The sequence below is a fragment of the Microtus oregoni genome, unplaced genomic scaffold (assembly GCF_018167655.1).
Source record: "Microtus oregoni isolate MIOR12 unplaced genomic scaffold, Mior012 000004F_ref0000308, whole genome shotgun sequence".
Classification (NCBI taxonomy): Eukaryota; Metazoa; Chordata; class Mammalia; order Rodentia; family Cricetidae; genus Microtus; species Microtus oregoni.
In genome coordinates, this window is record NW_024543063.1 from 50,168,916 (window position 1) to 50,457,273 (window position 288,358).

At 38.7% G+C, this 288,358-nt stretch overlaps 1 protein-coding gene and 1 non-coding gene across 3 annotated transcripts; both read left to right on the forward strand.

Moving 5' to 3' along the window:
• The first annotated feature begins 1,126 nt into the window (after positions 1-1,126).
• Positions 1,127-1,233, forward strand: LOC121447693. The gene has a single exon (XR_005974223.1). It is a non-coding gene; the product is annotated as a U6 spliceosomal RNA (small nuclear RNA).
• A 61,929-nt stretch (positions 1,234-63,162) lies between these two features.
• On the forward strand, positions 63,163-216,161 carry Cdh11 (cadherin 11). Of its 2 annotated transcripts, XM_041650143.1 has the most exons (13): positions 63,163-63,380; positions 127,376-127,503; positions 167,932-168,331; positions 172,400-172,694; positions 175,542-175,661; positions 177,329-177,496; positions 182,361-182,548; positions 188,443-188,696; positions 194,474-194,610; positions 197,190-197,323; positions 197,538-197,655; positions 210,939-211,190; positions 213,351-216,161. In XM_041650143.1, the coding sequence occupies exons 3-13, from the start codon at positions 168,104-168,106 to the stop codon at positions 213,845-213,847; spliced, it is 2,391 nt and encodes a 796-aa protein (XP_041506077.1). In that variant the 5' UTR covers positions 63,163-63,380; positions 127,376-127,503; positions 167,932-168,103; the 3' UTR covers positions 213,848-216,161. The 2 variants fall into 2 exon arrangements, with proteins under 2 accessions (XP_041506077.1, XP_041506079.1); XM_041650145.1 differs by lacking the exon at positions 127,376-127,503.
• Positions 216,162-288,358: the final 72,197 nt, after the last annotated feature.

A 288,358-nucleotide genomic window follows, 5' to 3' on the forward strand; every position in this document is an offset into this window, starting at 1 on the left:
ATTGTGATCACTGTCATGAGAACTTTAGTGGACATTATGTGAGGGTTATCACCTTAACACAGACACACACACCCATTATCTAAAGTGAACCATACAGTCTTTGAGCTGATTTGATTTCTAGAATCATCTGACGAGATCAAGGCAGAGTTGGTGCCATCCACCAATCCTGCTTAAAAAAAAAAAAAAAGCACAATTAAAAATCATTACTGTTGCATGATCCTGGGGGAAATTAATAATACTATTATCCATACTTTCCCCTTCATCAACTTGAGTATTTTTCAGAATTTAATAGTGTCGATTTAAATTTTAAAATATAGTTATTAAGAAGATGTTTGTCTCTCTTATAAATGAATAATTTTTAATTTACATGAGTAGAAGTTATTTAAACATAACTACAATGAAAAAAATATAAAAATGGTTGCTTCATAAAGATGCTAAGCCAAATGCCTACTCTCTATAGAAAAGAAAAAGATGCTGTTAAAGAGCAAGTCAGAAAGCAATAGCCAAATAGCAAAGAGAAATTATTAACAAAATAATTGACTGGAATGAAAAAGTAATGCCTTTATATTTAAGATTATTTAATGGCATGTGTACATACAAACCTAAACACCCATCCTTAAGGCCATTAGTGCTTTGTATTCTGTCAACAAGAAATCCCCTTTTAATGAATCAGCTATCATATCGTACTGGAGTCATTTTAGTTAATGAAGCGGCTTTCTGGAGCAAGCAACTCATACCCAGGTGTAAAGAGTAAAGTTGAGTTGGTCAGTGATTGCAAGAATATCCAGTGCCGATGCTTTCTTTTCTTTTCTGTGGCTGACCGTTGTTTGCTTTTACGTCCATTAACTTGGAAGTAGACACACCTTCCCTTCTTTCCTGCCCATTAACAGTCGCATTCACCGTTCTCATTCTAGAGCTCAGATATAGTGAAGGCAAATACACTTTTATGTTTATTATTTCCTACCACCTGGAAGACTCTCCTCCTCCAGTTATTCTTTCCTCCCACAGTATACTCTGAACAACTCAGATGCCTCCCAATCACCCACAAAGAGTCAAAGGGCACTTGATGGTAGACACTGGGATCTTATATCCTTTGAAGAGTATACCCATTGAAAATACATTCCTTGTGCTCGCTTCGGCAGCACATATACTAAAATTGGAACGATACAGAGAAGATTAGCATGGCCCCTGCGCAAGGATGACACGCAAATTCGTGAAGCGTTCCATATTAAAAAAAAAAAAAAGAAAATACATTCCTTGTGATAAGTACAAAACTGATTAATTAAGCATTGTTTGCCAAAGCAAAGAGAGAGAGAGAGAGAGAGAGAGAGAGAGAGAGAGGGAGAGGGAGAGGGAGAGAGAGAGAGAGAGAGAGAGAGAGAGAGAAGGATAACTGCATAGTCGTGCTTCCTTTATAAAACACAATATTCTCAAGTGGCACACAGCCTGGAGAGATGGTTCAGTCACTGCAGCAATTTGATGCTTTTATAGTGGATGTGTATTTAGCCACCAGTAATCACATGATGACTCATAACATCATGTTATGAGTAACTCCAATTGAAGGATATCTTACCACTTCTGACCTCCATGGGCACCATAGAGGCAAGTGGTGCATCTAAATACATGTGTAAAACACTTATATACATAAAATAAATAAATAATAAAAATGAATACAAATCCACAATAGTGTCATACTCTATGTATGGAAAGGTAACCACATTATTTATATGACTGAATGCCTCCTTGTCCTTGACTTTATTAGTTAATCCCTGAAACCACCTTCACAAGGTCAGTGAACAGTGACAGTACTAGCCCTTGTTACAGATGAAGGACTTACTAAATATGAAAGTGGGCTAGTTAGCCAAAGCTCCCCTATTTGTGATAGAATTAATTGTGGTTTCTTAGTTGTTTCTTTCAATTTTTCAAACAAGCATCAGATTCTTTTTTAATATTTTAATTTGATTTATTTATTTGAGACATATGCCATAGCCCATGTGTAGAATTCACAGGACAACTTGTGAGGGCTGATTCTCTCCTCCCATTAAGTGGTTTTGGGGACCTTGAACTTAGGCTTAGTGGCAAGTGCTTTTACCTATTGAGACATCTCGTTTACCCTACACCAAATTATTAACTCCATGAACCTTTAAAGGAAGTAGAAGCCTGACGAGGGGAAGGACTTTACAACATTAAGAGGGGCCAAAGTATTTAATACACTGACAACTTCTATTAAGAATAACCTAATGATATCATAAGTCCTAAGAGGGAGTAAAGTCATTTAGACACATAGCTGTTATGATCTGGGTTCAGTGCCAGGTTCAGGTGAGACAAAGAGTCCTGATACCAAATGTAAAGACCTTTTTAAAGGAGGCTCTCCTTCAGGACTGGGTTTTCACAGTCCTACTCCGCTGTTCTCTTTGTGGATCACTAACTGCAAGAGTTGACTGATTCCCATTTCCTGACCTCAACCTGCTGGTCTTTGTTCCAAGCTCACCTTTGTTCTGTCTAATTTTTAATTTCTCTAAAATTTAGGATTCTTCCAGAAACACCCAATATTGGGACTCAGATTATGTATCTTGCTTCTATGGTATGTCTATGCCTGTGTTTTTCCCCAAGTTGGACTGAAACGCCAAAGGTGACTATATACTCTGAGATCACTCTGACTCTCATCTGTGAGTTCAAGGGCAGAAAGAAAGCTACTATAGGAAACTGTTGATGAAATGCCAAAGCAGGTAAAGGGTTTGTTTATAATTGCATTATAATAATGATCACCAATGTGTTGCTATGACCTCTTCTGGAAAATGAAAACTTTGGTGGTGTGACAAATACATTGATACAGCACTGTCATACTGACAGCAGCATAATTATTATTATAGTTGTTATCATTCCACAGAGCTTTGTTTATAAACTTTAAATGGAAAATATTTTAATTGTATTTTCTGCCAGATACCAGGTATCCCTTCTCTGTATTCGTCAGCAGTGTCTCTAAGCACCATCAATACATGTGTCTGATTTGTCCTAAACATCCATGTGCCACAAGGAAACAAAAGATGAATAAATGTGAAAGACCAAACTGCGTGAATATGATTGGTCTTACTTCTGCTAACAGTGTTCTTGATAGAGCTGATACGGAGTTAAATATTATTGATTTATTCATGTTTAGTATCTCATCTTCTTTAGAGACTATGAAAGCTAATACTATGCCCCCATCTTAGAGATTGTGCTATTGATGACCTATGAGATTATATGATGTGAAAAAGGTATAGTTTTTAGATATGCACTTTCATGACTTCGATCCCCAATATATTATTTAATTAGGGCTTCTGTGGACGTGCACACAATTTGAAGGTGTGGCTTTTAAATGCTCAGTGTCAAGGATGCTAAGCAAATGTTCGGCAAAGTTTCCTCAGACTTCTGCCTTGCCAGGCCATCATGGGGGCGGGTGAAAGGATAACATCTACTTTTCTCTCTCTGAACCACAGCTATGCATGTTGAGGAACATGCTGTGTCAACACACAGCTGTACCATGTTTTCCAAAGATGTTTATTTCTACTGACCCCTCCTCTCCAAGGATTTTGCTTTTTTTTTTTTATTTATAGGTCTAAGTGTGAACAATCATCATTCACATGAAATCTTCAGGCTGCTTCCAGAGTCTTTGAAGGATAAGGCCTTAAAGCCATTGTCAACAATGGCCTGCTAAAAGGTCTTTGAGGGATAGGCCTTGGGGACAAGGACAGAACTGGAAGGGAACAGAAGACAGGAGAAATTCAAGCCAAAGAATACTCTGAAACCTCATATTCTGAGGGATACAGGCTGTTGGGATACTTGGCAGAAAAGGAAAAAAATTTGCTTCCACCAGTGTTTATTTCTCAAGTAATCCTCTTTGTGGATTCTGGGATTTGCCTCCTAGAGACTGTCACTTATCCAAGCTTTATGGTAGAAGCCTCAACTTCTCACCTGAGGAGGAGGAGATGACATTCATCAAATACATTCCTGGTCTGTCATGCTATGCTCAACATTTCCTTTAAAAAATTAACAATATAACTTTGAGGATTTTTCATTGCTATTTTACAGGCAAAATTCCCACAACATGAAATTCATCGGGAACTCACCAAGGCCAGCTGGCCTGGGTCTGAAAAAGCCTGGGATAAAACCGGACTCGCTGAACATAGCAGACAATGAGGACTACTGAGAATTCAAGAACAATGGCAATGGGTTTTTGATCCTACTGCACATACTGGCTTTGTGGGAGCCTAGGCAGTTTGGATGCTCACCTTACTAGACCTGGACAGAGGTGGGTGGTCCTTGGACTTCCCACAGGGCAGGGAACCCTGATTGCTCTTTGGGCTGACAAGGGAGGGGGAGTTGATTGGGGGAGGGGGAGGGAAATGGGAAGTGGTGGTGGGGAAGAGACATAAATCTTTAATAAATAAATAAATTAATAAAAAAATAAAACTGTGTGGACTTCAGAATGTTGCCAGTGTTGTACAACTCTCAACACTATTTAATTTAAAAAGATTATCATTGCATTATCTCACTGAATACCATCACAATAACTATAAGTTAAAAATTCTCATCTGCACTGAGGAAAGGAATTACCAAAGAACTGAAGTGGAATATGTCAAAGATGTATGGATCAGTGAACTGGTGTTCAATGCCCATGCTCCACTATAAGACTCATCTGAGATTGCCCGCAGCCCCTGTTTACAATAAGGCTTCCTGATTTGCAGACAGGTAAGATGATTTTGAAACTGTTTCAGTCCTCATGAGAAAAAGCAGATAGAGGAGAAACAATTGGTAGGATCATGGATTAATATCTCCCAAGGAAAAACTAGAGGTCTAGCAGATTACACTCGCGGATTGGAGAGGCGGGGTTTTGCTTTGATGAAAATGAAGAAGCAATGGACATGAACTTAAAACTAAGCAAAACATAATATGAATTCCCTCAGAAAGAATACACACGTGCTCATATTGTAGCAGCATCCTGCCATATCTGTTTTGTTTATTTCACTATAGAACTGTTAAGTGTTTATAAGATGGTGGAAGATAATTTGTGCCCTTATACAAGAATCAAAACTGGAGTCAACAAACCAATCATCTTGTTTAGGATAAGTTCAGGGTTCAAAGATATAGGGACTACTAGGATTAACCAGCAGCCTCCTCCAACAAATTGGAACTCATGTAGGCAACTAAAATCTATTTAAAATCTTGAGAGAGCTTAATTTTAGACACAAAAATACAGGGTTTAAGACAGCTTCTTCCTGCTTACTGGCAACATGCCTTTAAGAGTGATTTTCCTGACTCAGCAGCAGAAAAAAAGCCAAGCCCTTTTGAATTGCTGGCTTTCTGAGCCATACTGCTAGAACAAACTGCCTCTTTCTGGAGGTCCAGCTACAGAGCATTTCTGTTTCTAGGATAAACTTCCTTCTAGCCACTGATCAGTTAGTTCCTTAGGGTTCTCTTTCTCCTTGCTATAATGGTTCTGTAGTTTTGACTTCATAGATGTGCTCTTTCATCTGAGCCTTCAGTTGTCAACTACTTGTTGGCTTATTTAATTTTTAATGGAACTACTTATAATCCCTCATTATTAAAAACTATTGAGATTTTCCTGTTAAAAAGAAATATTTGAATTTTTTCTGACCACCCATCAAAATAACAATACCAATTTTCTACAAGTGGGTGCATGAATTGAAATAATTTCTATTCAAGAACTTAGCAAGGGGTTTAATAGACACAGAAAATATAATTTTAAATCAAATATAGAAAGACAAAAGACTTAGAATATATAAAGTGATTTTGAGAAAAAAAAAGTGTAAAGAATTTACTGTACCTGGTGCTAAAGCCTTGTGTAGTAGCAGCAGCTGGGAGGCCTGGTTTGACAGAGTCAGAGCAAAAATGTAGAATGCAAAACAGAGTTTTGAGCAAGGCATAGAAGTATAGCCCTAAAATATAATTATTATAGTATTTGAAAATACTCAGATCAAATTTCAATAGAAAACCATTGGATCTTGATCTGAACGCCATAACGTTCAGAAAACACAAAATAGATGAAATATTGAAAAAACATATCTAAGATTATCAAACATTCCAGAAAGAAAAGAGAAAAATCATTAGATTTCATAAGACTAGACAAAGAGATTTTAGACTTCACCATAAGTCACAAAATAAAAATTTAAATGGGCCCTCATCAAATATTTAAAATTCCTGCATGTAATACAAAAGGGAAGTTACATACTATAAGAAAATATGGTGGCGTCTGATAAAGGCTCAGTTTAATGGTTTCCCTTAGGTTCCAGGAGTTCTCTGTATATTTTACATACTAGTTATTTTCTTTCTGAAATAAAATTTAATGCTCCTACGCCCCCCATGTCTCTTGCTTGTTATTTCATTTGATCTTACCATCTATCCATCTATCTATCCCAGTTGAATTCTTGTGGTTGTTCACACTGCTCTGGCTTCTTCTCAGTTTTCCAGAGGGATTTAGGGTAAATACTCATGAGATGCTATCCTGAAGAACACTAATTTAATGAAAGCGAATTGGATAGGAAAACGAGCAGCAATTTCTAAAACAGTTTCCAGAATTGTGTTATGTGTCTTGCTATTCCTAAACTTCTGAGAGCCTTTGTTAAGATGGTTACTCTATGAATCTCTCAGAATCTGTCAGAGCTTAAAGCAATCCCTAAAGTGCCTTTCTTTCCAGACAAGTTTTTCTCACAAGAGCTGATTCATGGTCATTTCATAATTTACCAATAAGGGAAATTTCTTTGTGGCTGTATAGACCCCACACCCTCACACCAATATGTTCATACTTGTCATTCTGTTTTCACATTCTTCTCTGAAGCTAGTTTTTCAGGGTTCACATTTCTCTTCTACTGATACTTCCACAAATGCTCACTAACAAGCTCCAAACCCACTTCCCAGCTCTAATCCATATTGTTCCACAAAATACATTTTCAGAATTTACATCTTTTATTCTTTGTTCTTTCTCTTGGTATCCATTTTATTCAACTCTATAATACTTCTCCCAGGTTAATCATATTAACCATTTATTACCTATTTGTTTCATAATCATAACCTGGATCAACTCCTAAATATCTCAAGTTATCTTTCTCAAAGTTGACCTCCAACTGCAAACAATTCTGGTCTTATTAGTTTTGTCATTTCCGTAAAACTAACTTCTGATGACATTTTCAGCTAAGCGACACAGTGGGGGACTCTTTGTGCTTTACCTCCTCCCTCTGCATAAGATAGCATTAGAACTAACATTTATAGAGGACCAATATCTTATGTGCAAATTAAACCTTAAACACTCATTTCATTAGGGAAAAAAGAGTCATGTATTCACAGCATGGCAATATAATACACCTACATTTAGTAGATACCAAAGAGAAGACTCTTTAAATTTAATTTTCTTTTAAATTATATCTTTTATATCCATGTGAGAGTTCTTTCATTTCCAATTTCTCTACAAAGCCCCTTTACATTACTTCTATTCTAAACACTTGTAGTTGTCTATGAGATGATCTATCATTTACAACTTTTGTCACACACCGGCTCCTGTTCCACACAACTGGAAGATTTTTATGATCATTAGAAGCATTCATTGACCCCCCCACTGGACAATAAATTAAGTTTACAAATTTCAGCTTGCTTTTAGAATTGAAATATGTCTTGGTTTCAATTTCCAGTGAATTATTTTAACTTGGCTATTTATTTATTTTAAGAATGATTATTTATATATGTATGTTTGGTTATACATCTATTTGCTGAAATCAATATTTTGCCTTGAAGGTGTTGGGTTTTCTTTCTTTCTTTCTTTCCTTCTTTCTTTCTTTCTTCTGTGTCGTTTACATTATGTGCTTGATCCCATTAATTTCCCTGTCCCTCTATACCTTCACACCATGAACTTTTTTACCATATATTTTCACTTACATGAGTTCATTGCAAAGAGCTGTTGGTCTGGTTTGATGCCTCTGGTTTCTACTTCAGTATCAATACTGGGTCCTCACTAGAACTTTTTCTTGATATCCTGTTGTTGCTCTGTGCTGTGGAGATCCTGTAGATTTGGACCCACATGCTCTAACAGGTCATAAATGGGGCAGATGTTGGGGTGGGTCAAGTCATAACCCTGGGTCTGGGCCTGGGCAGCTGTAGGATTTGTTCATCAGATGAGAAATGGGGACAGCTCTCCCAGGTTTACAATTTCAGGCTGTCTCCCTCACACATGTGCTGATAAGTTTGACTCTTCTGCTCTTATAACCAGAGGGCCAGCACTTCAACTGTCCCAGGTATTGATGTGTAGGCACGGCAGAGCAACTCTCCCCTACCCTTGCCACCCCAAGATGGGAGGGTAATGCATACAGCTCTCCCATGCACACAACTTTGGGGCTGGCCCACCCACACCGGCACTAATAGGGTTGACTCTATTGTACTGCCCTGGCAAGATGTAGGGCCTGCTCTTCCGAGTGTTGTAGCTGGTGGAAGTCTTCCGCTCTCATGACCACAGGGCAAACTCTTTCACCCACCTCAGGCACTGATGGTCAGGAGAGGGGTTAATTTCAAACCAGTGAATCTTGCTAAAGTTATTTTTGCAAATTGGATTCAAGAGTCTAAAGAGTAGGAAATAATTTGGAGAAAATTCTACAGGAAAAAGTGTATTTACAAGATGAGATTGATGGGAATTCAAGTGATTGCTGCAGGAATTGAAAGGATGGGTAAAAAATAGATGTATTGGTACAATATTCATGGGCATACTGATATCAGATATTAGTGTGTTATATAGAATAAGACTTAAAATGTAGAACTTCTTTATCTCACAATTATAAATTGAATCAACTACTTGACAACTCACATCATCTCTTCTAAAGTTGAATTCAAATTCCCCAATTCGAGACTCATTAGTTTCTTCATTTCAATAAAATCCACTTCTCCTAATATACTTCAGCTTTTCCACCCATTCTGAGATTCTAAGTAGAGAGAATTGTCCTTAGTAAACATGTACTCTTGAAAACATGAAGATGCTGGGATCGTTCAAACCCTAATTCTCATACTCTCCCCATTCATGACATACTAGAAGTAACTATGCCCTCACAATTCCACATGTGAAGATGTGTTGTAAGAACATCTAAGAACAGTGACACAATCAATTGTTATGATTCACTGAAGGGTTTCCTATGGATGGGTGGTTCCCTGTTGTTAAATGAAGTAAAGGGAGGTTATCATCCTTATCTTGATAAGCTGACTCACTGAGGTTCTTGCTTGTGAACTATTTCCTAGTGAAGATATTGCTAATGTGGTTTTACTTGCTCTTAGTAAATACCAGCCCACTTTCCGCATGAACACAATGTGACCACAGGTATCAGCAGTTCACCTGTTGCTGACTTTTCTTTCTGTAGCTCCCCTGTGACTTCACTGCTGTTGTTAAGTCGCCTACCTGAGATGTAAATTAATGCTTTAGGAAATTTATTCTAGAATCCTAGCAATGGAAAGACAGAGAAGGAAGATGGAAAAAAAGTTCAAGAAAAGATTTAAATGAATTCCGATAAAGAAATGGTGGCCTGTTGCAACTGTATCAACTGGAGTGAGAACACAGGTCTGGATAATCACGTGCCAACTAGACACTGACCATATGCTGCTCCCGTGGGACAAGACAATTCCCTCTAGCCAAGACATTTCCCAAAGATGCCCGACTGCTGACAGCTTCTGTGAAAGGCATTCTCAGGAGGGAGATAAGAGGTCCTTTAATCCTAAAAGGGCACTTGGGTGGTCTACCACAGTAATGCATTCTATTTCAAAGTAAAGTTGGGTAACTGGAAATCAGCCTGACAAGGAAATAAGAAACATTCTACTGGTAGAGGTGACTTGAGCAATGCTTCAGACTTTGCTGTTTTTTTGTTTTGTTTTAGTGGTTTTTTTTCCCCCCTGTGTGGAAAGTGATCAGCCACTGGTTAAAGCTCTCTGTGATTCCTTCCACGTGTTATCATCAATATTGGCAAAGTCATTTACAGCTTGGGTTTTTTGCCTCTTTTTCCTTCACTTCTCAGTTCTTCTCATAGTGACCATAATGTTGTTCTCTTTTTTCTCAGTTGAATTGCTATTGTTCTTTTGCATGAGAAATTCTTGAATCAGGTGAAGTCAACCTGGTGTATGGATATGTCAAAATTGAAGACATCAGTAGATTTATGATGAGTATTCGATGAAAAGCAATACCAACTGGTCAGTTACGTTGAAATCCTTCCTCTAGTCCTTCTGTTGGAATGTAGAGCAGAAAACAATACTGAACCTAGAGCTTTGGTTGGGAAGAAAACAATAGGTCATTTTAAAATTCAGATGTATCATACTCTGGTCTATTTCTCTCTATTTCCTAACTTTGATTTAGTTTCTTGTAGATCCCACCCATCTTCCATTACTTAGTGGACTACTCATGGGCTTTTGTTTCCATGTTAGTAATACTTCTCCCCTGCTTCTTTCCCTGCTCCTTTTCCTCTTCCACTCCTTTTGCCTCCACATTTGCTCCTTTTTAGTAATAAGGAACAAACCACGAGCCTTGATAATATTAGGTTCTACATGGATGTACAGCCCCAGGTTCCCATTCTTCTTGATCCAAAAGGTCTATCCTAGTAAGATTTGTTTTAAATAATCTGTCTGGATCTCTGAGCTAAATAAACACTCAGTGCCTGGATAATAGGTATCAGGGTAAGAAAAAAATGATCTGTAGCTACAAATATTCTCTGTCTGTGGGTCCCCCTGTACCAGGTTTTCTCTACCCACATGTTCCCAAAGCTATTTATAAAATAACCCCTTTCAGGCTTCGTATTAATTACACACTCTTTGGCCTATTAGCTCACGATTCTCATTAATTAACTCTTACATCTTAAATTAACCCATTTCTATTATTTTTTATTTTACCACAAGGCTCATGGTTAGTTATCTCTTGCTTCTTGGGCAGCTACAAGGCATCTGCCAGACTCCACTTTCTATCCTCCTCTATATCTGCTTGAATTTCCTGTCTTGTTATGTTCTGCCCTGCCATGGGCGAAAACAGGTCCTTTATTAATCAACGATAATAAAACATATTCACAGCATACAGAGGGGAATCCCACATCAATAATATGTTACTGATTCAGAATTTAAAAAGAAGTCACTTATGTACACTATTATATCATCTGCAAATAACGAAAGTTTAACTTCTTCCTTTCCAATTCGAATCCCCTTGATCCCATTATGTTGTCTTATTGCTATTGCTAGAACTTCAAGCACTATATTGAAGAGGTATGGCGAGAGTAGACAGCCTTGTCGTGTTCCTGAGATAAGTGGGATGGCTTTGAGTTTCTCTCCGTTTAATTTGATGTTAGCTGTCGGCTTGCTGTATATAGCTTTTATTATATTTAGGTATGACCCTTGTATCCCTAATCTCTCCAAGACTTTTAACATAAATGGATGTTGAATTTTGTCAAATGCTTTTTCAGCATCTAATGAAATGATCATATGGTTTTTTTCTTTCAGTTTATTTATATGCCGGATTACATTGATAGATTTTCGTATGTTGAACCAGCCCTGCATCTCAGGAATGAAGCCTACTTGATCATAATGGATAATTTTTCGGATGTGTTCTTGGATTCGATTTGCCAGTATTTTGTTGAGGATTTTTGCGTCGATATTCATGAGTGAGATTGGCCTGTAGTTCTCTTTCCTGGTTGAGTCTTTGAGTGGTTTTGGTATCAGAGTAATTGTGGCTTCATAAAAGGAATTTGGTAATGACCCTTCTGTTTCTATATTGTGGAATACATTAAGGAGTATAGGTATTAGGTCTTTTTGGAAGTTCTGGTAGAATTCTGCATTGAAACCATCTGGTCCTGGGCTTTTTTTGGTAGGGAGGTTTTTGATAATAGCTTCTAATTCTTCGCGACTGACAGGTCTGTTTAGATTGTTCACCTGGTCCTGGTTTAGTTTTGGTAAATGGTATTTATCTAAAAAAGCGTCCATTTCTTTTACATTTTCCAGTTTTGTGGCATACAGGCTTTTGTAGTAAGATCTAATGACTCTCTGAATTTCCTCTGTGTCTGTGTGCAGCTGAGGATTGGGAACCTGAAATGACCCTATCCTAGAGCAATACTGACGAATATCTTGCATAACATCATAGAATCTTCATCTGGTGATGGATAGAGATAGAGACAGAGACCCACACAGGAGCACTGGACTGAGCTCCCAAGGTCCCAATGAGGAGCAGAAGGAGGGAGAACATGAGCAAAGAAGTCGGGACCACGAGGCATGCATCCACCCACTGAGACAGTGGAGCTGATCTACTGGGAGCTCACCAAGGCCAGCTGGACTGTGACCGAAAAAGCATGGGATAAAACCGGACTCTCTGAACATGGCGAACAATGAGGGCTGATGAGACACCAAGGACAATGGCACGGGGTTTTGATCCTACTTAATGTGCTGGCTTTGTGGGAGCCTAGCCAGTTTGGATGTTCACCTTCCTAGATATGGATGGAGGGGGGAGGACCTAGGACTTACCACAGGCAGGGAACCCGGACTGCTCTGTGAACTGGAGAGGGAGGGGGAGAGGAGTGGGGGGAGAGGGAGAAGGGTGGGAGGAGGGAGAGAAGGGTGGGAGGAAGGGGAGGGAAATGGGAGGCTGGGAGGAGGTGGAAACTTGTTTTTTTGTTTATGTTTTTTTTCTTCTTTTCTCAATAAAAAAAAAAAAAAGAATTAGACTCCAAAAAAAAAAAAGTCACAAGAGACTCAAAATTAATGTCTTCCTTAAGGTGATTATCTTTATGTATTTCATAGTAGTATATTATGATAATCATTATTACAAAAGTAAAAGTGATCGTAATGGAACACATATAGTAAATATTTTGTTTAGAACAATTCTTTTATTGATTCTTTGAGAATTTTGCATCACACACCCCAGTTCCACCCATTTCCTAGTCCCTTCATATCTGGCATTTATCTTGTACATCCCCCCACAAAAGGAAACTTCAAAAGAAATAATAGAAATAAAATAAAAATAAGAAGTAAGTAATACAAATAAGAATATTAATTTAAGAAGCAAAAAACAAAAACAAAAATGAGGAAATAAAACCAAAGCATCAAACAGAAAATACCTCACTCCTTGGTCTTTCCTGCCCCTCCGTCTCTTCTTCATTCATCTTAGTGAGTGGCAATGGGAGCAGCTGTGTATCATGCATTATACCTCTCTGTCCAAACAGCTTTATCTGCAAATATTTATTGTGTAAGGTGTTGTTCATGAGGTTCAAAGCCTCTGGAGTCTGGTATACCATCAATACAGTAAATGTTTTTGACAAAATAAAAACATGAGTATTCATCAATGCAAACCTTTAGATATGGAGGACTAAATCGATGATATTTGAAGACCAGCTGGTAAATGTGGCTTGACCAAAAAAAGGAATCAGGAGTGGTAACAAGGAAATCAGAAAGAACTGGACAGTGAGAAAATCCATGTCCTTGACAGGAACGCACATACACATCCCCCATTTTCAGTTTCTGCCATCAAAGCATGTTGAGTCATAGAGAACAGGCAAGGACAAGAGTTAAACTGTGTCACACCCATAATAATGCATTCTTAAATTTAAGGGGAGTTTCTTCTTTTCATTTTCTTACCCTTTTCTATTTTAAGGCTTTCTCTTGAATCCTGACCCTACTCAATGTTTTTTCTAGTTTACAGAAAACGCTCCTTTCATATGACTTAAATAAAGAAGCATTTTGCATGGGAATTCTGCATTTTCAAACCATCACACCATTGTTTTTCACAAACAGATTTGTATTAAGAAGTTTAAGAACAAATTTGTGTCAACTTTCAAACATTTCCAAAGTACTTTAGACACTCAGAAAACAAACATACATTGAAGCTGAATTTTACCAATTTATCAGTGAAACCAAGCAGGATAAATTTGACTTGTCAGTTCTTTATGTTAGGAGCAGGCATGGAAAACTGAAGGTACACAGCCTTCTCTTAAACTCCATGCTGACGCGTTAGACTCCTCACGTAATATATAAAGTTCTAAATAAGAAAATTCTTACCACCTCCTGCTAGAAAAGTAGATTCCCATGAGGCTCAATCTATGAGATCTATGAAGCACAATTCGTTTCCCCACAAACATGCCGTTTCCTCCCTCTCTCTCTCTCTCTCTCTCTCTCTCTCTCTCTCGTATTTTGTTGTTGTTGTTGTTCATGTGTTCTTTTGGTGGTAAATGCTCTCTGTAACAACTTCTCTATAAGAATTAACCATTTTCTTCTCAGTATATCCTATGTCTTTTCAATGTGCCATCATTAAAGTTTAGCATGGGTATGTATAGTATAAACTATATCAAGTTAAATAGCTACACAGATTCAAGAAAAAAACAAAAGACAAGGAAGGCAATGCTTTCCGAGAGCCTGATGGCCTGAAAGTTTGGAATTTTGCATTTCTATCTTCTGTGGAAACTGGACATAAATATTTGTGCACAAAATTTTGTATAAAAGGAAGCACTGTAAATTTTCAAAGCTGTGTATGCTGAGGCAGTGAGGGAGTATATACAATCACCTACAGTTTACATTGGAACTTTAAGAACAAAGAAAGAACAGATTGCTTGCTCGGGAGAGGGACAGATATGTGAATTTAAAATGAAAATAGTAAAATATTAATAATAGAAGGTAGGTGGGAGGCATGTGCTCGCTCACTGTAAAATGCTTAAAATGCTTTCAAGTTGGCAAGATGCTTAAAAATTTGTATAATGAAATGTTTGGTAGGAGTAAAACAGGTGAAAAGTAAAAGTTAACCACAGAGAAAATAGATGTAAACAAAGAAACAGTATGGTCTCTTTTAATTCACGTGTTAAGTACAAGCTCCATTCTTTTCATTCATTTATTTTTATGCATCTGCTATGGCTCAGCACTATGAGTTGAACATTGCTGACCCCATTTACACATATGGAAGTGAAATGCCATACAGTCTCAATGAAGTGCTGAGGAGGAGGCTAAAATACCTGTGCTTGCATCTACTTGTACCTGCTTTGTCATATTGGACTCTAGAAGCTCTTAAACGAGGGGGAAGCTGTCTTTGTGTTAGAAAGAATATAGAAAGGCCGAAAAGAATGTTGCTGAATATTTCTGTGGAAGAAGAAACTACTGAAGTTCTCTCTGTGTTCTCATTATGACCTAAGTATCCCTGCATACATCAAAGATGAGAACAGAGTTCATGAGTAGGGAGTTTAATGTTGATCTTCGTGTATTTTTAAAAAGTGTGAGCAGGGACATTAAATGGAGACAACAACCCAGGTGTTTTTATCATCCCGAAGCCATTACTTCATTCACATCTGATTTTTAAATTATTTAGATTGCAGGGAACTGACTTGAGAATATATTGAAGATTTAAGCATGATTCTGAGGAAGTCACAAACATTTTTCTTCAGATTTTGGAGATTAGGAAAGACATAAACATAGGTTGACTTTGTTTAAGGGCCTGGAATGATGACTCAATGGTTAAGAACATTTATTGCTCTTGCAGAAGACCTGGATTCAGTTCTCAGTACCACATGATGACTTGCTCCTAACCATCTGCAACTCCAGTTTCAGGGTAACAGACATCCTCTTCTAGATTCTATGAGCACCAGTATTCACTTGATGTACTTGCATATAGGCAGGAAAACACTCATACACATAAATTAAAAAGAAATATATTTAAAAAGAAAATGCACTAAAGTATCACCATCTTGGGGTCCAGTCTCCCAGCAGCACAGGGCTTGAAATAAAAATTCATAGCATCAACATGTACTGGACATTTTCATGTGAGGGGTTAGGGAAAGAGACATACACTCTCTTGATGGTTTCCTTCAGACCTGATCTTTAATCTTTTTCTGCATCCTCTATTTTTTATTTTCATGGTAGTTTGCTACTCTCATTCTTGATGGTTTCCTTCTAATTCTATCTTACTTTTTGTTGTTTACCTTCTAATTCTCTCATTCTTGATATTTTCCTTCTAACTTATTTTAACACCCTCATTCTCTATGTTTTCCTTCTAACTCCCATCCTTGATATTTCCTTAAAGCCCACTTTAAATCTATCTAACTCTATCTCTATTTTTTCCCTTACAGCTTATATACCCCAGTAAAATTTTTGGGCCATATAAAAACTACAATGTGGTTATATTCTCTTTTTTAAGTGAATGATTACAATGAATACTGAATAGTAAAAAAAAAACACATCATGTTTCCATATCCTTTACATAATTAAATATTTTATGTATTATGGGTGAAAAACAAATTATTCCAAGAATGCATGTACATTCAGACCGAAGCAACCAGTTATAAATTAACTGTGTGGGCAAGCAAGGTATTCTTCTTGGGTTTTTTACTGGCAGGCTCCATTTTGTAATTACAAAGAAAGGGCCAATTGTTTTATTATTTATCTTGAAAGATAATTTTATAAGGAATCTTAATGGAATTATAAACCTCTACTTTTATATATGAAAAACAACCAGTCAGCTCTGCTTTAAATCTTTAGGGTACATACCTACTCGTCAATAGTTTCTTATATCAGGAGACTGGGTGCAGAAATGGGTATAAGAAACTAATCATCACCTTTGGTCATCACCCAATTCTAGCATGGACAGTGCATCAGTTAGTAACAATTGGGCTGCTTTGTTCTTGTTCCCTGACCTTAAAGAGTTGCACATTCTATTCTGTGGTTCTCTGAAACTTTAGTTAGTCCTCTTGGTCTTTATCTCAAAATTATTTGACAAAAACTTCTTAATCTAACGTTAAGTTACTTTCAAAGCTTTGTTTCAACTGTGATGCACTCCAAAACCTGTGAACACATCTCTCAACATTACGGTTAAAAGACTTTAAGCTACCTGGGCAACTAGAACTCAAATGTAATTCTTAATCATAACCTAAGCCACAGTCTATATGGCTACTCAATAGAAACTAATGTGTTCTAGCTATATGACACTTTCTTGTATTTATTTTTATTCATCAAAACTCTGTATAAACTAACATCATTATTATCAATTAGACAGTACAGCTTAGGAAGAAATCATGTTGCTGATAATCCACAGATATAACTTTGCAGTAAAACCAGATGTCTTCATGAGATAAACATACTACATACAGGTAGTCAGGATCTCTGTACATGCAAAGGCACAGTAGAAGTAAAAGACATTCCAGGGTCTGAGGTCCCGTTGACTTACATAAAATGAGATCCACCCATCAGAGATTTTCCTTCTGGTCGGTTGACACCTTAAACTTCAATTGTTCCTCTGACATGGCCACCAGTACTATGGTAAAAAGGATTCAAGTTTACAAGCAGTAAAGAATTTCAGTACTTAGGAAAAGCAGCTAATTCATCAGTCTACTAGTTCAAGACCATGAATACTTGTTTTCTATGTTGTAGTTAATTTCTCTCATAACTTGTAAATTGTTACTAAATATTAGTGATTGAGCACGTCTTTATCTCCAATCCACTTACAAATTCTCTAACACCACAGTTAAACACTGAAGGAACCAAATGTTTTAATACAAGGCAGTAGCAGAATGTAGGTAATACATTCCTAAATGTGAGTAACAGTCAATGACTATCAACAGTTCCAAAACCTTACCAGTAATTTCAGAGGACAGATACATAGACACATGCAAGATAAAAGATGCTGAAAATAAACAAGAAAATTGTTAGTGAGGAATTTGTCTTTAGACTGAAACAAGAACTAAATGTTATAAAAAGAATATTCATAAATGGGAAACACAGCTTACATAAAAAGCACCATATCCGAAGTAAAATAACAAGCATTGGAAGAGTTGAGGCCATGAAGAGAATGGTAAGAAAAGATGTAATTAGGGATTCATGTCCAATGTTTAATGTTAATAACTGATGTGCTGGTGTTTCATAGAAATAACATAAAATTGGGAAAAATTATCCAATAAATCATATTATTAATTAAAATTAATGTGTTCCATATCAAGAGGTACATTGAGGGCCTAGGAGTAGGGACAGGAAAAAAATACAAATGTCAAATATAGGTGGGGTATACAAAAAGAAGATGAAATAACAAAGCAGTATGATGTGACTTTGCTGACAGAGAGCTAGTCTCTCGTCCAGAGGACCAGAGTTCAGTTCTCTGGTCTGACAGATCACAAATGCTTCAACTCCAGCTCCAGAGAATCCTACATTAATTCTGGACTCTACAGGCACCTGCATGCAAGCATGCACAAGCATGCACAAACATGCACACACACACACACACACACACACACACACCATGTACACAATTAAAAATAGCTATAACTCCCCCTTAAATCACTACTTAGCATCAGTTATAATTTGAAGTAAAAAGAAGTGCTTTCTAATGTTGCAGGGTTGAAATGATGTCCAACCCAATTTTCTATTTCTATTTAAACCAACAACCACATGTGACAGGGTGAGAAGATATTCTTAGGCACAGTCTGAAAATATTATCTGCAGGTATCCTGTCTGAGAAACCTACTAGGAAATGTACAGAATAGACTGAGACAGTAAAGATGAAGACTTAAGATACAGGTGCCTTCCTCTTCAGACAGAGGCAAGGGTAGTGTCTGGTATAGTGTGACGATATATATCAAATACATTAGGAGACAGGCTTGAGAGCAGCAGATCTTTGACTAAAAGAGACAGGTAACTGCAGAGAGGTAGATGTGAGCTTAGTCATAGTTTTGGGAAATACATTATTAGTAAGGAGGCTAAAAACAATTAGGCCGAAATTCTCTCAAAATTATATTAGGTGATGATTAATTCAGATATGTGATATTTTTTCAAGAAAGGAAACATAATTGTCAAAATTGTTTTAAGAAATTAAGGACAATTATCACAATGATCATTTACGTATAATAGCCTCTTACATGACTAAACATAATAAATCATAACAATTTACAAATATAAAGTATTACTTGCATTTTAGGAATATGGATAGACATAGAAGGAGACAGAGAAAGATGGAAGGAGAAACCAGATGAGGGAGAGAGAAAGAGGGACAGAGAAAAGCAGAGTGATCCACAGAGAGAAAAACATAAAAGAAAGAGAAGACAAGAGAAGAGAGGAAAAGCAGAGAAAAGTGATTGGTATGGGCTGTTAGATATCAAATAAATAAATCATGTTTTCATAGTACCAAGTCAGAACAGGTTATATGTAATGAAAAATAAGGAGTGCGTTATTTAAACAAATGAAGGCATGTATTTTAAACACCTTGTGAAAAATCATCAATGGATTTAAAAGAAGGTTTCAGGGTTGAGAAGTGTGTATTGATTTCTGCTCTCCTAATTGTAGAATTATGTGATATTTGTCAAACTATATGTTTTTCATCATAAAACATTACTCAATATCAGCATACATTATGGCGTACCAGTTCAGAGACTGTAGATAGGATTAACTCTTTGGTTTCACGGCCACTAGCCCCACAAACTGCACAAGCTCACACACATTCAGCACTCCTAGTTCAGTCCAATGCAGGTTCCCTACCCGTCAGTCCAGAGTCAATGAGCATGCACTACCTCAGTTTAGCTATTTTTGTGGATATCTCCATCGCAGTCTTGATCCCTTTGCTCAAATTATCTCTATGACAGGACACCAATAGCTTCACCCAGTGCTGAGCTGTGGATCTCTGCATCTGCTTCCATCAGTTCCTGGCTGAAGGTTCTATGATGACAATTAAGGTAGTCATCAATCTGCTTACAGGAGAAGGACAGTTAAGGCACCCTCTCTACTATTATGTAGATTCTTAGCTGGGTCATCCTTGTGAGTTCCTAGGGATTTCCCTAGTGCCAGGGTTCTTGCTAACTCCATAATGGCTCCTTCTATCAACATAGCTCTTTCTTTGTTCTCACTCTCTGTCCTTCTCCCAGTTCGACCTTCCCAGTCCCTCATGTTCTCCTCCCTCGCTTTCCCCTCCCCACTTCCCTTTCATCAGCTCCCCTTCCCTCCACCCTCCCAATGTACTCACGAGAACTTGTCTATTTTCCTTTCTCAGGGGTATCCGTGTATGTCTCCCTCAGTGTCCTCCTTGTTTCCTGACTTCTATGGGGTTGTAAGCTGTAGGCTGGTTATTCTTTGCTTTACAACTAATATCCACTTATGAGTGAGTGCATACTGTGTTTGTCATTCTGTGTTTGGGTTACCTCACTCAGGAAGATTTGTTTCTAGTTTCATACACTTGAATGTAAATTTCAAGATGTCATTGTTTTTTTTTTTTTGTCTTCTGAGTAGCACTCCATTGTTAAATGTACCACATTTTTTTTTATCCATTCTTCAGTTGAGGGGCATCTAGGTTGTTGCCAGGTTCTGGCTATCACAAATAATACTGCTATGAACATACCTGAGCAAATGTCCTTGTGGTATGAGTGTCCATCCCTTGGGTATATGCCTAAGAGTGATATTGTTAGGTCTTGAGGTAGGTTAATTCCCAATTTTCTGAGAAACCACCATACTGACTTCCAAAGCTGCTGTACAAGTTTGCTCTCCCACCAGCAATGGAGGAGTGTTACACAGGGAATTTCTTTTTATCTTTGTTGATTTGATTATCTCATCTGTAAAATGAAGATAATTTCATAACAAGAATGACCCCATTCTGTAGGTTTGATTGCTTAGAATATCTTTCTGGCAAATTAGAGATGATGTGGATATTATCATTGTTGTATAGAGTCATTTTGAATCATGTGCATATATATATATATATGTGTACATATATATGCTATTTACTCTATGCCAATTAGCAAATTTTAGTTACTCTGCCATGTACATATACTTTAAAATGATAATTTGTACCTACTAAATACATATTATTTTATTTTTAGAAAATAAAAAATTACCCACCAGATTTTAATTATTTATTTATTTTACATCTGGACCACGGTTCTTCCCTCCTCTTCTTCCAGTCACTTTCCTGACCTATTCTCTGTTTCCTGCAGATCCACTCCATATCCATTTCTATTCAGAAAACAGCACACCTCCAATGAATATCAATAAAAACATGACATATCAAATAGTAGTGATTCTAAGCATTTTGTATTAAGGCTGGGGAAGGATACACAGTATGAGGAATAGCATCCCAAAAGCAAGTAAAGGAGTTGGAGACAACCCCTGCTCCCAATGTTAGGAGTTTCCTAAGAGAGCAAGCTTCACAACTGTCACATACGTGCAGAGGGCCTAGGTCAGCACCATGAAAGCTCCCTGCTTGTCTTTTCAGTCTCTGTGAGCCCCTTGCAGTCCAGGTTAATTGAGTTTTTGGTTTTTCTTGTGATGTCCTTGACACATATGTCTCCTAGAATCCTTTCTTTCTCTTCAGCAGGATTCGCTGAGTTTCACCTAATATTTGACTGTGTGTCTCTGCATCTGTTTCCATCAGCTACTGGATAAAGCCTCTCTAATCACAGTTGGGCTAGGCACCAATCTATGAGTATAGCAGAACATCATTGGCTATCATTACACTCATATTTTTCCCTCCAGTCCTGTTTGGTTCTATCCTAGGTCTTTGGGTGATCCATCCTCTGGGTCCTGGTGCTACAAACAGTGTCAGAAGTGGGTTCATTCTTCTGGCTTAGCTCTTAGGCTGGATCAGTCATTGGTTGGCCACTCCCACAATTTCTGTGCCACCCTTACCCCCAGCACATCCTATAGAGAGGGCAGACTGTATGTTGAAAGTTATGTGACTGGGTTGGTGTCCCAATCCCTCTACTGAAATTTTTGCCGGGTCATAGGAGCTAGTCGGTTCAGGCTACATATCCGTAACTGCCAGGAGTATTAGCTGGAGTCATCCCTGTTCCTGGGAGTTTTCCTCGCACCAGATCTCTATCTGACCCTGAAATGACCCCTTTTCCAGTCATCTGTTATACTACTCCCCACCACACACACACACACACACACACACACACACACACACACACACACACCTGATTCTTTATATTTCGGTTCCCACCCACCCCCAGTCCACCCATGAAATCTTTTCTATTTCTCCTTCCCAGGGAGATCCAAGTGTCCCCTTTAGATCTCCAAGTGTCCTCCTTGTCACCTAGCCTCTCAGGTCTGTGGTCTGTAGCATGTTTATCCTTTACTTTACAGCTAATATCTACTTGAAAGTGAATACAAACCATGTTTGTCTTTCTAGGTCTGGGTTACCTCATTCAAGATGATTTTTTTTCTAGTTCTATCCCTTTGGTTTCAGTTTTCATAATATCATTATTTTTAACTGCTGAGTAATACTTCATTGTGTAAATATACCACATTTTCTTTATCCATTCTTCCCAACTAGATATTTATAGGACAAAATAAGAAACTGAAAGAATAATACTTATAGTATATGACTACAATAAATTAGCAAGTCTGTTATGTTTTTAAACCCAAACCAAACCTGCTCAGATCTAGCAATAGGAAAATACATTTTTTTTCTTAGCTCTGAAATTTCTGTAATTTCTTATTTTCCATGATGGACATATTTTACTTTTATAATTGTAAATAAAACTTGGATTTTTTAAATGCAAATGAGCTTTGGAAGATAAATCTGGCTGTCATTGAGAGAAATGATGTGAAGATTAAATGAGGAATAGAAACATCTGGCCTTGTCAGACAAAACACTGATTTTTTCCAAAGGTAGCTCTGGAAAGCAAGGTGACTTAACTAGCTTTTCCTAATCGGGACTCCTGTAATGGGCTAACATTGAGTTACTTGTTCTTGTCTACAATACTGGGAGAGACTGTTTTTTCAAGATATACCCAACAACAGAAAACATATACCCCAAAACATTGATCATAAATATCACTATAAGCCAATGTTGAAGATGTAGTAATTTTTAAATTTGATAATAAAATGAATGAAGATTATTGGAATAATAGCTCCATGCAGCTTACCGTCTTTTTACTTCAGGCATCATATGTAAGACAACCCTAGGAAATCGTGATCTTATTCCAGTTACAAACTTTCAACCCCATACTTACCTGGGAACTGTTGAAACCCGCTACCTAGCTCCACCGAGGGACACTATTATCTACAGGTGTTTTCTCTGGACCTCCATAGTATTCTGATTTGTTTCTTTTTGTTATTCCTAGTCTTTCCCACTCTGATCTTTCAGTAGGTCACTCTTTATTAGAGCTTTTTTTTCTTTCTTTTTTTTTTTACTCCATGCATGAAGTTTCCTCATGAGGATGCCTTGCCATTCGTCTGAATTATAAAGTGATACTGGTCCAGTGTCTCAGCCCTCAGCTAATAGCATGGCTTACTTCATTGAAGAAGTCCCAAGTTTAAGACAAATCAGGGCATTTCAATATATCTTTATCCCCTCCAATCACTCTAAGTAAAGACATTAAATTCAATGAACATGTACAAGCACATCTATCTTATTTAATGTTTTTAATAACTATGCTCCACTGTGTCTCATACAGTGGGTGTTTCATGAATATAAGTTAGATGACAAAGTTAAAGAACGGATGGTAGAAGACCCTCAGTGGATGGTTTTATTCGTTCATTATTCAAAACAGCGTTAGATAATATAGCTGCTAAGTATGAATTTAGTTCACAAATGCTTTAGTTACATGGCATGTGCATCGTTTTTCTTTTTGGTTTTTCGAGACTGTGTTTCTCTCTGTGTAGCTTTGGTGTCTTTCTTGGAACTAGCTCTTGTAGACCATGCTGGCCTCTAACTCACAAAGGAGCGAATGGGAGGAGGAATTGGAAACTTGGGGAGAATGGGAGGAGAGGGGAAGGACTGGGAACTTGGACTGGTATGTATAATGAAAACAGACTGTTTTCTTTTTAAAATAAAAGAAAATAAAAAACAAAATCAAAAACTATCAAACATTAATGAAACTGCTTACACATTGAAACATTGAATCTGGAGTCACCTAACCTATGTTCTCTGGGCCATGGTCACTCAAAATAGTTCCAGAATAAATTATTTCTCTTGAAGACAAGAGCTACAGTTTTTATGTTGGCAATACAGACCAAAAGGTGTCACAGAACAGACTTGGTTTCTGATTCAGGTGCTAACAGTTGCTAAATGAGAAGCTCAAAAGTGACTTTCTGTACTTCATCCTCTATCATATTTAAAATAACAGCAAAGTGTGCCCAAAGCACTGCAGGTATCCATTCAGTTCATATTTATTCAGTGAATGAACTCAGCAGATGACTAATCGAAATTACCTATCTATTTCACATGGCAGGGGTGTTCAGGTGTTCACTTCCCAGCTCTATACCTTTGACAATTTAACCCCAAGATGAGTCCACTGACTTGGCAAGAAGGTGTACATGTTGTCACGATTTTACAGGAGTAAAACCATATGACTTTCCTATGTTCCAGCAGAATTCAAATAGAAAGAACCAAGTGAAATGAGATGAGCAATTTATTAATCCATTTCACAATGGGCCCATATTACATTATCTTTGAAGTCCTTTAACAAACAAAAATTAATTTCTAAACGCACAAGTAGTTGGCACATTGAAAGACTCCTTAATTACAGGGTCTTTGGTTCAGAAAATAATGATTGATTATTTTAGTCTTTGTTTTACTTAGTTATGGATGGGACCCTGAATATTTGCACAGACAAATTATTTCAAAGTTATTATGATTAATAAGTGTAAGAGACAGGAAGTCTGAGCTATTGTAAAATCTGAGAAATTGAAAATAATTCTCCAGGGTGTCTGGAAGGGTTGTTTCGAGACAGATGACAGGAAATTGGGAAAATGAAATACACTTCTGTTCATCTATTTCACAAATATTCATAATTGATACTTACTAATCACCAAACCTGGAAGTGGGCATTAAAGACACAAAGCTGGATATGTTTCCGAGATGATCAGTGCCAAGGAGAAAACCAATTCTTTTTTCTTTTTATAACTTGTTTTCTGTATTTGAGTGCTATATTTCATGTATGCCTACCTGACAGAAAAGGTCACCAGATTCCATTATAGATGGTTGTGATCCACCATGGGAAATGTAGAATTGAACTCAGGACCTCTGGAAGAGCAGTCAGTTTTCTTAACCACTGAGCCATTATGCCAGCCCTTGAGAAAACCAATTCTGCAATGAACAAATCCAGGGTGATGACAGAGGAAGAAAGAGCCTGGATAGGACTCAGAAGGGTGTCACATATGGCAATTTTATCAGATGTGCTCCAAAGCAAACAAACACAGGCTGCCTTACAGAGAGTAGGACTTGAGAGGCTGCAGAAAAGCACTGGTGGGGAAGGCAGGGAAGACACATCACTCTAGGAAATACAGCAAGCCAAACAAGAAGAAAGAGAACCTGCACTGTGCTAAATGGTGACGTCCAGGGTCTTGGTCCTAGAGAAAAAAAATACCAATGAATGAATAGCAAGGTAAATGCTGGGCTATGAACTTCCCTCTTGATGTATGTAAAGAAGCAAGGAAAATAGTCATGGCTACATTTTTATTTTTTTTAATTCCTTGACAATTTTTTATAAAGATATAAAGAATTTTATTTCATCAGTTTCAGTCACATTATCCTCCCACCCCTCTCTTTCTGAAACTCTTCTTCCCAACAAGGCCTCTTGGATGTCTTTTTATTTTCGTACTCTCTTTTCATGACCCACTGAGTTTAACTATGTGGTTTATGAGCATAGGTGTGAGGTTTTTCACTGGAGATGGGCAATGCACCAATAAAGAAAATGACATCTTCTCCCTCAAGCAACCATTAAAAACCCATAGCCCTTAGGAAATGTTGAGTCTTTGTGAAGACCTCTCCCATGCACGATGTAATATTGATAGATCCAATCTCATACGTTTCTAATACAGGTAACCACAGCTGTAGTGAGTTCATGGAGTTCAAGCCGTGTCATGTCCTGAAGACACTGCTCCAAAGCAGTGACTCTTACATTCTTTCTACTTTCTATGTCTTGATGTTCTCTGAACCTCTTGACCATTCTGGTAGCAACATGATGACCTGAAGATGGCTTAAGCTGTATCCATAATGCTATTGTGCAAATGCAAGATAAATAGTATGCTGAGGTAGACTCTGAACTCTAAAGATGCATTGGAAAGAAGCAAAGCAAAGATGGTGCTAAGGATTCTGAGGAGACTGGACACAGGTGAAACTTGAGGATATCCACAAGCTATAGAATTCAGTAGGAGAAATTATATTGATGGGCTGGTTAGATTTTCCATTAAATAGGATCAGGATTTATGCCGAACTAATATTGTTTCCTATCATGAATAATAAATTCTTTACTAGGCAGCACACAACAAATTATTTGACAAAGAAACTCTTCATTTTCAAAAGTAGAGACTGAGATTTCTTCTCAAAACTGTTCCTATTATAGATCTAAAAAAAGTAAGATGGAGATGGAGAAATTGATTAGTGGTTCAGAACACTCAGGGAACTTGCAGAACTCCCAAGATGGTTCCCTGCACACATGATCAGTAGGGCACAAATGTCTAAAACTGTAGTTCTGGGGGATCTAACCCCTTCTTCTGACCACAGTAGGTCATATATAATGCACAGTCATATTTATACACATAAACTAAAAAAATACATAATTTTGAAAAGACATGATATTTTAAACTTTTCCTTAACAATAGGGGAAAACACAGTCCATAATAATTTCTATAATGGTTGTTCCTTATTTTAATTTCTCATTTATTAAGAAGGAATGAGGACAGCCCCTTCACTCACAAAATGAAGCTATCAGGAGAAAGTTTAGTCAGAGAATAGAAAGTTGTGGGAACACAGCTTCTCCTGAATTGGGGAGCACACTCAAATTTGTATTTTAAGTAAACACAAAATGTTATTTTTTTAATTTATTAAATTTTTAAAAGCTACCAATCCAAGTCCCCACTCCCTCTCCTTCTCACATTCCCTCCTCACCCCTCCCACCCCATCCCTCCAATCCTCAGAGAGGGTAAGACACATTGTTCTGTGGAAGGTCCAAGACCTCCCCACTATATCTGGGCTGAGCAAGGTATATATCCAAAGTGAATAGGTTCCCCAAACGCCAGTACATGCAGTAGAAATAAATCCTGGTGCCACTGCCACTGGCCCCTTAGTCTGCCACAGCCATGCAACTGTCAACCACATTCGGAGGGACTAGTTTGGTCCTTTGCTTTTTCCTTTCCAGTCCGGCTGTAGTTGGTGAGCTCCTATTAGCTGATAGACTGTTTCAGTGGGTAAATCCATCATGGTCTTGACCTCTTTGCTCATATTTTCATTCATCCCCCTTGTTGGGACTAATGAGTCCTGGCCTTCAGCTGCTCTTCCCTCCTAGAACCTCCTAAATAAAGTTACTAGAAGCTGTGCCTAGCTTAGAGGATCAGAGGATGGGATTTTCACCTGTTGGCCATTGACTGCGATGTATTTAAGCCTACATGGTGCTAATAAAGGGGGCTTTTGGTACCAGTGATAAAAAGGTCTGTCTCTGCGTGTGTATTCTCAACCTTTAGCCCCTTGCCCGAAGCTGGCAAACTGGAGTCTAGAGCATAGAGCACAGACCAGGGCCGCGGTGCGAGGCACCTCCTCTTCAACAGTACTTTGGGAGCCTAGTACACTGCTCCAATACAGGTCTCTGCCTCTGTTTCCATCAGTTGCTGGATGAAGGTTCTATGGTGATATTTAAAATATTCATCAGTCTGACTACAGGGCAAATCAAGATTGGGCTCCCTCTCCTATTGCTTAAGGTCTTAGCTAGAGTCAGCCACAAAATATTATTTTATTTTTCATAAATTTATATTTTCTTTCATGTAAATATGAGTCAATAAGAATTATAGGAAAATGAGGTAGTAGCTGGAGTGTGCAAATGGACTGGTCCTTCAGAACATTAACCACAGAGCCTCAATGACTCTGGGCAACAGCAGGATACCTGAGAGGAGTTTGGATGAAGGCACAGCCTGGTGATAAGGGTATGCCATAGGCCTTGAATCAGACCAATGACTCATTGAAATGAACATTTTGTGGCCGTGTTGATTGGACAACATGGGTATACTAAGTGTCATACCACAGCTCTTGATTCCACTAGGATGAATGGAGAGGACTTGGAAAGATGGAGGACTGAGGTGGATTTTTTCCTTCTTTTTTGCTTTTTGTTATTTTGTTTTGTTTTTAATTTATTTGCGGGGCATTAATTTGATGGGGTGCTATGGAAGGACTGGGAAATGAGTGGGATTGTGGTGCATGTATGATGTGAAACATCCAAGAAATCAATATAGAATTATGTAATAAAAACTGAACAAACACATTGATTATGAGCATTAATTTCTCTGGGCTTCTTTATTGGTATTGCCATACAACCAGCTTCTTCATGTTCCTGTCACCATGCCTTTTCCATCCGCATGGACTGTATCCTTCAACTGGGAGTCAGAATAAGCCCTTCCTTCTTTAGGTTCTTTCTCTTAGGTGTTTTATCACTGGGAGTGGAGTGGAAGTAGGAACCTTCCAAGCTGGTGAGTAAAACTACATAAGAGGGTGTGTGCTGTCTAGAGGTTAGAGACGGGATGGCATAGTAAGGCACAGGCTCCCCAATTAGATCACTTGCCTCTGCATTCTTTCCTGGTAAAAATCACATCTAAGAAAACATACATGTAAGGAACATTATGGACTCAATGGGTTATATTTTGGAAAGTATAAAAGGTGTTAATGAATTTGAAAAAATGGAAGGGGCTAATGGGAGGGTTTTGATAGAGGAAAAGAAAGAAAGGAAGATTGTAATTAAAATACAGTTTCAAAAATAAGCAAAAAAAGGTTAAAAAATCAGAAGGGCCAACCGGAATAACTGAAAAAGATATATTAAGCTAATTAGAATTCTTTGATATTTTAAATTATAAAGAAAGCATTGTCACTTAAGCAATGATAAATTTTTGGGTTCTATTTCTATAAATATGTCATTCATGTGTTTGAAAAATTTTGGCAAATTCACTGAACATAATATCACAGCTCTCCTAGATAATCCACTAGGGGAGAAGTGGAAAGTGCTATATGTGAAGAAAGGCATTTGTGGGAATCTTTTCTGTCCCCTGTGGTTTGCATTCTAATGAAGCTCACCCACATTCCCTAAGTGGAATCCTAATGAAGGAGGCTTTTCCCTCTCTCTTTGAACATGTTCAAGCCTTACTGAACTGTTTGAAAATTCATTATATTTTATTTAACACCCCCCCCCCCACACACACCTTTTTGTAAGAAATAAGAAATCCCTGATGGAAGACTAGAATCGGCGTTTCGGGAATTGTACTCAGCAACATGAAGGAGAAGTTTTAAAACAATATATTTTTAAAAAATTAATGGACAACCAAATCAAGAAACCAAACAAGAAGATGCTGTGAGGAACAGGCCAGCATCCCATGCACACACATGTCCAAGTATTCCGCATCCATGTGTTGATGTGTATGCCAATCATATCAGGGCTGCCTACTCCCTGGGAAGCATATACCTTGAAATAAGGTTCATCTGCTTTTATTAATAAAGAATGCATGCAGCAAATTACACAAGGAAATTTTTAGAAGCAGAAAAAGTAAAAAAGTAAGCAATTCAGAAGGGCAACAGAACAGAAAGTTGCAGTTAATTATGATTTATCAACTTATTAACTTGCTAAGCATTGTAACGAAGCAAAGAACAAATTTAATTTTAAAAAACATTAGAGTAGCAAAGTTGTCTAGATGAAAACATGAGCTTAGGAAATGTATTAGAGCCAGGGAAATCACACAATTTTTATAGAAATAGCTTAAATGTCACCTTTTAATTCAGTAGTCATTCATTTAACATGGATGTAAGTAGAGACAATACAAAATAATAATATCATTTCCAAGATAGTTGTTATTAAGAAAAGTGTATTTTTTGACAAACTTTGTATTCTATTTGCAAAAAAAAAAAGGAGGAGAAGGAGGAAGGAAGCAAGGAAGAAAGAAAAGAAGAAAGAGGAAAAAGCATCCATGGCCATAATTTTGACTCTATTGTTCTCTGCCTACCAACTCTGTGCAAATTATGGTCTTCTTGTATATTATGCAAGTACAATTAAGCTACAAAAATGTATCATATTCTCTACTTTGAAATTTACAAAACAAAATCATATAGAAAAGTTGTTTCGTAATCATCTATATAATATGTGCCAGCACAGCTAAGTTAGTTAAGTCTGATTGTATAATGTGCTCAAATTGAATTACAACCTCAAATTTCCCTGGCATTGCTCACAGTCATGTGATGCAAGAATGAAATCACAGTGGGACATGAATAAGAACACACTTCATCGGTCACATTCACTCTGGTAGGGTGTTAGCTCTCAGGTAGTAGTTCTCCTCATGCACCAGCCATCCGATTTCAGAATGGATTGAGCAATGGTTGTCTCCCTGGAAATGTATGTTTTAAGGACTAAAACTTTTAAACAACACCTCGCCCATTTCTTGGTGAGGAATAAATTTCCACAGGCCCTCTTGGTTTTAGACCTAAGTCTTGTCCTGTGTTCCCATGGCAGAGTCATCTGTGTTCCCATCAGACCTCACATTTTCTTAATATAATAAAATCACACATGCATTGCTACGTATGTTTGCCATTGTGACAATAGTTTTTCAGAAATTAGCATATAATTCCTTTGATACAGCATTAAATTCCTCTCACTTATGGAAGTCCTGAGGAGCAGGGAGTTTAAGAAGTCTTCCTAAACTCATCACGTTGAATTGGTGATACCTGGACTGGGTCTCTATAAGTCTAATTGTGTAGGTGTATTCAATCTTATCGGTGTGAGCCAGTAGGCTCTACTTACCCATTGTGAAGGGTGGATGGCCATTGAGTTGGTAAATGGGAACGTTGTTGATTGGTTTGTTTGCATGACTCTCTCATTAGATCAGGTGCTTTTTGAATGTGAGGACTATATTTTTCCTGTTTACTTTAGAAACTTTGATTGCATAGTAGATCGTCGATACTACTCAGGGTAATTGGATGTAACAAGGAGCAAAAGAGGAAATATAGGCTACTGTCTCGGAGCTTATTTTCTTGTGAGAAGAAAAGACACATGTAACTAAGTATAAAGTCTGCATGGTTCCACAAAGTACTGTTCAGAAAACTAACACAGGAAGTAGGGTGGGGAGGCCTAGTGGTCAAGAAACAGAGAAGTTATTTCATAAGTTACAAGAGAAGACTTCAAAGGTTATGCTAATTCCATGCTAATATGCAGTGGCTCCAAAAGCCAGGAAGCACAGACACATTCAGTGTTTGAAAGGAAGCATGAACAAGAGAAGAGCAGCCTAAGCTGAGAGTCTGCCCAGTGGTTCAGGAGTGTTCAGAGAACAGATTGAAGAGGGGTCCCTCAGCCTAGGACCATTTTGATGCTTTTGCTTTCTTTGTGAAGTGCCTGGAATGATTCTCATTCAAGAGGATTTTATCTCCCTTTAAAAAGACACTTGACTTTGACCATGAATGGTCATGTCATCTACTTCTCATCTCCTTGACACAGAATCCATCAGCAGGTAAATGATAGGGCTAGTGATGGATTTCTTAGCCTCTTCATATCTTATTTTAAATTTTGGAAGCAAATCAAAAGTACTATAAAATATATCCCTTAATGGCTTGATGCATTAATTAATTGTCAACCAAGATCAATTAAAGCTTTGAAAAAGAAATGAGTCCAGACTTATTCTATATAACTGTGATGAAGGATCGTGTCCTTTAAGGGCTAAGGAGTTATTCTATAAAGAATTAAGTTTCATCTAGTAGGCATTGGCTCACATGTACTGAAAGAGAAGCAAGGGTAGAAAGAGAGAAAGCAAAGAAGAGAAAAATTATAAAAACAACTTTTGCAATAAGAGAAACTGAACATGGATATCATGATTAGTCACATATAAATTATAGTTGCAGTCTCTCTACTTGGACAGAGAGGAAATTGGTTCTCTCTCTCTCTCTCTCTCTCTCTCTCTCTCTCTCCCCGCCCCCCCCTCTCCCTCTTTCATTTTTCAAGATAGGGTTTCTCTGTGTAGCCTTCACTGTCCTGGAACTCACTCTGTACATCAGGCAGGCCTTGAACTCACAGAGATCCACCTGCCTCTGCCTTGCAAGTGCTGGGATTAAAAATATGTACCACCACTGCCCTGCATAGGAAATTGGTTTCCTAACTTTGGACATCTTCCTTGCCTTTCTTCCTGCATTCCTTGACAATTAAATATTCTCTGGATTATTGTTTACCAAGGGAGATACAGCCCATCCTGGCTTCATGGTCTGAATCTTCCTGTGTCTAAGGAAAGTCTCCTCTATCTCACCAGCTGTAGAGGCAGGAGTGAATCAGTTAGTACACAATTTACCTGAACCTATAGCCAGAACCTTGAGTAATTTATGTGAAGATTTTCCTCACTTCAAAGGACACAAGCAAGAAAATGCACTCCGTTCTGCCTTTGAACAGAGCTGGCTGCCATTTCCAGAAAAGCTGTATGTTAAAGGTGGAGAGATGTAAATCTGTAAGATATAGTCCCCAGGCACAGTATTGCACCATTAAATAAACCAACCCTGAATTTGAAATAGAAATACAATAGATGAAATCATGTTTGATAGATTTTTCTATCTGTTGCAACTGAAAGTCAGCTAAGTAATGAAATTCGTAAGCGAGGTGATATCTCTCCACTCACCAATTACTCAGTGAGCCCTATGAACCATGCTGGGAGTAGGGTAAACAATAGCGATGAAGTGTCATAATCCTACTGATCTTGACTTTACTTATTTGTAAAGTAGTGCTACCATTTCTGACCCCAGATTCTTGCCATAGAGATTGTTATCACTGTTAATTTTGAGCTTAGTGAAACTGGTTAAGGGATTGCTATTTCTAAGTGGAAACGTTGAATGGCTGCCTCTGGACCATAAAAACGATTCTAGCAAGACGGCTAATAAATGGAAACTTATCACTCTTCTGAATATTAAGATTAAGCAAGGATGCCTAATGTGTAGATGGGGGCTAGAATTTTTGCTGTGAAGGTCAGACAGAGACATTGCACGGTCACAGAAAGAACACATTTTAAAACCCAGAAATCAGAGGGCTCTGTGATTTATTCCCACCTGGCTTAGGGAAGAAACTATAATTTCTCTTAATTTACCCAGTAAATAGAAGGTATAAGCAAAGAGACATTCCACCTGTGTCCATCCCCAAATATAACCAATTCCTGCACATGTGTCCACCTGCTGTTTCTTTGCTTACACTCGTGATAAATGAAGTAACTTCTTCAAAGCCTACATCTTTTTTAAAACATTTTTTATTTTATATACCAACCTGTTTCCCCTTCCTCCTTTCTTCCTGTCCCTTCCCGTCCCCATCTACCTCCTCCCTATCCACTCCTCCTCCTTGTTGTGCTGTGAGCCCTCCTGTCTCCTCTCTTCAAAGACATCTTTTCCACTTTTCTCTACATCTTTTCTAAATGCTCTTTTCCCTTTGTTCCTGTGCCATTCCTTTCCCACACAAAAGGACTGATGTATTTATCACCCATCTTACTGAAGTTCTCTGTTTACTCCAGACTTTTGGTGCTGACATCGCCTCCAAAGTGCCATGCTTGGTCTATGTTGATGCAGTAATTTCTCTCCCCTTTGTTCTCTCTTCCACTTATTGTAATTGGGCTTTCAATGTGACTTTTCCCCTGAGCTTCTCTGTTAGTAGTCTGTCACCCTACACTGTGGTCTTTTATCAGTCCTCTTCACACAGACTGCATCAGAGGTTACTGATATAGATTCCCTCTATCTTTATATTCCGTGCTTTTCCTGGGGACACTCAGTTTTCACCCTACCTCGTTGATTACCACTTTTCAGTTCCATTCTTTCTCTCCAGCTCTGAATAAGGATGTGACCCCAGCTGAATCCTGGAATGATTCTCTGCTTGGCTCTACTTGATCCCTAGATTATCTCATTCTGTCACACCCCAAACTAAAATCCTAGGTTTTTCTCCCGTAAATACCAAGTCTACTCTTTGTACCATCTTTACTTGATAAGTGATGACATCATAGTTTTTGGTTTCTCAGTCACAAAATTTATATTGCTGATACAAGTCCAAAAGTAAACCCTACCAGACCCAGTTCTCAAATATTTAAAATCTAAACATCCCCTGTTTTTGTTTTTGCTTTTTTTCTCTATTTTCCAGTCCAAGCTACTTCTGTTTCCCAGAAATTCTTGCCTTCCCTACTCTGTCCCCTGTCTCTTTTCCTCACACTTAGCAGAAAGACTCTTTGAAGTGGACTATGCTACACCTTAGCTCAGGGTCTTCCTTCTATCTCTTTTAGTTAGAACAAAATTAACCAAAAAAAAAAAAGAAAAAAAACAACAAATCAAAAACAAAAAACAAAATCAACAACAACCACAAACTCCCTGTGGGGCCACATCATTTTCCCATCCACTAATCACTTTCTCTCTGACTGTTTATAAAGTGATTCTACCCTTCTCGAGTTCTCTGAATAAGGTCTTCATCCCCTAAAGCATCCAAGCGCTCCACCGGCTTTGCATCTGTGCTCTCTTCCTGAATGTGTGTCCAGAATTGATACCCTGGACAACTCCTTTGCTTTCTTTAGGCCTTCGCTCAAGTCTATTTTCAGAGACGCTCCCCTGTTCCTAACCATCGCTCTTCCACAGCATTCTCTTCCCAATTCATATCAGCCTTTCTGCAAAGCAGCTGTTTTTAATGTTTTAAAATATTTGTGATTATAATATCATTAAGACATTTCTTCCCAAAGCCTGGGTACATGGAGGACAGCTATACCCCAGGCCACTAGTAGGCAGAGATCATCTCCAAGTCTATGGCGCTGGGCGGTCAGCCGCCATTATGGGGTTATACGGTGGTGAAGTGGGAGAGAGAAAAACCGAAAGTTTTGTATGTTGGGGAAAGAGGCAGATCTCCAGAGTCCATGGCTGTGAGGAAACCACTGATGTGGGTGGCTTGCTTGCAACCCAGGGCCATGGTAATGTTGGATCTGGCTGTTGCCAAGGGTCTTGTCTGGGTTTGCGGTCCTGATGTAGTTGTGGTGATCTGTGTTAATGTCTGAGGATCTTGTTACCATTGAAGGCCCTGAGGATTCCCTGAGACTGGGTCACTAGCTGTGACCATGTCAGTGTCCTAGGGATTTATTCCCACAGGGGCCATTCCATTTTCAGAGACCTATGCTGCTATCAGGATCCAAGGTAATGTCTGGCTCAGACTATGTCTGGGTCCATTGCCCTGCTAACCCTGGACTCTGTGTTAATGTCGGTGGCTCCTGTCACCACTGAGGACTGTGCAGAGACCCATAGTCTAGGCTGACACCTGAGGCCATGTTGGTGTTTGAGGGTCATGCTGCCTCCTCTCCTTCCTCCCCCGGGACCATACAGATCTGAGTGGCCTGCGCTGCCACCCAGGGTCATGATGTCCTCTGGGCTGGGGATACTGTAAAGGGCCATTTCTGGGTCTGTGGCCCTGCCACAGCTTGGGTCTGTGTTGATGTGCATGACTTGTTATAACTGAAGACAGAGAGAATAGGGCTGTACAGAGATGTCCTTGCAACCACCCCACACTTGGCTTCAGCTGTAGGCAGAACTGACTCTACCCATCACTAACTGCAGCACTCTGGAGACCAGGCCCTGTACCTCACCTGGGCAGCACAGTCAAGCTGACTTTGTTTGCAGGGGTGCAGGTGAGCTGGTCCTGCAGGTGGGTGTGAGAGCCGAAGACCCAACCTTATGACCCTACCCCTTTCCCTGTACCCTGCCTTCTTTTCTGTGGTAGCTTGGATGAGAGAAAGATGCACTCCCTGCTTGCTGCCTGCTGAGGGTGGGAGAGCTGACCTGGAGGGCTAATGAGCTGAAGATCTGGCCCTATACCTCATCAACTGCAGCATTCAGGACAATGGGCCCTGGGCCTCACCTGGGGAAAACAGTAGAGTTGGCCCTGGGGGCTTGGAAGCAGGAGAACTGGTTCCTCTCCTTGCTGCCTGCTGTAGCAGATGAGCTAGCCAGGACAAGGCTGGAGAGCTGGCCCTTGTGGTGTAGATGAAGGAAAGCTGACAGGGTGACCACCCCTATGCAATAATCAGGGCTACAAGTTGGCTCACCCCAACATTCACCTCATATATGAACTGCTGGAGCGTGTGGAGGGGCCAGATGTGCACATCCAGAACTGCAGGCTCTCCATGACACAGGGCAACAACAAGAAGAGGGCCCAGTAACAAGGGTGGAGCAGAAGCCAGAGGCCAATGACTCTCTGCAAAGAGCACTAAAAAGCATCGTTATTTGGGTCAAAGTGTGTACTGTGTGGTCCACCACGTCACACCACAACTTCCACATTGATACTTTTTTCTCTCTCTTTCTCATTTTTCATATTTTTAGTTTGTTTTGCTTTTAAATTTTATTTTATTGGGAGGGAGAGATTGCAAGGTCACAGGATAGATATGAAGGGAGTATTAAATGAGATAAGGATGTATGATGTAAAATTCACAAAGAATCAATAAAAAAGTATGAAATAAAAGCAAATTCTTACATATAAAAATATTTAATTAATGGAAATATAACAAAAATGATAGATTAGTAATTAGGAAAAAAGACATTTCTTCCCTGTCTACAGACCCACTTTTCTCTCTTGTAAATTCATGGCCTCTTTTACATTGTTATTGTATGAATATATATATATATATATATGTGTGTGTGTGTGTGTGTGTGTGTGTGTGTGTATTTATAGATGAATGTAACCTGCTCAGTCTGTGTAATTAATGTTACTAGTATGTGTGTATTCAGGGCTGAACATTTGGTATTGGATAACTAGTTGGTTTGATCTTCCCTGGGGACTATTATTTCTCCGGCTCTCAGCATTAGCTGCCTGCAGTTCTTTGTGTAGGGCATGATCAGTTCTCAGGTTTTGATTGTATAGTATCCCAGAAGGTGGTTTGCCTCCATCTTTTTTGACTTAGATATGAATGCATTGCCTTGGTAAGATCTTTTTGAATTATTGGTGAGATTATTATTGCTAATTATATAATCACAACCACTTATAGAAATAGACATTTTATTCCTACATGTGATATTCCAAAAAATAATTTCCTCTTCCTTCTATTGATTTTAAAAACTATTTATTCTGAGAAGGGTTCAGAACTCAGTAGGATTACATGAGTTAGCATATGCGTGTGAAGGCCACACACACAAATCAGATGTCTGCCTCAATTACTCTCTACCTGATTTTTACGCTCAGAGTCTCTCACTGAATTTAAATGTCACTGCTTTGGTTATATTGGCTAGCCAGCAAGGCTCAGGATCTGCCTGCCTTCACTACCTCAGCATTGAGATGACAGACATATATTACCACCCTAGGCTCTTTCTGTGTGGTTACTGGAGATCAAATTCAGGCTCTCGTGCTTGCACGGCAGGTACTTTTCTGATTAAGACATCCTACGAGCTGTCTTCTATTTAATAAAAATTTTCCTTACCTTGTTGTCTAGCCTTGTCTCAAAATAACAATCTTCTCAGAATGGCCTCTTGTACCACCAGGCTTGTATAGAAAAATACTTTCCTTGACTTGAAGAGGCTGAATCACGTATGTATTGAAGATTAATGGGGTTCACAAGCTTTCTATATAGAAATGCCTGATATCAACTTACTTTTCCAGTACCACTCCATTCCCAAATATAACCAGTTCTAGTCACCTTCCCATGCTGGGTTTATTCAGTGCCTCCTTGCTTCTCATGGCTGTCTATGATGGGCTCCATCATTTGAAGGAGTTTGCCTAATAGATGTCCATACATGAGTCTGGGAATTGCTGTGCTATCCTGGGGAAGGCAATGAATTAATAGCTCATGGACTCAAACTTCAGCTCTGCCACATACTCTGTGACTTTAGGCAGCTTCTTAAGTCAGCCTAGACTCAGTTCCTTCATTCATAAGACAAATAGATAGAGTAACGTGGGTCAAGATCAAATGATGGATGGGAACAAACAATCTATAAAATTTTTGAAAACTTTCAGAGATCACACCTTACTTTTCTTTTCTTAAACCACACACCAATTACACTCCTTCTTGCTCACTCTTTCAGGTAATTGTTGCAGGAGTATTCCCTGAAGGATAACCTTTCCTGTTTAACTTTAGAGGCCATATGAAGTGTTTAGGCCAAGGAAATGAGGACAAAGAAATAAGTTAATGAATGGAAAAAAGCTGGTTTATCATATCATTCTGAACCAAGGGGTCATGGCAACCAAAGGAAGTGCCTATTATCATTGATTCCAGAGCAAAGACTACACAGAGCAGACTACAACTGACCCACGAAGGGCATGCACTATGAGAGAACAATGTGCTTCCAGTTTTTAGGTCACAGGGGCTTGTGGGATGTTTATTATCACAGCTTGATCTCACGTACTTTGACTGATATTCACCATCTACCCTCTTCCACTTACCAACAGAAAAGAACCATCTAGCCTATTTCGGTGAAAGAAAAGATTAAAACACCATGCTTACTTAGAACCTATTACGGAAAAGGCTCTTTGTGAGTTATTAAAATTATTTATAGATGCTATCTGCCCTAGAAGAGATCACAGTCCATTATCTCAGCATATGTTGTGATAAATTATCTTTGTCCTACTCACACAAGGGAAGCTGTTCTCTGACCCGGAACCATGCAGGAGATGTCACAAAATGTCCTTGTGCCTAAAGGGTGGAGAGTGAAGAGGAAATTTCTCACTACTTCCCCACCATATTCTGCATATGTCCCAGAGTGACTAGCTCACAGCAGTGTCTGTTATTGTGGAAGGAAAAAAGCAATCCCACAGCTATTTTAGTTTTCCTAATGGAAAAAACTATATGTGCAGATGAAAGAGTCATTAGAGAAATAAGTCTTAGCTTTTCTATAAAAGCATCCAAAATGGGCTGCATGTCTTGGCCAGTCCATCAGCCTGAGAAGGTGTACATTAACCCACAGCATCTCTAATGAAAATATACCTTACGTTCAAAGGCTTTTCCCTAGGAAGTAGCCAAAGCAAAAGATGGTGAGCCAGAAAAGACTCCTGAACTTGAGTGAATGTTTTGGCTCCATTTCTACTGTAGTTGGTTCCAATGACAGGTAAAGGTCCTGAGGCTAAAGGTCCCTGGGTACTTTATACAACCTCTGTTTTCTCACCTCCTTGTCTCAGTAATCTAGTTCCAGTCCAATCTCGGGTTCTCCCCCACTACTCTCTCTTTCATTTCTGATATTATTTTATAATTGCACCGTTTCTTCCTCCAAACCCTCCTATGGACACTTCCTTGTTCTCTTGCAAGTTTGTGGCCTTTTTGTCATTGTTACATGCATATACATATGAATTCCTGGTTCTGTTTTTTTTTTATGTACCTTTCTGTCTCTAATCCTTCCCACTTAACATTTTTTTCCAAATAAAAATTTAAATAACAGCGATACATATACACATGTATGTATGTATACATACACATATAATAGGACTTACCATGATAATAATTTTTAAATTTATAGGTCAGGGTTGTCACATTTGTATTGTTGTGAAAACAGTTTTCCAACCCTTTTTCATATTGAGAAACAAGAACTCTGTATCTCTTAATCAATAATATTCCATCTACTCCCCCCCACAGTTCCTGAAAACTGCAATTTTTACTGTTTGTTTCTATAAGTTAGACTGAACCCAATACATCATATATGTGAACATATGCAATATTTGACCTTTGGTGGCAGGATTATTCCTCTGTACCACATGTCTTCAAAGACTGTGTCCCCTTGTAGTGTCTGGCTGAATTTCCCTTTTGGCTGAATGCTATTCCAGTGTACAAACATACAATGCCTTGAACCTCCAGTTATGGGTTTAGATATCTTCTACCTTCCAGTTTAAGAGCATAATGACACTATAGAAATGAATATGCTATTTCTCCTCAATCTTGACTATGTGTAAAATCTCAACCCAAGATCAAATGGTGTCATTTTCCTTCCGAGTTGCAACTGGGCTAGAATCCAGCTGTGAGAATAAGAGAAGGCTGAAACAGTTGCTCAGTCCTAGAATTTAGGTGGGTCTCCCAAATTCAGAACTCAAATAAAAAACATTTTAGTAACTGTTTAAAATGCCATAAACATATACAAAAACTTAATCGTATGTAAAATATTAAAAATTTTAAAGATATAGTGCATCGTATCATTGTGAAGAGGTATATTTGAAATGAATGGAAAATAAATGAAATCAGAGATACTAATCCTGCCTTTATATAAAATTTTCCATTTTTGCTTTTCAAAATGATTTCAAAACAATAAACTGAAAAGTTATTATTTTTCTTGATAACTGAGCCTGTTTGTCTTCCTAGGGATTGAACTCAAGATTTAGAAATAGTAGGTAAGATTGCTACCACTGCTCTAAGCTCAAAATCCCATGGTTCTTGAGCTTCCGGATAACTCACCAAATGATGCAACACTTGAGTTTAGTTCTTTGTTTCCCTCTCTCCAGTACCTCCTCTGTCAACAGGATCCCTGTTTTGTGTTTGCACTCCCCACTGGCTTTTTAAAATCAGATCAGACCAAGTTGTACTTCTACTAGTATCATCTTTCTAAAGAGGGAGCAAGAAAACTTCAACCCCAACTCTCATCAACACATCCCGCAACTCAGCCAAATATATCAATCATTCTTTGGAATGCCACCTCCCAACTTTTGTGCAAATAAACATTTGGCCAAATTAGTTTTGTAGGTGTTCAGCAGAACGCAGCTAAAAAGGCATGACTTGAGAATGCCTAGGGAAATGAACAGCGTGGACTGTTGTATACTGAGATTACAATATATAGCATGGATGTCTGAAGTAGATAGAGCATGCATTATTTTCATATTTGAGAAAGAAATCATCTTTTCACGTAAGCGTGCCAGGGTAGCATCTCACGCAGTGCATCCAGGGAAATGCCTAGACAGTGTTGGGGGAAGAGGTCTCGATAAAGGCTGTTACAGAAGATGCACACAGTTTGTGAAGAGGTAAATTGATAATAGGCATGCTGACACAACCTAAAAAAATGGTGTCACAACAGCAAGTTGAAAATAGCTCACTTGCCACTCTAAAGGAGGAAAGTTTATGTTGCATGGTTTAATATTCCCCTGTTGTTTCATGCTAACATGAAGCTTCACGTAGGAAAAATGGGAGCTCTTGTTAACTACTTTAATATAGTTGCTAGACTGCTATTGACAGAAAAAATAGCATTTTGCTAATTTCATTTTAACTTTCATGAAATCATCATTCCGAGCTGAAAGGCAGGGTCAAAGTTGGCTTAACAAGAAGGTGGGGTAAATGAATTGGAATTGATTAACTCGAAGACAAGGGAAAAGGCTTCTCTCTTAGAATATAATGGTGAAATCCATTTCTCTGGCTGAGGCAAAGCAGGAGTTTCTTTTTATTAGATATTGACAGCTCAGCAGTCTTAAAGACATCCCATTACGCAAAGTAGACAACGTTTATTGGTTGCTTTCTGTCTGCCAGAGTCTGTGCTAAGCACTTATGTGGATTATCATTTGTAATACTTATGCCAGGTTCATGAGACAGAAACTATAATTACTTCTATTTTCTACAAAAGGAAACTAGGTTCAGAGAGGTTAAGTCACTTACCAACTAACAGATAGAGTTGAGGTCTAACGTCAGGCAACCTGGATTCAGGGTCAACTCATAAGTACCAGTGGCTCAAATTGAAGAGAAAGAAGGGAAGAAGAGAAGATAAGAACCTTGGGAGGGATAGGAGAGAAAGGAATGAATGATAGCCGGAACATAGGAAGTAAGATTAATCTGCTTGTTAGTTATTTATGTTATAAGATAAGCCTTCCCTGGATAGCCCTGGCTGGATATAAGCTTGAGATTTTCTAGGTTCAGTTTTCAGAAAGTTCTAGACTTAGATGCCTGCACCCAGACTCAGCAAAGTCTTTGTTTTATAATCACCTAGAAAGTATGATAGTTGGCCTTGAGTTGACATCAGAGTCAGATAGGAATTCTAGGCATGCTGGCTGTGACTTACGTCATTCCAACTCCAAGGGATGAAATATCAACCCAGAAATGTTTGCATCCACAAGTCTCTTTGTGCTTCTCCTGCCAGCTTTGTATCTTATTAATCAAAAGGAAGACTAAGAAAGGCAGCAAGATGGAAAATATTTCAGTGTCTAAGCCAAAGAAGAATATCTCAGATTGCTCCTGCAAAGGAGACACCTTCTATGAGACTGATCTACCAGAGATATAAGACAGAAGAAAGTTTGATGGGTTTGGTTTCTGATATTTCACAGCTAGTTTGTGACCATGCATGGCAAAACCTATTGTGATACTATGTAGTAACTATCAGAGTGACTAAGGAACAGGCAAAAATATTGAGTTGATGAAGTTTCACACCAGTCTGCTATGTTAAAATAGGGGTATGAACCCCAACTCTAACCCAGTTAGTATATTTTAATGATGGGAAGTACTGAAAATCATGTTGGTTGTCAGCTTTATTTCATAAGCCTTTTAATCTGCTTCACCCCTTCGTGTGTGTGTATGTGTGTGTGTCTTCATTCATGTGTCTGTATATCTCTGTGTGTACATATCTCCTTGTGTGTATGTATGCGTGTATGATCATGTGTGTATTGTGTGTGTATGTGTGCATCCTAGCACGTGTGTGTATACCCACACATGTGTATATGTATGTATATGTGTCAGTATATGTAGTTCACAGGTGTTTTTAAAAGACTTTTTATTCCTGGTACTGTGTAGCTGTGAAGTGAGTTTTGAGTTCTAGCTCTGTTATGTATTACTGGAGAACCATTAATAAAATTATCTGGCTATTCTGGAATCTACTTGAAACTTCTTTTCCTGTATGCTAACCATCATTTTATATGTATAATTACAAGAATACTATATGAAGATACAAACATATGAATTGAGATTGGAAAAGCTTGGGGAACTCAGATAACTCTAAATTGCTTTTTAGATGCATTTCTTTTTATCTTAAGTGCATAGAATCTCATTGTCAAAGGCATTTCAAAAATAAATTTATATTTATTCCAAGGGATTCTCATAAAATATTTGGGTTGATACTCCAGCTTACCCACGAATCATATTTTTACATTTTACAAATAGTGCATGCTCCAATACACACTTTTATGCCAATGCTGTAATTAATCAGGCAAAAAATGAGTATTCTATTTCCTAATGATGAATTTCTGCCTGGAAAAAAAACCTTGCCAAGATTTTAGCATATCTATACGGTTGATTTTGTCAAAATGTACAATCCTCAACTCTAAATTTAAGCTTTATTTGCTATAAAAAATAATAGTAAAATGTTTAAGTTTTTATTTTAATTTGCTTTAGGAAGTTTTATTTTTAAGTAGGCACCATGGAATAATGATGTGCAACCCAGAAACAAAAGGGCAAGGAATGCCAAGCATTGCAAATATGTTTGGGAAAGACAGGTTAGGCTGCTACGAATTTAAATTTACTATAATCTGAGAAATGCATTTAACTTAAGGCTTTAGAAGAAGGTAAATGTTTTTGTTATGTGAAATGTGTGAAATAAAGTATAGACCTCATGCAATAATCAAATGTTTATGAAGTCTGTGTTGTGTGTGCTTTGTTCTGTGCCCGAAATTTTCAGAATGTATACATTAAGAAACACACAGTTTTTTCTTGATTTTGTGTTTGCTCTGTTGGGATTTTAAGAAGTTGTTATTGTTTTGCCTCTGGAACTAAGAATAAGAACAACAATCTGTGAAACTAAAGACCATAAAATTAGTGACAGGTACCAAACATCAGCTGAAAGGGAAGGTCAGCTTTTCTGCAAAGAACAGGTTTGGCTATAGCAAATCTGCATCTCTTCAGATATTTGAAGAACAATGTGGCTATGAAAATAGATAGGAAGACACTGAGAGATCCAACTGTATGACACGGCTTATGTAGAGCATTCCCCCTCTAGCAGAACGGAATCTTAGGGGGAGATGTTCCAAAGTCTGCATAGCTGAGGCCTTGAAACCTCAGAACTAGAAGCCTCTGCATCATAGCTGGGTTTTCCCTGATGTGAAGCTTCTCAAACCTGTCATTAGAAGAAGTATTGTCATGGAATTACCAACACATAAGCACACACAAGCTACCATACACACGCATACATATGCTTACACATGCACCCATACAACATGCAAACACACAGACAGACAGACAGATGGACAGACTGAAACACACACATACACACACACATACTTGGGTATCTCACTGTCATTAAATCCACACAGTAAGCTCCTTATGAGTAGTCATTATGTTTGTTTTAATATAAGCAGATAGTAAATACACATGGAATACCGTGGTGTTTCTACAGCTTCCTTTTGTTTAATTGCTTCAACAGTTCTAATAGTCTTGACCTCTTCCTCCTCCTCATCACATAAATATAGACAGCCCAAATGTCTTCCCTTCCTTACAATTTTTTTTTTTTTTGGTTTTAGGAAAACAACTCCACCTTTGACAATTTAGGTTCACAATTCAACCCATCTGTAAATATCTCATCCCCTCAAACCCAAGGAACATTATCAAATCTGACAAAGTTTAATTACACTAGTCAGCAGGAAAATAGAAGAGCAGCTTGACACTAGGTCTTTATGGAAGTGTTCCATCTTAGACAGCTTTCCTTTTCTAATCACTTTCCAGACAGCATATTAATAGAATCTCTCTGAAGTTGTTCTGCAGAACATTCTAGCTCCTAGAGCTTGGACCTTCCACAACTCTGTCTACCTAGGGCCCATTCTCACTGTACTCAACCAAAGCAGACAGAACTTTTAGAGCTTTGATTTGCCTGAGATGATAGTTTAGATGAATCCATCTTTCTCTCCATGAACATTTTCAAATACTTTTAATAATTTAATACCTACTGTGCATATTACTTATTTCTTCACATAATAAAATGGGGTTTTCTTAGACTGTCTGGTGAGAGAATGTCTTCATTCCCATTCAGTTAATTAGATAGTGAGTATCTGTGTTGTCCAGATCACTTTTGTTCGTTATTAGGAGAACTCAAGGAGTAGAAAAATGCAGTCACTGAGCAAGGTAATCACCACTTCAACTTAAGCAAGACTGAGTTATTGGATATGTAAAATTGAAGTATAGGTATTAAAATTCACTGTATTTTCCCAGAAGTATAGTTAAGCTACACTGGAAAGACCACTGAAGGCCTCTAGTGGACACTTCCATAGGAACTGCAACCCATTGCATGCACTTCTTCCCACCTACATGGGCTGTAGGGTAGAAATCCAACAGCACTTGATTCAGTTTCTAAATGAATTTCCATGGATAACTTCCCCAGGAGCTTGAGCAAGAAGCAGGGGAAGCAGAGAAATAAGAAAGAGCTTCACAATGATGTTAGATCTTGAGGGAAAATGGGCAGAGGATATGCCATGTAAAGGGGATATATTTCATGGAAAGTTAGGCACAGACACTTTTGACATGCTTCCTAGACATTTTCTCAATTGTCTAAATGAGCTTACCTAACTTGGATTTTTAAATCTTTGTGTTCAGGCATTTTTTTTCTTCCATATTTCCTTCCTCCCTCCTTCTCCTTTTCTTCCTTCCTCCTTTCCTTTCTTCCTTCCTCCCTTCCTTCCTTTCTTTTATATTTTCTTTTACATTTTTAGTTTTGAGGATAGCAAATTTCATTATTTTTGTATACTGATGCTATCTCCAAATTGTTTTTCGATGTTTCCATAACCAATTATTTCACAAGTCCTACAATTTATCCGACTTAAGCCTCTCCTGATTTCTCATGGGGAAAATTATATTGCCATACAAAAAATTGATCTGGTACCATGTATTTGTAAAGTTCTTTCTTTGAGGATGAAATGGTTATATCAGAGAAAGACTCAAATGAATAAATCTCTCATCATTAATTAATATCTATCCAATTATTTATCTATTAGTGTGATAAGCAAGAAACTGGCTCATTTTGCTAGCCAAATTCTATCTTTTCTCAGATTCTTATTTCTTGTCTCTCCCCTTTCTTTCCCTCCCATCTCCTCCTCTTTTCCTTTTCTATTATTTCCCATTGCCCTTTCTAAAACAAAAATAGAATTTATGCTTTCATTAAACACATGTGTGTTTTGAAGCAGGTGACTTCTCCTCCAACAGTCTCAGTTCCCTACAGTAACAAAATGAGATTTGTACCATCAGCTATGCAAGTTGTGGTGCCGGTTACAGTACAAGACTTTTACAAAATAAAAATCATCAAAAAGAAAGTATAAACATTTGGTACATAGTCACTACTCTGAAAGCTTTCTATTCCATGATTTTTAAGTGCTTAACTATAGTAGTGGTGTGTTGCAGTAGGAGTAGCAGGCCGCTTCCTGCCACCCAGCTAGCTTTACCCGAAATAATTACATGGAAACTGTATTCTTTTAAACACTGCCTGACCCATTAGTTTCAGTTTCTTATTGGCTAGCTCTTACATATCAATCTAACCCATTTCTATTAATCTGTGTAGCCCACGAGCTGGCTTACCAGGAATGATCTTAACCTGCGTCTGTCTGGAGTGGGAGAATCATGGCGACTCCCTGACTCAGCTTCTTTCTCCCAGCCTTCTGTTCTGTTTACTCCTCCCACCTATGTTTTAACCTGTCAGGGCCAAGCAGTTTCTTTATTGCTTAACCAATGAAATCAACAGATTGATATATGACACTCCCACATCACTTCCCCTTTTTCTGTTTAAACAAAAAAAGGAAGGCTTTAATTTTAACATAGCAAAATTACAGCTAGCAAAACAGTTATCAAGCAAGAATTACAGTTACAATATTTATATCTATTTTATCTTTTTTCATAACTAAGGAAAACTATAACTATCTATCCATTCTTCATCTCCATCAAAGACTCCAGAAGGATATAATATTACCTAAGCAAACAAGAAATCAAAACTCTAGAAATGACAGAGACATCTCGCTGCCTGGACAGTCACCCAAAGTTCCTCTGTCCTGTTGGGGCATCCATCTTTGGCCTTCAGGCCCACAGTATCCAGCAGACATTTTCATCAAGCAGAAAACTCCAAAGACAGTTCAGTCACTTTCTGCTGTGTCCTGCAGAATGTCTCGCAGACTCTTTAATGAGTCAGGAACCCCTAAAGACCATCTCACCTTTAGGCAAGTTCAGCAGTCCTCTCTCTGCGGGTTCTCTTTGTCCAGTTTATGCAACAGTCCAGGCAAGAACAGTTTCTTGCCCAAATGGCTATCAAACTCCATAACGAGCCTCTTCAATGCCCATCTTCCTCTTGAAGTAGATTGGTGCTGCCAGGAGCAGACATGTCTCATTGTCATGAAAAGTCCTAAGTTATTAAAATATTTTAAATGCCATATTCTGCAGCCTTTAAGAGATATGAAGAATGCCTTTCTGAAATGTATCTCTATATATCTAGAAAATCCAAATAACATGACTACAAACTTGACTATTATTTATGATTATCCATCAACAACCTATATTTCCTAATTATACATTACATTTTAAAAATGAACTACACAATCACAATACCTTAATCAAAATCAGAAATACATATACATATAACAAAATTGACTGTAAAATCCATACCAATGCAAATTATTTATACCTATATCATATCCCCCTTTAAATGTAAAAGAACATTTATAAACAATATTTTGGGAACATGGGCACAGTTTTTTTTCTCTCCAAACTGCTTCCTGCTGAATGGGGACGCTGTTTTTCAGATTGTTTAGGGTGTAACCTGTGTGTCAGGTTCATCTCAGTTGGCAGTTGAGTGAAGTAATTTTTTGAGGGTGTTCACAGAAACTTTTTGGGAGGTCGTGGTCTATCATACTATATTGGGATAGATGCAATCCACAGGGGCTGGTCCTCTGTGAAAACAAAAGAAGACCTGCTCCAAAGCCTCATATCCTTAGACGCAAATTTTGAAATCGTAATACCCTTATATCCATTCTGGTTTAGCTTGGCAGCCCATGTAATGAAATGTCTCTCTGTACTTAGCTCCTTCACAGTCAAAAATTTTAAAGAAAACACAATGTACATAATCCAGACTCTCTGTGAATTTTCCAATTTTATGTGGCTTATTTTTCTTTATTTCTCTTCATCTATAACTCTCTGTACTGTCTCTTTAAAGACTTTACCTTTTTTTTAAACCATTAACTTTATTTCTATATTCTTTCTCTTTTCTCTCTCAAGCCTATGTACATTCATCCAATAGTGTCTGAATCTGTTTTATTGTGAATCTGTAATTTTTTTTTTTTTTACTATCCAGGAGCACTTTGTTTTGTGCCTTTAAATCACTAAGCGCTTAAGAATCTAAGCTGTGACATTCCTAGGTCAAAAACAGATACTGCCTGCTGGCCCTGCCCAGTCCAACATGGCAGAGCCGCTCACACCTCTGATCCTTGCACATTGCACCACTAGCATGGCGGAGCTGCTTGTGCCTCTGAGCTGCAGCACGCAATGTCCCCCTTTTAGGCACACAGCAGTCTAGTTGCCATCAAACAAATCATAGCACTTTACTCCAAATGCTCCATTCAAAAGCTCTGTCTCCTGCAGGAGACAAATCACAATGGCAGCACAGCTCAGAAAGCAGGCATTTTAAAAAAGCCAGTTTTTTTCCTGCTGCTGAGTCAGGAAAATTTCAAAATGGAGGACGTACCATTTTGTGCTAGCTCTGGGGCCGCCAGGTAGGAGCGGCACTCAGCACTTTAATTCTGAGTCTGAGCGTGCAGCACAGAAATTCTTTTCATCCAAGTTACAGCCAAAGCTGACATGCAGAGCACTGCGCAGTCTGAAAACATGCCATGCCCTTCCGCCTGCCTAAGCCTGATTCTGCTGTCTGCGCAGGTACAGGCAGGGAGTGCTGAACCATCGGCACAGTCTCAGAGCCCTCTCCTTCTGATCCCAAGCGGGAACACAAACATCCAGTCCCATAAAATCCATTGAAATGCTTTAAAACCAGAGTTCACGCTGGCAGCACAGCCCCAGGAAGCCGCGCTTTAAAATGACACAGCGTTTTTTTCTGCTGCTGATGCTGAATCAGGAAATCTCTCTACAGCAAGCCACCAACTAACAGCCAAAAGCTGTGTTAAACTGTTTTTTTTTTTTCCTCTGATTAAAATTAAGCTCTCTCAGGTTTTACGTGGAGTTCTTTACCACGCCGGGTGCCACTCTGTTGTAGTAGGAGCAGCGGGCTATGTTCCAGCACCCGGCCCCCACGTTGAGTGCCAATTAAAGGCGTAAGTCACAAACAATGCCACACCAGTTTGGAATTATGACTAATAGGGTGGTATTTATTTAAAGGGGAAAAAAACTTAGAGATCACAGTCCCAGACAACAGCCTTCTGCGCAACCAGGAAGGGAGTGTAGTCACTGGCAGAGCAGGAAGTGAAGAGAGAGAGAGGAGAGGGAAGTGGCCGCTTTTTTAAAGGGAAAGAGACCATGCCCCAGTGGGCTGGTATCTCAGTGGCTATAGGCTGGAGGAGCGGAAGGACCTCCCGCAACAGTGGTGGCCATATAGGAACATTAAGTAGGAAAGGAAAAGATCTTTTGTGCAAGCCTATACTCTCAAGGTATACTTGCTACAATTCCCAATAAAATCAATACATAGAAGGCATGGCCGTCCTTTAGTGCTTTTTCTGCTTTAAAGCAGATGTCCACTGTGAAGTATGACATACATATCAAGTGGACATGTTGTCTGAGTCAAAATAATGAAAGCAAAACTAAACAGCGCTTTCCCAAGAGCACATTCCCTGCAGCAGAGACACAACTTCTCAGGCTCCCACCTTAGCTTGTGCAGAGTGCTCCCTCTCTGAAGATTCTACCCATAAATCCCAGCGTTTTCCCCCCTGGGGTGGAGAAAAATGAATAGAATCACTCTTATTCAGCCTTTAGGCATTTGAACAAAGTGAGCTTATCTCCCTAGTGCAATCACTTCTGCAAACTCTACCACCCAAAACAATTTTCCATGTGATTCACATTCTAGAAACTTCTCTATTAACACATACCATGGAAAAATGAAAAGAGCATTGAGTAAAGACCCGAATTGTGTATTTATCAATGAGTCAAACCATCTAATAATTTGTCTTGAAAGTAACCAGGTTACTTGGTATATGAGTTAGTAAAATATCAAGAAATATAATGAGTCTGTGTAAATTATCCATGCCTCTTTCTCCCTCTCTTCCTCTTTATGTGTGTTTGTGTCTGTCAGTATCTCTGTCTCTTCCTATTTCTCCTTTCCTCTCTCCTGCAATTTGACCATAGTTCCTGATTTATATTTTTGTTCGTGAAATAAAATTAACCTACATATAACCTGATTTGTGCCATGCCTGGCCAGTGTAGGAATTAAAAATATTAGCTATTATTATTTTATCATAACACATCTTGTTTCATGGCTATGATAGGTATCATAGATAAATCAATATATACATATCAATAAATAGCCCTCACCCTTCTTGAAGTAAGAATTTGGGAAGAAAAAATGTTGAAAACGATGGCTCAGGGTCTCTATCTCTAAAGTATAGGGTGCTTAAAGCACATAGAACAGACTTTAAATCCATAATGGTGCCCTAAGAAGGGGAACAGAAAAGAATAACAGGTCAATATTTCTTGAGGCTAAGACACATGAACCCATTTTTAGAGAATACATGGGAGTGAGTTAGAAAACAATGGGGAAACATGTTCTAAGCTAGAAGAATAGGGTGTGCAAGGGTAACAGTGCTACAGCTGGTGAGTCTTTGTAGAAAGATACAACTTAGTAGATTTCCTTGCATCTGGATTTAGAATTATGACATCATAAGATAAGATGTTTTCATTTTACAAAACATTACCAACTCATCAAATTAGATACTGCTCAGTTTGCTTTTAAGAAAGATCAAGCAATGCAGGAGTAAGACGGTCCAGGATGGTTACCCAAGTTCCACAGTACCTCGGCTCCAAGCACACAGCTTCTCACCTGGAGTTGTATCTCCTCCATCAGCATCATGAATGTGAAAATGTTCTGCTTTTCCCTTACAGGACCTGATTAGGATGCTGCTGCCCCTTCTGCAGAGGATGCTTTCTACTTATAATGTAATATTTAAGACGGACTTTGGCCCAGAAAAACATAAATGTTCCTGAAGCCATCTTGTTAAAAAAGCAAAGTAAAGATGTTTATCATGAGCAAGCAATTACTGGAAGCTGGGCCTGGGGATGGGCAACAGTGTTGGCTGTGGACTGGCTGCTATTTCTGGCTCCACTTCTGCTTTGAAATCTGAACTCTTTTTACACTATAGTCTAGTTAACTTTTTTTTTATTATTACCAGACCTTTGGCAAATACTTGAACTTTTAACTTAAAATATGTCTCACTTCATTTTATACATCTTCCATATCCAAACAGTTTTATCTAATGATTGGTTATTTTGTAGGACATATTCCAACTTTTGCTTCCATGAGTCATCTGACTTAAGGAAATTAGGCATCCTGGGGTGCCGTTCCTCCTTCCTTAGTTGACAGAAGCAAAGCTAAAGGAACACAGTGTTTCAGACTACACATACACATGGCGAATGTTGCTTCATTTGATAAACATTTCTTACTCAATCAAGGATTGTTGTCACTTAGTGTACCTGATGACTGCATGCTTCAGAAGAAAGAACTAGGACTATATTTTGGAACAGCTAGTGAATTCTGCCTTTACTATTTTCCCTGTGTATTCTACACCAAAACTTAATTTAAAGAGCTGACATGACAAATGAGATTTTACGTTCCCCCTTTTCTCTCTTTTCATTCATTTTTTATAATTCATATTTTCAATAACTTTTTGGTAATATTCATAAAAAGATATTCATTCAATAAGTCCTATATACCTGCATGTTTGAGAGAAACTAATAAAGTACTATTATTAACAGTTACTGGCTTTTAGATGTGTTGTAGGAAGCCACCTGTTCATTTCCCGGCCACACAGACTCCTGAAAAAACTACACAGAAGCTGTATTAATTAAATCACTACTTGGCCCATTAGCTCTAGCTTCTTATTTTCTAACTCTTGCATATTAATATAACCTATCACATGGCAGTGGCTTACTGGCAAACTTTCAACATATCTGTCTCAAGCAGTGGCTCCATGGCTTCTCTCTAACTCCTTTCTCCCAGCATTCAGTTGAGTTTTCCTGCTTAACTCTATTCCCTGCACAGGACCAAGACAGTTTCTTTATTAACCAATGACAATCACAGCATAGAGAGGCGAATCTCACATCACCTTCTTGTTTCTGTTTAAATAAAAATGAAGGTTTTAACTTTAACATAGTAAAATTGCATATAACAAAACAGGTATCACGCAAGAATTATAGTTACTATGTTTATATCTACTTTGTATTTTATCATAACTAAGGAAAACTACAAGTTTAACTATTCTTCAACTCCATCAAAGACTCCAAAAGTAAACAGAAAGTACATTGTAAACAACTTCCAAAACTCTAGAATTGACAGAAAATTGACATCTCACTGCCTGGATGGTCACCCAAAGTTCTTTTATACCATTGAGGCATCCATCTTCAGTTCACCAGGTTCATAGTATCCAGCAGACTTTTCCATGAAGAAGGACATTTCAAAGACAGTTCTGCCCATATTGGCAGTATGTCAGTCACTTCTGTGTTCTGCAGAATGCCTGGCAGACTCTTTCATGAAGCAGGAACCTTGAAGGATTTTCTCACCTTTAGGCAAGTTCAGCAGTCATTTCTCTGTGGGTCCTGCATATCCAGTTCACACAGCATAACATCAAGAAGTCAAGGCAAGAGCAGATTTTCTGACCAAATGGCTAACCAATGCTTTTTTCATTGAATCTGTCTTTATTGTGTATCCGTAATTATTTTCCGATCAGAAGTGCTTCTCAAAATGCTAAATGTTTCTTAAGAATCTAAACAGTAGCATTGCTAGGGCAAACAAGGTCCTGCCTGCTTGCTCCGCCCAGTCCAACATGGCAGAACTGTTCATTGCCTCTGGAAAGCCATGCTCATAGTCCCATTTTTAGGCACACAGCCAGTCTATGTTGTCATTAAGCAAGTTGTAGTACTCTGTCACAAACCCCATTTAAATGCTCTATAGCTGGACCTCCCAAAAGAGCCACAGCCATTCATGCTGCCGAACCAGGAAGTCGCTGTTTTGAAACTGTGTGGTTTATTGTTTGTTTGTTTTTGCTTTTTGTCTTGTTACCACTGAATCAGAAAGACCTCTCTTAAAAGAGCTGTAGCAAGCCACCAGCTAAAAAAATGCAGCTAAACTTTGTCTTGCTTTGTGTGTGTGTGTGTCTAGAATTCCTTTCCAAGCTTTCTCAGGCTTTACATGGATGTAGTTGACCACACTGGAGCACGAACAAGTGGTCTTCTTATAATATAGATGTCTTTCCATAGGCATACATGAGACCTTCAGCATAAAGGATGATGATATGCATATAAAAGAATGAATTATCAGAGAAGTGAGAGTCTTTGTGGAGAAGGGGATATTTTTCCAAACTGCCTCACCTCATGTCTCCATGCTGTATTAGGGTAGGGACAGAAAGGAAACAAGAAAGAATAGAAAGAGAGAAAGGAGTAAGGAAAAACATTCATTGAGAATTTAGAATATTTAAACCACAGCCAATTTATTTGTTTTAAGTAACAACAATTCTCAGAAGCAGATATGGAAGACATTATCAACTAAGAGCTGCAGAAGTCAGAGGCTTCCCGGTCAGTTAAGTAAGGAGCACAAACTGAGCTCAAGCCTGAGCTTGTTTGATTTTCAAGTCCATGTTCTATGTCAGTGAAGTCTGCCCTACAATTAACCGGAGCAGAGAGAGCAAAATGTGACTGAGCATTGCATGGACATATTAAGTAAGAAATATCACAGGTGATGAACCTTGGATGCTGTGACTATCAACAAGCTAGTGATAAAAGGCTGGTATTGTGACAATATAAGACCCAGATGACTTCTGCACAGAGCTCTAGGATACCTGAATATCTCTGATATTTTTCCATCATAATAACTGCCTCATAGACTTCTTTGACTGTGTCCCAGAATAGTTCCAACAGATATGAAATCAGTATTTATATCCTTTGGAGATAGCTTTCAGAAATCATCCTTGGGTTGGTCATAATCAGTAATCATGGATTTTTGAAGTAAGCTGACACATCTAAATCTTTGGGGCAAATCTTCTCATTTTAGGAAAAAAAAATCAGAGAGAAAAAGGGGTCATACAAATTCCAGAATCTATATCTCTTATGTCAGATATAAAGACTCTGAATTTTTAGCTAGTTAAATATGAGGAAACTCTCTGTCACCAGAAGGTCTCTGAGCATCCTCTTGTCCAAAATACTCTCATACAGCCCCAAGCTTTAGAAACTTATGCCGAATTCTTATTCCCATATTCACACAACTGGTTATCATCCATATTTCTGCTAGTCAGAAAAGTGTACCTTTTTCAATTATTTAGTTAGTCCTAGGAAAATGAGTCACAGTATATATTTTGCTCTTGATGCTACAACTACTACAATATGAAAACTTGACTCCATTTCAAAAACTCATCCAAAATCATCTTCTCTATTCTGAGTCTTTAGTCTAAATTGTAGGCCCTCATCTGCTTAAGTGACAAGTCCTGAGCTCTGCATCAACAGAAGAACAATGAAAACATCAAAACCGATCCAATGAGGGCTACTACATGTGGATACACGTTGGTAATCGTTTCATAATACAAAGAACTCTGGGTTGTGGATCTCTGCATTGCATACTGAAGCTTATTAAGCAGAAGTTTTATTGATCACTTTTTATGTTACTAAATACTTATCAAATCTCATTTTACCCAAAAGGTTTTGTACAACCGATTGCTAGCATATGAAATATTCTTTTCTACATGCATCCCCGGTCTTCTGGACACTATAATGTTTTCCTACATCAACTTCCCTTCCCCATGTCAATTAGATTCACAGTCACATTGCCTTTAGGACCTGAGCAACTGAACATTATTTCATAATTCACCAATTGACCAGCTGTTGGCTGACTTTGAGTGAAAATTTCCAGTGCTGTGAAATTTCCTCTTACCTTCAAAGTGTCCACAATACTATGTAAGCTAATAGGAAGCACATGAATAAAAATGTTTATGCGTTAAATAATAATACCGACATGTTTTTCTTGGTCGGGACATAACTTTTCAGTAAAGTACTTGCTGAGCATGTCTGGGGCCTTAGAGTTCTTTCGGTGCTCTTTAATTTTACAAGGGGACCAGAAGCCTATGCAATGAGGACCAATCATGTTTTTCATCTTATAAGTAAAGAGACTGTCAATCAGAATAGACAGGCTGTTCCAGAATATTGTTTCTTGGAAGAAAGCCCTCAAGGCACCTTTGGTCTCAAACTACTCCGGTTTTTGGTACATCTTGTGTTACAAGGAAACACCACTATTATTAGCCCTTGAGCCAGAGATGCTGGAAGAGGGAAATGTGTTCAGCAACTAGATCAAATATGGAAATATTCACCTGGTTTCCTAAGCAGATTCACCCGCCTTAAGTTTAGAACATTAGGGAAGATTAAGGATGATTTCTGCCTTTCCTTTCCCAGTCCTGAGTGAAAGGTCATGAAAATTGGAGCTCAGATCTCTATGGAGTCCTGTTGTCCAAATTGTAGGCTATTTGCAAAGCAAGCCAGTCCCAAACTTGAATACATTTCCAGCAGTTCTCCTGGAGAGCAAACACATTTAAATTCTTCTATTCAGGAGTTTTAAAAGGGATGTAAATGAATGCACATATGAACATGGAAATAGTCTTCTGTGAGGTGTTTCAATAAACCACTTTCCCAGTCCATACAGCAAACAAAGTGAAGTCAGAAAGCAGCAGCAGTTGCAATTATGTGTCCTGTATACTTAATGTTAGGAAATTCATACACCCTAGGAAAGTCATCTGCATCCCATCATTTTGTAAATTGGATTATCTTTGAGAAAGCGCCGAAGGAGGTAGTTATTTTAACTATCTTCTGAAAGAAACCTTTGGTAAATCGAAGGCTCAGGTTTTTTTGTAATGCGAATAATTGGCATCATTAAATTCACTTTGTAAACAAGGGACACTTGCACTGTGTTTAGATTCAAGCAGATGATCCATCTGCTTTAGGGTTGGGGACTCATTCATTCAGTTAGCATTATTCATACATTTCCTATTCATGAATTCAGTCTACAAATATTTACTGAATGCCTACCATATGCCCAGTACTGTGTTAGATGCTCAAGTTATAGGATTGAACAAGGGAGAATATGTATTTTGTCCTCCTGAAGCTTGTATCTTAGTAGGGTGAGACAACCAACAAAAATGATTCAATAAAATACACAATGCTATTTCTAGCAGATATATTCATTATGGACAGGGATACATTTGTCAGAAGGGATAGGAAATGATGGTCAGTGGTGATGGGAGTCATGAGTGAGTGCTGATGCTGATGAGAGTCAGAGGAATCCCTATTAAGAGGGCAAAGTGACAATGTAAGCAAGAGAAAGTAATCTAGAAAAGAGATTCTAGATAGATAAAATATAAGCAATGGATACACATGCCTTGTATTTGGCTTACTTTTCCTTAAATAATAGCAAAGAGATAAATAGATCCGCAATGTTCAAGGGGTCTCTACAAGGTAAACAAGAGTTGCTCATTTACACCTAAAAGAAAAAGGATGCACTCGTGATACTGTTATTCGTAGCATTTTGTGGAGGTCAGGTAATTCAGTGCTTCCATACCCAAAGATTCAAACAAAACATGGAAAGGAACCATTTCCACATACACCTCCATGCCCTTCCTTACGGCTTTCTTCTTCTTGTTACAATTTCACTGTTTCTTTTTCAAAAAATTTTCAAAGTTATCTGCGTGGGTGATGTGGGATTCCCTCTGTATGCTGTGAATACCATTGGTTAATAAAGGACTGCCATGGCAGAACTTAGATAGGTAGGGAAACTAAGCTGAATTCTGGGAGAAAGGAGGCAGAGCCAGAGAGAAGCCAGGGAGCTGCCCCGGGAGACAGACGCCCTGAGACTTTGTTGGTAGGCCACAACCTCATGGCAATACACAGAGGAATAGAAATGGGTTAAATTAATATGTAAGATTTAGCCAATAAGAAGCTAGAGCTAATGGGCCAACAAGCAGTGATTTAATTAACACAGTTTTTGTGTGGTTATTTCGGGTCTGAGCTGCAGAGCAGCTGGGAATCAACAAGCGGCCTCCACGTGTGTGTGTGTGGGGGGGGGCAAAGGACAGCCTGAAGAAGTAGAAGTCAGGGTTCTAGCCTGATTCCATGTGAATCTGGGGTAACAAAACTTGGGGTCACAGGCTTGGTGGAAAACTCCATTCCATATGGAGCCATCTCAATGCCTCTCTTCTGTTTCTTCTCCTCTTTCTTCTCTGCTTTTTTTCCCCATCTGGTTATCATCTACTTTTCAGTTAATTTATTTATGTATGAGGCAATGTGCCTCGGAATCTGAAAGATGGCCTCCACCTTGAGAATATGCAACAAAGTTAATTTTTCTTCCTTCTTCTTCTTTATCATATCAAGATTGAAGTTCATCACAGCTTTCTCCAAGGAAAGGTCACACATCTGAAGACAGGAGTGCCAGCTCTTCTGTTTGTCAACTATATAGGCTTTGAAAGAGTATCTGGAGGATTGTTAGTTTTATACATAAATGTTTCTGGAATATAAAACAGGCTGAATAAAACTTAGTGGTTATTATTATTACTTTATTAAAATGCTTGACTTCTTCATTTCGATCTTGAGCCATTCAGAAATAGTAGCTCATTCAAAAATATTCTCTGGTTTGTTGTCTTTTGTATGTGTCAGACACCGAGAGAGCTGTTAGAAATGGCTGTAGATATTAGTCATAAAGGTATCATCAGTTCCCTTAGGGAAATTTACAGTCTAGGTGAGAAGGGAGTGATTAAAATAATAAAATATTACTGATAGACTCTTGAAGGAGTTTCCTATGAGGAGAAGCCTGAAGTCTGAGTTAGCATGAGGTAGTAAGCCTCTTGCTCCTAGTGGTAGAAACGGGAACTGCATCTCTGAGATGCTTTCTCTCTCTCTCTCTCTCTCTCTCTCTCTCTCTCTCTGTGTGTGTGTGTGTGTGTGTGTGTGTTTCAACTGCATATATATGTGTGAAAGTGTCAGATCTTGGAGATAAAGATAGTTGTGAGCAACCATGCAGGTGCTGGGGATTGAACCTGGGTCCCTTGGAAGAACAACCATGATCTTAACCACTGAGCAATCTCTCCAGCCTGATGCTTTGCTTTTAATGAGGAGGAAGAAAATTTTAATTACAAAACTTCAGCTTTATAAAATTCCCCATCATCATCTCAGAGTTCAACTTGGACAAACTTTTCATCTACAACTATGAGGCCTGAAGGTTGGAGAATGGGGATGGCTCATCCAATTGTGATTTGAAGAATTTGTGTCAGGCATAGGATGGACCCAGACCCTTTTGCTCCTGATATTCTCACTGCAAACTGTAGTTCGACTACAGCTTACAACAGTCATAATATTCTAGGATGAGATTCATATTTCTAATCCTAACAATTAAAATCTATAATTACAACAGGACTTCTTATTCAGATTAATGAAGATATGGTAAACAAATCTAATAATTAATAATATCCTATAGTTCCTATTTGTTGGGTCTCTGTTCCAGGCACAACACTTATTGTTTTGAAATGGGAAGATACTGAATCGCCACAGTAGTTGAGGTATAGGCAATTATCCCATTTGACAGATCTAGAAACTGCATTTGGGAGCAGATAAGCACTTGCTAAAAACTATGCAGCCACCGAGTGATTGCTGTGGAGTTGTTTGTTATTGTTCTCCGGAAGAAGATCTTAAAGACTTAGGGGGAAACATCTTATCCTCCTGGCAATTTCATTAAATTCAGGAAGGAAACAATTCAATAGCTTCTGGAAGCCCCTGAAACTGGCCAGATTCACTCAGCTCCTCCTTTGCCAAGTTTATATGATCAGCCTTGACTGCTGAGAGACCCTCTCAGACAAATCAGGCAGCCTGGAAGTGACACTTGGATCTAATTGTAAGTCCTGCAGTGTGCCTCAAAGTTTTTTAACAAGCCATGCCAGGGTGGTCTTTTGGTAGTAGAGATATTTCTAAGCTACTTCCTCTCCTGTAAGTAAACTCAATAAACTCTCACTATTTAACCAAGTTGGACTTTGCCTTACTTTGGTCTTGAAGGACCTGATGCTATTCAAGTGTTTCCAGGAAAAATGAAACACAACAGGGCAGAAAAGGGATTCAAACAGAGATCAAAGATACATGACTTTCTTTCTTTCTCTTTTGTTTTTTGTTCCTTTCTTCTTTCATTCCTTCTTCTCATCCTCCCTCCCTCCCTTCTTTTCTTCCTTCTTCCTTCCTCCCCCCTCCCCCTCCTCTCTTTATTTCTCTAGAATTGACTCATAATGGTTTTCTCATTTGCTATTTATCTGTGTGTCCTCTCTGCTTGGGGAAGGCATATCTGAAAGCTAAATCAGTTTGAGGAAATCTGGCCCTTGCTTAAATTTTGCCTCACTTTTAAGGCCATTTACCAACATGTCTCTCTAGAGCAAGAGGTTTCTAGAAGGTCTGGGGAGCCTGAGGCTTCTGACTGGAAATAAAGAATAGCAATGCAGGCCCTGGCTATCTTCAGAGTCTGAGGAGAGACACATCAAAGGGACCTGGTCCCTTTGATGAAGAGAAGGCAGGAAATTATCCGTCCTGCTCCAAGGAGGGACAGAGACTAGAAAAGGTTCATTTGAGCTTCCACGGGGGTCTGGAGTGGAAGGCACAGGCAACCTTGAACCCGAATTTCCTCTCTTGAAAAGTAAGGTAAAAGCAAGGAAGATAAGCAGCTGAACTAGGTTACTGCTCACAGAACTTGGTGATGCCCTTCTCTTTTTTCTTCTTATTCTTTTCCTTTTGCAATCTCAACTGAAATCACACATTACTCCACCCAAGTGCTTAATATGGATTTCTATGACAGATCCTAACATAGTCACCAAAAAAGAGAAAAGTTTCCCTCCCTGAAATGCAAACTCTGAGCTGTGTAGGTGTGCCTAACAGACAAGGAGCTAGAGTGAGCTGGAGTGCCTGTGTCTAGGTCCTAGGAATTAATCACTTAGGAGACTTAAGGGGGAGAACTAGCTTGCTTTGACATTTGTAAGACTCTCCAATGCAGCTGCCAAGACAAAACGTGCCAAATAGACCTATGACGATCTTCCATAAGAACCAAACTTGAAATATCAGGTTTCCATTTGATTTTCTCTCTCCAAATGCCTTGCAAGACGTCTACTCTAAGGATTTAGTTGCAGGTCACAGAATGCCCTGAAAATCTCCCTGAAAGAAATACCTCCTGGCTTTTTATTATCATTTGAGGTGTTTTATTTTTTTTTAACAAATTTGTACAGCCATCACTTTGCTATTTCATTTACAGCACTTAAACAAACTGCTTTCATCCTCATTCCACAGTAGCGGACTCTGATTTGTAACCTCACACTCAGGTAACCACTGATCTGTAGTCTGTAAACGTGCCTTTCATGAGACATTGCATATCAGTGGAATCATGTGGTTTGTGGTATTGTTTTTGGCTTTTACCATATTTTTAAGAATTCCTTCACGAGGCAGCAAGCATTGTTTTCCCTTTCCTCTCCCCTGCTGAATAATATTCCATTGAATGGATACATCACTTTTATGTGTTCAACTCATTTCTCCATGGCCATTTGCTTTGTTTCCCATATGCAGGCCATTGTAGCTAAGGCTGCTGTGAACATTCATTCACATGCCGGTCTTGGTATGACACGTTTCCTCTGATTTTGAGTAGAAAGAATCCTTGGCATAGAATTATGCAAAGAGGGTTCACTTCTACTATCCACTATATAACTTCGTTTTTAAATCTTGATGATGCTATCATTCGTGAGGCAGATAGTCTAAAGAACAATTGTTACTTGATGAATTCTGAGCAGAGGGCAATTTTCGGCTAGCCTGAGATGTACATACCTCCAACTCTAGTCCCTGAGACTTTCCTTATTGGTGCCCTACTCATTACTGGCTCTGAGTCTCTCTCTAGCAAGTGGTTACACTGGTGCCAGCTGTAGGTTTCTTTTGTTCCCTTCATGCCTTCTTGGAAAGGATGCAAAAATCCAGGCAAAGGGTTGTAGCTCTTCAGAGCCATATTGAAGTAAGTATTAGGGCGAGTCGGACACTTTTCGCTCTGCCCGCCCAGTAACATCACTCATACGTGGAAATGATTAAATAGCAGCCTCTGTGTTCTTTTATTGTGGGGACTTCCGGGGGCGGTTTGGAACCTGCCCAAAGTTTTAGGGCGTAGTGCAGACTTCAGATGAAAAGACAGTGCCAAAGAGACAAGAAGAAAGCAAAACCTAGCCTAATAGCCGAAAGAGCTTAGGTCCCTGAGCCAACAGGAGCAGGAAGAAGCTTGCTCTCTCCAGAGAAGCACTTGAAGGCCGCCTGTGCAGCAACTGCTATCAGCCCGGTGTTGTGGCAGCGGCGGTGGGAGGCCTGGCACTTTGGGCATGATCGAGGGAAGTGGAGGATTCAGTGAAGTGGGAGCTGGAAGCTTAGCGCCCCCTTTCCCCAAAGGAAGAGTGGGCAGTTTTAAGGCCACTTCCACACGGAGTGACAGATGCTTCCTTTCCCAGCAGGATGGTGACTGGGGTAGTGGGGTGACCACATCAGTGTTACGGGGACCCCAAGATGCTGGGGAAAACGCAAGCATAGGGCAGATATCGCTGCAGTCTTGCCCGCCCCTTGGTTCCTGGTCACGTTTCCCAGAGCCCAAGGGAAACCAATGAATCTGTGAGAGTTCTGGGTCCTCAGGGCTGGTGGCTAAGAGCTGGGGTTCATCTACCATCTACTCTCCCTAGGTCCTCAAGAGTCCTCCTCCCCTTGCGCTTTGGATATAAGCATTCTCTTCTTTCGTTGGTCTCTTTCCTTCTAACTTCTGGTTCCTTTTACTCCCCTCTAGGCGTTGTTGTTTGTGCTGCGTTTTCCAGCTTTTCCCTTGTGTCTTTATTTTATTGTTCTTTTCCCGGGGTCGCTACTGCCACGCCACCACGACCCTCTTTATAAGATTCCTTTTCAACCTCCACCCACTGGGAACTTCACCTCTGCTCTTACCATCACCTTCCAGACTGGAAACTTGTCCTAACCCAAGGTCCACAATGAGGCAGGGATCCTTATACCACATTCACAGCGCGCGTCTCCACACAGCTCTAGGAATGACGAGCGTCCCCCCCACCCCCTTCTAGTCCCTGCCGTTTTTTTCGGAAGATGCATACCTCCAGAATGGGCTGGAAGTGGGTTGGGGTCTCTCTCGCTGTAGTGTGTCCTTGTGGTAAAGGGATACACAGGAGTCTGAGTCTGGGCGCCTGCAGGGCAATTCTTTACATAGGCCCATCCGCTAGCCGAATGGCATTATCTCTGGGGATTTTGGGGGATTCTGCGGTGACCAGTGGGGGAGGCAACAAGTGAAACTAAGGGGCGGGGGTTGGGTAGAGACGTTGCTTGTACCTGGCTGGGCAGAAACCAAGGAACACTCCCGGCAGGACTGACCCTAAGGAAGCTCTCCACGCGTACAAGCCAAGGCTTTCCATGTAGGGTAGAATAAAATTGAGGAAAAAAAAACAAACAGAGATTGAGTTTTTCCGAATGCTTCCTTGCAGTGTCTTCACTGCTCTCCCGGAAAACCGACTTAGCAAAGGATAGGTGCTGGGGTTCTGAAGGCACGCAAGGGGGTGGCTGGGCAGGAGCGGTTAATGTGGAGAGATTTTCAGAGGGCGGAGTGCTAACAGATAAAGAGTAGAATGCACTCCCTAAATCCCGATTGCCTTCCCTACTCGGGCAATGCCTTCCATCCAATCCAACCTCCAGTCGGCCGGTCGAGGCACTAGCTAGCCCATCTGGAGCGGATTTCAGGAAAAGAGGAAAATGGGGGCTCCCAAGCCCTCTCCAGCTTCCCTCCGTCGCCCTTTCTGATTGGCTGTGTATCCCTGGAGCCCAACTTCAGTCGCTTCAGACTCTGTCTGAGCCCCCAAAGGAGACCAAGCTCTGCGACCCGGGGCCGGAGGAGCGGCCACCTATCCCGGGGTTTGGCATCTCGCGGGCCCACGGAGGGAGGGGCCCGGACAGGGTCGGCCCCGTCATCTGCTCCAGGCCCAATTCTCCACGTCTAGCAGTCTCGGTTCCTCTCCGCCCCCTCCCTCTCCTTCCCTCCCAACGGCGGCCTCCCTCCTCCCCCCCCCCAACCCGCCCGCCTGCCCGCCACCTCCCCCCGGTTTCTCATTCCTGCCACTAGCGCGCTCCGCGGCTCATTCCGCGGCCGCCGCCAGCTGAGGGGAGCGTCGCGGGCCGAGGAGCAGATGCCGCGGGGGCCGCTCACAGCCGCCGCCGACTTGTGAATGGGACTCGGACTGGGGCTGACACCACTGCGCTCACCCAGTGCCAGGGACCGCCGGCCGGGAGGTCGCATTCGCCCGCAAGGGCCCCAGGTGAGGCGCTCCGCGAGTCTCTAGTCCGTGTCTAGATGGGGCTTCTCGGAGTAGGCAGAAAGAGGAAATAATCGCTACGGAAGGGGGAGGCTGATGGTTGATGGAGATCACTAATGCAAAGAGGGAGGGCTTGGGGAGGTGTTAAAAGAATATTTGTTTTTTAAAATCAGAAAAGAAGAAAAAAAGAGAAGGCAGCCAGCTGTGGGCGAGGGCAGAGCAGGGGTTTGAAGCGCCAGATGTGCACTCCCCCGCTCTTTGATGTGTTCCCCCCTCCGGAGGGTGTTGCACCAAGGCTTTGGCATAGGGGATTTGCTCTGGGTTGGGGCAAGGGACTGCAGAGCTGAGCTCTGGACACGCAGACTGCTCTGGTCATGTCTCTAGGGAAAGTCGACCCCTGTGCGGTGCCGCCCGCCAGCGCAGTGCCTGTTCCCCAGACTGGATCGCTCACTGTAGGGTTCCTAGGGGGTCCTCCAGCACCTCCGTAAAGACCTACCCAGGATGCAGTCCTGGTGAAGAGAGCGCGGGGGAAGCCCAGAAGAAAGCAAGCGGCCGGGAGGGGAGTGCACTTTGATAGCGTGGGTCCGGGTCTTCCGACTGCGGCTCCGAGGCCGGCGGCTGGGGAGCGCATCAACCCTCGAGTCAGCGCCTCCTCGGGGGCTCCGCTCGCCCTCCTAAGCTCCTAGCGGTGTAGTGGGTGGTCTGTGGGCAGCTCAGACTCTAGCTGGGCTCCGACTTGGGCTAGAGGAAGCTTTCCAGGGTCAACGTTAACTTTGAGAGTCAAACCTTCCCCGAAAGCCTGCGCCTCCTCTCGGAGCGCTTCAAGCCTCCCTAGCTTCCGCACGCTCGCCTCCCTCCCAGCGCTTGGCCTCCGAGCCGCCCTGCAGGGAGGGCCAGGAGTGGTGGGAAGGGGGTGGCCGCGGGGCATCCTTCCCTTTCGCTCCCACCCAGGCTCTCCTCGGCAGGGTCTTCTCGATCTGGGATGCAAAGAGTCCCTGAAGAAAGTGGGACCCAGGAGGCCTCGGGTCCAGCTCCCTGTTCTCTTTCTTGCCAAAACCGGGTTTTCGCCAGGGCTCCCCTCTCCTGCCTTCCGCGGTGAAAGGTTCCCTAGATGTTCCAAGAAGCCCTGTTGCTTTTGGTGATAAATGCAGCAGGAATTTCACAGGCTATCGCACGCTATGAAGAAATTGCATCTTCTAATTATTTAATGGTGCCTTTTCTGCACTAAGAAGGGTCGTCCCTAAGGACTGGGAGTGGGTTGGTTAATGAAAGCCTGTTACTGCAGGAGGGTAGAGATTTGTCTAAAGTCTCCCCTTTGGTTTCTTCTCCAAGAAGTCTTTTACGATGGCTCCTAAATCTTCTCCTATTTTCCTCCGATCATTCTTAGCTGTGTACTAGGAAGCAGTAAGTTTTCGGTTTAAGCTCAGACAGCAGTGATAATCAATCTGGCCAGAGGATAAATCAATTTCCTTATCGCTAAGGGCTTGCAGCGAGGGTTTTGCGAGGTGTCTGGATTTTCCAGGAGACCCGCATACAGATGTTCTCAGGACCGAGGATCCCTTGGAGGCACGTCAGAGTATTAGCCAGGTTCAGCCCAGTGCCAGGGCCTCTAAGGCTAGCAGAGGAAAAAAGAAGGGACTGACCTTGATTTCAATAATGTTGGAATTGTGTTTTCCTAAGAACAAGGAGACAGAAGTCCTCCCCGAACCAAGACAGAGATGCTCAACCCTGGCTTCAGGCAGCCTGCTTCTCTTCTAGTAGAACAAAGGAATAAAAGTTACAAAACAAAGGGACATAGCTGTGGCCATAACTAGAGTGACTCTGGAGCCACAGGCATGCTAAGTTCCTTAAACAATCTCTAGCTCTTAAGTTTTAGGGTTGGCCAGTCAGGCCCTGGAATTCGAACCCTCTGTGCAAAAACATCTATCCTGCCCAGTACGGAGGAATGCAAGCTGCTCTCAGTGGAGGGAGATCAGGCACAGGCGTCCAAAGACCAGAAAACTTTGCTGGATGAAAATGGGCTTTGCATCTTGCTTTCAGAGGCGTTAAATCTTAACATGTTGAAGTACTTGGAGTCTATACTTTTATTCTTCGTAATAACCAATGGTTACTGTCATTATTCACTATTTTAATTGTTAGTTCAAAGTCTGCCTATACTTATCAGGTTATCATATGGAGAGAGAGAGAGAGAGAGAGAGAGAGAGAGAGAGAGAGAGAGAGAGAGAGGAGAGAGAACATTCTCCACCCCTGCCGGTAGGGGATGAACAAATGAACAAATAAATGTTTAGGGAGAATGGAAATGGGATAATCTGGTGAGGCTGGACTTGCAGATTTGTTCAAGGTGGGTTTGTTGCATGCTAGGAAAGAAAGAAAGAAAGAAAGAAAGAAAGAAAGAAAGAAAGCTTTTGAGAAAGGGTTCCTGTGGAAGCATTGGGCCATCTTGATAACACCCCGGGAACTTCCATTATGTTCAGAACGCTTATCAGTGCACTAAAGCAAATTACTTGAAACTTAAATTCTATTTTTAATTAAGATGCAATCTTTTGTTAATTTGAAAAAAAATTAAGTTACAGCTCTATTTTATTTTTATGGTACAGAACTCATATTTCCCCATTTACTTTGGTGGCCTCAGAATGTTTATTTGCGGGAGGAGGGTGCAGAATCGGAGAGCTGTGTCATCATTTGGGGGAATATGGATCAATTTCATGCCCCTTTAATGCACAACCCTTCGTAATTCATGGCTTTTCTTTCACTTTGAATAAAATTACATGGTTGCTTTGTCAGGATTCAGGTTTGGGCGACCCTCATATGGGAATCACCATGACATTGACGTCATGGCTTGATTTACAATGCCAAAACCATACTTCCATGAGCTTTGTGTGTCTTGAAACCTTATCCATGAATGCCAATAGCCAAGGAAAAGCACTCGGTTCATGTAAACTTTGATCGGTTGTATGTAAATCTGGTTTTTTTTTCTTCTGAATCATCCCAAAAAAGGCCCACAAATCTGATTTTAATCTGCATCCCCAATCCTTTTGTGTTGGAAGTTCAAAATGCATGCTAAGTTTATTTGAGCTTATTTTCAACATTGACTTTTATTTTACTTTGATTATAGGCCTACCTATTTTTTGGCTAATAACAAAACACACTCCATGTAGTCGAGAGAAGGCAGTGGACATTCCTGTTTCACAATCAAGTCTGCAGAACTGCTACGAATTTCCAAGTATTCCTGTAGAAATATACGTTCACTTTATGTGTTCACTATGATTTTAAAGCATTAAAATATATTTGCAAAGAGTTTCTCTTTTATCAAACCGGTCGTTATTCCATCAGAAGTTGGTTAATTTGTCAAGAACTTTTGTTCTTTATTTAGAATTCGAAGTGGTCAACATTCCTATTTCAAAGTGGATGCTTCAGAAATACATCGAGTTATCTAGCTTTTATAATATTGGAAGGTAAATTTTAATGGAAAAGGGAATAAAATCCACAGGTTTGTTGGGGAAAAAGAAGGGAAAGAAAAGCAAGAGGAAGTTGGAAATGGTGTGGTTTCCCCATATGAATTTACTGGTCCATCAGAGTTCCTGTGATGGTCATATAAAGTTTCCTTTCTGACCAAGAAATACTAAAAAAAAACAGTGAAGGAGGATAATTAAACATCTTTCTGCTATAATTTTACATTGACATTGTGAGCCTTCTACATCTCTGGAAATGGACTCTTTTGCGGAAGATTGCACTTTTGGCCACTAGAGGGCAATGGTGGCCTTCTCCAACTTTTTGCTTTGGGCCTCTGCTTTTGAGGGGCATCATGAAAAGCAGTTTTGTTGCTAACCTAGTCTGCACCTCTGCAGAGAGGCCAGATTCCCATTTCTGTGGCTCAGGCTCCTGAGCTGTGCAGGAGCTTCTTCCGAGGTGGAGGATCTGTTTCCGGCAGTCTCTTCTTTTCACTTTACACCGTGTTAGGAAGTTGGGGAATTCTATGATTTGAGATTGTCTGAGTCAAACCCGAGTGGGGGTTGGGCAGAGGATAAATAAGGTTAGCTCTTAGTGAGGCAGCTATCTGCCAGATAGATGGGTGGAATGACAGGTGATAGATGATGCTTTTAGTTTAGTTAGTTTGTTTGTTTTATTTTGTGATAGGAGGATAGTTTTGATTTGGGGAGGGGGGAGAATGAATTAGAGGTGGGGGAGGGGGAAGGAGAGAAGTATCCTGAGACCTCTGCAATAACATTTCCTCTCTTTCAAGAGGTCTGAATGATATTTGCAAGGCATTTGCAGTTTGCAAAAAAAAAATTATAAAGAACTGCAGTTTAATTTTCAGTAAACACTTTGGAGTGTTGAGTTTTAATATAGCAGCAATAGTTTACGCCTACCTTTAAATGATTTCTGATATTGCTGTATAAAACCTAACTTTAGCATGGAGTAAAATTTAATTCAAGTTTGGTCCTCAGTCATTGGAATTTTAATCACTGAGTTTTTTTTGTCTTTCCTCAGTGATATGGAAATTGTGGTTTATGATTAAATGGCATATTTCAGACAGCATAAATTTATGTTTGTTACTGTTTGATGGTGTCATTAAGAAAGTTCAGAAGAATTGAAAGAACAAATGCTATGTTATAATTAAGAGGAAAGCTCTATTAAAAGTAAATACTGTCTTAAGTGGATACTTGTCTATTTTTTTAAAAACTGAATAGAGCTGCCTCCCTGGTGGCTCAGCAGTAGAGTTCCGTGCAGCTCTGAGCTGGGCTGGAATCTGTGGACATTTGATGAAGCAGGAATCAATGCTAATGGATTATGGGAGGGACGATTAAGTCACTCAGTGGAAAGTAAGATGAAGTGTTTTGTAAACTGCTGTTCACTCACGACCAGAGTGTGGATTTAACTTTTCTTAAAAGGCACTCTGACACTCGAAGGCCTTGTGAGCAGTGCACACTAGAACTGTAGACGAAACTTTATTGTCATTTAGTTTGGTTTGAGGACATTTGTGGAGATCCGGGATACTCTCAGGGAGCAAGTGTTGGTCCCCTCAGTTCACGGTTTCAGCTCAGGCAGAGAATCTGATATCTTGGGATGTTAAACGAGAAAGGAATCTGAGAGAGAAGAGAAGGGGAAGAAAACTGAGAGAGTATGAGAGAGAGAAATGGTGCCATTTCTCACGGAAGGCCAGGCACAGGTCTCTATAGTGCTGTCTCCTGTTTTCTCAATCTCCCCAGGTCCCCAGCTTGGACATCTTGAGGGCTGCAAATGGCTCTACTGGCTGCAGTGAGCAGCAAATAGAGACTTACTCTAGCTTCTGTAACTCTGCACTTCTTAAACAATATTTGTGAATGTCCATGCTGCTGCAGATGGTTGAAAGCCTTTACTCCCTCACCTGGTCCATTCCACTGGAATGATTTTTTTGTAAATGAGAGATGATATTAAATTCACCTCTTCCTGTCCAGTTCCTTTATATGGAATGGCTTTAGGTCCAGTAACAACCTCAGTGTAATGGTGACCTAATTGTCAGAGCAGGCTGAGTGGTAGGAGGCTCCTCCCTAGTCCTAATATTAGACACATAGGGTTATTTTCCCAGCTCTCATTGGGTTCCACCAGTGAAGCAAGGCTCTGAATAGAGGTCTGCTTATCAACACTGGATTCTCCTTCTCTATATGAGAAAGTTTGGTGTGATCAGAACTGATGCTCAAACTGCTGTGGACTTTGGGAACATTTTTCCCACGGGCTTGGTGGTGGATCAGTTAGGCTGGTTTTTATTGTCACTGAGGCTCAGACCACTTATTTAAACCTGGTGGTAGCCTTGCTCTGCAGCAGGGCTCCGAGGAGGACAAAGGATATGAGCTTAGGCATGTCTGTGCAAGGTTAAACCTGACCTTATTGAAGATACTGTCTTTTATTCATCATGGAGTTTTCCAGTCATCTCTTAAAGCACATTTATTCGTGTATTTTATGCGTATTAATCTTTCCCCTGCGTGCGTGCATGTGTACCATGTGCGTGCCTGGCACTCATGGGGGCAGAAGAAGGCAGGGGGTATACGGAATTGGAGTTGCAGATAGTTGTGAGCTGCTGTGGGGGTTCTGGAAACTGAGCTCTGGTTCTCTGCAAAGCAGCAATTGTTGTTAACCGCTTTACCATCTCTCCTCGCCTTTTCCAATAATTTTGACTTTAAAATATAGCATTAAATATTGGTTTTTTGATTAATCTTTTTTTTTTTTTTTTGTTCATCTCCATGTATGCCCTTTATGGAGAGTACATTACCTGATGCTGGTCTCACCCACTGTGGTCAGCACTTCCAGTACTCTGTATTTAAAGCTCCTTTGTATATGGAAAACTGGAGAAGACTAACCAAAAATTATGCTAAGATTCTGCTGCCTCTTCTGTAAAAACAGACCTCGTAATAATACCCGTGTCCTGGGATTGCTATCAACGTAAAATCAAGTTGAGCCTGGTGACTCACCAATAAACTCTGAAGCTATTGAGTGCAAAAAAAAAAAAAATAGACCTGAGGACTCTGGAGACTTCAGCCAGTTAAGGAGTGCTTGCTGGATAGAGAGAAGGAACTGAGTTCAATCCCTGGAACATACTTTAAAAGCCAGAGGCGTGCACTTTTAATCCCAGTGCTTGAGAGGTAGAAACAGGCCAATCTTTGGGACTCACTGGTCAGCCAGGTGAGCTTATTAGTGAGCTCCAGGTTCAAGGAGAAAACTCATCTCAAAAGCCAAGATAGATGACCACTGAGGAAAAGTATCTTCATAGGCATGTGCAAATGCATGCTCATACCCAGCCCTTTGCATTGAATCTTATAGACTAACTATGTCAGACAGCAGCTCCTCCTCCAAATAATGTAAATCTTTGTTCTAGACTGGGGCATTTCTCTGTAAGTGATGGAGTGTTCGTTAGGGCCATCCTCTCTTTGAATAATTTCATGTGCTTAGCTGATCCATCCTTCATCCATTTAGAATTTCCAGGAGGCAGTGGAGATTTTCGAGATGGTTAGCACTTCCGGGAAGCACCCGCCTCCTTGGTACATTTGTGAATTTTGTTCCCACTGTTCATCTCACATATGGGTGGCTGTGGGAAGTTACCCCGAAGTAACGTCTTCCTGGGAAAGCCGCCCGCGTTTGTGACGGGGAGATATCCATCAGGGGTCTGCTTTCGTGTAAAAACGGCTCATTACTATTCCAGACAGGCTTAAAAGATAATTAGTCTCTTGATAAACTGTCTCAATTTCAAGACTGTTCCTGTTTGTTTTTCAGGTAAATGTAGTCTGGGATTTCAAGGGGTTTGAGCAGTGACAATTTTAACTCCTGAAGACATAGCAGCTGAAGAAGCCCGTGCCCTACCCAGTAGTTTATGTCTCTTATGGTCCCAGACAAAAACAGTGAAAAAAAAATCCCAGTTTTCTCACTCTCCTCACAACCCTTATTGGTTTCCCACCTGTTTTTACACCCTTTATCGCAGCCAGCTTGGGCATCGCAAGCTCCTGGGCCCTCCGTTTTCCATCTGCAGCCTACTTGAGGCACCTGTTCTTGCTCCAAGCTCGTATTCTTTCTTGCTTTTTTTTTCTGCCAAAGAACAAGAATAGATATTGAATTCACCTGGTACCATGGATAGCAGAGAAAGTCAACTTTCTGAGATCCTACTATGTGCCCTGTGCTGACCATATCCCTCTATCCTTCTATACAGCCTCTGGAGGAGCAGGGATGCTAATCAAACAGCGAGCTAGATAGATTGCTCTCAGGGAAAGTCAAGACGCTTGAGGGTGAGTTTGCCAACCCACTCTGAGTCAATGCTCAGCAGTTTCCTACTATGTGGGATGTGTGTCATATGCCTGGGCCTTCCTAGCAATGAGGGGCAGAGTGTTATGACGGAAAATATGAGCTAATCATGTGACTCTAGCACCCTGCACCATCATCCCAAATCTTATTCCCAAGAGGAGCTCCTGAGAGCGACTGCTCAAACTCTTCTCAGTAGGGTTTCTTTTTGTCAATGATCCCACAAACACCTTAAATGGCTCAATGGATGGCAGTCTGTTAACCACCTCTCAGGGAACCTGGGAAGCAGCAGATGATTTGTTAGCTTTGTTCATTAAAATGTTCTGTCTAATGCAGGGCGAACTAAGTGCTTCCTTGTGTAACTTCCTCCAAAGACTTACACTTTGTGTCCCAGGGTATTTTTCATCTTTCTTGACAGCCCTACAGATATCAGAAACCGACTTTTCATAACTTTGGATGTCCAGAATTTATTGACCACTAAGCCATTATGGCATTATGCTAAAAGGATTCCAAGTCCTCTCGGACTTTCTACTCATAAACATGCTAGGAATGATGGTCAGCCTCTCACAAGGAGTGAACACATTTCTGTCTGATGTTCTATAGCAGATAACAAACAAAGCTGGGATACAGGTCCAGACACCAGGCACCAAAGCTTGGCTATCATGTTGGAAGGTTCCTAGCATCCAGTGTCTAACCAAACTGATGAAAATAGGTTCCGCCATGTTCATTTCTCATCTTCTTCCACCACCTCACTCCTGAAATTTGACCAAAGGGATGCAGCAAACTGCATTCTGACACTGGGGCGGAGTGGGTGGATTATTTGTTGTAATGTGGGCTGAAGATTTGGTTTTATTAATTACAACTCTTGAAAATGAGATGGATGAAATCAGCACAGAAATCATACACTATTTCAGTGAGCCTTCCTATAGACATGAGGTTCTAGCATCAGTAGGAGAATCCAAAATCGCATAGTTACCCCTGAGAACATAGTAGTACCCCTACTGAGATTGAACTGAATTGTCTTTGCTCTTAAAATAATCTCTTTTCATTATCTACTAGCAAATGTCAAGTTCATTTAGACAAAACCACATGCATATGCACACGTACGTGTGCACGTACACACACAGAGAGAGTGCATGAGTGTGTTTTTAATTTAAAAATAAGTTTAGTACAGGTTGCTTTAAAACATTATTTAATTCAAGGCTGTGTAAAGATACAGCATGTCATATCGTTGGATAGTTAAGATGTGTGACTTTTATGACTCTTAAGTGGGAGTTTATAGTCAGTTTGATATGCTATTTGATAATTTTTTGTACTTGGTTTTGGCCTTCAGCTCTTTCCTGCTGTGTAGTGATTTTCCCAGGATTTATCCTTTCCACGTTTCTACTGAGGACAAATTGAGAATGCTGCTTGTGTCACTCAGCTTTGTATTACTAACACATTGTATCAAGGGTGATTTGCTTATAAAGAGAAACTGTGACCACAATTTTAATCCATGATGGATTGGTTCTTTTGGTTTGTCCGTTAGCAAGACAGCCTAGGATGATGGGAGTGAATCATGATGTTGTGTGTGTGTGTATGTGTGTGTGTGTGTGTGTGTGTGTATGTATGTCTGTGAAATCTCTTACTTTATTATCAGGAAACAAAAATAATTAAAAAAGAGATCTGGGTCAGACAGTCCCTTCAAGGGTACAGCCCCAGTGATAGTAAGACCTCTCATTAGGCCCCACCACCCCAAGTTTAAGTTTCCTTTATCTCCCGATAGCACCCATACTAGGGACAGTCTTTAATACTTGTGCATTGAGGGTATATTCAAGATCCAAACTGTGACAGTGCTCTTAATTTACCTACCACAAGCCCAGCAATGCCCTTTATAAGGAGTTGTCTTGAGAAGAATTCTGTTATCAGAGGTTGTGAGTTGAACATAGAGCTGTGGTAAAGTCACCAAAGGACTTTTCTTAGTGAGTTGACATTATCTGTACTGCAGAGAGTACTCAGTCTCTTATAAAAGTGGAGGTTGAAGCAGTTAGTGATGCAGAAGACGGGGAGACACTAGCCCAGTGGGCTGAAGGGAGGAGAAGGCACTTCCACTTCTGTAAGCAAAGAGGGCTTTCAGAAGTTAAGATGGAATTCAATGCCTGCATGTTAGATAGGGACCTCCGAGGCCATCTAGACTAAAGAACTGTGCCAGTAGGTGGTCCTGTTTCTGGTATCACACCACAGTGATGATGTGGGACCCCTGCTGATGTACATCTCTTTGTTCCTTTAAGAATACCATTGGCACATTGACATACACAACTCTTAGAAACACTTAGGTTGAGCCAAACTCACTCCTCGAAGGTTATGTTATTTGAATTTTGGTGTCATAGAATAAAAGTAATTCTCTCTCCCCACTGTGACTATTTCTTTTTTATCTTCCAGGATGGCTTCTTCCACTCGCCACACGTCCAGATTACACACCCCATTCATTTTTCCCTCCAAACTTCTTCACAGAGAAGGCCTGTAGACTGAAATTCGGGCAGCTAGACTGTAGATTATCAACTCCCTTCTATACACTTTTTTTATTGCAGCCCTTGGCTACATTACATTAGCTTTTATTGCCAGTCACATCACCCAGAGGACTTATGCTCCACACTTTATTTGTTTATTTGTTTTTCCTTATGTGTTGCTGTTAAGTCACATATCCCTACCTGTCCCTGTGCACAGAAGACATGACAAGGCACCTTCTGCATATTATAGGCACTAAAACCAAGCTGCCTTGCTTCAAATCCTGGCCCTGAGACCTACCAGCTGCACAAGTGTCTTATTCTCTTTCCTTTCTGCCTCTGACTGTCTTTCTTTCTTTTTTTTTCTCTCTCTCTCTTTCTCTATCTTTCTTTCTTTCTCTCTTTCGTTTTCATCTCAGTTTCTCTAACATGTAGCAATATTCACTATCAGGTGTCTCTGACATGAAGTTATATTAATATGAAAAATCTTTATGCAGTGCGTGGAGTAAGAGTATAGTACAGTCTTTTTGTATTCCGTATTGCTACATATTTTCCACTGAAGTGTTGCACCAAATATTTTTAAATTTAAATCATTATTCTGTTATACAGACTATCTGTCATCCCTGTTAATCTCATTCTCTGGGTTGGTTTACCAACATCTGTTGGCAAAAACAGACTAAAGGGACAAAAACAGCAATACCCAGATGCAAACAGGGTTAGAGTCATGTTCAATCATTCACAGTTTCAGTGTGAGTGATCCAGCATCCCCGAAGAACACCTCCTGTCTGTAACTCATTCCTCGTATGAACATTTATCTCTTTGTTTCCTTGATCTTCTTGTACTCGGTCACAGAATCACTCCTCTGTGTTTGGAAAATAGACTCCTGTAAAAAGGTCCTATAAAAAGAAATTTCCTTCTAGGAAGAGTCTTAAAGGACCAGAAAGTGCTTTTACTAATTTCTGTGGAAGCCAGAGCAACAACTCAGCCCCAGATTCTCAGTGTTTTAAATTTGTGTTCCATATATTGTGTGTGTGCAAATACAGAGAAAGAGAGGTAGAGAGAAGAAGAGGAGATGGAGGGGAGAGAGAGGAGGGGAGGGAGGGTAAGAGAGGAGAGGACAGCCATTGATATGGACAGCGAGGGATCATTTTACTCATAACATTAGTGACATAGCAGAGGTTGTGCCTCTGCAGCGGTGGCCCTCCATTTATGGAGAAGATAGCCATGGTGCCTCCACCCTTCTGAATCTATGGCAGGATCTGGCCATAGTTCTAGTTCTCCACTATCCTGAAGTACCTGATGACTTCCTGAACCTGTCTCTCTAGCCTTCCTGTAGGAACTGCGCTACCTACAGGTTTTATTGCTTTCAACTGAGCAATACGAAATGCTTCGTTTCCCCACTTTTTTTTTTTTTTTTTTTTTGCAAGGCTCTTGTTAGGAAGGAGTCCACTGCAATACCTAGGTGGGGTGTTTGGAGTTTGTCTTCTGCAGAAAGGCTGCATCGAATGTTAGGGTACAGATTGGAACCCAAAGAAACTTTGTTAAACGTTAGCTTGATTTAGGTCGAGTGTCGGTGTGGTAGGCAGTATCAAATATTAGGACTTTCACAGAGCCGCTTGATATAGTTCAGTGTAAAAAATTTATTTCCAGGGATCGCCACAGGAGGCAGTGTGACACACTGCCCTTTGTATGGCAAATGTTTTCCTGTATAGGAGGAGGAAATTATGAGGAAAAGAATGGTCCACAGATTTGAGCGCCGTAAGCCATTGCAAAAATCCTCAAAGTTAGAATAGATGAGGATTCTGTGGTATTGGTGAGTATATGAAAGTAGCCCGTCATCTGAATGGACGAGTTACTCTAATACATCAGCTCCTGGGCCAAGCAGTCTGCATACCTCTTGGTAGTATGACAGCCTCTAGTTTGGCCCTAAATTGCTGACAGTTTTGAGTGCATGAAAGTAGATTCATATGAGAAACAGGGCACAGTTCTTGAATGTGCTCCGTACTATTGGCACTCAGTCATATTTTTTTTTTTTAGAAACTGAAGCCTCTGTAGTATATCAAATGAGTTAAATGATTGAACTATATAAGGATTATTTTTTTTTAAAGAAAAGTAATAGCATTCTTTGTCTGAAGCTAACCCCTTTGCAACTAAACTTCCTAGGCTCAGACTCTTGGAGCCATACATTTCATTTCCTGTGCACTATTTCTGTCTCGTCATGGGGAACACAGATCTGGACCACGGACTAAGGAAGCCTAGGCAAATCTAAGTGAGGCTACATGGGAAGCCAGACAAGGTCAGCAGTTACTAGTTTTTCATGGTCTATGGATATTTAAAAAAGCATAGTTTGGGACTGGAGAGATGTATAAGCCTTCCAGAGTATGTGATGCTTTTGCAAAGGATTAAGATTAGTTCCCAGAACACACAAAACAGCTCCTAACTATCTGTTACTCCAGGTCCACAGGATCCAATGCCCTCTTTTGGCTATTGTGTACATACATATAGAAGGCAAAACACTCATATGGGATAAAAGTAATAAAAGCTTAGATAGTTAAAGATTTTAAAATGAGGCATCTTTGACTATAGTGGCAGAGCTAGTTTTAGGCTTCAATGCCAAAAATAAAACAAAACAAAAACAAGTTAAGGTCCATTTATGGGAAGAATTTTAATTCACAATGTTTTTCCCTAAAATACATGAATAGTAAACAGATTTGTCTTATGTCACTCTACTATATATACAGTGTTAATAGACACAGCTGTGGTATAAGACATAGGCTGTATTTTCACTATTATTTTTTAGAGCGTTGAACGGCACTCTGTAAATCAAGCATCACTTTTAGAATTATCTTAGAGAAAAAAAAAATAACAGTTTAGCTCTTAGCACAAGGCACACTTTCCTTCAAAGTAATGCACTGTTGATTCTTGGGAGTGTCAGTCAGGACTACGTCCTGTCAGAGAGACCATGTGTTTGAAACAAATGATGGATCATATCACAAGGAATCATTTCTGAAGCCCTCTCCCAATCGCCCCACTTCCTTCCATACCTGCATTGCAAGCCTGGGATGTAATTTACACTAGTGGAAAAATAAGCCTCTTGTTCTTTTCTTACTAGATGCACACCTTCTGTCCCATGTCTCACAAATGGACAAACATCACCTGTCAGCAAGTTCGTGGCCAATTGCTGACAAATATTTTTCTTAATAGGCTGCCCTCAGGCTCAGTCCCTTCAGGCAAACAGCAAAGGATTTGCTGAAAAATAGTTGTGTGACCATAGAAAGCCAACTGGCCTCAGCTTTTTCATCCATAAAGTGGCATTTTGGGGACTTTTCAGCTGTAAAATAACCTGGATCTCAAGTCTTTGTCCAGAAATCATTTGACATCATGCTTGCCAATTCTCCCATCTTAGGATTCTAGAGGAGGAGACATGCAGAGGTGAACAGCAGAAAATTAATGCTCAGGTGTGGTTAGTCCGAGCAGAGTAAATGTCCCCAGGGAGTCATGGTGCTCAAGCTTAGTACCCTTTGTGCAAGCTGTTCTTGAATACCAGCTCCGAGGCTTTGCGCATTGTTTCCCAAATCCTGGGAAAGTTTCACAGGTTGTGAGGCAGAAGAGTGTCCAGTGTTTTTTTTTTTTTTTTTTTTTTTTTTATGATTTCTCGACCAGAATGGACAAAAACAAATAGGAAGAATGAAAACTCTAGGAGGTGAAGTCTGCATGAGGAGGAGGTGGTGCAGATGCTGCACCTTGACTGAGGCCTCATTGTAACAGCTAAAATGAACACGCCGTGCTCAGCACTTTCCACGAATTATCTCCATCCATCTTTAGCACAACAGCAATGAGGTGGAAACTCTAATTACCTCCATTTATAAAAGGTGGAGAGTGAGATTAGGGATGGCCAAATCACTTTTCTCAGCGTTATGTCGTTGAAAAGTGGAGAGACACAACTTTGAGGACAGCGCTCCTGTGTTTTCTGTTGTTCTGTTCTAGCCAGCGGATTTAAGATACTTCCAATGGTTGATTCATGAGATGAACTAATGAACTAATTGTTCAAGGGTAGATATGAAGGTCTTGACTGAGTACCTGAAACTGGGTCTCCTGTAATTAATCTTGCTTTGTCTTGTTAGGCCTATAACAAAAGCCTGCGATGGCACACAGACAGTCTCCGAGGATTTGAATTCAGGACAGAAATTATCTGGGAAACGTTTCCTGTGATATTCCTACTCTGTCTAGGATTGATGGATTCTTGGCTCAATCCCCACCCAGGGTGATTTAAAGATGACACATAGAGTGTTATGTTTTCTGAGATGTGTTCACACAACCTAAATATTTTAAAAAGAAGTGTTAGACAGTAAGAAGTTGTGTTTCCAAGATTCATACTTTCTCCTGAAGTTGGGCTACTGTCCAGCCTTTTCTTAATGAAGGGAGGATGCCACCAAGAGTGTCACATCACAGTATGCATTTCATACTCAGCGTTTACAGAGTGCATTTATGAGCTGTTGAAGGAAGACACATGCACCATCAGTCGCTGCTCTCTACTTCTTGTGATAGGATGCATGTGAAAGATGAGAAGAAATTCACACTCCAGGGGTTGTGGTACATTTTACCACAGACAAAACTCATCAATGGATTCAAATACACAATCTAAGTTGGATTTCAGGAGTACATCATGAAGTACCCAAACTGACATTTCAATAAATCTTCTCAAAACAAATTTAATTGCCAACACACGGTAGTGATCTGCATCAGTAAACAAAGTTCGTCAGGTGTCTATGCTTTGTGCTTTGATCTACCGTAATCTTATGTTCTTGAGTCTTTTCTGTTTATATACCACTGGTTGTATCTTTTAGCAAGCTCTTTATTTTCAGATAACTCACTGTGTACAAGGAGTTTCTCAGCTTGCCTCAGTCCACATTTCTTTTATAAAAGACTAGATTGGAAAGGCAGAGGAAAAACCTGAAAATTCGTAGCCCAACTCTGATGAAAATGTATAGACAGACAGAAGGTTTTATGACTTCCTTGACCAGACACTCTGTTCCTAATCTAGCTTGTGGGCATCATATTTTTATTTGGTCAAAAAAGCTAAGTGAATGGCAGGTCATTGAACACTCAAGAATTTAATTCTCAGCCCTGCATGGAGCCTCCAAAATGTGTTGCCAAACTCACTTAAGTGAATAGTGTTTGAAATAAAGAAAAGACAAGATTTATGGGTAAGAATATGAGCTGATTAAATACATGGAAATGGTATTAGTCCTGTAGAAATGCTTGTATTTGCTTGCTGCTGAGACTGTCCATACTTTTTAGGTATTGGTCTTCCTGATTTTACACTTGCACAGGAAACCATTTAAACCATATTATTTTTTTTTAAGAAGATGGTTTCAGAAGATTGCTCCCCTTGGTTCACACTTTCTTGCATAGGGCTGATTCAAATTTAGAACCAAGTTGTTTTGGGAACAGTGGAGGCTCTTTCTTTCAAGGCTCAGCTGTTATTACTACCAGGGAACAGAGAGGATGCCATTCATATGACCTCAAATGTGAGAAAATATGCTAATCTGTCTTTAATTTCTGCATCAAACTGAATAGAAACTAATTTGTCAAAATAATTATGTCTTCAGAGGTGCCAGGTTGGATTGCTATGGATATTTGACTGTTGCCCTGTGAGGGGCCCTGGAGTTGTAGGGTATACAGATGGAGGTCTTCTAGGCTGCTGATTCCCATTATACCCTCCATGACACTCTTAGGGAGTATTTCTGGCTGCAGGCTTATTGCAGCTGAGAGATTTCCTTAAATATCCCTCTGTATCTAGTTCTCTCTCTGCTTAATCCCCAGTGACTGCAGTGCTCTTTAGAAGAGAAAACAAAACGAAACCCACCAACCTTTAGAAAAATCTCAGAATTCTTAGGGCACGTATGCTTTTCTTCATACAAAAATATTGTGATTGCATTCTGGGGCTATAAAGGTAAATCTAGAAATTTAAAGTGATTTGGAAGGGAGACCTGGGAAGACCCAATACACTTGTTATAGTGAACACGCAGGAACCAGGGCCAGTAGCCACAGCTAATGGTTCTTTATAGGTTAATTGGGAATATCTCATCTCTAACATATTGATCCCTATCAAGATCACTATTAACACATCAAAGTTTACAAAGTTGATTTTTGTCCCTTCTCATATTTTGGGGCTGCCTTTTTTGTTTGGGTTTCTGGATCAGAACAGTTTAAATTTCATATCCCTTTGGGACAATAACAGTGCTAGAACACACATTCTTCTTTGATCTTGGCTTTATGCTCCATCATCTCATTCAGTTTTTTGGAATGTGAGAGTCTCATCTACATTTACGGCAATGATCAAAGGTTCAAGTGACCAAGAGGATTTTGATGAATTGCAGTCAGTTTCATTATTCCCATCTTTATCTATAGTATGTCACTCTGAGGACATACAGTTCAGGTTACAGCTGGGTAACAGAGTTCCCTCATCTATACAACTAGATGGTAGCAACTACCAAGGGTCAAGTGTGCAGTGAATATTTGTGTTGATTTTCTGTGGTTATGATAAAATATTTGAGAAATACATATGAAAGAGGTTTCTTTTGGCTAATTGTTTTGAAGGTTTTAGCTTGTAGTCATATTGTTACTAGGTTGGTGGTGCTACAGAACGGTCAAGGAGAACATCGTGATCAGCGTTGCTCATCTAATTGCGGCTGGGAGGCATAGAGAACGCAGAAGAGGGTTGAAGGATAAGGCATAGATAGCCAGGATTCACTTCCTGCAGCTAGATCCCAACCTGTAAGTTTCCATCCCTTGCCTATAACCCATCTAATTGTGAAACAATTAGTGGATTCAGCCAATGATAAGATCAAAGCCCTCATAATTCACTCAGTTCCCTCAAGTCCCTTCTCAGAACAGTGATGCACTGGGGATCAAGGTTTCAATACATGACTTTTTGGAAGCATTTCAGATTCAAACAGTACTTGACAAATGCTAGTAGCAATACTGTGTAACTATATAATATTTCTGTCTGATGGAGAAATAGAGTAACAACAGATTTCTGTTTCCACCCTGATGTGCGTGGTTGGAGTGGCTCTATGGAATTGGTACTGAGTTCCAGGGTGGCAGCATATTTGCCCCTTGCCTTCAGCTTCACTGACGTTCACTAAGGAGCTGCTCTTTCCACATCACACTGTCTCTTAGATTTAGGAGACGCTTCTTGTCATCTTTGACCCTTTGATGCTTTACATCAGAAAGACGTTGACATCTATAATGCTTCCTTCTCCGCATGAAGCACATTTGCATAATGTTGAGGATGTGAAGAACTCAATTTTCTCTACCAGTTTCTTTGTTTTTGAGCTTTTATGAGATTGTAATTGAAATTTCAGGAGAAATCTTCAACTCAGTGCTTCTGACAGAACTGTAATGCAAGACATTAATGGAAATCACATAATTTAAGATTTTCTAGCAACCAGATTTAAAACAAGGTAAAGAGTTGTGTTCGTTTGTACATATGTATATATATATATTTAATTTTCAGATATGTACATATGTTAATTTGTACATATGTTTATATGTACATAGTCATCTTAAATTTGTATATCTGTGGCATTGATAAAATGTTATACCACAACATATAACAAAATACATTTTGTGCATTTAGTGTCAAGAACATGATTATTTCTTACTGCAGCTTAGACATAGGGCGTTTTCTTGAAATTTATAACTCATCTCAGTTTGGACTATACACATTTTAAATGCTCTATAGCTACATGCGTTTTTGTGGAAACTGTGTAAGTGTGTGCAGAACTCGGTTCTTCAAAGAACAACACAATTGGTGAAGGAGATACTCTGTTGAACACCTTGTCATGTTATCTTACTTCACAGTCAAAGCATCTCTATACGCCCACCCATATCTTTCAGATAAGGTAATAAAAACCTCAGACACCTTAAATAAGCTTCTCTGGTGTGCTCATTATTATAAGTGAGTAAGATGCAGTACTTGAATCTATGCTGAAATATTTTGTTTCTCTGTCATAGTTTCTACACCACTACAGCCATTCAAGAAAAAAAGAGGAAGAAAATGATGACATGGTGACAACAGTACTAACATTAACATAGCAACTCATCTAGCATAGGATATTAATAAATAACATCTTCTTAGACATTTATCATCAAATACTATAGTTTATTCATATTTCCTATACCATTATGACTGAAATGAATCTCGGTTTGCCAATTTCATAGCTAGCTAGGAAGGAAGAAAATGAAATAACCCAATAAAATAAGCTACTCCCAATGGTGCCAAGTTTGTCTAAGAAATTAGAGTCTCAGGAAGAGAGCATTGCCATGGAACATCGCAACTGCCAACAGTAGTAGGGGATGCTGTAGTACGTTGACCATGTAAATAACTACCATTTATTCATTTTGGTTCTATAACTGAAACATCGATTCATGTCATGGAGGCACAGTATATCTATTCTGTTTGTCCTGGAGATGAGGCAGCCGGATTTGGAGTTTAGACTCTACTTCCAAAACGCCTCAGGAGTGGGATACATGTTAGCATTTACTGGCAGATGAGAGTTTGCATGGAGCTTTACTACTGTCTCAAAATTTCTAGCAAACAGCTTCTTGATGATTTAAATCATAGTGGTTGACTTTGAAGAAGAAATAAGTCAAAAACATGTTTCAAAGGACAGTCTTGCTGTACCTGTGTTCATGGCTCCATTGTCTCATACTTGTTTATGTCACGTTGACCAAGGGGTAGTAATTTTGCTCAGCCCAGAGTTAGTGTATACAGATCTTTACTAAAATGTATAGATAAAATAAAATTCTCATGTTCATTTTGAGGGAACAAGCAAGTACAAAAGACACTGACAAGTGGAGAAAACAATATCTAGTGGTGCTAAGAGGGGGAGTAAAGCATGGCCGGGATGTGCAGCGGTGAGTGCCCAGCATGTGCAAATGAGAGCCACCATTCTCATGAGGCTTTAGGACCAAGGGGAAGACAGCAGGGATGTTCCTTACCATTGTCGGAACATGCTAAAAGATAAGTGGAGAAGGGAGAAGTTGGGGAAGAAAGAAGGGAAGTTAAAATCTGGGAAAAAAGATTAAAAGTAAGAACAGGAAAGGAGGGGAAGATATTAATATCATGGACACCATTTTCATGAATTCTATCCCCCACAAATATCCTGGGAGGTGGAAAGGACCATGAGAAGCATCACATTCATAGGGATGTCAAGATCGTTCTTGACTTCCTTTTAGTTGTTTCAATCCATCCTGGCAGGGAAGCCTATCTTTGCACACACGTATCAGGAGAGAGACAGACATCTGTCTCTTCAGGTTAAAAAGGTCAAAGATGATGGGAACCAGGCTTGTGTAAAGAAATTTTGGAATGAAGAAAATATTAGACTGTAGCTCCATTGAATAATGAAAATCAGTTCTGAGGCAATGCCTGAAAGAAAACACCTCATACATATATGAGGGATTTCTTTGAGGAAGGATGTTATCAGATTTTAACCTCTGATTCTCTCTCATAGATATATGTCTATGTCTATATCTATATCTGTGGACTAAATGTGAGTTTCTGGATAAGAAATTTATAGTAAATCTGTACTGTTCTCTTGAAAAGAGATATGAGCTCTAAGCAGAAGGCCATGGAATTGTTTTCAGGGGGCAAGCATAGCAGTCATTCCTTCATCTTGGGCATAACAAATAAACGCCATTTTGGTGAGGCGTGACTCTGACTGTTCTTTGACTCCAATTTCCTTAAATTAATAGATTTTCAATTTTTCCCTTTCTCAGGATGATAAATGTTTTCTTAGCATGTTAGTCAGCCTCACATTATCACAATGAAGTGCCTGCCACTGGATGCTTCTAAAATAGAGTTTTCTTTTGGCTCAGAGTATAGGTGATCAAATGCAACTCAAATGATCTCATACTTTAGGCTTCCATCAAACACAGCATGTCTTGTGATAGTGGGTGCTGACATGTGTTGACTGAGGTTTCTGTCCTACCCAGTTCCTGCAGTCTTTAAATCCCAGAGAAATTACACAGATGTCTACATTAACTATAAACTGATTGGCCCGTTAGCTCAGTCTTTTTATTAATTCTTATAATGTATATTAGCCCATTATTTTTGTCTATGTTAACCACATGGCTCAGTACCTTTTTCAGCAAGGTCGTCACATCTTGCTTCTTCTGAGGCTGGGGTCACACTGTCAACCAGGAATTTCTTCTTCCCAGAATTCTCCTGTTCTCATTGACCCACCTCTACTTCCTGACTGGTTGCCCCACCTATACTTCCTGCCTGGCTACTGGCCAATTAGCATTTATTTAAAATATAATTGATAGAATATAAACCATCGTTCCACACCAGACATGTCTACTCAGGAAGAGGGAGAAGGGGAGAAGAAAGAAAGGGAGAAAGAGAGAGAAGCAGCCATGTCCCAGTCTCTTTTAATGGCAGGTTTACAATGACCTAAGGATCTATAGCAGGTCCCTCCTCCTAGGGTCTACAATTTCAAATATATATATGCCAAGTACCCAGATTTTAGATGCAAACCTTTGGGCAACATCTAATTCTGCCTTAACATTTATATTTTCTAAACCGTCTTGTCTCTTATTCTGTTATTTACTGTTACTCTATTTAAGTAGAGTTTCTTAGTGCCTTTTTATTAGTGTTTTCTCCAGGAATCCTTTCATCCCATATGACAACTTTTCCATTTCTGGTACTGTCAGTTATGCTACTGTCTAATGCTCTGGCTATCAACCTTTATGTATGATCATTTCTTGTCTTCTGTATCCTAATAACGTCAATATCATCTACCCAGTTATTCACTCAGAAAAAATGGACAAGCTCAAATTCCATCTTTGAAACCTCATTTTGCATCTATTACAAGCTACTATTAATTTTTGTTTCTAAAAATATTTTCAGAGTTTTTGCACGTTACTAATTCTAGTGCCATCCTAAAGCTTCAGTCCACCATTTTCCCTCTGAGATTCTCATTTATTCTTCTAGTTGCTCTCCTTGTCTTTGACACTCAATTCTACTCCAACCTTCTCTATGTGAGTGTCATGTTATGGCAGGTCACATCACCAGTTTATCCATGTTTAGTACAAGGCAGACTATACTGGTCATGAGTTACATAATCATAATGCATAAAAATGTGTATTTGGACTTATAATTGAATATTTAGAACTTGGTCCAGCCTCAGGGAGGAGTGGATACAAGATCGAAGCTTAAATTGTTTTGAACTCTGTCTTCTCAAACCTCTGTCTTTGTACATGCTCATCATTTGCACACATAGACATCTTCTTACTTCTGCTTCCTGTCAGATATTGACAACAAACATTATTACTCATGGGAGGTCATCTCTATGTGACAAAACAACGACACAATGGTTACTGAACATCTTCCAACTAACATTTTGTGCCCATTGATGATCAAAGCCAGCAAAGACTATCCATGTGTCTCTTCCAATAAACTCCAAAGACGTGAGATTGCCTTATTGAGTTCCATCTTTGAGAATATTTTCTCTGTGTTGTGAAGGCCTCAGCTGCAGTTGTGTATTCTGCCTTACAGTGAATAGTGGGGTTTGGACAGAAAACAAATCTCACTAACCACACAGCTGCTCTTATATTATTGGGTGGATAGATAGATGAGTGGATATATTAATTAATTTTTGTCTTCTCCACATGTTCCCTGCATCTTAACTACCCTGTGGAATTCATTATAATACAGCTTTCTGAGTTTCAAACCTCCATATTTTGGATGCTATAAATTCTGTATTAGCATACATACACATAATCTATAATATCAATTTTAGAAAGTGGATGAAATGCCTTCTTGGTTGATTGAAAGAATGATAAATATGCACATGGATAAGTCACTGAGAAAATAGGTGGTCATAAGATATTTTTGCATTAATGTCCAATATATTGACTACTAGTATATCAAAGATCTAAAAGTGACTTTGAGGGCCATTTTATTTTTTATGTTTCATTTTTATATTGATTTAGGAGGGACTGTTTGGAGGAATACATGCTACTAACCTCTAGTCTCACGGCATCATCATGGCAGAGTCAAGCATACAACTTTCGCAGTTTGGGCTTACTTTTGTAGACTAGAGTCTCTCAATGCCATCCAGTCATGAGTGCTAGAATGGCAGTTTGCTCCACTATGCACAGTTTTACTAAGAGGTTTAAGTCTTTGTGAGCTACAACCTCCTTTACACCTCTTCTTGTCTCAACAAATGTCCATGGGATAAGTAATTAATATAATCCAGACCCAACAGGAAATGCCATAAGAAATGCTAAACCTCTGACTCCTAATAACACAGACAAATGAAGAGATATTGACAATGGCCATACTACACAAGCATAAGATACAAGAGGGGTATTTCTCTTGCCATAGATCCAACACTTGCTTTATATTCTTTGGTTTTGTTTTCTGTTTTTTTTTTGTTGTTGTTGTTTCTATTTTTATAGATATCTACTAGACTTAATTTACAGAGATACCTGAAGCCTTCTTTGTGTTGGTCTTTTATGTCCCAGTACTCAGGGGACTTAAGGACAAAAGGGAGAGGGATATGGTGGCAGTAGCTGCAGGCTGTTTATTGTTAAACTCTCCACTAGTTGTCGTCTCTGAGATACCATGTGGGGAGTGTTGGTCCTTCCTGTCATCATTCTACTGAGTCTCATGGATAACCTTTCCTAGTTAGTGTTTAGGGGTAATCTCTATACTACTTTAAGCTGTTGTTCAAGAATATGGGAAAACAACTGTCTTGTGATATTTTAAAAATCACAAGAATTCAGAATCCCATACACTAGTTATCTTAACTCACAGCTTGACACAGGCTAAAATCACCTGGCAATGGAGTCTCAATTGAGGGATTTCTTATATCAGATCTTGGGATATCTTAAAATTGGATACCTACTGTGGATAGCACCATTTCCTGGGCAGGTGTCCTGGGCTGTATAAGAAATTTAGCCAAGTATGAGAATGCAAACAGCATTCTCCTCTAGGCTCTGCTTGAAGTTTCTACCTGAGTCTGTATTCCTGACTTCTTCCAATGGACATCTGCAATATCAAAGCTGAAATAGACCATTTAATCCCCTAAGTTGATTTTTGTTAGACTCTTTTATCATAAAAGAAAGAAAACTAAAATGCATCTGCAGTGCAGGCGGCCTGTACAGTCTCTACTAGCAGGGTTCATTACTAAAACAAAATACATGAGTCAGACTACATTTTAAAAATTATATATAATTTGGGCTTATATTTGTGGATGGATATGTTAAAATAACAATATATAGGCTATGCATAGGGCTTTCTTTGCTTGTATCTCAACATCGTGAGGACACTTTTGTTTCTCTAGGGCAATATGATAACTCCCCTTTTTACAATGCTGCCAGATATCAGTCATGAGGATTTATCCTAAACACTAGTCTTTTTAAACCACTTTCTAGAGACCCTTCTCTAGAGTATATAGTTGGGTTAATCTTCTGCTTAATATTGGACTGAATTCGCATGATTCTCTCTCTCTCTCTCTCTCTCTCTCTCTCCCTGTCTGTCTGTCTCTCTCTCTCTGTGTCTCTCTCTCTCATTTGTTTGCTCACTTACTTTTGCTCTCTTATTTTGGTTATGCTATTATTTTTGTAGGGTTCTGTTACCTCTATTAAGTCACATGGGACTCTAGTTTCCAAACCCATATTCTGATTTCTTGTAATTTTTAAAATATGTATATTTTTTTCTGAAAATCTCACTTGTGACTGAGAGAGGGAACTGTCAGAGATTTTCACATGGGGAGGGAGTGATGATACAGCTCTGTTTTTTTGTAATAGAGCTGACGACATGGTATTCCTTAGGAAAATACATATACCAGTTCTGGAGCTTTGGTTTTCTGTACGCGTGTTATATTTTCAATTTTCAGAACAACAAAAAGCAAATACTACTCAAAATAATTCCACCTGTAGAGTAGTGAAAGTTTTTCCACTAGAAGATGTTTATTTTTAAATATTAAAATTTGGGAAAGGAAACCAGGGGTTCTGCTAAATGTTCACTGCATAGGATATTCCTCCCTCTGAAATAGTTTAGCTGAAAGTATCCACACTGCCGAGGTTGGGAACCACTGCTTAGAGTATGAGAATTAATCTTGAAGATTCATTAGAAAGAAACCATGACAACCTACATTGATGGAGTCATATATATATATATATCTGTATCTGCAATTGAGTAATTTGAGGCTAATATATCACACAGGTAAGAGTGAAGGTTCTTATGAGGCCCAAGCCATTAGTATTTACAATAAATATCTTATTTTGTTTATTATTACTTCTGCAATACAAAATAATACTTTGAAATCTCATGATGATGTTTTTCTCATAGCTGAGTGTATGTGTCTGTCTATCTGTCTCTGTATGTGTGAGAAAGAGAAAAGGAGAGAGAGAAAGAGAGACAGAGACAGAGAGAGAATCAGAGAGATAGAGAGAGAAAGAGAGAGAGAGAGAGAGTAAAACAACCAGAAAATTGTTGTAACCAGAAACTTTATAAAGATATTATTCACATGGTCTCCTTCAATAATGCCTTTATTGAAACATAATAATAGACCACTGTGTATTACTTTTTGCCCAGAGCTTGTCAAAAAAATATTGCAACCTGGAAGCATTGCATTCTAGTTATTGAACTAGCTGAAATTTGACCTTTGGATACAGGTAAGGAAACAGCTGTCATTCATGGCAGTTAAAATGTGCTCCTGGATTCTGACAGGAGACTGGAAATCCTCTCTTTATTTTATTGAGTTGGAAATCTGATGATATTTCCATTTGAAAACAATCCCTCCACACTGTATTAGTAATAATTCTAATAAGAAACAAACTAATAGTGTGTGTGCATAATATACATATATTTACACAGACTTAATCAACTGTATGTCTAACCAAGTCCAGTGAAGCTGCTGTAAAAAAAAATGCTAAGACTAGATTTCTTATAACATAAACTTGATGATCGCAGTTTTTATGACAGTAAATTCTAGTAGCATGGTGGTGAGGGTTTGGTGTTTGCTAAAGGGCTGTTATTCAAAGTGATGCCTCATATAGTGGAAGATAGATACAGATTCCCACAGGTCTCTTGAAAGTACACTAACCAGAGGACAGACCCTTTAGAAACTCACTCCTTTTCCAGTGGTCTTGTGTTGAATATTGTCAAGGTCCAGTCTCAATGGGTTTCGAAGTTCCAGATTAGAGGTGTGTGGATTAGAAATGTCAGGAGACATAATAGAGATACAGAGATATGGAATAGAACCAGAAGGGCAATCCGGTGAATACTGAATTCACTTGAGTTTATTTTCCACATGCTTATATACCCCAATCCAAAAGGGGAGCAAGCAAAAGATTACTTTAACATATATAAAGAATAAACAAGACTCTTCGATATCTGAAGCATCAAGCAGCTATTCCCTGAGTTAAATACTCTGTTGTTTAGGCAGGACATGGAGCTACAGCACCTTACGACAAATATTCTGTAGAAATCCATTCCCTGGGTCAAACCTTCCTGTCATATTCTTTGAAGGGGCAGGAATATGCCTGAACTCTCTGACCTTTGTTTGAGGTGGAACGGCCCCACTTCTGTGGCTCCCACGGAATAACACTGCATTGCAGAACGTGTTTCAACTTAAGAAGTGGTACATGACGTTTGTTAGATTAGTTTCAAATCTGAAGTGGAGGTATACAGGCATGACAGAGGAGACAATGGAAGACAATAGAAGCATGACATTGCGCTGTACCCCACAGGAGGACCTTCATTGTCTCAAGAGAGGGCTCAGTTCTGCTCATGCTATTTATTTATTTATTTATTTATTTATTTATTTGTCAGGATCAGAACAATCCAGATCCCTAAGGTAATTTTGCTTAAAGTAGATTGGGACTGAATGCTATTTATAATACTTAACTTGGTGTTCAATTGTAATATTGGGATTGATAACCTAGGCAAGTTAAAATATAAGCTGGGCCGAGCCTCCAGGTGGAGATATAGATCAGTGAAGAGTGTTCGCCTAGCATACACAGTATCTCAGGTTCAATTCTCAGCACTAAATAGTTGACCATTTCACACATTTAACCACCTATTTCTGACATCAATTTGTTTCAGATGGTAAGGCTGGGGTATCAAAATCTATAAGAAGAAAGGAATTCAAAACACACCATTTCCATATTCATCCCTGATTGATTTTTTCCTGTTTGGAGAAGGCTTCCGGTACCAGATACATGATTCTGTTTTCAACCACTCTTTGGTGTCACTCAGAGCCGCAATGAGGCAAAATGGAAAGCGGGAGGTATGAGGAAGGTATAAGGACACAGTAAAGGACTAGAGCTATTGGAAAGGAAGCAATAATATTAGTTCACTGAGTTGTAGGTTTTGGTAAAGTTTATCAAACCTGAGAGTTGCTAGGGCAGTGTGTTGTCAAGTTAGATATAGACATGTGTACATGGAGTTATGAGAACACACATTTCTACTTTTTTGAGCATCTATTCATCCATCAATGTATGTAATATGTAATAGTCACAGTGCTTAGTCCTGGATACACAGACAGAAACAATCGTAGCCCAACTTTCAAGTGTTAATAGTTGGAAATGCAATACTCTTCACTGGGTGATTTTGTTCTGATGTATGCCATAATTAAGACATTTGAAAACATATAAAAGCCTCATGGAAGGTTAAATAATTGAATTCACAATTATTTAGCTCTAAATTTATCTTCCAGATGTGTATTTATTGGGTAGACTTTCAGCTAAGTCTGGCTGAGCAAGGAATTGCTATTGGACTTTCACTAAATTTGTGCTGGCCTCCTAGGAGAAAGGAGATTGGATTTTCAGCAGCTAGGATGTGAAAAGTCCAGCCACGGAGGTCTATGTACTTGTCTGTTTATTTACAGTCTTCTCTGCTCTGAAAAGGACTTGAAGGAGCTTTCATAAATAGCTGCAATGAGCTGAGACTTCAACAAATGGACATTTTACAGAAGTCAGCGTGGGGGTAAAGGAAGTAAAAGTGAAGTTGAAAGATGAACTGAAGACCTCCACTGGAAAGCGCACCTTTATTTATGATACAGAACAGTATTTCCTAGTATCCAGAGCAACGGAAAAAGTCGCAATAGGAAAAGTGTTACCCCCAAGTAAAAATGCATTCTTTTTCAGGTGAACGCTTGATTGCTTAAGGGCTGAGGCCAGGGAGCTTTCCCAAAGAGCCTCACAAAGAGATCAGCACCGACGGTGAGGACTGAAGGATAATCAGAAACCTCCATATGAGTTTATTTAATTCACACAGAGACCAGCATAGCAGTCCACTTCCTTCTCAGAAACCATATGCGAGTGTCTCTGATTGCAGTTTGAAAGAACTTGTGCAGTTCCATCCTCTCCCATCTTCTTCTTCATGTTCCTTTAACCCACTGCCTTGTAGCCACCTCTCAGGAGAGAAGGACCTGACTACACATAGAGGAGCAGAAGTGGGGAGCAGAGGCAGACATCCCCAAGGGAACTTCCATAGCGTTCTGAGTCTGATGATCTCAAATCTGCCTTGACCTATTGCACGCCGGTTGCCCATCTCTTCTTGTAATTATAGACAAGGCATTTCCAGTTGTACCCCCACAGGAGATCTCCATGCAGCTAAGAATCTCTGGGTCTCAGACATACATAGTGAGGAGAGGCAGTGTCTGTATTCAGGTGGGTTTTGATGTATGGAGCCTTCCCCTGAATTCGTCAAACAAAGAAAATTTTCCAAAAATAATATTGAACTCTTTGTGACTTTTTGACAAAAAACACATCACATTCCCATGTAAAAACCTTGAACAAAATGTTCTTTTCATTTTATTTTTTTTTCTTTCTTCTGTAAAGCGTTAAGGCTATTCTCCTAGGAAATGTTTCTCAAGTGAAAGAGAAGCCTTGGCCTCCCAGGGGTAGAATCACGGTTAAGGAACCTGGGTATGAGTGCGGGGGGGAAAAAAAAAAACCCTGCAGTGTGTGCTGAGTTAAAACAGGAAATATATTCCTAAACTAAGTGGACACCTGGGTTTGCACTTGTCTGTGGCATGCTCTGAGGTGTTTCCAGCAATGTTAGAAAGGAACAGTGGGTTGTTCATTTAGCTATGAAAATAGTGTATCAATACAATGTCAGACTTGATAGGGGTTGGATAGTGCCCCTTGCAGCCTGGAAGAGAGTTTCTCTCAGTTGGCTCAGATCACTTTATTACTGGGCTCAGTGGCTCAGAAGTGGTCACTAGTGGATGGGTAACAGGAGAACTCTATTCTTGGATCCTAGAGATTTTTAAATTACTATTTAGATTTTGTCATTTTCACCTGAACATTAGCAAGTAATTTCCCCTTCTGGGACACCTGCTTATGCATATTTTTAGGTGATGACCTCCCTTGCATTTCTGAGGGGCTTCCACCAACCATGGGGTGGAGGTAAGCCAGTGGACAGCACAAACACCATCTGTGACCTCTGCATTTTGTGGAAACTGGCAAAGAATTAGCTAGGGGAGGACTATCTTAGATGGTGACATTTGTCCTGAAGGAGAAGAATAGACTCAGCAAACAAAATGCAAGCGTAGTGACTCCATCTAAATAACAGACTCTAGGAAGATTCTGCTACAGGATGCTATGGTTTGAGCATCATTGCCAAACCATAGGAACCTGCATCTAAAAGAGGAAGTTTTTTCCCTATGTAAATAAGTCCTAGCAGTAGCAGGCAGAATTGATTTAGCAAGCAATTCCTCTGCCCTAAATTCTTTATGGAATGTGTCAAGGCATAAATAAAGGAAAATAAATAGTGGAGAACCTTAGCAACTTCAGCAAAAACCTAATTTCTGTAGTTAAAACTTAAGATGGAGTTTGATACACAATTTTCAAGATTTGTTAATCAGTGTAGTGAATATTTGTTGAGCATCTACTATGTACCAGAATTGACTTCAATGTGTTTAACAAGGTTTAATTGTTATTAATATATATAAATAATATAATATATATTATACATATATATCATTAACCTCTAAATTAATTATATTTATCAATTATATATATTATACTATATATATATAATATATTTCTCTCCCTATTGTTGTAACAATGGTGATCTGAAGGGATGCATGTTCTCAGAGACATTGTCAGACCATGAAGCGTTCAAAATAAAACACAGAAATACTAAGGATAAAATGTTTAGGTAATAAAAAGCTACCAATATTAATGTGTAATAATGACATTTCTACAGGTATTTTATTACAACCTTGTCACAATAATCTGAAATTAACACTAAATAAATGGCTTCAAAAATATTTTAAAAGTAGGTTATGTGGTGGTGAGAGGGTTCAGTGGGTATATATGCGTTCATTCCAACTGTGCAAACCAGCCACCTAGATTTCATCTTTAGAATTTACATAAATTTGGGAGAACTGTCTCCACAATGCTGTGCTCTGCTTTTCTCATATGGGGCCAGGGAATGTGTCTGTATGTGTTCACTTGTTCGCCCCGCCCCCGCAACACGCACATGCACATACACAAATGCCAATGATGATGATGATAATGATGTTGACCCTAATAAACTTTTAAAAAATGAAGTGCTCCACCTGGTGGTGGTGGCGCACGCCTTTTATTCCAGCACTGGGGAGGCAGAGGCTGGTGAATCTCTGTGAGTTTGAGGCCAGAATGGTCGACAAAGCTAGTTCCAGTACGGTTAGGGCTGTTGCACAGAGAAACCCTGTCTCCAAAAACCAAAACTAAACAAAAATCAATGAAGTACCTGTCTTAGCTTGAGTTCTATTGCTGTGGTAAAGACCACGGCCAAAGCAACTTGGGGAAGATGGGATTTATTTGGCTTATTCGTCCATATCACTCACATTCCATCATTGAGGGAAGCCGGGACAGGAAACCTGGAGGCAGGAACTGATACAGAGTCCAACTTTCTGGCTTTCTTTCCTTGCCATGCTCAGTCAGCTTTTCTATACAACACCAGACCACCTGTACATAGATCGCTCCTCCCCACTGTGGGCTGGACTTTTTCACATCAGCCCCCAGTTGTTAATCAAGAAAATTCCCCACAGACTTGCCCACAGGCCAATCTGAGGGAGATATTTTCTCCACCAAGTTTCCCTCTTTCAAGATTACCCTAGTTTGTGTCAATTTGATAAAAAGTTAATCAGCACAGCGTCCGAAGTATGTCTGTGTCCTTAAAAGGGAAAGAAAGAAATAAAAAGAAAGCTGAGATATCAAGGGGGAAGTTAGGCAAATTACATGTATTATTATAATTAATTATTCATTTACTAGGTTTAATAAAAATCTAAATGGGGACATGATTAAATAAAATTGTAAATGTTTGCTGGGCAATAGTGGCACATGCCTTTAATTCCAATTCTTGGGAGGCAGAGGCAGGCAGATCTCTGTGAGTTCGAGGCCAACCTGGTCTACAAAAGTTAGTTTTAGGACAGGCTCCAAAGCTACAGAAAATCCTGTCTCAACCACCACCCCCTGCTACAAAAATATCTTAAGTGTTATCTTAAGAGTAGGTGATTGAATTATCTATACAATCTGACTCTATTCACACATGGCCAAATGCCATCAGAACAGTATAGTGATGATATGCCTGGTTTCTGTTTTTGTTTTATATTTTAATTTACTTTCTAAGCCGTTTGTCTATTCATTGCTGCATATTAGTGTTCATATCAGTGTTCAAACATAATTGAAATCTCCCCAATACTAGGGTAACCAGAAAGGAAGAGAAAATCATTCTTTTACGCTTCCAGTTATTTCAATACTTGAGACTAGTCAGTCATAAGACCACACAAAAATAAGCTAGGACTTGGATTATAAAAAGATTTTAACTTGAGGCATTTGTGATACTGCCTCCATTTTTCTCTCCATATTAAAAGGAAACAAGAATGAAAAGCATACATGAATTTAGAAAATCTAGTTTTATTGTGTTTCCATATGCATCCCTAAGAAAGCTGGGGAGAAGATGGCAGAATAATCATAAATGAAAAGAACGTTGAACATGAGGATAAGCATCCCAAAGCTGTTCAGAGCGCATAGTCACACGGTTGGCTTATAGGTCCATGAGGTGCAATCCAGATACACATATGGGAAATAAGGCTAAAATAAAAAGAGTTTGGTCAAACCAAATCTTACCTTATGATCATTAGTGATGATCAAGACAGAATAAGGAACCGGTCTTTCTGCTCAGTTGGGATATACAGCATACTTTCGTGATTTCAGGTGTAGAACCTTCAAATAATTTTTTTTTTTTTTGCAAACAGAAACATGATGTCATCAAGGGAGTAATGAACCCTCTGTCAGTCATGCGAAACTCACGATCTAGGTTTAAGCTTTGCTTTTTCATGAAATCCCAGAACATGTCAGGCTTCAGAATAGAAATGTTTATCTCCATATCTGAATTTTAAAATTCATTGTGCATATGTTCTGTGATTTAAAAGTCACAGTCTTTTCCTTTTTTCTCATTCGATTGCAAATTGCAATCGCACCATGTCATCAAAAAGTTATTGAGTGACAACTTATGGGGAGCCAAAAAGTTTCCTGTAATTTGCATCTATTTTCCACATTCAGAATGTTGGCGATTAAGTTTTTTCCCCTGTGTTCACTTAAAATAATATATTATTATTGAAAATAAATATAATAATAAATGTGAACTGTTGGCTGTAACGGCATATGCTAAACATTTTCACAGTGCGACACAGCATATGCTGAGTTCTTCATTAAGAGATTTTTAAAATAACTCGTATTTAGCAAGAATACATTATCTTTTATTCAGAATTAATTATATGCTGTTTTGTGTACCATAATTTAAAGTGCTACCCACTTCTAATATGTAATACCCAGAAGAAACTATGGTTACAATTCATTAGAATTGGCTTCTTTCCTTGGCAATTTTAGTAGCATAATGAACACATAGTACTGAAATGCTATTTGTTACTTGAATCAAAAGTTACATGAAGTGCTGATAGCTAAGAGTTACAAATCCTTTATTATTTTTTGAAACACAGCATGCCTCGGGAGAATGAGAGAAGTCATGAGAGTAATTCTTGCATAATTAGTCACTTTCCCATTCTTTGACGGTTTTTAGAGTGTGTTTTCACAGGCCCTATTGGAATTTGTGGGGAGAACATTGAAAAGACATTTTATATTATTCAACCACGAAATGGCTTCAAATTATTTGCTGAGTTGAGACATATACTTTTGTCTTGTTTTGCTTTTGTTTGTCTTGTGGGGGCTTGTTTTTCAGGCAAACTCCTACTTTTGATATGACTTTGAGTTTAAATATTTAGTAAATCTGGCCTTCACCTTCTTCAGAAAGCAACCTGGACTATCTCTGTTGTATGCTTGGAATTTTATCACATTGGACTTGAATTATTATTTTTATTTTTACCATGAAAAAAAGCAATACCCATTGAAGTCATAGAGATGTACCTCTTGACTAAGAACCTGTGGTTTGGAGTCCAGGATTTTGACTGCTGTTTGAGCTCTGTGAAATGGCCTCAGTTCTCCATTTTAATTGAAGATCAACACTTTTGTTAAGAGGGGGCTAAAGTGTGTCCCCAACAACACAGGGTGAACATGATTATTGGAATAGAAGCAGATAATAAGGAAAAACAAAATTTATAAATATAGTTTCCATGTTTTGAATTCTATGTTGATATCTTGAATATTTTTTGAATGGGAAATGAAAAAATTTGCAAATAGTACTGAGCTGATCTGGCTGGAAGCAAGGGGAAAGTGCTACGTCTCATTGGAGAGGAAAAGAATCAGCGTTAGGGGGCTTTTGACTGTTTGTCTTGACTCTAAGGGCACACAGACCATTTATCTTATTTGGTATCCAGCCTTTCTGTACTCTAGGGAACACCTAAAGATGGAGATGGGACTGTAAAGTTTATGTCTCATAAATTTTATTCTGATAAAGCTGACAAAATTATTCACTACATTTTTATTTATTAAACATAAATATAAAGGTATTTCTTCTTTCAAGGAAATCTTTAAAAAGTAATAGTTCGCTTATACAAATTCACCCTGAGAAGATACTGTATATAATCAATGAAATATTTTTAACAATCTAGTTTGTTTTGACCCCTACGTGTTCAACATATCAGTTAATGATTATTATTTCAATCTAAGGCAAGTTCAGTGAGGAGTCATCATGTATACACATCCTTTCTATGCTTAAAATGACCACACCTAGGACCCCCTTTTAAAGGATTCAACAACAGTTAAATGATACCCTTTTTTCTAGCTAGGAGAACCAAGTTAAGTAGTATTGATAAAATTTATTAACATTGAATATTCACAATTACAATAATGAGGATCAGCTCTGTTGCAATGCAAAATGATTGACTAGCGATTCATTTAATGTAATTCAATAGTTTGAATAACTCTTCCGCTTTACATCAAGTCAATCATGGTTTTATAATTTAGATTATTTTTTAGCAACATTCATTTATTTGACAAGAGCAGAATTTGCTTACCATAGAAGCACAAAGTTGGCAACTTGAATCAGAAGCTTGCATTTCCTGCTTCTTCCCTTCTTAGGGTTTGAACCTGAGTTCAGGTCCAGGAAGTGAATATATTCCCTCTAACCCATTTACTCAATTGTATATTCCTGTGAGCTGTACCAAACATTTCTCATAAAAGTCACTTGCATATCTGCCACAGCTGCTTACACTTCATTATTCCTAAGCAAAAGCAAAAAGAACAAAACTAATTTTTTTTTTTAATTCAGAAAGAAAGGGAAAGTGATTATGACGTTGACATTGCTTGGACTTTGTTACTTCCATTGCTGAAAGCAGCAATACCTCTGTCAAGTGCAAAACTTAATAGTTCTGATTACCCAGCACCCGTCTTTTGGGACATTTACCATTCACACCTTTCTCTGAAACCTTTCCTAAATCAAAAGATTTAGATTGTGTGGGTCTGGCTTCTCTTTCATCGCAAATGCTATCATTTTTTTCTAATCTAAAATTCACTCTGAAGGTCCTAAAGTAAAATGTTTGATTTAGATTTCCCATGAAAGAAAATGGAGTGTATTTCTTGTTTTTTTTTTTTTTTTTTTTTTTTCTCACTGCTGTGGACTAAGAACACGTAATAGCATTGCGTCTTCAATCTCTAGATGTCACTTTCTGAAGCTTTCTGAGTGAGGGCTGCAGACCTTTTGTCTTCTGGATATTAGAGCTTGTCTTTGTTTTATTGGAGGTATCTGTGGACCACCTGATTTAACCGTGCTTGGGTCAATGATTCAAAGGAAGTTTATAGGACATAGATCTTTGTACTTAGGGATAGTCTTTGAGAAACTACCTTTCTGCCATGATTTCGCATGATTATGGGGGTACCTACCTTAAGAAGTGGTGGGCTTGGTCCTTTTCATCTACAGAAGAAAGCTTTCCCCTGGCATTTAATTCTTCATTTCATAGGAAATAGCTTTCTTTCGACACTGGCATATTCATACATGATAATCAGAACATTTCAGCTCGGTAATGAAGTATCTGAGAAAATAATGGTTTACAGAAGGAAGGTTTTAAGATGAGAAAACATCTTAGCTTACGGTGGGTAAAACAGGACCATCATCGTGGAAGGGTGTGGCAGAGGAATGCTGTTTTTCTCGTGGCAGCCAGGAAGCAAAGATACAACAAGGAACGAGGTGACCAACGTGAGATATTTCCCTAAGAAAATGTCCCCCATTTTGCATCCCCACGTCTATTACTTCACATGAGTTCATTCAGTTTTCATTCCACCAGTTAATCTGTTGCCTAAAGCAGAGACCTTATGATTGCAATGTTTTCCTCTGAGGGGATCTGCTATCAACAGACACACCTTTGAGGGATACATCATATTCAAGTCACAGCATAAAAGATGGATATGCATTCTAATTTCATGGCACCAGTAGAATGGGCTTAGATGGGATTGTTTGACGATGCACTTCCTGGATCAACAGCAACCGTGTTCTCTGGGAGTAGGGTTTTGGGATACTTTTAGAGTTTATGAACGTGGAGATATCTGGCACTTAATAAAAGGAATCCCACACTAGCTCAGGACTAAGAAATAGGTATTAATAGATAAAACTTACAAATCAGGGTTCTCTGCGTGAACGATGGATAAAGATGAGATCCAAACAAACCGAACCAGCAAAACCAGGGACCAGGGGGAAAGGCAGAGAGGAAGGGGGCTGGATGTGCTTCCACATCCAGGTAAATAGTCTATTAGGCCACACCCTAGTAGGTGGGTAGTTGTTAGCTATACACCTTCCGGCAGCAAGTTCATCTTCTGGTTTTGGAAGTCATGAACACTTGGTGTTATCATTAAATTTTAGGAAGAAGTGCAGCTCAGTGGCAGAGAAGTTGCCTAGCATATGGAGAGATTTGGGTGTAATCTCTAACATCACGAAAAGAATATAAATCAGACAACTGAAGATTTTTGATGTTTGGAAACCACTGGTCTAAAATATAATTTTGAGGCCGTCAGAGCTAGCAGCAAGCCTCCGTTTGTTAAGTTGTCTACCTCATCAGTGTCTGTCAAAGATGAGGCGGCACCTTCTTCCATGCCACAATTTCTTATAGAGAATCTCCCTGAATTTATACCCTTGTGAGAAATTTTAGAATCAATGTTGCAAGCAAATACTGCCTTTAAAAACAGGCAATGGCTCTTCTCAGAGGAGGTAATGGCTTCTTCTCCTAAAAGCAGCATCAAAATAGCATGACAAGACCTGTTGGACCTTAAATTAGATGACAGGTTTCTACGCTAAACCTAATAGAGTTGAATCTTGGTTTTGACATTTACCAGCTGTGTAGCTTTTAGGAAAGTTAAAGAATATCCAGGCACGTTATTTTTTTTATCCCTGAGAAGGAATAATGATGGTACATTTCTCTCACATGGCAATTTTGAGCATCCTACAAGACAACAAATGGAAATGCTTTTAAGGACCCGGTAATCAGCAAAGCCTAAAAGAATTTTATAAGACACGCGACCATAGATAGACCTTGCCATCGGTTCACCCTGGCTTTCCTCATTCTAAACCAGAAGGACATGTGCTATCTAAAAGACGATGAATTTCAACAACGAAATGGAACAGAGTGTATCTCAGTAAGACCAGAGCCTAAGACATTTCTATGAAGGTTAGAGGGTTTGATGCCAACAGCCTCTTGTAGAAAATACAGCCACTCAGATGACTTATGTAGGAGGCACACAGAATTAGTGTAGGGGCTTAGGCTTTCTGACATCAGGGACCCTGTTTTTCTAATTCTATTATGCAGCTCAGACTCAAGTGACTTTGTCTCCTGATCTCTAAACATAAGCAACACAGGTGGAAAAGGTTAAGGCTGATTTCTTCAGTATCATTAGAAAAATAGGGAAGAAAAATGATGTATTTATATGAATTATTAATAAGGATTTTGTAATTCTGTACCAATATATCAATTAATATTTAGCCAAAGAGAAAAGCGAAAGCTTTATATTTTTTAGAATTTTAGCTATGCTTCGTTATATAGTCGTATCTTTAAACTATTGTTGCAGTTTGTTTTTCTGTTACTGGGATAAACATCGTGGCCAAAAGCCATGTGACAAGAAAACAGTTTAAAGTCCATGGAAAGAAGACAAAAGCTCAAGGCAGGAACCCAGAGGCAGTAATTGAAGCAGAGATCACGTATGATTGCTGCTTACAGGGTTTGTTTCCCAACTCATGTTGGCTTCCTTTCTATGTATTCCAGACCCACATGCCTAAGGATGGAACCACACACAGTAGGCTGGTTCCTTCCACATTAATTTGCAATCCAGAGAATTCCTACAGACATGCACAAAGGCTGGTTAGATGGAGGTGATTTTTCAGCTGAGAGCCCCTTCTTCCGGGTATGTACGGTTGACAACAAAGAGTAGCAATTTTAACTATCATTTTGTTAGATACAGATTATGGAAGGCACTTAGAAAATTCTTTAACTAGATGACTTACTACCAGGCAGAAACCTTCAAGACATTATCACCTTGCCTGTCCATCAGGGCCACCTTTTCTGATAACTTCTATCTGTACAAAAGTTCCTGTTCTCTTTAAATATGCAGTGATCATCTTTTCATTGTCCATGAAGCTTTTCTCAATGCTATAGCTCAGAATGTCCATTTTCATCTTCAAGTAGATATTTTCAATTTAGCCTAATCTACAGGTATCTCATTTCCCCCTCTCATTGAAGAAATACTATTGCGTATCCTGTCATCCAAGGTTCCTCACATTCAGTGTTAGAGACATTTTGAGCAGGTCATCTCTACAGCCTGAAGGACTATCCTGTACATTGTGAAATAATTACTGGCTTCTCTGTTCTCTGCCCATTTGACTCCAGTATTGCTTCTTCCCTAGTTGTGACTATCAAAAGCAGCTGTAGACACCTTAAGATATCTCCTAAGGAAGAAAATTGGTTCCACTTAAGAACAGTCATGGTATATTGTCCCTCTTGTCCACAAAATGCTGGTCCTTTCTCTTGTTGTCATATAGCCACACGATATGCCTGCCACTTAGAGCCTTTGTAAGGAGATCTTTTGGAAGATGTTGTCTTTCTAATTTTATCCTTCTCTTGTCCTTCATTTGTCAGAAAATGTTTATCAGCAAAACATTTGATCTGTCAACTAGTAATCAGGATGATTTGAATAGCAAACTTAAGAGTTCTTGAAGCTTAAGAGCAACTCCTAAGGCTCTCATGGGGAAGAATGCAGAACACTGGGGTTTCTCACTTGAATTATCCAGTGCCCACTTTTCAGAATTTACCCACGTTTGTTTTACTCCCAAGCCTCTGTTTTCTCTAAGACAATACACCGGTAGTTCAAATTTAGCTAGTATAGATGCAAGGCATAGAGAGAGAGAGAGAGAACTTTGTTATCCTTTATTAGTCAGTGTAAGGGAAAGGGCTGGATGCAGACTATATTGTTGACTATGGTGGATGTCACACTGAGCCTGGTGAGGGTAGAAGGAGTATTGACTTGATGGAGAGAAAGGACATGACAGACAGACTTGTCCCCACTCCTCTGATAAGGTGGTTCTTCCTTCAGAGCTGAGAAAAGTATGTTCATATGGCAAAGTTGGGGAGAGCTGACTACTAGATTTAAGATATCCAAAGGAAATGTTTTCTGTTATTAGCTTGTGGTACAATCTTCTTACTCCCTGGTAGTGCTCAGATACTACATGGCATTGATCTCTTCAACTCTTCCCACTTCCTGTACTATGAAGCTTATAGTCTACACAGGCTTTCCAGATTCCTGTTTAGCACCTAGGAAGGAATGACCTGAGGTGAGCTGCACATTTGGTCAGATATCACATTGCCGCAGGCAAGAATTCAACCATTTCCAAACCTGAAACCAAATCTGTAGAAAAGATGCAAGGGGCTCTGTGGTTCATTCTTGGGTTGGTGAACTCCTGACAATAGCCTCTGGTTGGAACTTCACCAGGAGGGAGGGGAGAGTATGTGTGGCATGAACCTTGACTGACATAGGGAGTAGAGACCCTAGGGCGGCATAGAAAGCAACAGGACCAGTCCTATTCAGGGACTCCTCTCTACGCAGGCATGTGATATAGAATCTGTATGGTATTTTCTTTAAGGCATTCTCTGCTGACATCACAAGTTTACAGCACAGGTTGATTTCAGGACACATCAATATGTGGTCCTGTACAGCTACTTGAAAGCTTTATTTTATTTCCCAGAGGAAAAGCTTTTGAGTGATATGATGTCACTATTGTTTGCCCAAGACAGAAAAGTAATCCTCATGTTTCCTCTGGGTTGTTGGAAGCTTTGCTATGGACAGCTAGCAATGCTGTTTCAGAGACAGGTAAAGTAAGTTAGATTTTAATGAACACAATTACATAGACATGGGTACCAGATGCTACCTACTTACTCTATGTAAGTTAGCATTTACTTGCAATTGCACTGGTTGACTTGTCTGGTGAATACCTTTAATTTTTTTATACCAATCTCTGAAACAAATGTTGTAATTATTAAAGAGAAATTTTTAAATGCTAAATATAATCTACATACACATATATGCAATATTCTGTCATGATACTAATCAAAAATGAACGTTTGAGCAATACTTTCTATCCTCTTTTATTTCACATGATGAATTATACTAAGTGAAAATTAGAATATAATTGTAATACTTGGCCCTTTTTCTTTTCTCTTCCAAGATGCCCCTCCCTCCAACACTCACGTGTCTTTTTCTTTCTTTCTCTCTCTTTTTTCCTTCCTTCCTTCCTTCCTTTCTTTCTCTCTTTTTCTCTCCCTCTTTCCTTTCTTCTTTCCTTTCTTTCTTCTTCCTCCTCCCCTCCTCCTTTTCTTCTTCTTATTTTTTTCTGTACTTATTACATTGACAAGAAAAGGGTTGTAAAACTGCAAAGTGCATTTCATTATACTTCTGGAGATACAATAATTAAAACATCATTTCTGGGAAATATTCTTCAATGCGTGCACAAAATTTTAAAGCCCTACCTCTTTTGACCCAGCAATTTCTCTTCTTAGCATCTGTTCCAAAAAAATGAGCAGGAATGAGGACAGAGATTAATGTACAAAACATTTGCCGCATTGTTACTTATAATAGCAAAATTTAAAACTATCCATAGCCCAATAGTAAGGAGTTGAGTGGTTTTATCGTTTGTTGTTCATCCTGAAAGGCAATTAAACAACCATTAGAAGCAGGGTTCCAAAAGATTGCTAAGTACTGGTTCATGAAAATGCCCAGGGTGCATATTCAGTCAGGTACAATAGAAGGAGAAAAATCTCAATTGTGTTTTTTTTTTAAAGTAAGTAAAAAGCAGTGGAAAGAAATGTGTGTTTTCTCATTTATTCATTTTATTTTCTAAAATTTTGACACTAAGTATGCATTAATAAGTAATGAGAGCAATATGGATAAATAAAATCTAAAAATCTTGTCGACACAAAAAGCACAATGTTAGATGAGAGATGTAAACTGAGAAAAGAGAGGTTTCCGGGCATTCAATCTATTAATTCTTTACAAGAAAAAGAAACAGGATGAAGAGATGGGTAAGGGTTAATAATCCGCATGTGATTTTTTCAAAAGACAAGGAAGATAGTTGTTTCAAGACTCTTGGGAGAATAGGCTCTACAGGTGATGTCAGCATAAACACTCCTGAATGGCTCAAACAATGGGGTTTATCAGCTGTGACTGTGGCATGGAATTTGCAGTGCCTAGGACTCAATCGAATCAAGTCAGGCAGAGAAGTACCAGGTTGTTAGACGTTTTGTTTTCCAGCCATGCTAAGGGGTTTCAGGGGAAAAAAAATGTAATAAAAAAGACTAGAAGACTCATTATAGAACGGTGATTAGAAAACCCATACTCAGACATATACTTATCTGGGCATGCATTGCATAAGAGTACAGGCAAGCTACAGGAGAAATTTTATTATTAAATTCAAAGGGACATCATACATAAAATATATATGCTAATACCATCCTTAAAAACATCTTGATAAGGAGACAAAGTTGTTTAGTAGTTCCATTCTTGCCTAATGTGCTCAAGGCAACAAGAATAAGCGCACACACACACACACACACACACACACACACACAGAAGGGGAGGATGGGAGAGAAAACATCAAAGGCTTTTCTGATCAGAAAAATCCAAAGACAATAATGTTCTAAAAAATAATATACTTAAAATACTATTTCCTCATGCATATGAGCTTTTATTTCTACCCTTGAAGGCTTTCTTTGGTTAAATGCTCAGGTTGGAGAGATTTCCTGACCAAATATGCATTGGTAAGTATTCTCTTCCACTGGCATTTTGTTGGGATTCACACTTCAATCCAATGCCATGCAACTAGAGATCTTTTACTGCATCCTTTGTATCCCAGCCCCTGGGATACAGTTAATTACTAACTGTTTCCTGAGTGAAATATGCAACATCTTATCATGTAAAAAGTTTTGTCAAAATTCCTTAGTTGACTTTCTAATTTTCGGGGTGACCCAGGCAACTCCCCCCTAGTGTAAGAATGAGCCCATGCATATTTGGCAGGGATCACGCCACTTCTCATACCCAAATTGAAGTGGATTTTGACAGTGTTGCTCAGCTTAAAGGCAACAGCAGCTGGGTCACACCTTGTTTAAAGTCAGGCAGCTCACAGTCCTGGACTGTAGGTTAGCCTCTGTTTTCCGTTCTTTACATAACACTACTCCTGCTTCCCACCTCGTTTCTTTTTCTCCCTCATAAAATGAGGATATGGTGCACTCAGGGATCCTGGTTCCAGGAACCTATACCAGGGATCTTTCTTTTCACCCTGCCTCTTAAATTTTACTGTGAAGTTGATTGGCAAGCCTTGCTTGATCGATACTCAATGACTTATGCATCAAAATCTCTCCTGGAATATGATCCTTATAGTGTGAGCTGGAATATATGTCACTCTGTAACATTTCTGGAAAGTTCAGAGGAAAATTCGTAATAGAAAAGAGTTGCACTATATATTAAAGCAAAAGCCTCTCTAGTCTATAGTGGGAATGGCATGTCACTAAGTCTCTTCTTTGATGCTGTCATCAGTGTAATAGGAATTAAGCCACAAGGAACATACATATTAGACTTCAAGCGGAATGGGATGTGAGAGGTATAAGTCAATTCATAGACATTTATTCACTAGTATCGGAATTGTTTTTCTCTACATGGAAACAGCAATGTGAGAAACTGTAAAATCTTACAAACAAACACAGTCACATGTTTAGTTTTCTGTTTTATTTGCAGTACCAGAGAAAATTCTTTGGCATTTCTGTGTTGTCAAAACATAAGTAATCTCCAATAGAATGAAGAAATAATGCCATCCTGACTTCCTGAATTAATGAATGCCATTGGATGGAGTGAGCAGGTGCTAGCGAATTTGACTCTAGCCCAAGAAACAGAGCAAGGACCCAGTTGCTACCTTCTGTTTCTGATATGCAAACTACATCTCGGTGTTTCCACATCCATGTAATGCCAACCACACAGGTAGCATGCAGATGTGTCTGTGGATCACAGAAAGAAGAGTGTGGGTCATCATTCATATGAACAAGCAGGGAAGATACTGCTGTATCTTTTTAGGAGAGCAGAACAGCATACTCTAGACAGATCCCCTGAAATAATTGTGAAATTTGTTGTTGCTGAGTTCTGTAGATGTGCAATAACTTAATAGCTGATTTTTTTTATTCTTTCCTTTAACCATACTGTGCTGGAGTATCTGAACCCCATATGAGGTTCTTTTTTTATAAAATCGCATAATTCAAAAAATTAATCCATTGACTATGAGCAACATGCTAGGACATTAGGTAGATGAGATGAAGCATTTTTTTTTTTTTTTGGTTTTTCGAGACAAGGTTTCTCTGTGGTTTTGGAGCCTCTCCTGGAACTAGCTCTTGTAGACCAGGCTGGTCTCGAACTCACAGTGATCCGCCTGCCTCTGCCTCCCGAGTGCTGGGATTAAAGGCGTGCGCCACCACCGCCCGGCGAGATGAAGCATTTTTTAATTTAAATTTTCCTTTTCCTTTTTCTTGGTTGCCACTGTGTTGTTCATTAGTATCACCTTTGTAGTTAGATGAGGCAATATTATTTCCATTGGTCTTAACTATTCTCTTCATGTTAAAATATCATTTTTCTGCCACATGTACCTTACAACAGACTATTTATTTTTAGGAGTTACGAAAAGAAGTTACATGCATTGTAGGTTTCTGCAAGGAGAGCTCTGCTCGATCATCTCATTTTATCCATGTGTAATCATCTATAAAAATACCCGTATCATTTTTTTTTTCCTCTGATAAGGAAACTGACATTTAGGGAGATGAAGTGGTTTTCAGGTGCTCCTATGTTGGCGCGGTGGAGTCGGAACTTAGATGTGCTGGGGTCTCTATGATTCTGCAACCTTCGCTTGAAGGATTTACAGAAGTGTGAAAGCCTTAAAATAACCCCATGCAATGGGGAGTGTAGAAAGGGTAGGTGCCCAGGCAAACCTCCGCTCTGTTTATTGTCAGATGATGTCCTACATAGCTTTGAGGAAGTCATCTTGTCTTAGATCCCCATTACCCCTCAGCCCAGAACTTTCCTTCCAAGTGTTTATAGGATGAGAAATTTTATGGCCCCAGAATTACCTGAATTGGGGAAGGGTGTGATTCCATCTCGTGTCTCTTTTTCCAGTCTCCATTTTCCTAGACTGGGCTGTGAGGTTATGTTAACTGGAGTTTTCTCTCAGAGAGCTTCTGAGGAGAGACTTTCTCTCTGCCTTATCTGCATCCTTGGGAAACAGAAAATAAAGTAAGAAGACCACCATGCTTTTAAAAGTGGGAATGCAGGAACTGGGAGAGGAGTTTGTAGGAGACAAATCAAATAAAATTGTCTTGAATTGGTCTAAATGAAACCTGGGTTTAACAAATGCTAGGGCAGGGAGGTAAGATTTGTGATTCTCATACTAAAATGCAATTCCCACACACTGAAGGGGTCTACCACTCCTTGGCAAACTCCAGGGAGCTACAGGTGTAAAGATCTGTTTCAGTGTGGGGCCGAGGACTTACAGCTTCTGCTCCTCTGTAAAAGCAAAGCACTAGGGTGTCTGTTAATGTTGCTGTTTGCAGGCCGTACATCATTTGCCAAAAATAACTGGTTCCCTGTATCAGGCCATCCCCCCAAATCAAGACTTATTGTATTCTAGCTAGCATGCATGACAGACCATATAAAAGCCACTTTTCTGTCTTACAGCTGAGATGGTTGTTCAGAAAAGGTGGTCAGTTCCTTAGGGTCACCCTTTGGGAGAGAGGGCTGGTGGCCCTGACACTGTCTTGTGTGTTTACTGCCTTTACAGAGTGCTTGCAGCCTCCTGGAAGCATCAGGCAATGCCTGTTTCGTCCAAGGAGATAAATCTTCAGGGTTGGATTGCCTGTCAGAGGTAGAGTCTCCTGAAACACTCTTTTGGCTGTCCTGTGAAAGCCAGTGATTCACGGCTCCTTGCCAAGGGATCATCATAAATCCTGTTTAGACAGAGAAATCCCTAATGAAAGAAGGGGTCTTTGCAGTGGCCCACAGCCTTGAACAACCACATCAAGGAGAGGACTGTTTGTAACAATGCTTGAGTAGAGGCTGGGGACTTGATTGCATGGGCAGGGACACAGATGGTCTTATAAGTAGGGTTTGATGAGAAGAGCCCCCTCACACCGCAGGGCGGGTAGAAAGAGCTTTAGCACGGGATCATCCAAGAAGCCACTGTCCCACGTGGGTTTTTCTAATCCTCCCTTCTTCTTCTTCTTTTTTTTTTTGAAATGAAAAATATCAACTAATGTTCTGTCCGGAGTTGTGAAGATTAAAGGTGTGCTGCCAGTCATTTCTTTCCATCCTTATTTTTCTGTCTCTTTCTTTTATTCTGGCCAGCAGGCTATGCTGGGAATGATCACAACAAGATGGGGTGTGGAGGCACAGGAGTTTTTCTTTTTAGGAAGTCAGCCAGGTCAGATCTTCCTAGATCGAATCCATCATGTGTAGTAGGATTCAGCTATGGGCTGGAGGGAGTTCGATTTCACGGGGAAGGCAACATATGTGTGCATGTGTGTGCTAAGGACGATCCCTTTCCTTTGTAGTGTATTTTCAGATATACGGATTTTAATATAAAATATTAACCACTTCTACCTTAGGTTGGAAAATTGCTTAATGTTACCGTGTTCTGACAATGTTTGCAGAACTTTGTACAAAAATTAGGAAGCATTAGTCAGGCATTTCATTTCTGTGAAAGTCATTTCATTTGCTTTTCTCGACTCTGCTTGCCCTTTCTCTTACGACCATCTTTCCTCTTTCTGCTTCTGTGTCTCTTTCCCATGCAAATATCACCATCTGGGAAAGAGCTAGGACTTGGGAAAGGCTTCCCTGAATGTTACAGAATGCAACTCCTGGGTGCCTTTTGAGGGATTTTAGAGGAACTAATGTCATGCTCTTACATATGAGCTATTTCGCAGCAATAATTTTACAGAGTAGACAGTCCTGGGGTCACATTCCAGGCTGGAGAAGTGAAACCAAGCACTAAGTTTTATAGAGGGTTAGCCACTCGTCTGGTGTTGTGCGGCACACATGTAATGGAGCCTCATCTGCACTTCAACTCTTGTTCTTCCTGCAGCTTTCCAGAAGGGCAGGGAAAGGGAATGAGAGTATGTTTCATTGTTTAGTTTCTCTCCCCAGCCACTCCTTCCCTTTAGAGACTCCCTGCTCTGATAATGTAAACTGATACACAGGGCCTCCTCTGTGGCCTCCTACCTCTGATTCTGCTGCCAGGAGAAGAGAAAAGGGGGGGGGGAGTTAAAGAAACTTCCCAAAGGGCATTCGCCAGGCATCAGTGGGCATTTGCTTTATTCTATTTGCTTGATTTAGAACAAGACAAAACAGTAAATGCTACCACCTCTGGGTCTAAGTACTTAAGCCCAGATTTAACAACAGTGGTTCTATGAATAATGAAAGAGTTTGCACCTTGTCAGGAAACAGCCCTGACATCAAAGAGGCACCAGAAGTTCCAGGGAAAACTTCCTCCCAGCACTGAAGTTTAATGCAAGGCCTTACTCTCCTGGACCAGGAGCTTGCTTACTGTCTCCTGGGGAGTTATCAGCTAGGCAGGACTTCTGATTCTTTCCTAGACCTCCTAGGGTAGAACTGGTTTAATATGTTCCTCCAGTGAACTGCACAATAAAGTAACAGAAGCATCTCTCAGCAGAAAGAGGGGTTATGAAGCACATTCATCAGCATAAACAATATCTGAAAACTTTGCACATACGTATTTAGTAGACATACATACACATACTCTTAATCATCTTCCATCTTTGCTCTTCAGAACCCTTATGGGAGAAGGCAAAAGAAGCTGGCGGGGTTGTGGGAGCATTTCCGTTCTTGTTTTCTTTAAATCCTCTTAATTGTCAGCCAGTGGTAATGTGCCTTGTCACACTCATTTTAAGCTGCATATCTACCCATGGTTGGAATTTCAGTAACTGGGTAGACCCAAAGAATTTAGTATGCTAATCTAAATTTGAAGGCCCAAGGTCAGCTCAGTCACACAAGGATGGGACAGTAATCAAGGAAGGTTGAAGCGTCATGGAGCTTTATATGAGTATCCCTCATCAGCCAACTGAGTTTCATAGGACAGCCTAAGGGATGGAGAACTACTTAGTCTCTGTTTCCTAGATAGGGATACGGAGGTGTTTCTGCGGTTATCCAGTGAGCAATCTAAGGAGGGATTCAAACTCCTGCAACTTACTCCAAAGCTCATCCTTCCTCTAGAGTTCTTAATGATCTATAATCTACAACAGAATTGTGTCAAATGAACTTAATCATATTCAAAATTCTAAAGCAAACATACTGTTTTTTTTTCCTTTCTGTATTAGAAGCCAACTACCTCACTATTCTGAATATTGCCTTCTGATATTTTTAAGATAAAATGTTCTTCAAAAATAATAAAAGGAGAGCAATGCTTAATGGGATCTCTGTAATTTTGATATCCACTCTCCCCAACACTGAGTCGAGGGTGGGGAGAGATGGGACTTTCTTTAGTGTGAGGAATATAGCTATTTCCAATCCTGGCTCCTGAGGCCCTATGGACTTCCATGAGCTGGAGTCCTGTGCGCCAGGTGGGCCCCACACGCTGTCACCCTAGTGTCTGCTTCTCATCTGCCTCTTCTGCAGCGGGCTACTGCTCTGCCCTCTCTGGCTTGTGTCTGTGCGGGACTCATTAGCAGTGGGTATGTGTCTCACACAGTGGTTCATTCACAAGACTGCTAGCCAGTGCCAGGAGCTGGGACTGCCTCTTAAGCCATTCTGGGAGGCTGCTATACAGAACAAAGCTAGGCTGAGTCCTCTCACAGCCTTATGGCCCTCCATTTCCCCATGTGAGCTCCCTGAGAAGCAAGCTTCTGGAATACTCATCCCCGTAGCTGGAGCCTGCTTGACCCTCTAGGATGACTGTAAGTGGCCAACTTCTGTTTCTGACCTCGCGATGGTAGAGAGTAGGCACTGGATTTATCAGGTCTGGCCTTCCCATCTGCTAGCCGATGTGCAGGTGCCAGTCACTCTGCCCAGCACAGGCAGTTCGGATATGGAACAGTGGCTTGTAGATCCTGGCAGAAGGGACCGGCTTTTGCAAGCTTTAGTTTGGCATTGCTATTTTATTTCTGCCCCGCTAGTGTCATTGCAGCTGCCGGCTCAGGCTCAGCATCATTTTGTTCACTACTTCTGTCCCTTCTACTTGGGTCATGATTGTCTTTTGATTCAGTTTGTTTTAATTCTCTCCTGGTCACCGCCACCAGAGCTGTGACTGGGCTGGTGAGGATGGTGGATCTGTGTCTTAGGAACTTCAGAAAGTTTGTTCTGGCCTGTCTGTGAGAGAGATGGTGCGGACTGGGTGTCCTTGCCAGATTGCAGAGTCTGGGACACGTGCTTGGGGCACTGTTTCCACCTTCTGTCTTTGGTTGCCTCCTCATTAAATCTTTCTGGGCCTGTGGAGTTGACTAGCAATTGGTTTCTGACCTAGTTACAGGGAGCCGCTGTGTAACCCCTTGCTCATCGCGTCAAATGGATCTTAGTGTTTTGTTCTTTGTGATTCAAAGGGGGCTTTGCTATTTAATTGTCACGTTAGTCCCCCTGTGAGTTTGTGTAGGTGGATGTGTATATATGTATAATGTGAGCATGGAAGAATATGCCTGCGCTTATACAACGGGGTGGGGCTTGGGATCCAGCTTCCTAAATGAAGCTGGCATTTTACGGTGCTGTGTCTCTGTGCAGAACAGTTGAAACCAGGCGCTCTGGTTTCTGAGCCCACCCCCCAAGCATTTTCCACAGAGAGCACTTTCCTTCGAGTACTGGTTCTCACAGCCCCCGCCTCCCCCCCCCCACACCCCTCCCCCAACCCTTGATTTCAACTCTGTTTGCCGGTCTTCTGCCAAAGGGCACTAGGGAGTTCCTCAAAGGATCTTTCGGGATTTCTGTTTAATGAATGAAGATTTCAGTGGGGACGGTTGCAGAGGACTGCCTGCCGCTCTACTTGGGTCCCTTTCTTGGCACTGCTGATCTGTGTGTGACTCACCTATTTGGCTTTTGTTTATGCTGAGCTCACCAAGCAAATATGAGGTTGGTTTGTTCAGCATATCCCAGCATCTGGGACCCTTCGTCATCATTTTTGTCATGTATTGTGAAAACTGCTTTCTCCAAACAAGCTGGATAAAGCAACAACCCAATTGTCTTTTTCCATAATCATATATCTAATTGGCAGTTAATGTCCTAATTAGTATGAGTTCATCAGAATTAGTGTTTATTTTCCTTTAAGCGTGACCTAAAACAAGAACCGGGAGGAGGAAAGTGAAGGATATTCAGCCTCAGCAGGTGTTGATAATTGTAATAACTTTCTTTTTCCATGTCTGTTTGAGTTAAAAAGCTATCAAGAGTCCATTGTGTGTTTAGGGCGGAACTCTGTGCCTTTAGTTTTACGTTATTATATACCATGCATCTTGAATAATGCGCCAAACAACTCTGTGAGTTAGACCGTACAGAAGAAGACTCACATGGGGATGCTAAGGTGAGGATTCAACTGATTTGAAATGATGCCCGCACACACCTCCAAGACCAGCACATGTTCTAATAAAAACAGGCAGTGGTTTCAGCCTAGACTGACTCCCCAGCATCCCCATGGCTATATTTCACCGACTAATACTCTCTCTATCCTCCCTTTTCTATGTTGCTCTACCACTATTGGCTTTTAAGTGTAGTCACCGTGTCTCAAGGTCTTTCTATGTTCCATAGCTTCTGGTTTAGTCTAGTTTATTCTTGGGTAAAAATGAGTCTGTTGCCCCATAGAATAACAGAGCTTCACATTTTGAAAGAATTTCATCTTACTCACCTACTAATTGTGAAACATGAGAGACCTGAGGCTCCAACTGGTAAACGGCTTGCACCTGGCCTTGAATTCAGCCACCCCTGTCTATTCACTGATTGGATGAGTTACTATGCATTACCTAGCTTTTTCTGAGACTAGGTTGTTCTTATGTGTTTCCTTTGGCAATGCTATCCAGGCTGCAGAAAGTGCAGCTAAAATTAGGTACCATACAAGCTCATTAGGGATGCGGGTCTAGTATTATCCATCAATGTGTTCTTCACCCACACCAGAGGTGGTCAGGTAGATGGACGAATGTCTTGGATGAAATGATGGGCCCTTCAGGAACATTCTTTTCATTCTCTCATCATTAGTTTCATACTTGCTGACCTCCCTTCCTGGATTCTCCAAACACCAGAGAGTATTTTAGACTCAAATTGATGCTATCAATATTTAATTTGACACTTCGATGATTCAGGCATTTAGTGTTGTAAACTATTTTCCTGTTTCTATTTTGGAATAAATTGGCTTGCTCTTTTGGCAGCTGTAGGTGGAACGTTTCTTTCTGGCCGTTGGAGAAAGTGGTAGGAAGGGTTTAAGTCCCCAGCGACCTAGTTCACTCTGGCTGTGGCCAATTTAAGGATCCACCCTGAAAGAGAATTAGGCCATGTTGCACACCGAGGATGAGATCATGTAAGCTTACACCATTGCACACCAATTCCTTTGACAGATAGTAACTTTTGCATTGAGGAAGAGGAAGAACAAGCAAAATCACATCACATTTTATTCATGGCGACTCAAAAAAAATATCTTTTCCTTCTGGTATAAATCTTAGGGATGACTTTAAGTGAGTGTCATCTGAGTAGAGAGTTTTATGTCATAGTGAACTATATCAAAGTAGACCAGGGTATTTTCTATTTCGCTTTCCAATTCACAGGATTTCCAAGGTGGGAAAGGCTTGTTATTTCATGCAGTGTGTGGGCAGCACTTTATTTATATGCTCTCTTATGGGAAAAAGGAACTTCTAATATTATGAGGATATGACAATATAATTCTCTTGGCCGTTTGGGTGGAGTAGAATGGGACTATTAAAGAACCACTTCATTTATGGAGTGCTTAACATCACATCAGTTACTTCACTCTGACTCACACTGCCAAAGCTTTGAAGCTTCATTTCTGTAACGAAAAAAAAAATCCTTGAAATATACATAAGGAAAATTTAGAAATAGCCAGTATCAGGATGTTATTGTTCTTTACCCCATATTTTATAATTCAAATAAATGTGATAACTTTGTACCCAAGAAGCTTCCATGGTTGACAGAAGGATTTCCTGTTCCTGAAAGTGAATGACAATTCATGCAATGCAGAATAAAACTATTAAAAAATACCCTTGCCTTCAAAGTCTCTTTCCCAAAAACAAGTTGGAAAGAAGATCACTAATTACATTAAGTGCATTTGCTTACTACCAGGTCAGATCTGTAAAGATTAGTCTTTTAATGAGGTGGCAGGGTGTTAGGCTAAGAGTCTGAGAGAGGGTATGGTAATGAGCTGGCTTCTATGGGAGTGTGGAGAAACTGTTATTAACTAAGTTTGCATCATAATTTGGCATGGATCTGAAGAATCTTCTTAGACCACTAAAAATCGACAGTCTTTTAGATCCACTCATGCCATTATTTTCTCCTTGTCTTTTCTTTAGTGATTTTATTTTAGCAGCCTTTTTCTTTTAAATCTTGAAGATCTTATCTGAGACCATCTACAGAAAAAGCAACATCTAGGTGGTCGCCTAGATATGTGTGTTTTTCATATACTTCTCATAAGAGTCCATCATGCAGGGAGGCTTAACAAGTAGAGATGCTCACTTCCAAACTTCATGGTTGGTGCTCAGTCCCCAGGACTCACTTAATGGGAGGGAAGAAGTGACTTGCAAACATTGTTCTCTGATTTCCACATACACAGTGCATGCTGTGGAATGTGTATGCTCACTTCCCCACCTCCCACACCCACACACTAAGATAGAAGATTCTAACATGCACAATGGTTATGAATGGCTGTCCACCAAAAGACATAATAAAAACACAGCCAACAAAGGCAAGCAACATGGAGCCTTCGCACAATGTACTATAGATTGGCATGATTGCCAGTGAAACCCAACCATGACAAAGCATGCTGAGTTAAACAAAACCAAAAGCCCAGCTAAAAGTGAAAAACAAACAAGATTACAGTAATAGAAAAAGATTTTAACCCAAAATGCCAACATCCAAAAGCCATAATGGAGAGAGTTTGTATGGATTAAACAGGAGGACAAAGGGATAGGATGCCCTGCTGTTTCTCCCCTACCACTGCCTTGCAATAACCTCTGGCAAATCTCTGGTTTACCCAGGTTTTTCCAGGATCCATTTTAAAATCACTGTATTATATCAGTGAGTTGCCATTTGGCTCAGATTTATGACATCTCTCAAGTTTAAAGTCTGGGTCTCTGTGTGTGTGTTTTGAAGCAAACACAGAGAGTTATACAATATATGTTGCAGGAGCAAGAAGTAACATAGAGGACAGATCCCCTCCTCATCATAACTCCAAAGGGATAAGGTGACTTTCAAGTGGTTGGGTTCAAAAGTGCATATTCAAGGACAGAAGGTCTTATTGGCTGAGAGTAGTTACTGTGGGTAGGGGCTATTGACTCTCATAGAAGCATAGTCACTGTGTAACACGTGCTTGCTGGGCATGAGTGTCTTGGTGTAAATGGGTCTTCGAAAGGAAATCACAATCCACTCTCTTTCAAAAAGCTTTCACAGGTCCTATGTGTCCATGATCACCTTCTAATTCTTGTCTGTTCACATGTTTGAGGAAGACTCCGGAGGAAAAGTAACCTTCTGTGATTCCTCTGGGAAATAATTAGTGTCTGGCACTAATGAGCAAGAAAGGCCCACGGGCAGAATGAATGGTCTACATGGATGATGCCTTTGTGTGGGGCTTGTGCATGTGAGTTTGTGTGTGATCACATAAATTATGAGGGTGTTGTACTGAGTTGGGTGTCTTAAAGAACTAAGATTTCATGAAGAAGGGAAGGCTTCCTATACCTAGTAAAAGCAATGGAAGAACCCAGGAAACAAGTGGGTTTCTGGAAGAGTCTGGCCTAGGCTAAGTGAAAGGTCAGCTGAGACAAACTTGGGAAGAGTCTCTCTGAGAGCAGTGTGCACTGGGTGTCAACAACAGGAGCCCTGGAGGAAGACTCCCCAGGTGTGAGTTCCTGCAAATACGTGCCTGGATTGAATCACCTGTGTATCTTAGATCTCTCCACTTTCAAATAAGGACAATTATTGTGGCAATCTATTAAAAATGACATTTTCCTCAAAGCAGGGTGGATGAAATAGAAGACTTAAAATAGGGCGTAGGACATAAGAAACTTTGGTGTTTTGAAATTAGGAATAGTGTGTGAAAGCCTGTAGGTCATGTGAGTATGTAGCAGCTATACCAGGATGAACTTTGTTCCTGTGTCTTTCTGGCAGCAATATCATATTCTGTGTTCTTCTCATCTCCCCTCACCTGAGATCAACTCCATGTCTTCGTGTGCCAATAATGTGCAAGGTGCCATGATTCTGTCTTTGAGGATGAGCTTGCTTTCATACTACTTGAAGAGCAATGACATAAACAAAACAGTGACACCAGCAACTTGAATAGCTGTAATCGGACAACTGGAACTGGTTGTGTATAGTGTTGTCCCCTTGAGTGAGTGACAAAGCTCTTGAAACTGCATGGTGTTAGCTGAGAACAAGCTATGCATTAAAACCTGATTCCAAATGATTTAATGCTGCCATTTCTCCCTTTATAGCATCCTATTTTATAAAACACAACCATTTTTCGTAGCAAAGGTGGAAGATAGGTAGTCTTAAATTCATTTTAAAATAAAACAGTAAATGAATAAATGAGCAAGATTAGTGTTAAGGAAAGGAAAGCATGGGGCTAATTCTGGGCTCTGTAATTTCCAACTTCTAGTTTCTTCTTCATGAAGACCTACTTTTCGGGAGTTCTTAGACTATGCTTTCCCCCTGTCCCTAGGTCAGGAATGACATTGTCTCTGCTTATGTAGAATTTTTATTTCTTCCTGTCCTTAGAAGAGGACTGACATTCTTCCCAGTGGTCCCTTTAGACACCTCACCTGGTTTGTGATGCTAATGTGGCTAAGGTACAGAGATTTGGGATGCAAGAAGCACAATCAATAATCACTGAGCTAGTTGCAGGCTCTGCCCCTCATGTACTCTCTTTTCATCCTTCAGTTTCTATCCCTCCAAAATAAACATAGAATGGTAGACAGATCATTGTTCCCCAACTCTACAATCATTCTGTTTCCCTTATTATTTACTCAATATGTATTTTCATTTACTTTCCTTTTTAAAGATATTTTTGGAGATAATTATATTGCTCTCATTTATGGGAAACTAGTAACTCTTGTGATAAAAATGAGGCAACCAAAAAAAATGAGATATAATTAAAGAAGAACAACGTAGCTGGATCCATTTGAGCCCCAGGCTACCTTCTCTCTTTGCCACAAAAGAGAAGTCTTTAGGAACCACTGCAAATAGAGTCTTTCTTCAGACATCAGAATTCAAAGAAGAGTGAAGGTAACTCTGGAAGTCTTGGTTAGCTGTCATTTAATGCTAGCCATAACTGCTATTTGTTGAACCCCTACTGAATAAGTAATTGCGCTAGTTTATTTTATAGACTCTGTATCAGAACAATTATTTGTGATAAAATCAATTAATATTTAGTAAGCAATGTTTCCCTACAAACAAGAATATAATTTACAGATCTCATCTCCTTTGCCTCAGCATAGGTCTATGAAGCTTATAATACCTGTTTGGCTCTTAAAGAGAGTGATGACCAAGTCTCAGGATTGGTGAGCCATAGAGTCCCAAATGAGAACCTTTCTGTGTTTCTTGTTGAGATCTGTCTGTCACTATCAAAGCTTGGTTCCTTCATTGTTTCTTACTTACTTGAAACATAACTACATACCACCTTGCCCTCACGGTCTTTGTATATGCCATATCCCTTATAGATCATCTCATTTGTGTTATTGGGAATGGATCATGAACCCCCATGACTCATATTGAATCCTAGTGAAACACAACTTGTAAGAACACTTATACTGCTGGTGAAAATGAATTACTTTCAGCCAGGACAGTTGAAGGTAATTGAGTAGGAGGGATTCTTGCTTTCTATTTATTTGCTGTGGTATCTAATGTCAAATTAACTTGATAATTTACTGGATAAGGGAACCGGTTTAAGTGTTTCCAAATATTAGAAATCAAATTATGAGTAGCATTTCACTATGTATGTACACATTTACATATAAATTATCCATCAATCTAACATCTATATATCAAACATCCATCTCAAGACAAGATCGCATTAAGGAAAACTGACTGAAATCCAGCCTAACTCTTTCAGCTAAAGATGTAAGATAGAACACGGAGTGAGCGTTGTAGTAGAAGGATTTTGAGAAGCTTCCTGCCTCTGTCATGAGCAGAGCTCCTTCATGTATGAGCAGGATTTTTTTCTCTGTCATTCTTACCAAGAGGAGAATCTCAACCCTGTCTGATGACAGAAAACAGCTCTACACAACTGCTGAGTGTGTTTTTTTTCCTTCTTTCTTCTCAATTTTTGGCATTATTTATAATAGTAGGTACCACTTTTAACTGAGCAAGAGTTATAAAAGAAGAAAATGTCCTGTGGATTTTTGAGAATGCCTTGGCATATATGCAAGTACCTCGGAAGTAACTCTTGGGGTACCAGCCTAGGTAATAGATCCTATGAGAATAGCAGACACTTGACATTGTCAAGTGGCTCTTCCAGGCACTTTCAAGTGCAGCAAATGTATTCATACCAGTGAAGGATGCTGTTCCACTAGTACAGTACAGGAGACCACAGCTGAAACACTGTAGCATCCCTGCTAAGCAGCCCATCCTGAGGAAATCTAGTGTGCTTAATGAGCTAAAAGGAAGACCCAGAGCCCCCTCTAAATTCCTTCCCTGACTCATATTACCCTTCAGTGGACAATTCAGATTTGTGTCTAAAGAAAATGACATGCCTTTATTCACTAAAACCCCTTCAGAAGTTTAGGTGCCTTTATAGGAACATGGAGTCAGGAATTTTCTGCCCCTTTATCAGATAATCTGTTCAGATTCTCTTCACTATCATTTAGATTGGGTCTTTGTCAACCTGATAAACAATATCCAGGAAAACAAACAAGCTTTTTTTTTATTAACCGCTGTGAATTTATAGACAGTTGGGTTCTCAAAGCATTTATCTTTGCACCATCTTAGAAAGGTTGACTAACAAGATAGCTTTTTGCTTTTTACAATTTATTCATTTTTATTTGAGAGGGAGTGAAGGCTAGAAGGCAACTTTGGAAGTTGGTTCTTTCTTGTTACCATATGGATTTGGGGGAATGAGCTCAGATCATGAGGCTTAGCAGCAAGCAGTTTTACTTGCTGAGCAAGTTGTCATCAGCCGCTGTCCAGTTTCTCAGTGTGAAAGTATAGTCCCACTTCATTCTGAGAATTTTTATTGTATTTCTTTCTGAGCATCGTGTCTCCAAAGGGGACCTCTCTCCTGATTTAAGTTGGTCACATTGCTATAGATGTCACACTCTCCCTGTCCTCTGATAAGAAAATATTAACAGTCTGTGATAGGGAGAAAACACTGCAGCGGGAGTGTGCCACAATGAATCTGTGACCGTAATCGTTGGCATCTACCCGATGAAAAGTTTGCAGATAATTTTATATCTTGATTGTGTGGAGGTTGCCTATATCTGATCAAATGTTAGAGACATTGCCTCTGCTCTTGGGTGTGGTTAAAAGCTGGTTCTTTACTGTACTTTGTAGGGTTGTTTGTCAGGCCACTTTCTCTGTGTTTTACAGCTGCCTGGCAAACTAATAGAGTTCTTCCTCACTTTTCAAAATAACATCAGTAGACTACTTCCCCGAATAATAGCTCTCATTTATATATAAAGAATAAAGTTGGTTTGAGCAGTTAAATGAGTAGAATGAAACAGCCTGTGTCTGAATCCTAGATTCACTGTGTTTTCGCACTGTGATTGATGAGAACTTCATACATCCTCTGTGTACTTCGATTTCCTAGCCATGAAATAGAGGAAACATAGTACCTGACTACAAGAATATTATAAGAAAACGCACACAAATATATCACAGACACACGCACACACACACACACACACACACACACACACACTCGCACGCAGTGAAGTACTTAGTACTTAGCCCAGCATTCAAGGAATTGAAACTGCTTAATGAATGTTCTCAATGTTCAATGCTTGTTTGGATTATGCTGAGTCCAAGCAACTCATACCTAAAATTTCTGAGAGATTTTATGCCACCTATTTAAATCCCCACAGATGCTGAGAAGCTTCACTTCACAAGTGAAGCACTTGGGAGATATCACTCACACTTTTCCAAAACTCAATATTGGCACAAATATATGCATCTAATGCCAATCAGAAATTACCTGTTATTTGTGCCACTTTTTTGATAATAACCATATTTTGACAAATGATAACCTCTGTATATGATTTTAATTATTTTAGGAGACAGTCCAAAGAGTGCAATGTTCCATTATCAAGGCTGAGTAATTTGAGCTACATGAACACATCATTATAGCCCTTGAAGACTACTCAAAATCCCTGTCATCAAATACATAAGTGGGCAATACTTTTAGTCACACACACATGTGTACATGCATGTGAACACATTTTTTTACTCTCTCACTCTCTTTTTCTCTACTGTCATTCATCAACTAGTGCAGTAAGTGAGCCTTAAATAAGGGAGAAGCCTACTGACCCCAGAAAATAAAAAAAAAATGACTATAAGATCAATTGCAATCTTTAGGTAGCTCATAGCTTCTTTGGGTTCAAAGTTATAAAGGGCAGATAGCCTCAATTATGAAGTTTTCCCTTGAGGAAACCCAAAAGCCATAGGGTATAGTATGGGTTTCCAAAGGGCATACTAAAGGGATCCTGGAGCTCTCTGAGTTCACACGAGGAAGCAAGATGAAGATCTAGGGATGTTCTACCAACAGTGAACAGAGTTTAGATGAAAGAATGACATGCTCAGAAAGGCACAGAGGCTATCAGCTGCCAAGTCATTGAACACCAGGACTGCCCATGCTGGAAGTTCTGTGGGCAGGTGAAGCTGAGACAGACACAGGAATGAATAGGCTGTGTTAATGAATGTGAACACCTCCCAATCTGATAAGAAACCACTGAACCACTGAATGGAGGCTTCAGAGATGGCGAAGAGTACTTGCTGCTCTTGTGGTGGCCCCTCGTTTTGTTTCCAGTATATCAGAAAGCTCACAGCTATCTGTAACTCAAGTCCCAAGAGAATTAAAACCCCCTCTGACTTCTTCAGGCACCTGCATACATGTAGAACACATATAGACAAGTAGGCATATACACATGCACAGAAAATAAATAATTCTCAACAAAAGCAATCACTGGGTATTTTAACATTTTCACGTACACATATATGTATATTTTTAGATTTAGTGTGTTTGTATGTGTGTGTGTGTGTGTATGTGGCTTCTCTTAAGAAGGAAGTGTCTGTTTTGCTGTTCATATTTTCAAGATATTTCCTTTATTAAAGAGTGACAAATTAGCAAAGTAAAATAAAACAAACTATAGGAAAAAAAGTAAGTGAAGTTGCAGAAGACATGATCATGTACATGTGTTTGCCTTTGTTCACATGGGTAATTCCCCCATTCAGTCTTATTAATAAGCTGTATGGGTGATTTAAACTTTCCTTAAGTTTGATTATTTTACTTGTTGGCTTTTTGCATGTTAAAAAAATACTAGCTTATTAGCGTAATAATAAAATATTAGACAAAGTAAACCTTAGACAAATGGTTTTACTTTTATTATATTGAAAGTTTCTCAGGTTATATAACTACAGGAATAGTTTCAGTCTTTGTATACAGCTTTACAGTGGTTATCCTTAAACTGAACATGCTTACTTATTGTGGCTGCAGTTTCTTCTTCTTCTTCTTCTTCTTCTTCTTCTTCTTCTTCTTCTTCTTCATCATCATCATCCTCCTCCTCCCTCTATCCCAATTTCAAGGTTATCAGGATGGAGTAAAAAGGGCAGGGCCTTTGGAGTCCAAGAAACCTAGATTGGACTTCTCATTGAGCTAATTTGTCTGGTTATCTTGGGCAAGTTATTGGCCTATCTGAACTCTGTCTCATTTCTCTCTTGCAAAGTTGGTGTGAGATTAGCTAAATCCCTCTGAGGCTTGTTGGAAGTATTAATTAAAAATAAATGCATGCACGAAACCCACTTGTCCATGGCAATAATATCAGGAAACTGTAATGGTTGGAAAATGATACAGGATTGTTGATATGCAATTGTTAATATGCTAAAGAGAGAAAGTGAAATTGTAATTTGGGCAAGAAACTGTAATAATATGCAGAGGAGCAGGAGGCTACCTCCTTTGCTCGAATACTGTTTGTTTATTCATTTCTCAAAGATATCACAAAGTCTGCGAATATTTATTTTGTCCTGCTCCCAATAGCCCTTCTAATAGGGAATTATTTGGGTACAACGAAAGACATTTGTAAATGCGGCTGATAAGACTGCCAGTGGACAAGGAGTGTTTTGTTGGACACAAGAATTCTATTATCCCTGGCTTCAGTTGTCAAGTGCCCGGGGAACCCAGAATTTATGGTAGCCGCACAATGGGTCTTTCAGGACCCAGCAAAAGAGCTGTGAGATCCTGCTCCATGGCTTTTCAGGGCTTCTAATCTTTTTATCGGGCCAGGACAATGCCGGATTCAGCTGCTGCCTGAGCCTCCTGACTGTCCATTGGCCATCAGGTATTGTGCGGTAATTACCATGGCGACAATGGACTTTCTTCTACGCCCGTCCATCAGACCTTTAGAAAAACAGCAAAGGTTGCCACTCTGTATTAGGTGCGTCTAAAGGCATGGCTTACTTAGGAAAATGACTAAAGGGACATAAAGATAATCGTGTTAAAAGATTCATTTAAAAGAGTGCTGTGTCAAATCCATTTGGAGCCCAGGAACTTTGTGTGTTTGGCTTCTTGTAGTGGCAATTACTTTGGGGGCATCATCCCATGATTCTATAGGAGAGGAACAAGCCTAGGGTACATCAGGGGGGCATAAACCATGGATTTCGGGAAGTCCCTATGCACACATGGGAGCAGAGGTCCAAGCTCAGCCAATGAACATCACGGCACATATTTAAGTCTTTGATTCTTAGTTTCCTCATGTGAAAAAAAAAATCGAAATGCTGATGTTCACAGATGGATGTTAGTTGCATGCTGTATCATTGCAAATGTTCTATATGATTGCTGACATGTCTATGGATAAGCTTCATGAGAAAGCAAACATACAATGAAATTTCAAACAACCATAACCACTGTAAAACCACAATGCATATCTATCTTTTATATAATCACAGCTCATGATTATTAGCTGAGCTTTTCAGTTTATTTTTACTTACTACTCTTCATGATAATCCTCCAAAATTGTTATTATCTACATTTTATCTAGAGACTAGGGCCCCAGACAGTTATTACTTACCCAAACTCAATCTAGTTTTGCACAGGCAAAACCTGAACTTTAAGTCATATTTTCTCACAGTGCTTTTCCCTTTCTTCTAAAAATTCATAATTGACTGGCTTATCTTATAAAATATGCTTCACCATATGGTTTGGGGACTTTGGCAATAACAGGAAAAAAAAAACCACCCAGTGGTGATTATTAATGGCGCTTAATCATCACTTTGACAACGTTGAGAACATGTAACACTCTAGAAAGCCGTAAGTTCCCATCTGTAGATGCCCAGAGTGTGTTGCACTTATTGAGCCCCTTCTGCTGCTTGCTGAGCAAGAAAACCACAGAGCAGGATCGGCCACGTGCCTCTACTCATTGCTTCTAGACCATAGTAAAGCGTAGTCCCAGCAGCTGCTTCACAAATCTGTGTTTTAACCACTTTAGAGTGATGACATACAAAAGCTTACTCATCTTTTGTTTTGATTGACTCTGCTCCCAACCATCTTCAGTGCGTTGCTGCGTGCATACAGCAAATGTGGAAAGTATCTTTGCACACACAACAGAAGCAGACATTGTTTGTTCTGCAAAGCGACTCTGATGCTGGGGCTCTTAGAACTTCGGAGGAGTGGACTTCTGGCAACTATTTCCGTGCTGCATGGACCTGAGGATTCATTACCAAGTCACAGTTTCTGTATCTGTAAAATGGGGTTGCACTGCAATCATCCTTGTCTGTATTGCTCCCCTCTGTTGTTTTTCTGTCAGCACAGAGGCTGTGCTTTATCTGTTATTGCTGTTCCCACAGGATGAGCTATGTCACTGTCATCAAATGTAGCTTTTAATTAAATCTCAATTGTCCTATTTATCAATAAGACTCGGGGGTCAAAGGCTGGGTTGAAAACCTGCTGGCTCAAAGAGGTAGGGCAATAACTAGCTGGCCTTATCTCTTTGTCAGCCTTTCCAAAAGAGTGTCCTTCTGCTCTGCCAAAACAAAAACAACCCATGCTACACAAAGTCCCTCCTTAGGACTTCCTGCGTGTCTCTCCATCACCTTACAGACATCCTCTGACTCTCTATGATTACTTTATATCAATGAGTTTGAGATGGAGGAAGGAGAGAGATGAGAGCAAAGGAAGAGATATTTTGATTGAGGGAACCACTATGGGGTTCGCAAGAAACCTGGCACCAGAGAAATTCCCAAGAACTCACAAGTATGACCCCAGCTAAGACCCTAAGTGACAGAAGAGAGGTTGTCCAAACTGTCATTGCCCTGTTGTCAGACTGATGAATATCTTAAATATCACCATAGAACCTTCATCCAGCAAGTGATAAAAACAGAGGAAGAGACCTGCACTGGAGCACTGGACTGAGCTCTCAACATCCAGATGAATAGTGTGAAGAGTAAGAATAAGAGCATAGAGGTCAAGACCATGATGGGTAAACCTACTGAAACAGCTTACATAAGTCAATGGGAGCTCACCAACTCCAGCTGAACAGGAAAGGAAACAGCATAGTACCAAACCAGTCCCTCTGAATGTGGGTGACAGTTGTATGACTGGGGCAGACTATGGGGCCACTGGCAGTGGCACCAGGATTTATCCCTACTGCTTGTAATGGCTTTTGGGGGAACCTACTCTCCTTGGATGTATACCTTGCTCATCCTAGATACAGCATGGAGGGACTTCAACTTTCTCCAAAGAAATGTGCCTTACCCTCTCTGAGGAGTGGATGGGGATGGCATGAGAGAGAAGCAAACACTATTTCATTGACTTGGGGATGGAGTCACACACTTTCAACCTACAGGATTTTACTCTGTCTTCCAATTCATGTCCTTTTCACATGCAAATATAATCATTCTGTTCGAGCAGGTCCTTATATCTGATTTGTATTAACACTAATTATGTATTTTTTATCAAAAATAGATTTTTTTCATACAATACATTCTGATTATCATTTCTTTTCCCTCACCTCTTCCCAGATCCTTTCTATTTACCCACCCACCCAAATCTACATCCTTTCCTTCTCTCTCATCAGAATTTAAAGAAGCATTAAAAAAAAACATAAAATGAAACCAGATGACTCAGAATAGGAAAATACAAAGAAAAACAGGAGTAAAAGAGCCCAAAGAAAAGCTCAAGGAACACATACAGATACAGTAACACAGAAACTGAGATATATTTTCATACCCACACCCATAAATCCCATAAAAAACACAAAACCAGAAACCACAATATATACTCAAAGAGCATGTGAGGCAATACAACAACATTAATAACAAAAGCTTTAATATATAGCATTACAGAAAAGAACCTCCCAAAATGCTGCTGTGTTCCTTTTTCCTTGGCCATCTACTGCTAGGCACAGAGCCTAGCCTCAGAAATGGCTTGTGTTCTCAATAAGAATTTGTAGAGAAAGCTATTATTTCATTTGTGACTGGTTATCAATTGGAGATAACTTCTGGATTGAAGATAAGGACTAATGTCCACTTCCACTTTCAGAGAAGGGACCCATCTGTCGCAGACCTGTGCAATTGCTATTCATGTTGTCACAGTCTCTGTGAGTTCAGTGTGTGTTGGTCCATCTGTAGTTTGAAGGTCTTTTTTTCTTGGCATCCTCATGCTCTCTGGATCTTATAATGTTTCTAACTTACCTTCCTCAGGGTTCCCTGAATCGTAAGTAGTGACAGGAGTGATGTAGCATTAGTTTTAAAGTTTCATTTCTCATCTAAATTTTGTCTATTTCAAACATGAATGAATCAAATTACAGTTCATCTTGAAGCCAAATCCTGTGTAGCTATAATTTGTAGACCCAAATAAATTATGTGCTTCCATGATATTGGGAGGCATAGGATGGATGAAGTAAGAGTGATGAGTCCCAAGCAAGTCTATGCCTAAGAGGGTAAACCATTACTTATGGAGGGTCAAAAAAAAAAAAAAACTGGCTTCAGTTTGAAAGCTCTGTTTTTTTAGATCAGCAGAGACCTCTCCCCTGGGGTTCACTTAATGTCAGTTAATTGGTTATATAAGTCTGGTTGAGATCCAGATCCTGAGATCTAAAGATGTGATTTGCAGGTGGCAACATATTTGCTGCCTGGCTAATATGGGTCTCCTGGTTGCGTCATCAGCTCCATGTTGTATGAATGCCTCCATGTATGTTCATAATAAATCCAGGACTGCCTGTTCTTGGCACCCTGAGAATCTTACACATTATGACCATTTTACTGTTCTTGTTGATATCTTCTCTGAAGCAACGTGCTAGGAGCACATTTTTGAAGATTTACAATTCATTTGCCTTCTTTCCGTGAGGATTTTTCTTTGTTTTGTCTGTTATATTTTGTTTGAATGTGTTGTACTAAGGAGATATTATATAGAGAAAGGAAAAGTAGACTTTGAAATAAGCATAGTACAACAAATAGCTAATAAAGATTTTGATTGAGGGCCTCATGCAAACTGAGTTGGTCACAGAACGCTGACATCCTGGAGCTGAAGGTCGTTCAAGAACATCTGTAGGCTGCAGTCTGAGGGACGCTCTGCCAGTCAGCATCTTCGTGTGCTCAGTGCCTCAGTTTTTAAAGACGACAGCTGTTTAAACACTCCATATACTTGTCTCCATTCATTCAACTAATATATGAACAGCTGCTCTGGGATAGGGAAAGTGTTGAACACTTCAGTAGATACAAAGTTCTATCAGACCAACATCTAGGCAGAACACAGCTCCTCCCACACAGGAAATCCAGATTTTGGTTGCAGTGAAGAGGAAACGCAAACCTGATAAGGACTGAATGCATGCTCAGCCCTGTGCTCTCATCTTCTTGACGGGAAATGGCTATCTCCAACACCCGCTGTTCCTTGTTGTTCTTGAGTAGACCATCCCATGAGGACCAGTCTCCTCCAGAAAGCTGTTTTTCACTTTAGGAGGGAATGCATGCCTTTGGAGCAGAGTACACATTAATTAGAAAATTGTCCCTGAATGCTGTCAATCTCTCCTGCAAGGGTTATTGCTATTTCTAGAGCAAGTGGGTGTGACAGTCACAGCACAAGTACTTGGGCAGTCCCCCAGATTCACCTTGTTATCAAAGTACTAAACAAGATGCAGTTAATCACACTGTCCTGGTAGTTCTAAATCCACAAGTTTCCCCAGTTTTCCCTACAACTGTAATAGCTTACTTATACTTTCTTTGTATGCCTAGGCTATTTTCTCTGAAGAGAAAAGTCTAACTTATGCCACTGTCTATGCCCAATATAAAGGCTTGGGGCATTTTAGTCATTTCTACTGCATCTATATTACTAATGCTGCTTCTCTTCTGTATCTTTTCTTTCAGAAATCACTGTGCTTTTGGCTTTGTGGACCTGTGAAGACATTCATTTCTCTTGTTATCTGTTGAATGACCAATCAGATGGGTGGAGTATGTTATAGGAACTGGCAGCAAGTGTCCAATGGGTGAAGAAGGTAAGATGGGTCAGCAGTACCGAGGGAGTCTCAGGTTACTATGTCTGTGAAGGCGGGAGTTATGTGTGCCAGTTACAGTGCTTATGTCTGGCTCAAGCTGGAATTTCACTAAACCTGAAGTGGAATTTTAGAGGGAGAGAAATTTGTCTCTTTGGCTTTAAGAAGGCAACTTTTCAATATTGTTTTGGTTGGCTTCTCTGTCTTGGGTACCTGTGAGGTGCCAATCCGCAGAGGACAAACTTTTTGATTGAATCTGGTATGGAAGAGAGGAGAAAAACTGAAGAGTAATTCTGTAAAGAGGACATGTCCGGACAGACTGATTAAGATGATTGTTGTACTGCATTTATGTCCTTTTTGTCTTTTGAGAAGAATTTTTAAGATAAAAACAAGGTGGCTTGCATTCTGCAAAAAAGAAAAATAAATAGAGTAGAAATGAGGGAAGAGAAAGAAAGAGAGAGACAGAGAGAGACAGAGAGAGACAGAGAGAGAGAAAGGAAGGAAGGAAGGAAGGAAGAAGAAAGAAGAAAGAAAGAAAGAAAGAAAGAAAGAATTAGTTCGGAGACTGCAATGTTTATACCTCAAAAGCTCAAAATCCAGGGTAGCTCAGTCATGAGCCAGGAGGTCTGATTTTAATGCTAGGCCCAGCTCTGCTGTTCTCTGACTGAATGTGGATACCTACATATGAATTAATTAACAGCTTCTTAAGAGACTTCCAAAATTCTTTAATAAGAAAGCCACCCTTTCACTGGCCAGATCACATCTCTGCTACCCTTTCTGCACACCCACTCTTTGTTATAAGCCTCCCCCCATCCAGGAGCTATCAATTAGGAACCAGACTCATTTACCCCAAACAATAACATTGCTCTTCTTTTGATTATATCTTAGCGTTGACCTTTTTTTCCCTAAAAACGATTTGTTGCTTGTTTGCTTTCATTATTTATTCCCTAAGATAAAATCATCGTTGTTTCTCGGACAATCCTTCAGTGGCCAGGGATTACACCATCCGCAGTAATCTCACTTCAGGTCACAGTTGTCAGTATACAAAACACTTTTCTAGTCATTGAGATCAAACAGAAACACCTCACAGGAGGAAAGACTTCCTTTGACTGGCTCATTGTTTTGGGAAACTGAGTTCACTGTGGTTGGGAGGGTGGAGTGTAGAACAGGTCCTTCACAGCACAGATGGATGAGATGTATTCATAGAGGAACTGGGGATTACTGAAATCAGCTAACTGGCATTGCATGCTTGCACTGTGTCAGAAGCATGCTGTCTTTAGAGGTACCACTCCCTTAATCCTTCCTTTGTGCACCAGCTATTATTATTATTTAAAATTTTTAAATGAGAAAACTCGACCTTCTAGAGGATAAGCTGCCCGTGGCAATACGCTGCACTTCTTTATCTTTTTAGTTCGCACCAAGGGAACGTCTGACTTTTTCTATAGCTGTGCCTTTGGCCAGCCTCCGTCTGCCTTTCCTCTAAATGATCTGCTAGATTATGGGCAAAAGCATTTCCTCCACATAAGGCTCCTTCCTAGTTTGGTCCTCCGAAACTATTGTTTAAAACACAGCCATCTAGACACTATGTGTGCAATGTATATGTCTTTGGAGATTTTCAGGATCTTTTTTTTTTTGTCTCATATATTAATGAGAGTCTGTTTTAGGAGAGAATTTCCATTTGAGAAATGTTCAAACTCCCCCCCCCCCATGCTCTGGTTAACAGTTGATAGGGAAACAAAAACACAAACAAAACCACAGTGTGTGAAAGACTCAGCGGAGGAACCTAAGTTGCACCTCCTTGCCAAGCACCAACCTGACTGGGAAACTGCAAGGCTGGCATGGGCTGCCCTGGTGTTGGCATCTTCCATGTTTCTTTGCTCTGATGCCTGGTTCGGCAGGAGGCCTGCATTCCTCTGTGGTCATACCTGTGAATGCTGATCATTTTGCTTTTTCCAAGGCTGATGGGCCTCTTCATTTTATCAGCCCTCTGAATTCTTCACTATATGACATTTCCTATTTTTCCAGATAGTGGGTGTAGCAGTAGGCCGCTTGTTTGTCTCGGCTACCCAGAACCAAAATAATCAAACAGAAACTATATTATTGAAAACACCACTTGGCCCTTTAGGTCTAACTCCTTATTGGCTAACTCTTACAACTTAATTTAACCCATTTCTAATAATTTGTGTATGGCTATGTAGCTGTGGCTTACTGGCAAGATTCCAACTGGCATCTGTCTTTGATGGAGTTACAAGGCTTGCCTCTGACTCCACCTCCTTTCTCCCAGCATTCAGTTCCAACTTCCCCACCTACCTAAGTTCTGACCTACTACAGGTTCAAAGTAGTTTCTTTATTCATTAATGGTAATCACAGCATACAGAGGGAAATCCCACATTAAGTGGGGACAGGTAGCCTGAGGTACTAATGAAGCAGTCAAAAGTGAAAATCTGCTAGGTTGTTTTTTCCTCCTAGAGGTTAAACATAGCCTTTTCTTTGGGACTTTCCATGGCTCTTTTAATCCAAGGAGAGGAAACAAAATATTCTTATGCTTCCAGAAAAATCACTGAAACCAAGGTGCCTGCTACTCACAATTTCCTAAAAAATTAAAAACCACCACCCCCACCACCACAAAAAGCTATGACACAAATGGCATAGACTCTTGGACTTTTCAGGGCAGAGTTCTGATTTTAAGAAAAGGACTTTTACGTCCCAGGGGAGAAAACAGCTTGTCAAAGCTCATCTTCTAGGAAGAACAAAACAAGACAAATAACGAGCTGGATTTGACTTAGTGTCTTAACTTTGGTGGCTCAAAAGAATCTAGAAGTGTGTCCATTGCTTTTCTACTGATTGCTAGTATGTGAGGATTTTAGCGTTTCTTGATCAGGGCCCTGTGATTTGCCACAAACACAGGTAGAGATGAAAATGATATTTTCCCTCTTGAAATGATGCTTGCATCCAAGGAGATCTGTGTGATGTACTCAGATCCGAGTGGCAAGGAAAGAGGAGAGACTTTTAGCACGCAGTAGAGACTGGGGCAGAGGAACGACTCTTAGATCAACCTCTTGGGAAATTTCCTGGAGCTTTCACTTCCATCCCGGCCGATGTGTAACTCAGGTAGTCATCGCAGCTCACCAGAGGAATTCCCCAGGCAGCTGCAGGATAGATGTCAGCCCTGCAACCCTGCTGGGTATTTAATAGAGCACTGGGGCCTGCAAATGAATGTTTAGGAGGAGCAAAAGGGAAATGCCCTCTCCGGAAGAGAAGTACAAGAACATTGATCGTTGCTCAGTAGGGACTTCAGGTCACGGGTCACCCAATTATTTCTCATCTGCATAGAAGTCAATTCCAGAAAGCTGCTTGGAGGGCAGCTCACTTGCGCTGCCAGACCCACGGGCTCTGAATTGTCAGTGACAGCTCTAAGTGCAGGCAGCCCGCTCCTGTGTCCTATGTGCCTGCTGGGGCTGTCGGTGAATGCACATTTCCTATTTCAGGATGTAGGCTAGCGTGGAGAAGGAGGCCAGGTTTCTGTCTGGAGTCAGTGTCACTGGGATCATAAACAGACACTTCATTCACTCGCGGACCACATACTGCAGCTCTTTGCTATGTGTAATGTGACAGCCACTCCCTGATTCAAGGATCGATTGCACGACGCTCTTACGGGCTTGGTGAAGTGAATATCGAATATCTCATCCCTCGTTGTATGCCAGTCTGAAGGATGAGCTTGCACCAAAGTGCAGGTGCTTTGTCTTGCTTTATTTAACTCACAACACACAAAAGGACCATTTTTAACAATAACTGGGTGGTGTTTATTGACCATCGTTATAAGGCAGGATCAGTCTTACATCAGTCTTTGCAGTTATTATCTTGCTTGATGCCACCAAAACTTTGACAGATGTCTTGGGGGCTCTGATAAATGAGGATATTGAAGTCCAGAGGAGCTAAAGCACTTGCAGAGGGCCTCATAACTGACCTTGGATCGGTTGTATTGTTGCCCCTGTGCATGTCAGTATGGTATTTCAAAGTCATCAGTATGCCTCTTCTAAGTCAATTGCGCCTTGCTTATCAGTCTCAATCAACTTGTGTAGGAGGAAGTTTGAGGGTAATACTTATTGCAATTATTTTGGTATAGTCATGTTTCAAAACTCCATTATGGATTTAAAAGTTTTCCATTTTGGCACAGTGGGTTTTAGCACCAATATGGTTCTTGGGAGGGGGAGTTGTTATTCATCAACCAAATCACAGATGAGACATATTTTTTTTATCTCGAACTAGGTATTAAGCCTGACATAAAAAAAAAAACATCCGTGTTCACACAATGAAACTGAAATTGTACCTGTAAAGAACCTTGCCCTGTATTCTATTGATGAAGTAGGGGTGGTAGGCATGGAACCAAGACACAGTCACAACTATAAATGCTTCACACAGAAGGGCTAACTCTGCTAGACTAACTCAGGAGAGGCTTCGCTGGATATAGAGTTGAGCATGGGTAGGTTTGACTATGAGGAGATGAAGAATTGCTTGCCAGGTAAAGGGACTGCTGCTATAGACGCTCAGTTAGCCTTGGTCATCAGTAAAATATGCCATAAATTGCTTATGTGTAAACAAATAAGATGATTGAATAAAGGTGATTTAAAATCAAAATAGAAAACTTGATGTTCAGAAAAAAACTTGTCCATTATTTGTGTTTTAATTTCCATCCCGAGTACACTACCACTATATTTGGTTTGATACATTACTGTCCAGAGACTTTCTAAGCAGTTACAGGGACATACATTAAAATAATCTTTTATGTTCATGGAGGCACCCAACTGCTGTCTCCTGCATACTGTTCTACATCACAGTTAAAATAAAAACAATTCTTTCTTCTTTTAATTGTACTTATTTGGGTTAAAGCATTTCTGTCTGCTTTTATTTTTTATTTTATTTTATTTTTGAGGCAGGGTTTCGCTGTATATCTCTGACTGTCCAGGAACTTGCTTTGTAGAACAAACATCTGTTTGCTTTTAAAACATTTCAAACCCAAAGAAGAATTAAAAAAAAAACAATATAAGAAACCATCATTTACCTAGAGTCACTGACTTATGAAAGTCATTTGGTTGCATTCTATGTAGTGGTTTTATGAATTATCACCCTAAATCAGGATACCGATTGTGTGCCTTATGTAGTCAACAAGTGAATGAAGTGTCTGTTTATGATCGCAGTGACATTGACTTTAAGAAGCCTGGCATCCTTCTCCATGGTGGCCTACATCCTGTTTCCTTGCTCTTATGGAGAGAAATACTCTGATGCACTGGCAAATAAGAGCATATTTTTTGACCTGTTAAAAGTAACTTAGGCACCCTGAGAATACAGATGGAGAGAGAAGATGATGGTTTGGTACCTTGATCTTTGGTTAAGAATTTGACCCTGACTTAATTGATCATCAAGGACAACCACTTGGGGAAGGAGGGTATGTTCCCTGTTCATTGTGCTTGTATTGTGTGCTTACTGGTCCAGAGAAGCAACAGACAGTTCAATTGAAACCCAATCTCTTGCATTTCCGACAAGCAGTCATTTAGATAGCATTATCTTTTCTGTTCTGCTTGTCAGAGTCAACACGGCATTTTCAAAACTGGTGTAGGTTTCTCTCCTTTGAAAGATCAAAGCATCTGAGCTTTGCTCAAGTTATCTGTGTACTTCCTTTCAGTGTTACATAGCAAGGGGTAGTGTGCATGTAAAGTAAGAGAAACTCTGAATACAGGGGCAGGCAGGAAGCAGTCTCAAAAGCCAATGTGACAGGGTTTTGTAGCCATGCGATCTAGATATGAAAGGATTATTCTCAGGTCCTCATTCATTCTTTCTCTCAGCCAACAAGTCCTGAAAGCCTTCAGGTCACACTCTTTCATGATCTTTGCCAAGATATAGTTTTGTGTGTGTGTGTGTCTGTTTTTTTTTTTTTTTCCAAGCGGCATCCTCTCAGGAGAGGAAAGTGAGACAAAAAGAAATATCTCAGTTGAAAAAGCAATTGAATCTGAGCACAGTAGGGTGGGATTTCAAAGAAGAATTTCCTAGACATTCATTAACTAACTCATTTATACATTAGGCACACATGTATTGGCTACTTACTCAAGCTATTTACGTGAGCACATGCCAATAAACTCATGATGCTTCCTATGATAAGGGAACTCATAAACCTAAGCAGGCATCCTTTGTTACCTTCTTGGTCTAACTGTTCCCTTAGGGTGGGACCTATATGACATTTCAGCCGTCCCTAGATAGTTTCAGAAGGAAATCAAGCCTTTGATCATCTGTCCTCCCTGGTATCACATGGTTCCTAAACCACAAGATTATCTGTCCCTCTAGAGGCTGCTAACCCAGATTACCCTATGCCCTTCAGAGAACTCAGAGCTCAAGGCAACGAGAGAAGAAAGGACAGGGAAAGAAAGGTAACAAGCCATATTAAATCTGCCACCAATATTTTGTGTCTGTGGAGGATTCAGAAGGTTACAGTAAGACACCTGGCAGATGCCTCCATTTGGAAGCTTTAGAGAAATTTTGAAGGGGCCAGTGAGTTCACCCTTTTGAGAGGCTCTGAATTTTAGTCTCTGAGAACCATGGCAAATGCTGTTAGGTTGCCATAGTAACAGTTCCTATACTTTTTATTTCACAGAGAAGGCATTTAAAAAATACTGGTTGCATACATGCAAAGCCTCTCCAAATCAGTCTGGCAGATTTCCTTGGCATCATGCTTCTACCCACTACAGATGTCATGCTGGATCTCTTGACACTCCTAACCACATTTCCTAATTTGTACTTAGTAAACAAACCTATGATGTGGGATTCCCTTCTGTATACTGTGAATACCATTGGTGAACAAAGGACTGCTTTGAGCCTATAGCAGAACAGGGCAGAGAGAGCTAGGCACGGAAAACTAAACTGAATGTTGGGAGGAATAAAAAGAAGTTAGGGAGAAAGGGCGGAACTTTAGCCGGTAAGCCACAGTCAGATGAATAGCAATGGGTTAAATTAATATGTAAGAGTTAGCCAATAAGAAGCTAGAGCTAATGGGCCAAGCAGTGATTTAAATAATATGGTTTCTGTGTGATTATTCCAGGTCTAAGCGGACAGGAACAAGCGAGTGGCCTCTTTCTCCAACAGACCTAGGCATGTACCTATGTAGTAGATTGCTTTTCGAGCATGCACAAAGCCCTGGATTTAATCTCCAGAATTATAATTTCCCCCAAAAAGATTAGAAAAGATCTAAAAAGACTCGTATTCATTGGCCTAAGTCAGGTGTCTTATTCTTGAACAATGAAAGACAAAAACATGTGGCTTGAAGAGTTTAACTCTCTGCAGTGCTTGAGGCTGTACCACTTTCCTGACATGAGCTGTCACACCACTGAAACACAGGGCTAGCCAGAATGGCTGGTGGCTCAGGATCTGCTAACATTAATACATTTTTTTTTCTTTTAGGTATATATCCACTGAACTGCAATGTGGTTTTTGTAGTGTTCTATGCCTCTTAGCAAGTGTTTTGGCTGCCTTGTCCTTTGAACGAAGGTTAATAGAAACCTCCTATTTCCTGGGTTCTTCTCATTGTATAATAGGATAAATGTTGCATCCAAGAGATGCAGTTTTGGGATGACCTTGCCTTACTCTAGCCCTATATGAAGGTGCACACTGGAGTCTGGGTTAAGGGTATCATGGACTGGAGCAGGAGAACAGAATATGAGATATTCAGAAGGGTTTGGATATGTGGGACTGACCTGCCAAAGGAAATAATTGCCAGGTTTAGAAATTGAAAAGATATTAAGGAAACAGATTTTAATTTCAAGTCTAGAAATATTGAATAAGGGTAGGGAGTAGTTTTCCTCGTAATTCTTATAGTAACTATGTAAAACCATGTAATGGTATTATAGCTGAATGAGAATCAAGTCAGATGCTAACTGTGCTGCTCATTTCCCCCTTTCTGTCATTACTTTTTGCCCCATCCATTAGATATAGGGCCCATTGCTGTTCATCGGCACATCCACTTCTTTACTCAGGGACTCTGCTGTTAGCAGCCTTGAAAGTCTCCTTGTATAAGTAGCGCTTCCTAATTGTTTCAGTATTGACTTAAATGCCCCAACTTGAGAGGATCTCTCTGACTTCACAAAAAGCCACAGCCTATACTCGTTATACTACTCTTCCATATTTTATCATTTCATCTAATCATTCAATGATTATCATCATTGATAAATATGTTTGTTTCCTGTCACGTTAATAAGTCTGTTGGTCAAGTCACTTATCCCATTGACATCCCTCAAAGTTTTACATGTCTGACCTACTCAGTGCTCTGAGGGCCAAGAGCAACGTGATCCACACCAGTTAGCTTTCTAAATACTTCTAGATTGAATGACAGAGCAAACATAATTTTTTGAATGTTTCCTGTATAGGTATATAAAATTGAATGGCTGTATTGGTTCACTAAAGAAGGAACTAGAGCTTGGACTCATCTGCATTTCTGGGTTGAGCAGAATCTTGGGACATTTCTGAATTCCTCCTGGATCATCAGTCAGATGCGAGTGGCAGCCAGACCTCGAACACTCCACGCCTGGGATGCCAAGGGTTGCATAATTGTTTCCCTCTGTGTGTATTTGTGCATTAACACTGGCCTTTTGGACTTTCCTGACCTATGTCCCTGCAGGAAAGATTGCATCTGTAATACTGTGGGAAATTGGGGCTGACATGTAGTATGGGACTCAAAGTGGTTTCACTTGAACAAACAGGGAATAATAACCATGCACTTAAATGCTGGAGTAGGTATCAATCAGAAGAATGTTCCTATAATCCATGTTTATAAAGCCTGTTAGCGTGAATTTTTGAAATAGCACTTATACCACTTTATTCTTGACAAATGGTGTTTGTAGCCATTGAGATATTTTATTTCAATTACGTGCCAGTGTTACAGAGAGAATTCTAACAATAGCCAGGCATAAGCCATTTTTATTGTATTCCTATCACTATTCCGGTTGTTAAACTCAACTGGACAGTTCATTAAGATGAAAAATTAACAACACATGTTAGGGGAAAATAATCATGGACCATGACAGCTTGTGGAGGCTTGCCTGTTCAGGGATGCAGACAGATGACAAACATACCGGTCTTTGGGAGAAATGGCATGGACCTATTTCTCCTAACTCATGTGTTTACCAAGTTAGTGTTCAAGGCTATGGGGAAAAATAGATATGATCATTGCCAAACAAGAACATTAAAAAGTCAGAGGGACTTTTATTGTCAACTGCTGGGCATCCAAGAAAGGTATATGACTGCTTCAAATATTCTTATTATTATTTATGCTTTTCATGTACAGGAGCCTTCATATGTGAGAAGTAGGGGATCAGATATCCTGCAGCTAGCATTGCAGGGAGTTGTGCTCCGTCTGACATGAGTATTGGGATAGCAACTTGGATTTTCTGGAGCAGGGATTTCTCTTAACCACTGAGCACTTGTACTGGCATTTCAATTGTATTTTAATAAACAGAGCTTGTCTGGGGATTGGGAGACTAAAATAGCCACACTAGTCAGCCTTACAGCCAGGCAGTGGTAGTACACACCTTTAATCCCAGTAGTCACACCAGTTGCCATAGAAACCAGGCGGAGCATGCCTTTAGTCCCAAATTTGCATTCCTTTATCCCAGAACTAGAGAGATTATAAAATGGGAGGATACAGCTCTCAGACACAGTCTCATTCTGAGATTCCTAGAGGTAAGATTGCCCTTTCAGGCTGAAGTGGAGGTAAGAGCCAGTGGCTGGCTACTTTGATTTTTGGACCTTCAGGATGAACCCCAATTTCTCTGCCAGAGTTTTTATTAATTGTGCTTCAACTGAGCACTGTTTGTAATGCACATGTATACACACCCCATTGTTGGAAGAAGGACCGGTTATTCGGTCCCAGCTAGCTTAGACCTAAAGTAATCACACAGACGCTATATTATTTAAAACACTGCTTGGTCCCTTAGCTCTAGCTTCTTATTGGCTAACTCTTACATATTAATTTAACCCATTTCTATTCGTCTGTGTACCTCTACATGGCGGTGGCTTACCGGCAAAGTTTCAGCATGTCTGTGTCTGGCAGTGGCTCTATAGCTTTTCTCTAACTCTGCCTGCCTTCCTCCTTCCATGCAATAGGCCAAGCCAGTTCTTTATTCATTAACAAATAAAAGCAACACATAGACAGCAGGACTTCCCGCACCATTCTGTCACTTCGGAATAATTTCCTGTGGACTTTAGAGAAGATTCTTAGGCCTAGAAGCATAAAGCGATGCTGATTAGCAAAATATGTTCCTAAAACAGAAGCCTATATGTTTCTAAAACTGCTAATGGCTATGATGCCTTGCTTTTGAGGGACAGAGACAAATTATAGAATTACATGGTGAGGGATTCATGCATTATTTGTGAGTACTAGCCAAAGACTTTACTTTCAAAAGGCAAATTTTGTGACATTTGAATATTATTTTAATCTGCAATTTTAAAGTAGGTTATACACCATACATATAAATTATGGCAAATTTTATGACTTATTCAGAGAGTTGGGCTAAGTTAATAGAGCCTGAAAGAATACAGAAGTTTAACAGAGGATTTCAAATCCTTCATGTTGTCATATGGGGAAACATATATCCATTCTGTAGGTAAGGAGCCGAGTACAAGATCACAGCAACCTGCCCAAAATGCTTCAAATCTGGGACCTCATCTCTGACCTTGATTACTACAATGTTCAAATTCTTCATACTTTATCCCATTGGTTCCAAGAAAAATACACCCTGGGATGTAGGAGTAAGATAGATGGTGTTGTTCCTTTTAGAGACTACAGTTCCCAGCATTCCCCTGAACTACGGATACCAGCGCAATGAGAAGCTGCACATGCGCAGGACATTTCTCCCAGACGCCCCTGCGTTCCCCTTTAAAAATGAGGGTCACCACAAGCCTCTCTCTCTCTCTCTCTCTCTCTCTCTCTCTCTCTCTTCCCCCCTCTCCCCCCTCCCCCTCTCTTCCCTTTCATCTCTTCACACCCATCCCTCACCTGTTGTTACCCCCCTCCATTAAAGTGTACCCACGTGGGACCGCTGCATGTCGGTGTCTCCTTCCTAACCTGTCACCGCCGTGTGTCTCGTGTTTTGTCTTCACCCTCCAACCCCGCAGAAAGAATAACATTTGGTGCCGCCGTCCACTCGGGGACCTTTTCATCCGGGTGCCCTCAGATGGGATCAACAACCATTAAAATTTATTCCTTCAGGAAGTTCTAAGCTTTGGAAAGCCCTATCTCTTCATTTTGCTCATCTTTTCTTAGAGTACCACTTTCATTTTATGTACCCCTTGTATATGAACCTGCAGAGTTAAGGCATTACCAAGCTGCAAAGGGATAAAGAGGAAGAGATTTTTATCTGCTTTGTTTTAGCCTGTGTAGTGGATACTGGGTTGTCTTTCCTAGGTATCAGGTATCTCGTTTGCACTTCTGCCTCCCTTTTCAGCACCATCTCTCTCTAAAGTGTTCTATGCTTCGTATGTCCCTGATGCAAGAGAAATTTTTATGTGAAACCCTAGAGATGTGGGACTCATAGACCTTTAGAAACAAGGGTTAGCATGAGAGGGCCTGTCTGTTAACTGTCGAAGCGAGTGGCTGCCTGTTTTCTCTTTTGTAGAAAGAGAAGACACTTGCTTTCATTGTAACATGCATGTCTAGATTAAAACCACTTAAGTCATTATCTCCCCTGCATTCATGAGAGAGCTTTGATGTCATTCCCACTCTCCTAACTTCAATAAGGGTCAGGTTCTCACCCTGCCAAACAGGATGAGGATCTGACTCATGATTTGTAAACAGTGCTGTGGATCTTTTTCTTTAAAGGGGGCATTTTCTTCCCCTGCACACAGAGGAACAGCAGCATCACCAGGTTTCAGCTGAGAAGTCAGGATGCATTAACCTAAGCAGTAAGATCAGAATAAAAGCTCAGTTTGTGATCTGCTAGAGCTCAGTTGAGGCAGTCCCTGCTGGTTAGCTGCATTCAAGAAACATAAATATAATTAGGTCTTCCAGAATGAAAAGATACTGAGACTTAGCAAATGGAAATTTTAAGGAGTAAATGGCCTCTTTCCCCGTTTCTCTGCTGTTTGGTTAGCTTTGAAGGAACTACTGAAATAGCTATCTACCTGTGGATCCGTTGTTTCTTCATCACTGGTTAAAGAATTGGGACTTCCTGCAATAGGTCCTGATAATCTTGAAACATTTTCCCACCACTGATGGGCTCTTACCTGGAGCAATGACACCCGGATTCCCATCTTTATCTCAATGGGCTACTGATTGGATAATACTAATACTTAAGTCATTGGGGTTTTGTAACTGTTAGAGGGAGCTTATCTCTGATATACCTAGATCAATGCTTGCCAAAGGGAAGCCTCCCTGAACTGGAACAGAGGGATAGATATGGCAAGATTTAGGTGTCAAAACCATATGAGATCCAGGGGTTTACAACTTTGGGATTATGTAGTCAATGGTTGGAGTGACATATGGAATCTAGGTCACATCTGGGTTTTGGAGCATGTGTAGGAGCTTTCACAGTTCATGCTGGTGGTGTAAGCCAGGTTCCCCCATGGATTTCTGACTGTAATTGCTGGATGCCATGGGCTAAAAGCTTTACTTTTACATAGAAGGAAGGTCTATAAAAATTTTCCACAGTCTTCAGAAGCAGCAGGATGTGTGGGACTAAAGGTGAGTCAGGAAAAGAGATGGTGCACCTTCACTGGAATTTTACACATGCTTCTTACTTTATGACTTTGAATCGATCTCTAGGAGCCATACTTCCTCTTTGCATAAAGAGAAAGTAATGGAAAGCAGTGATGACTTTCACCAGTTGGCAGGACTGAGGACAGAGCTGCAGGTTTGGCACCATGAAAGAAACTGTATTGTTTTCTCCTTCCCCAAGTAATATAGCATTAGGCATAAGAGAAGGAGCTGTGGAAACATTTTATATTCATTAAGTCAATTAATTTGTGACTTCAGCCAAGTAATATCACCCCATGGGGACTCTATTGTTTTGTTTTCCAAAAGATTGTCTTTCTGCATCTGAGACTGTAGGGAAATACCACATGTTAGGGCTCAATACACTAAAAATTTTATCTTACTGTTTGAAAAATTCATATATAATGTGTTCTCAGGGCTAAGACCAAACTGCAGGCAGGTCTAGGGGGATTTGTGCCATCTGAAGACCATAGAGAAGAATCCATCATCTCGATCTTGTCCTTTGTATATCTCAGATGTTTCCTTTCTCCTTTGGATCATGGTCTCTTTCTTCCTCTACCTTCAGAGAGAACACTATGACCCACCCCCCCATAATTTCCTTTTGACCTCAAACCTCCTAATTCCCTCCTCTAAGTATTTGTTTGATGGCACTGAATACACCAGATCGATCTAGATTAATTTCCCTTCTCAAGATTTATTACTTATATTCAGAGGCAATATTTTACAATGTGGCTCAGGCTGGCCTCAAACTCACTATCCTCTAGTCTCAGCCACCAAGTGCTGAGATTACAGGAATGAACTACCATCAAAACCCTCAAGTCAACTCTATTGGTAAAATACCCTTTGCTATATAAGAGCACATTTTCAAAAATTCTTATACTATATTATGAGGTATCCTGGGGGTAGTACTATTATTTCTATCATGGGAACACAAATCACACCAACTTGTTGGACAGTTGCAAGGATCAGAGGAGATATTGTAAGGAAAACATCCATCCAGGTTGTCCAGCACATAGAAACAAGTCAGAAAAGAACTTGGGATTATTGATGACAACACCGGCTTATACATATCTTGTGGTCAGACAGATCTCTACACCTTTTTGCTCTGACATCACTTACTGTTCAGTAATGGCTGGAGGTCATTTTAATCTGGAAGGGAAGCTGGCTTGCAGAAAGGGTATTGTTTGATGGAAACTCCTCTCGCAGATTATCTTGGCCAAACATTGCCTCTTGTTTGAGCCTTGACTTTTATTTGTAAACTCAGACAAGTGAATGGGGGATATGGGTTGCCTCTGAGGTTTTGTGTTCCCCTGAAAAAAAGATCTATGAACTATAGTAAGTCGTACCTAGGGGATCAATGGATGTGTGGTTGTTGTTATGGTAGGTTAACTGGCTTCTATTACAAAATAATGACTGTAGCGCAGCAGAAGAAAGAAAAAAAAACTTTTATTCTTTGCAGCTTCTGGTAGAGTTACTAATAAGGCTTCTCAATCATGAGTATTTCTTTTTCAAGAGTAAGCAATGCCATGTAAGACAGGCTAGCTTTGGTCCTTTTTCTTTTTCTTTTTTTTCTTTTTGGATGGAATGGGTCAGTAGTACAGCTGAGGATATGAATTTAAGTTTCTAAGGCTAAGGTTTAAGCTGATTTTTTTTTATTTAAAATATAGTCTCAATCGATAAATGATTGAATAGGCAAAAAGAGGAAGAAACTCAGTGAGATTTCAAAGGCATGCTGCATACATGCCTTTTATTTAATTCCTACCACTTTGGTCATTGTTGGGATGGGGAACAGAAAGAAATATTGAATTAGTTGCCTAGTACTCTGAAGCTGGTGACAAAAGCAGAGCTTGGACTGATACTTCATATCCAAATAGGGATGCTTTTTAGATCTCCAGTAGGGAACCTGACTTCACCACGTTGTCATGTTGCTGTCCAATAGGATGACACTCATGGCAGGTCCCAGGATGAGACTCAGTTGGCCACTTCATGTCTCTATTTTCTCCCTGACCAATGCCCAAGGTCACAGTGTATTTTGTTTCAGTGTTTTCTTTTTAAAACATCTTCATCTATGCTGTAATCTTAGCTCTGCTACCGTCTTACTTGCTTCAAGTCCTTTCTTTCTAGTTGCTTTAAATCAAGAGATTCTTGATTTACAAAGCAATTGATAAAACAAAGTCAAAGTAGCATGGCGATTAAAGAGGCTGAACAGACTAGGCCATTTGTGGAAGTCCAGTCATTGAAAACAAAACCTTTGCAAAGAAAACCAGCCCACAAATCACAATTCGAGAAAACCTAGACAACAGTGAGGAGCCTAAGAGACATACATGGATCTAATCTGCATGGTAGTAAAAAAAGATAAGATCTCCTGAGTAAATTGGGAGCATGGGGACCTTGGAAGAGGATTGAAGGGGAGGGAAGAAGCAGGGAGGGGAGTAGCGAAAAATGTAGAGCTCAACAAAATCAAAAAAGAAAGAAAAGAAAGAAAACAAAACCTTTAAGATCAGTTGATCAGGGCCACAGTGACATGGCTTTGGGTGAGTTATAAAAACTTTTGAAGTTTCAATGTCTAGATGCGAAAAACATGAGTAAACCCCATAAAACAGTGAGCACATTGATGAAAGGAGTGTGTTGAGCACTCTGCAGAACTCTGAGCTTCAAGTAAGAACTTCATGTCTGCCGGTCAGTCTCATCGCTGGCTTTATCATTCTGCACATGAAGGACACTGAGAGCTAGTCTCTGTGGGAGGTGCCTTTACTTCCCTGAGAAGGGATTTCCAGCGTCAGCTCTATTATCAAATAACAACTATCTACTTACTAGAATCTGAGCACTAAAGACTAGATCTGGCTTATTCTTCGCTCCATTGATTAAACGAGGAGAAACACAATCCTCACCTTTGTCATTCAGTTCATGTATAAAATGGTCAAATGTTCATAATTACCAAGTACCCTAGAACATGTTATATTGTCTTAATTGTTCTGCTAAAGGTATTCCATAAATAGTGTGGATACTACTGGCATTCCTAAAGCATTTGTATCTTGTTATGCATGTACGCATAAACCCTCAGCAGATGGGCTGGTAATGCAGCCTTCTAATTTCAGCATTAGAACCTCTCATTGTGATCTGCTTCTAACAATGGCTTTCAAGTGGATGCTAGCAGGCCATAGGTCACAATAGTTAGTTATGACATCCTGTAGTTCTGTTATGTTTGGACTCCAACTACTGATCTACTTTGTGACTTAGCCTAATTGCCAACCATCTTCTGGATTTCATTTCCTCATTTTCAAAAATAAAGGTAGAAATACCAACCTCATTGAGAACCTGAGGAGAGTAAACAAGATAGCAACCACAGAGCCAGAGGATATTCCTTAGTGTAAGGGACTGGAAAGCCGAATGCTTTACTGTGACTGACAGATAATCTCTCCTCTCTTGTCAGGCCACTCAGTAAAGCACTAATTAGAGTTTGTGCTCTCGCCTTTAGTTGGGTTCCCAGGAGCCCAAGGTCACAGCCATCTGAGTTCTGCTTCTCCACTTGCTGTCCTTCACTGGCTTTTTGAATGTCAGGCTCTCTAGGTCAGTTCCAATGTAGTGAGATTTCTACAGATTCCAATGCCTCTTCTTGGCAAATTGAGAAATGGGAAGAGAATGAGAGCAGAAGAAATGGAGGAAAACAGATCAACTATTTCATTCAGTATGCACATTCATTCCCCATAAATGACAAAGGACCAGCCAACTCCCTGTAGCCTAGCTAAATCCTAATCCAAGCAGTTAGGATAATAATGAAAAGAACTGAACATCATTAAATTTGAAGGCTAAGACACTGATGCAGAGGATTATAGAAGATGGTTATTTATTGAGCGTTTATTATATGCAATAGCTACTATCATGTTATAAAACCACTTCATTTCATAATTATAATAAAATCATAATTTCAGTTTCCAAACGGGGAACTCATGATAAGGAATAACAAAGTAGGCTCCTGGTCAGACTGCAGGGACCTGATGGTCGGTGCACAGGATAACTGGGAGATGAGGTATCCCTCCTCAGAGCACTAGGCTCTTCTCCAGTCTTACTCAGCCTGCAATTTGTTCTTCACTGTTTGTATTAGTATCTTGGGGTTGCCATAGTAACAAAATACCACATAGTCATGGCTTAAATAACCAAAACTTACTGTCCCTCAGTTCTACTGGAAGTATCAGGTCAAAGTATAGGCAGAATTGGTTTCTTCTGTGGGCTATGAGGAAGAATGGGTTCATGCCTTCCCCTTCATTTCCAGAATCTTCTCACTTGTCTTTGTTTGTAACTAATTATTTCCGGGTGACTGTTCCTTCTTACTTTTTTCTTTTTTTTCCCATTTTTTTTAACAAAAACTATCTTTTCTCATTTTACATGTTAAATGCATTTCCCACTCCCTCCCCTCCTCCTGTTCTTTCCACATTCCCCCCCACCTGCCATCCCACCCCCATCCATTCCTCAGAGAGTATAAGGCTTCCCATGGGACTCAACAAAGTATAGCACATTGCTTTAAGGCAGGACCAAGGCCTTCCTCACTATACCTAGACTGAGCAAGGTATCCCTCCAGAAAGAATGGGTTCCAAAAGTCAGAAGAAGCAGTAGTAATAAATCCTGGTCTCACTGTCAGTAGTCACACAGTCTGCCCCAGCCAAATAACTGTCAGCCACATTCAGAGGGGCTCATTTGGTCCTATGTTGGTTCCCTCGCTGTCTGGCTAGAGTTGGAAGACTTCTATTTAATCAGGCAAGTTGTTTCAGTGGGTATCCCCATCATGGCCTTGACCTCTTTGCTCACATTCTCACTGCTCCCACTCTTCAACTGGACTTTGAGAGCTCAGCCCAAAGATCTGCTGTGGTTCTCTGCCTCTGCTTCCATCAGTTGCTGCATGTAGGTTCTATGATGACACTGAAGATAGCCATCAATCTAAACAAATTCAGGCATTCTCTCCATAAGTCCTTAAGGTCTTAGCTGAGGTCATCCTTGTGGATTCCTGGGAATTTCTCTAGTGCTGGGTTTCTTGTTAGGTACATAATGGCTCCCTTAATCAAGACATCCCTTTCCTTGTTCATTGTCTCTGTCCTTCCCCCACCTTGACCACCTTGTTCCCTTCAGTTCCTCTCCCCCTCCTCTTCTCCTTTTACCTTTCCTTCTCTCCCCATCCCACATTCCCGATTTTCTCAGGAGGTCTAGTCTATTTTCCCTTCCCCAGTGGATCTATGTATGTTTCTCTTAGGGTTCTCCTTGTTACTTAGTTTCTCTGGGGTTGTGGACTATAGGGTCCTTATCCTTTACTTTACAGCTAATAGTCACCTATGAGTGTGTACATACCATGCTCATCTATTTGAGTCTGGGTTACCTCACTCAGGATGGGTTTTGTCCAGTTTCATCCATTTGTATGCAAATTTCAAGAAGTCATTGTTTTTTACTGCTGAGTAGTACCCAATTGTGTAAAAGTATCACATATTCATTATTTTCATGTTTCAGTTGAGAGGGATCTAGGTTATTTTCAGGTTCTGGCTATTATGAATAATGCTGCTATAAACACAGTTGAACACATATACTTGTAGTATGGTTGAACATCCTTTGGGTATATGTCCAAGAGTGGTATTGCTGCATCTTACATTAGGTTGATACCCAATTTTCTGAGAAAACACCATACTGATATCCAGAGTAATTATACAATTTTGCATTCTCACCAGCAATGGAGGAGTGTCCCCCTTATTCTGCATCCACTCCAACATAAGCTGTTATTGGAGGTTTTTGAACATAGCCATTCTGACAGGTGTAAGATGGTATCTCAGAGTTGTTTTGAGTTGCAGTTCACCAAGGGCTAATGCCATGCACCGTGCCCCCATCTGTGCTCTATGCGCTCGAATCCAGTTCGCAAGCTTCGGGCAAGGGGCTGGAGGTTGAGAACACAAACACACACAGAGATAGACAGACACACGGACCTCCAATCACTGATACAAAAGCCCTCTTTAATAGCACCATGGAGGCTTAAATACACAGCCTTCAATGGTCAACAGGTGAAAATCCCATCCTCTGATCCTCTAGGTAAGGCACAGCTTTTAGTAACTTCAATTAGAAGGCTCTAGACAGAGAAGAGCAGTTGAAGTCCAGGACTCAATTGGTTCCAACAGGCTAAGGATGTTAGACATTTCCTTAAGTGTCTTTCATTCGTTTGAAATTCTTCTGTTGGGAATTCTCTGTTTAGATCTGTACTCTGTTTTTCGTAATCTTCGATTATTTGATATTTTGATGTCTAATTTCTTGAGTTCTTTATTGGAGATCAGCCCTCTGTCTGATGTGGGGTTGATGAAGATCTTTGCTGATATGAGATTATCTGTTGCCTGTGTTTTTTTTTTTTGTGGGGGGTCTAGTTATCTTCCTTGGGTTGGAGTTTTCCTTCTAGTACTCTCTATAAGGCTGGATTTGTGAATAGGTGTTGTTTAAACTTAGTTTTGTCATGGAATATCTTTTCTCCATTGATGGTAATTGAAATCTTTGCTGGGTTTGCCCTTTCCTCCATTTCTTTAGGGGAATTTTTCATTTCCTCCTTAAGGGTCTCTATCATTTTCATAAAATTCTATTTAAGATCATTTTCTGTTTCTTCTTCTGGCTTAGGATGATTGGGTCTTCCTATTGTATCAATACTGGGTTCTGGTGTTACCATGTTGATTTTCAGGTTGTTGAATGAATTTCTGCATTAGCGCCTTCCTATCTCTTTCTCCCTTTGGTGCCTGCAGTGTCTTTTCCTCTTGGTTCAATCCTTGCTGCTGCTGTCTGTGTCTTATGAAGCTGTTCTTAGTCTACTCTGTGCAGACGCAGTTTGTGTCCCAGAGAGTTGCTGAGGTATCTCTTGGCTCACTCTCTTTTTTTTTTTTTTTTTTTTTTGGTTTTTCGAGACAGGGTTGGCTCACTCTCTTGATTCGCTCTTTTGGTCTGTTCTGTGTAGTTGCAGCCTCTTGGTCAATTGTGTGCAGCTGCAGCTTCTGCTTCATTGTTTTTCTGAGATCACAGGGATGGGTGCGTTTGAGGTGGAGTGGGCCTTGTAGCTTACAGGATCCAATTGATGGGGGGTGCTGTTGGAGCAGACTACTTGCAGGAAGCTTGCCTGCTGGTTGGCTAGTGAAGCTGAGGCAGGCGGGGGAGGGGCCTGGGGTTTTGCCCTGGTATGGAAGGCCTAGAGAGTGGGGTGCCCAGATGGCTGACTGATCACTCCCTTTTTGGTCAAGTCTGTGAAGTTGCAGCCTGCGGTTCAGAGTTCCTCTGAGGTCTAAGAGAATCCAGATCCTCCTTTCTATTTGCCATTAGTCATATTAGATTCTTTTACTGACAAAGTTAATAGTTAATCTTATCTCAACCATGTGCAAAGACCCTTTGTTCAGATAAATTCATATTTATGGTATCAGGAGTTAGGACATCAAAGTGTTTTGGAATGACAAAACTGACATTGTAATATCATTCAATCTTATTTCTATATATTCCTTTCAGGCACTAATGTGTACGAATTTATATCTTTTGTTTTGCTGCACGATCATTCATCAAACCCCCACTGAAGTGTGCTTCCATGTATCCTACTACGCTCTTGGTAGACGCCAGGTGACAAACCCAGTACCTCTGACGTCATCTTTATGAAGAATCTCATGTTGATCATAGTGCCAGGGCCAGACTTTTCATCACTCTCGCCAAATGGCTTATCTAAGGAGAAAAGGGGGTCCACCTTAAGTTTTCTGAATAAATCTCAAGAGAACACCCAGGAGCCCAATATTAATATTTGATGGCTCTTCTTTGCATGCTCATTGTTGTGAATTCTGTGTGACTTTGCAAAGTTCTTGTCACTCTACATGTGGCTTTGGGAGTTTCCAGGCAAGGTGTCATTCCAGGCCTCTCCGACCACGCCTCCCGAGCCGGATGGGCTTAACCAGGGCGTTATCGCTTATTAGAGGGAAGAGTGATTAGCCTCTGCTCTGCTTCATTAAGCCTTACTTAATGGGCAAGCGTTTCTTTTAACAGGCTCGCTGTCACTTCAACAGTTATTTAATGCAGTTCATTTCACAGCAGGGGGAAAAAAAAGAGAGGAGGAAAAAAAAAATCCTCATTTGCTCCAACTCGATTGGTTTGAGGAAAAGCGTGGCTGTCTCGAAGGTGCCTAATTGCTGCTGTGATCATCTGCTTATTCTCTATTTAGTCCCAGCATCCTTATTGAAACGCTAATCAGGCTCAGGTCTCACCCCTTGATGAATGATTTTGGAAAAACTTGATATTCGTCATCTTAGCTGGGAACGTCGGCATGCAAGTCTAATGCCGCTGAGACTGAATGGGAGGATAACTAATGCCCTTAATTTTGCAAAGAGACCCATGATTTGATACATACAGCACAGATCAGGGGGAATCAGAATGAAATTAATTTCCTTCTTTGCATAGGCATCACCTCTGTTATATCAAGAGACACTTTTCTTTGGACGTTTTTGCTAGAGATTTCGAGAATGAACGCTTGGCATAGGTGTGTGGGCTTATTTCTGTCACTGGGGTCAAATTCAGGTCAGAAGTTGGGGAACTTAAAGTTTTCTAATTCTATGTGTCAAGGAAGGAATAACAATTGCTCTCTTATAAGACTACAAGGATTAAATATAATTCATGCTTCTGTCTCAAGGCTTAACATGGCTGATGTACAATATAATGCTCATTCTTCCAAAGTGTTCTCTGCTCCGGCACTAACTCTTAAAAGGTAAGACACAGATATTTTGCTGACTTCAAACAGTCAAAGATGCATCCTTAGATGAAGATGCTGATGCTGTCCAAATGGACGTTGGATAACTGAAATAGGGCATCAAATTAATTTGATCTAGGGACCTAAACATGATGGACATTTGCCTTTTTTTCTGCATGCTTATCCAATTTACTTCATCTTTGCCAGCTCCAGGATAGTCATTTCTTCACTTATATTCAACAAACAGATAGAGTTGCTATTATTATTTCATTTATCACTCATTCTACCTGTGTGTTTTTCACTGCCTGTCCACCTACATTGCCTTACCCCTTTCCTGTTGCTTGGATATTCAGTACTTATAGCTTATAGGGCTGAATTCTGGTGGTCACCCAGACACAGGATCTATTTTCAGTGTTTTATGTATTTGATCATGTTGTTTCCTCTGCCTGGAGAACTATCCCTTACAATATTTGGTTCCTTCACATATGTCAGAATTCAAACATCCTTGTTTGCCCACTAAGCCCTCTCTGATTAGCTGCCTGTCAGCAGCCTGGTTTGTCTGACCCTCCTCTGATCCCTGCATCAGCCTCATCGGAGCACTTTCCATACTGCATTTACAGTTATCTAAATTCTGGTCTTCTTCCCAGCCTACACCACCAAGTCATCTTCTACTTTTCCAGTTCCCATCATGAGAGAGACCCCTCTGCTCTTCTCTCCATCCTTCTATTCCCCCCTTCTCTCTCTCACGTTACAATACCAGCTCCCCAAACCAACAGGCTAAACTTTAGGGATGAATACGTTCCTGCCACTTTGTAGTACCTGTGAATAGATATCTATGAATGTTGTTTCCCAAAAGGACCTCAGAAGTTGCTCTCCAATCCAGTACGGGCAATGCTCCTAATGTGATATAAATGATCTCGACTCCAGGATTACAGCGTCAGTTGTTTTCTGAAAACTGGTGTCAACCGAGAGGATGAAAGAAAGCCCCTAATTCCTCCGCCAATTAGCATCAAAGATAATCCTTCCATCCTTTGGTCTTTTACATCGCAGGTCGCCTGTCAATAGGAAGGGCTTTTCTGCTTTCTCTAGGGAAATCAGAGTCCAAAAGAAGTTCTCTATCCTCAGATTGATGAATGCAAAAGTTCCCAGACTGTTAGCTTTTCTTTAAATGTGATCTCATCTGTATTGTGTGGCAGCCTCTTTGGGGATGACACAGAGCATCTTCAGTTCACAGACATGAGAGTTGGAAAGAAACTGACTTGGAGATTTAGAATTATTTTAATTTGGAGCTTGAAGGTTGGTTTACCTGGCTCCATTCATTGTTTTAATTTCCAATAGGGTTACTAGAAAAAATATAGAATACCAGTTAAAATTGAATTTCATGTTGACGGCAGTGATAATTTTTCAGTATAAATCCCAAAAACTGTATAGATATCAAGGAACAAAAACATAAAGGAAACTTTCCTAGTGCAGAAATTAAATTGGACTACTTGAGTTTAATTTTCTAAATCTGAATCTCTGTTTCCTGTGCATGTCGATAACTTAAGCTTTATCATCAGAAAGTCTTGAAATAGCAGATACGATATAGTGTTTGAACCATTGTTTACCTGGGCTTTCTGTGTCCCCCGCCACTATTTGTTGTTAAAGTCTTGTGATCAGGGGCAGGAGTTTTTCAAACCTGTGACAAAATGCTTTTTGCAAATTGGTGATGATTATTGCTAGAATACCTAGAAGTCTTCTTTTATTATCATTTATTAAAGTTAGTCAACACTTAACACTTGACATTTTAACATGGTCCCCAACTCTAGAGAAATGAGTCATGTTCAGATAGCTGGATGGAGAATATTTGTGACAGTTTTCTCAATTAGTCGTGCTGCAAAGGTCAGGGGAATTTTCTTTGAGCATAATACATTTTTATGTGTAATACTTGAAATTTTGTTGTGTAGACACTGAACAAGATACAAAGGGGGTCTACTGTGCAGATCAAAAACCACACTGTAGAACAAGGAGAAATATTATTGGGGATATTTGTCATTGGCCCCATATGTGGTGGACAATCTCACCATAAAATCTTTGAGTTCCTCAGGCTCACCAACTAGCTGATTTGAATTCTCTAGTAATTGGTAAAGGGAAGAATTATTATTACTCTTCTGCAACGGCAATGTCTCCCCTTGGAGCTCTCCTTGTTGCAGCATGGCTTTAGGGGAGAAAGAAAATCACAGCCTCATAGTAAGGCATTTATTATTCTTTGTAGAACTTGATTTTCATCTTTTCTCATTTGTAGTCGCAAACTTCAATGCCAGTGCCACTTTTTTATTTATATTTGATTGAAGAAGATTTTTCTTCTTTAAAATATGCTTAACAGTTTTTCTGCTGTGTTTTCTCCTCATCCCAGGAACATTTATTTCCTTTAGATGTTGTCATACTTCACTGAGAGTTCTCTCAGAGTGAAACCTCTGGCCCTCTATGTCAAGAAGCCTATGCTCTGCTCACTATATGGCAATTTGTGTAACACTTAAACCTTACTTATGCAGGAGAAAGGCTTTATTTAAGTATATTTTGCTTGCATAGAATTGTTTTATCATGATAGAAACTCCAGTAGCCTTACCTTATGTTTTTAAACTGTATTTGTAGGATTGCTTACTATAGATGCATGTTGTACAACAGATCTCCAGAAATAAGCTCATTTTGCTCAACTGACATTTATATCTGTTGATTAATGAATTAGAGAGTTCCTCTTTCCCCCTCCTATCTCCAAACAACAGTTATGGTTAATATTATTAATTTCAGTCTTTTAGATTCTTCATACTAATGTGACCACGTGGAATTTGTTTTCTTTTGATTGTACTATTTCATTCTATGCCATGGCTTGACAATTTTTTTCCCATGTTGTTGCATATTATGCAAAAAGATCCCAAAACTTAACCAAGCATTTGTTAATTTGGCTGGGCATTTGTTGCAGTGGTTATATGAACTAGAAAATACTAACAGAAGAAATACACTTATATTGAACAGCAGGGGAAATCTCAGTTCATCCTGTACCATACAACGTGTCATCCAATAGCATCTTAAAATGATTCAGCCATAGAGCCAGCTGCAGGGTGTAGGAAATGGACAAGTCAGTGAGACATGGGCATATGCATCTTCGAAGGGTGGTGGTGGTACTCTATGTGTTATAGTAACTATAAAACTATAAACACTCTTAATAGCCTTAGAATCTTTATTCTGGTTCATCTATAGAATGTCAATTAGGGATGGTGCACTGACATAGCAGAGATATATAGACACAAGCAAGACACAACTTTTCTCTTCTCAATCTAGATACATGTGGGGCCCCAAGCACAGGCAGATTCTAGGTATTACTCAAGCAGACCTCAAGCTCACTCAGTATTTAAACTGGGTTCTCAGAAGAGCAGGAGTCACTGTGATGACCAGATAATTGGTTTCAAATGAAACATGGCCTGAATTTGTGACATACGAAGAAATTGTAGAAGAGAGATGGGGGAAAGAATAGCAGTATATCATCCTTCCATTCTACCTTGAAAGCTTCTACCTATGTTTTCTGTATCTAGGCCCTTTGTGATGTTTCATCCTGTTTGTTCACATCCTGTGATGTTTCATCACAGTTAATCCTGACTGTCTTCACTTGTCTTAGTAATAATATGTGATACTAATTTGATCAGCTAACTTTCTCTGGACCCATTAGTCATCATTTTATTTGGATGAATGCTAATAGATACAACTAACTTTCAGGTACTGATGTCCTCTTCTCGCTGAGAGGACAATCTAGATTAGTCTATGGTAGAGGCATTTAAACCCTAGAGACATTTTACAACTATCTAGGAATAGAAAAGATGAAGGATACCTTGATATTACACAAAGTCAGCACATTTTAAATGTTTAGATTGAGAAGCAGTGGGAGCCTACAAACCACGAGACCAAGCTAGATTTTAGTGGTTTCCGTTTTAGACAAGCTTCATTTGCAAGGGTGCACGTTTCTATCATGGATACTTTGCCATGAACGCAGCTGGTCCAGATAGGCAATTCATGATTTATTGATCTTACACAATCTGCTTCTTGCTTGATTGGGATCCCCGTGACTCGGCGGAGCTTTCCCTTAGGAAGTATTGTCAAAGGGCATTTTCTAACCAGTGGTGTCATAGATTGTAAATTTATCCTTTCAGAAAAATATCTTTAGAAGATGCAATTGGTCAGTAGGCTGTAAGACCTCTAAACCAAAGGCCAGATCCACATCTGGCCACATATGCTCCTTCTTGGGAGACACTAGGCTGCTAACATCACTCAACTCTTTTGTGAACAACATGCCCAATCTCTAGGATAATGTCATCTCACAGAACTGTTTCCTGTTAGGTGGGCTCCATTTGCTAAAAGGCACTTACCATCTGGCTGGCTTCCTACAGTTTCTTGCACTGCTTGGAGCTGTTACTTATTAGCACATTCTTAGGAGACTTAGGCAGTGAGGGATGCACAACACGATTTTATTCTAATGTGAAAATGGTCCAGGAAAAGAGTTTTTTAAAAAGTCATGCTTTATTCATTTGAAACTGTTGCAAGGATTGGATTAAGAGGGAAAACATATGTGGTATAATGGAGGATTCTTCTAAGCCACATGGGCACTGCTTAGGGTGGAGAATATAAAGTTCTGTAGGAGAACATTTATTAGCTAAGAATTCCAGGAACCCATGAGCTCTTTGGACACAAAGAATATGTTTCATCACAATTTTGTACTTTACTATTTCAGAAATTCCATTCTCTGCCAATATTTCTTAAAATGGCTATAATGTAGAAAAGGATCTAGCTGAATTCTGAGTACCTACGAGAGGGAAACTTTAGGAGTATTGCAATAGACTATATCCTTGCAAAATACCAAAGAATAGATGAGCTAGGTGTTCTGAGTGGGTCATGTATAGCTTCAAATCCTTTTTGGGTACTAGGTAACCAACTGAAAACAAATTAACATGTGCTCTGCCCTTGTTTCTTTATCTGGACAGTAGAAACAGTGACACTATTATGATAGAGATGCTGTAGAGAAGCTGATGATTCAGAATGGAAGCAAAGCACATGTCACATTCCCTGTTTCATAGAAGAGATGCAGTAAAAAGAAACTGATTGGGAGATAATGCTCTAGCAAGCTATGCTATAAGGTCAAGAAAATGATCCGCAGTGGCCATACTTTGGGTTTTGAATAAGTACATGTACTGAGTGTATAGAAATCAAAAGTAACAGAACAGATAGCAGGTAGATAGAATAGATTGCTAGGAAAACATTAACAAAACTGATAGAGAATCTGTCCGAGACTGGGCTATTTTGATTGGAAGAGCAAGTAATTAACACTATCAAATTGGGGACTTACAGACAGAAAAATACATTAATATAAAAAACTACACAAGATACATCATAGCTGAATTACTGAAAATCAGAATGAAATATCATATCCAGAGAAAAAGAGGTTAAACAATGTCCAGTATCTCATGAGAAAAATTCGAGGCCAGAGACAGCAGAATAATATCCTTAGAGACCTGAAAGAGTAAAAGAGCTGCCAATTCTGAATTTTTTATTCAGGGAAAATATCCTTCTCAAATAAAGATGTTTTCGGCTAATGGAAATCAAGAAAGTACCTCACCAGCCAACTTTGTAATATGAGGAGTGAGAAGAGAATTCAGGCTGAAGGACATAAAGCCAGCTAGAAATCTGGAAGCTTCAGAAGAAAGGGCAGCATGAGCAGGGGGCTGGGTGGACAAATGAGAAGACCACATTGGTGCCTTAATTTCTTTAAGATACAAAGACCATTTATCACAAAAGTCATAATCGTAGCTAGATGGTTATATAAAGACAGCACCAGTGATAGTTATTGTAAGAAAAAAAAAGGTATCAGGGGACTGGAGAGATGGCTCAGAGCTTAAGGGCACTGACTGCTCTTCCTGAGGTCCTGAGTTCAATTCCCAGCAACCACATGGTGGCTCACAACCATATGTAATGAGATCTGGTACCCTCTCTGGCGAGTAGGAATATATGAAGACAGAATACTGTATACATAATAAGTAAAAATATTTTAAAAAAAGGTATCAAACATTTATACAAATCAATGCTCTTATAAAACTTCTACACTTTTCATGTAAAGTTGGGGAAGATGATGTATTTTCTAATAAACTTCTGGGTGTAGGTTAAAGAAAAAGAAAGCAGATTCACAGTGTTGTTATACAATGGTCCTTTCTTAAAAAAAATAGTTGAGTCTGGACAGTGAATATTCTGTGGGAATTTGCATGAAAAAGACCTGGGGTGGGGGAAGGAGACAGGTAGAAGGTAAATGTTGCATAACGTTTATATTATATTTATTAAAATGTTTTGTGTTAGATAAAAAATAAAACAACAATTAAAACAGAAGTATTATAAAGAAGGAACACACACATGCACCTGCACACACACACACACACACACACACACACACACACAGCGCTCTGGACAAGATACCTTTCGTCAACTTCCCATCAGCTTTGCTTCTTCCCGTGATAGCTTCATTCTTATCTCATATCACGGAAATCTTGAATGGTCCAGATTTTCTGCAGAGAGCCTTGTGATTTGGGTCTCCGTAGAGCCTGTGACTCACATGTGACAGCTTTCCTATTGGAATCATACCTCCACCCTGTGGCCACCACACAACATCTCGCCAGGAGGAACTGAGGTCAGCATCCTAGTCCTCTGATGGGAGCCCAGTAGTATCCATGGATTCTGGGACAAAGAGAAAGGAAGTGTGTAGCTATAATAGGGACCTCTATGCAGTATCTCGATTTTATATTTTTATTGGAGAAAAATGAAAAACACACATCTGTCCTGGAAGAATAACAGATAATTTACATTTATCCACAATCCAAATTGCTGAAGATTAGAAGTCAAGGCCTCTAAAATTAGCTGAAGATGTCCAAGGTGTCACAGCTGTCAGCTCTTTTTACCCGCGTTCACACCTACATAACCCACATTATGCTTTTATAAAAGCTTCTTCACCCATTACCTTACTCGAATGTGAAATTAACCAGAGAGCGAGGGAGGTCAGACAACTTTCATCTTGCTCTTCATCTGAGAAAACAGGCTGGCTGGAGGCAAGTGAGTTGTCAGTTGTCAGGGCTGCTACCCTCTCCGGAGTGGAGGCCTCCTGCTTATGCCAGGAGATTATGGGCACTGAAGCAGAAATTTCTTAACCTGCTGAGACACGGAACCCACTAGGTATCAAGATATCACAAATGCTTTCGCTTTCCTTTATATTTTTTATAATAAAGCAGAGATGGTTTTCAATAAGAAATTTTATTGAATCTAGCCTTCCACACTCTGAGGAATGTGCAGAGAGAGCTCAGGCATCCCCACATATTGGAGCCTTTCCTACCTAGCTTTTTCTGATGATTCGCTTTGGTGAGTCCCCCAAGCAACAAAGCCCTCTATTTCACATACATAAAGACTGGTGTTTGGGGACATGACAGTGAGTTAGTGGCGTATCTTAGTGGCCTAATAAAGCTTTGTTTGTGTACCTTCATCCACCAAACAAACTTTACCTGTTTCAGAGGGTAATTTTCACATCTAAGACAAAGATCGACTAATAAGACTGTTTGCAGGGACTTAGTACCTATATAAAATGACTGAACACTGATTTAAATGGAACTAGTATATTAAGACATAATACTAAGGCTTAGATTAAAATTCAAGATCTAGAGACAATGAAGTCCCCTTGCCTTGCATCTTCAAAAATACTATATTCTGGATTTAATTTATTTTTTGTTTGACTTAGGCTATGGTAAGGAATTTCATTGATTACTCAGACAATTCTAGTGTTCAGTCAGGGTTGAGAGTAAAATGCCTAGATATTCAGTTCCATGAAAGCAAAACTGGTCAAAACTGGTTTGTTCTATTGTGCTTTGTATAAGTATGAAGGAATACAATGAGGAGCTGGTCATCACCTAACTTTATGAAAAATGTAATGTACCCTACATGTTTTTGTGGGGCCAGAAATCTGTTGAAATATCCAATTTGAATATATTAATGGAAAGTGTGATCCAAAGGAAAGAAAATTGCCACTTCTACCCAGGGGAAAAGTAAGGAAGAATGTTCCTTTGCAATAGTTATTGCAGTAATACATTAAAAAAAAGGCATGCACATTATTTTTTTGCCAGAAATTTATTTAGAACAATAGATTATTCTTCTAGGCAAGTCAAAATTCATATCAGTAATTTTCAGTGGTATTAACCTGGGAACATAGAAAATGTAATTAAATGACCATACCTTTGAAGACCCACTAAAAACTCTTGACATTGACTCTGAAAGTCCTGTCTGTCCTGTGCTATGCTCACATTTCAGCAAATACTCTATAAACATAGGAAGCGCTGGTGAGTTTTGCTGCATCCCATTGCTTTTCTTCTGTCATGACTTAAAAAATTATCCCATATTTTTCCTGATAAACGGCATTAATTTACTGGAAGAAAATGGGTTTTAAAGGTTGGATTTGTTGAAACAACAATGAGATATTTATGAAACTTTCTTATAACAAATGGGTGAGACCTCTTTTGTAATATATGTGGGCATATAAAAGAGCCATTTACGTATGTCTCAGGGTTTATTTAGACTGCTCGGAGCACTATGGGGTGGTCCAGACCGGAACATTAAGAAAGAGACCTCTGAAACAGCCCACCCACACTCTGGTGAAAATCAGGCCTTTGGTAATTGGAAACAGCTTGACTACATTCCTTGCTCTTTAAGGCCATCCACACACTGGTTCAGCTGGAACTATGCCTGTGATCTCAGTGGGTAGGGTCACGGAATGTACTTCCCTGACAGAAGTTCTGGTTCCGGACACTGGTGACTTCAGGAACTCCCTTCTCTGGTTGTAGTGGTCAATTTGCAAGACTTCACCAAGTCCTCTTAAGCGATGAAGCCCAGTTTCACACAATCATTCCTCTCATTGTTTCTCTATCAGAAAACCAACTGTTGGACTGGTGCAGGACCGCGAGTATCAAGGAGAATATGTAGATTCATATCTCTTGTTTCTTTTGCCCCTGAAAGGAGTGAGAGGAGCATTCTTAGGTTACTTAGGGGTAGATTTCTCTTTATGAATCCAAGTTTCTTGTTTCCATAGAAATGACATAAACAAACAGAAAACTACATTTAAGGCAGGAGACATCTATGCTATGAAAACTGTGTTTCATCTCCTGATATTTTCTCTTTCTTTCCTCACAAAGTGGGGAGTCCAGGTTTTGTTCACTTAATCTAGTATTAAATGTTACCTATCACCTCTATATCAGTATCTTCTCTTGTCTAACGAAATGGGGGGAAAAAAGTTAATAGTTGAAAGTCTCTCGCTTATCATCTGATTCTTAAGTTCCAGAAGTTAACAATGTAACAAAATCTCCCAACCTGAAACACAGAAGTTTACATTTGTGATACTTACTCCCTGAATAACTTGGGGAAGTGTAGTGGTTTTACAAGATCAAAGAGTTTAAAATCCTGTGTTCTTGCTCCCAGTCCAGTCCTTCTACTGAGGCTTCCACATCCTCCCCCTTCTACTTCCTTAGTGCCTTTTCTTGGATATGTGAGTTCCAGAGGCCATCTGAATGTTTTTTAGAAAACTTCTCTACCTATTAGCACAGCCTTATGTTTCTGGTTCTTACTTGGCGTATTCTCAACACCAGGAAGTCTTTCATTTACATACCTTATTCTAGCAAGTGTTTCCTTGTACTTGTGGCTACTCAGTTCTTAAAATATAACTCCTCTCACCTGTGGCTTAAATATGAAATACACACCAACCCCAAAACAAAACAGCGAAACTAAGCAGAAACCAAATAAAATAGTTTATTGTTTACATTTTGAATACATAGTGCAATTATTTCGTGGATAATTAAAATAATTATCCATACATACTACAATTATACATGTTACAATTATCTGATGGATAATTAAAAATTCAAATTTACCTATGTGACTTCAGTTACAGTTTCTGTAGCTATTGCTGGTCTGCCTTATCTTAATCATCTCCCACTTGTTAGTCCTTATGCTCAACTATGCCTGTGCTGGGTCCTTGTTTCTGTTCACACACAGAGATGAGGTCTTGGAATCTTTTGGCATAGGTACTCTACTGCATCAGGGCTTCCAGATTATATTCTGTTGTTAATTTTCTTTGTTATTTCTTTGGTACGAGATCATGGTTTGCATACAAGCAATGGGGAGCAAAGGTCCCCCTTGCCTTCACAGACTGCATTTTGTGTTTACCAGATGATGAGTGACAAGCACAGCACTCTTGTCAAATCATTTCTTTCTTTCTTTCTTTCTTTCTTTTTTTTTTTTTTTTGAAACCTTGCTTTCCCCTGTTGTAACTGGTCTGACAATGTTTACCGTTTTTAATATGCTGGCCTGAAGATCCGCTGGCGCTGATTCACACGGCCCAGGAGTCGTAACTCAGCTGTAGTGTCTCGCTCCTTCTGACACCTGACGTTATGCTCAGGTTTGCCACACCTGAGGAATCCAAGTTCCACTTCTGCAACATTCCTCCGAGAGGTTGGAAAGCTGATAGCAGTTGCTGATTCCTCTGTGCTTTGTGTATAGCGTTGTCTGTGCTGATCTTTCATTTACTACTTAGACCATAGACTAGACTATTTGAAAAAAATATAAGGATCAGAAATATACTGCTGAGTGGGTACTTTCAAGGCCCTATCCTGAATGAACGAAGGGATAAGCAAAGATCACATTCTACAAATTTGCTATTGGAGATAAAGAGGGAAGTTTGCACCTACGCCTTTCATGTCACAGATGGCAAGACATTAAGCTAAGTATGTGCTTATCATTGTCACTTTGCGCCAAAGAAAAGTTGAATGTGAAATCCACTTCTTTCCACACATTAGTAGGTTGCCCTTATTCACAGTCGGAGCAGGCAACTGCTCACAGTGTTGCTTCCTGTATGCGTTGGTGTAATTTATTTATATTAATGACTAACATTTAGAAATTACTACACTGAGAACGGCTGTCTTAAGAGTCAGATGGAGCATGAGTAATCCACGTTCTTTGGAGACATTGAACGCAATCATCTTACTGCTAAAGTGTGATTGAATTATTGGGAGACATGAGGTCTTAGCTTAACTTCCCAAGAAACCTCATGACCATGAGACCCCCAAAGTAAGATATATCACGTTATGCTGAAGATGCGATGGAATGCTGTATAGCAAGGCTTCCCCCACTGTCCAGTATTACTAAAACTAGATGGTTTAGAAGGATGAAGCTGCTTCCACTACTTCTACTTAATTTCATGGAATCTGTAAGGAATCTAACCAGATTTCAGGCCACGATTTGAATAAATTACAGGTTATCAAATGCCATTCCTGCTTCCAAAACTGTGCTTTCGTAGTTCGTTATGATCTGGAAGGAAAGAGTGAGACTTATCTTTGAGCCTTGATAGAAATTTCATTCAAGTTTAGAAAACGTCTTCATTGTTGTTGACTTGATATTTGATTTTGGCATTGGACAATGACTCCTGTATATCATGTATATCATGATTTTTTTTTATAGCGTCCACTGTATGCTTTGCAGCTAAAAAGAAGTGGTTATTCCAAACTTAGACCTTACTGCACATGTGGAAATCTGAGATAGAGAATTATGTTTCAACAATTCTTGTAATACTTCTCACTCCCTTCTTTATGATTTTCACAGACAAGGCATAATTCCTGTGATTTGATTTGAAAGGAAAGACCAGCTCTGCACTGAGTGATGAGATCTGAGCAGGGAATAAAATATTCTTGAATTAATTTGCATAATAGAATTCGATTGGTTACAAAGCTGTGTTTGTTGAAGGAGAGACCAGAGTCCCTGTGCTCACCCACAAGGGAACATTGCAGATACAAAAGTAGGATTTCGAGCTCTAGTGGGAACCTTGATAATATTCTTAGCGTAATGATAACCTGTCTTTATCTGTAAATTAGCTAGCTAGAAATAAAAAGAATGGGTCAGTGTGTCTGATCCCTCCAGCTCTGTGGGGGAGGAGAAGGCTGAAAACCAAATTTGCTTGCTTTTTGCTAAGCGTTTTGTCTTTCATTCTCTACCCGATAACAATTTCCAGCAGGAGTCCAAATATACTTAAACACCCTTATATGTCATTTTCTTTTATGGAGACAAAAGCAGGCACAGCGGGAGTGTTTTATGCTCAAGGCGCAGTCACTTATGACGGACTATCTGCTCTCCAGATAGAGGGGTGAGCCTTCCACTTAGAACTGGCGATTTTGCAAATCCATTTTCCTGTCATGTTATTACTCCTGTGACTTTCAACAACATTTATTTTTCCCTCTAAGCAATGTGCTCCCATCATAAAATAAAGTCTTCTTATGTGTGTTAGTGGAACCCCAAAGCTTATACATCCTGGCCAGCTGCTGGAAAGTACTTTAGTGGAAAGATTGCTCCAGAACTGCCTTTGAGGGTCATTATTAATACTAATTAGAGCATTGATATATTTCCCTAATTATTACCCATGTCAAGGTCTCGCTAGGAATGCAGCTTCCCATTAATTTTTGTGTGAGTTTCGTGCTATGTTTCTACTGTATTCATCAATCCGTTCCTGAGATGCTCCAGATCATTCTTAGAAAAATCCCAGAATTAGATAAACCAAACTCCCTAAATACAAAATTTAAAGTCTGTCTTTAATTTTTGAGATAGAAATTTAAGGATAAAGAAAGAAAGGTTAGTCACACTGCATTGTAAGACTTGGTGGTGATAATATATTACCTCGTGTCCATTTTTACTTACGGCAACTTTTATGAAGTGCTTTCTCTTTTAATTTCCAGTTCGACTAATTCTTTATTATTATTATTATTATTATTATTATTATTATTATTATTATTATAGTCTATGTACTCCAGGATCCCTAATCCTAAATTATTCTCATGATGGGGTAATTTTGAAGATATGGAAGGATCTTTCTGGGTTTGGTTTTAGATATTCTCTTAAGAGATGCTGAGTCAGGTAAGGGGAGGAATCCACATCGACTCTTCTGAGAATCATCATCCCTCAGGTTCCAATCCTTTCTTTCCCTTTGACAGTCTCTGAAACCTTAGAAAAATGACTTCATCTTTGTGTATTCTAGTTCACATGCATATGTAATGGAGATTACAGTACTATTGTCATTTGTAAGGTTCTTGTGCTTAGTTAACTCTTGAAAAGTCCTTCTAGGTTTAGACTGATAACATTAACAAGTGCTAGATAATTTGTTTATCATAGTATTGTTTTTACCATACAGTCGATTCCAGTCCATGTGAACTTACATCTTGCATTCTGATAAGTCCTAGATTATTTTTTTCATTTTTAAAATCACTTGAAAAACAAAAAAAAAAAGGAAGAGAAGGTTCACTTGTTCAATATAGACATTGAAGGGCTGGGTTCAAATCTTAGTCTGGCTATCATCATAACCCTACAGGAGTACAATTTGTGCTTAATTTGTCTGGACCTCAATGTTCATATCCTTTAAAACAGATTATTCATAGTCCCATTAATAGGATTAACATGTTAATCAATAGGTGACTTAATAATTGTGATTTTTTAGAAAGATGGCTAATGAAAAAATAATTTGTTCAATAGATTTTTATTCTAAAGTGAGTTAATGACTTAAAATCCACCTCATATAATTTAAGAATTAATTATCAAGGAAACTAGTCCATTGTATTTGGTCATATGAATGATTAAAAATTATGAGACCAATTAGTTACTTTTAACAGATTAGTTTTGCTATTGTTTCCAACTGAGAATTTATAATACTATCCCTTTATAAAAACAGTAAGGCCAATTGTTTATTGGTCACATCAAACCTCTTACTCATTAGCATGAAACTAGACTTTTATTTTTTTATAAAGTGGAAAAGTTGTCATGTAGTTTCAGCACTTTGGTGTCAGAAATAATTGTGCTTTACAGCAAAATGGCAGCCAAAAAAAAAAAGGAGGTGCAGAAATATCAACTTTAATTAAACCTTTTTTTTCAAATACACTTCACAGTTTATATGCCGGAATAATTTATCACCTCGTGAATGAACACTTAATACTTGGCATGGTACAAAACGGGCAGGGACCTTGCACCATGTGTTCTCTCCTTTCTCTTTCTAGAATCTCCACATGGGCGGCAGTAAGTCTGAAGTTCAAGTGTCCGCTTGAACTCGTGCATTGAGCTGTTATGGATGCCCTCTTTGAGCTTAGTTCTGAGACATGTGTAGTAAATATGACCTCGATTATTAAGAGGCTACCAGCCTGTTAAGGATGCAGAATCTGAATCAGAAGAAACACCTTCCATAATCTTTCATGAACACCCTAACCATTTACAAGAAGAGGGAAGCCACTGATAGACAATTTCATTCAAGACTTTCATTTCACCAATTGGAAGGCAAAGCCTTACGGAGGGGAACTGAAGTGGTTCAAGGACAAATTAGTATTGGAACCTTGTTTCTGCAGTTGTTCCCCGGTGTTCTCACTGCTGCTTCTTATTGCCTCACTTTAAGATCTCCTTCCTGCTGATAGAATTTTCTGTGCTTTCCCATGTAGTGCCCTGGGCTCGCTCTAAGCAGCATTCAGTGGATTATTAAAATGATGAGTGTTGGGGCTGGGGAGATGGTTCCGTGGTTAGGAGCACTTGCCATTCTTGCAGAGGACCTTAGTTGGGTTACCAGTACTCATTTACAGCAGCTCACAGCCAGCCAGAGCCCTAGCTTCAGGGGAACTGAAGGCTTCTGGCCTTTGTGAGCATCAGAACTCATATGCACCATTGCAAAACACACACACAAACACACACAGAAAAAAGGATGAAAGAGTTAAAAAACAATATATTTACCTGAAGAATTTTATGCATTCTGATGCATACAATGCAAAACAACAAATGCTAAAGGCTTCAACTCCTATTCTTTGAGAAGAAACTAGAGCAGTACTATTGTACAGTTTTATGTGGCTCATGGCAGAAACCTTTAACTTTGTGTCTTCAGCCTTTTTAGTTATTGTCTTGGCATATGACAAAGAAACCAAAAGCTTGGATAGGCCAAGTCAAAGTCTACCAAGGGAAACAGGATTTACTCTGTGAAAAGGTGTCCTACCAGCCCACTTATATCCTAGATGACTAAGCCAAATGGCTACATTGTCCCCTGAAACACTTATTTTTTCTTTCCTTTTGGAGTACCTCACTAGTCTCCTTTTGTCTTCGCCATGAGCAATAAACAGTGACAGGCTTGCATCTTGTTACTATGGGAAAAGAGGAAGAATCTCAGGTCCTACTCAGCGTTTGTCCCTGGGCAGTGGAGTAATAGAGAATGTATGTGTGTATGAGAGCTATCTTAAACCTATGCTCTGGATGCCATCAAGAAAGAGCAGATAATTTTATATAAGGAAGCACGAGTTTTAAGAAAGGGGATTAAGCATGAATGTTACATAAATAGGAAGTTATTTCTCATACCATAGTACTCCAACTCAAAAAAAAAAAAGAAGTCTTGAAATGAGAGATTGTAGGTCAGATATATACAAGGAATTGGAAGGAAAACTTTGCCAATGGCTTCTTCTTACTGCTGATGAATAGTAGCGTGATGGTTGTGTTTTGGTTTGATGATAGGTCCTGTTACAGGTTTCTTGTTCAATTTTTCGTCTTGTGATTGGAGTGAAGTTGGAAAGCATCTTATATAAAACTGTCCAGCAAGAGAGAACGCTGAGCTGATGAGGGAGATTTCAGACCATAAAAAAAGCAAATTGATGCTGTAGCCTTAATTGACTTCTATAGCTTTTATAGATTCCCCCTGTGAGTGAATGAGAATTGACCTATTAGTTGACATTGTAGTGTTAATTGATCGCTATAACTTTAATTAATTGATCCACAATGCTCAATAAAGGCTTGACCTTTTAAATACTTTTTGTTTTAATTATAGCATCTTGCTAGGTAGGGCTGGCCTGGAATTTACTATGGAGCTCAGATTAGATTAAGCTAGCCTCAAACTTTTTTTTAAATTTATTCTTTTCTTATATATTACATCCTAAATGCAGTTTCCCCTCCCTATCCTCCTCCCAGTCCCCACCTCCCCTTCTATTTCCCCAGCTCCATTCCTCCTCTGCTTCCCCCAAGAAAAGGGTAGGACTCCCCTCCCTGGGATATCAACCCAACATGGCATATCAAGTTACACTAAGACTAGGTACATCACCTCATACTAAGTTAGTCCAAGGCAACCCAGTATGAAGAGAAGGGTCACAAAAGCATATAAAAGAGTCAGAGACAGCCCCTTCTCTCATAGTTAGTTAGGAATCCCACAAGAACACCAAGTTCTATAACCATATCATATATGCAGAGAACCAGTCTCAGAACCATGCAGGCTCCCAGATAGTCAGTCCAGTCTCTATAAGATACTATGAGCTGTGTTTAGTTGATTCTGTTGTGTTGTCCTTAATCCCTCTGGCTCCTACAGTCCTTCATCCCACTCTACCGCAGGATTCCCTGGGCTCTGCCTAAGTGGGTGTCAGAAGCTGCTCCCATCAGGGGATGAATGAAGCCTCTCTCATGACTGTCAGGCTAGGTTCTGGTCTACTAGTATAGCAGAGTATTTGGAATCATTTCATTGATTTTGTTTTTCTGGCCAGTCATGCTTGGTTCTATCTTAGGTTTTGGATTATCCAAAACCTGGTCCCTGGCTCTCCAGGCAGTGTCAGGCATGCACTACCTCTGGTGGCATGAGTCTCAAGCTGGACCAGTCATTGGTTGGTCATTTCCACAAGTTCTGCGCCACCCTTACCCCAATATGCCTTGCAAGCAGGACAGATTTTAGGTTAAAGGTTTTGTGGCTAGGTTGGTGTCCTGATCCCTCCAGTGGAAGCCTTACCTGGTTACAGAAGATTGCCAGTTCGGTGTCTTTATCTCCATAACTAAGGGTTTTATAGGGTCACCCTCATAGAATCCAGGGAGTTTCTACTGCACTGGGTTTCTACCTTACCCCTGAAATACCCACCCCAATTCCAGTTGTCTCTCCCAGTATTATCTTCCCCTAACCCTACTCCATCCCTCCTGTTCTGTCTCTACTCGACCCTAGTTCACCAGAGATTTCTATTCGGTTTTCCCTACCTTGGGAGATTAATATGTCCCCACTGGAGACCTACTTGTTATGCAGCTTCTCTGAGTCTGTGAATTGTAGCATGATCTTCATTTACCTTACTACAAATATCCACTTATAAGTGAGTACATACTGTTTGTCTTTCTTTAAGTTCATTCAGGATGATCTTTTTCCTAGTTCTATCCACTTGCTTGCAAATTTCTTGATGTTATTTTTTTCAACACCTGAGTATTACTCCACTGTAAAAAATGTACATTTTCTTTATCTATTCTTTGGTTGAGGGACCTACAGGTTATTTTTAGTTTCTGGCTGTTATTAATAAAGCTGCTATGAACATAGTTGCACATGTGTCTTTGTGATAGGATGGAGCATCCTTTGGGTATATACCCAGAAGTGACATTGTTGGGTCTTGAGGTAGATTGAGTCCCAATAATCTGAAAAACCACATGCTGATTTCCAAAGTTTGCAGTCCCAGCAGCAATGGAGGAGTGGTCTTCTTGCTCCACATGCACACCACTATGAACTTTTACTCGTGTTTTTGATCTTAGCAATTCTGAAAGGTTAAAGATGGAATCTCAAATTAATTTTGGTTTGCATTTCTCCAAGGGCTAGGATCTTAAACATTTCTTTAAGTGTTTCTTATCCATTTGAGATTCCTCTATTGAGAGTTCTCTTTAGATCTGTACACCACTTTTAAATTTAATCAGTTGTGTTTTGACAACCAACTTTTTGAGTTCTTTATATAGTTTGGATATTAGTCCTCTGTCAGATGTAAATTGGTGAAAATCTTTTTCTATTCTGTAGGCTGCTGTTTTAGCCTGTTGACAGTGTCCTTTACTTTACAGGAGCTTTTCAGTTTCATACGGCTACATTTATTGGTTGTGGTTCTTAGGGTCTTTGTTATTGGTGTTCTGTTCATGAAGTAGTCTCCTGTGCCAATGTGTCCAAGGCTACTTCCCCCTTCCTGTTCTATCAGGTTCAGTGTATCTGTTTTTTTTTTTTTGAGGTCTTTGATTCATTTGGAATTGAGTTTTATAGAAGACAATAGATATTGATCTATTTGCATTCTTCTGTATGCTGACATCCAATTAGACTAGCACCTTTGGTTGATGATGCTTTTCTTTTTCCTTGTGTATTTCAGTCTTTATGTTTTTTAATCAAGAAACTGGTGTCCGTAGGTGTGTAGATTTGTCTGGGTCTTTGATTCAGTTTCATCCCCAATGCCATGAGGGTTTTTCTAGTTTTACAATATCTCTGTAGTACAGTTTGAAAATGGATGGTGATACCTCCAGACGTTCTTTTATTGTACAGGCTGCTTTGACTATCCTGACTTTTTTGTGTTTCTACATGAAGTCGTGGGCAGGATATGGTGATGAAGGGAGGGGGTCAGTTGGGGAAAGTTGGGCAGCCACTGAGGAATGATGGAGGTCTGTGGGTGGGGTCTTACCTGGGGTTCTGGGTATCAGCATGGCCCCTGGTAGAGACTCAAACTTTTTTTTTTATTTAAAAATATATTGCTGGGCATGGGTGGTGCACACATTTAATCCCAGCACTCAGGAGGCAGAGGCAGGCAGATCTCTGTGATTTTGAGGCCAACCTGGTCTACAGAGTTAGTTCCAAGACAGACTCCAAAGCTACAGAGAAACCCTGTCTCGAGAAACAAAACATATTTAATTTTCCTTGCCTGTCCACAATTTGCTATTCTTACCTTCATTTCCTAAGTGAGCTAGCTGGGTTCAGAGAAAGCAGTCAGCTTTCCCAGAGCTGACAGGGGATAAACTGATATTCATGCCAACATGTTTGCTAACTGGGAATGAAATGATGAAGGCTGCAGCTAACCCAATATCTCTCTGCTTGCAGAAGCTGACTGGGGAAGTGGGCAGCCCTGACGTGATGTCCTCAGCGAGTGAAGATACTCCATTCCAGAGGAGGTCCACTTGACACATCTGGGAGGCCGCCGTCTGAAAGACTGCCACTCTGGTGGTGTAAGGAGTGATAGCTGCATTCTCCTGTGCCTACCACATAACCAAAAATGAAGGAGAACTACTGTTTACAAGCTGCCCTGGTGTGCCTGAGCATGCTATACCACAGCCAGGCGTTGGCCCTGGAGCGACGAAACCACCTGCGGCCCCCATTCCATGGACACCATGAGAAGGGCAAAGAGGGCCAGGTGCTGCAGCGCTCCAAGAGAGGCTGGGTCTGGAACCAGTTCTTTGTGATAGAAGAGTACACTGGGCCTGACCCTGTGCTTGTGGGCAGGGTAAGGTTATTTGCATTCGATATTGATGTATCTTTACGTGTTTATTATCAGATCAGTAGGACATCGCCAAGATAAATGCTAAGCAAAAATAAAAAAATAGGCAACCAGACAAAAGCGAGACATAATAAACCAAAAACAATCTAACAAAAGCCAAGTTAGAAAGCACTAACAACTGGCTACCACTAAAAAAAAATTAACCATATTGTATAAATATCCTTTCAGCATTTTCCCCTTATTCATAGACTTAACCACATTGAGAATGGTTCTGATATTCACTTCTTACAGAATAAGAACTCAATTTGTAAAAATTGCTTTGTAGTCTGTTGAAAGCAATACTGCCTTAATTTACCGAGCCATTCTTCAGCATGGAGAAATTTCTTTGATTGTATCCTAACCCCAACTTGCCTGACCCCATTTGAATGTTCTCATGTCTCCCTGTGTCCTTTCATCGTAACTTTCTTCCCTGTTTTACCTCAGCCCATCTCTTTAATCAGATTTCATTCTACTTTGTGTAAGGGATTTGATTACCTTTGAACCCTCAGGTCTCGGCACTAAACCCAAACACAAGGATATGAATGAGTGTGTGCCATTACAGTAGGAGTGATTTTATCCTCATTGCCTCCGGGTATGGTTACACAACAGCTAGATTTGTCCTTCTCCTTAGCTTGTGCATTTGCTGTGCCACTCCATCAAAAATATAAATGTAGAGAGTCCAAACTACATTTGTCAAACTGACCTTCTACTACTTATTAAGATACAATATGTGGCTCTTTTAGATGATACTGACATAAGTTATTAGGAGACAGACATTTTCACATACACAAATTGAATCTGCACTGTGTGGAGAAGAGGTGATAGGCAGAGGATAAATCAGGTGAAAGCAATAACTGACCTCAAATAATCGAGGGAATGGAGTCATCCATGCATTCAATTAAAGAAGAAAGAAAAACTCAAGGTAGAATGAGAAGCATCATAAAATTCAATTTAATCATTATGAATTTATGTTCTTAACACTCATGAAAAATAGAGGCAAGTACCTAGTAACTTCTGGCCTGAAAGTTATGTAGAATTGGTTCAACATAGAGGAAGAAATGTAAGCACAGATGATAGAGAAACACACCTCTGAACACCAAGGATGCCAATGAAGTTGTCTTACTTGTCCTTTTGTATGAAAACGGCAGTCTGATTTTTAGACTCCGTGAAAGTGCATGATAATCTCAACATAATTTAGAAGTGGGAATATGGTCTTTAGAAATATACTAAATAATTTTATTCATGTATACATAAAGTGGAAAATGCAAAGAGATAATCTTGATAAAATGGAAATACAGGGAAATAACTGACAAGCAGGCTTCCTAGGCTGATGTGTGGTGCTAGTCTACAGGATGAGAAATGAAAAATACAGCCCAGAAAGGCCGGGCAAAATAGCTTGAACAATGTGTAAAACTGGGTAGGAATTGCTCTGGGAAAATGACCTGTGCTTAGTCGCTGTCTTAGTGTGGGGCAGCATGTGTTGAGGCTTGAAATTTGCAGAGAAGACAGGACTTAGTGAGTCAGATGAGTTTTCTTCTCTTTGGATCTAGCAAATGTTATATTACAAGGGAGAAGCACAGCAAAAAATAAGGGAAAGGAAAACCTGGCATCAAGTCCTGTCTGATCTTGAAAATTTAGGCTCATAAAAGGAGTCTTGGTTAGATAGAGCATGTGTGTGTATGTGTGTGTGTGTGTTTGTGTGTGTGTGTGTGTGTGTGTGTGTGTGATGAGCAGCTGGATCTGGGAAATCTTTTCTTTTCCTTTTGAAATAGTGTTGAGATGGATCTCCCTTAAGTAGGAGGAATAGTTGACTCTTTCTAACAACCTTTGAATGGTGACATTCAAGGTTGAATGCTTTAAAATTCCCTGAAAAGGTAGAATTTGGCAAAGCAAAAAGACCTACAGTTTTCATGTCAGAAATTCAGCCTGTGTCATGCTGCTCTGTGCAAAGAGAGAAGTCATCAGTCTTGGGCGTCAGGAACTGGCTGTGCGTGCCTCGGCAACTGGACCCTTGATAGCTCTTGCTGTGTTCCCAAACCGCTTTTGTGTGGAACCTAATAAATAGTATTGTCAGTATAATAGATTATCTTTGTGAGAGAGTAAAACTAGTGAAGACTTAGCAGACTTTTAAGTGTTAGAGAGCGTGGAGACAAAGTAGAAACATGACAAACAGAATGCACGCCAAAATTTCAGGTATTTGTCTAATTATAAAATTCATCTCTTTTTCTTATGTAATGCATGGAGACCCCGAGAAACTTTCAGTGGTATGACATTCATATTTATTTATTTGTTCCTCATTCATGGGGCTGAACCTCTAACTTTTGATATTTGTAAAGCAGAGGAATAAAAAGAAAAGAACAATCGTAGAGAGGTAGCGAAGGGGAGCACAGACCTTGAAGAATACAGCATGAAGGTTGGGCAATTCTACTTGCCCACTAAAGTCCATCAAATAACTTCAGATAGTCAACCTCTTATGAAATACATCAGTCACATTCCATTAAAATGGTGGGTTGTTTTGATTAACAAGTTCTGAAGTAAACTTTGTTTGCTCTCCCTGCTCCAGAAGCTGTGGAGTCCACAACCTAAGTGGTCTCGTGTTCACTTCTGAGCTGAAATGTTTGCTATTTCACTAGAACACTGCAAATAAATTAGATATCTTTTGGGAAATTAAAATGGCACAAACATTTTAAAATGTAGTATACTCAGCTTAGTTTTGTTTTTCTTTTGTGAACCCCATGCAAGCTGTGTAAGACATAGTTTGATAATAATAATAGAAATTCTGCTGAAATAAGAAAGTGATATTAGTATTCAAATTAAATCAATTAATATTAAATGATAATTAGTAATAGTTTCTGTTGTTGTGAATGCTAACTTTTTTGCTGAAATTCTATGTGAAACAGCTTTTTAAAATCTCTTTGCTATTTTTCTAATACTATATGACAATGTAAAGTAACATATTTTTCTACAAGAGGAGATAATGAAGGCAAAGGAACTCATAAATCATGCGGATTTAAAGGGAATAGAAAGAGTTTATTGCTGTGAGAAAATTAGTGAGGTCTGCTCTGAATCACAGAACAGAATTGAGCAGAGCTGGTAGCAAAGATGACTATCATAACAGTAGATTCTTGACATGCCAGTATAAAAATTGTCTCTAGGCTCTCTGGAAAATGTGAAAAATCCAACCATATTGGAGGTTATTTCAAGGGTTTGAGGGCTACATGTCTACCCTCCTGTTACACCATCCTTTGTGGTCATAGGAGACTCTTCTAAGAAGATAAGAGACCCAGATGGTAGACCCTGACTATTAGGCAGATGATCTATAGAAGTCTGATTAGCTGAGTTGCCTGTAGTCGCAAAAACCTGGACAATATACATCTTTTGAGGAGGATCTCTGGAAGAAATGACAGTAATATCAAGTGGAATGTCATGAGGAAATTTTTTGAATCTTTATGGTGAATGAGTTACAGAAGTTGCAGTTAGAGGAAACCACAAGAATAGCATGTAATCTGTGGCCCAGTATTATGTGAAATTAAGCCAGGAACACTTATGAATTTGTGGAGATCAGCTTATATATGTATAGACTTGAATAAATAGCTCATAAGAGAACTGGCAAAAAATGTGATTTCTAGTGAAAGAAAATGAAGGAACAGGAGTAAAATTTGAGAGAAAGATACTCCATAAATCCATGGTACATCTGCTCAAAGTATATGCATGTATTTCTTTCAAAATGTGTGCATATATATTTTGTATGTATGCATATATACACAAAAGAAGAGAGAGTAAGTACATTAAATTTCAGAATTAAATATTTACTCATATTTTAGCCTCATCATTACCTAACTTGATGTCCTTGGTCATGGTAATTATCTAAGACTGGATTTTGACATTCAGAAAATGATGGTGAAAATGACTTGCTCTCATGATATATGTATGAGTGTATGTATGTGCACATATATGTGCCTGATGTAGCAATCAGCCTGTGAATTTTTATTGTGTTCCTTATGAAATTACAAGTCCTGTTTTCTCTTTCTCTAGCTTCATTCTGATATTGACTCTGGTGATGGGAACATTAAATACATTCTCTCAGGTGAAGGAGCCGGAACCATTTTTGTGATTGATGACAAATCAGGGAACATTCATGCCACGAAGACACTGGACCGAGAAGAGAGAGCCCAGTACACACTGATGGCTCAGGCGGTGGACAGGGACACCAACAGGCCACTGGAACCACCATCAGAATTTATTGTCAAGGTCCAGGACATTAATGACAACCCTCCGGAGTTTCTGCATGAAACCTATCATGCCAATGTGCCCGAGAGGTCCAATGTGGGTATGTGAGTTGGGGTCACTTGCTCCCTTCTAGCTGGTGTCTTTGCAGGTACAGGCTGGTTCCTGTCCTCCCAGCTCAGAGCCAGAGCCTGTGTTGAATCTTCGTTGCATCTTAACAAGGAAAAATTATTTAATCGGATTTTTCTTTTATTAAAAATAGCTATCTTTCTTGCATAATATATCCTGATTATGGTTTCTTCTTCCTCTACTCCTCCTAGTTCATTCCCGCTTTTCCTCCCATTTGGAGCCTCCCACTTTCCGTCTCTCAGTAGAAAACAAACTGCTAAGGGATATTGATTGAAGAAAACATAGAAAGATACAACAAATCTAATGCATCAGAATAGGACCAAAGAAACAAACAGAAGGGAAAGTGCCCAAGAAAAAGAGAGTACATGAAGCAGATATAGATACAGAAACTTGGATTTTCAAATGTTCATAATAGACTTGGAGGTTGTAAAGTCAAGAGATATTAAGAGTCAATGGAGGAAGAATATGATTTAGTTTAGCAAATCCTGACTCAGAGTGTCAACTAAGTCATGTGGCATCACTTAATCTCGTTTCTTCCTTTTAGAATGGGAGTAACGATTTCCCATCTTCAAAGAGTATTGATAAAATGCATCCAGTCACTAGGGCATATTGATGTCCATTAAGTAACAGCAATGACAGTGTTTGCTGCTTGTGGGATTTGCGTTAACTGATTGGGTCTGTACCCTATCTTGTTTAACTTGGCCATGATTAAACTTTGCAAAGCAATGGATCTAGTTACCCACGAATAAATGAGAAACAAAAGGAGAAACAGTTTGACCAATTTAACCAAGGTCGTTGTGCTACTTAGTTCATGCAGCATGCGTCATCTCATGCAATACACTTAAAAGACACACTGCTTTTCTCAAAGATGGAATTCTGATTGTTTCTTCAATAAGTTGCTCTCAGGTATCACTTTCACTTGAATTTCCAGAATGTGCATTATTATCAGCATTGTTATGTTTTGAGGCAGTCTGATCTGTTGAGCTTGAGTGAATCTAAAGACAATCAGGGATTTTTATTTTTCACTTTACAAATGAGAATAACAAGCACTAAATATGAGGATTAGCTTACTCAAGAGAGTCAGCTGTAACGTCGGAAGTTTAAGGTTCTTCCAGTCTCTGTGCGGATCCTATTGTGCTCCTTCATCTCTTCCCTCCTTCCCATCACCCATCACCTTTTCTTGTCCTGTCTGCTGTTTATTCTACCCTCACATGCAAATTCTAAGGAGAAGCAGACTTGAGGAAGTGGGGCTAGCTAGGCATCCAAACTGATAACCCATTGGACTTATAGTTCTCTTCAGGGGACACTTTGTGTCTTGGACAGTGCCCAGATTTTCTACTATACCACATGAAGACTATTGTCTTTGTTGTCAGATGAATATGTGATCCTGGCTCCTTTGTATACCTTCATAAATTATCATTTTGTCAACTAGTCAACGATACAATGAGGTTCATGTTTACAATGATGGTTAAGTAATTATATAAAGTAGAAAAAGTTGACAATTACTTAGAAAATTATAGAGTTAAATGAAATCATAAAAGCAACTTTTTTATTAATAATAATAAATAAATAAATAGTAACTTCTTTGGGCATGCCATGACATTTTTATGTTAATCTCCATTTTCGAGAATATTTCTTGGCTTGTTAGGAATAGTTCAAAAATGACAGTGGTATAAAAAAACTGATTTTGAAAAGAGAATTTGGAAGATTGATATTTTTCTTGTATTTCTCATGGAAGTCACAGTAAACCCTGTGAAGTAGGGGATGGCTTTCTTTAAGCTGTATATAGGGGTTCTGTACCCTGACAGGAGGAACCCTGCTTCTGCTGACAGAATCAGAGAAGGAACTTGGGTTTTACTATTGCTAGATCTGGATTAGACTCCTGACTCTGACCGTAAATAATTTTGAAAGAGATTTCAAAATGTCGTATCTCTCATACCAAATCTCCCCCAAGTAAAAAAGATGCAAAAATGTCTAGCGGAGGAATGTTGGCACATCACATGGAATTTAGTACAAACACTTCTTGGCAGAGATAAACTGGATAATTGCTTCTTCTGTCTTCCCATCTTCTCTCTCTCTTCTCTGAACCTCAACATGCTATTGCCCCAATTTCTACTGTGACAATGGAGCTTTTAAAGAAAAAAAAAAAAAGATACCATCTTCCTATTATACCTGATTTCCCTTTCTTCTGACCTAGGAATTGTCTTTTAGATCTCATTGACTGTTCACTGATGGTTTCTATTGCATAGCTACCAGACCCAACAAAGATGAGAAAATGCAATTTTCGAGTCAGTAAGGCACAGCATTCCATATAATATTTATATCCATAAATTAATTACAATTTAGCATTAGAAGTAACTTTATTATAGGCAAAACAACAATAAAATGATGTATTTGTTGTTACAGATGGGAGAGTGCACTCTGTCCTTTCATGAAAACAATTAATTGTTAATTATATTTATTAGACTCCCTGAGATTTTTATTTAATTATCTGATACACTGAATATTTCTATCACATAGTTCTAAAAATGTTTGACAATTATGTTTACATTATTATTTTAACTATCCACCCAGACAGGAGGCACTGTGGTTATAGAAAGTTTAGTTTTAAATGATGATAATTAAAAGAAAAGGAAGAGGAGAATGAGAAAAAAAGGAAGAAGAAAGGGGAGTGTTTTGCTCTTGGGCTGTAGGAAATTAATATCATATTAACTAATTCTGAGCCTCTCTTCAGGACTTAATATTAAATTAAACCCTGTAAACACTAATGCAATTTGAAGAGTTTAGCGGGTGCTGCTAATTGCTTTGTTTCTTTTTTTAGGAACATCAGTAATCCAAGTGACAGCCTCCGATGCAGACGACCCCACTTATGGAAATAGTGCCAAGTTAGTGTACAGTATTCTTGAAGGACAACCTTACTTCTCAGTGGAGGCCCAGACAGGTAGAGTGGATTGCATTGTCATTGTGAGTCAGGACACATTTTAAGTAAGGAGTCCATGCCTTTTCACTTCATTGCTTTGGCTTGAAAATTTCTTAAAGTTGAGAGAAATATAAGGGACATTCTGGGGGATCGCATGAGGGCCAAAACGCTTATGTACGTGTTGGGCATATGACTGAATGAAGCAAAGCCCAATTATTAGTGCCTTAGCTCATAATAATAAATATTTAATAATTCATCTTGTGAGTTGGAAGTGTCTTAAACTGTGAATTTATGAAAAGAACCCCAACGCTGATTCAAAGAAGTTAGCTTTCAAAGCATCCTTGGAAGACCTCTGGGTAAACTCAATAGTGTCAGTTGTAATGGTTAATGTTCTTGTTGCAGGAAGATTCAGCACATTTCCAATCTCTCTTTTTGTGCAATAGGTTCCCAATAGATGATACAAAATAAAGAGTAAACCAACAAAGTGAACCAGTATACAATACAAACTCAAACTTATGTTGCACTTCATTTATAACAAATGTGATTCTCCACAAGAGTAAACACTATAATTCAACAAAATTGCTCTTCCACAGTATTATAACAAGGACATTTTCTTTCTCCACAGTATGTTCTGTATTTTTGGAAGAGTTTCTCATATAATTTTCAGCTTTTACATATTGTTTTCTAATTTGGTACGTTTTAAAAAATTTGCTTGATTAGTTCCTGCCTATATATGCATTAATTTCCTTTTACCACCTTGTTCTAAACAGCAACTTGAGGAGTTAGAGTTTATGATTTCATAAAGTCATTTGCCATTAGTCTTTCAGTAGAGGATAAATAAGGGATTCATTTGGACTTTTGGAGATGCTAAATACTCCAATCTTTGCTTGAGGAAGCAAGGGTAGTAACTACTGAATGAAAACCTACAAAACCATCTAACAAATGAAGAAAATGAGGTCTCAGGAGGCTATTGCAAAGACACATGCTAACACTGGGGCTTGGGATAGCACAACAAAGACCAACAATTTCTCTTTGTTCTTTACATTTATGCTAAAAATACTACCTTATTCACTGAGTATAAACACTTCCATGTGATCCCTAGAGATGTCAGTAAGCATAGTTTTCATGGAAATCATGTTTCAATGTACAGGGGTCATAAATAATTAAACCATTAATTTATTATGTTTGTCAGTGACAGGTGCAAGCTTTGTTCATCTTCTAACTCATCAGTTTACTTATTAAAATTGATATTAGGATTTTAATGTATTGAATAAAATTTATGATTCCTCTTTAAATTGTGCATGGATTGTAGAAATGTTTCTAATAATTTCATGTAGGACTAGTTTCCTGAAGGCTTTTGCTAGAAGTCCAGAAGAGTAGATTCAGATATGGAGAGACATATAATAAATAGGCATTTGTTATTTCCGTGTTCAGGAAGAGATTGCTCCTTGCATGCATAATGAAAAACAAAACTAATTAACATTATGTAAGCATTATTATTATTTGCTTGAAAATACATACATGCTTTGGACATGACTACTTTCCGTTATAATTGTCATGTTAAACTGACTTTTCTTTGAGCAAACAGATTCATTTATGTATCTTAACTACCCAGAATCTAAAGTATTTTCCTTGTTGAAATTTTGTCATGAATGAAGATCTGTAATTTTGTATTGCTAACCTGGCAGGTATCATCAGAACAGCCCTTCCCAATATGGACAGAGAAGCCAAGGAGGAGTACCATGTGGTGATCCAGGCCAAGGACATGGGTGGACACATGGGCGGGCTCTCAGGGACAACCAAAGTGACGATCACTCTGACTGATGTCAATGACAACCCACCAAAGTTTCCACAGAGTAAGTAGTTGAGGTTGGTCTTTGCACTCTGATTTTACTCAGCTTTCAAAAAGAAAAGTCTAGAAAACCAAGAACGATTTTCATCATTCTTGCAAAAAACTAAAACATGGTAACAATTTAATTACAAACAAAACAAAGTTAAATGGTATAGAGATATTGAGGAGAAAAGAAGGCACTAAAAGATCTGTAACTCTGGAGACAAAAAAACATCTATGTTTTCTGGTATTTTAATTACTAGGTTATTAGTCATGTAAGGTGGGAACTAATTAACCGTTTTCTGTCGCGGTGTCCACATTACTATCCTGCAAGTTATCTGTACATTGATCTGTTATTTATTGTTCCATAACAAACTGTCCCAAATAATGGTGATTTAAAAGAATAATTTATCAGTGTGCTAACTTTTCAATTTATGCAGAGCTTAGGAGAGATTGCTGCTCTATTTTCATTCCAGCATCCGCTGCTGACATCTCTCTGTGGCTGAAAAGCCCCACTTCTAAGATTACTTACAAGACTGGCACATTGAGATTGACTTTTGCTTCCTCTCCACATGAGCCTTCCTGTGGCGGAGTTCTGATCAGAAGAACTCCAAGACCACAGGAACCATCTGTTTTGCCTTTTTTGAGCTAACTTCAGAAGTCACGTGGCTTTCTCACTGTACTCATAAACCTGCCAAAATTTCAGTGCAGTTCATCCAGACCTCAACTCTCAATGGAAGGACCATAAGATAATGTTAAAGAAGAGGCTTGCGGGATGAGAGATATTCATGTCTGTTTTTAGAAGATGACATTTTAGGATATAAGTAAAATATTATTGTTATTGTTTGGATTAACCCAGCTAGTGCTGATTCTTGTGACATCTGAAAAATTGGCAATAATATTTAGCCATTGTTATTTTGATTATTGCACAAGACTTATGATATTGTTGAGGAAATATAAAGAAGAACAAAGGAATAAAGAGATGGCTCAATAGTTAAGACTATCTGCTGCTTTTTCAAAAGACCAATATTGGTGGGTCCCAGGAGGATCTGTTGCCCTCTTCTGGTCTCTGCCCAACCTGCACTCTTGTGCACAGAGCCACAAGACACAGATATATACATAATTGAAAATAAAAAAAAATCTTTAAATTTGCATTTTTATTATTTTAAATTATGCACTCATGAGTATGCATATGAGGGCTAAGTGTATCTGTGAAAGTGCCCTCAGAAGCCAGAGCTGTCAGATTTCCATGTAGCCATAATTACAAATGTGTTTATGCTAGTTGGTTTGGGTGCTAGTAACCAAACTCTGGTACACATAATGAGAAGCATAAACTCTTAACCATGAGCCATCTCTCCAGCACTAAATAAGCTAAGTCTTTAGATAAAACTATACTGAAATATTGAAGTTGATAATAGCCTCTAATTTTACCATCATTTAATTACTAGTTGCTGATATTATAAATATCTAACAAAAGCCTATGTTTTAAAGGTTAAAAAGTGACTTCTATGGAAGTACAATGAGTGGCCAAAGAAATTTCCAAAGCCAGACTTTAACACACATTTGTGTGTGTGCAAAGGTAAATACAGAGTTATAACATAATCATAATGACTCTGTGATTTCTAGTAATGGAAAAATAGTCACAATGAGAATCCTTTCTAATGGAGTCTCTTCCTGCAGAGGACTTGAGGTCAGCACCCATATCTGGTAGCTCACAATCACCTGTGGCTCCAGATGCAGAGGACCTGACAGTCACTCTGGCCTGTGCAAGCACATCCCTACACACAAGATGTACACTAAAAGAGACACATGCACATACACATGAACAATCTTAAGAGTATAAATAAACCAAAAAGAAGGCAATCAAGTAGGACAATTAAGTAGGCCCTTGGTTATTCAAAGGATTCCAAAGATAGCAATCTATAAAATAGAGATATCAAAGGAGTGGATTATGAGACACATTAGCTTTTGAGGATCCCAAAAGAGATGGGGGAAACTTGATCACCCTGGACATATTGAAATTTATACAACTTTAAAAAGACTGAGGCCCATGCAACATTGTCAAAGTTGCATATTTCATTTTGTAAAATGGAAATGAAAGAGGATAAACAGCATTATTCATGGGTAGTCATTAATGTCCCTTCTTATAAGAAGTCATTAGATAATTATGTCCCTAAGGTTCCAGTATAAGTGTTTTCACAGCCATGGACTTGAATGGCATTTCGAGGAAATCACATGATAGCAGGTCTTCTAAACCTTTATAAGCTTTTGTAATTTCTACAAAATGATACTCTGATTTTTCCTTTAATGTGAAGGCATTGATTGCCTTTGAGTGGGCTACTCAGTCTAGAGGTTGTAACCCACCCTACAGTTCAGTTATTCCAGGGTCCCGGAGAGACACTGTCTGGAAGATATGAGCTGAGAGAGAGGAAGGAGGCCATGCTAGGTTTGTCAGAGCATCCGTTTATTAGAGATGGGGTACAGCTTATATAGGGTAAGGAGTTGGGGGATGGGCACAGGGGCCTGGGCTCTTGCCGCGTGGTTCACGTTGGTCACGTGGTCCGAGTCCCTGTTTGGGCGCCACTGTTGATTGCCTTTGGGGGGTTACTTAGTCTAGGGTTAGTAACCTGCCTGGCAGTTCAGTTATTCCAGGGTCCCGGAGAGGCACTATCTGGAAGATATGACCTAGGAGAGAGGAATGAGGCTAAGCGAGGGGGGTTCTTGTCAAAGCCTCCGTTTATTAGAGATGGGGTACAGCTTACATAGGGTAAGGAGTTGGGGGTGGGCACAGGGGCCTGGGCTCTTGCCGCATGGTTCACGTTGGTCACATGGTCCATGTTGGTCACATAGCCAGGAGGTTACCTTCGGTCAGGTCACCTAGGCCAGGAAGTCATGAGTTGACACACCTAGTTCTTTAGATAGTTTGGAATGTGGGATGGGTTCCGCTAACAAATAGCTCTCCATTAACAGCCAATTTGGGTGTGGGGTAGGCTCTGTCAATAGAACGATTCCTAACACAATTAGGGATGTGGGGTTCTCTGCAGACTCCCCAGGGTGATGGTTCCTGCAATAATCCTAGGAGGAAATTGGCTCCAGACATGAAGGAAATGTAAGATTAAGTTGATAAATCGGTAAAATATAATCACAAAAGAAACACAGCACTGCAATGGATAGATGTAGCCAACACCACTGGGCTGAGCCCCGAAAGGTAGGGTTCCACCACTGTTCAGTTTCTTAAACAGACAGCTTTTCAAAGTGTCACTCATACAATGGTGCTAGATCTCACTACTCTACTGAATACTGTCTGGTGGTTTCCTTAAGTGAAACAACACCTTGTCTATTTTCTGCAGTGCCTTTTCAAACATCACCTACCTACTTTGCTCCTGTAACAGAGGTCCAACTCTCACTTTTGTCCTTACTATCCGGTCCACTCTCATAATCTTCTCACCTGAGGTTCTCTGACATTGGTTGTTCCTGGCCCTGTGGCTTATTCTGCAGATATTCATACATGTGTCTTGCTCAGTTCCTTCAGTGGAGTGCAGATTTCTCCTAAAGGAAGCCTTCAGTCCTTACTTGTCCCAAGTTGATCCAGGTCTCCTTTTCACGCATACATACTTAACAGTGATATGTGTTCAGTGACATACATCTGCATCGAAAAAAAATTATCTCACACCTCTGTTGGGACTAATTGAGTCCTGGCTTTCAACGGCTTTTCCCTATCTAGAGCCTTCTAATTGAAGTTACTAGAAGCTGTGCCTAGCTTAGAGGATCAGAGGATGGGATTTTCACCTGTTGGCCATTGACTACAGGATATTTAAGCCTCCATGGTGCTATTAAAGAAGGGCTTTTGGTACCAGTGATTGAAGGTCTGTGTGTCGGTCTGTCTCTGCGTGTGTTTCCTCAACCTCCAGCCCTTTGCCCAAAGCTCGCTAACGGGGTCTAGTGCATAGAGCGAGCACATACTGGGTCCGCTGTGCGCAGCACACTTCTATATGCACACTTACTCATATAGCATGGTCATACACTTAATTTCCTGCCCACTTGTGTAACTTAAACCCTCCTTCACACACACACACACATGCACCCCCTACACACATTTTACCCTTTATCACTTACCATACAACATTTCTTAGCCTATAACATCACACTATGTATAGATACATTTTGTTTTCTTTCTTTTGTACCTCTGTTAAGGGAAGGATCATGATGCTCTTTTTATTACTGACGTTCAGAGCTAAAGGAGTGTGTGATAGCCTTTACATTCTTGATAAATATAAATATGAAATGTGGCATCATTTACATTTCTGATTACTATACATGTAAGTATGGAGAGAGTAGATTATCTAGAAGCTTCTAGAGAATTCCATGCATGACTAATTAGATAGCATGTGGAGTAAGATGAAATAGAAATATAACAGTAAAAAATGTTTTGCATTTGTCTCTAAAGTAAATGTGAAGTGCTGGAATCCTTTTAAAGATGGGGTCATTTTTTTTTTCTGTTTCTGATTCTATGAGCAATTAGCAGTGTTACAAGAAAACCTTGGAATTACCGTGGGATATCATGAAAAAGCAAAAAGAAGACCCAGCTGTTCACATATGTGGAGTCTTGCATAGTCCTCCATCACTCTTTTCCTTCCTCTATGGATCAGGTGACCCAATCACCTCACGCAGGACCCCAATATTGTTTTATCATTCTGTAAAGAAACACATTCTTCTAGCAAGCAGGTCACCTGGGACCCTCTTCCCATCCATCCGCTTCTCTTCTGTGTTCTACCAATAGAAAGTTCAATTTTAAACCCTTGGAGAAATTTGCTGGAATTCAATGAAATCTGAAGTCTTACAGCTGCCAAATAAAAAGGAAAATAAAAGTAGATGTCTTCTTCTTTCAGGCGTGTACCAGATGTCTATTTCAGAAGCAGCTGTCCCGGGGGAGGAAGTAGGAAGAGTGAAGGCTAAAGATCCAGACATTGGAGAAAATGGCTTAGTCACGTACAATATTGTTGATGGAGACGGCGCAGAACTGTTTGAAATCACAACGGACTATGAGACACAGGAAGGTGTGGTGAAGCTGAAAAAGGTAGGTTAGAGGAGTCAGACATGCCAGTCAGGTGATCTGTGTTATCCAGGCAACCTGCAGAAGACAGGGGACTGATGGGTAAGAAATGCACTTATGAATGACTAAGGTATGACCTCATCAATTTGCAGCCGAGGACTGAACTCGAAGGAGATAAGAGAAGTCTTTTTCATACAGATACTGTGGAAGGTGCTGGCAAAATAGCAGATTATACCCATCTGAAATGGCTGACTTGTTCTCCTGTGTTTTGACAAAATTATTGGGTAGGAGAAAAGATGACTTGATAACCCTGGATTTTTGGAAAGCCACTTTTGCTGGAGGTCTGTCTGCCTAAGTCTGTACAGTGATCTTATTTTAAACATCCCTAGTTCACTGGACACTGGGATGTCCCATTAAATTTTAACCAATCTCCCTTCCTCTTTTCCTTCCTGAACTTGAAGTAATAATAACGATTCTTCCTCCTTATGCACTTAAACCACCAACAGAAACAAAACATATCCCTTCTCTGGATTGATTACACACTAGAGCTTACTGCTTCCTTTGGCGTGGTTTTATATAAATCTTGTATCTACTCAATACTGATTATTGGGCAGATATAGCCCACCTTCATTCATTTTTAACCCAATCATGTCATATGAAATAGATTGTCCAATGTTCAATAATCCCTCAACTTAATTTCGAAGTTGAGACTCAGACAAACTCAGTGACAGTCACGTAAATAAACGCAGAATTCAAATATAGGCAGCACGGGAGCAATGTCTCTCTTAAGACATTTTAAAAGTAGCTGAGCCAGAAAGTCAGATAAGATTCACTATAAAGTGAAGAAACAATTACAGTGCATTCTAAAGCAGTTCCCTCCTGATTTACCACTTGAGAAATCAACACCTCTCCATCATCGCAGTGCATGGAGCATTAAATGTGAATTGGCTGAGGGTATTACCTTGGTTTTAATAAAGCATTCCTTTGCTACTTGGTTTTATAGCATGACTGTTAAGTTTCTTGGTGAGAAAGAAAAGATTGGATGGTAACGTTGAGAAAAAAAATTAAATTGAAGAGTCAATAAAGAAACTAGTAGCCGGAGAGGAGGAGAAGGGGGCCCTGGGAGACATTTTCAGCAGGGAGAACACGGGTGACTGACCTTTCCCTGGGACACAATGCATACTGGGTAGGTGAAAATACGCAGGGGACAGAAAACTAAGAGAAGAAGGTGGCTGTACTGAGACAGCAGTAAACTCTCAGGTGGGAACTAAGGTAGAGCTTAGATATTTGCAACAGTTTCCACTCCTGACTATGAATTTCATGACCAAAGACGTCTATCAGCCATGAGAGGACGGAGAGCTGTTCTTTCTGGTGCCTTTTTTTAAAAAGTAGCTTTGTGAACTGTGTGTAGCTGTCAACTTTCTTCGTTAATTAATATTACTATCAGCCCTGCATGAAACTGACACACGAACGTTGACATCAGCGATTCCTGTCTCCCATCCTTTGCTGTTCAAGTAATTGGATGGTTGGTTATGCGAAGGTTGTCACCTGTTTGGAGTGTATTCAGGGCATAAACACGTACTGTTCTCTAAAGTCCTGAAACATTTAAATCACTCCCATGAAACTCATACATGGCAAATGAGCTTTCTGCATATGATTAATCTGTGCACTTTCCCCCAATTCACTGTTTATTATAGGCGGCGGGATAAGCTTTTACAGAGCACTGACATTTAGGTTTAAAACAATGTAGGCTGTTATTTAATTTGGGAGAGAAGATTTACCTTAATTGGCACCACAAAATTCCAAATGCCCACCAGGAAAAAACAATCAAATGTTTAATTAGTAGACTAAAAATATGGGTCCTTTTGGAAGACATATAATATAAGATTATAAAGACACGTGGAAAGATCAAAGAAACAGTTTTGCATTTTAAAGATTTTCTTTAATATGACATTTTCATTCACTTCTTGATTCACCTGTTTATTTTCTACTGAGTTAATCAGTTCTAATTATTTGTCAGTCAGGCTTTGGTAAAAGCTGGGAATCTAAAATTTAAGAGATTGACTGCTAGCCACAAGGAATCATAGATTAACAGGAGAGTTCAGTAAAAATCTGGTTATGACGAAAGGAGTTTCCTCAGCCCTGACAATATTGATATTTTAGAACTGATGAATCTTGGTTGTAGAAGAATGTTCTATACAGTGCAGGGTACTTACAGATCCTGGAGCTCTTCATGTATAGGTTAATGGGTATATACTTTCCATCTCCACGTTGTGTGAATAATGGTTGAAAATATTGTCCTAGTCCTTACCAAATACCTTTGGAGTGACTGGGAGCAAAATCATTCCTTATCTGAGAACTCAGTTATGCTAAAATGTGTGCTTCCATCTCTATGGGTCAGGAATGGCTCCCAGTTGAATGCGACATGAGCTGATTCCTGGCAGTCGAATGTTGCTTTCCCTGATTGACAAGGAGGAAATAAGGCAGGAACAGAGATCAGGAAAGGCTGGTTTCAAAGAAAATGGGACTGAAAGTCATTTAGTCCTTAGAATGGAATGACACTGTAGGACCAGTTGAAAATCTGTTGTCGTGATAAAAAGGAGAGATTTCAGACAGCTGAAGACAGCATAAAACTAACGAAGGAGAAGATGCTAGGGACCTTGAAGATTTGGAGAGCTATCTCCAGTCATGTTTGGAAGGAAGGGACTGTATTTTAAGACTACTGCTCATACCATCAAGACCACATGGCAAAATCATTCTTAGGTATCTGACAGACTTCAAAGATTTGTTTTTAAAATTCTTTCCAAAATAATGCAAGATCTCTGATCCAGGTTCTGAATTTCATGGCAAAGAAGAAAAAACTATTCTGAATATTTAACTCCCTCTTTGTGCAGTTGTATGCAGAACAATGTAAAATACAGATCAGCCTTTAGGTGGCTTGGTGCCGCTAGGAAGAAAAATCCACTCATCTGCCAGGGCCTTTGGTCAGGTGGAAATTCCACCCACTTGAAACAAACGCCTGCACAGCATCTAAACTGTTCATTTAAAACCCAATAAACCTGTGAGGCAGTGTGCGAACAGCAGTAGACAATATTTGAAGCATTACTTGTTCTAATCAATGTTATGTCTGTTTTTAAATTTTTCTTTGGTCTGTGTATTTGTATACATAACCGTGGATATATAACATTTGCTTGCTTCCAGTCACAGGGTGATCTGATTTGTTAACTTAATGTCACGTCGTAAACACTTTACATGCTGTTATATAACACACATAATCATTTTTAATGACAACATTACATCCCATTCTATCTATGGACTGTGATTTCCTTAATAAAATCTCACAGTTGGATTTTCTGTGCTATCTGTGCATTTCTCCAGATTAGATATAACCTTCTATTGTAGCCAACAAATATTATGCATTTTCAATATTGTTTATTTGTATTTTTTGTTGAATAAATCCCTCAGGGAGAATTTTCAGAGGTAAGAATTAGTAAGCTGGGGTGGGCATTAAGGATTTTATGGCTTATGCAGTGTGTTGCCTCATTTAGTGTTATTTCAACCATTCATAGCGTGAGTATAAATGTCCACATGGGGGAACTACCTCAAATCCTGTTTGGAAGGAGAAAGGAAAATTATTGTAAGTAAATGCTTAAATGTTATTTAGTCATTAACCCCGCTGCTCATTGAGAAAAATGATTGACACCTGTGACTATATGGTGCAGCCATTCCTAGTTATAGAGAGACATAAATCAACAAGGTTCAATATATTCCTTGAGGCTGCTTCTCCTTCAGTAGGAATGGGGAGCTATGAGACTATACACCACTATTTGGGATTCTTGAGCAGGACTTCATAAGGCATTGACGCTGGGCTAGTTTCCAGAGTACTCAGCAGGTTCTCACAAGAGTGGAAAAGCTGTTCTAGACAAACCGTTGGAATTCCTGGAGATCAAAGCATAGAATGATCTAGATGAAACCAGTTGGTTAGAGTGCTGCATGACCACATGCTGCTCAAGATAAGCAGGGCTTTCTAGTGCTAACCCGTCTCTCGGTTTTAGGCATATACCTCCATCAAGTTCAAAAAGGTTTTGCTCTAGGAATATTAGCAGACAGAAATTTCACCTTTTCTGATTACACATCACCTGATCTCAGAATGATCATATTCCAATGTGTGATTTAGTCTAGTCATTACAGAGATTTCTGAGCAATTGCAGCAGCTTTGTATTGACAGTCTATAAAGATAATTTATTTCTGCTTCTCAATGCACTTACAAGGATCTAGGAGTTGTTGGGTCCCATCTGGGAAGACAGACTGTTGGAGAATTAGAGGACATGTTAGGCAGTAGGAAAAAGGAGTGGTCCTTGATTGCACGGAGATGGAGGTGGGAGGTAACAGAATCAAGGATGTTTAAGATGCTTAAGTTTTCTGAAATGATGATCGTCTTGGGTCTGGAGCAGTGCAGAACTAGGTCAGTCGAAGCTTTGTGATTGTATGTCCATTCAGAATAAGTATTTACTAGACAAATGACAACTGCATAGAAGGCAGATGCCAGCCTTAAAAGATCAAGCTTATTACAAATATTTGTTAGCTCTGCCTCATTGACATACTGCTTAGAAAGATGTTTCTCAGAGTCTGTGGCTTATATTTGTGCCATAGTTTTATTTTTCACCTACACCACTCTTTGCATTTCTTATTCAGAAGTAAAGGGCACTCGCCATCAATCTCCCTGTGACTGTGTCTATTCAAATGCTGCCTTCAAGTTCATTTGCTTACTTGTGCAAAAATATGCGCTACTTATACTTGTTGTTCTATAAATGAACCAATTTGTCATTTATGTGTTCTGACCAAAAGGCAGGACTGTCTTCAGTGTCAATTATTTTTTCCCTAAGAAAAGGCAACCTAATACTGAATGGACTCAGAACAAAGCTATGATATTACCTTTTACCTAGAAACCGTGAATATCTTTTCAAAGGAAGATTGGGGAGTACAGCAGACACATTAAAAAACTAGCTCTGAGATGTTCAGGAAGACAAAATTATGTCAATATGTATGTAGGACTGGAGACTTTTCTCAGTGGTTAGAGTACTTGTTGCATAAAGACTAGGCATGTAGATATGCATTCAGATGCTGTGAACCAATAAGAAAAATGGGTTAGTGGAATAGTCTGCTTGCAATTCTACTGCTATGAAAGAAGTGACAGGGCATCTTGGAGCAGGCTAGCTAGCTACACTGGTGGTGTAGTGTAAGTGAGCTCTGAGTTCAGATGAGCGATCTTTTATGCATGTCCATGTATAAAGTGGAAGAAGATGGAGGAAGATTTTTCATGTCAGCCTGAAAGCCATGAACACACAATTAAAAATTAAAAAAAGAGAAAAAGTAAATAAGTGTTAATTAACGGTTTCACCTACCAAAATATGTCTGTTAACTATGATAAATAATTGAATGTATGTGCTGGTAAGACCGCAGCCTTTGGGAAATTTAATCTAGTCAAAACTTAACCAAAGAAATGAAGCTATCAGTATGAAGAAGCTAGGATATTGTGTGTTTATGTAAAAGCCAGTATGAGACAGCTGTTAAACAAGATGTACATTTGTCTTTGGGCTAAGAAATAATATGTCCTTTTATTACCAGACTTGTAGCACTTCACAGAGTGGTCACCAAATGGCTATTATCTGCCTTCTTGGTGTAGAGAATGAGGTTGACGTTATGTATGTTCTACCTTTGTATTTGCCTTGTTCTTTGCATCATGAACACCGTGCATCATGTTTCAGCAAATGATTGTTCTGAATTTCTGACCATATGGATATTTAATTAGCGTAGATTTTTCCTCTCTTCGAGAAGCTGTTTGCTTCACTCAGTGAACCAATCAGGTCTTTATCTTTCAAAGGACTGGTTCTCAATCTTCTCTTCATTCTTACCAGCCTGTAGATTTTGAAACCAAAAGAGCATATAGCTTGAAGGTAGAGGCCGCCAATGTACATATTGATCCGAAGTTCATCAGCAATGGACCTTTCAAGGACACTGTGACGGTCAAGATTGCAGTAGAAGATGCTGATGAGCCTCCCATGTTCTTGGCCCCAAGTTATATCCATGAAGTCCAAGAAAATGCAGCTGCTGGCACTGTGGTTGGGAGAGTACATGCCAAAGACCCGGATGCTGCCAACAGTCCAATAAGGTACACATAGATTTATCTTAAGAACATATACAGGAAACTTTAGAGTCAGAAAGTTTGGGGAGAGTCTTACAGGCACCATAACATTCCATCTCAAAGCCATATCAAGGTTCAATTGATTTCAAATTAAGTTATGATTTACCAAATATGAATCCATTTCATTTCTGCTACTATCTTTTTGACTAGGCTTCAAGCTACATTAGTTAGTTCTTTCTGAAATACATTCCTAATGTATACTAGCTGATTTAACCATTAGCCAGGTCTACATGCCTTCTGAAACTGGGATACAGTATCAATAACTACCATGAAATAATTATAGCCATTATCTTTATTAATTTCTCCTTAAGCATCACTGGCTTTCATAGGTGTGATAAATGCATGATCCAATTTATCTTCTCACTATTGTTATTTAAACTGTAGTCTCTTAAACTGATCAAAAATTGGGTTTCTGCAAGATGAAATGAAAACAATGGGATAATTTGTGAGCTGTAACAAGTCACAGGGAGGTTCTACTCCCTGCTGAACACACTTCAGAGGTAACAAACAGAATGACCATCACATGATTGTATTTCTGACACTTAACAAAAATATGCTGCATCTGCATCTCCTTCCTACCATTAACTAGCCTTTTTGAGTCATGAGCCTGAAGGCCAAGAGGGCATTGTAATGTGGAGACTGAGGGGGGATTTGAACCACAGATGAAAGTCATTCATAAAGAGTGAATGTGAAGTGTGAATTCCAGTTCCACAGAATTGTCCTTTCCATGGCTGCCCCTCTATTTTATTTCTTCCATCTACCTCCTCAGGATCTCTCTGCCTCCAGGCTCCCAGACATCATAGTGTTATTAATCCTGTAGGCAAAATGACTGCTATAAAATGCACATCCAAATATCATATGATTGAAAAACAGCAAAACTCTCCCTTCTCACCCTTACATGCTCTGTCCTCAAACTGAAATCTCAGCTTTCCAGGTTGCAGTGTTGTGATTATGTCTATTTCAAATGGGGCTGGCTGTGTTAGTCTCATCATCTGACTCCTTGTTCTCTTATCCGTCCCTTTCTCTCTCTTTACTCAAATCCATTCTTTCCTCCTATCCTTCATTGCTTATTTCCCTATGAAAAATTTCCATTTTATAAAGTATAGTATACATCCTTTCAAAGCATACTAGTATTTAGTTTTGTTCAAGTAATCTAAATGCTACATGGGATAGTTGAGAACTGGATTTTTCCAATTAGTACCTTTTAGATAATCAATACCATTGTAGATTATACTTAAAATTATTTTTTATTTCCAAATAATATTTCACTGTATGGATACACAGAATCGCGTTTATTTACATGCCACTTGTATGGGCATTCATGTCATTTTAAGTGTTGGATTTTACAGATACAGCTTCTGATTACACTGGTCCACAGATCTTTGCATACGTGTATGGCCGTTCTCTTGGCTATATAACTAGAATTAGAATTGCTTAATCACATAGCAACTGTGTGTTTAAATTTCTGAGCAGCTACCAAGTTTTTTTCCCCACACAATACCTGCAACATGTTCCAATAGTGTCAGCAGTGTAGCTTACATGTTTTGATTCTAGACACATTAATATCTTCCAAACCACATATCATATTTGTTTCACTGATAGGTACTAGTAGGAAGTGGTATGTCATAAAGACACTTAGTAGCAGTCTGCATCTTCTAGAAGAAATAGAAACACCTGTTTAAATCCTTTTCCCATTATATAATTGCATTAACCATTATTTTGTTGACATTCCTTTATCCCATGTCCAAAAATGAAAAAGAAAATCACAAGAGGAGAGAAGATTATGTAATACATTTTAGAATATTATTACTGATGAGAGATACCATTTTTGAATGCTTTCTTTGAATCAAAGCAATATGTTTAAGGCAGCTTTTCTGAATCTTCATATATCATGTTGAGAGTATGACTGCTTCAGGAGTACGTTGATGGAAATACTGTGCTCATCGTGATAATATGACTTGCTTAAGCTCACATGACCAGTTTGGATACTGGATTTTAACCCAGATCTAATTTAACTTCCATCTACTCTTTTAGATATAGGCAATTGGTAATAAAGGTGTTTCTTCAGAAACATCTGACTATTCTGTTCTTTTAGTAAAAGAATCTTCCTTTGTAATGACAGGAGACCTTTCCTGTGCATCTAACTGCTTTAAGATGTCAATAGTTATGACTCTATACAAGTTACTTTTGACCTAGAATACTAAGGCATGTTGGGGACTTTTTAGAATAACAACAGTATAACGACACATAGAGCAATTACCTATTTCCCCTGCACTTTATTGCTTCCAGGGATCCAAATCTGCAATCCATTTATTTGGGTCATGTTTTCAGTGGTAGCTGTTCCGTGCATGCAGGCAATTTGCAAGTCTATTAATTACCCACGGATTCCCAATAACCAAGTAGAGCCAAGATCCTACCCTAACCATGTGCATATACAACACACTTTATTGACTGAACCATCTCACAGAAATCACCAAAACTCTGAGCCTCTTTCATATTTAGATCTCTCTTCTCAGATTCTATATAGCATTTAAGACGTTTTTGGTTAGGATTTTGTTTTTGTTTGTTTGTTTTTTCTTTTTTAACTGAAATTTTCTTTCTCTCCTTGCTTTCTCTCACATTCACTCCTTCCTGCCTGCTAATTGGTGTCTTATTTAAGTATTCGATCACCTTTCAAGCACTGCAGGTTCCCTAAGGTACAGTGTTTGACTTTGGATTCTCTCTGTATCCACTCCCCTGGAGGATTTTCACTCATGAGCTATGATTGAATTGTGTTGGTCTCTCACATTCTTTGTGTATAGTCTGATTTTTCTTTTGATTCTAACTCTGAATTTACAAGAGTCAATGTTGTTAATTTTTATCCTTTATTGGTTTTTCTTCACTGGCTTATTTATTCTTCCTTAAGATAATTGCGGGCAGAGATAGGAATATAGATCAGTGATAGAGAGCTTGCCAAGCATCAACAGTGCCGTGACTTCTGGTTTCAGTGCTGTAAAAACACAACACTGTGTTTGCTGTGCCTTATTTAAAATTAGAAAGAGGGGCACAGGTGCATCTTAGTAAAGTACTTACTTGGGAAGCTTGGTGATCTGAGTCTGATCCCAAGAACCCACATGAGAATGCTGGTTATGGTAGATCACACTTGTAATTCTGCTCCTGCTGAAGAGGAGACAAGTGGATCCTGGGGGATTTCTGGTTATGAGCCTAGCTTACTTGGAGAGCTCAAGGCTGGTGACAGACTCTGTCCCCTAACGTGTGGCATGCAGTTCTCGAATACCAATAGCTAAGGTTTTTTTTTCTGCAGCCTCTAAATGCATATGTACATGTAAGTATCGTCCTCTAGGCACATGTATCTCTATAAACACAAAGGCAACACCAGTACCAGCACTAGCATCAGCCCCCCCCATCTCACTCAAACAGCTAAATATCTCTACCTATCAGAGAATTAAACCTTTACTCTCTTAATATTGCAACCTATTCCCAGTTGAACTTCAACCTCTATTAGCTGCTAAATTAACTTAATTTTGTGTCTTCCAACAGCTCCCTCTCAGAGAGTTAGGCCAGAAACTTTGAAAACTCTCCTATGCATCCCAGATATTTATATCTTGATTGACTCCTACTGCTATTCCTCTCATCACATAGTTTTCAACCCCTCTGGAAGTTCAGTAACTATTTCTGCTATTTTGAAAACTACATCAAATTCTGAAATTTTCTCTACTCTCTCTCTCTGGATCTTTCTTTTTCTGTACTATCTGAATGATCACTCTGTTCTGATTTCATTTGTTTGCTTTTTTTTTTTTTTGCTTAAAGGTCTTCCATGGTTTATCATTGGCTTCATGATGGAGGTTACCCTCTGACATTCAAAAACTTTCATATTTTCTCCTCAATAGAACAGCAGCAGGGACAAAAACTAAAATAGCAGCTCCTTTGGGTTGCATTGATTAATGTGGGTGAGGTATGAGGATGCTTCTTTTAATTCTCACATATAATATCAAGTTAGGGACAATTTCTATTCTAGTGTAAAGATAAATATGCTGAAGTTAAGTAATTTTGTAAATGTTGACTGCTCATTCGTTTCTCAACTTCTCAGACCCATATAATCACATAAAAACTATATTAACTGCAACACTGTTCAGCCAAAAATTCAGACATATTCCTAGCTAGCTCTTAAATCTTGAATTAACACATTTCTATTAATCTAGGTAACGGCCCAAGGCTGTGGCTACTGGTAAGGATCCAGTGTCTGTCTCCTTAGGCAGCTACACGGCCTCTTACTGACTCCGCCTACTTTCTCTCTATATCTCTGTTTGGATTTCCCACTTGGCTTTGTTCTGCTAAGCCATTGACCTGAAACAGCTTTATTAACTAGTCAATAAAAGCAACACATACACAGAAGGACTTCCCACATCATAATTTTAAGTGACTTTCTTGAAATATTTTCATTTAGATTATGTGCAGTGGGGCATGGCTGGATCTAAGATTTTGCAAAATCCAGTTCCGTGGTCCATTTTCATGTCTGTAAAATTATGTCTTGCCTGGTCTTCTGCCTTATTGTATATGTGCCATCAGTTAAATAGGAAGCTGCCTTATGCCAGGAAACAAGTCTTCTGTTATTGTACATCAAATTATCTGCTGAGGGCTCAGTTGTAGAGCTTTAACTGACTTTGATAAAATGCAAGACCAAGTTGAAGTCCACCTCCAGGAAAAAGGAAAACTATTCACTTTTCATAAGGAGCCATAGAATCAAAGTTCATCAGGCATGACCTCATGTATTGAATATTATAAAGTGCTGGTCCATGAGATAGGAAGATCTGACCGGCAACATTGGCTCCTCAGAGATGAGACATATACCATTTGCAAATCCCTTCCTGTAGAATTTTAGTATAGTAGGCTCTTTGATATCCTGAATCCATGCTAATTCTGAAATTCTTATATTTTTTAACCACCACTGATGACTTAAACCACACATATTCTGTACATCTCACACCTGATCATACCTGAATAAAGACTTCTTTATAATATTCTGAGACTCCTTTTGTCTTTGTCTGAAAGAGACAAATTCTGAGAGAGTAGGATTGGATAAAACCTTTGTACTTTACTGTGAAGCTGAGCACAACCAGCAAGGTATGAAGAGGATGACTTTAGAGGTAACTGCTGAGCCTTGTTTGTGTTTGCACCTTGGAATTCAGAACCAAATTACCTCTTGGTCTCTATAGTTATCTAAACAAAACAAAACAAAAACCATGCAAAATATAACAAACTCTTTAAACGTGGAACATACCGATGTATAGAGCTATAAATGATTTTTAATGATGAATGTAGACAAACTTGAAACTATTAAATATTTCATATGCCAAAATTTGGCAAAGGTTTGATACATTTGTGACTTTCTGAGTATTTGGGAGTGATGCAAACTCACTCCCCGAATGCAGTTTCATAAATATTCAGACGGTGGGTGATCAAAGTAAATATGGAGAAATATGCAACACATTATTTTACATCTCAATCAAATATGCTAAACAGCATTTTCATTCATTGTACCGAATAAAGAAGTCCAATGTACCAAAATGATTTCTATAAAATATTCATGTGTAAAGTTTGAAAAATAAATTTGATTAAAAAGAAAACATAAGTCATGAAATCAGTTGAAAAAAAAGTTGCTTTAATATAAAATGGAGAAAATATGCAAATATTAAGCTGCTCTGAATGTCTTGGTCTAATTGCCTCATTTGCATTCTGCTTAGGTATTCAATTGATCGTCATACTGACCTCGACAGGTTTTTCACGATTAATCCAGAGGATGGTTTTATTAAAACCACAAAACCTCTAGATAGAGAGGAAACTGCCTGGCTCAACATCTCTGTCTTTGCAGCAGAAATTCGTAAGTATTTTCTTGAGGACTTTGATTTGCCATTACTAAATATTAATTCTTCTGACTCTAGTCTATAAAACCAAATTGCTGAGATTTTTTTGCTTGTTTGTTTTGTTTCAGAATTCTTACTCTGTTTATTGAAAACATATTTTATCTCACAGAATATTTCTTGAGTACCTTTCCCCTTCTTTTACTGCTCTCAGTCCTTCACCTCCCCTCCCACTGGGATCTACACCCACTCATTAGAAAACGAACGGGCTTCTAAGGGATAATATTAAAATAAAATATAGTAAGATAAGACAAATACTAGGTCACCTGAACTGAACCAAACAAACAGAACTTTCAGCAGAAGAGAAAGAGTCCCAGAGAAGGCAACAGGTATCTACTAGTTCTCACACTCAGTAATCCCATAAAATCACCAAACTGGAAGTCTTAATAAATTCAGACCCCTGTAGTGCAGGCCTAATGCAGACCTTGGCGGTCTTTTGGATGTTGTATCAATCTCTTTGAGTTCATGTGAACTTTCAGGTTGATTTAGAGGGCCTCATTGTCTTGGTGCCTTCCAACCCCTCTGCTTCTTACACTCACTTCTGCCTCTTCTTCTGTAGGGTTCCCTGAGCCTTGAAGGGATGGATTTGATGCAGACATACCTTTTAGGGATTGATATCTTAAGGTCTCTCACTCTCTGCACAATGCCTGACTGTGGGTCTCTGTCCCATCTGCTGCAGGATGAAACTTCTCTCATGACGGTTGAGCAAGGCACTAATCTAGGACATGGCAGAATGTCATTAGGAGTCATTTTGCTGTTACATTTCCTTTCTTTCTTCCTTCCTTCCTTCCTTCCTTCCTTCCTTCTTTCCTTCCTTCCTTCCTTCCTTCTTTCCTTCCTTTTTAGAAGAGTAGTATTTGGTTTTATCCTAGCTCACTGGGGTGGTTGTTGTTGTTGTTGTTACTACTATGGTTTGGCCTTTAAATTTTATTTTTAGTTCTCCATGTAGAATGGTTATAGCCAAGTAGAAGTGTTTTCATTTCTTTGGAAGATTTGTGGGCACACTCATTAAGATGGTTTATTAGTTAGGGTTCTCTAGAATAACAGAACTTACAGAATTAATCTCCCTATACATATAGAAAAGGAATTCATTAGGATGACTTATAGATTGTGATCCCACTAGTCCAGCAATAGCTGCTTATGAGTGGAAGGCTCAAGAACTGGTAGTTGTGAGGTCCACAAAGCTGGGTGTCTCATTTGGTGTACAGTGTATGCTGAAATTCTGAAGATGTAGACTCTAATGCCGGTGAAGGATTGAATTTCCCAGTGAAGGTTGTTGCAGGCAGGCAATGAGAAAGAGCACTTTCTTCTTTCATGCCCTTTATTTAGGCCACCAGCAATCTGTATCTAGATTAAAGATGGTTCTTTCCACTCAGAAGATCTGGATTAAAAAGTTTTATTTCACCTTAAGTGCCTTCCCACTTCAAATGATTTAATTAAGAAAAAAAATCTACACAAGTGTGTCCAGTCATTTGGGTTTTAGTTAACTCCAGTCGTAGCCAATTTGACAACTAAGAATTGCCATCGCAGATGTCTTATATCTTCTATCAGTTTAAGACTTATGATCATCATGTTAAACCTCAAACAACAGCCAGTCAAAACTTGAGGTACTTTGCACAGGTATTAACCAGTAATTCTTGAATATGACCATTTATCAAGCTCTCTCAACACATTTTATAGCTGGTATTTTATAACAATGATTCTTGGACCCATCTTGGGAGCCTCTGATTCAGTAGATCTGCACTAGTGCCCAATCATTTCTATGAGCAGCAAATGACCAGGTGAGTCTGAAGCAATACCTGGGATTCCACTTTGGGAATCATGATAATAAACTACTTTCTAGCAGTCTCAGGTTCTACTAGCAACCTTTAGAATTATTCTCAGCTGAAGTAGGAAAATGATTTAGTATTTCCTGGTTTAGGCATGACATTTATTCTAGGAATCCTTCCATAGAATTTCACACACTTCTGATCTGAGATAACTTTTGTGCCAAAAATGCATGTGTTAGTTTTTTTTTTCCTCCCAGCTCTGTAAGAAGTACTCAGGAAAATAATTTAAAGGGAAGAGCAATTTAGTTGTGCCCAAAGTATCAGAGTTTTATCCCAGGGTTCCCTTGCTGCATCTCTAAGGACCTATAAGGATACAGAGCACTGTGGTGAGCAATATGCTACAGAGCAAAGATGCTCATGTCTTGGTAGACATGAAGCAGGCCCCAAGGGCATCATTTCTCTAGCTTGACCATACTTGTTACTTTTCATAATTTTCTCCAAATTACCACAATAGTACAAAACCATTAATAAACAGTTAATTACATCACAACCTTCTAAATTGAATCGCTCTCCAAAACACATGAATTGTAGACTAACTCCTAAAGATATGAATGTGTCTAAGCATTTCCTAGATAAACCATAGATATATGTTTCTTAGAACTTCATTCATATATAGGTGGAAGAAGCTTTTGCTCACTCTGAGAATTAACATGGGCCATTATATATTCTTACTTCTTAATTTTTTTACTGCCTGAATTCTCTTTTTCCAGACAACAGACATCAGGAAGCCAAAGTCCCAGTGGCCATCCGGATCCTAGATGTCAATGACAATGCTCCTAAATTTGCTGGCCATTATGAAGGCTTTATCTGTGAGAGTGATCAAACCAAGCCACTCTCCAACCAAGTAAGGCTGGCTCCCTGACTCCTGGCCAGAAGCAATGTATTTGAGAGCTTGTTTTTGTGATCATCAAAAATTTGTACTCATCCAAAATTTTTTGGTGCATTAATGCTACGTTGACGCGATGTTAAAATCAGAGGTTTTAGCCTGTTAGAAAATTTTGCGTAAGTGCTATGCCGATGTCATCATGATTTATTTATGAGCCACCTTTCTCTTTCAGCCAATAGTCACAGTTAGTGCGGATGACCAGGACGACACAGCCAACGGACCAAGATTCATCTTCAGTCTACCCCCTGAGATCATTCACAACCCAAATTTCACAGTCAGAGACAACAGAGGTTTGTACTAAAATGTCTATGCATTCAGAGAAGTAGAAATGGAAAACAAAGGCTTTCCATAACACACAACACAAATATTTTCACTAATCTAATAATGCCTTCCTGTTGAAGAATAAACAAGGAATAATAATGCCACTTCTGTTTTGACACATGGATTCATTTGATACATATGAATAAGTGAGTCTAATTTTATTTTTCTCTCTGTGTGTGTGTGTGTGTGTGTGTGTGTGTGTGTGTGTGTGTGTTGGCTTTGATAATCATGAAGCAGCAGGAAAACCAAGTGGGAGTGCTTACAGGGTCAATATGCAAACAACTCCATTTATCTAATTTTTAAAAAAGATTGATAAACCCTTCGGGGAAGCATGGCTTTATGAATATTGATATCAAGTAAAGCATTAAAAGAGATTAGTCCAACTATGTAAGGCAGCATAATCTTTCACACACAGGTTTTCCCTCCAAACATAGTTGCAATGCAATGGGACTGAGAGCAACACTCCATATCTAAAAGCGCTGACAGTGGTATTGCCAGAAGGGGTTAAAATGAAGCACTGTTTGTTCATTGCAAAAAAAAAAAATGACAGTATTCAACGTAATTCTTGATTCTCATTCTGCCAGTCAGAGAGGTCACAGACTTGCAGGTTGTCAGGAGATGCTTTGATTGAGGAGACCTGACATGTCACAATCCCTAGACACAGTTAGTCGCAGAAGTTGAGAGTAAGAGATCATTTTGATTAACAGACCATACTACTATGCTCTGAGCATTTCTTCTCAGTGGAAATTCTGTATGTAAATCTGTAACAATGTCAGCCTACGAAATGCAGAGACCAATGAAACCATCCAGAACGGGAGACAGGTAGACCTTCAATACATGGATGTTTTAATAGCCCCCTGTTATGTAAGTCTGTTTCCTTCTTCAAGACTGAAAAAAGACTAAGGACAGGGGTCTCAAATTAATGCAAGATCACTGTAACTTCCCTGTCACTCTTATGATTGCCAACAATACCCTCATGCCAGCAGTTATGATCTGAGCATCATGTTGAGATTCCTCTTCTACTCTGTTCTCTTACTTTTATTATACCACAAGCAGTAGTCATTCTTACCTTTTCCATTTGACAAGTATGAAAGTGAAGCACAAAACCATTAAATAATTTTCCTAAAGTCAACTATGCAAATAGAAAGTAGAGTTGAGTTTTAAACCAAATGGTCAAGCCCGATATTACTGTTTTAACTTCGTGGGCTGATAATAAAGTGGAGCAATATTCTTTATGTTATTGGATCTGGAGGGGATGGGATTTGACATATTTTAATATTTCTTGAACTGACTAGAACATTTAATTATGGGACTTATAAATTAAGCATATATCAGAATGAGACTATGTGGGAAAATGCCTGAGGTATTGTGACAGGGGCTTTTCTCTCCCAATGCATTGCTTTCTCAAAGGCAAATCCTCTGCAGAGATATGTGTTTTAAAGCAACCTTACTGGAAAGCTAGGGTTCATTTTAAAATGGCCCTTATCGTTTCAAAAATAGCAACAACTCTACTTTTCATCCTTTTATTTTGTCCTTAACCTTCACCTTGTTGGCTTTATGTGTAAAAGTAAGCTCCTTCAGGAATAATTGAACCAGACCCAGGACACAAGCATATAATCTCTGCTCTGAAGGATGTATCAGGAGGATTGCAAATTCAAGGACTTCCTAAACCCACAGAGTGGGTTCAAAAAAATCTTGCACAACTTAGCAAGATCCTGTCTCAAAAATAAAGTTAACTAAAAGGGCTCAAGATGTAGGTGATAGCTAGAGTGTTTTCTTAGTATGCACTAAGTTCAAATATTCAATCAGTAGTATAGGAGGGAGGGAGGCAGAGAGAGAGGGAGTGAGGAGAGATAGCAAGTGGGGGTAGGAACTAGGGTAGGCAGAAGTTTTCAGCCAAGGGCACATACCTTCAGTTGGTACAGAGTTTAATATAGTAATTTTCTTTTGTAATGTTTCTCCAGTATAGGAGACCAGAAGTGCGGGTGAGAACTTAATCAAGGTGTACTTAGTTAAGTTGAGAAAGGTCTGCATAAAAAGTCCATAAGGCTTTCTGAGGTATTTGTATGTCTGTATTTTAGCACAAGGGAATCCTGCCACAATAGTTAGCTGTTTCCATCTTCCCAAGTTAGTTCCCAGTACTAGTTTGGATTGACAGCTTGGGTTTTTTTTTTCTTTCACATTTTGTAATGTTAATATTAGTTTAATTTTTACTTGCCTTTGTCAGTACTGAGGAGATTTGATTGGCTGTTGAGAAAACTCTGGTTGTGCTCTTATCTGTGACCTATGTGTTGGTATAATCACCAAATTACCTTTGAAGCCTAATGCTTTGCTCTCTTCTATCAAGATGTGTATTACAGCTTGCCTCCTGCAAACAGCAGGCTGTCCTAGGCTTCCCTGAACAGGCCAGCTTCATCTTCATCACCTGCTCAGTTTTTTTTTTTTTAAATGTGAAATCATATTTTGTCTCCATTAACCTCTGTAAACACTGCACTGTGGCATATTGTTCTCAGGAGGTTTCTAAGTATTTTATTTTACCACGGTACTTTGTGGATGCCATCTATAATATCATGGAGATTATATTACCGCTGATGAGCCAGCCAGCTACACAATCCATCTTCCCTACCTTCTCTTTTAGGAGACTAATCCTACTGTTGAGCTATACTTTTGCAGAGAATTGCTACTTCTTAAGAAAAATGACTTTATTAACTATGGCAAACAGTTAATGAAAACTCCCATGTTTAGTGCTATTACAGAAGCTCAAAGCAAATACACTTCTATAATTATCATTTAATAGAGTTACTTTCTGCTGGCTCCTAAAAGTAATTACATATTGAAGTAATCCAAAAGGAATAATCACATTCCACATCCTATTAATAGCCTACTGAGTTACCAAATTTCTCGGCAAAGACTATTTTCTATAGAAAACAGGAGATAATGGTGTAGATCATGCTGAGGAAAAGTATCAAGTCAGTTCCTCCTTGGGTATTTACTTCCATTATGCCGTGTAAATAATCGCTATTGTGTTTGTCAAAAGCCATCCTAAGCATCTTTAGACAAATAAAAAGAAAACCCTCTGAGCACCAAATCAGCCTTTTATTTTATGCCGTCTTACTTCATCACAGAGTCCCAGCTTCAAAGCCGCATCAGTAGCTATAAAGAAAGTAGAACCCTGGGTGGCTCTTCAACATATAAGCCCATCTTGAGCTATTAATATCAGAATGGCCATGTTTGGGCAGATAGAGAGCCAGTCCCCTGAATCCATTGAGATGCATTTACTTTGAAAATACCAGACTTAGGACGTCTCTGAAAACACAAAGAATGAATAATGGATAAGAGAAGTTCAAGGGTGGAAAATGACAACGAATAATCCTTCTCATTTAGCCAGTTCCTCACTGGCTTATAAAAATCTTTGCAGGACCATTGTCACCCAATTCTTCAAGGAGCCCATAAGGATGTGTTTTATGTTTTTACACAATTTTAAATGAGGGAAGAATATGAACTGTCCAAAAGCAGTGATCTGTCTAAGGTCATACTCCCAGTCAGTCATGAAATTGAGTCTATATATTTGGAAGTTATTTCTTAGTGATTGTGGCATGCTGGAAAGCATATAGAAAAGTGCAGGATCTTTAGTTACATCTGTACTATCTTTGTTTACTGCACAGTCAAATAAGAACACTCTATAGAGAGGAAAAATTTGTGCTTCTGTTCATCAGTCGAGGATTCACGGAATGAACAAAGAGAAAATGAAAAATGACTTTGATTTCCATTTCAATCATAGCCATAATAATTGTTGTAAAATATATTTGCAAAAGAATGTATGATCTTTTTCTATTGAATAATTAATTTATAGTCCTTGTAGGAAAATTAGAAAACACCAGCAGCAGAAATAAGATTAAAATAATAAAAAATAACATGGTATACCCTAAAAACAAACACTGTTGTTTTTTATTCCCTTCCAGCTGTTTTCTTTTCTTAATTTTTAATGAAAAACAACATAAACAATGCATCAGTTTTCTACTCAGCATGGGATAAGCATTGATCTGCATAAGAACACTGATGCTTGTGCCTTCTAGCTAGGATCCTTTTCACTAAAGGGCAACATTTGGCTGTTATTTTTAAGTTCATTGCTTTTACACAACTTTTGCCAGTTATGTGATTAACTCTTTTAGGATGAGTTCTTAGAATGGAGTCAGTACACCAAAAGCTTTTTGTTGTTGTTGTTGTTATCTTTTTCTATTTTCCTTTTATTACAAATGGATTTTTTCATATAATGCACTTTGATTTCTCTCTAATAGGCCAAGTGTTCACTGGAAGTGTTTCACCGATTTCTGAAAGCCTCAGGAAATTCACTTCATTCTCACATTCTCACACCCCCACTAAGCTCATATAACTTCATCTTAGCCTTCTAATTGACAAACAAAATAGTAATGTCATTTCAGAATTCTAATTTCTTTTATCATCTGCATTTTATGTAAACTTCCATAATTTCTTGTTTTTATTCATTTTAAAATTTAGTTTATTTTCTTTTCTTTCTTTTTTCTTTCTTTCTTTCTTTTTTTTTTTTGCTTATGTATGTGGTGGGGTCAAGTAGAGGCATGTAAAAGTGCATTTTGCCTGCAAAGGCCGCAGTGGCCAGAGATATGCTATCCTGTTGGCGCTAGAGGTACAGGTAGTTAAAAGCCTCCTGATGTGCTGAGAAACCAACTTCTGTCCTCTCTCTCTGCAAGAGTAGCACATGCTCTTCCTCCGAGCTGTCTCTCCAGCCCCTTTGATGAATTCTTAGAAACTGGCCGTTCACAGTATTTTCTCATGTCTTAAATAATCAACTCATAATTTTACAGCTGAGTTTAAATCGCAACTCTTGGCAATGTTAATCTTTAACCTGACCTTTCTATGCAGACATCCTGATGTCTCAACATCTTTTTGATTTCATCATTTTCATTGTAAACAGAGTACATTTTCCTCTCATATTATCCCTAGCAATGGTTTTCTCACCAAAATCAATAATGTTATTAACCTATCAATATTTTCTTCTTTTTTGTGTATCAGCTTTAAGTTTCAGTCTTTTAATCAATGGATATTATGCAACCTTTCATTTTTTTAGTCTTTTTGTAATTACCACTTATATTGGCCATGTTCACGAATGTTTACAACCAGTTATTATCTTTTATATTATATGTGGTAGAAATCTAGTTTTTATTCTTCCTATTCTTTTGATTAACTCCACTGTCAATGTATTGTTTTCCTTAGTGGTTGAATGTACCCACATACCAATGTATATCTTCGACATATTCTTTTTAAGCTTCCTCTCATCACTGTCTTAACTAATTGGCTTAAACTCTTTAAGTGGCTTACATGTGTCTAAATGTTGGTATTCCACTATTCATGGACTCTATTCTTGTCTTTGTTTATGAAATGTTTTTTAGTATATTATTATTTTATGCATGTTGCACCCATTCAGAGTGGAAAAAATTAAACAGATGTCACAGAAGACTTTAGTACAAAAAATGTAACAAGCTGTGACTATTAATATTTTGTCAATGTGAACATACAATACACACATTGATACCTCATAGGTGGGTGCTTGAATCATATAGCTACACACAGGCAATTATTGCTACCATGTTGCCTTTGGTATTCTTTTAAATATTGTAGATTCTCCAACATAATTTCCCTAGAAGTGTACAACTTTTTTTTTTTCTTCTGGGAGTCATTGCAGCCACCACAGTCCTGAATCATCTTTTACATTAGTAATATAAAGGCCATTTTATTTAGAATTTGCCTCGTTGTACTATTGTCTTCATTGCAAAATACTGGTGAAACACAGTATTATGCTTGGCTTTTGTACATTTGCAGTAGGTTGGATGTCATGTGAACTTCTGACAGCTCTGTGGGGAAATAAACATTCTACGTGAACTTTTGATTCCTTTTCTGTCCCTCTACAACAAGGACCTTAGGTTTTTAAGAACATTTTCATTGTTGTTGGTGTTTGTTTTTGTCTTTGTTTTTTTTTTTCTCTAGAGCATGATGCCTTCTTATTCTTTAACTATGATGGAGTTCACATTTTTACCTTAGGTGTTGATGAACCTTGATAAAAGGAAACTGGCTTAACTGACATACAGCTGCATAATATTCATAGATCAGGTGTGAACAAATGAAATATACTGAAAACTAGAAAACTTGAATTCTGTTTCTATTTCTATGTTATTGTGAAAATTGTTTCTTTCTTTGTTTCTCGTTGAAAAATTGTTTGGGAAGTCATATGTAGAAGCAATGAGGTACAGAATTTACCCATATTAGAAGCTAAAAAAACATTGCCTGGTTGACTCTATCACAGTTTAAGCAATAGTAGAAGAATAATATTATTAAAAGTCAAAACAGTTGCTAAGATAATTATCAACAATCATATGTAATGTTGCATGTTTGTAACTCCAGTCTTTGGGAGCCTGGAGATTGTGAAGCCTTTCTAGACTACACAGTGAGTTCTAGGCCATCTTGGGCAAGTGAATATGACTTTGTCCCACAATAAAAAGAGAAAAGAAGACAAAAGAGTCATGTGTACAGTGTAGATAAAGGTTGGATAGGTTAGATTAGGTTTGATAGCAAGTAATGTAAAGAGATAGACTGGAAATTAGTGTTGTGCTAGTGAGTCAGTAAAGTATGACCATCAAAATGCTACATCAGGCCAGTCGGTGGTGTCGCACGCCTTTAATCCCAGCACTTGGGAGGCAGAGGCAGGCGAATCTCTGGGAGTTCAAGGCCAGCCTGGTCTACAAGAGGTAGTTCTGGGACAGGCACCAAAGCTACAGAGAAACCCTGTTTCGAAAAACCAAAACAAAACAAAAAAAATGCTACATCAGTATGTGGTGTATTGAAAAGGGTAGATGGAGAAGGGCTGGAAAGATGATGAAGTGGGTAAGAAGGCTCTCTGTGCAAGAAAAGCATCTGAGTTTAAATCCTCAGCATCTACGTTAAAAAAAAAAAACCTGGAATATCCTTATATGCCTGTACCCCCAGTGTTGGGCTACTGAGACGGTCAGATCATGGGAGCTTGTTAGTCAGCCCCATCCTAGCTAAAAAAAAAATAAAATAAAATAAAAAAAAGTGCTTTGGGTTCAGTGAGGAACTCTGTATCAAGAGAATAATGTGGCAAATGTTAGGGTAAGACAACCTTTCTCTATTAATGGTCTCTGTAGGCATGCCCACAACTCAACAGCACACAGTTTACACCCACTTCAGAACCTCACCCAATAGTCATATACACAGAGATACATACAGTTATAGCCATGCACATACAGGTGCACACACCTACAGTTATGCATACACAGATTCACATAATATGCATATACAGGCACATCCACACATACCAAATAATCAAATAAAAAACATGTCATCGTTGGATTTTTTTCCTTTTTGCTCTTTGTCCTTTGGCGGCCCTCTACCCAGCTCCCAAATAAATACATGAAGACTTATTCTTACTTGGGAATGCCCAACCTTAGCTTGGCTACCTTTTCTTAAGTTAAATGGTCTCATCTTGACCTTTTGCCTCTGGACTTTTACCTTTCTCTATTCTCTGCACCTTTCTTTACTTCTTACTCTGTGTCTGACTGTGTGACTGTGTTGCTGGCCCATGGTGTCATTTTCCCCTTCTTTTTTCACTCCTTTCTTCTCCTTCTATTTATTCTCTTTGCATGTCAGCCACACTATTCCTCTCCTGACTATGTATTGGCCTTTCAGCACTTTATTAGACCAATCAGATGTTTTAAACAGGCAAAGTAACACAGTTTTTACAGAGCTTATAAAAAGCAGCATAAAAGAATGCAACATATCTTAAAATGACATTTCACAATATAGTGTAGAAACACATGAAATCATTTCTTCTACCAACACACAGAATACTACAGACATACAGACATCAACAGAACAGTGAATGAAACGAAGTTCCTGAACTCTGTGTTTTGTGGAGACCACAAGCATTAAACAGTATATTAATTTGTATTTAAACAACAGTGGGTTGTTTAAATTCAAATTAATCACAGGTAGAGAAAGAGAGCCTAGTGTATCTAAAAAGGCAAGAAAATAAAAATATATATGGCTAGTAACTTCATCTTTGAACACGTGGGTTCTAAGTTGCTTAAATCCATTTATTAAACACTACAGAGCTTGCAAATATTATTTTTCGCTTTGAATATTTATGTTACTCAGATTGACAATGAGAAGCTACTTAATGCACCAAATTAAAGCAAATTATTAAAAATCTACAAACTTAAATAAGTATAAAATTAATTATGTTGTAGTAGGAGCTACGGGCTGTATTCTTGCCGCCCCAGCTCCCGGCCGCCTGGCTAGCTTATGGCCCGAAATAACAACACACAAACTGTATTCTTTTACTGCTTGGTCCATTATATTTAGCCTCTTCTCAGCTAACTCTCGCACCTGGACTAGCCCATTTCTAATAATGTGTATAGCACCCCAAGTTGTGCTTACCGGGAAGATTCTAGCCTATGTCCATCCTGGGTCGGAGCTTCATCGTGTCTGCTTCAGAGAGGAGAGCTATCGAGTCTGAGCTTACTTCCTCTTCCTCCAAGCATTCTGTTCTGTTTACTCCACCCACCTACGTTCTAACCTATAAAATGGGCCAAGGCAGTTTCTTTATTAGCCAATGACCTTCCTCCATCATTATGTAAAGCTAAACTTTATAACAATGTTTATATGATTGTAGATTAATACTGCTTTCTGAAATTATTAAAGCTGAAAACTTCTCAAGGACTGTTTGGTCACTTACATCCTCTCCATATGTTAGAACTGTTGCCTGTCCTTGGGAAGCTGGAGCCTAGTAGAAAGAAAATAAATATTTTCCTGCTAGTGACTTGAAAATGAACTTCCTTAATATATGGAAGAGTTTTTAATAAAGTAGATGGATGTTTTTGTCTTTTTTGTCCCTAAAGGTGGGATGAATTTGTAAAACAGGTAAATTTGAGTAAGAAGGAAGGAAAGTATCTGCCTAAGAGCAAGGCCTACTTTAAACTTTCCCAAATATGTAATGGTTTCATGAACAGATGCTCAGACAAAAGCTTCTAAAGGGACTTATAAATAGCCAGAGCGCTTCAGCTGGTCATGAAATGAGGCCTCTTTACCTGCAGAGACTAGAAGGGCAGAGAATCAAGAGGGGCAAGGAGAAACTTCCCTCTGATGTCAATGTGGACACAGCAGAATATTCTAGCCCCTTTCTGCCATACTTCCTTTAGTCACATTTTCAAATGCAGGAGCTATGCCCATTTCTGGCAATATGTTTTAGGATAATGGAAGATTTGATATACCGTGAAGCCACATATCAAGGGCTATGTCTCCACCAGAATTTTCCATTTTAGTGTCACATTTTATGTATCTCCCATTGGGCTACATCATCATAACTTTTTTATAAGCATCCCAACCAGGTGCCGTGGAAACCTTCATCATTAGTAAACTTTGAATTTTGTTAGTATAAAATGAAAAACTGTGAATTTAAAAGCAGCATGCAATTAGGAGTCCATGTTTTAGACATAAAACGTTGAAACCTGAATTTACTTCCTCCATTTATAGAAACACTGCAATCTGTGCATGTCATATACCAGTAATTAATGACAACATTTGCAAAGTTTTGCCTAAGTGGGAAAAAAAAGTATAACTGATTACCTACCTGCATCCAGAGTTGGAAATATTGAGATTCAGGAAGAAAATCAGAGCTGGAAAAACATTTGTTATCCCGGGCAAATACATAACCTAGACCAGAAGCATAAACTAGTGCCTTACTTATGGAGTAGAAACACTTCCGTGCAGGCAGTTGCTTTAGAAGCTTTAGTGACATTTCCAAGACTTCACATTCCTATCCTTGCCAACGCGTTTCTCTTTCTCATTAGTCTCCTACTTTAAGGGGAGAATTTCCAAAAAAGAATTAATATTCTCCTACCGTCATCAACAAGCCAACACTGCATGGAGCACTTTTGTGAATGAAAGCAGAGTTACTTCTAAATATATTAATTTCTTGTTTAAATCAAATAACACATATAGAGAAGATTCAAGGTGTAAAGTACTCCTATTTGATCCTTAAGACTTAGTGGTTTTTTTCTCTTTAAAGACTTTGCATGGGTAGGAAAAGGATCTATGAAGTCTCAAAATAGGACATTTAAAATGAAGCAATATTCAGTTTGTATGGTTCTTCCTAGTTGCCATGTTGAAATCTATCCTTCTCTGTAAATATGCCCACACTTACCCTCTTCTTTATTTTCATAAATCCAAACTAAGGGAACCCTCAAAGACACAGCGTGAGTGGCCAGCGACTTAGAATAATTTAGACAAAAAGTGGAAATAATCATTTTTTATAATGAGTCCATGTTCCCAGAAAGGAGTTGTGCTATTGTTTTTAATTCATTTCTTTTCCCATTAGTGCTTTTTGAACTGATTTTCATTTATCCCTGACCATATTGACTGCTTCTGCCCATGTTCTGAATGAATCACAAGAATTACCATCATAGGGTCTGATGCTAGTGCTCAGAACAATTCATCTGGAAAAAGCTCCTCCTACTCCTGTGGGAGGTGCGACAATGTGGACTTGGAAAATATATTTAATGGATTTAAAGCAGCTTATATTATTTATGCGTTAGGTCAGCTTGGTAGACAATTCTCATTTCTATAACCTTAACCCCTCATTAAGGCTTATGGATGGACTTGGTTCTGGGTGTTAACTTTTTGGTTGGCAGATACTGTGAGTCCTCTGGAATACCAACCAATCCAGAGCACAATCAGTGGAGTATATTACACCATTTGGTTTCAATAACTACTCTATGTTTCATGCGGGGTATGAGTAGATTTCCTTGTTTTAAAGATGAGCAAGCTAGGCCATTTCCTTTCTACCCCTAGAACTGATCCTAATCTCTGTTTGCATAAACATCCTTTACTAGAAGAAATTTTAAAAGAAGTTTCAGATATCCTGCTGCCATGTCACTCAGAGATTGGACCTGATTCAGTCACCCTGGAATTCTGAGGAGATTTGCTGTAATAATTTCAGTGTCTCTGAGAACAGCTGGTTTTCCAGAAGATGACTCATTTGGATTCACATATTGCTGATGTTTACAGAACTAGGTTACACACCAGTGTTTGAATTTCTTCCACTCTTGTGTAGACGGCTGACTGCTGTGATCTGAAAAAGCCAGCTTGCATGGATAACTGGTTGAAAAATAGATCTCAAATTATGGTTTCAAAAAGTTTATGAAAAGAGAAGGAAAAAATTGCTCGGTTCACATTATCTTCAGCCATGAGATCATGGTACCAGAGTAGATCCTGCATAGTTATGCTAAATCAGGGTTCACTGGCGATTTCACCCAGATTATATTTCATTTGATCAAAACATTTAATCAATTTGCTTATGTTTAGGAATTTTTAATATTTATTTTATTCATAAATTCATAATGCTATTTCCAGTAGTTAGCATGGAATAAAGAGTTTGAATTTTTGGACACAGAAAAGTAGAAAAGACACAATATCTTTAAATAATTTATTATAGGCACATACATTTAATTATGAAGTAAGGCATAGTAGTGAAACCCTGAACAGAAGAACATCAGCAGACTAATTTTTCTTTGGCTAGTTTACTTTTCACACTATTTTATGTAGCATATATAAATTTCCTCCAATAATAAAAGCACAATATATCAATCACATGAGAGCCAGATAATGAAAAAATGAGAGGCATAGCTGTTCTACCATGGCTTGGTTGAGACTGGCAATGCAAGGTTGAGGAACCATAATCACAAAGATCACCAAAGCCAGTGAGTAAATATAAGATTACCTTTATCCCTACTCAGACTTGATTGCTCCACCTTATATGAGACCAGATCTACCAAACAGGCCAAGTAAAATAAATTGCATTTTTCTTTTGTCTAAAATGCAGCAATTTATTTCAAGATTTTTGGATTTTTTCCTACTAAAGAAACAGATTTATGATGCTATCAACCTACTATAAGTTTGGCAGCTAGGTGACTTTACTGTTGGCTGGAGCATTCATTTGGCTATAAATTATTGCTTCTTAACCTAAAAAGGGACTGGCCATACCAACATATCAGGTTCTTATGCAATTTTCATGGAGCACATTAAATTTCTACTCTTTTTAAAAACAAACTAATATTTTCTTCACTTGGGAATATATCCTCTATTGGATTTTTGTCTGTAGAGAGAGAATGACGAGGAAACATTGGGGAATAACAGTTATAAAACATAGAGAAATATGAAGGCCAATATCTGGATTTGGTTAGACTTTTTCCAGGACCTAGTTGCAGTATTTGCTCAACAAATATTTGTTAAATGTCTGCTGTACATCAGACAGTAAAGAGCCAGGGATGGATCAGATAAAATCCCCCAGTCTCCTGAAATCCCCAGTCTCATTGAGATCAATGTGGTTATGCCAACAAATCAAGAGAGATATGTAGAATATGTACTTCTGTAGAAATAGGAATATACAGTGTGAAGATTCACACTGGACAGGGGTAATAGAGACATTCAGGAGGCATCCTTAAGAGATGACTTTGAGATATATTTTTGAGCCAGGAGAAGTCTAGCTGTCATGATAGAAAATAATTATTTGATATGAGAATGGATTAGAAGAATACACAAGAAAGGTGCAATGAGTACTTTGAACAGAAATGAGTTCTCGACGTTGGGCTGAACTGGTTCATTTGGGTCAACAGGATTTCTTAACCTAGAAAACACAATTAAGTCTAGGTAAAGAAAACACAACGTTCTTCTTTGTACTTTTGGGCTGTGTAATGTGGGTAATAGAGAGAATTGTTATTGGGTGATATGTTTAATGACTTAGTTTCTGAGGCTTGTTTGAGTTTGAAAGAATAAGAATGAGCTGCAAGTTTAATCAAGCATTTCCACTTCCTAAAGATACCTTTTTGTGGTTTATGAGTGGGTTGTGATTTGGGTGTGGAAGGATGTCGAATTTCCTTAATAAATACAAACACAAACTAACAAAGGACAAACCCTAAAAAGTCAATTTCTTTAGTTTGTTACAAAATGAAGAGATGATTCCGTCATCCTTTCATGCTATATCTGTGGCTCCTGAAAATTTCTAGACGAATTAACAAGCGAGAAATGTTCTAACTTTTGCTTTGGTAACACACAACATGTCTTCAGAATTAGAAAGCAGCGAGCAACTGTGATTAGTATGGTTCTATGATGAAAATACACCCTGTCTCTCTTCTTCAAACAGATAACACTGCAGGGGTATATGCCCGACGTGGAGGGTTCAGTCGACAGAAGCAGGACTTCTACCTCCTGCCCATCGTGATCAGCGATGGTGGCATCCCACCCATGAGTAGCACCAATACCCTCACCATCAAGGTCTGTGGGTGTGACGTGAATGGAGCACTGCTGTCCTGTAATGCTGAGGCCTACATCCTGAACGCCGGCCTGAGCACTGGTGCCCTCATCGCCATCCTTGCCTGCATTGTCATTCTTCTGGGTAAGGATTTCCCTGCTATATGGTACAATCAGTGCAGATCCTTTAAATGATGTATCCAGTACAGGATGGCTTATAAAGACTGTACCATGGTCATTCACAGAGTTTAAAACAAACCACAAGGTGTGACGACTCTCGTGAATTCTATTGCATAATAGGTAGAACATGGGAATGGACACATTTTGCAGAAAGAGTCTAAGGAAGGTCATGATGAGCATTTTTGTTTGGGTCCCAGGACTGTAGGGCAGTTTGCATCTCTAAGATGGAGGGACATGGGAGACAGTTGTTGTAGCTAAAGAGTTTAGGCAGAAACCTGTTCTCTGAGGGAGGCTTTCTCTAAATAAAAAGCAGATAGATGAATAAATAATAAAAATGGATGGAGAAAGACTCGGGGAAATGGAACAGAAAAAATAGTCACTGCTATGATGCACTGATGAAGGAAGAAGAGAAAACTCAGTCAGCAGAAGCTGGGCTCTGACCCAGCTAATTATCCCTAATTATTTGCAATGGCTATCTGCGTTCTTCAGCTTAAGGTGATACCTACCTCCTGCCCATCGTGATCAGGTTTCTCCTGTTGTTCCTGGTAGCCCTCATCAGCTGCTCATGCCCTAACGTTTCAGAACCAATAAGTATTATGATAAAACTTTCAAATGCAGGAAATTGAACATCATTTTATATGCTTTCCATTAAAAGAATTAATAGGGCCACTTCCATAGGAAATTGGGAGGGAAGTTGGTTCAATAGTTACTGAGTGTTGTCTGGGACTCAGACCCTATGGGAAACCGTGAGAGATAGAAAATATGTGCTCAAAGTCTCTCTGTTGGATGAATTCATAACTTCTTGAGGAAAGAATTCACAGTCAAATAGAGGCACACCGTAGATTTTATGATTGGGACATGAGGGTCTATAGACATAGGTTAGAGAATGCCTAACATTGCCCCAGAACACCAGGCACATATTCCAAGAGAATGGGCAAAAATTCTGCAAGCAGAGTTTTAACAGCTAAGGAAAGAGGCTGGGTTGTATGGGTGTTCCAGACAAGATGAAAGACTTTCTCAGGACTTAATACTGGGTTGAATTAGATACATAAATGAAAATACAGTAATAAATGCTATGATGTCATGGTGCAGAAGTCTATCTCATGTCTGTTATGGGATATCAAGAAATGTTCCCTAAATGAATGACAAAAACGAAAACAAACACAAATAAACAGCAGCAACAGCAACAACAACAAAAAATCACTAAACTAAACAAACAAATAACTGTGAAAAGGAGTGTTTCGGGATGATGACTATGCTACAGGTAAGTCAAGGGGCTCTGGCGACATTGTGAAATCTGTGTGATGTGTAGTTTCTCATCCTCAAATCTCAGAACTATGTGAACTCATAGAAGCCCTCAATCCATTTGCCAAATGCTTCTGCAAACCTTGTTTTCATTCCTGCTGAAAGTGTGGGAGAAGTCTTCCAACAAAAGATTGTTGGAACTTCCTGATAAGAGTGGGGAGGACACAGAATCGAGAAGGGTCTAGAGCTCTGTATAAATGATTGTTTGCTCTCACAAGCAAGTGCCCAAGCCTAATGGAATTCTTTTCTTTCCCAGAAATGAAAGGATGGCTTCACCTGTGCTTTTAAAAGACACTGTTTTTATGTTCAAATAGGTAGTATATTTTTCTTTCTTAGAATTTTTATAGCTGTCTTCTTCCCCGTCCTTTATAATAAGGCTTACTCTGTATTAAAGAGTAGAACCTTTGGACAGGAGGCTTTTTTTTTTTTTTTTTTTTTTTTTTATCTCAGAAAGTTTAAGTTCTGAGTTCTCTGAACGTTCTATTCCTAATCTGGGTGGAAAACAGCTATACTCATTGGCATGAAGAAAAATGTACACATTTGCATGTAAAAAAATGAAACAATGATCCTCACTGATTCTTAAGAGGTCAGTCAAATAGCATTGGGACTAATCTGTAAAACATTCAAGATAATTCCAACCTGTCAGGTCACAGGGCATGATACACTCAGGGTAGATAGAGGTCAGTTTGGAGCTCTTGGTGAGTTCTGGAAAAGTGATAATTTTCTCAATATTCCAAGTTCTGAAGCAGAGCCCCTCTGGGAAGAGTAACCAGGGAGGCTGGGCTTAATCTTTGCTGACTTTCTTTTTCTTTCCCTACAGTCATTGTTGTATTATTTGTGACTCTGAGAAGGCAAAAGAAAGAACCACTCATTGTGTTTGAGGAAGAGGATGTCCGTGAAAACATCATAACTTATGACGATGAAGGGGGTGGTGAGGAAGACACGGAAGCCTTCGACATTGCCACCTTGCAGAATCCTGATGGTATTAATGGATTTATTCCTCGCAAAGACATCAAACCTGAGTATCAGTATATGCCTAGACCTGGGTTGCGACCGGCACCCAACAGTGTGGATGTAGATGACTTCATCAACACAAGAATACAGGAGGCAGATAATGACCCCACAGCCCCTCCCTATGACTCCATCCAAATCTATGGTTATGAGGGCAGGGGTTCTGTGGCTGGATCCCTGAGCTCCTTAGAGTCTGCCACTACAGATTCAGACCTGGACTACGACTATCTACAGAACTGGGGACCTCGCTTTAAGAAACTAGCAGACTTGTATGGCTCCAAAGACACTTTTGATGACGACTCTTAACAATAATGATACAAATTTGGCCTTAAGAACTGTGTCTGGCGTTCTCAAGAATCTAGAAGATGTGTAAACAGGTATTTTTTTAAAACAAGGAAAGGCTCATTTAAAACAAGCAGAGTTTTACAGAGAGGAAACATTTAATAAAACTGCAAGGACATCAAAGTGGTAAATACTGTGAAGTACCTTTTCCCACTAAAAAAGCAAATATTGAAGTTGTTTCTCAGCTTCATTAGAGAAAAACCACTTGGCACACACAATATTTAAATGAAGGAAAAGTCTACGGTGAACTTACAACGAAGGGAAATCGTCTATGTGTTCTGAACATCTAAGTCTCTCTTATTTTATTTTTTAATTTGTCAAAGAAGCTTCCACAAAATTAGAAAGGACAACAGTTCTGAGCTGTAATTTCGCCTTAAACTATGGACACTCTATCTGTAGTGCACTTTTAAACTTGAAATATATAATATCCAGCCAGCTTAAACCCATACAATGTATGTACAATACAATGTACAATTATGTCTCTTGAGCATCAATCTTGTTACTGCTGATTCTTGTAAATCTTTTTGCTTCTACTTTCATCCTAAACTAATACGTGCCAGATATAACTGTCTTGTTTCAGTGAGGAGCACCCGATTTCTATGTCATTTTTAATGTATCTATTTGTACAATTTTAAAGTTCTTATTTTAGTATACATACAAATATCAGTATTCTGACATGTACGGAAATGTTACAGCATCACACTTATATTTTATGAACATTGTACTGTTGCTTTAATATGAGCTTCAATATAAGAAGCAACCTTTGAAATAAAAAAAAAGATTCTTTTTTAATTCTGGGTTTGATTCTTAAAAAAGGGTTTCTAATGATCCATTTATATTTCTAATTTAATTGTGATCTTTTAATAACCCTATTTATGATCTGTTATAGTCTGCTGCTTTGTTTGTTTATTTAAATCAAATATGTTCAAGTTTTTAAAGATAAGGTTCTGTAACTTCATGTAAATTATTTTTTGTACGTTCTGGTTTTACATCCTGGCTTTTCCTCAAGTATAACTTCTGAAGAAGGACATTAGGGATCTAGACTAGCTTATGATTAGCCTATGATTTTTACAAAGTGTTATATAATATGCATTTAACCTGTGAACTCATAGTTATGAGAGACAAATTTAGGAGGATTGTCAGACCTCTTGATGTTCTAGCTATAGACTTGATATCCTACCTTGAGCATTGTAGAGTTGGAAGAGTGACTAGTCAAAACCGACACTACTCTGGCTTCCTTTATGTAAATTTTATTAGGATAAAGTAAGATGACTGGCAGTTGAAAGTGCTCATTTTTCCTCCTGTAATTTTATTTTGTCTTAAGATAATCTGAAATTTCAAGTCTTCATGAGTGAAAGGGCAATTTCCTTAGAGACCTTTATTTTAGAAGATGCTTTGGGCCATGTGCTCACAATGAGATCAGGGACCATGTTGAACATTGAAGGCTGGTGCCATTTGTTCTGTGCTATGTCACAGTCATCTGCAGTCGCCTAGTTTCCTGGGGATTGGAACTTCTGTGAAGGACTTTTCACTTGTACAGTGGACCAAAGGTCCAGACAAAGCAATACTTGGGGAGACAACACATAGAATCACACTGCAAACCCTTTTCCTTTTGTTGAAACACACGGCACACTCTTTTTTTCTTGGATTGTGGACAATTTTGATTATCTTTTTTTTTTTTAACTTTACTGTGGTTATTTCATGACTCCCTGTTATATACTATTTTTTATGGCTCAGTCAAGATACATAGAAAAATAAGTGATTTTTTTTCTGGTGTGTTCACTCCTTGTTTACTTTGCATTGAAATCAAATCAGTTGAATATAATTCAATGGGATAAGCTCACTGGACACTGCCACCTTGGAATCTTTTATCCCAGGAAGATATGTGCATTCTCAGTACTTGTGTAATTGCGGTTGTGTTCTTTTTTTTTTAGATAGACTTTGTAACCCAAAGAATATTTTGCTAGGTTTCTGAAGATCTCCAATTGAATTTGAAATGACTGAACAACTCAAAAGGAAAACAAACATCACTTACTCAGCTGCAAGTCACCCCATACCCACCATGATCCGTTTTACGTATGTAGGAATGTAGTCAGACCAGAGATGACAACTACATTTTCACATTTTTATGTCAAAGATTTTTTTTTCAGGATTGTCTACTTTTCGATAATTTAAAAAAAAACTTGCTTTTCTTTTTCTTTCCCCCTTTTCTTTTCTTTTTTTGCTTTAAGGCTCTTAATGTTGTAGAACCCTCTTAGAAGCTTGGAAATAAAATGTCTTTCCCAACTCATGGAATCCTTTTTCATTTGGAATACGTTGCCTTGAAAGCAATCTTATCTGAAGCGGCCCTTCCTTATTTGGATATAAAGCAATCACAGCTTTAAGAGATCGGCACACACATACATGGAAAGGAATGCTGCTCTGTTCTACCTGTCCTTGCAAAATGGGTATGGTATTGTTTATATCCGCCATTAATTCATTCATTCATCAATTTACAGATGCATTCATTCACCCAAATCTAATTTTGGATACTCTGCAGTAGCTAATTCAAGCTGTAAATTAATCCTGGCTCCCATCTTTTACATTGTTTATTCTTACAAATTATAGTCCAAAGTACCTTTTTTTATTGTCTTCTATTCACCTGTTTAATGCTTTGATCACCCGAGGTGGGTGATCAATTCATTGCTGGGGGGGTGCAATGTATGATGGGATATATAGTAAGAGATGATGATGTACGTTCATTATAGCTATTATGGGCAGAGATCCTGAGGATGATGTGGAAATATGAAAGCAGATTATTTACATCTATTGGGGAACATCCTAAACAGCTCTCTAAGTCAGGTAGAATCTGGTATGGAGTGTTTGTAATTTCTTGGGTCTTTTTGTTAGACACTTCCCTACTTTATTAATATCCTTACAGTTTATTCAAAAGAGACATTGGGCTGCCGAAAGAACAGTGCCACACGTTATGGGACAAGCAGGTCAGGACAGATGAGAAGCATACATGTCCTGAAACAGGACATATATCTTTAGGAAGATCAAAATACTATACAATGGGATTGTGGAATTCTGTTCATTACAGAATGGAAGAGAGGAAAGAGCCTCTTCTGTTCAAGCACTGCTAGGCAGATCTATGCTACTGTTGGCTGTGGCATGTAAGACTTACTTTTCACTCTTGTTTTTTTCTTCGTAAAGAAGCTACAGTGTCATTTTGTGGAAATAACTCAGATTACTGGGCTCCATAACTTAAATGCTCTTTTTGTTTTCCCAAAAGTTTTAGATGAATTTTGATTCCTTTCCTTTTATTGTTTTATGAGGCTGAGACTCTGTAAATCTCTTCCCTTTTGTATTAGTCCATCATTTTGTCAATACTTGGTGAAGCAACCACACTGGCTACTTTTAGTTCTCATATAGATAAAATGTGCTCCTCTTTACATGGTCAGTTAATGGTCAGCTTCCTGAGCATCAGTGGCCAATCATTGAAATTACTTTCCTTAAACCCTTTTTTCCTTGGGCTCTCTGACCATCTATGAGAATGTGCGAAGAAGGCAGGGTTCTTGCTTTATTGTCATGAAAGAAAAATAAATATTTGCTATGGATGAGAGCACACCATTATGAGTTTAAAATTCCTTTTCTGAAAAAATTGGTCTACTCTGACCTTGATACCTGAGACTGTTACAAAAAAAAATGAGATTGGAGGAAAGAAGTTGAGTTAAATTTAGGGAGTCATTTGAATTACAGATGTTGTGAGAGCTAGGTTAGTAACAAGCAGGAACTTTAAAAGCACACGTGTGTAGCACTAGCTGGAGAAGCAGGGAGTGTGCACAGCTTGAGGAAATATTAAGTGGCCACTCAAACTCAGCATTTTCTTCTAATTGGCTTTTCATAGTCTGTCCCAACTTTAGAAGAATATTTCAGTTAGGATAGGGTCCTCTTGTTTTCAAGAGTAATGCAGATTTCACTTTTATTAGGATAGATAATACATATAAAATTGATTTTGCATATAAAAGACTTTGAAAATTAGAAAGGGGTTATGACATAGTGCGTTGCTTTTTCCTTAATATTGGAGAAAGTTTTGAAGTCTCTTATTCTATGGGAGTCATGTACTAACATGTAAACACATACTTTCTTTCTGTAAAACCTGAAAATGTGTGCTAAAATGATGGACATTGCAGTTTAAAGGCTAAATATGTCCCCCAAAGTATAACAGAATTGATGTAAAGTTTGCATAGGAAAGAGTTCAGCTCTCTCACATTAAACAGGAGTCCCATCCAATACATTTAGGCTGAAGAAGTCACTGGAAATGGATGCTCCGAGGGATCGGTAGCTTAACTAATACATTGAGGACAAGAAGGTGGAAGGAGATGGAGACTTGCTCTCATTCATTTGCTTCGTTTATTATGTGTAGTTTGAGAGTATACTGGCATTGAACCTCAGAGGACTCAGCTGTCTTTCAGGTCCAAAGTGGCTTAGGAGGCAGAATTGTGATTTGTATTGTTAGAAATTCTATCTGTAACTTTTAAAAATCAAATAGAAAGCAGAGTAGTTAGACAGCCTACAGGTATTCATATTCTGTTTCATAGAGGAGTCAGATGGTTCACATTTTTATGGAATTGAAATAAATAAAAGCAAAGAAATTTCCTCACTGGAGGTCCTACAAGTTTTTGGTGGGGGAGAGAATACTTGCAGTCCATATCCCTAAGTGGAAAGTCTTCGTCTCCTATGACTGAAGAATTACTCCATTGTTTGTAATAACCTTCAGAAAGTATTGGTCAACACTGGGATTTCTCTGACTGGTTCAGAGGCAAAACACATTAAGGCTCAGGATTCACAGAGTTCAATTCTTTAACAAAAGTTTAAATACAGTCTATCCCACAGCAGATGTGATTGGCTTTCAATCCTATCTATTAAAAAAAAACATCACGACATATAATACCTTGGTGACTTCAGGTGTGTATCTTGATCTGTCTGAACTTCATTTCTCCAAATATATGATATAAATAGCAGTATCTAGTTGATCAGGAGTGGTGAAAAACAAAATTAGCAACCTCCTGTCTCTTGATCCACTAAGAATTCCCAGGAGTCACTAGAAGGTGGAAGTTGTTTTACAAATGCCTTTATTATTTTCTCACCTCAGGCTCTTGAACAATGAGAGGAAAGATTCACTCCTCGGGCATCTAGTTTCCCGCTCTCTTTATAAATCAATTCATTCCCACTTTCTTCTTGCTCCTGAATCTAAACAGGTAACAGATGTCTGTCTTGACACAATCATAGATCGGTTTGAACAGAGAACTGACTGACAGTGCTCCTACACCAAAAGATAAGAAGAAAGTAACAAAATAATTACCTTTTCAGTGGATACATGGAATTTTGTGTAAACTAAGTAGCATAATACTGGAAAAGAAATATATAAAATAGCTATTAAGTATTTTTTCAGACTATAGATTCACATGTCTATGAAATATATATCTATAAACACACGCACACACACACACGTGTGTGCATTGATGCTATCCTTTCTGTGAAGTAACATTATAAAAGATTTGGAGAGGAGGTATTTATTTTGCTCAGTTTCAGAGGTCAGTCTATGGCATGGAGAATGTGGTATAACAAAATAATAAATGTCACAGCAGTAAAAAACCATAGCAGGAGCCACAACATAAAAGGATCAGGGAAAGACTGAGTCCCATATCTATTTCCTTCATCAATGCTCTACATGACATAGTCTCACCACTTCCAAGTAGGATACTTTATGTCCATAAAAATGCCAGTAGATGTATCCATCCAGGAAGTCAGAGCCCTCATGTTAGAATGTATAAGAAAATACACACACAGACACATGAATTGGTGGGTTTCCCTATCCCCCTTCATGCATATTTTAATCCACTGAAATTGACAATCACAATTACTCAGGGCAATTGGATGAAATCTATGTATCAACTGATATTTGAAATTTGATTGCCTTGTCATGAATTGCACATAGTTTGACAACTCCAACATAAGTAATTTCATGTTTGATATATTTTTGCCTCATTGTTCAAGTAATGGTGCTGGCTTTTATTAGACACATAACTCTTCTCTAAATATATATAGATTTTAAGAATATAATTAAAATACTATTTTCATTACAAGTCTAATGAGTTTAACTATGATATTTCTATCATTTCGGCACTGGGAAATTTCTAATTATTGCAGGGTTTGTCGACATTGTCTCCCTTCCCCTTACTATAAAGTAGTTTTCAACTATGACTAGCAAACTATTTTTCTCATGATTTACTAAACAGATGGTCAGTTTGATAATACCACCTAAGGACATACTTAAGGGTATCAGGAACTGCTAGTGTGCTCTTATGGAATACAATTTAAATTTAAGTTTTTAGATTATTAGCACAGAATAGCTATTGAGCAAATATTAGAGACAGGAACTCAGAGATGGGAAAATTAAGGGGAATAAGAAATAAATTAGTCGTTTCATATACTGTGTAGAACAGCATTCAAAGCCACTAGAATGGCACACACCATAGTTTGTATAGGTGATTGTCCTTTTTCCTAGCATTCACATTTTATTAATACCATAATGGCATCATGGTATTCTATGATACAGAACTGAAGAGTATGCACAGAGTCTAACAGTATTCATTGTACTGAACAGATCTGTGAAATCTGCAGGATTCACAAACCCTTAGTGGTTCACAATTTTTGTGAGTCTCCTTATATCTACATGTACAATAGGGTGATATAATCTGTTGGTGGAATGCTTTCAAGAATTTACAAGAACATTGACCTAGAATAGAAAATGAAAACAAATGTGTAACTCACTGCATAAATGAATGACTGCATTGCTTCATCATTATATGGGAGTTCTGCTGCTGTAAACAAGATCTATCTAGTATTGGAAAAGAGTTAGAAGAAAGTCTCAGATGCAAAGATGAATTGAGGAGCCTTTGGCATGAAGACTCTGATCCGATAGCCATAAGGAAGGAAGATGGAGCCTGTCATTTGTTGGGAAGAATGGTCACTCCAAGAGTTCTCTTGGCTCAGCAATACTCTCTAAGAACATAGTCTAGAAATCCATCTCCATGAAAGAGTGAACTGTGGCTCCACTGGGCTCCAGTGGTTTTTAAGTCTGAGGTGAATCTGTTGTATCACTGGCTGTTAGGAAGAAGCAGCAGTAAGTGACATTTTAAACAGAAAGCTATAGTTCCCTTACATTATTAAGCATAAGTAGAGATTTTACAGTGCTCTCCCTCAATGTGCCAGTCACATCTCCCTTCACAAGTTCTTTCTCTGTCCCCTAGACCATGCCAGACTTGTCTTGTAGATGGAAGTTTCTGTCCTGCCTAGTCACACAGCTGTTTAGTCTCAAAAACACACACAGAGGCTTATATTAGTTATAAACTGTTTGGACTATTGCTCAGACTTATCACTAACTACCTCTTAAAACTTAAAATAATCCATAATTCTTATTTATGGTTAGTCATATGGCTTGGTACTTTTCTCAGTAAGCCATTCTCATCTTTTTCTTCTGTGTTTTCTGTGACTGACTCTCTGCCTTTCCTCTTTCCAGAATTCTCTTAGTCTGGTCTCTCTGCATATACTTCCTTCCCAGCTACTGTCAAGTCAGAAATTTATTAAACCAATACAACTGACAAAATTTTACAGTGTACAAGAACATTATCCCACAGCATTTCCCCCTTTTTCTTCAAAAAAAGAACTATGTCTCTAATCTCATTTGTTTAGCTTTTTTCCAGACCATTATCCATAAAAACTTGTACCACACTCTAAACAAAGACAACATCCATGATCTATTTTGGGGGAAGGTTAACATAGTTTTCTAGACTACTTCCTGCTGGTTTGGGACACTGAAAATCTTATAGGGACACAAAGAAAATTTAGTATTATCACCAGTTCCTAACTGGAGTATTTTGTGAGATTTGATCATCTCACCAAAAATCCCTGAAGCTGTTTTGGATGCAGAAATCAGAAGAAAATGTAACAGAGGTGCTCTGAAAATTTGGATCATCTGGGGAATCCCTTCCCACTGAAGATTTTTCAGGGGATCTTCCTTGATCAAACCTTAATTTTATTAACCAAGAATGAATCCACAGCCTTTCATTTCCTGAGGAAACAAAAGAAAACTTCTTCTCCATAGTAACATACATTTTGATTTAAATTTTGAAGTCAAGGCATTTTCAAAATGTATAGGTTAGATTAATCCAGCAGAATTTATAGTCAAATGTCTTTAGTAGCTGTTGCTCCTTCCTCAGCAGTCAAACAATTCAAAGACAACACAATAGCATACAGTATCCAGATTCTCTCTGTATTTTCTTTATGTGGCTTTTTAAAAACAATAATTTTTAATTTTTGTTTTTGTGAGACAGGATTTCTCTGTGTATCTTTTCCTATCTTGGACATCACTCTTTAAACCAGGCTGGTCTCAAACTCACAGAGAACCACCACATGTAGCTACTCTATTCCTTTTTTTTAAAGACTTTATCTAGTCCTTTTCCTTCTCTCTCCCAAACCTACACATATTTTTAAATGTACTGTAAACCTCCTAGAGGATTTTTATTCCCCCATTGAAATCTGACTTTTTGTATATATTTATATTTTTCTTAACACACGAGTATTTAATCTGCTAAGCAGCATGGCTAGGATTAAAGCTATGGCTTTGGCACCTGGTTTCATCTCATTCCTTATCTTCCTGAGAGTCTAGCTTCATAGTGGAGGTACAGGTGGGAGTCATATTCATTGACACAACTGTGTGGAGTTTCTAGGCCCATGCCACCACCAAGAAGCATGCTACTAGGTACTTGTAAACACCATTTAAGTGCTTGGTGACAGGGCCTCTTAAAAGAGATGTGACATTTTTGTCACCAATGCTGCATCAGGAAGCCTCTCTTATAGGATCGGTGCTTCAGTTTGCCTCTAGCACAGAGAGCCGAACTGAGGAAATGCTGCTATAAAGAAGTCATGCTTAATTCTGTTCTTTTCTGTCTGGAATCCTTTCCCAAGCTCTTTCTGGTTTTATTTAGATGTAGTTGCCAAATCTTGGGTGCCATTTGGTAAATGGAAGTTCTTGTCCCACCTGGTCCCACAGCTGTTCAGTCCCAAAGCAACACACAGAGGCTTAAATTAATTATAAACTGTTTGGCCTCTTGCTCAGGCTTATTACTAACTAGCTCTTGCCTCTTAAATTAATCCATAATTTATATCAATGTTTAGCAATATGGTTTGGTACCTTTTCTCATTAAGCCATTATCATCTTACTTTCTCTGCATCTGGCTAGAGAATGTGTCTCTGCCTTTCCTTTTATGAGAATTCTTTTAGTCTGGTAGCCCCACCTATACTCCCTGCCTGGCTACTGACCAATCATCATTTTATTAAACCTATACGAGTGACAAATCTTTACATTGTACAAGAGCATTATCTACATTTTTATCACTTTTCTATCTCTAGATCTTCCTATTGTTAGTATTTTTTCACCATCATTCTTTTGTAGACACAAGACAAGATGATTGAAATCAGGGGCAAAGATCTTGTTTTCAAAATGTATCTCAGGGCCTCGAATGCTGTAACTGCTCATCATTAATCCTTGGTGCTGTGGACATGTTGGTAAAAGTTTTGTAATTTCTTCTGACTGGTTAAGTCAAAAATTGGTACTATGTGCATAACCATTATAAAACACTGTTTTCACAAAGAAGTGAAGAATTAACAGCTAAAATCTTCAGCAACAAATATGTCCAGAAAGATTCCAATATCATTATTTTCCTCTATATTTATAAAAGTTTCCACCCACAAACATAATAGCATATTTTCTTTTAAAGTGTATTTGTTTAGTTACAAACAAACTAAAGATATATATATGAAGTAAATATTGTGCCCGTTACTTTTTCATGTTCTGGGAAAGAGGAATACTAATGAATTCAAGTGGGTTTTTAGAATTTGGAAAACCCAGGCTGCTGGACCAGATTGTATTAGTTACTTTCTTAACACTGTAGTAAGATACTTGAAGGAAACAAAGTAAGGGAGGAATTACTCATTTTGACTTAAAATTTCAAAGGGTTCTGTCCCCAGTTTGATGAATCTGTGTCCCTGAAAAGATGACCATGGCTGCATGAGTCTGCAACAGGGAATGATTGTAAACAAAACAGAGATAGTGTCTCAAAGAGAACAGGTATAATTTGCTCATAATAACACCCTTTCAGTGATCTTCTTTCTCATGTTGGGTACCACTTCCCAAAGTACCCAGAACCTTCTATAATGACATTACCAACTGGGCCCAAGTCCTTAAAGCAGGAGTTTCTGGAAGACATTCCATATTTAAACTGTAACAGTCTGTTGCTGTGGGAGGGAACTATGATTCTGAAGGAATGGATGGAATCTAGAAAGAAAGTTTAGATGCTCTACTGTGGCCTTGCTGTCAGTTTTAGAAATCTTGAACCATGAAGGAATCTCTCAGTCTTTAGGACAGTTCCTTACAGTAGGGATTTTTTATAGCTTCGTGTCCAGAAGCAGGCATGCCATTGTTCTTGTCCATTGTTGATCTTGAATGTCACCTTCTTAAAAAGTTGATCATGTCTATTAAATATCAGAGTTTCTCTCTGAGAGTCTTTCTAAAATCTTGCATTTTCTTTAATTATTGTTAACTCAGACTGATAGTATAAATGTTAATTATATATTTTCTTGAATGCATGCACATGTGCAACACACACACACACACACACACAAACAAAAACACACCATACCACCTCACAGCATACTGAACATTTCACTAGGAGAGCAGTTTGTTTCGTACTTCCCTATACAAAAATGCAAGAATGCAAAAGCATACCCGGTACTTATTGTCATTCTAATAAATAAGTACTTAACAAGTAAATAAATAATAATAAGCATTACCAAAATCTGATTCTGAAGCTTTCATTGCATGCTTTGAGTATTTTCAGATGACTTTTTATTTTATCCCTCTTATTACTAATTAATTAATACATTAATATAAAATGTGGATTAAGAAAGAATAGTTGAGTTGTATTCCATTCTAGAGAACCTATAAGAAAGCAGACTGATTAGCTTGTGTTAATCCCTTCCTAGCATTTCTCTTCCAGCTTTTCCAGTGTCCAAAGAGAAGTTATCAGAAATAAAGATAGTTCCTGTGCTGCACAAATGTCTGTAGATGAAGGGAAAATAGATATATGACATGGTAAAGAGTTCTCACATACAGATTTGCTCAGGGTCCAAATATTTTTAAACAAAAGAGAATTTCACATGCCTATTATAATTCTAATATTCTAGCAATATTGACTTCTTTTCCATGAAGTTTCCTTGTGTCAATGTGATGGACTTCTGCTTTAATTTTGATGTATTATGGAATTCATAGTTTATATTAATAAAACTAAATCAGTATTAGTCATTATGATAAATATTGAACGTCTGCTTTTACCTGTGATGTTGGATGATGTTTATGTGAGTCACACTCTAAACTTTAAAATGGACAATTTATTTATGGCCTACTGTACTCTAAATACTGGGTAATTTTTAAATTCTAAGTGAACTTTCTTTAAATGGCTCATTGTTTTAAGTAAAATTCATGATGTTATATATTTTATAGATATTATTTCTTTTGTGGTATTCCCAGCAAGGTAATTTTTATTTTATTTTACAGTTTTTGCAATTATATGTTACTTTGTATACATGCATGTAAGTGCTCATTTGTGGAGGTCAAAAGACAACTTTTGGAAATCACATCTCTTCTACTGTGTGAATTCAAGGTGATTGAACTAATAAGGTTGTCACATCTTGTGGCAAGCACCCTTATCTTCTGAACCGTCTTGCCAGCTCATGTTTTGGCTATTGAAAATGGTCTCATGTATATCAGACTAGTATTAAACTCACTATATAGTGGATGATTATTTTGAAACCTTGATCTTTCTGCTTTTGCCTCCCAAGTGCTAAGATTGTAAGTGTGTGCTACTATGCCCAAAGAAGTTCTGAGGATATAAAAATATCCTAAGAGTACCTATTCCTGTTTATTTGTCCAATGAAGATAGGTTGGACCAGGATAATTATTATAAGTGTTGCTAATGTTCATGGTCACCAGTTGTTTTATTTCTCCCTGAGATAATCTCATGTTCATAGTTTTAGAATAACTTTAAATAGTGCTACTTTAATTCCACAAACAGATCCATTACAGTGAATATATAATATAGTTATAACACTATATTGGCAGTCTACTTGATTTCTGATGACCAAAGTAAAGAAGAAAAGGGGACAGAAACTTTGATCTCCTTAATCTTCTAAAAACTTTTCCATTCTTTATGTCTTTAAAGTTAGTGGTGACTTAAAAGCATAGCCTTAAGAAGCCTCTTTTCTGGAATCTATAAATATTAGAAATAAGAGGCAAATGTTGTGTTCATATTGTTCATGTAGTTTCATATTCTCTATATTATTTTCAAGATATGTACATGCTAAATATTAAAAATTAATATTTATTTTCTGCTCCTATTGAATGGTTATCTAACTACATACTATGTGGAAGATTGCTGTATTACAAAATTTCCAAATGAGTTTCTCAAAAACTTTGAACTTATGACAAGCTGAATGCTGGTGAGGGCGCAAGGAAAATAGCAGTAACAAAGTGGACCACATTTCTGCCTTCTGGAGAATTCAGCTCTAGAGGGACTGTCCATATGGAAAATGAAGTACTAACAGAGGAATAAAACTAAAACCTGCAATTACAGAGGACACATCGGTGAGCTATTATAATTAGAATGGAAATCAGTCTGCTCCTTTCCGGTGTTATACATAGCATTTAAATTAATATATATGTACACATTGCAGAGACTTTCTCTTTAATTATTTCCTTGGATTGGTTCCAAGAATTGAGTCTGAGAAGAACTGGGAATCAGCATACAGTTCTCATTTTTTGGAGTTTGAACACTTTTATTTCTTGAATAAAAAAGTTTTTCTTTTTCAATTAGTCTCTGGTGGCAAAGCATCTGTCTTCCAGTGTCAGGGTGATGTCATACACTTGCTGTTTCTATTTTTGAAGTATAATAGTTTATTTATTGGACTTGCAGTGAAATGTCATGTTTCTCATTCTTATTAATATCCTGCAGTTGTCTTCAAACTGACACTGCCTTTCATGTCCTCTGGCACTGTTAGATTTTTTTTTTTTTAATCCCAGGTTTAAGAGACTTCTTGCATAGTATTGTGAAGACGATGTATTATTTGATGAAGGTGTTTTTCCTGTTTTATGTTTGAGAATAATTCTGTGCTGTTGTTAACAGTCACCAAAATACTATTCACAAAATATTTGTAGTACTTTCTTTTCAATTTCTCCATTATTTTTAAATTAAATATATCGAATTAATATTTTGTACTATGACATAAGAGGTCAGGTCTTCTCATTTGATATTCCAAACAACGCATCTCATTTATTGAAAATATTCAGGGCAGACCACACTGCCAGAGGAACAAATGAGTACCTAGCACAACCATCAGAGAGCCTTCATCCAGCAACTAAGTGGAGCAGTGTGGAGACCCATGGACAAACATTAAGTGGAGGTTGGGGAGTCCCATAGAAGTGGGGAAAGAAGAACTGTGGGATCCAGAGGGGTCAAAATTGCTTGATTTTCAAAATGTTCACTAACTCCTCATTCCTAAAACCATCCCTCTTGATCATAGCATGTTGCTGCACAACAGTTTGCCCTGAGATTTCAAACTTCCACCTGGGAGGAAAACTTGGTAAGACACAGAATGTTAAAAGGGAGTTGAAACAACAGATGTTATACAGGAAGGTGAAATAGTCAGTTACAAAGGAAAGCTCATTGACCTTGAGAAAATCAACAACACAACAAATTTAGAAAGTCACTAAAACTGACCAGATTCACCAGGATCCTCCCTCTCTGTGTATGCAAGCTCTAAGGACTGCTGACAGCTAGTGCTGGGCAGGCTGAGGTGACTAGGGGAAAAGAAGCAGAGACCACTCTAACTACCTGGAAGAAGCACAAACCAGCCAAGCTGCCTGGAAGAGGCTCAGGTCAACCTGAAAAGGATACTCTCTACTCATTTGAGCTGCGTGCACTATAGGCTGCCTCTTTCTTGAGTTGTCATCCATGTTAAGGTGGGCATTAGTGACATAACTGTTTTAAGTCATTTCTTCTCCAGTAATTCCTTACCCATATTCTTGTAAGCAACCCCCAAAAATCCACTGGTTAGCCAAGTTGGACTATGCGGTATCTGTATATTTTTCTGCCATCAGTTTCCTATGTGGGGTGAGTAAGCATTTTTTTTTTTTTACAGCTCTTCAGGAATAGTGTCAAATAACACATGTATTAGAGATACATTTCTTTTTTGCAGTTATAATTTAATTTTTATTGGGGTCAGAGAAAGTACTTTGTGTGACTTCAATTTTGTTAATCTTTGCAACTATTTTTAAGGATCAAAAATTGGTCTATGTTCACAAGCCTTGCACAAGTGTGCAGGAATATGTTTATGTCATTGGTTGGATTTTCAACTAATGCCAATTTAACTACATTAGAAGAAGATATTCAAGTATCTGTATTCTTACTTACCAATTTTCTCTTTAGTAATTTTTAAAAAATCAATTACCTTGAAAAATCTATTGAGATGTCTAATTATAATTCTAGATTTCTCTATTTTTTCTTTTATCTCTATTCATTTTTGCCTCACGTATTTGAAATGCTATTATTGGGTGCATATTTTTAGGATAGTTACCTTGTCTTATCTCTGGTAATTGTCTATGCTCTCCAGTGTAATTTTCCTAATGTTAATGTCATCAGTTCTTTCTTAGTTTGTACTGCATACCAACTTGCAGGGTTTTCCATTCTTTAACTTTTAAATTAGTCCCTTTACACTGCAAAAGGCATGAGTATTGTTCTTTTTATGGCAATCTGAAAAACTCACCATTCTACATTCAGAGAATTATGATCATTAATTCTTGATTTCTTTTGTCTTTGGTATTACTCTGCATATACTTAAAATGAAGACTCTGAAAGCTCTTGTATCTATTTGCATATGCATGTGTCTTTAATTTTAATAATTGAAAATTAAGTATGCATTAATCAATTACTTTCATAATAAGATTGAAAATCCTATTACAGTTCATATTGAAATATTTGCATTTAAGAAAGTTCACGAGGTATCTTATGTCATTATTATACTAAGAATGTAACTTGAAGTTTATAGGAAAGGCGGCTACGTATAGATGAAAAAGTGCCTCTCAGAGGCAAGGAATGCACAGAGAAAACTCTTATAATCCAATCAACTCATTCTTCTCCTCTTATAAAAATTTCTTCAGGTCATTCTTGCCAAAATCTAACTTTGGGTCAGCTTCCTCAGCATTGCACACCTCTCTGCCTTAGATGAGGTGAAAGGAGAAGATTAAATGTCTTTCCACTCACTCACATTACCCATTTATTGGATTGAAGACTTGGGAACACTCCATCCTACATAAGTGTTTCCATCAAGTCACTTCCAACAGGGCTTAGAGAGCCTGTAAAGAAGAGGCAGAAAGAATTTAAGGTCAGAGGAGATGGGAAATACCAAGGAACCAAGATCATTTTAAAACAGCAGGATGCAGGCAGAGACGAAATCACAGAGACTGTGGCAGAATTCAGAAAACCTGCGCAGGTCTGGGCCAAATATGATCCAAGCTCTGAGAAAGAAACAGACATTTCTAACCCAGGAACCCTATTTCTAACCCAGAAACTGTCTCCAGTTGATAACTGCCAGCGAAAGAAAATTAATTTTTCTCCAGTGAAGTTTCCCTGGGTATACAAAATGACCCGTAAAAGCAGGCCACAAACCCAGCTGTAGATGGCCAACACAAGATTAACTCAGTCCTTTTTTTGGAGGTTCTTGGTATCATGTTTGTCAGGGAATATCTAAGAATTATAGGCCTTTTGTGTATATATTATGTGGAATTTTTGTGTGTGAAACGCGTGTCTCTGAATCTATCAGAGTTTCTTGTGCTTTTTTTCTTTGGCTCTTAGTCTTGTTTGGTTTGTTTGTTTTATCATATTTTGGTCTGTTTGTATTATTTATTGTCATGGTTTATTTTAGGTGCTTGTTTTATTTTAATGTGTGAAGAGGGAAGAAGGGGATCTGGATAGATGGGGAACTGGGAAGGTTATGGAAGGAACTGGGGGGGGAACTGTAATAAGAATAAACTGAAGCAACAATCATGGAACTACATGGGTCTGTGGAAGTCCTCTGAATATATGTGGTGGTTGCTTAGTCTGGAGTTTTTGTGGAACTCTGAACAATGGGATAGGGAGTGTCTCTGCCTCTTTTGCCTGCTCTTAACATTTCTTTCTGCTTACTGGATTGCTTCCTCCAACCTTCTTTTTTTTTTTTTTAAGGTTTTTATCTCTCTTTTTATTTTTTTTAAAGTTAATGTATTTTTATTACATTGTATTTTATTTTATTTTTTTTAAATTTATTTATTTATTAAGGATTTCTGCCTCGTCCCCACAACCGCTTCCCATTTCCCTCCCCCTCCCCCGATCAAGTCCCCCTCCCTCATCTGCTCGAAGAGCAATCAGGGTTCCCTGACCTGTGGGAAGCCCAAGGACTGCCCACCTCTATCCAGGTCTCCTAAGGTGAGCATTCAAACTGCCTAGGCTCCCACAAAGCCAGTACGTGCAGTAGGATCAAAAACCCACTGCAATTGTTCTTGAATTCTCAGTATTCCTCATTGTCCGCTATGTTCAGCTAGTCCGGATTTATCCCATGCTTTTTCAGACCTAGGCCAGCTGGCCTTGGTGAGATCCCAATAGAACATCCCCATTGTCTTAGTGTGTGGGTGCACCCCTCGTGGTCCTGAGTTCCTTGCTCGTGCTCCGTCTCCTTCTGCTCCTGACCTCCAACCTTCTTATGAGGGTTTGTGCCTAGTCTCATTGGAACTTGTTATGCAATATTCATTTGAGATCCTTGGAAAGCCTGTTTTTTTCTGAAGGGAAACAAGGAACCAGATCTTGGGGAGAAGGGGTGGGGGTGCTGGGAGGAGTGGAAGGAGGGGAAGCTATGTTTTGGGTTTATTGTATGAGAAAAGAATAAATAAAAATTAATCTATCTTCATGGGAAAAAGTATTGTACTGTATCATCTGGTGGAAGTGAAGGACAGACAGTAAACAGTTCCTGAATAAATTACTAAAAATCGGTCAACATATGTGCACATATTCAGTTAGAAATAAAATTTTATACAACTATTAAATGGTAGCTATAAGTATGGCAATTAAAAGAGATAGAATGGAAAGAAATTGTCATATTAGAAATACCTATATTTGGACGGATGTGACTAGCTAATCTCAACAATACCTAGTGAAAAAAATTTCAAGCAGGGGATGTAGTAAGAAAGAAATCAAAGTATGAATACCTTCATAAGAGCTGATAGATGTTTGTGGGAGATAGTGTAGGAATAGAATTTGAATTTGCAATTGGAACAGTTTCTGTAAATCAGTACGACACCAGTAGAGAAAGTGAATAACCACAGAAGTATAAATACAGCCAGCAAGCAGCAACACAGAAGTATCATGTGTGTATCACCATAGTTGTCACAACATATAAACATTGAACAGAGGTAGAATTTAAGCAAAGCTAAGATAAACAAATAAAACCAAGGTCATGATAGTAACCTTGGCAATAATCCAGAGAACAAAACACCTTAATGTTTTGATGGCAGGAGTATAAATTGGTATATTTGTTTAGAAATCAATTTGATTGTAGGTATCAGGAGTCAAATTGTTGCAAGCACCACAATGCTGCTGCTATCTACACGAAGATGTGATCCAAAAGTGAAAGAATCCCAGCTTTTCCCCATTTTAGAAGAGTGGCCAGTGACATCTCAAGTGAATTAAGGACTCACATGATGTGATGGAAGTTATTGTGGTATATCTTTATTGTGGATTGATATGCAGTTATTAAAAGGAATTAACCCAAAAGTTTTGCTAATATAGTGACATAGGAAATACTTCCAAAATGTTTGTAAATTGTGTGTTGGGGGGCTTACACATGTGCAGTTGAATTGTAGCTTACTTTTTTTTTTTTTTTTTTTTTGATTTTCGAGACAGGGTTTCTCCATTGCTTTTGGTTCCTGTCCTGGAACTAGTTCTTGTAGACCAGGCTGGCCTCGAACTCACAGAGATCTTCCTGCCTCTGCCTCTTGAGTGCTGGGATTAAAGGCACGCGCCACCACCGCCCGGCTGTAGCTTACATTTTTAAACTTATGTGTATGTTTGCATGTTCCTGGCTAGAGTATTTACTTATCATCAATGTGGAGGAGCTTGTGTATTATATATATAATATGCAGATTTGTATACGCATCTCGTTGGTTATCTATCACCTATGTATCTGTGTACCTACCATCTTTGTGTCTAGCTACCTACCTACTTATCTACCTAATAATAGTCTTCCTGATCGTTATCTATTTATGTTAAGTTATAGAACATAATGTTTTGATAGATGTGTAAGGAAATATGCATTACATTCACACATTTACAAACTCATAACTATCTTTGTTTCAATATAGTATTAACAGTCAAACTCTATTCTCTTAAATTTTGAAGATGTGAGTCTGATACTGGGGACTATGATGAAAGGAAAAAGAGAGGATTGCCTCCACAAAGTTGTCTTCCTGAACTCCGTGTCCACAATGTGGCGCACATATACTCCTTGGTAATAAAACAAAAAGCTAACATTGAGCAAAATAGGAAAATTAACCAGATATATATTTGAATATATACAAATCTGAACTACACTTTACTGAGAGATTATTCTAGAAAACTTGCACAAGACTTTTAATGTGACATTAAAATTTTCTCTTTATAGTAACTATTTTCTGATCACATTTATAGGCAGAAAAGGATAAAAGGGAACATAATATTTTTCTCTCTTTTCTGGCTACACAATGACTTTAGATTTTCCAAACATTTATCAAAATGTCCAGTTATCAAAAAACAAATATAAAAAACATTGGCATCTATATAAGTAATGAAGTTTAAAAATCATAAGAGTTAAATGTCAAGGGCTATAAAATAGACTTCTCTGGAAGTACTGTACTAACCGCAATTCCAAAGTTCATATAAATGGGATAATAGCTGAAGTCCATTGTTTCTTATGACCTTGTTAATTGTACTATTAAAACAAAGAACTCCTCAGCGCAAAGGAAGTCTGTAAGATATGTTTGCCGAAGAAAATAAACTCTCCATGAAAAAGGACATTTCAGTAAATGTTATATAGCCATTGGTTAACAGTGTTACTTATTATAATGTATTCTGTTAGAAAATAGAAATGTATACTTACACCAGATACAGGAAAATGTAGGTTAGATAGAATACTAAAAACCCAAGTACTTATTTTCCTCAGTGTTTCAAAGAATGCGCCAAACCAAACCCATTTTATGAAAATACCACTTTATCTTGCAAAGAGATTATAATATAAAAGTACTTACTGTTTACGTTCTTTGGCAGAATAGAATTGGTTAATGAGCTTTCATTTTCAGGAGGTATTGTTTATTTTTATTATTACAAAGGAGAAAATTTGAAACCTAATTTCAAATTGGTTTTGCCTTTAAGATCTTATTTTTACAATGCTTAGTCACCTTGTCTTCTGATGATTTTGAGTCAACAGCAACATATTTATGTTGTTGACCTTAAACTTAGAGATTTAATTCTCACATATTCCTTAAAACAGTATGCCTACAAGTTTTATATTTAATTACTAAAATGATACTAATGGCTGAGAATTAGGACTTTGAGGAAAATATGTAATTGAGAGAGAAAGAAAACGAAAATTAATTTATATAATAAATAGAGAACTGTTAAACATAAATTTAACAAAAGACCTCTGACCTTAAAGAATTCTGGTTTTGTAGAACAAGAATTCTAAGTATTTTCATATTTAAAATATCATCATCATCATCATCATCCCTATCAGTTATGTATATACGTATATGTTGTAGTCATCTTACGTACCATACCCTAATCCAGTCTCGTTCATTCTTTTAAAGGATTTGTTAGGCTTACACTTCTACATTACTATTATTTATCTTTAAAGGAAGTCAAAACAGGAATTAAGACAAGGCATGAACCTGAATGCAGGAACTGATATAGAAGCCATGGAGGAATGCTGCTTACTAGCTTGCTCGACCTGCTTTCCTACAGAACTAGGACAATAAATCCAGGGGTAGCATCCCTTACAATAAACTGGGCCTTTCCACATTAATCAATAATTAAGAAAAGACTTTATAGGCTGGAATACAATCTGATCTTATTGAGACATTGTCCAAGTCAAGGCTTTCTTCTTTCAGATGACAGTTGACATAAAAACAACCAGCCTAACTGATTTCTTATAAAAATAATATACAAACACATCATTGTTAAACCATAATCTTTCCTTTCTTGTTTATAAAGACAATATAAAAATTTACAAACTTAAGAAGTTCCACACTCTTAGAAATAAAAAAAACTTTAATAAATGTGATCTGTTTTAAAATTTCTAAGAACGAACCCAGCTAAGACTCCTAGCAATAGTAGATTTCAACCTGAACTGCATCCTGTGATCAGATTGATGACTAACCTAATTATCATCTGAGAGCTATAGGAGACAGATGCAGAGGGGAATCCTGCTGAAGAAAGTGAGGAGGTATTGGAGGATCTAGAGTGGTTAAGGACATCACAAGGGAATGAACAGAAATAAGTATGGCTCATAGGAATTCATGTAGTCAAAACCAACAACCAGGGAGCCTACCTGGGACCCATTTAGGCCCTCTCTCTATATATGTGGCCAATGTGTAGCTTGATATACTTCTGGAACTTCTAATATGGGAACAGTGGCTGTTCCTAACACTTTGGCTGTCTCTTGGGAACCTATTCCTCATAGTGAGCTGCCTTGGCCAGCTTTAATACAAGAGGAGGTGCTTAGTCTTACTGCAATTTGATGTTTCGTGTTTTGTTGAAATCCATAGGAGGCCTGTCCTTTTCTGTACAGAAACAGAGAAGAATTGGATTGAGAGGGGTAAAAGGGAATTGGGAGGGGCAACTGGAAGTAGAGGAGGGAGAGGAAACTAAAATTTATATACAAAATAGTATCTACTCTTTTTTGAAATTGAAAGTCTCCGTAGAGATCCAAAAATTTCCTAAAATTTTAAAGTCTCTCAACTCCTGTAAAATAAATACAAAAATAATAAATTAAGGATCTTTCTACTTAAATAGGAAACAACCTGACCAAACCATAACTAAACTCCAACAGTGTAAATAACTCAATATACAATATCTGGGATTTTTTTATTGAGGTTCTCTCCTCTCAGACGATTATAGCTTGTGTCAAGTTGTAATACAACTAACTGGCCAGCACAGACTTGTGTGATCATAGACTATGTCCTTCTATCTTGTGTCTACATTACAGAGGAGGCTTCTCAGGTGCAGTCTCCTTTCCAATGTTCACACTTTTTTTCTGGTAAAAAGTGAAACTGATGAGGACTCTCTTATAATTTCCCATTCCACTTTTCCCTTCAAGGCAGTTCTTCCAAGGCCTGAAGATCCTTTAGTAGCCTCTGCCTCATAGAGTTTCTGCCAGATTTAAATAATACAAATAAATCTGGAGACTAATCTTTAACATAAGGGAGAATAAGTCAAGAGCCAAATTATGTCAGCATGCTTCTCCATATGACTGGTTCTATCCAGACGCCTCTGTGTAATGTCCTGGACACATGCTTCCACAAAAGTGATCTCCAGAATACATTCCCCATCTTGATGAAATCCATGAGCCCAAACGAGTCTTTTTCTTTAAGTTGCCTCTGTTTAGTATTTTGTGATAGTGATGGGAAAAATAATTAGTGCAGACAATAAACAGAGCAGAGATTATCAAGTATATAAGATATGGAGGGAGCTTAATTGTACAGGGAATTTGCTTAAATATTGATTAAGGTGGTAGCTGCATAATTATTTGTAATTGTTAAGCTCAGACCAATGCAACAAAATGTACGAATATTAAAGTATGTGGCATAGACCTCCATAGAAAACATGGTACTTTTGGCATTAAGAAGTAGGAGCATCATGATCTCCTGCTATTGCCACAGTGGTGTTCTTGGTGCTGATACAGAATTCCAGAAGTTGTGGACTTGGCTACTTGGCAAAGCTATATGTGTTTAACATAGGGTGGGCCTCCTGCCAATGCTAGGCAGCTTTTCAAGCTGCCAAAAAGTATGTCTCCACTCCTATTAATTCCATTAAGAACAAGCCAATGACTTTAGTTTGGTTTCCTGATTGAACTATAAACTGTGCTCCATCTGCTTGGTAGTATAAGCACCAGATAGGTCAACAGTTCCTGGAAAGAGTTTGTGCAAATGCTAAAACTAACAAAATGGGAAGCTGAAGATATTGGCATGGAAGCTATGGCCAGGAGGAACGTCACCTTCAGGCTGAATGTGAAAGGAAGCCTTTTGCTGATGGGTTCAGCTCTCTGCATCAATGTAGCCCTTGTGGACATTACAAAAATGTGAATTTATTTTGTAACTCCTCTTTAGTCAGACCTCAGCTGATCATTGTTGAAGAAGCATTCCTGATACAGAAAGTGGAGGAAGCTAATTTTACAAGGGAACAGGTATTCCCACATTTTAGTTGCTACCTCATCTATATTTAAACAAGTTTGTCATTCTGATAAAACTGGGAACATTGGAAGCACTTTCACTAACAGTTTCAGAGTCGTGGTTTCAGCTGTCCAGAGCTGAACTGATGCTGCCTTTGCCTGGTAAAATTCTATGTTGCTACAGTTCAAACAAGAGCATGCATCACCAATGTGGTCTTTTGGGACACATAGGGTATAAAATATATAAAATAAAAGAGAAGAATGTGAGGCTGAAAAGAAATGACATTCTTGGGGTCAGATGTCAAGACTTTTTTTTGAGGAGAGTTGAAGAAAGAAGTAATGGAGTGGTTACGCAGTGGAAGGAAAAAGGATGGAAAATAATATTCTAAGTATGCACTGCAATCCACACCCATGATAGGTCAGAGAGAACCTGGCTTAGCAGATGACTGGGCTCATTCAAATTTTGTGAAATTGATGTCCTTTTCTTGTTCCGGTTTAGATTTTACCAAAGGTCTGAGCTTGGGTCACAACACTGATGAATACTGTCAATCATTTTATGTGAAGGGACTTTCAAAAACCCTCCTCCTGCATTTATCCAACTCTCTTCTACCATCGCTGACTTTAAAGTCTACTACAGAGACATAGTAATAAAAATAGCTTGGTATTGGCGTAAAAACAGACATGTAGACTAATGAAATTGAATAGAAGTCCCCATGACATTAATCCACACACCTATGAACACCTGTTTTATTGACAATAAAGCTAAAATATTGTATGGGAAAAAAGCATTTTCAACAAATGGTGTTGTCATAACTGGATATCAACATGTAGAGCTTGCAAATAGTTTCATAACTCTATCCATGCACGAAACCCAACTCCAAGTAGCTCAAAGACCTCAACATAAATCCAATTACATTGAACAATTACATAGACATCAAAATACAAAATAATCCAACCAAAAACTGGGGTGGAGAGATAACTATACAATTCTCATGGAAGATTCTCAAATGGCCAAGAGACATTTACGAAATTACTCAACATCCTTAATCTTCAAGGAAATGCAAATCAAAACAACAGTGAGATACCATCTTACACCAGTCAAAAGGACTAAGACAAAAATACTGAAGACAGTTTATGTTGAGGGGGATGTGGAGTAAGAGGATCACTCCTCCACTGATAGTGGAAGTGCAAACTTGTACAGCTACTTTGGAAATCAGTATAGTGGTTTCTCAGCATATTGGTAATCAATTTACCTCTAGAACCAGTGGTAACACTCTTATTCAAAAAGGTGCTCAATCATAGCAAAAGAACATTGGTCAACAATGTTCATAGCAGCATTATTCCTAATAGCCAGAACCTGGAAACAACCTAGATGTCCCTCAACCAAAGAATGGATAAAGAAATGTGGTACATTTACACAATAGAGTATTATTCAACTTAAAAAAAAAAACAATGAAATCATGACGTTTGCCAGAAAATGGATAGAACTAGAAAATAAAAACATCCTGAGTGATGTAACCCAGATTCAGAAAGACAAGCATGCTATAGACTCATTCATAAGTAGATATTAGATGTAAAGCAAAGGATCACCAGACTATAATCCATAGTTACAGAAAAGCTAGGTAACAAGGAGGACCCTGGGAAGGGGAATTAGATATGATTTCCTAGGCAATTTGGCAATGACAGAGAGGAGGCATAGAGTGGAGAGATGGGAAATGAGAGCATGAGGGAATGGGATGGACAAGTCTGGGAAGGGACAGAATAGGAGAGCAATGAAAGATGTCTTGTTAGAGGGAACCATTATGGGTTTAGGGAGAAATCTTGTACTAGGGAAATTTCCAGGCATCCACAACAATGATCCCAGCTAAGAATCTTAGCAATAGAGGAGATGGTGCATGCATTGGCCTTTCACCGTAATCAGATTTGTGATTAAACCGACTGTCATCATAGAGCCTTCTTCCAGTAACAGATGGAACCAGATACAGAGCTTCACAACCAAGCACTACATCAAGTTCCAGGAATCTAGTTTAAGAGAGGGAGGTGGTAATACATGAGCAAGAGATGTCAAGATCATGAAGAGGAAATCTACAGAGACAGCTGAACCAAGCTCTTAAACTTAAAACTATTGAGACCTTGCTCAAAATTTGCTCTTGGTCACAACTTTTTTTTTTATCTTCCTGTAAAAACAAATTCAGTTGAAGGTGCTGATCAAATTTGAATTACTCCTGACCCTCATACACTGAAGCAGAACCTTGCATGCATAGCATAAAAATTAAAACATGATTATTTCTTTACTTCCACTACATCACCAAATATGCTCTGCCTTTGTTCCCAGTGGTAACAAGCAAGTCCATGTCTGTTGCTTGAGTACCAGCCTCTGAAGGTGAGGGCACTTGTGTTTCTTATAAATTTCCCATGGAGGTGGTAATGTACTTTTCATGTGACAGAAGCTCAGTACATGTATACTTATTGATAATTATATGTAGTGAAATTTCCCCTTATAGAGTTCTTCTAGAAGGGCATAAAGGGACCAAAAATAGAAAGAGATGAAGGACTCTCACCTGTGCAGAAGGATTAAGGTCCATCTTCCTGATTTATGAACTTGTAATCTTATACTAGGTGGCCAGGGGTATGTGAGATATAGTTATTGAAAGAGTTAGAATATCAATCATCATAAACCATGAGAAAAGGACCACCTAAGGCACACTCACATTTAAATATAGACTCTGGGAGTTTATGAAATCTTACAGAGATGTTTTGCTGGCATAGTTGAATGCAAGTAGAAAGATAAGGTTCTGAGACTGCCACAAAATAGCTCCAATGGTCGTTTGTGGGACACTAAATCATACATGTGCCAAAAGAGAGGTCAGACAAGCTAACAGTGGTGTGGTAGCTAGATCAAGAACAAAGTTTTCATTGAACAGTTTTCTTTTTTGTGCTATGCAGCTTGTCGGCACCTGATGAATTATAGAAATCTGCGGGTTTATTGCATATTAAAATAGCCAGACTCTTTGTTCTGTGGGTGGGCTGTTGGAAGTGACCCTGAGAGAGAGGATGGGTCTTTCTGTCTGATGTTTCCTGTGTGGGCTGAAAAGCTCCAATGAGGTGACATTTATGGACTCAATACTGATAATGAAGGAAAATAAATGGAGATAAATGAGCCTTGTGTCTCTGCACATGACAGAAACTGGCATGAAGACAAAGTTGTTGAATGAAGTATACTTTAAAATTTTATTGCAAATATTTTATTTTAAAGAAAAATGTTCTGATTCAAAGTACCTAGAATATTCATTGAAGTAGAAACAAAAGATGAAAGCAGTTGCTACAACTTTGCTATCAAACATCACTCTGCCCTTCCTCAGGACACTTCTTTTTCTGTCTAACCTATTTTGTATGCAAGTTCTGCACTGCTATGATCATATTCCATGCACAATTCTGCACCTTGCATCTTTGTACTAATAATATATCATATGCATTTTTTATGTTACCAATTTTCCATAAGCACCATTTTAATGGCTGCATAACAGTTCATCATATGGATGTGTTATCATTTAATAATTTCTTTTATTATCTATTTAGTTTTTTATCATATAAACAAAATGGGAAACTGTGCAGTAATAAACATATTTCTGCAAATATATTTATACATATTTGTTTTCCCCTATGTCTTAGGTTATTTCATTTGGAGAGGTTTCTGGAATGGAATTGCTGAATCATAATAACCCTGTATGAGCAATTTAAAGACTCTTGATCTATTAATGCTAAATTGCTTTGCAAGACTGTTGCATCAATTTACATTCCTATGAAGCATATGTGAGTCCTTAGGAAGATAAATACTAAGGCATAGAGAAGGAGAGGATGCAAGAGCATCCAGGTAAGAATTAATGGAATGAACTGCAGCTTATCTTGCAAGCAATGAATGGAAATAATAAAACTGCTCCAATGTTCTACAATTAGCAAGCATTTCTGGAATACTTCTGAGTAGAAAGTGATTTCTTGTTATCACCCTCTACCATGATATCTCCTTGCCTGAGGTCTCTTGCATCACTTCCATTAAAATGGGAAAGTTGGAAGAATACCTTACAGATAGTCTTCTAGTATCCAGTTCCAAATCCCTCCTGTTAATCTAGTTTGGCTCACATAAATGTCTTATGCCCTAGTTCATCAAAGATGCTCACACAAGGTTTGTTGCATTTGATGTTCATGGGAAGAGAGCACAGAGGAGATGCAGAGAGGAGGCTAAAGGAATGTGAGTTAAGAATCAATATCGGTACAGGGTAGCAAGATGAAGTAGGAATCGAGTTTGCTGTGTTAAATCTTGCTTCCTCTTTGGTGATGAGTTTGAAAAAATTACCTCTGAAGCAATTCACAAGAAGAGTGCAAAGAGAGTTGATATTGCCAGGAACAGATGAGGCTGAGGCCGTGCATCTAGAATGCATAGATATACGTCTTGGCCCCTCCCAGTTTTAGAGAGGTATTGTTGTGTGTGTGTGCTATGAGAGGGTCATAGGAAGGTACAGGAGCATAGCTAGACACCTACATAGGAGAGACTGCTTCCTAAAGAGAATAAGCATTCCAGCTGTCAATGATCCTGAGATGAGTCCACAATTTATAGAAAAATATACCACAAAACAAACTAAAACAAGACAAATAAACAAAACATGGAGAGGAACTTCTCTCCTTGTTGCATAGCCATGCTTTTGATTTGGGTCCCAAAGAGGCCATGCATCTGGTTAGGTTGAAACCTTTAACACAGTTTAGTATGCACCGAAGGCCATGTTTCTGAAATCTCTTCTACAGATCTAAGGAGAATAGATTATCATAGGACTTATAGAAAGAAAGGCTGTTTAGAGCCACCGTATTGGCCTAGCTTAGTGTCATTCACCGATAAAAACCGAGCAGATGTCAGCAAAACAAGAAGACACAGAAAGAACACTGGATCTGCTCCTGAAGTAGAAGTTTGATACCTGTGAGGATACAGTGCCTGGAGACATTAGGTGTGGCCAATATCCAACCACATATTATTGGAAGGGCTGCTGTGTTCCAAAGCACATTATCTGCCACCCAACAGGGACAAGATAGACTACTCTCTTCAGGTTTTCCTTTTCTTCTGCTGGAGGATTTCTGCGTGAATACAGGCTCGGTAATTCTTTATGGACATCTCAAAGATTCTCTGCATAAGCACACATTTATTATGTGGAGAGAATATTCATATATAAATTACATTAGATGTTGAGTATTAAATCCCAGCCCAGGAAAAAAGACTTGACTATCTTTATAAAAAGATTTTAAAAAGAAACCTTATAAAGGGAGAAATTGATCCCAAAATCTTAGAGAGGGAGAAATTGACCACTTGTTCCTTGTCACACAAAGCAAAATGTGAAACCAATGAACTAAGATGTTAGAAATGAAGAAATCCGCAAGACCTAAACACATTTGCAAATAAAAGTGAGAGCATTTGTCAAACAGTCTACAAAAAAAAAAAACATTTGGCTGTGAGTCATCTAATCTGATTAATTAAAACAATCTGATTGTTTTAGTTAATAATGATTTATGTATTAACTGCTAGTTAAATATGTTTAAGACCTACTCAAATTGTCTTGGAATGAAAACACAGAAAACAACTTAGAAAACAAAGATATCTATTTTAGAAAGAACAATATTTCTTTAATAATAAAATTTTAAGTTAGTATACAAAGTGATTGATTTTATTTCAACATTTCCCTGCATGTATGTAATTATAATCTGCCAGTTTTAATCTTCCAAGTTCTTCCTCATTTCTTCTATTCTCCTCTTTAAATAGTCTCCCCTTCTTAAGAATTCCACGCAAATTTTAAGCATGTGTGGAAAGAGATGCTATAGTTCCTTTAGGGATCAAAATGGACCTATGGGAATAAAGACTAGAAATCTGGAAGGTAAAAGGAAATTGAAACGGTACACCCGGCCACAAAAATCAACAAAGAGAATCATGGTATCATCTACTCTCTAACTCATGGGGCTGAGGGTTTTAAGTGTAGTATCAAAACTTATTTCAGATAAAATTATCAAATTAAAGTAAATGAGGTAAATATATACAAAAATGTAAGACTCGTTTACAAAATTGTCATTACTGGTGTGATTTCAGCAATTTATAACGAGATGGACTGTCCTTCTATCAGTAGACTGTCCTCCATCTCTGCATGCATGAATGTCAACATCCTCTGTTTGGTTCAAAATGAGAAATGCATTATTTCCTAGTTGGCAAAAGCCTTCTATTTCTATCCCATTACATACTTCATTACAACCGTTTCTCCAGGAAAATCAGCATCTCCTCTGGAGGCCCTCAATTTAGTATTTATTTGTATAGTGAGTCTTTAGTAAACAAGGCCAAATGAAAGCAGGGCTTTTTTTTTTCTGTTTTTTGTAATTTCAAAGCACTCTTCGACATTTCAGTGCAAGTGATGCATTGGGGATGAAAGCGTCATTTGCAGATCTATACCACAGTGGGATTACCTTTGTCCCCTTCAACATGATATTTGGTAGTCCTGTGAATCAAGCTGAAAGTAAGTAGCCCCACTGGTGAGCTTTGATTGACATACTCCATCTATTTTGGGCAAAGTTCTGTGCTCAGCATGGGGATGGCTGAATCAATAGAACACGAAAGCCTCAACCCCATCTTGGAGATGTTTGAATGCCCAAATGGAAATGTTGACCTTTTCTTGCTGCAAACCCAGTCCTCCATTGAATGAAGTTGCAACTCCAAAGAAAAGTGCATGGTCAGCTGGAGTCAGAAAATGATTTGGTACTGATTGGATGTTGATCGTGCCTGACATCAAATCCTCTTCCCAAGTTCTGTTACTCTAATTTCTCCTTAGAGAGCAGAACTTTAGCCTAGGCTCTCCTTCCTCTCTCAAGCAGACCCAAGAGAAATGAGATTTTTGCAAGCACTGTTAGGACAAGTCACTTCTTGTTCTCACAGAGATTCAAAGGCAGATTTAACCAGACACTGAAAAGCTATAACCTGAGAGGTAGCAGAGGAATGAGAGAATAAGGGTTTTTAAAGTTCCAGCTTCCTGTCATTTATTGAGAAATAGAACACTGACATGTGTCAAGGACACAGAAATGTTAGGAATGGATGTTGAGGGTACAACTCTTGCTTGGTGGTTCAGGCGTTTCTCAGTGAAGGGAAAATCAGATTTCCTAGACACTCTTCTTTGTTGAGGATTTGGTCCATTAAATGTGATGCATATGGAGGCTGGGGAGACAGCTCAGCCACTAAGTGTTTGACACATAGACATGAAGACTTGAGCTTAGCTCCCCAGCATCAGCATAGCCAAGTGCAGTGATGGTGCCTTTAATCCCATATTGGGAGAAGCTGGGACAGGGAATTAGCTAATTGCTCTTGCAAGACTGTCTAATTGAACTGGAGAGTTTCAGGTTTGATGAGTTACTATTTCAAAATATTAAGGTGGGAAGCCAATGAGGAAACCACCCACTGTCAACTTCTGGCACACACCTGGGCAGACATATGCTTGTGTCTACACCCATACCCAAACAGAAGAGAAAACAAAGGAAAGGGGACGTCTGAATTTTGCATTCTACTCAATGGGAAGAACTGCCCCTCAGTTTCTCTGAGCTGCAGCTAAGCAAATTTCAGAGTGCTCACATAGGAGCCTAAAGTCATGGAGGATAGGTGTTGACTAAGTTTTCTGTCCCACCCGGTCCCACAGCCACACAGCCCCCCCCCCAAAAAAAAATACAGAGGTCTACATTAATTATAAACTGGTTGGCCTAGTAATTCAGGCTTCTTATTAACTCTTTGTTACATCTTAAATTAGTCTGTAATTCTTGTCTGTGTTAGCCATATGGCTTAGTACCTTTATCAGTGAGGCATTCTTATCTTGTTGCCTCTGCATCTGGGTGACAACTGCAGACTGACTGTTTCCTCTTCCCAGAATTCTCCTGTTCTCATTGCCCCACCTATATCTCCTGCCTGGTTGCCCCACCTCTACTTTCTGCCTGGTCTTCCTGCCTATACTTCCTGCCTGGCTACTGGCCAATTGGCGTTTTATTAAAATACAAGTGACAAATCTTTACAAAGTATAAGACCATTGTCCCACAGCAGATAGGAAAGTGGAACTTAGCTTGGGGAATACTGGTGTTTTGTTCTGTAAATGCCCAGCAGACCAGAGGACTCAAATAACAGAAAGAGACATCTTTAAAGGGACACTCTTTGGTCCATATTCACAGAGATCTCTGATGTATCCATCCAGAAATATGTTTCTTTACTATCATAAAGAAATTAAAGAGGCTAACAATTATTAGTAGCATGAATATAGTTGGCTTCAGTTGATGAATATTAATTCTATCACCAGTATGTTAGAACGTTAGAAGCATTCTTCCCTTAAGGAGTGTGCATGCGGACTGAATGTGGTACCCTGTATACAATGCTTTGCAGAGTCTCTCACACAGGAAATATTTAGCTTTAAATTTAGTTCTCTGCTTAGAAGTAATTCAGCTGTTATCTGAGCACTGCTTCACCTAGAAATCTGATTAAAATTTAAATATGTATCCTGCTCCAAGGTGTCCACCTCAAATGTCTCAGGAAAGAGAACTTTTAATAAGTATGCATGCTTACACTGGTGATATGCTGACATTTAAAAGCAATAATATTTGAACTGAGCAAGGAGAAAGGCTGGCACCCCAACGTGACTGCCCTGAATAATCACGGCAGCCCTTTACTTGTTCACAAGGCAAGATTATCCACCAAGATCAGCATGGCACCATTTGCTTTGTTTACTGACAACGTCTAAATCCAGTGCTAGTCATTAATACACAATTGTCCTGCTTCCCCAATGTCACTGGCAGAAAATAGAAGCTAAAAACATGTTTCTCCACGATTCTTACACCTCTGATTGGTAAGAAGTGTCTCTTAAATAGACAACATTAATAGCTAAGTCCTGAACAGAAATGATAATGCTTATCAATATTGCTTTAATCTCTAAGGAGTTACTATCTCATGAAATTCCCATGTTTAACATTAACAGAAAAAAGTTCTGTATGCATAACTCCCCTCTTGTTCACAAATAAGCACACTCATTTTATTTAATTTCATTAAAAGAAAATAACCCTGTAATAGATTAATTTTAGAATATAATATAGCCACACATAAAATATAAGGTAATAACTTAAAGAATTAGAAGATATCAGCCCTTTTTGATATAAAAAGTTGTTATGTAGTGGCAGAAATTAAGACAGCATGGTACTTTTGGAGAACTAGACAGGTAGATCAATGAGATCGAAGGAGAAACCTATTTGTGCATTTATTCATATGACTTCAAAGTTTTATTGTGTAATTGGTGGGAGTCATTTTACAGATGGCATTTTAAAAATTAGCTAATCTTTGAGGGAATGAAATTCTCAATAACTTCTCCACATCTACAAAACAATATAAATCCCTGATGGATAAAGAATAGAAACACATGAGTGCATGTATATATTTTAAAAATAATTAACATTCTGGGTTACTTGGAGGCGAATATATTTGCAAGTTTTAAAATCTATTATTTATACAATTTTATGTTTCATAAAATAAAATACCTCTCTACAGTCCAATAAAACATGAACAGCAGCAACAAGCAAGAAAAATAAGCAAGTTTTTTGAAATTCTCACAAAGGTAGCCATGTGTAAATTTCTTATGACCCAGTGCATCTCAAATAATACATACATTGAAATGAAAGATGTTTGGGCAAGGAAAAGCAAGTGGCATTCAGAAGAACAGAAATTGATAATGTTTTTATAGTCACCAAAGACAGAAAAATGTAATATGCTGGTGAAGTTCTTTTGTGGTAAACTCTTAAATTCAGGATCATTTTGGAAAAAAATGTGTGAAATATCAAGAGCCAGAAAAATATTCTAGTCCTTTGAAGCAATAATCAAAACCCTAAAGTCAAAGATGATATTCAATGGATTAAAATTCTAAGAATGCTAACAGTCCCTTGATTGTAATCTGAAACTTGAGCGAAAATCAAGGGTAACATGGGAACTAGAGTGGACCGCTTTCCTGTTTACATGCAGCTCAGTCAAACCCTTAGTGGAGCAGCTTCCAAAGAAAGCACTGCAAACGTCTGCACTCAGAAGTGCTCATGTTAGGGAGAGGCCCTGCGAACCTGAAATGATGTGACCTAAGGATTTTCTGCTCTGTCTACACATCACTACCCACTGGACAGGCTAAGAAACTATCACAACCTAGGTGGATGCATGCCAGGAACATTTGAATCAGTATTTCTTGGTCCAGGCCCAGGCTCCCATAAACTTTAAAATCACTCCAAGAAGGGCGGAAGACGGATCATTTGCTAGAGTCTTCTCCCTGAAATGCTGAGGACCCGAGTTTGGATTCTCAGCACATACACAAAGCCAGGCACCAGTGAGCTGTCTTGAGACCCAGCGTGCTTGGTATATGAGTAGACGACAGGAGGTCCTTGGAGCTCATTATCTAGATGACCTATCTGCAGCAGTAAACTCTAGGTTCAGTAAGACACTGTTTCAAAAATGAAGGTAGAAAATACTAAAGCAATTTACCTGACATTGTAAATGTCCCACACACATATAGGCACACACACTAGCCCACAGTGCTACATGAACATGTCCTCTTTCTCACAGAAACATACCATATAGACACACACCAACACACATGTGCCCCCAAGAAACTCTCATGTGCAGCGAAGGTTGAGGTCTATTGCAGTTTGCTTTGTCTGCGAATTAGTTGCAAACCTGCTGAAGCAAAGTCTAGATGAGATTTGTCTGTGACTGCACGTGGGAGGCATGTTCTTAGTCGTCAATTGATATAGGAAGTCTTGCCTACCCTTGGAGCGCCATTCCTAGTCAGATAGATCTAAGATGTTTAAGAAAGCTAATTGAGTAAGCTAGAGGGACGCCAATAAGCATCATTCCTTAGTTGGTTTCTGCTCCAAGGCCTGCCTTTTTTAGGTCCTGCATATATATATATATATATTACATATAAGCATTAATAATAACATTTAGTTGTATATGTCTCCACAGAGGCTATAAAGCCTCAACTAAGATGTCAAGCATTCTTAGTACAATACTTATAATCTTATTTATGGAATTTAAATAATTATTTGTTATTGATTTGTTTTTAAATATTTTAATCTAAATTAAAAATTTCCTTCATTCTCTTCTTCTTCTATAGTATTTACAAAAGCATGTTTCTTAAAATCTTACCAGAACTTGATAACCTGTCTTTATTCATTTAGTAACTAATTAAGTAATTCTCATTTGCTGAGCTGAGATTCTGGCATTCTTTATATTAATTTTGTTAACTATGATTATCAGGGAAGCTGAGACTAATGCACAAATCTAATGGTCAATTTGCTTTGCTATTGTGCTCAGAGTTGAATTTTCTCTCAACCATGCCATTTCATTTTACAAATGCTTAATTTCTCACCTTCTCTAGCAAGAATTCGGACTTTGTCTTCACAATAAAAACAAAAGCCCGGGGCACTCAGTTGTAACTATAGAAAGAGGGGCAGTTGTCTAAGAATAGTTCTCCTCTCCCCAGCTTTAATTCCCAGAGGTATTGGTGTGGGATTATGACCAGTCAACCAACTGATAAATTATATATAATCAGTCACCAACTCAAGAAACATTGCTCTCTTTGTTGCTACAACTCATTTTTATTGAAAATCACCTCATCAAATCAATCCTTTCTTTCATTCTTTGAATATTTTATTTGCCATATGTAAGAGAATGTTATATGAGGTTCTTTTTAGGAAAGTTCTATTAGTAAAACTTAGTTATCTCCCTAACTATAAAAATTGCCCTGCTTCATTGACATTTGTCTGTGACATTGATGAATTTTTCAATAAGCTTGAAACTCCTTTGTGTAGATACTATACTGTTTTGATTATTCAAAGTACATACTGCATAAGTGAATGTATGAAAAGATGTTACCCATAATCACACTTCTATGACAGCAACGTTAAAGAGTCAGTATTTCCTTCTACTGAAGAAAGAGCAAACTCAATCAAACAGACAAAACTTTGCAATGAAGAAGGACACTTAAAAGAAATCCCACACTAGCTCAGAATTGAGTATAATAAAGGGTTATTTATTAATGCGTAGATAATCCTCTGCTGGAACAGGGAACAACAACCGAATCCTGCAGCTGGAAAAAAGGCCGGATGTATGCTTTACATCAGCATATATAGTATACGATGTCATGCCCAAGTGAGCAGGTAACTTAAAGGCTACTGGCATTAGGAATTCCTACAGCATTACAAAGTTGATACCTAGGAACTATTAGAATATACCATGATCAAATCCTTATTTGTGCATAAGAGGATCACTATATTTGTGTAGTACACAACAACAAAGATGGGTGGATGGATGAATGAATGAATGAATGAATAGGTGATAGATAAATATTTTGATAGCATATGTATGCATCTGTATCAACATATACTTATACCCACACATACTCAATGTGGGTTCATACAAGCTTTTGGAAAGACTGGCTCAAATGAACTTTAAGTCGGACTAAGCTTCTACCTTGGACTACTTTATCCCAACACCCATTTCTTTGACCTCTGAGGTCACCCATATTCCGAGGAGTCTAGGCAGATGTCAAGGATATCCATCCAAGACCATGTTGATATTTTAAGCTAAAATGGCAAAGTCCAGACTGAAGTATGTCGGGGAGAAGGGCTGTGATTGAGACACTGATGTGAGATACTAGAGATGTCTCATTGTTCCCATTTTGCAAGTTTCTCTTCCTATCTGGGCCAATAAGTGCACTGTTGGATGTGAAGACCTCTCTACAGTTAGGATATACAACATAGAGAATATTTTTTTTCTAACTTTAGGAAACTTAGAACTTCACCTTCTCCAAAGGACCACTATGCTTATGATCCTTTACTCCGAGTGAATATTCCAAAAGACTGGTGACCCACTGCAGTTCATCCCCTGATAAATAAAGTCATAACATTCCAGAGAAAATTCCCAGGCATTCTCTGCCTCCCTTATCTGTGGGTAATTTCAGTTGTCTCCTGTCTCCTTCACAACATCTGTCTTGTCTCTTTCTTGTCTACCGTAGACTCTCACTGTCTTCTTGCCCTTTGCAGGCTGACACACTGCCCCAGAGGAAACCATGTCTTGTGTTTCTGGGCAGCATTCCCAATGTGTCTGACCTTGACCTCTTTTCTTTCAAGAACCGTTCCCTGTCATCCTCCATTGGGCTCTTATCTCTCCCATCCACACGTGGGTGTCAGGATGGCCCTGAGCATCATTAATCAAGGCCCCTGTTCTGACATCAGCTCATTAGGATCTCCCGGGTGCCTTGAGTGCTTATGGGCATCTGGGCAGACCGCACTGGGTGGCTTTTATCCACAGAACCACCCTTTATCAGCAAGTTGATTGATGGAAAAATGGGGAATTAAACATTTATGCATGGAAGACCAGAGAGATACAGGAAGAAGGGAGTTTAAGGTCATGTGTTTGCAAGAGGAGTGTTCTTCTTATCAGCACTGTGGTTTCCCTAATGTCCATCTGTCTCATCTCTGAAAATCACCTCATTGGAGGAGCAGCTCCAGGACTAGCCAATCTTTTTCTTTGGACCCTGTTACTTCCCCATTAAAAGAGTTAAAAATACTTATGACCAATTACTCTGCCTTTCAGGTTTGCCATGATACTCATCCCAGATCATTTCATGGGACTTTCTCCAACCATAACTCCTGGAAAATCTCCCTTTTTAGAGGATAGCTGAGGATCTACTACCTAGATAATAGAAGATTCATCATGTGAGTAGAATGAGGAGGATAGCCCACTTTTCTTATTGTTTCCTGTCGTCATTAAGTGGTCAAACTCATTATAGGCCAGATTGGGACTGAAAGAGGAATCTGTCATCTCAAAGAAAGTGTGGAATTTCTTACAAAACTGTACCTACCGAAGCACACACACTCTCCAGAACTAGTGGGGCTTCATTTTTTTTTTTTTGGACTGGTTTTAAGTGTGAGAAACATCCATAGTAACAATGAGGGCATGATCAATGATTTTCATATGACCTGCTACATTCTAAACTTTTGGGAGTTTTTTTTAATGCATTCTTGACATCTTCAACCTTTCTCCTGATAATACTTCTGCATTGTTCTCAAGGGGTGTGTTCAGCTTGGATCTCTTACTTAACAGAAGGTGATTTCTTCACAGGATGTGCCAAATGTCCCCATTAAGGAATATATATTTTTTTCTAAAATAAAGAAAAGGTTTTGCTTCTATTTCTCAACTATCTAATATGTGTGGATTTACATTACCTAATTCGTCTGCATTCTAAACTGATAGAAAAAACTTATTTGTAAACTTGAGTAGGTGCAATATTATAAATAAAATTATAAATTGCATAGAAATTAAAATGCTTGTTTGGTAATTACTGTGTTGTAAAGTTTTTTAATGAGAGGGTAGTATTTTCAGCATATTGTAATGGGAGGAAACTTGTAGGACTTACTGAAGCAACACTTTGATTTTTACGGTACATGAAAACGGGCTTTGATTTCTGTTGAAATAAATTTTTAATCTGGTAATATCTCCAAAGCTCTGGATCTGCTACTTCCTTAAAAATATAGAAGATGTTATGCTAATTTTTTTACTGAAACTAATGCCAATAGATCCTAGAATGATAGATAAATGATTGAATGAAGATATTCTGTCTTACTTCTCTTCATGATGCCATAACCAAATATCATGTAATAGGAAGCTTATAAACAGAAATCTATTTCACGTACTTGTGGGGCTGGAAAGTTTAAGTTCAGGGCATATTCACTGTTTGCGAGAGTCATGTTCTGGGATGATGCCCGGGATCTTCATATTGTGTTCTCCCATGATGAGAAGAGCAATAAACTCATCCCGGCCTCTGCTATGAAAGCACCAACGTCATTCTTGATAGCTTTACCTTCCCTGCTGTACTTCTTACAAAACTAAATTCTTAATGTCCCTATAAAAACCACATCATAAGAATGTACTCATTAATACCGCACCTTAAATTTAAATGGCTGTGTGTGCAAACACTTAAGGAACTGATTCAAAGAACAAACAACATAGGCATAGGCCCTATGCTATCATGAGATACTCTGCTCAAATCTTATCCAGACTTCTTTGTATTTTCACAGCTTCTGGAAGAGAGTTCTATTTTTTATGAATCATTTTGTATTTTCAGGAAGTATCAGATTTTCAAGCACAGGTGTGTGCTTTGTGCCTCATGCCTTCCTTTAATCTGTTGTAAAATAATTCTTTAGAGTATCCTTGGGCTGTCCTAGTAGAATTCATTCTAAAACATAACAACAAACCTCAGTGACCTCAGTAATTCTTCAGTCTGTGAGCTATTTTCTTTTATATCTTGCTTTTTTGAAGAAAAACTTTATTAATCACATATGGGGCAGGTATACACATTATAGAATTAGTTTTGTTGCATTGTAATTGTCAACTTATGAGTCTTTCTACCCACTGAGAAGAGAAATCATGCCTTGATCATCTTTGAATACCTAATGCTTGGGATGGTTCGTATATGGAGGGTATAATCACATAGGTGAATGAATAAATGGGTTAATGAATGAATTAGTTATCACATGGGTTTACAAATAAATTCTAACTTTTTAATTTAAATCTCAGAGTCATTGTTTGGCTTTAAGTATAGGGAACATTAGACAAAAAAAAATAGTACAATGGCCAAATCTACCATTTTACATTAGAAAGAAATATTTGGGCCTATGAAGAAGCAATTATAGGTATATATGGTAACTTTATTTAATACAATACCCATCACAAAGAAAAAGAGCATAATTCAGAAGGTTTCTCCTCAGTGCTAACTCAGTGAAGTGCTAACTTCAGTCACCTAAAGTACAACTAAACAGAGTATAGGTAATGCGGGACAGCTGTGTTTCTGGAACTCCGGCTCTCTCTAGCAATGAGTATCACCTTTCTCGGAAACTACATCTACAGCATTACCTTAGGTTCCCTAGAGACCTGCCCCTGCTCACACACATGAATTATGAAGGGTGTGCTCCATTCTGTTGTCAGATGAGCTAGTAGTTATCCATTTTGGTCTAGCTTTGGTGTGTGATCTCATATACAAATAGCTACTTATATTGGGCTTTCCTCTATCTCAACCTATCAAACCACATCCCTTAGAGATTTCTACTTGGGTTTTTAATGTATCAGCTAAAGCTGCAGTTATCATGTGGCCTGGGGATTTTATCTCCTTAGTCTGTCTTCAGTCATAATATATTTACTTGTTCTTACTACATATCAGTCTACTCCTATATGCATGACTGCATTGTATTAACAATTTTGTTTTTTGGGGCAGTTCTGAGACTTGTGATACATTTAGAAGTAATCTCTTTAAAGTTCTAAATTCATAGAGGTGGGTACAGAAAAGAGGAATGAGCAAGAGATTGTTTTCCTTGCAAACAATGGAATGTTCTGCTTCAGAATCATAAGTGTGATTCATTTAGGGTCAAATGAGATAGGTTATAATTTTGGTTATCCTCCTCTACTCCAGTATTCAATCTTACCAATTATTACATGGCCTGGTACATGTATTAAGTACAAAATAAGTATCGTCTCAGTTGTCATTGAAGGTTGTAACCTAGTCATGAGTCTCAGACATCCTATACACTATATACATTATAGAATTGCCTCTCAAGATGGTTCCCTCCACTTGCATAGCTCATTCCTTTTAGAATTTGTTACTGTATTGTGATTGCATTCTTTGAATTTATGTTTCATCTCACAGTGCAATACATCCTTTATGTTATATGCTTCTTGCTGATCTCTCCAGTCACAGCCCTGGCTTTCTGGCCTGTGGACTGTAAATTGTCACAGAAAAGTATTGGCAAGATGATATTACATAACTGAATTAACTCCTGAGGACTCTTGACTGGTAAGATAACAATCGTGATGGTACTCAGCTGAAAGTGGCTGGAAGAGTAACTGAATCCATGTACACATGTGCTTATAAGTTTGGATGCCTGTCTCATGTAAGGAGAGAGTAGACAGAGGACAGACCATAAAAGAGGGACAATGCACACATTGAAATCTAAACTATATTGACTGCTTATTATATACTTAATGAAAGATGAAACTCAACATCCGGTCTTTGGCCAAACTTTTGAGTTGTAGTCATTCTTATTTTGGACAGGAAGGAATGAAGCATCAGAGTGATAAGACCAAACCAATATTCCTCTCAGATTGGTAGATCTGATGGTTGAACAAGCTTTGGACAGAGGAAAAGCTCCAGTCTCACTGTGAGTCAGAAAAGAAGCAACAAGAAGAATTCACACTATATTTGTATCTTTTAAAAATGTTCTTAACTATCAAGTCTAGTTTTCTTCCAAATTGCACAGTAAACTTCACAAAGAGTCACAGTTAAACTGTAATCAAGTAGGATTGTTGTGATTTACAGGGATAAAGAACTTAAGACCAGAAGAATATTCCATTCATGCAATGAAGTACCAGGCAGCTATTTAGAAAATGTTGACAAAAAGATCATTTAACGTTGAAAAATGTGCTCTTTTTGTTGTCGAATGACACAGGCAAGCTAGACAGAACTATGAATGGTTCAACTGCACATTTGTGAATCAGCAGACATTGCTTCCACAACCAGAAATGATAGTTATGCTTTCCGAGTTTCAAAATTCAAAGTAAATTCTTTTTACACATGGACCTAAAACAAGCAGAGGCATCCAATTATACTAGCTATCTATTGACTGTCTCCCCTCGGAGACATTTGGATAGCAATCATTACTTTCTGACATTTTATTCCCACAACTTAGCACAAAGGCTGTCACCCTCTACATTTGCAAAAAAAAAAAAAAGCATGTTGTTTAATTATGTGACTACATAATGTGTGGCCGTGTGTGTTTACAAGTGTGTACTGGAGGCCTCATCATTTATAGTTTTCTTTCCTCAAGTTCCTAGGCTCTGAAGTATCAGAGAAGATCTGTGTACTCTCAAATCTACAGTTTCTGAAAAATGTGCATATCTGATAATTATTTTCCTTTTTAGGAGGTTCAATAAATGAATTCAAGTGTTTAAAATAGCTGAGAGTACCTATCATCCTTCCACTTCAGAGAGTAAGTCTTGCTAATGCTATGCCAATCTGGACACCAGCAGAGAATACAGTCTATGGATTTGAAGATTAGCAACCACCCTCTTCTCTTGCTTCCCGTTTGTAAGGGCTGCATCCCCACAACTCCCAGCAATTACCACTTAGAATTGTCTTGCTCCATGGAACCCTGTCATTGCTTTTTCCTAGCCTATTCCTGAAACATCTATTTTGCACATCATCCTCTCCTCCAACTGCTGCTAAGTGAAAAATTTTATTCTCCAATAAATAGCCAAGAAAAAAAAACCCTTTAAGAAATGTATGAAGTTCAAACCATTGAAAGAACTGTAAAGATAGGACAACTTAAAGTAGAGTCACAGGAGAGAATAGGGTTGAGAGACCAAAAATAAACTATGGGAGGTTATATATACATTAATTATATAGTGTTACAAAGACCACACATGCATGTGATATAGTTGTGATCATTCAGTCTTACACACACACACACACACACACACACACACTCACAGAAAAGAGATTGTGTGATGCAAAGAGGATAGAGAAATAGAGAGGGGGGAGGGAGGGAAGGAAGGAGGAAAGGAGGGAAGCAGCGAGAATGTGTCAACTGATGGTAAGAATTATAAAAGATTTGGGTTAGTTAGGGCAAAAGAAATAATTGAATGTAAACTAAAACAAACAAAAATGAAATTAGTGTCAGATGAAATCTCTGAGGCTATCAAGATCAGTTCTGATGAATCAAAACAATCAAAATAAACAACAAAAGTTAAGGGCAGGCAAAGCCTTATTTTCCCCTACCAAAATTTATTGTGAAAGAGATACCCTTCTCCCGGAATCTATTTTGGCCTTGTAATATCCCTCAAGCAGTCTAAAGAAAAGTAGTCTCAGCAAGCTGAATTTGGGAACAGCGTGTTTCTGAGAAACTCTTTGGTCTCCTTCATCCCTTCAATCCACTATCTTGAATCACACAACATAATTCTTGTTCTTGATCTCAAAGGCCATGCACACTGTGTTCTTGAGTTTGTGAGAAAGTAAATAAGAATGCGGACTCTTATTAATACCGAGGAGATAATTAACCCTCAACAAATTTTCAAGTTAGCAAACCAACATCAGGTTTTCTTTCAGGGGATTCCCTTCTCTTTAATTGCTGGCTTGTTCCTAAACTAAATCTATGCTCTTCATCGAGGCTGCTGCAGCTGCTTCCGTGTTTGTTTCTTTCAGAGTAAACCATTAGCTTGTCATTTTACATCTCTAAAAATGCTATGATTGACACAAAAATATTAAATAGTGAAAAATTGAAGAATAATTAGTGCTCAAACCAAGCATTTCCAGAGACATTTATCATTGTGGAGTAACAGTGTGATACTCTGATTAATGTTATCATAAACAGGTTTTCATAAATATCATGACCCCTTCTGTGTACTTTTTTATTTTATACTTTCTATAAGCTTAACATTATGCAATTTCATGTCATTGAAAGGTTTTTTTTCATAGGGGATATTTTGGTTTTGTTCATTTATTAATGCTTTCCTTGAATTGTAGGAAGTTAAGGCCTGCCAGGTTGAGAGAAGCCAACCTGGAGTCTTCCTGGTGCTGCCAGAGGACCTGATCATGCCAAGCCCATGAGGACTGACAACATTATGTCAAGGGATTGGAATGCCTGGCTGCTGAGATGGTATATGCTTTCCCCCCACACTCTCCCCAGTATTAAATAAATGAGTCTGCCTTATGTCTTCTAGCTGACTTTTGGAGTCTGAGATGTTGACACTGGGCCTTCTCATCCTCTCCCCCAAGGAAGACCGTAGGGCCTGCAACATTGAATATTGATGGTACTATAGATAATGATCATTAAAACCTAGAAAAAATCATCATCTTTAGCTTTTATTCCTAGATATTCTCATCACTCCTCTATTTATAAAATCACATGGAACTAAAGTAGTCAATGACTACTTATTTTTCTTGGCTAATACTTATTTTACCTGATCATGATTCACATATAATCATAGATTAATATTGAGTACAATCTGACACATTGTACAGTGCTATAGCCATCATCTTAATGCACAGAAATGATTTGTTAAAAGTGAATGGACATCAAAGCATTGTTTTGTTAGGTTTCTGATCTTTCTTCCCCCAAATGATGGATAAACTCTGTGAAGAAAGCATGTTACTTTAAGTCTTGTAAAGAAACCCAGGATTGAAATCTATACCAAGCAGTCTAAACCAAGCATGGTTAGAAGATGCTACATTTGAAACAGTCACTGGGCAAATGAAGAAAATTCAAAGAGGTCTAATAATTGGGGTAAAAATATCAGTGACATTTTCCTGGATTGAGAGTTGTGTCTTGCTAACAGTTTCCTTTTGGTTTTTCTCTCAGTACCCCATGAACCCCGGCCCACGATGCTGGATTCTTAAATAGAATCAAAAAGCAGACAGCGCTAGCCTATCATTTGTGTAAATTATGCATTCATTCATATATTCATTTTCATTGTGTCTGGTGCAGCGTAGTTGCTAAATGCTCATAGAAAAATTAATTAATACAGCTTTTACATATTATATTTTTCAATTAAGAGGCAATCCACTAAGCCAATCAAGTACAGGTTATAACAGCATTTGAAAGGTGACTTAAAAATGTAATAGACTAGAATTAAGGAACTGTAATTTGCTTGAAAGGGCCAGCTTCTGTTCAAAGTGTCAACCCGCAAGCCGGCACGATTTCTGGGACCTTCACTGTCCCTGTATCTAATTAATGAATTAAAATATATTAAGAAGGCAATTTGGAGTTGTCCCACACTATTAAAGCCTGGACAAGTCATAGACGTTATGTAGACTTGCCAGTAATTTGCTCTGCCCTTGATATACATGGAAATTGGGAAGAACTAACATTCCTCTCTTGGGAAGGAAGGATATGGCAATATGAGGCTTTGTCTACCTCCTGCCCCAGCTGGTACACCCCTGGGTATAGCCAGACATGGACACTCATCTTATTCTGGAGTATTCTCCTGACAGAATCTTGCAGTAGGAAAACTTCCATTAGGTTGGAGCTGTGGATGTCATTAAAAAGGAACATGATTAGCATTGACTGTGGGCAACAAAGGTCAGCCAAGAGCCTGCCTTTTCCATTACTGTTCCTTTTTATATCCATCTAATCATTTCAAGTCCCAATGAGTCTTTTGTGTGTGGGATTCCTGCTTTAAATGTTGTAATACATCAAGCCAGGGTTCATCTCCAGAAACGCGCTTTGACGGCTGTTCCAATTTTGCTGCCGTAAATTTATTATTTAAAGAAAATGCTGTGACATACATTATTTTAGTATCTGAAATATGCAGGAGCGCTTTAACTCAGAGGGCATAGAAGAGAAGGGAGGATGAGCAATAGCCTTCAATAACTGCTTGAAGCTGGACTGTCTGACATGGCCACTTCTAAAGTGGAGGATCCCATAATAACAACAGAGTAGGAGAACACATCTTTTTTGTGTCATCCCCACTCGCCAGGCTAGTATTGATACAGCAGCTTTGCAAACCCCAATAGATGCGTGCTCATCCATTCTCCTTAACAGCAAAACCAATGTCAGTTTTATCATCACTGGCATGTTCCCATCTTGCTGTCTAGCAATGAACACCCAGACTCCTCAGGCTCGATCCAAGACCCAGCTTATCAGACAAACAGAAAATAGCTGGTAATTAGCTGTGTCTTTCATTAGTTTTCCAAGAACTAAAACTAAATTCCATTAAGCTTTGGCCCAGGCAGTGAGTAGGAGAGCATCAGTGTCTTAGGAAGAAAATTTCAGTCATAAGCAGCTCGGGTTCCATTTTTCTGGTCATGTACTCAGATAATCTCATGGACTTTGTTTTACAGTGACATCATTTATAGGAACAGAGATGTTGTCTCATGATGATTAGACAAATCAGTGCTATAGAATTGCAAGTTGCAGCTTTCTTTTGTCAATCTTCTTTTCTCTAAAGTCCTTGATAATTTGCTGGTTCCATCAAAACAACAACAACTTCGGAGAAGAGGTTGTACCCTCTCTCTGTACTGTTTCCTATGTACAGGATTTTGCACCGTTGTCTGTATCCCACTTTGTGATGCTAGAAACCTGCTTTATGCTCCACGAAGGAAGTTTTTTCTCTTCTCCCTAGAAGCCCCAAAGAATGAAAATGCTTGGTAATTGCTCTGACATTCTACAAGTATACTTTAATTGCAATTATTTGTGTATTTAGTTAACATGTTTTTAGCGACTTCTTTAGCTCAGGTTTAGAAGCAATCTCTTGCTCTCCAAATCCACATCACCATTCTCAGTCAACTCTCGAGATGGACAGGTATTTTCTCAGATTTCTCCATCCTCATTTGAAGTCTAGCCAATTTCCTCCTTTCCCAGACATGGTTTTCCTTTCATGCATAACATCTTTTATGGTACCACTAATAATGATAAACCTTGAGCATGACAGAGGTGTTTAAAATGTATAGAATGCCTTTTGTCAAACCATCTCTATGACTATAACCAATTTTAAGAGGCTCAATAGGTCTCCTTTAAAAATATTTCTGTATTCCATATGTTAGAGCTAAAAATTGTGTGTACTCTAGAGGCTTGTTGTGATTTTATAGGCAGGAAACACTTAACAGTTAGGTTTTCAATAAGAATGAGTGATGAGATTATTATTGTCATGTAGTCAATGAAATCTCTGTTTTTCTGAAGGACTAAGCCATCCCTTCCATGGTTTTGACTAGTGATAACTGAATGGAATCAAAATGGACTCTTTCACCATAGGAAAACTGTGTAGGTCTACAACCCAGAAGATATTGGGAGAGTTAGATGGATGATTGAATGTTTTACTGATTAGTATAGGATAAAGACATTTATGCTTTGATTTAGAGGAGGCAGGATTTTGAAATTAACTGTACTGCTCATATAAGAAGAAGGAAGCACCATATTCCCAGGATTATAGCTAGTAGGGTGGATCATATATAAATCAGGTAAAGATATAATAAACTATAAAAAACCACTGTCAGTAATAAATGGCATTTACCCCATTTGAAAGTGCAAGCACAACTTTCTATAATGGAGTTATTGTGAAATCTCCAGGCATCTCCCAGAGCTCAAACACCTCCCTGACTCATCCATGCTTTGTAGATGAGTCTGAAGATAAGAGAGAGAGTTGTCTTAATATCAGCCAGAATGAAATTTATAAACCCAGGTGGGAGTCTAGGTGACTTGTATGATCAGAGAGTGTGTGACCTTTGCTCTTTTGAGATTTCACAGAGTGTGTATAGACTCTGGTGTTCATGACCCATCGTATGTTGTTTTCCATCTTCACAGCCTCTTGTGTGTCCACTACCATGCCATACCCTGTTCCTACTCCAAGGCTCCATCTGCCCATTAGGACATCATAACTGACATTACTTGCTTCAAGCGACTCCTTTGGCTACTTCGGCAGCCTTTGCAAAAGTGTGTTTTACCAGGTTGGGACATGAGTGTTACAGTTTCAATACATTTTACTTGCACTCTTTTCCTTTGGATAATCCCTTTGGTAAATAAGTTAAACCTTACCCCATTTCTCAGATTAGGATAGCCAGATCATGACAGCTGACAGCTTATAAGGCTTTAGATTCAATAAAGAGGCAAAGAGAAGATTTATCACCCAGCTGTCACGAACAGACACGCTCCTTTTCATTAGCTGGTGGCAGGCCATATATTGAAATTACAACCTGTCATCTCCCCTGATGACCTTTGAGCTATTGATCCTTGTATTTTTCTTAAATGAATATTCCATCTGCAGGACATGGACCTGCCAATTCCAGAGATCAATACCATCCTTTTTGGTGGTCATTACAGGAACTTGTGATGTTACCCTCAAATAGATCCCTGAGTCAGGAGGAAGCAATTCATTCTGTCTAGTACAAACAGACCTCAGCATTCTTGTTGAAAAATGCAGCAATCTCGAAGAGTCACTTTCTCTAATGAGCAGTCTTATTGAGAAAGATGCTATACTGCAGGGGAGTTTGAGTCAGTCACTTATAGTCATTAAATGCTTCTCCTTTATCCTTCATTCTATTACACATCCACCGTGTGTCAGTCTCAGTACTAGGTGTAAATACTATAAACACTAATGACATAAATATTGGTGATAGGCAACTTAGCTTAAATATACAATATATATATATATATTATGTACATATGCATACATGCATATCTATGCTACAAGCATTGATTTGCAGAAGTCACATGAATATCAATAACTATCAAATGACTAAAAGTGTCATACGTAAGAACATAATAGATACAGTTAATATGTTGTGAGAATTAGAAGAGGGAAGAAACTGTCAGTTTTCCTTTGTATATGTCAGTCAGGGTTTGACGTCTGGGGTAGGCTTGAGAAAATGTAAATGAGGAAGCAAACGTATTGTAAGGAGAGGAGAGCTATAAACAGATAGTATGACTATGAACAGCAGAAGGTTATATTCAAGATGCCTGAAGGGTGCAAATGTATTTTACTTGTTTTCATTTTGCCAGTACTGTCTGTCTGGTATGTCTGATATGTGGGTACTGGTATGTGTTTTCTGAAGGTTGATTGAATGATTGTGAGTTTGGATCGTGTGTTAGTTTGAGTGAGAACGGTCCCATTAGGCTCCTATATTTGAATGTTTGGTGTTAGTTGGTAGGCAGCTTAGGGAGAATTAGGAGGTGTGGCCTTGTAGAAGGTGTGTCACTTGGGGTAAGCTTTGAGGTTTTAAAGGCCCATGCAGGAGCCCAACCACTTTCTGTTTTCTGCCTACTGATAAGGAGGATAAGGATGAAAGCCTGTCTCCCTTTCTCCATGTTTCCTACCATGATGATCATGGACTCACCCTCTGATACTGTAACAAGTCCCCAACTAAAGGTTTCCCTTTATTAGTTGCCTTGCTCATGGTATCTCTTCAGAGTGTTAAAGCAGTAACTAAAATAGATAAATAAAAAAAAATCTTAGGGACACTTAATTCTCTATAATCTGCATGTTAGGGATAATAAAAACTTCGAACCAGGATATGAGGTACAGATACAGATGCAGGCCTCGGTGCAGATGCAGATGATACTGATGCAGATGCAGGTATAGGCAGATATAGCTACAGATAGAAAGATAGACGCATGCATTTTTTCTTGTCTGATACAATGTGTTCTTGGAATTTTGATAAATATTTTACTAGTGGCTGACCTTCAAATATTTAGCTACTCAGGATAGTGATATGGGTTAGTGTTTACGATCATATATGCCACTTTTCTCAATCTGTACATTCTGTATTTTTCCTTGCTCAGCTTCCTCCTTTTCATTATAAATCTTCATTAGCAATACCACTAATAACCACACAACAGTCTATACTAGGCTGCTTTGAAATTTACTCTGTCACTGGAATTAATCCAAAATCTTCATTTTAGCCTCAGACAGATCTTCAGACTAGACATGGAAGGAGGTGGGAGGTCCTTGGACTCCCCACAGGGCAGGGAACCCTGACTGCTCTTCGGGCTGATGAGGGAGGGAGAGTTGATTGGGGGAGGGGACGGGAAATGGGAGGCGGTGGTGGCCAGGAGACAGAAATCTTTAATAAATAAATAAAAACAAAACAGCCACATTTTTCAGAAAAAAAAAATCATGAGCAAACTCTACAGGAGTAGGACTGAGCCAGCAACCTAGGCCAGAAAAGGCCTGAGGCCGTGAACACCACAGAAGCAAGATTGAGCCAGTGATCTGGGCCAGAGTGGGCCTGGGGTGGCCGAACTCCACAGGGGCTGTACTGAGTCAGCTACCTGAGCCAGAATGGGCTTGAGGCAACGAACTCCACAGGAGTAGGATTGAGCCAGAGACCTAGGCCAGAGCAGGATTGAGATAGTGAATTCCACAGGAGCAGGATTGAGTCCCCTACCTGGGTTAGAATGGGCCTGAGGCAAAGAAGTCCACAGGATCAGGACTGAGCCCCAACCTGAGTCAGAGTGGGCCTGGGACAGCCAAATTCCACAAGAGCAGAACTGAGTCAACTTCCTGAGTGAGAATGAGTTTGAGGCCACAAAGTCCATAGGAGTAGAACTGAGCCAGAGACCTAGGCCAGAGCAGGCTGGAGGCAGTGAACTCCACATAAGCAAAACTGGGTCAGTGACTTAGGCCAGGTCAGGCCTGAGGTGGCAAGCTAGAAGAATGCAGGACTAAGCCAGCAACCTAGGCATGAGAGGGCCTGAGACAGCCAGCTCCACTAGAGTGGGAGCGGATCCAGACCAGGGACATTTGTGGAGGCAGGAACTGAGTCAGTGACCTGGGCCAGAGCAGACCTGAGACAGCAAACTCCACAGGAGCAGACATAGGGGAACAACTGCTGAGTGAGTGAGCCAGAGTAAGAGACCTCTGCGAATCCAGACCTGAGTCTGAGACCTTCCAGGGAGTAGACCTGAGGCAAGACCCCTGCTGGTCTAAGCTTAAATCTGGAACATCCCAGAAACTAGGCCTGAGCAAAGACCTCTGTGTATCTGGGCATGAATCTGGTACCTCCAAGGGAGTAAACAGGAAGCAGAGACCTTTGCAGGTCCAGGTGTGAGTCTCAGTCCTCTGAGGGAGTAGGCCTAAGTAGAACCTCTGCGATTCTGGGCATTGGTCTGGGAAGTCCAAAGGAGTAGGCAGGAACCATAAACCTTTGAGGGTGCAGGCATGAGTCTGGGACATCTGAGGGAGTAGGCCTGAAGCAGGTCCTCTGTAGGTCCAGGCACACTGGAGTCTGCTGGGACTTCCAAGGGAGTAAGCAGGAAGCAGAGACCTCTGCGGGTCCAGGTGTGAGTCTGGGAACTCTGAGGGAGTAGACCTGAGCCAGGTCCTCTGCTGTCCCAGTACACCAGAGTCTGGGACCTCTGAGGGAGTAGATCGGAGCCAGAGACTCATGCAGGATCAAACCCAAGACAGGGATCTTCGCATGACTGGATCCAGACCAGGAACATTTACAGAAACTGAGCCAGGAAACTTAGCCAGAGCAGGCACTAGACAGCCAACTCCACAGGAGTCAAGAAAACCCTAAAAGCACTGAGCAATCTACAGGGACACTGAGTGGCCAGTGGGGTGACTGAAACTGTGGCACTGGCTGCACCACAAGGAGCAACTATCTGAGCCTTAGATCCACTATCACCTGGAAGATTTATCATCAGAGTCACAGACAGCCCCAATTATCTGAGCCTTAGATCCACTATCACCTGGAAGATTTATCACCAGAGTCACAGACAGCCCCAACTGCACCAATTAGAGGAAAAGATGGGTAGACAGGGTAAGATAGGATAGCCAAAACAATCCTGGATAATAAAAACCTAGGATATCCAAAACAATCGTATACAATAAAAGAACTTCTGGAGGCATCACAATCCCTGACTTCAAACTCTACTGCAGAGCTACAGTAATGAAAACAGCCTGGTATTGGCCTAAAGACAGACAGGAGGACCAATGGAACCTAATCAAAGACCCAGATATTAATCCACACATACACTTTCAATCACCTGATTTTTGACGAAGAAGCAAAAAAAAAAAAAATCAAATGGAAAAAAAAAGCATATTTAACATATGGTGCTGGCATAACTGGATATCAACAGGTAGAAGAATGAAAATAGATCCATATCTATCACCATGCACAAAATTCAAGTCCAAATGGATCAAAGACCTCAACATAAAGCCAGTCACACTGAACCTCATAGAAGAGAAAGTGGAAAGTACACTTGAACGCATTGGCACAGGGAACCACTCTCCAAATATAACCCAACAGCACAGACACTGAGAGGGACCTTCTGAAACTGAAACGCTTCTGTAAAGCGAAGAACAAGGTCAACAAGACAAAACAACAGCCTACAGAATGGGAAAAATTGTTACCAACCCCATATCCGACAGAGGTCTGATCTTAAAAATATACAAAGAACTCAAGAATGGTCATTAAAAGAACAAATAATACAATAAAAATGGAATACAGACCTAAACAGATAACTATCAACAGATGAATATCAAATGGCTGAAAGACACTTAAGGAAATGCTCAACATCCTTTGCCACCAGAGAAATGCAAATGGAAACAACTCAGATTCCATCTTACACCTGTAAAAATGGCTAAGATTAAAAAGACTGAGGACGACTTATGCTGGAGAGGTTGTGGGGTAAAGGGAGCACTCCTGCATTGCTGCTGGGAGTATAACCTGGTACAGCCCCTTTCGATATCAGTATGACGATATCTCAGAAAATTAGGAAACAACATTCCTCAAGACCCAGCAATACCCTTTTGAGTATATACCCAAAGGATGCTCAATTGTGCCACAAGGACATGAGCTCAAGTGTGTTCACAGCAGCATTGGTTGTCATAGCCAAAACATGGAAACAACTTAAATGTCCCTTGACCAAAGAGTAGATAAGGAAAATGTGTTACATTTACACAATGGAGTACTACACAGCAGAAAAAAATAACGACATCTTGAAATTTGCATGCAAATGGTTGGAGTAGAAAACATCACGTTGAATGAAGTAACCCAGACCAAGAAAGACAGTTATCATATATACTGCCTCATAAGTGGTTTTTAAACATAAAGCAAAGAAAACCAGCCTACAAATTACAATCCTAGCGAACCTAGACAACAATGAGGACCCCAAGAGAGACATACATGGATCTAATCTACATGGTAAGTAGAAAAAGACAAGATCTCCTGAGTAAATTGGGAACATATGTACTATGGGAGAGGGTTGAATGGGAGGAGAGAGGCAGGAAGGGGAGCAGAGAAAAATGTAGAGCTTAATAATAACAAAAACAATTTTATATGTCTCTTTTATACGACCTGAGTTTGTTTCATAACTCCCAAATTAAGCAGCTCACAGTAGCCTGAAACACCAGCTGCAGGACATATGATACCCTTCTCTTGAATCTATAAGTCCTTGCTGTCCTGTGCATATACTTCTACACAGAATTACTGTGAAAAGAAAATTAATCTTAATGAGAGAAAGAGATGCACAGCACTTGAATAATAAAGCATTATTCCATCAATTTAAGACATAGTCTAGGACTCTGCCTTGTCCCACTGAAGGGAAGTTTCTTTGGGGTTAGCAGCTTCTAAGGGATAAAATATTTCCAAGCTACAGGTCTGACATGTGGATCTCACTGTCTTGGAAGAGGCTTATTCTCTCTTGGTTCTCAAGTTTTAAATTTTATGTTTCTGATGTCATCAGAGCTTGTCAGGATGCATGCACTGTCCTGTTTGGCAGGCTGTAGATGAATGTGGCTAGAAGCCAGTCAGAGGGCAGCACCATGGCTGGGTATCAGTGTTGGATCTGTGTTCTCACGAAACTACCCCAGTGGAGGTGATGCTTGAGCAAGGCACGTGGTTCTTCATAAAAGCTCAGGGATTTGAAAAAAAAGGCAAGATAATGATGAAAGATTTGAATGTTTGTAAGAATGCCAGAGGATTATTTTTGTCTTCTTGGAAATCTGTCTTAAGTTTTCCTAAAGAATAATGAATTTGTTTTTTCTTCATGATGAGGAATAGTGAGTTTGAAGTTAGATATTTCCAGCAACTTTAAAAATCTTCCTGTTTTTCCCTTTGTTTCTTTTCCTTCTTTCCTAGAGTTTCTGTGTTGAATTTTATAATAGGTTGTCTTTAGTCCTTGTTTTTATAGTCAGGCAATACCCCATAGCCAGTGAAGACAGATTCAAGTGTCTTCTGCCCCAGGGTTTTTATCAACCTAATTCTATGAACCCTAAGGAACTAGAGGGCTGTGTAGTAGTCTGCACACAATCCAGAGAGTGCATCTAGTGCTGACACAGGACATAGTCATTGTGAAGTCACCGTGGCAGAGAAGCAGGAGGACAGTAAAGGCACAGACCTTGGTTAGAGGCACAAAAGGAAGGCAATAGATGCAGCAGTATTTGACAGTCTGGGAAGGAGTACACTGAGTGGAGGAGGAGCAAATTCCTAAAAAAAGTGTCTGGAATTGGGAGTCCTGCAAAGCCTGAGGTGAGGAGAGAACTGGCCAGGCATGTTGGCTATGCTTTAAATCTCTGCGTTCTGAAGGGAGAGTCATCTTCTGTGAGTTTGAATCCCCCACCCACAATCTACACAGTGAGTTCTACATGAAAGTGCAGGTGGGACTTTTGAAATGTTTGGGCTCACCTTCCATGTCGCCAAGTTTCTGTCTCACCATCAACTTTGACAAATACAACTGCGTCCATTTCTATAAACAGTAACTGTGACAATGGGCACTATTTTCAGGTAAGGAATCTGATGTAAGTTAGACAGAGTCAATGTCAGGGCTCTACACAGTACTAAACTATCTACAGGCTCGGGTGTGAAGGCAAGGAAATGAAGTCTGGTGGGATCCTGGAAGTAGATTTTAAAATATCCCTTAAATTATAGCACTGAGCATCAAGCCCAAGACGAACCTCATCTGCTTTGGTTTGCTCTTTTCAGCCAATCCTTCAGCAATGCCCCCAGTAAGAAGCTTTTGTAACTGCTCCAGTTATAAAAGAAGGCTGAGGCATGGAAAGGGTTTCTCACACAAGGTCACACAATGTCAAGCAAGGTGATTTTGCCACCGTGTCAAATGTAGCTCACAAATGCCAGCTCCTGCATCACAGTTTGCCAAGCTGCTCCCTTCTTGTTTGGAAAGCAAGGGGTGTTAGAGGAGGAGCACAGGAGCTGCAGGCACGGGAAAACCATGAGCAGGAAATGCTTCTGACCTTGCAGGCTGTGTGGTGCCACCCTGAGTGGGAAGAGAACCAATGCCACACACTGGAAGCAGTGTCTTCAAGAATGAGAAATTTCGCAGAGAGAGTAATGTCTATCTAACACTCAGACCCCGAAGGAGGCTCCCCCAAAATGTATATTAAAGGAGTAAGTAAATGATGAATGAATCAATGGGTGAATTCATTCATTCAGCAGTTTTTAAAGTTATGAAACCTCATTATTAATGCACATGATGTATTATGTCTGTTGCAGTCTTTGAGGAATTGCACAGATCAATACACTCCTTACCTCATTCGCACAAAGCTTTCCATGAAAATGAATATGAGGAAATCATGCCTCTCTCTGCTCTTGTTCCCCATTCCCGTCTCCAAACAGCTCCTCTTAAAGGGCCCACATATCTTTGCTTCTAAAAACCAAAATCTTCCATGAATTAGAATATTTTTTTCTTTAATATAGGACAGGGGAAATGAAGCTTTGTGGTGGCCACTTAATTCAAAGGGCATTATTTTTAGCCTTGCAAAGGACCAGTGGCAAGAAAACAATTAGGATCTTTTGTCAAGTTAATTAAATTTTACTAAGTGTAGTAATCTCAGTGGGCTTCCTCCACCAGAGGTAAAACTAATTAAAAAGCAAATTCGTCCTAGTCTAATAAGGAGCTCTAACTTGGGCAGCCGAGGAATGTTGTGCATACTGAGAGATATTCAAAACTAATTTATAATGAGATGAGGGCAAACCCTTAAATGGCTCAGTTCTTTTGAAGGCTCACTTGAGAACACCAATAAGTGTGTTAAATTGGAAGCGGCCACTTAAGGAAAAGAAAACCGACTGGCAGCTGGCAAGGTTTGATGAATGTAGAAGAAAAAGAGAGCCAGTCTAGACATGCGAGAATGGCAATCCATGGAAACGAGCGATCCAGATTTTTATATGAAAAAAAAAAAAGCTGTTTTCTCTCCAGTTTGTTTTCCTTCACTAACTTCTTCGAGTGCTGGCTGCACCAATTGCAATTGTTTTTCTTGGAGTAGTCCTTCCTTAAGACCATCGAAGGAAAACTCATCGTATTCTAGAAATTCTAGAAAGCTGAATATTAAGATGACACACCCAAAGGGCTCTGTGTTAATCCTTTCCTAAGAACCATCGACACCAATTTCAAACGCCATGTAAATGTGTACACATTACCAATCTGCAGTTAGAGAATTCCAAAGAACTGTTGACTCAAAATAGGCATCATTTATATGAAACTCATCACACATTAATTGACACTTTTTGCTCACCCATGGACTGAAAGTGTCACTTGTGTGTGGACATCTTTCCTGAGACGTCATTACACCCTGTGGCCTGGCTCTGGTTATGATCTACTCCCATTGTCTTTGGCATGTTGTTCTCCTTCTGCTCTCATCACCAAATCAAATAGCTTTCCCCTGTTATCACCCCTTTAGCCAGATTTGACATTTTAGCCACCAGACCCTTCCAACCCATTCACCGTTGTTTCTATCTGAAATGCTGCTATTATTCAGAAGCTACAGGAAATATACAGGGCTAAAGTGTTTTTATGAGGAGGGGCTTTTTGTCTTGTTTTCCCTTCCCTAGATATACTACTATGTTAAATGAAAAGTGGGTGTCATTATATTTGTGTATTTATAATACTTCGGAGATATTAACTTTTCCTGCATCACCTCAATGATTGTTTAATATAAAAGCGTATGTGTACTTTATAATGTTTAGGAAAAACAGTTAAGAAGGTAGGAGAAAGCTGAACATAAACCACAAATGATTACATTCTTTTTTATTTTATTGTTTTCTGCCCCTTACAGAGCAGTTCACATAAGAGTCAGTGCCAATCTTTTTCATTTAATACTCTCACTTGAGGCATTTTCTACATAACTCTTAAGCATGTATTTCATAAGCAATTCAATGTGGTGGGAAAAATAGGGAGCTTTTAATTTGACACATCCGATCTTAAGGGTCAGTTCTATGTCTTATCATCTATGTAATGCTAAGTGATACTTTGCATAATTATTCTAATGTAAGCTTTTTGTCTGTTAGAAATGATAATGATTATTATAAGCTCAATTTAAATTATAAAGGATAAAGGAATATATTTGGCTAAGGTTTAAACTGTGTCCAGCAATAGAATTTATTTCTGGTATTATTTGCACAATGCTTTATGCTTCCACAATTATTCCACATCTATGATGTAGATGTTTCATAACTTACTTAAATTTATTATTAAAATTATCAATAGGCTCATTTATACTTTTGTTTACTAAGATCATTGTTTCTAAAGTGACTATAATCATATTCATATTGATAATGTTTAGAAATATAAATACAATGTTTGTCTTATTTCAGCCATTCAGTAGAGAGCTGGTCTCTTATCTCACCAGCTATATAGAAAGATGTCAACTAACAACTTTTGCTGCTAGTGAAATCACCCAGCCCTTCCAGATGGCTTGTGGTTCTACTTTCTACCCAAACTCACTTTCCTTCCATCAGTGTGGGCCATATAACTGTGGAGGAAATGACCTTGCAGCTGAAAAAAATTGTTTTTTTTATTAAGGTTTTGATTAACTCCCCTCAGTCATTCATTATGAGTCCTAATTCTTCACTGTAATTAGGATCGGGATAGGGAGAGTGAGGGAGAAAGAGAGAGAGAAAAAGAGAGAGAGAGAGATAGTAGATAGATGATAGATCAAATTAACACTGTGAAAGCTTGCCTGAACAGGCAGTTAGAGATTTCAGCTCATTTGTGGTGTATTTAATCATGGTATTTTGGCTATGGATGGATGAGAATGTCCAGCCTATTAAGAAACAACTGAAAAGTGAACATACTTCAACACCTTTGGAAAATATAAGGAACAAAATATTTCTTTTGACTCTCCAGTGACGGTGTTCACCAAAACTCACTAAGATGCTGTTGTGCTTCAAGGTCTTTGCTAGGTCATGGGACTAAGGAATAAAGACTAACTGATGGTATCTAAAGAAGCCAAGCTCCTCAGAAACAGATGCACCAATAAAATACTCTGAACCAACAAATGTTTTGGGAGGTAAACACAATAAGGCAATGGAAAAAGAGAATGAGGCCTGACCTGGGAACAATGCTCTCACAAACTGACTCTTTAATATTAGTATTGAGTACACGTGTCTAAGCTGGTGAGAAACACCTTGTAGTAGGCAATAGTCAGTATCTAGTCCTATGGTTTGATTGGATGAGGTTCAAAGGAGGTGAGATGAAAGAGGAAACTGAAGAAAGGAAGAAACTGTTCACAATAGAAAGATTAAATACAACTCTATGGAATTTTAATTTTGTCACCCATATGCTAGAGAATCATTGAAGATTTTGGTGGACTTTGACTTTCCATTTAAGTTTTTTGATTTCCAAAACCTGTTCTCTGAGTAACGAGAGACTGTGAAGAAGATGAAACTCAAGTTACACAACTAACCTAAGGAAAGTGCTGGTATTGCATGAATTGAATGTGATGGAAAAGTCACCTGACTTGCAACGAAATAAGTGAGAGAGCTGAATGTAAATTCAAGGGTATATTTTCTTCTTAGAGTGTTGCACAATGGGAAGATTCCTTTGGGGACTGCCATCATAGCCTTTTAATAATTGCAGGGCAATAAGCTAATTGCTGTGTTTTATCTTCTTCCTACATAGAGCACCAAACTGAATGAATAAACTGGAAACATTAATTTAGAGACATGAACAAACAACCATCGTCCACCAGAAAGAAAACAACAGAAGCCGTATTGTTGGGGCTTCAAACTTTTCTTTTTTTCTTCACTAAACTCAGAGTTCCTTCTCTTTGTGTGTATAATTGAATTATATCCATTGAAAACCAGTGCAGCAGAGTCCAGCCCAAAGTCAAGGTTCTAATTTACTCCACATTCCCACTATGGGAGTCTATGTTCTTGTTATTTGGTGATACTTTTTAATACTCAGTATCCACCCATGGTTTCTGATGTTTGGGGTTCAATGCCAGCGACCTAATCTTTGTTATGTTAGATACACTCAGTATTTATAATTCTGTAGGCACTGCTGAGTGCAGTTGGTTTTAATCCTATTGATCCACTCTTATCTCTTTTCATAACAAATATTTTATGAATGTTTGTTAAAATCATGGATAATATAGGATGCTTACATTCATAATTAAAAAAAATCAATGTCCCAATTGGAATATAGAAGAGAAGCTGAAGATAGTACACCTTAATAACTATTTCATCAGAAGTTAAGAATTCTAGTAGGACATGCCAAGAAGTTGTAATGTACTAGTAGGTTGTACCTATATTTGTATAATTAGTCACTGTGAGTTGGATTGCTAAAATTGTAGAATGAAACAGATGTACTTGACTGGAAACATGAATGACAGCAGGTTGATTTCTGCGATTGGTATGATTTTCCAAAAAGTAAGCAATGTTTAGCATCAGTTTCAATGCTACTATCTTTTTCATTTTACACAATAGTTGTATTCCTGATTCTTAAAGTCTTCAGTATACTTTCAAACAATGAAACAAATCCCACTTCATGTGCAAAATGAACCTCAATCCAGGTGTAGATGATAATGAATATTGAAATCTACTAAAGTAGCTAACACACTTGTATGTCACATAGAATGCAAGCTCATTTTTAATTTATAAATGAATTCTGTATTAATGTACATGTTCATAAGCTGGTATTGTCTAATGGAGACCAAAACTCCTGCCTGGTTCAAAAAATGTTTGTCATTTCTTCAAGAGCTGAATTTCATAAATTCTTTAACATTACACATATAAAACACATTTGCTTAAGGGCTACTATTATGGTTGGATTATATTATCCAAACTCATATATCACATTTCTCATCTTAAGGAAATGAAAATGTGCCTATACTCAGGACAGGGTCTCTAATGATGTAATTAGCTAAAATGAAGTCATCAGGATAATCATTAATCAAGTATGAAAAATGACATGACAATAAAAATTATGAGAAATTTTTACATTTGTATAGTTACTACTAAATGTACAATCTTTTGAAAATGTTGTTTCTTTTTTACACTTTTACATTTTCTCTTTCCCTGAACACAAAATTCTATCTCCATTATTTCTACAAGATAAAATACTCAAGTGACAAAACAGAAGACACAGCCCTGAGATTGTATGGTGTTTGCTATTTCTATTTTGGTAGATAATTCACCAGAATCACACATGGGTTACTCAACTTTAGCAAAATTGGATCCTTCAAGAACATCATTTACTATGCCTCCTATGCCTCACAAAAATGTGTTGATGTCAAGTAACACACATACTCCATCACGAGAAGTTTTCATTTGCCTCTTAGTACCAAATAATTGAAGATATAGAAACACAAGCATGTTCAATAAGGAGAAATCCTTCTAAAAGGAACATGTTTCCACCTTCCTTTCCGAGGCCGTTACATCATGTAGATGACACGACAGACTTTAGAAAATTTCCTGCCATTTTTATTACTATTATTTTTTAATCTTAATCTGAAGGACATCTTCCAGACAATGTTGATTGTGTCCAAAGGAAAGCATGAATCTTACCACATTCTGGTTGTTTTGGAGAATTGACTCAATCTTTCAACCAATAGTAGGGGACATTGGCATGGAGTAAAGCCCACGCCAATGAGGCTTTTCTCTGTCACACTCTCAATTCTGTGAATATTAATGGAATTTTGTTGTTTTTGTATTTGTTGTATGTTGTCTATTTAAATACACCTGCCATTTTTTGCCTGAAATATGGCCACTTGAGGAGGGGTCACTTGTAAGTCATAGACACAGGCAGTATGTATTTAAGGATCAGATTTGGGCAAAGCTGTACAGAAGAGAAGGCAAGATGCAGCGATATGAATAATTTTGTATGCCATTGCATTTAGGGTTGTGTGGTCACATCTATTTATTTATTTATTCATTTTAATTCATGTTTGATAACTTCCTAGTTTCAGTATGAACAGCATGTTTTGATCCACTGTTCTCAAGTAATCTGCAAAGCCTAGATGTCATTAGGATTTCTGGATGCTTCTTAAGTGTAAGAAAGAATGCTAATGAGAACATCAATGACGCAAAGTATTGATAAACATGTGAAACAGATAAAAGCACAAGTTAGCTATCTTTTGGTATCATGGCACTACCCCGTCTCTATAATGTAACTGGGTTTCTGTTACTTCAGTTGTAAAATGTCTATCCTTATACATACACCTTGTAGAATTTTTTTGAAGTTTGAACAACTTTATAGAAATAAAGTTGCTGGGTAAATGTCTAAAAAGAATAAATGTTGATATACTATAACTGTCAAAGGGTGTTTTGACAGTAATAATTATTGGCAGTAATAATTAATGAGTTATTATTGCTTTCCAATGGTACTTAGTTCACTGGAGAGAAGGAGCAAGATAAAGTTGGTTTTTCAGAAAAATGTTGAGATTAGGTGATGCAAAATATCTTCCTACTCAGTCCAATGTTCAAATTGGCTTGACTGGAGCCAAAGCTGTACTCTTGGATAGGAGAATACTGAAACCCTTGAAGATCACTAAAACAAGCCTCAGCTGGAAATCTAGCCTGATCATATCCTGGCTGATAGTCTTTTGGAGAATCTCTGACTTCTCTGAATCTATTTTTCATCTTATATGTAAATGGCAACACTTTATGTGGTGCAAGACTTTTGTAGATACATATTAAGGAAAACATTGAAGGAGCTAAGTCATAATTTAAAAAACTTAAAAGTTTGTACCCTTTTATTCAGTTCTACTCGGTCACTGGGGGTTGAATTTCTCTAATGCTTGCTTCTCCTTCCTTTTCCTTAGTACAGACCACTTATTCTTCAAGACTGCAGTTTGTTTTAGAGAAAATATAAGTAAAATAAAATAAAATAAAATACTCCCCTTACTTTGTTCAGATCTAGAACAATTAGATCCCTGAGCATAACACATTAAGTAGAGTCATAAAATAAAGACATTCAGTCTGTTAGAAGAGGAGCCAGTATAAGCAGGATAAGGTCCATCTGCTGATAAACAGTTCAGATTTCTGACTCTTCTGAATGACAGTCATTGTGCCTGCTTTCTTGTGACATGTGAACAGCTTAAACTGGTACAAATTTCTTAGAAGATTTATATCAGAAGCCTTTATGTATGATATTTGAAGCATTATTCAACTAAAAAGTATTAGCACATAAACATGTGGACAGATAAATGAGAGGAAGATGGTTATTAAACCACTATGTGTTTCAGAGTCACATTCAAAACCCTCCAATATGCAACTTGGTAGTAGTTACATGTGTGCGAATGACTTACCATTTCATTCATTTGAACTTCCATTTCAAGGACATATCCTGAAATGTCAGGCTAGAGAGCAACAACCACTCACTGGTCTTAAAAAATGAAAATTGAAGTGTTATGTGAGGCACTGATGTGGGATTCCCCTCTGTATGCTGTGAATACCATTGGTTAATAAAGAAATTGGTTCGGCCTGATAAGGCAGAACTTAGCTAGGCAGGGAAAACTAAACAGAATGCTGGGAGAAGGAAGGTTGGAGTCAAGAGAGAAGCCATGCAGCCACCTCCAAAGACAGATGCGCTGAAATTTTGCTGGTAAGCCATGACCTCATGGTGATACACAGATTAATAAAAAATGGATTAAATAAACATGCTAGAGCTAGCCAATAAGAAGTTAGAGCTAATAGGCCAAGCAGTGATTTAATTAATACAGTTTTTGTGTGATTATTTTGGGTCTGAGCTGCTGGGTGGTTAGGAAACAAGTGGTCCTTCTACTACAGGGCACAAATCTAACTATGTGAGAGTGTAAACAATGGAGGGAAAGCTGCTTGAGAAAGAACCATTACTCATGTGGAACACTGGTTTGTTGTTATTTGTGTTTAATTTATTCTCTAAAATTAACTCAAATGAACAGAGTATGTCAAGTGTTCTTTTTGGTTGATACTTCTGGATCTCTGTTGAGTGAAATAGGGTTGGTTCCTAAGGATTGCCCTAAAAAGTCTACACATGACTTTACAATCTTGGATTTAGTGCTTCTTTGCCTCCATTCATGACTGCTTTCTGTTATCCCACCTTGCATGGGAGTTAGATAGATCATGTTTGATCCAGTTGCTTCTCTCCTTGTGATTGTGAACATTGCTAGTTAAAGGGCATTCTTTGCTAGGTGTCTGGGTTGCACAGAGCAGCTGGTGCCTTAACCGTACCACTTCATAAGATTCTGTGGCTCAGAAATGGTGAAGAGAGTGAGTGAGAGAGAAAGATACTTGTGTGCAAAATTGGAGCACATAATTGGATTCCTACTTGCTTACTGAATTATATGTCACCCTTACATTAATCTCCTCCTCAGTCATCCTTGCTCCGTGAATGAGATGGCTTGGTCAATGCTACAGAACTTGGAAGAGTGTGAGTTTAACTACTATTTCAAGGAACTTATTTTCAGTTTATGCTTTCTCTTTTCTATCCACCTGTAGATTTTAAAAGCCAGGAGCAGCACAAATTACATGAACCACTTATTTTTCTCTATGTGCATGATGAGGCAGTAGAATTCCTAATGTTTAAAAAGCATAACAAGGAGGTATACTTTATCAAATAGTAGGAATGGCAACATGATCGAATAAGAATTCACTTCCCATTTTGAAGATGGAAACTACCAGGCAGATCCCAAGAGCAGACTGGAAATTGGTGTGCCAGAATAACCAGCCACATAATCCATGATCTATGAGACACAAATGGTCTTCTCAGTAGCTACTGGACTCTGCCATTGGCAGGCGAAGCTGAGTTAATTACACATCACATTTTCTGCAGCTAAGCTGAGTTCTGGGTTCACAGACAGTCCCAGTTGGTAGCCATTTAGCAGCAAACCATTAGGCCAACACTTCATGTGACAAGAACAGGGTCAAATAGAGACTTCTAGTCAGTTCCATCCAATAAAAGAAAAATGTAATCATTGAAGCAGAATTCCTCAGTGAGCTGGGAGGCATTTTCCTGCTCCCTACTTGGAATAACTCTAACACCTGACAAAGCACAGCCCAGTCCTTTAAAGCCCCACTTTCATTCCTTTTTTTTTTTTTTTTTTATTTTTCCGGACAGGGTTTCTCTGTAGCTTTGGAACCCTGTCCTGGAACTAGCTCTTGTAGACCAGGTTGTCCTCAAACTCACAGAGATCTGCCTACCTCTGCCTGAGATTAAAAGTGTGCGCAATCACTGCCCCATTCAAAGTCACTTTCTAAGACCATGCAGATATTTTCCAGTAGTAGTGTCATTTTCCTACACCCAAGAATAAATGGGGTCTGTTTCCAACCATTAATCACATACATGAGCTATCGAAATACCTATTCAGAAAAAATTGTAAAAAAATTATCAGATATGCCATGGGGATCAGGAGTGAGATTTCAGTTACTTGTGCATCTATGGAATATTTTAAGAATAAAATTTAATGTTTATTTTTCTATTATTATAGGAATTTTTTTAAGATTATACTATGATGACACCCCCTTGCAAAGCTGTTTATATCTACCTAATAATGGAAAGTGGCAAGGTTGAAAAAAAAAACTACTCAAACTCCTCCCATTTTAAATCCTGATAACCCTCTTTCTGATCATGGCTTCCTTGTCTGGAAAGCAAAATAGAAGTTAACTTTTCTTACATTTTCCACATTCTTAAAGTTGCAAGATATCTTTCATTCCTAATTATATTTTTATTATTTAAAACAATTTTAAATTTAAATATATTTTAACTATACTCTTCCCTTCCCTGAAGTTCTTCCAGATCTTTTCTGCCTCCACCCAACTTTAACTAGTTTCTCAAAACACAAAAAACAACCTCCCTGAAGAAGACAAAAACTACACATACACACACACACACACACACAAATATGAAGTAACAAAAACAGCAATGAACACCCCCAAACTGCAATCTAATAAAAGTACACACACACAAAAATCTGTGGAGTCCATTAAGTGGTCAACTACTTCTAAACATAGGAACTGTCCTGGAGTAGATGATAACATGTACCCAATTGAACGCCATTGCAGAAAACTGATTTTCCCTCTCCTAGGAGGTATAAGTGATAGTTCAGTTGTTCACCTGTATCATGGTAGCTGGGTTTTCATTCATTCATTCATTTCATTCATTACTTTAAGAGAAAAGCATGCAATTGTTTATACTCCCCTTATTTAGAGGCTAATCATTAGTAGTTACCCTCGCTTTTGTGTACTCTACTTCCTCATTAGAAACAAAACCATATAATGCTTAAGTCTGCAGTGAAATGTTTGCTGAAAAATAATTTAAATAACCTTCAGAGAATTGAAACCTGGTAGAATCCATCTCAAATACTCACTCTGCACTGAAAGTCTATCACTTACCCTAAGGCTTAAGCACTAAAGTTCTTCAGTTATCTACACTTTGAAAGAACGTTGTTTCCATGATCAGTTAGGATCTGCCTCCCACCTGCGTCGCCATCTCCACTCCCTCCATTCATTTGTCAGTTTCTCTGGATCTTCTGCTCCTTTGTTCTAGAACTCTCTTACACACTTTACATATACATCCTGGTTAGTGCCTGCTCACTTATCAGATCCCCACCACATTGATCTTTAATCTTTGACAAGCTGAAACTCTAACCAGCTTCTTGCCTGGCCTGCTTTCCATAGTCAGACAGTTTTTATAGATGTATACTTTGGGTAATGTTGATATTTCCCCTATAGGTACTCAAAGATTTTAGACAATTTAACATTCCTAAAATATAACTCTGTCTTGGGTACAGAATGGGGCCTTACTGTTTTGCTTTTTAAATGGATAGTGATATTCAGAATTTTGGTCCAGGTTCGGTGCGTCTACTTTAACTACGGTGTCCTGTATACTTTCTCAAGGTGTTATAGCGTGGGTTGAAATTGTGCAACTAGACTCAGTGTCAAAAGATTGGACTAGGTCAAACTCTGTAACTCACTATGAGATTCTAACAAGACAATCGAGACAAGAGCCTGGGTTTCTGTTGTATTCCATTGGGAAGGATAATTACTGCTCTTCCTAGAGTTTTGGAACGGACTAATGAAACTGTAAACTCTTAAAATATGAAAGCACCACAGGAATCTCAGGGATTGCTACTACTTTTCATTTCCTGAGGATAACTGTGACCCTGATTGGTTTATAAAAGCAATTCACATGGAGCACCCTGTTGGAGCAGGGACAATGATGATCCCATTAACATACTTATTGCCTGCCAGTTTTCTGAGTGCTGTAAGACCACTACAATCACCTGATAATTATGAAGTTCTTTTCTCTAAGTTTCTCAGTATTTTAATTTACTTTAGTATTTCATTTAGATGTTTCCATCCCAAGGGGAAAAAGAAAAACTTTACCATATAAGGGGTAGCTAGCTGTCAAATGAAAGTTAAGAACAACATTTAAAGTAATGTGAAGTTTCTCTGCTCAATGAAAGAATAGTGTTATTTAATTAAACAAAACTTAAGGTGTTTTCCTGTTGACACTATCACTGGAATTAATGGATATATTCATAAATGATTTCTTGAGAATTTATGCATATATATATATATATATATATATATATATATATATAACGTATTTTGGTCATTTCCACTCCCCATTCTATCTCTCGAGGCCAGTGTCTTCCAGGCCCCTAACATGTCCCCTTTCCAATTTTATATTTTCTTTTTTCTTAAATCCACACAGGCCATTTAGTGCTCTCTGTATGTGTATTGGTCCATAACAAATAAACCTCTGTAAGGCCACATCCTTGAAGAAACTGACTCTGCCCCTACAAACATTCATCCATGACCCTTTCATGTCATTAAAAGAATTTTTAATATAAGTTACTATTACTTGTTTGCTTCTAGACAATTTTATACAGGGTACCATGACTAACTTGACTGGGTATTGAAAAAAATGAATATCAGGCATGTTTATTTAAAAGCCACATTATATAACCACATATTTATACACATTTAAGAATATTAAATTTGGGTTGAAAAATAAACATATGATACATCGTGTACTAGTATAATATCAATCATACTAGTCCAATGCACTAGAGTTCCCCACTTAAAAATTAAGAAGATAAGGGGCTATATTTCTAGAATCATTTTCTATCATATTTCAGATCTATATATATACGCATATATATACATATATATATATATATATATTTCTCATTTGTGATTTTCACATTTCCTTCATTTATGACTTTACTGATTACTTCCATGCCTGAGAAATTGGCATCTAAATCCCAACACCTGAGATTTTCCATTTCTAGATCCAGGCTCATATTTAGGTTTCACATACGAAAAAGCAGGATAAAACCAGCATCTTATATACATTCAACACTTGGCATGGTATTTGAGGCACAATAAGAAGCTGATCAATATTGCATCATTTAACTAAATGTTGCATTACTCTCTGAAGATCCTGTAAGGAATTGGAGACTATTTTAAATACTTTTTGTCCTTGTACTTCTGGTTCCACTTTAAAAAAATCATAATTTCTGCAGGTGACCTTTTGCTAAAATGTATTATTTGCTGGCAAGAAAAAGATTCAATTAAAAATTAAAGCTAGGCAAATTTCCCCTAGGATTCTGAGAGTTCCAGCTTTAGACAAGATATTGGTAAAAATGAATTTGTTCTCACCCTCAAACAACCCAGTTTTGGCCAATCTTCAAGAACTGAACTATGCCCCTTTGCTCGTGATTAGATACTTGACTTTTAAAATTTCTACTTAGAAATGCATAGTTCTGGTATTTAAAAAAATTACAAAGAACATTTGGGGATTTAGTAATGTTTTCATTTCATTAGAAAACATTTGAATGCATTTGAAGGCAGCTACTGTGTTATAGAAGGCTAGAGTCTTCTAAAATTACTTTGTGACCATTAGGATTTTAAAAGACCATTGTTCAGTTAACATTCCTCAATATTTAGATATCTCAACGTGGTTATTGCCATTATGTAATCTCTATGATCAAATTTTCTAGGTCTTTACATCATATGACCTCCACCTGCTTTTGGGCTTTTATCACCACTAAGATAGTCCTGTCGACTGATTAAGTTCTATATGGTTCAGAGAACCAGAGACTTAAATCACTTTGAATCATGGGAACCACAGTTCCCGTTATCCTCCTTTGTATTACTTGATGATTAGAGAAAAGTATTCCATAGTCCCCTTGATAATAAATAGTACAACCAGTTTCTACATCATTCCTTATCTAAATTCTATTTCTAGACTGATTTCTCTGTGCCACCTCCTCTAAGATCTGAGACCCAACAAATGTGTGATTTTTCTTTTCCTCGTTTTCTGACGTGTGGCCTGTGAGAAACAGCAGGTGTGATGTGCCAGGTGGTGGGTCCTCGAGTCTGTCTGTTGACCCATTAGCACACTCAAATGCCTGCTGCCTTCTGTAAGCTGGCACTTACTGCCTGTGCAGCTTTATTCTTAATTAGCCCACTACTTAAAATAGTTCTCCAGTTTCTGAATGAGGTTTTCTCAGCATTTCTTTTCTCAGGTCTTTATCTTTAACAGTGCCCAGACACAGAGTATTGAGGGAGTCACATGTCAAGAAAGAATTGCAGAGAGTAGTTCATGTCTGAGAAATGATTTGTTTGTTACGGTTCTCCTCTTTAGAAGTTGGCAGAATGTTTATTGTGTTGGTATTTGTATAAAAGATATAACTTTATGCTAAATTCGTCATTTATATTTCAGTGATGCATGGACTGTACCTAACAAATGACAAGTTTCATCTTATATGCTAAGTACAGTCTATTAGAAATAGCTACTGAAGTGACAAAGGTCCTTAAGCTAAACTTTGATGAACAGGGAAACACATTATTCACAACCAGGGATGCAGACAGAAGATTCACATTTGCATTAGCAAATTTTCATTTCATTTAACCACAAAATTTTGAAATTTAAAAACTGATACAAAAAGTATTTTTGTATAAATTTTATATCTCATATTAGCAGCACAAGGTCTAAAAGTGTCAATTCACTACCTCCAAGAGATAATTAAAGCCTGAAAAATATATAAAAATCCATACATTTCCCCGCATTCCTTCTCTCCATTTTCTCTCTCTCTCAAGGTTTATAGTCTTGTTTTGGAGACTAAGTACACAAGATGTTTCCCTGATAATGAGTGTGAGGTGCAACATCTGTCCATGGAATACAATGTGTCATCCTCCCACGAATAACAGATATTGTGATGTAGTTATGATTTGGATACAGTTTCAGTGTGTTCCCCAAAGTTTGGTGATTAATTCTTGGCCTTTGGTGTGCGGTAGAAGCACATAAAATAGAAGGTGAAATGAGGTTGCTAAGGTTTCTGTTTTTGGAATGAATAGATGCTGCTCTTGTGGGATGATTTAGTTCTCACAAGAATAGTTTATCATAAAAAAAGAACCAAACTATCTCATCCAGGTCTCTGGTTTCCTGTCTTGGATTGCCTGTGTGTCAGTTATTACTATCCATTCTATGGTACGTCATGGGTCTACTCAATCTTTGATGTTGCTCCTCTAAAATGGTGACCTAGATAAACATCTGTGCTGTATAGACTATCCAGTTCCTGATATATTGTTATAGCAATAGAAAATAAGAATGGCCAAAATCAAAAACACTGATAACAACTTATGCTGGAGAGGTTGTGGGGTAAAGGGAACACTCCTGCATTGCTGGAGGGATGCAAGCTGGTATGGCCCCTTAGGATGTCAGTATGGCGATTTCCCAGAAAATTAGGAAATAACCTTCATTAAGACCCAGTAGTACCACTTTTGGGTATATATCCAAAGGATGCTCAATCATGCCACAAGGACATGTGCTCAACTATGTTTACAGTAGCATTGCTTGTCATAGCCAGAACCTGGAAACAACCTAAATTCTCCTCAACTGAAAAATGGAAAAGGAAAATGTGGTACATTTACACAATGGAGTACCACACAGCAGAAAAAAAATAATGACATCTTGAAATTTACAGGTAAATGGATGGAGCTAGGAAACATCATTTTGAGTGAGGTAACCCAGACCCAGAAAGACAATTATCACATGTCCTCACTCATAAAGGGTTTTAAACATAAAGCAAAGAAAACCAGCCCACAAATCACAATCCCAGAGAACCTAGACAACAATGAGGACCCTAAGAGAGACATACATAGGTCTAATATACATGGTAAGCAGAAAAAGGCAAGGTCTCATGAATAAATTGGGAGCATGGGTACCTTGGGAGAGGGTTGAAGGGGAGGGGAGACTCAGGGATGGGAGCAGAGAAAAATATAAAGCTCAATAAAAATCTATAAAAATAGAAAATGAACAAACATATGTTACTGCATCCTAGCATGGTTTCAAAGACTAACTGTATTAACTAAGTTATTATCAACAGATTTTTGGCCATAAACATTAATATTATTGATACTGACTTCATTTTTACTACAGTGCAATAAATAGCTAGCTTTTATACCCTGAATTGGTATTTCTATTTTGACCAATAATGAGCTTTTTCTTAAGGCAGAAAGAACCTGCATTTTGCTTATTTATTCATTTAATTTGTTTTAAAATCTGTTACAAGGGCATAGCCTTTGCCGTTATTAAGAACAGAAGCAGCTGTGCTCATACACAGGCATGGTTTTAATGGACTTCTCTCAATGCTGTGAATGTGCTCTTACCTATTACTTTATTTCAGAATTTCCAAAAGGCATGAAAAAGGGAAGATAATGCAGGAACATTGGTTTCTACCTTACTAGAACCTGTTTTTATGGTAGCACGCTAGAACCATTGCTCCTTCCCCACGCCAGCAGCTCCACACTCAGGTGTTCAATTGATTATTGAACCTCATCATATTCCTTGTGTGCTCAATCGATACTCTCATATTTGATTTTAGAGTGACTATTCTATATCCATTGTCCTCCTTTTCCATAAATGGTCTATTTTGTCGTCTGTCAATGTATAAGAGTGATATTGGTAAGGCACTCCGAGTCACTAGATGGTAGGATTGTCTGTTGCTGACACTGGGCAGTGCATAAAGCTCTTCAAACCTCTTGCCTTCCCTCATGCAACTAAATATTTCCTCAGATACAACTGTGTGGTTAGGTATAGAGAAATACAAAAGGTTGCTCAATGGTTTAGGTGTAAAGATCCGAAGACAAACCCTGGTTTTAGATCTTGTACACGCCTGCCTGACACACCTCAACTAAGGGTAAGAGAGGAAAAAGAAAACATTTTGAATGCATGTGCCACTCTGCAGATTTAACTAATATGCATAAACCATGAAACATTACTCAAATATGCCTATTTAATGAGGAAGTAAAGGCAGGAGTAATTAATGCATCTTAAGGTGTGGAAGATCTCTCCATGTTTCCTTACCCCTCTGATAATTTTTAATTTCTAATTCTTGTTTATCAGAATGTTTCTTATGACTGTTAGAACAAGTAAAAGGAAAAAGAAAAAAACTATTTGTGCAGCTTAATACAGAGCATAATATACAAATGGTACTTCAGATGTTCTTACATGAAGAAATTAATGTTTGTCTACAATGTTGCATCAGAATATGTTCTTACCAAGTGATTCAGTTTAGGAAGGAAGATTACTTTGCATGAATTTTGTTATTGTGTCTAAAATAATGACTTTTGTTATGTTTTATGAGCACAAGGCTCCAGAAAATCAATTCATATACATATGCAAATTTCTTGTATCAAAAATATATAAGGCATCTTATATTGAAATTAGCAAAACTCATTTTTTCCTAAGAAGTGAAAGACTTTCTCTACTTTCATCTGTGCATTTCTCACATTAGCTACACATTTGTGTGTTCTGCAGCACTAGATCTAACTAAAGACAAGGTCAATCAGTGTGGCAACTGTGTATTCAGAAAACCACTATACTAGATGCAGAAATAAATTGGTGGTTGCTACTACTGATTAAAACAAAGCCATATCACGTGCAATATAGGTTTAATTAAACCAGGAATTTAGAAGTTCAAATTCCTGAATTATACTGTTCAGGCCAGAAACATGTCCTGTATATGTGCCCTAATGGAATACTGGTCCAAAATCTCAACTCTCCTTAAATGCTTACAACAAGAGATCACTTGTCATTTTCTCCAGATCGTGTGTTTTAATGGCAGAAATAATTACAGGAAGTAAAGTAATATAGTCATTATTAAACATTTATTGAGGTCCAACTGCGTGGGAGTCACTGCTTCATTATGAAAATAACTTTCTCACCATAACATTTGACCTATAACCACACTTACATGGCGTTTAAGTTTCTTAATGGATATAGGAAATTATAATTGTTAAGATTTTTTTTTTACAATTCCCATGGAGACCACAGCAGAGAGAAATGAAAATATTAAAGTGATATCTTTTTGAAACTTAAGGATGGATACTCTGTTGAGTTTAGACCAATGACCAAATAACAAGATGACATGTTGTAATTCTTCTAATTTTGTGCCTTTTGGATGTGATCTAAGGACCCTCAAAATCTAAGGTATCTAGAAATTTGAGATGGAAACCTTATGTTAATTAGCTATCATGGTAGCTGCTGCTATAAAATGGCTGATTTTATTGATGCTGTGAGTTGAAAGTCTTTTTAGGTATATAACTGCATTTTAATAATGCAGAGATTTATATATACATACCTACACATGCACAATATACATACACACAATACCCATATGCACATCTCACACATCCTCACTTTCAGCACCTTCAGTAATAGACTTGTGTCTCTCATGTCTTATTGGAGGCTACCCATTTCCTTTGTAACTGGTTTTCAACCAGTTGTCTTGAATACACAGTCTTTTGTCATTTGCTAATATACAGAGGCAGGTACAGATGGTAAGCATATGAGTCAGGTGATTCTTGTAAAGCAGTTATTAACTAACAGGGATAGGAGAGAAGTAGATCATTTGCTCCCTGTGTGACCATGAAATATGAAGTTGTTGTTGCCGGAAAACATCCCTTCAGTTATATGAAGAGGAAACCATGGCTGAAGCAGGATAAAATTGGGATGCCAGGCAAATATGAAGTTGAGATATACCTATCAAGCAAGAAGAGAGCTGGATTGGAGGAAGAAAGAAAAAACAAATGAGAGAAAAGAAAAAAGATAAAGAGAAGAAAGAGAAGACAGAGGAGCAGGATAAAGAGAATGAGGAAGAAGAGAAAGAAGCTGCTAAGACATGACTTTAGTGTTTGCTTTATATCCAAAAATACCAATGAATGCCTTCATCCTTAATTTTACCTTGAAAATGATATTACTATTATTATTATTTTAAAGAATGTCAATCTTATATGCCTTGAACTGCCTAATTCAGTTTAGATAATTTAATTACTGCACTTTTGAAGTATTCACACTGTTGTTAGAAAAATATGAACAAAGAAAAGAAAAGTATCATATTCATTTAGGTGTGTTTTTATATAAAATGGCTTAGAATCTCAAGCCTTGAGCTGACAAAGGCAAAACCAAACTCAAGTGATGGACTCAGCTTTTGGAATGCTCTTATTATATCACTAAGTTCCTACTCTAAAGCATTTGACTCTTCAATGCCCCATAAAAAACTAAATCTTAATTGTTGTAAATTTATGGTGAAACTAGGTAAATACTTTGGGATGAATTAGTTTAAAAAAAAACAGACATAGGTTAGTAATATTTGATGTTATGCTGCAAATATTCTTTTAGAGTCTAGTACTTTTAGAGACATTTGAGTTCTTTCTACTTCACTTCAACTAAATATGCCCATGCGTTTTGTCTTGTTTCAAGCCATATACCCACTATGATGCAGCTGGGGATATGGTCTTTGAATCATTTCTGGTTTTATGTGCAATCTGTGGTAATGCTGACACTCACATTCCCTTTATGTCTTAAAATATGTGAGGTAAAATAGTATTACATCGATTTCCTCCCTCTTCATTCCCTCCAGCAACTCCCATCTACTCTCTCTTGATCCCTCCCATAACCTTCTCAAATCGATAGCCTTTTCTTTGATTATTATTATTTGTACACTTATGCATGTGTACACATGTATATTTATATGCACATATGCATATATATGCACAAATACATATAAATAAATACAACCTACTGAGACATTTTTGTTGAATGACTATATATCTGTCTCTCTCTATATATATTTACATATATTATACGTAATTTAAAAGTTGACCCCTTTGCGTTCACTTTTGTCTTCTTTTCTTTACAGCTTTCAAACCTAAAAGTGTGTATGATCCCTTCTTCTCCTTTTTATTTCCCCAAACTTTAGTTCTTTTTTATGATATAAATTTACTCAGATAGAACTCAGATTGGGTGAGGTATGTCAGCACATTCTTTTTATAAGTATATCTGGTAGTCCACATGTACCTAATGACTTTGAAAATAAAATATATGAGTCTTTATGTCTGCCCAGTAAGCCAGGTTGTAATGGAGACAATGAAGAAATCTGAAAAGTTCATAGAGGTTGCTGAAAGCATATGTCCCATAGTTTCTACACTAGTGGACATATGGGGAATTGTGGAAGCTGGTGAATTGTAGTCCAACAGTCTTTCACACTCAGACCCCGAGTTAGAAGCCAAAGATGAAATTTTGGAAGTTTGGTCATTAAACTTATGAGAATAAGATGGGCAATGACAAAGGGAAACTGAATTGGATTCAGAAATCTAATATAGGTAGGAATACATTTTCCCTTGTAACTTATACTAAGACAAATTTCACACTCTCTTGATTTTTGTAATGTAAGATATATTTCTTTTTCCAGAGGCCTCATTACTTCTAACATGCAAGGAATTCCATGTGTGACATTCTTGAGACTTGAGTCATCTTGTCATAATGATCTTGTGTATTTGAGACATGGTAGAGGAAGGCATGCTCTTACATTCAGACCAAAGATGCCAGCGGCTGTCAGCCCTTTGCCTTTAAGATGAGTGACATTCTGGAGTAACTCCATTGGCTAACTCCAAATCTTGTGACTGATGCTCAAATTTCATGTGTTTAAAGCATTGCCTCCAGACACTACAGTTCATTCAACCCTTCACCCTTCACCAAATGCTACTCCGGCTTAGTCATTTTGTTTCCACCACTTGAAACACTAAAGTCTGACAAAGAAAAACTGTGCCCACCTCAGAGGAACTAAATTACTAATAACTGGCTCAATTATGCATCGTGGAAATAAGTGCTATTAGGAACAGAAGGACCCACTGGAGCTAAAGCTGTTGTCCCTGAGGATGCTTACCCTTGTCCTTTGTATGAAAAAGAAGAAAGTCTGACAAAACTTCAGTCTGGAGACCCACAGATACTGTCAAGAGAGACAATCCAGTTATTTCCAAACACACCAAGTATTGCTGTATTCTAACTTGAGATTATATTCTCTGAGGTGAATGAGGGTGAGAAGAGTTACCCAGGATACTAAAGCCAGAGGCAGCAGATGAAGACTGATGAGAAGAGACTTCATTTTCAGCAAGAGAAGGCAGATGAGACTGAAGAAGGGTGCTTAAACGAAATCTTATATATTGCAATGTATCTTTCTACCTCTGATCAAGATACTTATACATTGTTTATATTTTGAGGTCATTATACTCATTTGTTGCACAGTTGTTTATTGTATAATATTCTAACATGAAGTCTTAGTTTTTAAGTTATATAGGTATTAAGAATTATATATCAATAGCCATCTATGTTTGGTCTAAACTTATAGTCTAAACTGTAAGTCTAGACTAATCAGGTTCTTTAGATACATAGAGATTGTATTCTGCATAGATAGGTAATCTTCAACCACTTCAAAGAGCTGTAAAATATGGCATTTAAATAATTCCTCCTTTCTACTTTCATTTCACCTATAAGTTCCCATTCTCTAAATACATCCCCATCATTGCCAGTTTCTGATTTCCAGGCTTCTACATGAAATATAAATTATACACAAAAACAAAATATTTGAAGTTAGGATCCACATATGAGAGAGCACACGAAGCATTTATTTTGTGGCCTAGTCTTTACTCATTTAAATTTTCAGTTCTAACCATTTGCATACAAATGTCATGACTTCATGTTTCTTTACAGTTTCATAATATTCCACTGTATGTT

Excerpts from the sequence above, each read along its gene's own strand:
- Cdh11 (XM_041650143.1), top strand. The coding sequence starts at position 168,104 with ATGAAGGAGAACTACTGTTTACAAGCTGCCCTGGTGTGCCTGAGCATG. Across the intron at positions 168,332-172,399 it reads ACCCTGTGCTTGTGGGCAGG|CTTCATTCTGATATTGACTC; the intron begins GTAAGGTTATTT and ends CTCTTTCTCTAG. Across the intron at positions 182,549-188,442 it reads GTGTGGTGAAGCTGAAAAAG|CCTGTAGATTTTGAAACCAA; the intron begins GTAGGTTAGAGG and ends CATTCTTACCAG.